General features: G+C 50.6%; 7 protein-coding genes and 2 long non-coding RNA genes across 32 annotated transcripts; 5 read left to right on the top strand and 4 right to left on the bottom strand.

The window, feature by feature from the left end:
- CCL26 (chemokine ligand 26-like protein) lies at window positions 2,734-7,105 on the bottom strand. Its single transcript, NM_001078665.1, is given in 3 exon segments — window positions 2,734-2,926; window positions 6,701-6,815; window positions 6,905-7,105. Coding segments are annotated over 3 exon segments (285 nt in total). The 5' UTR covers window positions 6,978-7,105; the 3' UTR covers window positions 2,734-2,829.
- CCL24 (C-C motif chemokine ligand 24) lies at window positions 26,911-41,014 on the bottom strand (the record flags this gene model as incomplete). Of its 2 annotated transcripts, none has more annotated exons than XM_021085920.1 (4): window positions 26,911-27,990; window positions 29,649-29,766; window positions 30,002-30,192; window positions 40,935-41,014. In XM_021085920.1, coding segments are annotated over 4 exons (558 nt in total), but the record flags the coding sequence as incomplete, so codon positions are not given.
- On the top strand, window positions 33,568-34,872 carry LOC110259895. Its single transcript, XR_002342317.1, has 2 exons — window positions 33,568-33,662; window positions 34,059-34,872. It is a non-coding gene; the product is annotated as an uncharacterized LOC110259895 (long non-coding RNA).
- RHBDD2 (rhomboid domain containing 2) lies at window positions 58,773-89,210 on the top strand. 7 transcript variants are annotated; one of them, XM_021086311.1, is made up of 6 exons: window positions 78,815-79,057; window positions 80,682-80,806; window positions 80,919-81,080; window positions 81,152-81,559; window positions 85,306-85,456; window positions 88,303-89,210. In XM_021086311.1, exons 4-6 carry the CDS (start codon window positions 81,397-81,399, stop codon window positions 88,658-88,660), a joined length of 672 nt encoding a protein of 223 aa, XP_020941970.1. In that variant the 5' UTR covers window positions 78,815-79,057; window positions 80,682-80,806; window positions 80,919-81,080; window positions 81,152-81,396; the 3' UTR covers window positions 88,661-89,210. The 7 variants fall into 7 exon arrangements, with proteins under 7 accessions (XP_020941969.1, XP_020941967.1, XP_020941966.1 ...); XM_021086313.1 differs by having other exon boundaries at window positions 78,833-79,057; window positions 80,915-81,080; XM_021086310.1 differs by lacking the exons at window positions 78,815-79,057; window positions 80,919-81,080 and adding an exon at window positions 58,773-58,871.
- On the top strand, window positions 95,581-102,644 carry LOC110259894. Its single transcript, XR_002342316.1, has 3 exons — window positions 95,581-95,913; window positions 98,606-98,674; window positions 98,786-102,644. It is a non-coding gene; the product is annotated as an uncharacterized LOC110259894 (long non-coding RNA).
- Window positions 116,227-175,677, top strand: POR (P450 (cytochrome) oxidoreductase). 7 transcript variants are annotated; one of them, XM_021085553.1, is made up of 17 exons: window positions 117,504-117,621; window positions 137,891-137,968; window positions 150,081-150,272; window positions 165,039-165,087; window positions 167,716-167,844; window positions 169,291-169,440; window positions 169,871-169,995; window positions 170,405-170,494; window positions 170,847-170,945; window positions 171,754-171,870; window positions 171,974-172,092; window positions 173,825-174,006; window positions 174,088-174,237; window positions 174,388-174,658; window positions 174,763-174,908; window positions 174,988-175,073; window positions 175,177-175,677. In XM_021085553.1, exons 3-17 carry the CDS (start codon window positions 150,094-150,096, stop codon window positions 175,319-175,321), a joined length of 2,037 nt encoding a protein of 678 aa, XP_020941212.1. In that variant the 5' UTR covers window positions 117,504-117,621; window positions 137,891-137,968; window positions 150,081-150,093; the 3' UTR covers window positions 175,322-175,677.
- On the bottom strand, window positions 175,799-181,830 carry TMEM120A (transmembrane protein 120A). Its single transcript, XM_021086295.1, has 12 exons — window positions 181,627-181,830; window positions 179,865-179,983; window positions 179,522-179,638; window positions 177,542-177,601; window positions 177,284-177,379; window positions 177,121-177,210; window positions 176,939-177,004; window positions 176,791-176,852; window positions 176,593-176,685; window positions 176,401-176,465; window positions 176,234-176,302; window positions 175,799-176,139 (listed from the first exon to the last, which is right to left on the bottom strand). Exons 1-12 carry the CDS (start codon window positions 181,705-181,707, stop codon window positions 176,026-176,028), a joined length of 1,032 nt encoding a protein of 343 aa, XP_020941954.1. The 5' UTR covers window positions 181,708-181,830; the 3' UTR covers window positions 175,799-176,025.
- Window positions 175,800-256,903, bottom strand: STYXL1 (serine/threonine/tyrosine interacting like 1). Of its 11 annotated transcripts, none has more exons than XM_021086296.1 (16): window positions 256,136-256,903; window positions 248,123-248,307; window positions 245,238-245,341; window positions 216,648-216,709; window positions 212,932-213,073; window positions 208,255-208,400; window positions 202,161-202,306; window positions 196,285-196,382; window positions 194,602-194,714; window positions 181,627-183,418; window positions 179,522-179,983; window positions 177,121-177,601; window positions 176,939-177,004; window positions 176,791-176,852; window positions 176,234-176,685; window positions 175,800-176,139 (listed from the first exon to the last, which is right to left on the bottom strand). In XM_021086296.1, the coding sequence occupies exons 3-10, from the start codon at window positions 245,338-245,340 to the stop codon at window positions 183,287-183,289; spliced, it is 942 nt and encodes a 313-aa protein (XP_020941955.1). In that variant the 5' UTR covers window position 245,341; window positions 248,123-248,307; window positions 256,136-256,903; the 3' UTR covers window positions 175,800-176,139; window positions 176,234-176,685; window positions 176,791-176,852; window positions 176,939-177,004; window positions 177,121-177,601; window positions 179,522-179,983; window positions 181,627-183,286. The 11 variants fall into 11 exon arrangements, with proteins under 11 accessions (XP_020941955.1, XP_020941956.1, XP_020941964.1 ...); XM_021086297.1 differs by lacking the exon at window positions 256,136-256,903 and adding an exon at window positions 255,421-255,585; XM_021086305.1 differs by lacking the exons at window positions 248,123-248,307; window positions 256,136-256,903 and adding exons at window positions 216,042-216,184; window positions 216,286-216,389 and having other exon boundaries at window positions 245,238-245,296.
- MDH2 (malate dehydrogenase 2, NAD (mitochondrial)) lies at window positions 255,706-268,290 on the top strand. The gene is given in 9 exon segments (NM_001244153.1): window positions 255,706-255,824; window positions 259,375-259,543; window positions 260,899-260,982; window positions 261,442-261,551; window positions 262,629-262,754; window positions 264,831-264,908; window positions 265,890-265,989; window positions 266,260-266,411; window positions 267,152-268,290. Coding segments are annotated over 9 exon segments (1,017 nt in total). The 5' UTR covers window positions 255,706-255,758; the 3' UTR covers window positions 267,284-268,290.

The raw sequence follows: 283,812 nt of genomic DNA, 5'->3' as shown, positions 1-283,812 counted from the left end.
CATAAGACCAGATACTATAAAACTTTTAGAGGAAAACATAGGCTGAACGCTCTCTGACATAAACCATAGCATTATCTTCTCAGACCCCCCTCCTAGAGTAATGACAATAAAAACAAAAATAAACAAATGGGACCTAATTAAACCTGAAAGTTTCTGCAAAGAAAAGGAAACCCTAAACAAATCGAAAAGACAACCCACAGAATGGGAGAAAATATTTGCAAATGAAAGCGACCGACAAGGGACTAATCTCCAAAATTTATAAACACCGCCTGCAGCTCAATACCCAAAAAAACAAACAACCCCATCAAAAATAGGCAGAAGATCTAAACAGACAATTCTCCAAAGAAGACATACAGATGGCCAAAAAACACATGAAAAGATGTTCAAAATCGCTAATTATCAGAGAAATGCAAATCAGAACTACTATGAGGTACCACCTTACACCAGCCAGAATGGTCATCATCAAAAAGTCTACAAACAGTAAATGCTGGCGAGGGTGTGGAGAAAAAAGAACCCTATTACACTGTTGGTGGGAATGTAAACTGGTGCAACCACTGTGGAAAATATTATGGAGATTCCTCATAAAACTAAAAATAGCATTACCATATGATCCAGCAATCCTACTCCTCGGCATCTATCCAGAGAAAACCATGACTTGAAAAGATGGACAGTGCTCATTGCTGCACTATATACAATAGCCAAGACGTGGAAACAACCTCAATGTCCATCGACAGAGGAGTGGATCAAGAAAACGGGGTACATAATCACAATGGAATATTACGCAGCCATTAACAGGAAAGAAATAATGGGATTAACAGCAACATGGATGGACCTAGAAATGATCATGCTAAGTGAAGTTAGACAGTGAGACATCAACGTCATATGCTACTTACATGCGGGATCTAAAAAAAAGGACAAAATGAACTTCTGTGTAGAAAAGATACTGACAGACTTTGAAAAACTTATGGTTTCCCAAGGAGGCAGGTTGGGGGGTGGAGAGATGAGGGGGGTTGGGATGGATGGAAATGCTATAAAATTGGGTTGTGATAATTATTGTACAACTATAAATATGATAAAATCTATTGAGTTAAAAGAGAAAAATAAAAACCTGCGTGTTGGGGTTCCTGTTTCGGCGCAGTAGAAACAAACACAATTAGTATCCATGAGGATGCAGGTTCGATCCCTGGCCTCACTCAGCGAGTCGGGGATCCGGCGTTGTGGTGAGCTGTGGTGTAGGTCACAGACATGGCTCAGATCCTGCATTGCTGTGGCTGTGATGTAGGCCAGCGGCTGCAGCTCCAATGTGACCCCTAGCCTGGGAACGTCCTTATGCTGAGGGTGCAGCCCTAAAAAGTAAAAAAACAAACAAAAAAATCCCCTCACCCCCCCCCCCCAAAATACCTGTGTGTACATAGTTGTTCTTAGCAGCTTTATTTGGAAGAGCCCCAAACTGAAAACTTAAAGAAGGTCGTGGTTAAATACACTGGGGTACCTCACTCCCTGGAACACTATTCATTAGTGAAAAAAAAAGGGTGAACTGTTGTAACCCTCAACAACTTGGATGTCGCTCAAGGACATTGTGTGATTTTTTTTTTTTAAAGCCAATCTCAGAAGGTCCATATTACATGATTCTGTTTATGTAACGAACGAAATGAAATTACAGAGGAGGAAAACAGATTAGTAATTGCTAGGGATTAAAAATGGTGGGGGAGGGGAGACATTACTCTAAAAAATGTCACTGGTGAGATCTTTGTGGTGATGAAATGATTCTGTATCTCTTCTTTTTTTGGGGGGGGTGGGGGGGTGTGCCCACAGCATGCAGAAGTTTCTGGGCCAGCAATTGGATCCACGCCACAGCAGCGACTTGGAGCCCCTGAAGTGACAGTGCAGGATCTTTAACCGGCTGTACACCACCAAGGAAATCCATAGTTCTGTATCTTGATTGTAATGGTGGCTACATGAATCTACAGATGTGATAAAATGACAGAATAGAGACACTTTGTACACGTGTCAATTTCCTGGGTTTAAGACTGTATTATAATTATGAAAGATGTTGCTCTTGGTGAAAACCGGGTAAAGGGTGCACCGATCTCTGTGCATTATTTTTGCAACTTCCAGTGAATCTATAAGTATTTCGTGAAGTTCTTTAGCTTCATAGACATAGGCATCCTAGGGTTGGTATATAGGTAATATTCCTGTTTAATAATTAACACCTGATGAGAAAACTCTGCCCAATAAGGATGCATTTCATTTACCCAGCACCAGCAGGCTATGAGGTGTGACACAGAATTCGTTTTTCCATATAACCTAAACTTATTTCTTGAGGGAGTTCCCTGGTGGCCTAGGAGTTAAGGATCTGGCCTTGTGACTGCTGTGGCACAGGTTCAGAAACTTCTGCATGCTGTGGGCATGGCCAAAAAAAAAAAAAGAACCACCAACCCCGCCCCCAATCTCTCTAAATAATGTTATAAAATTTAAAGGGCTTTTCCCCAAAATATACAAGCATTATCCTTGCATTTTTGCATGAACAAACGAAAACATAAGGCAGAATTCAATACCAGGGTTAGTTCAGGTGTTGAGGACCTGCCAGGCAGTCAGGTACAATTACTGACACTTTTTTTTTTTCAGGAAAACTCAGGTTTTATTCAATAAGAATGTTTGTGAGCAAATCAAATCTTTATTTAAGAAAAAAAGACCACTGGCAAATATCTCCTCCTCCCCACCAGACCCACTGGAGACTTCTGTTGGAGAAATTTTTCAGGCTCCACCAAGAGAGGCAGAGCCAAGAGCAGAGCAGGATCCAGGCATCTTGGGCTGAAAATCCAGCTGTCACAGTTGTTTCTGGGCTTTCAGTAAAGAAATATATTTTTGCACCCATGTTTCCTGCGGTTTTGCACAGACTTTGTGGCCTTTTTTGGTGGTGAATCTGTGGAAAAGGGTGCTGACGGTCAATATACTGAAAAATTTGCCTCCTGGAAAGGGATGGAAAGGGCGGGGCAGCCCCTCGACTCCTCTTCTCTCCGTGCTTGGCTGCACCCCTGTCGCTGTCCCTGCTTCCTCTCCCAGCCCTTGCCCTCCCTCCTCTCCGCTACCCTGCTTTCCACTGGAACCCACGCTTCCTGGACCACCTTCCCCAGGAAACATGTTCCAATAGCTCTGGGCTGAAGCCCATAAACTGTACTGCGCCTCTTAACTCTTTCATTTTAATGTAACAGCTCTATTAGGTTATAATTCACACACCATATAATTTGCCCACTTAAAGGTATAATTATAATTCAATGGTTTTAATATATCTACAGATGATGCAATCATCACCACGATCAATTTTAACTTTTTTGTCTTTTAGGGCCGCACCCGTGGCATATGGAGGTTCCCAGGCCAGGGGTCGAATTGGAGCTATAGCCACTGGCCCACGCCACAGCCATAGCCACGCCCGATCTGAGCCAGGTCTGTGACCTACACCACAACTCATGGCATCCCCAGATCCTTAACCCACTGAGAGAGGCAGTGATTGAACCCGCGTCCTCATGGATGTTAGTCGGGTTTGTTAACTGTTGAGCCACAATGGGAACTCCAGCCACTGTCAGTTTTAGAACACTGGCCTCACCCCCCAGAGAGCCCTCACATGCATGGTGCCACTTAATCACATGGGCACAGGTTGTTGGCTACAGCTGCTCACATGGATCTGATTCCCGGATTCCTTACCCTGCTGTGTGCTCATTAAGACGGAGTGGTTGATGGCCCTAAATTGCTTCCAGACTTTGCTTCCCTGAGAGCCCTCAGAAATGACAAGAGACCAGGTCGGGGGCGCTCTCACCTGGAGCACCTTGCATACCCAGTGGTACCTCCTGGGGCTCAGGCAGGCGCCAGCACATGCAGGGAGAAGAGCGGAAAGGATGGAAACACAGAGGAAGGGCTCAGTGGATGTTGGGACATCCAGAGACGGGGCTCTATGTCCTCTTCCCTTGAATTCAGTCCAGTCTTAGGGACTGGTTGACCCCCAGGGTGTGGCAGAAGTGAAGCTGTGTGACTTGGTAGCTAAGTCAGAGAAGGTTCTGCCTAGGTGTTCCCATTGCAGCTCAGCAGGTGAATGACCTGACGTTGTCTCTGTGAAGATACAGGTTCAATCCCTGGCCTCACTCAGTGGGTTAAAGATCCAACACTGCTATAAGCTGCAACGTAGGTTGCAGATGTGGCTTGGATCCAGTGTTGCTGTGGCTGTGGCGTAGGCTGGCAGCTACAGGTCCAATTCAACCCCTAGCCTGGGAACTTCCATATGCTGCAGGTGTGGCCATAAAAAGAAAAAGCAAAGAAAGAAAATACCAAGAGAAAGTTGTGCCTGGTTCACTGAGCACTTTTGCAGGAGCTCTGGACATCCTCAGAAGGGGTCCTACCACCCCAAGCCACCAGATTGTGAGGAAGCCCAAACTAGCCCAATGGAGAGACGGCACGGAGAGGCCCCAGAGGGAGAGAGATACCTCCAGCTTTTCCTGCTGTTCCAGCCCCAGGACCATCAGTCTACAATCACACAAGAGACGCCAAGCCTGGACCCCACAGCCAAGCCCTTCTGGAATTCCAGACCCAAGGAAACCATGAGAAATAAGGTGATCATTGTTGGATTAAGCTGCTAAACTGTGGGTGGCTTGTTGTGCAGCAACAGAGGGCTGATCTAGGCCCCTCACCTTCCTTTTACAGATGAGGAAACGACTTGCCCAAGGTCACACAACTGATAAGTGACAGAGCCATTGCTTTGAGCCCAGCTCGGGGCTCTTTGCCAACTGTAGGTTAAGGATTGACATCTTAAAACTCCAGAAAGCCAATCAAGACACCAAGGAGAAGGCCGAGGGCATCCTGAGCCCCGGAGTGCCCCTCCTCATATCTGGGAACTCGAGGTTGTCCTTCCCGCCCTTAACTGTCTCAAAACAACGACATTCTGGTTTGCCCCTGGAGCCAGCTCTCTCCCTTTCTGCACCATCCTCTCATGTTCAGGAATCTTCGTTCTGAAGAGTAGTGATGGCCCCTGCCTGTGTATTTGCACTTAAAGATAGCTTCCGCTTGATAAACGTTTACTCCATGTAGGCAGAGAGCCAAATGCTTTGCATACGTTAACCTCATTTCGTCCTGCCAGGGAGTTTCCAGGTGTGTGCCTGCTCTCCTGCTACCAACAAGCCTGGCATTGCCTGGCACCTACCTACCTGTCTGCCTTGCCAGGGACATGTTCATCCTCATCCCATCCCCCGGCTGCTCTCCCAGCCTGGTGCTTTCACGCACCTGCCTGCCCACTTCACCTGGGCCACGGCCACTTAGCCTTGTGGGGAGGGGCTCGGTGTCAATGTCACTTCCTCCAGGAGACTCTCCCATCCCAAAGCCAGGTCCTCCTGGGACTGTAATGAAGAGTGGTGGAATACACTGCCCCCATACACGCACACCCACTCACCCACACACTCAAAACAAACCAAAAAACCTAAGCAGGCGCAAGAAGGAGGTTCTACCTCTTTTCATCCTGGAAGCAGGAGATAAAATTCCCATGTGAAAAAATGTCCTCCCTGTACCAGAGATTGAGAGTCAAGGCCAAGAGTATTCTGTACAAACAAGATGTTGTTAAGATAATTCTTATCAGGAGTTCCCGTCATCGCGCAGTGGTTAACGAATCCGACTAGGAACCATGAGGCTGCAGGTTCGGTCCCTGCCCTTGCTCAGTGGGTTAACGATCCTGGCATTGCCGTGAGCTGTGATGTAGGTTGCAGACGCAGCTCGGATCCCGAGTTGCTGTGGCTCTGGCGTAGGCCGGTGGCTACAGCTCCGATTGGACCCCTAGCCTGGGAACCTCCATGTGCCGCGGGAGCGGCCCAAGAAATAGCAAAAAGACAAAAAAAAAAAAAAAAAAAAAAAAAAAAAAGATAATTCTTATCATTCTGGAGCTTCCCCCACCTCCAAATATTTGAACGTCTTTTCCACAATTTCCTCTTTGGGCAGAAGCATGTATAGGTTTTGCATAAAAGCATGTAGGTTTTGGCTCTGTCTTTGGGGCTCCATCTTCCTGTGGGGCTCCCATGTCCATGTAAAAAAGATCTGTCCGCTTTTGTCTTATTAATCTGTCTTACATCAATCAAATTCTCAAGCCCAGCCAGAGCCCCTCTGAGGACAAAGTTTTGCCTCCCCTGCAGTGACATCCTCCCTCCTGCTCTTTCTTGCTGCCTTTTTCAAGCACTCATCACAATTGTGTTGACCTATTTTGTGCAAATGTCTTTTAGTGCCTCCTTTCTTAGGGTAGGTGCAAGGTCTATGAAGGCTGCTGATTCTCTCTTTTTTTCTTTTTCTTTTCTTTTTTTTTTTGGTTGCACCTGTGGCACCTGGACATTTCCAGCCAGGGATGGAACTCCTTGCCACAGCAGTGACCAGAGCCGTAGTAGTGACAATGCCTGGTCCTTAGCCTGCTGAGCCACCAGGGGACTCCTATTCTCTCTTTGATACCCAGCACCTAGCACAGTGCCTGGCAGGCACCTGACACATGGTCTAAAAGGTAGAAAACCAAGCTCTGAATCACCGCTTGTTAGTGGCTGAGGCGGGGGGTCGACCCAAGTCTCCAGGTTCCCATCCTGAGGCTCTTCCTACCACGGTAGGGGGAGCAGCCCAACCCAACACCCATCCATTTGCAGGACTGGTAAGGGACCTGAAAGCCGAAAGGGGAAATACTCACATCACAGCCTGCTGGGAGCAGCTGTTCCTGGTGAATTCATAGGTATTCACCCACCTCCAGGGCAGGATCTTGTGGCTGTATTGGAAGCAGCAGAACTTGGCCATATCAATGCCACCTAAAAAAAGAGGGAGAGGAAGAAACTTGGAGAAGCCCCTTTGCTTCCATTCCTAGTCAGCCCAGGAAGGGAGAGGGACAGCCCCGTACGTGTGGCAGTTCCGAGGTGGACACTCAGGATAAAAATCAGAAAAAGCTGGGGAGTCATGGGGAAGCTTTTCATGGTGCTGCAAGCTGGGTCCTTCACAGCCTTCTTCCTAATCCCTCAGACTCAGCTGGACCCTCTTTTATGGAACTGAGTGATCCCTGAAGATAATTCCAGAGAATTTTATGGTTGAGCATAAAAGCAGCTCTTTGAACCCCGCGGTGGAGGAGCAACCTGATACCCACGAAAGGGAGGCTGGAAAGTGAGGAGGTGTCATCCGGGGGACGGGGAGGAGCCAGCCCACCCATGAGCGTCTCCCAGCCAGTGCGATGGTCTGAGTCAATGCTGGATTGTTTGCAAAGCAAAAGTAAAAGAAATGAAATAGGAATTCTAAGGAATTGACCTCAGTCACCTTATTACATCGTTGGTTGTTCCAGAGAGATTTCCAGCTGTTGGCCCAAATCTCCTGGTTTTCTAAACTTTGTTTATCTCTGGATGAGGTCTGGACAGTCTCAGGACAGGAACAAAGAGCAGCTGGATGGGTGTTCAAGAATGATGCTCCAGGGATGCGCCCTTCCTGCCACCTCAGCGCCATGTGTCAGCTGCCATGGGGTGCCAGAGCTGCCTGGGGGCACTTAGAGGTATTTCATCTGATTCCGAGGGTCTCGAACCTGGTAGACCATCATAATTCTCTGGAGTCTGAAAAAACAACAACAACTACTATGTATTGCCTGTTCCGGCTTTGCACCTCCTGGGTCAGGCTCTTTGAGGGGGGGACCCACGAAGCCATATTTGAGCCAGATTTGGCTAACATGGGGAAAGTGACTCCTAGAATGGGGCAGTGACTTCTGTAAGGAGCGTCCTCAGGTGGGCAATGGACTTTCATTTTTTTTTTTGGTCTTTTTGCTATTTCTTTGGGCCGCTTCCGCGGCATATGGAGGTTCCCAGGCTAGGGGTCCAATCGGAGCTGTAGCCACCGGCCTACGCCAGAACCACAGCAACGCAGGATCCGAGCCGCGTCTGCACCTACACCACAGCTCACGGCAACGCCGGATCGTTAACCCACTGAGCAAGGGCAGGGACCGAACCCGCAACCTCATGGTTCCTAGTCAGATTCGTTAACCACTGCGCCACGACGGGTCATTGTTTTTGGTCATTTCCACCCCCAGGAGGGCTTTAAAATTTTGAATTTAAGGTTATTAAAAAAAAAAGCCACTAGCCATCTAGAACCATAGGATTTTTCAGGGCTAGCTGGGCTCTTAAATCTCATCTAGCCCAACCCTTTAAAACACCTCTCCTAGAGTCAGCAAGCTTGTTTTGACTACTCCAAGTGACGGTGAAGTCACCACGGAACCTGTCTCAACCTAAGGCAGCTCTGACTGTGACAAAGTTCTTTTCAGTTCTGTTTATGATTTGGCTGAAGCCTATACGCCCACTGTTTCTACCTTTTGACCCAGTTCTATACAAAAAAGCCCACTTTCTCCTCTTCTTTGGGAAGATGAAGAAATTGAGGTTCCAGTGGATTTGAAGACCATTGCTTTTGTTTGAGCTGCCCTAAGGCAGTCCCCGAGGTAAGGATTCCTGTGCGAGTAATTCATGAGGGAGTTGATTTCGGATGTCGATGGGATGGCCGAGGAGGGAGGAAGGGAGCCAGGGAAGGAGGGTGCAAGTGCGAGGTGGGTGATCAGGGAAGGAGGGTGCAAGTGCGAGGTGGGTGATCGGCAGGTTACAGCCACAGGCAGCTGAAGCCCAGTTCCCCTGGGAGCTGGTGCAGAAGCTGGTGCAGAAGAACCCCGAGCTGGCCCCACTGCAGAGTGCAGAAGCAGGGATGTTAAGGCCCCAGCTCTCTGCATGTCACTGGTTGAGACACTCCTGCCTCCTCCAGTGAGCATGCTGAGCATGCTCTGTGATCAGAAAGAACCTCTCAGGTAGAGTCACCAGCATCACCAATAAGCAGCCTGTTAATCTGTCTTATGTCAATCGAATTCTCAGGCCCGGCCAGAGCCCCCAGCCAGAGGATAAAGTTTTGCCTCCTCCCTACAATGACATCCTCCCTCCCTCTCTCTTGCTGCCTTTTTCAAGCACTCATCACAGTCGTGAGGATCTATTTTGTGCAAATGTTTTTAGTGCCTCCTTTTGTAGGTTAGGCACAAGGTCTCTCAGGGCTGCTGATTCTCTCCCCCACCCACACACACTTTTTTTTGGTTGCACTCACAGCCATAAGTGCATGATGAGGGGCTGTGGGCAGGGCCCCAAGAGCACCTGCTGTGACCACATTTACTCCTGAGGGTTCACTAGGCTAAACTCCCCTGTGTCTTCAATTTGCCCCAGACTGTTGAATGTGAAGGCCACGTTCACACACGTGTTTCTCCTTTAATGAACAGCTACAGTGAGCTGGGCACCCGCATGTTTCGTAAATGTGGCACAATAAACACTATTAGGAGTTGATAAATAGTTGGTAAATCAGACAACATTAAAATTTGAAACTTTTATTCATTAGAAGATGCCAGGAAGAGAGTGAAAAGGCAATCTGTAAGGGGAGGGTCTTTATTTTATTTTACTTTTTTGTCTTTTGGCCTTTTCTAGGGCCGCTCCCGCGGCATATGGAGGTTCCCAGGCTAGGGGTCGAATCGGAGCTGTAGCCACCGGCCTACGCCAGAGCCACAGCAACTTGGGATCCGAGCCCTGTCTGTGATCTACACCACAGCTCACGGCAACGCCGGATCCTTAACCCACTGAGCAAGGCCAGGGATCGAACCTGCAACCTCATGGTTCCTAGTCAGGTTCGTTAACCACTGCGCCACGACGGGAACTCCAAGGGGAGGGTCTTTAGAGTACCTGTGTACTGGGCTGAATACACCGCAAAATTCATGTCCCCCAGTACTTCCGAATGTGACATAATTTGGAAAATAGGGTCGTTGCCGTTGTAATTAGTTCCGAGGAGATCATGGTGAATTAGAGTGGGTTGTTGTGACCTTGTGATTAGTAATAAGAAATAAATATTTGGTCTGTATCCCCTGGCACACAGCTCTGAAAACGCTGGTAATTTTCTAAGTGATGAGAGCAATGGGAGCATTTTTAATTTAATGTTGCATTTGGTCCTCAGTTCTTGAAATAGTTCCAAAAAATGAAAGGATATTGTTCATAGTGTGACTTTGGAAAGCCCCTAGATGACCACAGGATGAGGCCTGTTTGCCAAAGGAATCAACCTTGTGATTGATAACAGGGTTGGAAGTTTCAGCACCACTGCCTAGTTTCTGGGGAGGGGAGAGAGGTGGGAGGTCAAATTAATAGCCAGTGGCCAATGATTTCATTAATTATGCCTATACCATGAAGCCTCCATAAAAATCCCACAAGAACAGGGTTTGGAGAGTTTCTGGGTTGGTGAACCCGTGGAAGTGCTGGGAGGGTGGCCCGTCTGGAGAGGGCATGGAAGCTTCATGTCTCTGCCCATGTTTCACCCTATGTCTCTTTTCCACTGGGCTGTTCCTGAGTTGTATCCTTTATAGTATATTGGTAATCTAGTAAGTCAATCTTGTTTTTCTGAGTTCTGTGAGCCACTCAAGCAAATTACCCATCTCGAGCAGGGGGTCATGGGAACCTCTCTGATCTATAGTAGGCTGATCGGAATAGGTGTCATCAGACTCGGGTTTAGCTCTTCATTGATCAAGAATCCAATACCGGAGACAAGCATTGGGTAAAAGCAAAGATAGCTTGATTGAGGAAGCTGACAATTCTGGGGAGAAGGTGGACTCATGTCTCAAAGAACCAATTCCCTCCTCCCCAGATTTTGCTCAGAGATTACACAGGGAAAAGAGGAAGAGGCTATGTGCTGGGAAGGGAGGGAATCTATTTTCAAAGATGACTGTCTCCATCACATGTTTCTAAGTAGCCATCATGTCATGCTTGTGATTGGAACATTATCTGAGCCATTAATCACTGGTCAGCTAGTCCTTCTGGTTCCAACCAGTCTGGGGTCTATGTGCTCGTGGGCAGCAGACAATTAACTTCTTCCATCTGGTGGGGGTTTCTGTATCTGCAAAACAGTTCAAAGGATGTAGCTTATAATATTATCTATAGCCCTTGGGAAGGAACTAAATGTTGACTTTATTTAATGGTTAAATTATTATTATTTTGTTTGTTTATAGTAATATAGTTATTATTTTTTTCTTTCTGCATTTTCTCTTTTCTCTGAAACAATTTATTTTTAGGAACTTGGGGAAGGCCTAGAAGGCTATAGTTTTTCTGCAAACAAGAGGCAGGTGGAGGATGGAGGGGGTCTGTCCCAGGAAAGCCCCATAGGGTTCTGCTCACGAGGTGACAACCTGGGTTTGCCACTGGCATCTGAGATGGGGCCAGCCTTAAGGGACTGAGTCCTTAGCCTGTAGGATCTGACTCTATCTCCAGGTAGATAGGGTCAGAATTGAGTTAAATTGTAGGATACTCAGTTGGTCTGAGAATGGCTGGGTGTGAGGAAAACCCACCCACATCTGGGGTCAGAAATGAAGTATTTAGAGTAGTGAGTGGACAGGAAACAGGTTTTTTGGTTTTTCTCCCTTCAGCTCTAAATCCAATGACTGGTATCCCCATAAGAAGGCCAGGTGAAGAGACAAAGGGACACACAGGGCAGAAGCCCAGGTGAGGACAAAGACAAAGACTGGTGCCCAGGGAGGCCAAGAAATGTCAGGATCGTCCCATAGAGAAGGGAGTCAAGGGAGGTCCTCCCCCAGAGCCCACAGGGTGTGTGGACCTCCTGACACCCCAACTTCAGACTTCTAAACTCCAGAAACATGAGAGAATAAATTTCTATTTTTTTTTTTGGTACATTTGTTTGTTTGTTTTTGCTTTTTAAGGCCACACTCATGACATATGGAAGTTCCCAGGCTAGGGGTTGAATCCGAGCTGTAGCTGCCAGCCTGCGCCACAGCCAAAGCCAGGTCAGATCTGAGCCATGTCTGCGACCTACCCCACAGCTCACAGCAACGCCAGATCCTTAACTCACTGAATGAAGCCAGGGATTGAACCTGCAACCTCATGGTTCCTAGTTGGATTCGTTTCCGTTGCGCCACGATGGGCACTCCAAATTTCTGTTGTTTTCAGCCACCTGGTTTGTGGCCTTTTGTTACAGAAACCCTAAGAGACTAATGTAACACATATCTGTAAAAGGACTGGATTCAGAAGATATAAAGAACAAGAAATCAACAAGAAAAAGACAGACAACACAGGAGAAAAAAAAATGGCTGAAACTTGGACACTTTACAAAAGAGGAAACCCAATGATAAAGGAAAAGGGGCTTGATTAGATGAGTCACTAGAGAAATACAAACTTCAGCTAGGATGTGATATTTCTCACACACCCACCAGAATGATGAAAATGAAAAAAATGAAAAAGATGAAAAATGAAAAAAGATACTAAATGGTAGTGAGACTCGGGCGCACTGAGAAGGCACATACTGCTGGCAGCCGAGGAAAAAAACCATTGGCGGTATTTACTAAAACAGAACATACAAAGAAGACAAAAAAAAAAAAAAAAAAGGAGTTCCCGTCATGGCGCAGTGGTTAACGAATCCGACTAGGAACCATGAGGTTGCGGGTTCGGTCCCTGCCTTTGCTCAGTGGGTTAACGATCCGGTGTTGCCGTGAGCTGTGATGTAGGTTGCAGATGTGGCTCGGATCCCGAGTTGCTGTGGCTCTGGCATAGGCCGGCGGCTACAGCTCCAATTAGACCCCTAGCCTGGGAACCTCCATATGCCACGGGAGTGGCCCAAAGAAATAGCAAAAAATAAAAACAAACAAACAAACAAACAAAAAGAACATACAGGTGTTTCCGTTGTGGCTCAGAGGTAACCCTGACTAGGATCCATGAAGCCGAGGGTTTGATCCCTGGCCTCGCTCCGTGGGTTAAGGATCTGCGTTGCCATAAGCTGCTGCGTAGGTCACAGATGCATCTCGGAAACCTCGTTGCTGTGGCTATGGTGTCGGCCAGCGGCCGTACCTCCAATGCAACCCCTCACCTGGGAGCAACTTCCTTATGGCACAGGTGTAGTCCTAAAAAAACAAAACAAAACAAAACAAAACAATGACTCCAAAGACTGAACCAAACCAAAGCAAATCATTCTGCAGAAGTGTTCTATCAGAGTTATGACCTTCTCATTTCCCGTCTTCCTCCTCGCTCTTTGTACTCAGAATGTTTTTCATTTCAAGGAAAAGAGCTGGCTGGCTGTCAAGTCAGCCCACACCTTATTTACACTGTTCTTGGCTTCCTCCTTCCAAACCCTGCCTCTCCCCAACCTGTCAGAGTCCATCGCAAGAGGGCTGGCTCCAGTCCAACTTCTGGACTCAGGCTTGCCCTCCAGAGTTTGGCTCTGCTGCCCTGGTCCCTGGATCTGGGGGACCCCTGGGAGTCCAAGAGAAGACTACATCCCTGTCTCTACAAAAACCCTCTTTCCAGGTCACATTCTCAGGTCCTGAGTAGATGTGAATTTGACGGTGGAGGGCATGATTCAAATCAGTACGGGTGAATTGCACAAATCTGCTTTTGGGGGCGTGCAGATGGATTTTCATTCTCTTATTTGGTGTCTTCTGATAAATAAAAGTTCCAAATTTCACGGTAGTCCGCTTTGTCAACTTTCCCCCTTTATGGCTCGTAGTTAGTGTATGTATGAGACATTTGGGTCCCTTCGGCTGGGAGCGTAGCTGGAAGTGAGCTTGGGCTGAAACCCCTCCTCCTTGGGAGTCGTACACCAAGCCCCTCGGGCCAGGGCCTTGAGTATGTCCTTAATGCCAGCCCATGGCTGGTGGCTCTGGGTCCCACTCTGTTCCCCCCGGCCCCTTCCCTGGGGCTGAAGCCCCCGCCTCCTACCCGCCAACCTGCTGGCCGGGCTCCCGGCACAAGTGTAGGGATTTTTCAGAGCCGCCATCCCCCATGGCTCCCAAGGTCTGGACTGTCATTCACTGCTATGGACACTCCTTTAGAATCGAGTCTACGGTTCTGTTGTCACAGGCACTGGGTTTCAGCAGCCTCCCTTGCCTCTCCAGGCTCATCTTCCTTAGCTGAGTGGCTTCTCCCCTGATTCCCCTCTGTATGGACTGAGTTGCATTCCCCGAACCTCATATGGTGAAGCCCTAACCCCCAATGTGACTCTAGGTGGAGACGGGGTCTTTAAAGGGGTGGTGAAGCTCAAATGACGGGATCGGGGTGGGCCCTGGTCCCACGGGACTGGCGTCGGTGTAGGAAGAGGGGTGACACCAGGACGTTCGTGCTTGAGGACACAGGGGGAAGACAGCCGTCTGCAAGTCAAGGAGAGAGGCCTCAGGAGAAACCACGCCTTGGACTCCCAGCCTCCAGAACCATGAGAAAAATCAATATTTGTTGTTTACGCCGCCCAGCCCGTGGTATTTTGTTTCGGCAACACGAGCTGAGTAACACAGCCTCCCGCTCCAGGGAGTGGGCTTCTCCCTCTTCCTTGTATCTAGGATTGGGTTCTCCCAGGGCAGATCCTGAGACAAGAATTTGAGGGCAAACAGCATGTTTCAGGGGGAGACTGCAGGAAATAATGGCGGGGCGTGAGGCAGAGAGGGGAGGGCGGCCAAAAAAAGAAAAAGGACGGTATCAAGCATGTTCCCACTGTGGATGAATGGAGCTTGGTCCCGTGGCGATCTCTGGACAAGAACCAGAGTCCCTGCCGCTGAGGGCGAGGAAGCGGGGGCACTCGCCCTCCGCCTCCTGTCACCGGGGGCTGTGGGCACTTCGTGCTGCCTTGTGCATGGGACCGGAGGGAGGATGGGAGGAGGCACATGGATGGAGGATGGGAGAGTGGGTGCTGAGGGACGTGGGCTGGGCACCCCGAGTATCTGCTGCGTGTGGACTCGTGGGGAGGAACGGAATGTCTGGCCACTGTGGGCAGAAAGCCCCATTCTGTGTCTGCAGAGACTTCACCCTCTGCGCCGATGACCCACGTGACTGGCTCACAGGAGCTCTCCTCCGTCCTCCTGTCCGGGCTGGACCAAGTGGCCCTCCCCCGGATTCCAGAGAGCACCGTGCAGCCCTGAGTAACAGACAGCATTGTCATCCCTTTTCACACGCGTCAGCTTAGTTATCTCCCTTCCTTCCTGGATGCTGAACTCTTCCATTCATTTCTTCACTGACTCATTCGTTCAAATATTTTTCATGCTTCCTGCACTGAGCCAGACGCTGAGATCCAGTGATAAGCAAGACAGATATGGGCCTGGCTATCAGGGAGTGACTATTTCATTTTATTTTTTTTTTATTTTTTATTATTTTTTTTTTGTCTTTCAGGGCCGCACGAGCGGCATATGGAGGTTCCCAGGCTAAGGGTCCAATCGGAGCTGTAGCCGCCATCCTACTCCAGAGCCAGAGCCATGCGGGATCCAGCTGTGTCTGCGACCTACACCACAGCTCACGGCAACGCCGGATCCTTAACTCACTGAGCAGGGCCAGGGATCGAACCCACCACCTCATGGTTCCTAGTCGGATTCATTTCCGCTGTGCCACGACGGGAACTCCAGAGAGTGACTATTTTAAGGAGGGACTAGACCTTGAGGAGAAAATAATCACCCAACACATGATTAATTCCACCCGGGCCGTGCTGTTTGAAGGAGAAGCACAGGCAGTTTTGAGAGTGTAGATAAAAGGAATTCCAAACCAGGCTAAAGTCAGAAAGTCTTCTTTTATAGAAAGTAACCTTCGGAGTTCCCATTGTATCTCAGGGGGTTAAGAACCCTACTAGTATCCACGAGGATGTGGGTTCGATCCCTGGCAGCTGCAGCTCTGATTTGACCCCTACCCCAAGAATTTCCATGTGCTGCACCCCAAAAGGGAAAAAAGAAAGACAGAAAGTGACCTTTGCATTTAGCCTCGAAGGACCACGTGCTGGTTATTCTCCATTCACACACACACACACACACACACACACACACTGCCCTGCCATCACATCATTCTCTACCCTCCTCTGCCCCGCTCAGCACTTGGGTTGACCTCCATGGGCTGCATCTTCAACCTTCCTCTGGCTGCCTCCTGGGTGCTCATCCCCCTCCCAGCCTGGCCTGAGCTCTGGCAGTGACCTGGGTGCAACCGTGGGTTGAAGGGAATCACGCAGGACTCCATCCATCAGGCAAAACCCTTGGGGCTGAGCGCATGCTGGGCCTGGCGCTGCAGTGCTTCACCCGAGTAAACACCTAACACAACCCTGTATGGCAGGCCTATTGCTACGTATTCTCTCTCGCTCTCTTTTTTTTTTTTTTTTTACAGGTGAGGAAAGGGAGGCACACCTGCAAGCGGAGACACCATGATGCAGACGCAGGTGTTCTGGTGCCAGAGCTCAAGCTCTTCATCTCCAAGCCTGGGAGCGGATCTGAGTTTGGTGGAGGCTACCGCGTATACAACTTGGTGTCCCTCTTTTTTAAAAAAGACGCAAAGCTACCAAATGAGGTACAGGGCTTTGGAAGGGACCCTGCAAGCAGAGGAGAAGATTAGAGGAGGGATTTGTAAAGACGTCTCTGGTTGTTGTAAGAGGATGCAGTGGAGAGGGACAAGGAGGGACGTGGAAGACCAGTAAGAAGCGTCCTGTCTGTCTTTGCAAGCCTGCAGCACAGAGTCTGTAACCCATTTATTTTGCAAATGTTTGTGGAGTCCTTACCGGGTAGCCAGGCACTGTCCAAGGCTCGGGAGGTGCACGGTGTCCCAGACCCAGGTCTGTCCTTACCAAAGCTGAGTAAATGGATGTGAACCCTCTGTCTGCTGTTGCAGTGGGACCTCGATCGGGAAGGGGGAGAGGCCAGAAGGAGGCACAGTGTGTTAGGAGGGTTTCCCAGAACTGAGCATCTCCCCCAGGAGGTAGACAGGGTCCTGGTTTGGGTCTAATAACATCAGGATGGAATTAAGGAAAGAAAACATGTTTCCAGGAATCTGAAAAAGACAAACTTTTTTGTTTTTTCTTTTTGTTACTCATTCGTCATTTATCCTCATGGTAGTTTTATGAGGGAGGTTTTCTTAGCCTGAGAAACAGCCTCAAGGTTAAGTTGCTTCGGTTCTGTCCTGGAACCAAACAACACTGCAGTTAAGTGAGGACAACAACACAAAGGGCGAATAAGGGCAGGAGGGATAAGTCATGGCACCTGCCAAGCTGGGGGCTGGAGGACTGGCAATGAGCCAGTCCAAAAAGGGAAGTGCGATCCATCCCACGACTCGGAACATCAAAACAAACCTCGGGGTTGCCTGGGATTAGTGGAGCTTTTCCCAATGCTGAGTCCCGAGACAAGGCTGTCCAGGTGACTGGGTGATGTCATGATAGGGCCATCCCCTCGGCATCCTGACAAGAAGTGCGTGGTCCATGGGGCTTATCATTCTTCTTCTTTTTTTAAACACCTGCACCTGTGGTATATGTGGGATCCTGGGCTAGGGGTCAAATCGGAGCTGCAGCTTCCAGCCTACACCACAGCCACAGCAACAACACCAGATCCAAGCCTAGCCTGCAACTGACACCACAGCTTACAGCAACGCCGTATCCTTAACCCACAGAGAGAGGCCAGGGATTGGACCTGCATCCCAGGAAGACAACATCAGGTCCTTAACCCAGTGACCATAACAAGAACTCCCTTATCATTCTGAAATTAGATAGCTGGGAGAAGAATGGTGAGATTTCCAGAGAAAGCCAGTCACAGATATATTTTTTTCCCTGGAATCAAGATATGTAGACAAAAAAAAAAAAAAAAAAAAAAAAAAAAAAGAGTTTCCGTCACAGCGCAGTATAAACGAATCTGACTGGGAACCATGAGGTTGCGGGTGATCCCTGGCCTCACTCAGTGGATTAAGGATCTGGTGTTGCTGTGAGTTGTGGCGTAAGTTGCAGACGTAGCTCGGATCTGGCATTGCAGTGGCTCTGGTGTAGGTCGGCAGCTGTAGCTCTGATTCAACCCCTAACCTGGGAAACTCCATATGCCGTGGGTGCAGACCCAAAAAAAAGACAAAAGACAAAAAAAAAAAAAAAAAAAAAAAAAGAAAGAAAGAAAAGAAAAGAAAAATAAAGTAGAGGTAAAAAAAAAAAAAAGCCTTATCTGAAAGTGGTTATTCTGCTTGTCAAAGAAGTGGCAACACTGGAGAGGGGATGGGGTAGGATGGAGTTAGGGAGGCTGCCTGTGGTTCTCTTGCTGCCTGCTTGGACTGAGCATTTGAGAGGTGAGTTTGCCTTACCCAAGTGTGGTCAGCAGCAGAAAAATTTTCCCTGAGGCTTGCCTGTTCTTGGGCAGAATCCTCTGTTGAAGGACCCAGGCACACAGCTTTAGGAGGCTGAGCGCTTCATGTGTTCTGAAGGGATTTCCTGGAAATCGATAGGTCTCTCATTCTGGGAAATTAGATAACCACTTTTGCCCAAAGAGGTTTAACCCCGAGGAAAAAGGGCATGGAATTCTCTGGAACAAATAGCTCTGCAGGGGTTGAGACTTAGATCTGAAATAGACTTCCAGCAGTTCTGACAGCAAAACATCATCCCCTGCCAAACATATCTCAGGCCAATAATCTCTCCCAGCCTGTCTATTGTCAAGGAAGAAGCGGTAATTGGGAAGAGAGGGGCTGCCTCTCCATCAGAACATTGCTGGGGGACAGCTGTGCAGGGACTCATTGTCACATGGCGATCCTCTCAACAGGTGTTAAACAGGTGGATGGAGCCTCGTTGAACCCAGTAGGAAGGCTGGCTGGTGGGAGAGAGGAGAAAGACCCAGGAAGGAGAAGAGGAAGGAGGAGGAGACGGGAGGGGAGGAAGGTCTAAAAAGTTCAAAGGCTTTAAGTGTAAGACTTTACGATGTGGATTGGAAGAATGAATGTTGTTAAAAGGACCACATTACCCAAGGCAATCTACAGAGTCAGTGCAATCCTTATCAAAATACCAAGGGCATTTTTCATAGAACTAGAACAAATCATTTTAGAATTCTATGGAAACACAAAAGATCTTGAACGGACAAAACAATCCAGAGATTGACGAACAGAGCTGGAGGAATCATGCTCCCTGACTTCAGACCATACTACAAAGCTCAAGTAATCAAAACAGGATGATACTGGCACAAAAACAGATGCAAAGGAACAGAATAGAAATTCAAGAAATAAACTCACACACTAAGGTCAATTAATTTACAACAAAGGAGGCAGGCATATACAGTAGAGAAAGAGCTTTTTTCAATTAGTGGTGCTGGGAAAACAGGACAGCTACATGTAAAAGAATGAAATTGGAATGCTGTATAACACTACATATGAAAATGAACTCAAAATGGATTAAAGCCTAAATGTAAGACCAAAAACCCATAAAATTCCTAGAAGAAAACATAGGCAGAACTCTTTGACATAAATCTTAACAATATTTTTTTGGACCTGCCTCCTAAAACAAAGGAAATAAAAGCGACAATAAACAAGATTTAATTAAAAGCAAGACAAACAAACAAAAAACAAAACAAAAACCTTACAAGCTTTTGCACAGCAAAGGACACCATCAACAAAACAAAAAGGCAACTTACTGAATGGGAGAAAATTTGCAAATGATATGACTGATAATGGGTTAATACCCAACATATATGAACCTAATATGAACCCAACCATATTAACCTAATATGGTTAATACCCAACATCATACAACTCAACACAAAAAAACCCCAAACAATCTAATGTAAAAATGGGCAGAAGACCCGAATAGACATTTCCACAAGGAACACATACAGATAGCAAACACAGGAAAATATGCTCAACATTATGAATCATCAGATAAATGCAAATGAAAACCACAATGAGTTATCACTCCACACTTGTCAGAGAATTGCTATCATCAAGGAGACCACAAACAACAAATGCGAACAAGGCTATGGTGCAAAGGAAACACATTTGATGGGAGTGTAAATTGCTGCAGCTGCAGTGGAAACAGTGCGCTCAGAAAGCTAAAATAGAACTACCCTATGACCCAGTAGTTCCACTACTGGGTATAGATCTGAATAAAACAAAAACTCTAATTCAAAGGGATACATGCACCCCAATGTTAAATGTCCCTCGGCAGATGATGTGGTATATAGACCACATGCGCCACTTTGGAATACTGCTCCACCATCAAAAAGAATGAAAATTTTGACATTTGTAATGATATGGGTGGTCTTGGTGGGTATTATGCTAAATGAAATAAATCAGGCAGAGCAAGACAAATACCATATGATATCACATATATGGAATCTGAAAAATACAACAAACTGGTGAATAAAATAAAAAAGAAACAGGAGTCCCTGTGTGGTTCCATGGGTTAAAAGTCCACCCATATCCATGAGGATACGGGTTCCATCCCTGCCTTGCTCAGAGGGTTAAGGATCCGGCGTTGCCGCAAGCTGCAGCATAGGCACAGATGCATCTTGGATCCCACGTTGCTGTGGCTGTGGTGTAGGATGCCAGCTGCAGCTGCGATTCAACCCCTAGCCTGGGAAACTCCATATGCTGCTGGTGCAGCACTAAAAACAAAGAGAAGGAAGGAAGGAAAAAGAAAGAAAGAAATACAGGAAACAGGAAGGAAGGAAGGAAGGAAGGAAGAAACAGGCTCACAGAGGTGGAGAACAACTACCATTTCCAGTGGGGAGAGGGAAGAGAACAGGGGCATTATGGGAGTAGGAGTTTAAGAGGTACAAACTATAATGAATAAAAAAGTTCCAAGGATATCTCATACCACACAGGGAATATAGCCAACATTTTATAATAACTATAAATGGAACATAACCCTTCAAAAGTTGAAACACATAATATTGGCAATCAACTATATGTCAATAAAAAAGTCTTTATGACGGCCCCACCTTTATTTGGCTTCTCCAGTGCCATCTTGAAGGAGAAAAGACGGATCTGCTTATCAGCTACCCTTGGCCCCAGGCAGGGGGTCCCAAGTCACCTAACCCAGCTTAGCACTTCCCCCCCGGACCCCTCCAGCCAGATGAAGCCCAAGCTCCCACCAGACTGTCTGGCCCTTGTCTACCAGAGTGGAAGGTAAAGGCTGTCAGTCTGGTTGGCCGTCCCAGTCCCCTGAGTAACAGTTTTTAAAAAGTGTGATGTAACTGACATATGCTATTGTATTCATTTTAGGTGTATTAGGTAAGGATTTGAGATATACATATATTTCAAATGATACATCTAGACACACATTGCAAAAATGATATAAGTTAATATCCATCACTACATAGAGCCACACATTTTTTTTCTTTTCATAAGACCTTTTTTTCCTTTGACTACACCTGTGGCATGTGAAAGTTCCCAGGCTAGGGACTGAACCTGTGCCACAGCAGTGACCCAAACCACTGCAGAAACAACACTGTATCCTTAACCCACTGCACCACGAGAACTCCCTTGCGATGAGGACTTTTAAGATCTACTCTTAGATTTACTTTTTTTTTTTCTTTAAATGGTTTTTATTTTTTTCTATCATAGCTGGTTTACAGTGTTCTGTCAATTTTCTAAGGCACAGCAAGGCAACCCGGCCACACATACGTATATGCATTCTTTAGACTTTCAAATATACAATATAGTAGTGTTAACTATAGTCACCACGTTTTGAACTGTATCTCCAGGATTTACTCACAACCGGAAACAGGTACTTTTCACCACCTTCGCCTGTGTTGCCTACCCCTTACCCACCGCCTCTGGCAACAACCGATCTGTTCTCTGAAACTTTACTCTGTTTTTCTGTGTTTTAGATTCCACACATAAGTGAGATCAGATGGCATTTGTCTTTCTCTGACTTATTTCACTTAGCATAATGCCCTCGAGGTCCATTCATGTTGTTGTAAATGGCGAGATTTGATTCTTTTTTATGGCTGAATAATATTCCACTGTGTGTTTTCTTTCTTCTTTCTCTCTCTCTCTCTCTCTCTCTCTGTCTCTCTATCTCTCTCTTTCTGTGTTTTTAGGGCCACGCCCGCGGCATATGGAGTTTCCCAAGCTAGAGGTTGAATCGGAGCTGCAGCTGCTGGCCACGGCAACACCAGATCCGAGCCACATCTGTGACCTACACCACAGCTCATGGCAACACCGGAACCTTAACCCACTGAGCGAAGCCAGGGATCGAACCTGATTCCTCATGGATGCTAGTCAGATTCGTTTCCACTGAGCCACAACAGGAACTCCTGTGTGATCTTTATCCAGTCATCCTTCGATGGACACTTAGGTTGCTTCCACGTCTTGTCTATTGCAAATAATGGTGCAGGGAGCATGGGGATGCAGATATCTTTTCAAGTAAGTGTTTTCATTTCCCTCAGAAAAATACAGAAGTAGAATTGCTGATCCTATGGCAATTCTATCCGAATGCTTATCCTATATACTTTTAATTTTGTGAGAAATCTCCATACTGATTTCCAGAGTGGCTGCACTCATTTGGGCAACTTCAAGAATGCAAATTTCTGGGCCCCATCCCAGCAGAGTCAGCCATCACATATGGGGCAGGGCCCAGGAATCTGCATTTTAAGCCAGCTTCTGATTCAGAAGCCCAGCCAAGGTTGAGACCTGCTGTTCTCTGGGTCTTCGTTCCTTCTCCACCCCTTGGGCTCCAGGGCTCAACTGCGCTCGCTTCTGCTCCCACTCATGGGTCATGATTGCACTTCTTTCTTTCTTTATTTACTGGCCACATGTGCAGCATGTAGAAGTTCCCAGGCCAGGGATCAAACCCACAGCAGCAACCTCAGCTGCTGCAGTGACAATGCTAGATCCTCAACTCGCTGGGCCACATGGGAACTCTGTACTTTTTGATACACCAGCTGTGGGCTGTGATGGAGCTTTTAAACTCAGTCATATGACAGATTTTGTCTCAGGTGGAAGCTCTCCCAAACATAGGCCAACTTTGGCATACCATGGCCACAAATGAAGCCTGCCCACGCCCCCCCCCCCCGTGACTGCAGCAACTCCTTGCACCCCTTCTGTCTCTGGAATGTCTCAAGGTAGCTTGAGAAAGACTGTGGGTGGCTTGGTGCCTTGCGATCGTGCCAGTGGCCTTCCCAGAAGCAGGGCAGAAGGGTGTCATCTCCGCACACACAGAATGACCATCGACATTCAAGGCACGCATTCCAGAACAAGCTGAAGCAGAGGCAGGCGGGGACTTTGGGTGGACAATTCAGGTGCCCCAGGGATCAGCGCCTTTTTTCTCCAGAGACATTTGATGGGCACCAGAGAAATGAGATTAGGGAAACAGGGGGCACAGAGCCACTGGAATGACTGCAGTATCAACCAGGTGCCCTGGCCATGGCAAGACCAGCTGCAGCTTCTCTGCCTCCTGGCTAAGCTTGGGCCTGCCCGCAGCTGACATTTATTGAGCCTTTCCTATGTGCCAGGCATTAAGCTGGGTGCTCCTTATGCAGTAATTGCCTTATTTAGTCCTCACAGCAGGCCCATGAAATTGATACCTCTTTTTTCCTCATTTTACAGATGTGGAAACAGAGGCCAAAGAGCTCATCTGGCTTCCTCCAGCATCACACAGCCAGAAACCGAGGAGGCTGGATCAAATCCAGGTCCATCTGACTTCCCAAACCAAGTTGTCTTTATTTTATTTTCATCATTTAAAAGAGCTGGCTTGGGACTTCCTGTCATGGCGCAGTGGATACGAATTCGACTAGCAACCTCATAACTAGGAACCATGAGGTTGTAGGTTCCATCCCTGACCTGGCTCAGTGGGTTAAGGATCTGGCATTTGCTGTAGCTGTGGTGTGGTGTGGGTCGAAGACTTGGCTCAGATCCCTTGTGGCTGTGGCTGTGGCTGTTGCCATGGCATAGGCCAGCAGCAATAGCTCCAGTTAGACCCCTAGCCTGGGAACCTCCATATGCCACGAGTGTGGCCCTAAAAAGCAAAAAAAAAAAAAAAAAGAGTTGGCTTCATTTGCTTTCTCCCATAAACAGACTCCAAGAGTTCAAGATATGTAGTTTATTTAGGAAAGGCAGAGACACCGGCGGGGGTGGGGTGGGGAGGTGGGGGTGGAAGGCAGCCAATAAGGGTGTGTTGTCAAGCCAGTGACTGATTGGGAAATGGGGCAACTATGGGCAGAGAGCAGAGAACACACTCCCCAGAGCTATTTCAGCCAAGGAGTTAGGGACCCGGGATGGTGTTAGGCATCCACTTTAGCCACTGGCTGGGGGCTGCCTGGTGGGGCTGCTCATTCCCTGGCACTTCCAGCCTGACCCAGCAGTGCAGCCTTCAGTCTAAAGGACCCAGCCAGGTGCAGAGACACAGATCTCCCGGCTGTTCCAAGAGATCAGGAGCCCTCTGAAGGGGACCGCCCCAGGGAAATGGGCCCGGGCAATGTGTTAACAGCCTCTATACACACTTTTTTTCTTTTTAGTGTCACACCTGAAGCATTTGGAGGTTCCCGGGCTGGGGGTTCAGTCAGAGCTGCAGATGCCAGCCACAACAATGCCAGATCCAAGCCGCATCTGTGACCTACACCACAGCTCACCGCAACACCGGATCCTTAACCCACTGAACGAGGCCAGGGATCAAACCTGCATCCTCACAGAGACATTAGGTTCTTAACTCACTGTGCCACAACAGGAACTCCCTTACACTAGCTTTTATTACCAAAGGGTTAAAAGCACATAGCAAAAAGTTTAAATACCCCAGAAAAGTGTGAAGCGTATGAGTTCCCTGGTAGCTCAGTGGGTTAAGGACCTGGAACGGTTTCAATCTCTGGCCTGGGAACTTCTAGGCGCCACACCTACTCCAAAAAAAAAAAAAAAAAAAAAGGAGAGAGAGATGTGTTTCCTCTCTCTCTGACTCTGACTTGTCAAAGCAACCACCCTTGATAGTTAGTGTCCATCAAGTTGCTAACCACACCTATATCTTTTTTTGCAGGAATAAGGTGCCTTAGGCACCTTGCTTCTTTTCACTTAAAAACAGATTTTTTTTTTTTTGGTCTTTTTAGGGCCACATTCACAGCATATGAAGGTTCCCAGGCTGGGGGTTGAATCGGAGCTGCAGCCCATGGCCCATGCCACAACCACAGCAACACGGGATCCAAGCCTCGTCTGTGACCTACACCACAGCTCACAGCAACGCCGGATCCTTAACCCACTGAGCAGGGCCAGGGGTCAAACCTGAGTCCTCATGGATGCTAGTCGGGTTCATTAATACTGAGTCACGACGGAACTCCATCACTTAAAAATATATCTCGGTCGAGCCCCCATGAATGGCCAATCGGGTTGTTGTCAGTTTTCTATGCTTAATGATGGAGATGCCTGCCTCCTATTCATGCACCTCTGTGCATATGTGTAGGAGTGCAATGGCTGGTATGTGTGTTTAGCATTTGAACATATGCTACCAGACTGTCCTCCAAAGACACTGGCCCAGGAGACACCCACCAGCAGCAGGACAGAGTGCCAGCATCTTCATACGCTCCCCTCCTCGCCACCACCTGCTTCAACCCTCCCATGGCCCTGGCTGCAGCTGTACCAGGTTATACATCTTCCCTGATGAAGTAAACAAGGACCACCCAGGTGAGAACCAGCAAAGGCTGTTTATTCTACGCTTGCTCAAACAAGGGAGTCAGAGGCTTCGTTTGTGTTCGGCAGAGACTTGAAGGCCTGGAGTGGGAGAGCTTCAGGGAGGACCAGAGGAAAGGCACAGGTATGTCTTGACTGGGGCTGTTGGCCTGGGAAGCTGGTGGTGAGATAACTAGAACATGTAATGTGATTAATTCAGGAGTATTTTTGGTTTTCTCTGGTTGGTGCTGAGTTGGAAAAGGGGGGTAATTAGGAAGCTGGCAGTGACTGAGCCTTCTCGGGTGGTTGTTGCAGAGGCGGTGGGCTCGAGTTTTATTGTCCCCTATGGTCTGGCCAATGTCTGTTCATAGTTCAGTTTCTCATCCCTGAAGGCACCAGCTCTCTTCCATCCTTAGAAAAACACTCTTCTTTTCAGTGCAAAACCTCAATCACTGTTCAGACACCAGCTCTGTAAGGGTCTCTGGGCTCCCCCCGCCCCATCAGAATGTCTTCTTCTTTGCGTTTAATGCTACCCTTGATTCTGCTTTGTATCAAGTTAAAAAGAACTTAAATAGCCTCTTGCCAGTCCTGCTGCGTGCTCTGCAGACGGTCAGCCCACCCCTCCCCGGCTGAAAATGATGGAGGAGTGGGTCATTCTGAGGCTGTGGGTCTCCCGCCTCTTCCCAGTGGATGGAGCTCTAATTCCCTCTGCTGGATAACACACTCCGCCGCATGTGGAAGTTCCCAGGCTAGGGGTCGAATCAGAGCCACAGCTGCCAGCCTCTGCCCCAGCACCGCTAGATCCGAGCCGAGTCTGCCACCTATACCACAGCTTGCAGCAACGCCGGATCCTTAGCCCATTGAGCAGAGCCAGGGATATCCAGATATACCCCTCACCCTCATGGATACTAGTTGGGTTTGTCACTGCTGAGCCGCAGCGGGGACTCCAATAAAACCCTCTTCTTGGCTGCCTTCCTTCCCCAGCATTTCCTCCCCATTCTCCTGGTGTTATGCCCTGTACCTCCTAAAGAGACTATTTGAAACCAAATCTTTGTTTTGGGGACAGCTTCTGGGGAAAACCCAAAGTTGAACTATCTCCTTCTCCCCATTTTACAGGGAAACTGAGGCTTGGAGAGGTTAAGTGATGTATTTCAAGGTCATGCTTCTTAATAATCAGGATTGGGATTAAACCCACATGGCTTGGGATTTGTGGGTGTGGATGTGTTATTATTTTTCTCCCTAATTCTTTAAAGCCTGAGATCATCTTTCAGTCATTTAACAGCCTCTTGGTGCCTGAACAGATTCTTGTGCAATAATGCGTTCTGTCAAAATTTTTAGTAATTTAATGGAACACAGCTATGCATATATGTTTATCAACGTTGATCACAGGATGCAAGGTCAGCCAAGAGCCCAGGGCTCAGGCTGCCTCGGATGGGCAGCTCCAGGTGATCTCTGGGGCATACACTCCGCTGTCTACACCCCAACCCCGCCACCCAAGGGAGATGAGAACAGGCAAGACACGACCACCTTCAAAGCAGAAATCACCCTTTACTTGGGTTATTTGAGAACAGCAAGTGTGTCTGTCTGTACTTGACATACAAATCGCATGTATCTCATGCATAGGGAAAAAAACTGGGATCCTCTCCCCCCTCCACCCCCTCCCCATCTTCCCCCCACCCAAATGTGGGGAAAGACCAGCCTGAAAGCCTGAGTGGGGCTTTGCCCCCAAAGCAGCAGGCAGCGAGCCGTGCCACGAAGCAGAATGCCTCCTCAAACCCACAGCTTCACAAAGGAATTCAGCTCCCCAGCCCGGCCCCTCCTCCTGGTCCTTCAGGCCGTTTCATTTCGACAGCCAGTGCGTCCCTGGATTGCTTGTCTCCCACGAGAGGTGGGCCTGGAGGGCCGGGACCTGGCGGTGAAGGCAGCCAAGGGCCCTACCTTTTGTTGAGTTTTTAGTCACGCGGGAGGCGGCAAGTGGGACAGGCCAGGAGTATCCCCAGGGCTGTCAATCCTGGGAGGTCACGCATCACCAGACAGAGAGACAGACAGGCAGCCCGGGGGCCCCCGCAGCAAGACCAGAGGGCCCCTGGAAGCCAGCTGCAGGCGAAGGCACAGCAGAGTCTGTCTGCAGGTTAGGCCTCACGCACTTGGGCTCTGGTGGAACCCAGAAGTCAGAGAAGGGCCCGCCCAGGAGGAGGCAGAGGGCAACATGGCCCTCCCTCCAGGAGCTTCTCCCCCTGCCCAGGAAGGCAAGAGGCCCCGGGTGCTTGGAGATTTTACTCTGCCCCAGGAGCAGTGTCCCTGCCTTGTTTTTTTTTTTTAATACACTAGACACATCCCCTGAGAACGATGCTAAGAAATAGGAACATTAGCCCTTTGCCCGTCACTGCTGGCTCACCGGGCCCCCGCTGCCGGTCACGGCTGGGGGCTGGGCGGTGTTTAGATGGAGGTGCTGTTGGCAGGGCCTCTCCGGACCGGGGCTCCGGTGCCCATCGCCCTGATCCTAGTGGAGGCTTTCTTCCGCTTGGCGTCCAATTTCTTCATGTACTTCTGGACCCACAGCTGCTTGGGGTCACCACAGAACTTCTGGCCCTTCCTGGTGGTGAAGCTGTGGGAAGAACAACAGGGCACAGGTGAGGCCTGGCAGGGGGCTCGGATCACCTCACTTTATAAGGAGGTCGTGTGCAAGCTCCGAGGACAAGCCATGGTCCCAGCCTCCTGACACGGCGCCTTCTGTCTGCATCTGTTGCCCTTTTGTTTCAATAACCTCATGTTCATATTCAATAGCCTCCCTGTCAGGTGGCGGAGGCTGAGCCCTGCCTTTGGATAACCCTGAGTCTGAGGGAAGAAACACCACCTCTCCCCAAGCGGATGAGCAGAGACAGAAAATGCTTTGAAAACCCCCAAGAAGACAGATGCCCTCTGTTTACATATTCTCAAGAAAGGGTCGCCAGAGAGTTCCCATTGTGGTACAGTGGTTAACGAACCTGACTAGCATCCCTGAGGAGGCAGGTTCGATCCCTGGCCCCGCTCAGCAGGTTAAGGATCCAGCATTGCCATGCACTGTGGTGTAGCTTGCAGACACGGCTCGGATCCTGCATTGCTGTGGCTGTGGTGTAGGCTGGCGGCTACAGCTCCAATTGGACCCCTAGCCTGGATGGGAACCTCCATATGCCTCGGGTGTGGCCCTAAAAGAAAAAAAGACCAAAAAAAAAAAAAAAGGAAAAAAAGGGTGGCCAATAAGGATGCAGATCAGGGGGCGGGGGGAGGGGATGTTGGTGGGTTGCCCTAAAGGCAGCTCTGAGCGGGCAATGGCACCACAGGTTGGGTGCCAGTGGGGAAAATTATGATTACTAAGCTCACCCTCCTGCAGCATGCCACTCTTGACAAAGTGAGTCACACTTTCTGCCTTGTAACTGAATTGATTTGGAGCCCCAGGTGGCCTTGAGGCAGTCACCTTTCTGAGCCTCGGTTGCCCCTTATAAAATGAGGATGATCAATCCTAGCTCATAGAATGGCTTAGTTAGGAGTTCCCGTCATGGCGCAGTGGTTAACAAATCTGACTAGGAACCATGAGGTTGCGGTTGATCCCTGCCCTTGCTCAGTGGGTTAACAATCCGGCGTTGCTGTGAGCTGTGGTGTGGGTTGCAGACACGGCTCAGATCCTGCGTTGCTGTGGCTCTGGCGTAGGCTGGCAGCTACAGCTCCGATTCCACCCCTAGCCTGGGAACCTCCATATGCCGCGGAAGCAGCCCAAGAAATGGCAAAAAGACAAAAAAAAAAAAAAATTAAAAAAAAAAATAGAAGGGCTTAGTTAAAGGAATGTGGGGGGTTTTCCTCCCTCATTTTATTTTAAAAATTTATTTTATTTTTAAAAAATTGATGCATTTTTATTAAAGTATAATCGATTTACAGTGCTGTGTCAATGTCTGCTGTACAGCATAGCGACCCAGTCACACACAGATATACATTCTTTTTCTCATACTCTCTCCCATCGTGTCCTATCTCAAGGGATTGGCTAGAGTTCCCTGTGCTGTACAATAGCAAAAAGGAATGTCATGTGCCCCAAATGGTGCCTCGTATGTATTGGGCGCTCCATAAGTGCCGAGGGTGCTCAAATCCTCTTCTAGTTGTACAGGTGAGGCAGCTGAGGCTCAGAGAGGTGAGGTGACTCCCCAGGATCACAGAGCGGGGCCCGTGGGGACCCTGGAGGCTCGTCTCTCCTGGCCTGTGCCCGTCAGGTGGCCACGAGAAGTAGTTACTTACATCACCCCTGCCTGGGGGCAGACGCTGCTGTTGGACAGCTGGTAGCTTGCCACTCGGCTCTCGGGAATTTTCTTGGAAATGAAGTATATGCAGCAGGAGGAGGGCATGGTCACGGAGTCTAGAAGACAGGAGAGAGAAGGGCCCTGACCTTTCCCAGCCTGCCCTTGACTCTGGGCTTCAGTGCAGAGTCCATCCCCTGCATGAACACCTCCCGTCCAGCCGCTGGGCTGCCCCGCTTCTTATGATTCCCCTCCAGACCTGGGTTGGTGGGTCCTCCACCCTCCACTGTGCCATCCCAGATGTGCCCTTGGGACAGCCGTCCTGCCCAAGAGACCCAGGGTTGGAGGTCTTACCTGCAGGGGCAAAGCTGTAGGCACACAGCCCCAGGAACAGGAGGCTGGCTGCGACAGTCACAGGCCTGCCATGTCTGGAGAGCAGAAGAGGCAGCTCAGGGCTCAAAGCGGCGATGCAGGAGGAGAGGGTTGGAGCAAGGAGCCTGTTTCCTGCAGGGCACTGCAGCTGCCCACTGGCCTTGATCAGGCTGCTAGGAGAAAACATGTGCTTATATACCCTCCCCTTTCTAAGAGAAGATGTCCCCTCCCTTCTTTGAAAGCCCTAGAAGCCTCCCAGATCGGCAGAGGGGAAGTGGTTGCCCAGCTGAGTCAGGGTTTATCTCAGTCACTTTAAGAAAGGGCTGATGGAGTTCCTCTTGTGGTGCAGTGGAAACGAATCCAACTAGGATCCGTGATGAAGCGGGTTCGATCCCTGGCCTTGCTCAGTGGTCGGGGATCTGGTGTTGCCGTGAGCTCTGGTGTAAGTCGCAGATGTGGCTCCAATCTAGTGTTGCTGTGGCTGTGGTGTAGGCCGGTGGATACAGCTCTGATTTGACCCCTGGCCGGGAACCTCCATATGCTGCAGTGCAGCCCTAAAACACACACAAAAAAAGAGAAAAAAAGGCTGGGGGAGGCAGGCCTTGCCCGCCAGGGCGAAGTGCCGAAGTGTAGCTGAATGCTAATGGGGATCCCGGCTGTGCTGCTCATGCCCTGTGGGAGCCTGGGTGAGTCCCTCACATCTCCGAGCCTTGATTTCTTCAGCTGAAAATGGTTAAAGTCACCCTATGTCCTTCCTTTCATTGATTATTTGATTGACTGATTGATTCACCAACTCTTATTGAGCGTGTGCCATGTGCCAGGCTTTAGTGGGGGAGAGATACGAGATCAAGTGTGCAGAACCTGCCATTACAGGTGCTGGTGGAGGGGGCGTAGAAGACAGCCGATGCCGTCATTGTCTGTCCCTATCCGCTGGGACCCCTTTCCCACACTCGCACATACTGGCTCTTGGTGACCTTGAGGTCCTGGCCCCCCAGCTGCCAGAGCCGCCTAGCCTGCAGACACTAGGAAAGTGGGCTGTGCCTGGAAACTTACATCCTCTGGGAAGCCCTTGACAATGTCTGCTGGAGGGTACAGACTCCAGGTCCAGGGTGACCCACCCTGCTTTCTGAGTTCCTGGTGGGGGGGGGGGGGGGGTTGAGCAGTTTCCCTCCACAAGGCAGGGCTGGGCTGAACCCTCCCTTTGGGGGTCTGCTTTCCCCTCCCTTGCTGGCTTCCCCTGGAAGCCACTGGCCACCAAATCCTCGACTCAGGGTCTCCTTTGGGGACCCCAACCTCAGAAAAAAGGGGTGCTCATGAGGGAGTGGGGACCATAGGAAGGGGAGAGGGAGGATGGCTGGTTTTGCTGGGAGGAGAGTGGGGGATCCGCTGGTGGGGAGCGGGAGGATGGCTGTGCTGAGGTTTGGAGGAGGACAGGCGGTGGGGACTGTGCCAGGGCTTCGGAAATCATTGCTCTGCTCAGTTGTCAGAGTGGGTCACGCCCCCCCCTCACTCTGCCCCCCCCCAATTCTGGAATCCCAGCCTGAGACCCGTGTTTGGAGACTCTTGTCACTGCCACTTCTACTCCTAAACCTTCCCTGGTCCTCCCCGTTTTGCCTCTCATGGAAACTCTTGGTGTCTCCAGCCTCCCTGCTCTGGCCTCCTAGGAACACACCTGTGTGGCAGCCCAGTGGCCCACGTCACCTGGATGACAATGACCAGCTGTCTGTCTGTGTATCCCACCTGACCGGACACCTTGATATCAATGTCTCATTTCTATACCCACCCGATGCCAAGCAGAACACCTGTCCCATGGCCAGTGTTTGCAGAATGAATATATGATCGACCAACACTTGCTCTAGATCAGGGCCCGCTCTGCAGTCCCTGTCCAGCCTGAGTGGGCTCAGCATGTACATAGGGGAGCCAGGAGGCAGGTCCTCCAATGGGAAAAAGACTGAAATTGGGGAAGCCAGCGTGTCTGATCTCTTCCTCATCCATACATACAGGGTAGAAAACGCTGAGCACCCCACTCAGCTCCTGGCTAGCTTTGCAAAGTCTGCTCCCAGCGGCAGTAACAGCCCTCCCCTGGCAGAGGGTGGGGAGCGTTCAGTGAGAGCCCTTTACATATGCAAGGGCTTCTCATGAGTCCAGTTTAGGAGACCCCCCTTCTAATCTTTGCTGCTCAGCAATTCGGAGAGGAGAGTCCATTGTCTCTCTGGGTTGTATGAGACAGGGGCGCTGGGAGGGTGGCAGGAGGAAGTGGAGAAGGAAGAAGCAGAGGCTGCATGGAGAGATGATGAGGACCGGGCTGAGCAGGGGGAACCCCGCCCACGCCGTCCACTTGCTGCAATCAGAGTGGGATGACAGAAGGTCATCGGGTGGGAGGGCTCGAGAGGGCCTCACAGCCATTAGTAATACTGTTTAGGGGCTTTCCCAAGATGCTTTGGAAAAACACATCCAGGCTTGATGGTCATCTGTCCGGAGAAGCAGGTAAGGCGGGGGTTACCCATCCATTTGACAAAAAGGGAAAACCGTCTCCCGACATGAACTGGGGCTGCTGGGACATGGGGACAGGAGCCAAGGGCACAAGGGGGCTCCAAGACACATCCTAATCAAACACCATGGGAAGACGTGGGCTGTTGGCTTGGACAAGAGAAATGACTTCCACATCCAAGGATGTGTCCCAGCAAGGGAGACGTGGCCTTGAGGGCCCTAAATAGTGCAAAAGGAGCCCACAGGCAAGGGGTATGAGGTTAGGGTGGGGTGGGGTGGGCAGGAGGGATGGCCGATGGAGCAGAGCTTGGCTGGCCCCATGAAATTGCTCAGTACTTTGGATCTCTAGTGCTCATGGATGTCTCCTGCTTTAAACACAAGGAAACTGAGGCTCAGAGGTCAAGAAAGGGTAGAGCTGGCATCTGAACTGAGTTCATCTGTGTTCAAGGTTTGTGTGGCGCCTCTCACCAGTAGAGCTCAGCCTTGCTCCTGTGGGCGGTGGGACCACTCCCAGTTTTGAGGTGCAGAGTTGACAAGGTCAGATCTGTAATTGGATCCACTGGTGGGTGTGGTAGGAAGGGACTGGGGACAGGGATGCTGACTGGAGGTTATGGTCGCTCTCTAGGCAAGGGATGGCCAGGGACCAGGCTGGCGGGGACAGGCAGAGTTTCATCTGGCTCCACTCTACCCATTAGATCTACTTGAAGAGCCTGGAACAGAGGGAGATGCAGAATCTGGGGTGTCTCCAAGTAAGAAGTGCCTGCAAGTTTCCTAAGACCCACTTCTTGGAAGTCAGCCCAGAAGCCACCCCTCTAAGCCCCTCCCTCAGCCCTGAGAAGATGGGCCAGTAGCCTTGGCTCAGAGGGCCATCTTCTGGGGTTGAGAGTCACCTGCCTGGATGGAAATCTCAGCTCAGCTCTGCGACCAACGTTACTGAAGTCCTCCATGCCTTGGTGTCCAAGGTCCATTGGTAAAACTGGGAATAATGATGCTATCCCCTCAGGCACTATGATGAGATTGAATGAGGTGACTCAAGCCACGTGTTTGGCTCCCTGTGTGGAATGGGAACAGGTCAAGTGCCCACAAAAAGATGGTCATTTCTCACCTCTTTCTTCCCCAACAAATAATGATTGATTATGGACCTCAAAGACAGGTACGGTTCTAGGAACAAGGGATCCTGGGGTGAACACAACTAAAAAGCCCATTCTTTCACAGACAGATTAGTCTTGTGTTGGAAACTAATACATCATGTATAAAATGGTGATGATTGTGTCATATCACCTTTCGAGTGGTGACATATAAAATGTCGTGTAAGTAGCCTTCTATAAACTCTTCACTGACCTGGAGGCATTCTTTATTCAACAGTTAGTGAAGTGTATAAGTTTATATATATCAGCAAAAAAAAAGGTGGTCATTCTTGTTTTTATGACACCTTGAAACAAGCTGATGAGCTAAACAATTCATGGGCTGTTCTGTGACCTTTAAGGTATTTAATCTAATCTTTACAATAATACCCTGTGGAATTGATACTCTTTGTTTCATTGTACAGACGGGAAGGAGCTTGTTCCTGGTCCCACAGTCCCTGACTGCGCCTCCAGTTGGCAGCTGAAACCCTTCACCACCATAGAGGGTATTAGAAATACAGGGGACGTAGGGAGAGAAAGGCTAAGAAAGAGAGGGGAAAATGGACAAGCGGATCCTAAAATTCAGGTGGAAATGCAAGGAGCTCAGAAGAGCCAACCTAATCTAGAAAGAGAAACACAAATTTGGAGGAACACTTCCGGATTTCGAAACTTAACTGCACGCTAAAGTCATCAAGTCAAGTCGGTACTGGCATAAAGATAGACACAGAGGTTTATGGAACAGAGTTGAGAGTCCAGAGAGAAACCCTTCCCTATATTTACCGTCAGTTGAGTTTTGGCAAGAGGGCCGAGTCTGTTCAATGGGAAAGAACAGTCTTTTCAACAGCTGGTGCCGGGACAACTGGCTTTCCACAGGCAAGTAAAAGAAAGTGCACCCCTACTTCATACCACACACAAAATCCAATCATTATGGAGCGAAAATCAAAATGGGAGCGCTAACACCCTAAAACTCTTAGAAGAAAACATAGCTGTACGTCTTCACAGCCTTGGATTAAATCACACTTTCCTGGCTCTGACATCAAAAGCCCAAGCACGCAAAGAAAAAGTAGGCAAGGTGGGCTTCTTTAAAAGTAAAAACTTGTGTGAATTGAAGCACCCCATCCAGAAAATGGAAAGGCAACGCACGTAATGGGAGCATGTATTTGGAAGGCATCTGATAACTCGAGCATCCAGAATATATAAACAAGCCCACAATACCAAGGTAAGTAACCCAAGTTAAACTAAGCAAAGAATTGCACTAGACATTTCTCCAAAGAAGATGTACACATGGCCGTAAGCACATGAAAAGATGCTCAGTATCCTTCTCAACAGGGAAATGTCAATCAAAACCACAAGGAAGTTATCACTCCCACTCTGTAGGATGGCTCTGAAAGAAAACAACAGAAAACAGAAAGTGTTGGCAGGGAAACGGAGTCCTTCCTACACCGCTGATGGGAAGGCAGGATGGTATCACCACAATGGAAAAGTTTGGCAGTTCCTCAAAACTTTCAACACAGAGTTGTAATGTGGCCTGATCATTTCATTCTCAGGTACACACCCTAGGAAACTAAAAACACACATTCACGCAAAAAAACGTGCATGTGAATGTTCCTAGCAGCCTTATTCACAGTAGCCTCCAAAGTGGAAACAACCTGATGCGCATCAACTAGTGAACAGATAAACACAGGGGATCTGTCTGAAATACCGTGGAGTTTTATTCAGCCATAAAAAGGAAGCACCAACATATGTACTGTGTTAAATGACAGGAGTCAGGCACGAAAGGCCAGACTTGGCATGATGCCCTTTCTAAGGAATATTTGCGATAGACAAATGCATAGAGACTTAAAGGAGATGGGGGGCGGGGTGCCAGAGGCTTGGGAGATACAGGCTTCTGTTGGGGGTGATGAAGATATTCTTGAATTTGTTGGTGAGGAGTGTACAGATTGCGAGTGTACCACTCACACGGACCCTGTATAGCGGATAAATGACTTTTATGTTATGTGGGTTTCCTCTCAATTAAAAACTAAGGAGGGAATTCTGTCGTGGCTCAGTGGACTACGAACCTGACTAGTATCCAAGAGGATGCAGGTGTGATCCCTGGCCTTGCTCAGTGGGTTAAGGATCCCGCGTTGCTGTGAGCTGTGGTGTAGGTCGCAGACGGCTCAGATCCAGCGTTGCTGTGGCTGTGGCATGGACCCAGCTGTGGCCGACTCAACCCCTAGCCTGGGAACATCCATGTGCCTAAAAAGGAAAAAAAAACAAAAACAAAAAAACAAAGGAGTTCCCGTTGCGGCTCAGTGGTTAAATGAATCTGACGAGGAATGATGAGGTTGAGGGTTCGATCTCTGGCCTCGCTCAGTGGGTTAAGGATCCCGAGTTGCAGTGAGCTGGGGTGGAGGTCGAAGATGCGGCTCAGATCCCGAGTTGCTGTGGCTCTGGTGTAGGCCGGTGGATACAGCTCCGATTTGACTCCTAGCCCGGGAACCTCCATATGCCGTGGGATCGGCCCTAGAAAAGGCAAAAAGACAAAAAAAGAGAGAGAGAGGGAGATAAGAAGTTGAGGAAACCATTTAAAATGTTTGTTCAAATGGTGGGGTCTTGACAGCTTTATACCTTGTCTGCCTCCCTCGTGCAGCCTGACTTTCATCACTGGGTGGCTATTTCAGGAGAGGGCACAGACAGGCAGGCAGGGAGCAGTGGGTTTTTCCCCGGGTTCTCCCCTTCCCTGGGCACACTTCCTGGCAGGCAGAAAGGGAAGCTTCCTTCAGCAGGTCCCCCGGCGATGCGCGGAGAGACTTGAAGCGTGAGGGCCCCCTTCCCGTTTTCCTTTTCCTCCCGGGGTGACCTCTGACTTCAGGGCCTCCCTCCTCCCTCTGCCCCTTCTCATATCAAACCCTACTCCAGGTGGCCTCGCGGGTTAAGGATTCAGCGTTGTCACTGCTGTGGCTCCGCTGGGGCGCAGGTTCGATGCCTGGCCCAGGAACTTCTGCAAGCCTCTATTCAAAAGACCCCCTCCAAACCCCTACCTTGTCGAAAAGCAACAGGTGCTCTACACCTAAGTGACTGACAACAGCTTAAATAAGAGGCTTCTCGTATCCGAGGCCTCTGTGGATGATCTCGGAGAGGGTGTGAGGAATATGCGGAGGGAAGGAGCAGCTGAACACCGGATGCTGAACTGCAAGCAGAGGTGTCTGCGGATAAGTTGTTTTTAGAAACAGTGATACACCAGGTGCGACGAGCAAACCTCGCAAAGGTATCTCTCCTTGGAGAAACAAATGATTCTGGTCCTGGGGCAAAGAAAGAATCTGGAACATCTTTTTGTTGCCAGAAAGTGAGAACGTGCTCAAAGAATCTTGGGGACAAGTCAAAAGGACACAGGAACCAGCTCTCAGGAGCTGCCACTGGCCCAAATCTGGGACAGGTGGGCCAGTAAGAGTTGATAGGGATGTCTTAAATAAATTAAGAGTCAGGAGTTCCCGTCGTGGCGCAGTGGTTAACGAATCCGACTAGGAACCATGAAGTTGCGGGTTCGATCCCTGCCCTTGCTCAGTGGGTTAAGGATCTGGTGTTGCCGTGAGCTGTGGTGTAGGTCGCAGATGTAGCTCAGATCCCGCATTTCTGTGGCTCTGGTGTAGGTCGGCGGCTACCGCTCCGATCAACCCCTAGCCTGGGAACATCCATATGCTGCGGGAGCAGCCCAAGAAATGGCAAAAAGACAAAAAAAAAGAGTCAATTAATAGGAGGTCCCAGTGTGGTGCACCAGGACCTGTAGCATCTTGGGAGTGCTGGGATGCAGGTTTGATTCCTGGCCCGGCACATTGGGTTAAGGATCTGGTGTTGCTGCAGCTTCGGCTTAGACCACAACTGAGGCTCAGATCTGATCCCTGACTGAGGAACTCCATTGGCCTCGGAGCAGCCAAAAAAAAAAAAAAAAAAAAAAAAAAAAAAAAAAAAAAAAAAGAAAAAAAAAAAGAATTAACAAACAAAATAAGTTTGGGGGTGAATTTTGACTCCCCCTAAAAGTGAATGTTGGCATCCTAACCCCAAGTACCTCAGAATGTGACATTATTTGGTTTTTGGTGGTGGTGGTGTTTTGTTTTGCAGCACATGGAAGTTTCTGTGGCACCTGGAAGTTCCCAGGCTAGGGGTGGAATCAGAGCTACAGCTGCCAGCCTACACCCCAGCCACAGCAACACTGGATCCTTAACCCACGGGGTGAGGCGAGAGATGGAACCTGTGTCCTCCTAGATACGGGTCCGGTTTGTTACCACGGAGTCACAATGGCAACTCCATCGAAGGTGACCTTATTTAGAGATAGAATCTGCACAGAGATAATCAAGTTCAAACGAGGTCGTCAGGCCGGCCCTTGTCCTACACAACTGGTGTCCTTATAAACACAGGAAATTGAGACACAGAGATAGACACACACAGGAAGGGTGATGTGAAGACACAGGGAAAAGATGGCCATTTACCAACCAAAGAGAGAGACCTGGAACAGATCCTGCCCTCAGAACCCTCGGCGGAACAAACCCTGTGACTGCCTCGTTCCAGGCTTTTTGTGCCGAGAGCTGACTCTATGCAAATGTCTGTTGTTTAAGCCCCTCGGGTGGTGGTACTTCCTTCTGGCATCTGTAGCCAATTAAGAGAGAAATGAAAGCTTTACCCTACAGGCAGAGGCCAACTCATAGGTATAAAGGAAGTGAGGGAGTTAGAAAAATCACCCCTGATCCTGGGGGCAAGTGTGGTGAGATGGGAGGTATCCACACAGTCTCAAAGTATCTCCCCACAAACCCCTTGTTGATTATGAGGACATGGTGACTAGACAGGGAAGAAACCCCCAGAGCAAGTCACTCCTCCCAAGTTTCAACTTCCTCATCTATGAAGTGTGTGTGAGTGTGACATGGTCATGAGAATCCTGGAAAGTTACAGATACGAGAGCTTTCAGGAAACTCCAAAGCCCAGTGCCCCTACACTAATAGCAATCAGCGCTGTTCCTGGAGAAATGAAGGCATTAGGCAGCAGCAGAGAAAATACGTTGGGTCGCTAGGTTCTTTCCTGGCCCTTGAAATTGGACTTCAAGGCTCTGCTGGCTCTTGAATGGACTTTAAGGAAGAAGGAAGATGACTCGGAAGATAGGACCAACAATATCGGAGTCGTCTTCTTTTGCGACCTGGGGGCAGGGCGACAGCGGTTTTAAGATCCTTCCTAGGATAGATGAAGTGGCTATGTTTCCAAAGGTTGAAAAAAATCTGTCTTGGAGTTCCCGTCGAGGTGCAGCAGAAATGAATCTGAGTAGGAACCATGAGGCCGCGGGTTCGATCCCTGGCCTTGCTCAGTGGGCTAGGGATCCGGCATTGTCTGAGGTTGCAGACACGGCTCAGATCCTGCGTGGCTGCGGCTGTGGCTGTTGGCATAGGCCAACAGCTACCGCTCCGATGGGACCCCTAGCCTGGGAGCCTCCCTATGCCGTGGGTGCGGCCCTAAAAAGAAAAAATAATCTGTTTCCTTGCCCTACTAGTCTGATACAAATCACTGACAATTGCTTTCTTAAATAACTCCCCCTGTTAAAATGCAAAGGTGTTTCTTGGTAGGGCTAACAAATCCCCCACGTAAAGCCACTAATCAAACTTAACTAAACGAGTCATCCATCCATCCACCCACCCACCCATCCATCCACTCCCTGGACACTGCTGTAAGCCAGGTGCCCAGGGGGAGCTCTGCGCAGGTGACGGACGCCCTCCGGGACTCACACGGACCCCTGAGAGGCAAAGGCAATTATGCTACAAGTGGTAGGTGCCCAGATGGAGGAGGCTTCCCTGGGCCACACAGGGAGAGCAGAAGACAACCTAGGAAACTGCCCGGGGGCGGGGGGGTGCCTCCAGAGCTGCTAATGCGGAGGAAGGGCCTGGGGGCTGGGGGCCGGGGAGGAGTGGAGGCCTGGAGGAGACAGGGCTGCTCCAGGCCCTGGTGGCCACAAGTCAAGGAGGAGGAAGTGACTTGGGTCTGGAGTTTTATGGAAATTTTTCTGGTGGCAGTTAACCAGAGCGGAGAGGCAGTTTGGGAGGCTGTGCTGGGGACCCAGGAGGGAGAGAGGGAAGCAGTGAGAGTGGAAAGAAGGGGAAGGATTCCAGAACGACTCGGAAAGTTGCCTCGTCAGGCTTTGATGTCCTCTTGGTTGAGGAAGGAGAAAGAGGTGCCCAGGATGACCCTCAGGCCTCGGGCTTGGGCGCATGGGGGTGGGGCATCCATGGAGGAGAACCAGCCAGTGGAAGGAGGTCTGTGAGAGCTCTTGCGGCTGTGGGCTCATAGGACTGGGGGTTCTAGAAGAGCCCCCCTGTATATGGCAAGCGGGGTGGTGGCGAGAATAGTCCTCCCACGGACTAGTCCAACAAGAAGTCCCTTGAGGGAGTCTCAGCTGACCTTTCGCAGGTGGGACCTGGAGGCCCACAGAGACAGTGCAGATCCAAATGCCCCATCCCCCGCCCCGGCCCCCGACAGCCCAGCCCTGTGGGAAGAGCACAGCCCTAGAGACAGACCATCCTGGGTTCGAGCCCTGCCCCCACTGGCTCCCTCGGGGGCCCTAGACCAGGATTGGTTTTTTTTTTTCTGAAGCTCAGACAGTTTGCTGGAAGAAGTGGGTGTGAAAGCTCACCTCCCAGGATAGTGGGGGGCCTTGAGCCTCAGCGAGGGACTCCATTCCAGGCCTGCCTTCTCTGACCTGACAAATCACCACCAGACCAAGCCAGCAGCCCATCAGCTATTCCCTTAAAGCCCCACTTCGTTCTTCTGAACGCTCCTGATCCTCTTATTATTCCCATTTCACCAGTACGGAAACTGAGGCTCAGAGACGTTAAATGACTTGCTGAAGCCCCAAGAGCCATGATGCAACAGGGCTGGTCCTAGCGGAGAGCCTTGGCACCACAGTGGCCGCTCTTGTGAGGTGCTGATTCCAACACGCCAAGTCCCCTCCTCGGTCCCTCAGAAATCCATCTCGGCCTGTCGACACCCCCCTCCCCACGCCCCGCCACCACTTCTGCTCAGGCTCCGTCGGCTCCCTGCTGGACCCCTGCCCCAGCCTCCTAACCAAAGGTAGCTGGCGAGAGGCAGTGTCAGGGGTTGAAAGCCAAGGAGATGGCAGCAAGGAGCCGGGAGGATGGATAAGAGCTGGGGCGGGGAGCTCAGGGATTTGGGAGAGCAACCTGGGGGTCTTACCACTACCCGTGGTACCCTCCCCCATGGCTACAACACACACATACAGAGTCCCAGAGGACTGGGAACTGGGGGTCATCCTGGGAGTCACTCACCTGGAGGTGACAAAGTCACAGCTGTAGCACCAGCAAATGTAGAAACGTTTCCTCCTTCTTAGCAGGTCTGGGAGGGTGGGAGGGGAGGAGGGGCCTTGTGGGGGGGGCGGGGGAGGGGTGTAGGGGAGGGGAACCTCGGGCAGACTTCACTTTTGCTTGGCTTGGACATTCAGGGGCCAAAGTTCACAAGGACTTTTGAGAAGCTGGTTCACGGCAGCAGGAAGACCTTGTTTCTGGGCTGGGTGGGGGCCATCCCTGCTGGATGTCTCCCAAGCCCCATCCTGGAAGGGAGCTGGGCCGCTCCCCGGGCAAGCAGGGGAGGGGTGGCAGCTATGAAGCACTTTGCCTTTTGGTCTCCCCATGTGATGTCTTCCAAGCGCTCAGCTGAGCAGAAACAGGAGCAGAGACAGCAGCCCTGCTCACCTGCTGGCCAGTCCGCCTGGTAAACTGGGGCAGCTGTAAAGCAAAGGCAGCTGGGGGGTCCCCTTGTATGTCCCAGAGTCATTTTACCTCCTAGATGTTCGAGGCCCCAGGGGAACAGAAGCAGGAGCCGAGAGGTAAAACTCAGAGCAGAAAGCCACCCAGAGGCAGAGCTGCCCCCGCTGGATGACAGAACCCAGCCAGGGGGCCATGCCAGCACCTCTTGGCAGAGCTCCAAGTCCGAAATCCCAGCTTCCGGTGAGCAAGTCCCATTCGGCTCCAGGGTCCTGGGGTCCAGGGCGGGATCCGTGTCAGACCCAAGGCCATTTGTCCACATGCAAAGACAGACACATACACAAACGATTACACTGGAGCCTGATAAGGCACAGGGAGCAGAGAGCCTGAGAGCATGAGCTTTAGAGACAGTCGGGCCTGGGTTCAGATCCCGGCCCTTTCAGCCTCGGTTTCACCTTCTGTGAAGTGGGGATGAAATCTTTTGCTTCCCAGGGGAATTGGGAGGAAAAAGTGAATGATCCGCCATACACAATGTTCCCGGGCCACGGCCTGGCCGGCCATAAATGTTAACAATGGGGAGTCGGTGCTTGTGCCCAGCATCTGCCGGACACAGAGGTACGAAGAGCTCCGGGAAAGCAAAGGAAGCCATGGCTCTGGGGGGTGGGGGGGAAGCCTCGGGAAAGAAGGTAGGAAAGAAGGTGGCAGGAGCTCGGGCGAGATGAGGGGCTTTCCGGGCCAACAGGAAGCCTGGCGAGCGGCGGGACTGGCCGAGTTCCGGAGAGTGATGGGAAGCAGCCAGGGTGGGAAGCTGGGGGCAGAGGGCACACGCAGTACCGCCGTCCTCCCGCCCCAAAGGCAACTGGCGCATTGGTCCTTGATGTCCAGGGAGGCCACCACTGTCCCCCTCCCCACAACTAGTGACATCTCTAACTTTGTTGATGGTACCTGTTTAACGGCCTCCAGACCCGTCTGTTCCTTCTCACCCTGCCTCCTAGCCTGCCTCCTTCCAATCTCTTCTGCACAGATGCAAGAAAGCTCCTCTGAAAATGCAGACTGGCCCTCATCCCTCCCCCGCTTAAACTTCTTCACTGGGACCCCAAGCTTCATCCCTTCCGTCATCTCCATACTTTTCACAGTTTCTGCCCACTACCCACTCTATCATACACTTAATGGTTTTTAAGAAGGCGACGTCATCCAACAGGATCCATGAAACACGGATTTGGTGTACTGGCTGGTTTTTTTTTTGTTTTTGTTTTTTGCAGTATGCATTGAAATAAACAAACCAGAATTTCCACTGTGGCTCAGCAGGACCCAATGTTGTCTCTCCGAGGATGCAGGTTTGATCCCTGGCCTTGCTCAGTGGGTTAAGCATCTGGCGTTGCCATGAGCTGCAGTGTAGGCACAGATGCAGCTCAGATCTGGTGTTGCCGTGGCTGTGGTGTAGGCTGGCAACTGCAGCTCCGATTTGACCCCTAGCCTGGGGAACATCCATATGCATATAGCAGGTGCAGCAATAAAATGAAACCCCCGGAGTTCCCGTCGTGGCGCAGTGGTTAACGAATCCGACTAGGAACCATGAGGTTGAGGGTTCAGTCCCTGCCCTTGCTCAGTGGGTTAACGATCCGGTGTTGCCGTGAGCTGTGGTGTAGGTTGCAGACACGGCTCGGATCCCGCGTTGCTGTGGCTCTGGCGTAGGCCGGTGGCTACAGCTCCGATTAGACCCCTAGCCTGGGAACCTCCATATGCCGCAGAAGCGGCCCAAAGAAATAGCAAGAAGACCAAAAAAAAAAAAAAAAAGAAACCCCCCAAAAAAAACCCAGCAACCCAAACCTATGGGTATTAAAGTAAACCTGTGTGTGTGTAGCAGAAACTGTCCATGCTCTGCCCATATCCCCTTGTCCTTGCCAATTTGGGGCATGCTGGCCTTGCTTCTATCTGCCACCTCCTGGCTGGCTCTGTGCCCTGGGACTAGGGTGACCTGCTAGGGTAGGGACTCAGGAACCCTACACAGAAGTGGCTGATACCAACACCAATTATCAGCACATACTTTGGCAGGTCTTGGTTGACAGACAGGAAAGATGGGGCCCGTGATGTGCTGGTAAATGTTTAACAACTGGCTTTGAGGGGAAGGCTGTGACTTGCTGTGTTTCCCGGGTCTTAGGATGTAAATACTCCTAATGTGGCCGATTCCAACTTTCAACCTTGATGTCAGTGAAAGTGGCATTGGGAAGAGATGCTGTCCCAGGTCAGTGTGAGCTGGCTTTGGGGTACCACTGGGACCCAGGATGAGGACTTAGGGGGCTTGTGATTCTTAAGTTCTGGAAGATGCAAGGAGGGTCAAGAGTGATGTTGGGAGAGAGGCTGGAAGATGTTTACTAACCGGAGGCTCACTGAAAGCAGGTCGGTGCAGGAAGAGGTGGCACCACTGAGCATGTGTACAAGGACCCTTCTGATTGGCCACAGCTGAGGAGACCACGCCCTAAGAAGGCAAGGAGTCCCAGGGATTAGGGATAGGAAGCCCTCTCCCCTTGGTTTGCAAGTCTTGCCGGAGGCCCGTCTCATCCTTCCCCTTGTAGAAACAGCTCCTGCCTGGAAGCTAAAGAAGGATCAGATTCTGCTGACCCACGAAATCTGGTGGCGGAGGACCTCACTAAAAGGAGAAGTGACAGGACCTTCTTCCAGAAGGACTGGCACAGCTGAATTTCTGCCCTATGACAGAAAAACCCTGAGGCTGGAGCCACAGAGGCCCAGCTTCTTCACTGGGCAACCCAAGGATGTTGAAGTTCTGGATCTGGACTCAGACACACTCTTCCCATTTTCCTGACTTCAGATCTCATGGGGCAGTTGGAATAACTGGGAAATTTTGCTTCCTGGATAGACATGCTTGTGCCACCTCCTGGAACATTTGGGAGGCTGGAATGAGAGAGAGTCACAAGAACACCTTGCAAACTGCAAAGCACGGAGTAGAAATGAAGGAAGGAATCGTGGTGATGCCCCAGCCACCCAAGACCCCTGGGAATCAGCCCCTACTCATTAGCTCAGTGGCTCAGGCTGCACAGAAAGTCCTTGGTGAGTTAGGTAGTTAGCTAGCTACCCAGTAAGTTTTAGGGAGTCTGGGGCAGAGGGGGTTCTAAAGAAGTTCCTGGGGAGTTCCCTAGGGGCATAGTGGGTTAAGAATCCAACACTGTCACTGCCATGGTTCGAGTCACGGCTGTGGCGGGAGTTCAATCCCTGGCCTGGGATTCTGTGTGCTGTGGGTAGGGCCGAAAAATTAAAAAATAAAAAACAAAGGAGCTCCTGGGAGAGGTGGGAGACACCAAACAGAAAACGGCATTGAGGGAGGAGATGAGGAGACCATCCACGCCAACCCCTGTGCCCATGAACCCTCTCTGGCCTTGGGAGACTTGTAACCTCAGCAGGAAGGTGAGACCCACGAAAAAGCCCACTTTGCTTATTTTTTCCCTGATTTCTGCCACCAAGGACCCTAAAGAATGGCTCCTTACAAGGAATGACCCCCTGAGGGACACAGCCTCCTGGAAGATGATGACTCCAATAGAAGGAGCTGACTATACCACAGGTGGAGTTCTGACAACTTTGCAATCTTTGAGAAACATGGGGAGACACTGGACCGAGAGTTGATAGACCTTGGTTCTGATTCCAGCTCTGCGGCTCACCAGCTGAGCAAGTCACTACCTCTCCCTGAGCTTCAGTGTTCCCACCTGTAAGGTGGGCAGAGTATGCTCCCACCCTGTGTGCCAGCCCAAAGGCATTGTCAAAAACTTAGCTGAGTTAGTGGCTGTGAAGTGGAGGCACCTATTCAGATATGAAGGCTGGTGGGTTCTGTTTGTTTAGACCCCAGACCTGGGTCTTTAGGAGGGAATGAAGAACATCAGAAATGGTAAAAATGTAGGTAAATATGAAAGGCAATATTTTTTCTTTTAATTTATCTAAAATAGATATGACTGGGTGTTCCCGTCGTGGCTCAGTGGTTAACGCATCCGACTAGGAACCATGAGGTTGTGGGTTCGATCCCTGGCCTCGCTCAGTGAGTTAAGGATCTGGCGTGGCCGTGAGCTGTGTTGTAGGTCGCAGATGCTGCTCAGATCTGGCGTTGCTGTGGCTCTGGCATAGACTGGCAGCTGTAGCTCTGATTAGACCCCTAGCCTGGGAACCTCCACATGCCGTGGGTGCAGATCTAAAAAGACAAAAGACAAAAACAAACAAACAAAACCCACAGAAATTCACTAGAAGGAGTCAGGAGTCAGCATATAGTGTACTCTTGCCCAGGTTTTACTGGACTGATGTGATAAGAATAGAGAGCTGGATTATCAGGTGGATCTAGAGGAATCCATATGCAGTCTTCTTTATGCTCGCTCCCTCCCATGAGGGAATCACACATAGCCCTCTCTTCCTCCAGCCGTGGAAATGCAGCCACATCTGTGTGTTCCTGCCCAGGGAAGCCCATTAGAGACACAATGTCCAAGTTTTTATTGGGGTCTAGCCAAGTAGGCGTGCTCTACCTAAAGCATACCAAAATTCAGAAGGAAAATAAACCGTATTGTTTGTGCAGATACTCTGGACAGAGTGAATCATCCTTATCAGTTAATCGTTGACTGGGAACTCTCCAAGGACCAAGTTCCCGGGTGCCAACCACAGGTCAAACTTACAGGCAGACCTTTCTCAGGCTAGGTCTAAGGATAAGCCTGCTATGTTAACTCGTTTCTGCACACGACTAAATACTCCAACGAAAAGACAGAGATTGTTAGACTGGGTGAAAGAGCACGACTCCACTATATGCTGTCTACACAAGATGCATTTTAAATATAAAGACACAGATAGATGGACAATAAATAGATGGGAAAAGACATATTATACAAATATAAAGGGGGGCATTTCATAACAATTCATCAGGAAGACATAACGACCATAAATACGTAGGCACCTAATAATAGAGCTTAAAGATACATGAAGCAAACACTGCCAAAATTAAAGGGAGAAAAAAACCAAGTCCACAATTATAGTTGGAGGTTATATAACACAGTTCTCTCAGTAACTGACAGAACAAGCAGATGCAAAAATCAGTAAGGACATAAAAGATCTGAATAACCTTGACGTAACTGACATTTATAGAACATTGTATCCAACAAATGCAGAAAGCATTTTTCTCCAAATACACATAATCTGGCCCCTGAGATACACCGTACGGTTGGCCAATTCTCAATACAATTCGAAAAATTGAAATATGAAAGAAAATGTCCTATGACCAAAATAGAATTAAATTAAAAGCAGTAACAATAACATAGCTAGACAAATATATTTGGAAATTAGACATCACATTTCTAAATAATCCATGGGTCAAAGAAGGAATTACAAGGTAAGTTAGAAAAGATTTTGAATGGGATAATAATGAAAATATATCAAAAGTTGGGGGTGCAGCTAAAGTAGTGATTAGAAGGAAACATATCTTTTAATGCTTATGTTAGAAAGACAAAGGTCTAAATTCAATGACCGCAATTTTCCTCTTTAGGAGTTCCCATTGTGGCTCAGTGGGTTACGAACCCACCTATCCATGAGGATGTGGGTTCAATCCCTGGCCTTGCTTGGTGGGTTAAGGATCCAGCATTGCTGAGAGCTATAGTGTAGGTCGCAGATGTGGCTTGGATCCCGCATTGCTGGGGTTGTGGCATAGGTTGGAAACTTCAGCTCCAGTTTGACCCTGAGCTTTGGAACTTCCATATGCCACAGGTGTGGCCCGAAAAAAGAAGGAAGGAAAGAAAGAAAGAAAGAAAAAAAGAAATTTCCTCCATAGGAGTTCCCATAATGGCACAGTGGAAACAAATCTGACTAGGAACCGTGAGGTTTTGGGTTCGATCCCTGGCCTCGATCAGTGGCTTAAGGATCCGGTATTGCCATGAGCTATGGTGTAGGTTGATGACATGGCTCAGATCTTGTGTTGCTGTGGCTGCAGTGTAGGTTGGCAGCTTCAGCTCTGATTGGACCCCTGGGAACAGCTTGGGAGCCTCCATATGCTACAGGTGCAGCCCTAAAAAGACAAACAACCAAAAAAAAAAAAAAAAAAAAGGAAGAAATTTCCTCCATAGAAGCTACAAAAAGATTAACCTAAAGTAAGCAAAAGGAAGGAAATAATAAAGATAAGAGCAAAAATCAATCAAATAAAATAGAAAATAGTAAATTAGCAAAGCCCAGAGTTGGTTGTTTGAAAGACGAACAAAATTGATTAAATATTAACTAGATGGATAAAGAAAAAAGATATTTTCACTACAGATTCTATGCACATTAAGGAAATAAGGGAAATAACCAATGAGTCAGAGAAGAAATCACAAGGGAAATTAGGAATACTCTGAGATGAATGGAAATGAAGACACACCATACTAAAACTTATGGGTTGCAGCTAAAGCAACACTTAGAGGAAAATGTATATCTATATATGCTCATATTTTAAAAAGGATATTGATCTCAAGTCAATAACCTAAACTTCAACCTAAGAACCTAGAAAAAGAAGAGCAAATTAAACCCAAAACAGGTAGAGAATGAAAATAATAATAAATAGGGCAGAAATTAATGAAAAAAATAAATAATAGAAAAAAAATTAATGAAACCAAAAGTTGGCTCTTTAAAAAAAAATCAACAAAATTGACAACTTTTAGCTAGACTGACCAAGAAAAAAGGGTCAGCAAAATTAGGAATGAAAAGGCGTACATTACTACCCATCCTTATAGAAATAAAAAGAATCACAAAGGAATAATATGCATAACTATATGCCAATAAAAGAGATAATTTAGATGGAACTGACAAATTCCTAGAAGGACACAAACTACCAAAATTGACTCAAGAATAATTAGCAACTCTGAATAGATTTATAACAAGTAACTAGATTGCATGGGTAATCAAACACCACCCACAAAGAAAAGCCCAGCTCCATATGGCTTCATTGGAGAATTCTACCAAACATTTAAAGAAGAATTAATACCACTTCTTCACAAATTCTTCCAAAAACTAGAAGAGGAAGAAACATTTCCCAGCTCATTCTATGAAGCCAGTGTTACCCTGATGCCGAAATCAGACAAAAACACCACATGAAAACTACATACCAATATCTCTAATAAACATAGACAAATTCTCAACAAGTTGAGAGCAAACTGAATCTAGCACCATATAAAAATTATACACCATGACCAAGCAGGATTTATCCAAAGAATGCGAGGTTGGTTTAACGTACAAAAGTCTATCAGTACAATACATCATATCAATAGAATAAAGGACAAAAACCATATGATCATCTCACAAATGCAGGAACACCCCTTCATGAAGAAACACTCAAAACCTACGCAGATAGTTCCTCAACCTGACAAAGGGTATCTGCAAGTAACCCTCAAGGAGAAGTAGCTAACACGGTACCTCACAGTGGGAGACTGAATGCTTTCCCCTTAAGATCAGAAAAAAACCTGATCTCCTCTCATCCCTTCCATCCAACATTTTACTGGAGGTTCTAGCCCAGGCACTTAGGCAAGAAAAAGAAATAAAACCCTCTCTCCGTGTGGATTACATGATATTAGATATAGAAAACCCTAAGTCACACACAATCAGAGCTAGTAAATGAGTACAGATTGTAAGAACCGTATAAAAATGGTATATTTCCAATACTGGGAATGAAAAATCTGAAAATGAAATCAAGAAGACAATTCTGGAGTTCCCGTCATGGCGCAGAGGAAAGGAATCCGACAAGGAACCATGAGGTGGTGGGTTTGATCCCTGGCCTTGCTCAGTGGGAGGATCCGGCGTTGCCGTGAGCTGTGGTGTAAGTTGCAGACACGGCTCGGATCTGGCATTGCTGTGGCTGTGGTGTAGGCCAGCAGCTATAGCTCTGATTCAACCCCTAGTCTGGGAACCTCCATATGCCACAGGTGCGGCCCTATGGCACCAAAAAGACTACAACAACCAGGAATACATTTAACCAAGGAGATGAAAGAATTGGGTACCGAAAGCTACAAAACATTATTGAAAGAAATTTTAAAAGACTGAAATAAATGAGAACACATTCCATGTTCATGGATTGGGAGACTTACTTTTTTCAAGAAGACATCATTCCCCAAGTTCATTTACAGATTCAGTGCAATCCCTAGCAGAATACCAGGTGGCCTTTTTGCAGAAATTGACAAGCTGACTCTAAAGTTTTACTGGAATTCAAAGGACCCAGAATAGACAAAAGGGAAGAAAAACATTGGAGAACTAACACTTCCTGATTTCAGAATTACTACAAACTAAAGTAATAAAGCCAGTTTAGATAATCAAGACATATCGATCAGTGGAGTAGAACTGACAGCCCGGAAAGAAATCCTCCCTTTGACCGTCACTTGATTTTTGACAAGCGTATCAAGGCCATTCACGGGAAAGAATAGTCATTTCAATAGATGATCCTGGGACAACTGGATAGCCACAAACAAAAGAAAGAAACTGAACGCCTATCTCATACCACATACGAAAACTAACTCAAAATAGCTCATGGACCTAAATTTAAGAGCTAAAAATATAAAATGCAAGAAAGAAACATAGGTCAAAAATCTTCATGACCTTGGATTTGGCAATGGAATCTTAGATGTGACATGAAAAGTGCAAGCAGGCCAAGGGCAAACAGATTGAGCTTTAGTAACATTTAAATTTTTGTGCTGCACAATAGCCAAGACATGGAAACAACCAAACTGTCCATCATGGATGAGTGGATTAAGAAGATGTGGTACAAACACACAATGGAATACTACTCAGCCATAAAAAAGAATTAAATTATGTACACATGTATGTGAAACTGGGTTCCCATGCTGTACCGTGGGGGGAAAAAGAAAGTGTGTTGGGGGAAATAACAATAAAAAATAAATTAAAAAAATAATAATGGCATGCACAGCAACATGGATGCAACTAGAGATTATCCCACTAAGTGCAGTAAGTTAGAAAAAGAAAGACAAATACCATATGATATGGAATTTTGGGTGTGGAATCTAAAATATGGCACAACGTGTTCCTATTGTGGTTCAGTGGTAACGAGCCTGACTAGTATTCACGAGGATGAGGGTTTAATCCCTGGCCTCATCCAGTGGGTTAAGGATCAGGCATTACTGTGAGCTGTAGTGTAGGTTGCAGACTCAGCTCAGATCTGATGTTGCTGTGGCTGAGGTATAGGCCAGCAACTATAGCTCCGATTTGACCCCTAGCCTGGAAACTTCCATGTGCTTCAGGTGTGGCCCTAAAAAGCTAAAACTAACTAACTAACTAACTAAATAAATAAATAAATATAAAGGTTAAACAACAGGGTCCTACTGAATAGCACAGGGAAGTATATTCAATCTCCTGGGATAGACCATGGACAGAAAAGAATATGAAAAAGAATGTGTGTATGTGTATAACTGAGTCACTTTACTGTACAGCAGAAACTGGCCCCCCCATTGTAAATCAGCTAGACTTTAATAAGAACAGAATGTCATGAAGAAAGTGAAAAGACAACTCACAGAAAATGACAAAATATTTGCAAATTGCATATCTGATCAGAGACTTGTATCTCAAACATATAAAGAACATTTACAACTTGATAATAATAAGACAAATAATTCACTTAAAAAGAGACAAAGAGGGAGTTCCTGTTGTGGCGCAGTGGAGACAAATCCGACTAGTATCCATGAGGATGCAGGTTCAATCCCTGGCCTTGATCAGTGGGTTGGGGATCCGGTGTTGCCATGAGCTGCGGTGTAGATTGCAAACTTGGCTCAAGATCTGGTGTTGCTGTGGCTCTGGCATAGGCCAGCTGCTGGAGCGCTGATTCAACCCCTAGCCTGGGAACTTCCATATGCCACGGGTGTGGCCCTAAAAAGGAAAAAAAAAAATAGACAAATAAGGGAGATCTCTTGTGGTGCCGCAGGCTACAGATCTGGTGGTGTCCCTACAGTGGCTTGGGCCACTGCTGTGGTGAGAAATCCGTCCCTGGCCCAGGAACTTCTGCATGCCACAGGCATGGCCTTTATATCTACATATATAAAGATCTGAATAGACATTTCTCCAAATAAGATCATCAAATGACCAATAGGCATGTGAAGAGATGTTTACTTACCATCACCGGTCATGCAAGAAATGCAATTCAAAAGCACGACATAGCACTTTATACCCACTCTAATGGTTATAGTCGTTTGTATTGGAAATGGTAGTATGAATTGATGATATAGTTTCTCTTTTAAAAGAAAATATAGGGGGAAAAAAACCCAAATCACTACGTGGTACGCCTGAAACTAACACAATATTGTAAATTAACTATCCTTCCATTAAAAAGAAAGAATAAAGAAATAAGATGGAGATAAGACAGAAAAAAAAAAAGAGAGAAAATACAGCATGATCCAACTCTGATATTTTGAAAAAGGCAAAACCATGGAGACAGTACAAAGATCGGTGGTTGGCAGGGGTTCAGGGGGAGGGAAGGAGGTGGGGAAGGATGAGGAGGTGGAGCCCAGGGGATTCGGGGGGCAGTGAAACTATTCAGTGTGGTGTTCTATTAGTGGAGGTGCGTCATTACACACTTATCAAACCCATAGGATGTACCACACAAAGAGAGACCCCTAATATAAACTGTGGATTTAATGAATAGGAATGCATCCACAGTGGTTCATTAATTGAAACAAATGTACCACACTCATACAAGACATAAATAATAGGGAAACTGAGTGTGTGGTTGGGGAAAGAGGGTTTATTTAATCTCTCTGTACATTCCCATCCACTTTGTCCTTAAGGGCCGCACTCATGGCATATGGAGGTTCCCAGGCTAGGGGTCCAATTGGAGCTAAAGCTGCCGGTCTACACCACAGCTCATGGTAATGCTAGATCCTTAGTCCCCTGAGCGAGGTCAGGGATCGAACCTGCATCCTCATGGATACTAGTCAGATACATTTCAGCTGAGCCACAACGGGAACTCCCCACCTTTTTTTTTTTTTTAAATGGGTACACTCACGGCCTATGGAAGTTCCTGGCCGGGGATTAAATTGGAGCTGCAGCTATGAGCTATGCAGCACCCAAGCCACTGCAGAGACAGTGCTGGATCCTTCACCCGAGGCACCACCTGTTATTTTTACTCACAGACATTCTACTGACAAGAATCATTCTACTGACATTCTACTGACAACAACCGCACCTCTGAACATTAGCAATCACAGCCAGATTTTATAACCTCTGATAACTGGTGGTGAAGATCAGGCCATCCTAGCAAAAGTCCGAGTTCGGAACCCATGGATTTTTTTTTTTTTCTATTTCTTTGGGCCGCTCCCGCGGGATATGGTGGTTCCCAGGCTAGGGGTCGAATTGGAGCTGTAGCCACCAGCCTACACCAGAGCCACAGCAACACGGGATCCGAGCCGCGTCTGCAACCTACACCACAGCTCACGGCAACGCCGGATCCTTAACCCACTAAGCGAGGCCAGGGACCGAACCCCCAACCTCATCGTTCCTAGTCGGATTCGTTAACCACTGCGCCACGATGGGAACTCCGGATTTTTGTTTTGAAATAGACTTTATTTTTAAAAACAGTTTCAGGTTCATGGCAAGACTGAGGAGATGATGCAGCTCTTTCACCCATAACATCCCCTCTCGGAGGGTACATTACAATTGATGAACCTCCGTGGACACATTATCATCACCCAGAGTCCAGAGTTTACATCAGGGTTCACTTTAGGTGGATTAACTGATTTAAAGAAACGGTTTTAGGAGTTCTGGTTCTGGCACAGCAGAAACAAATCTGACTGGTATCTGTGAGGATGCAGGTTCAATCCCTGGCCTCACTCAGTGGGTCAGGGATCTGGCACTGCCATGAGCTGCAGCATAGATCTCAGATGCAGCTCGGATCTGGCATTGCTGTGGCTGTGGTGTAGGCCAGCAGCTGTAGCTCCGATTCGACCCCTAGCCTGGGAACTTCCATAGGCTGCAGGTGTGGCCCTAAAAAAAAAAAAAGAAAGAAAGAAAAAGAAACAGTTTTGTGGCTTTCAAGTGCCTACATCACTTTGACGTCAGTGGAAGGACAGTAGGGCATGGAAATCTGTATTATTTCATGCCTTCTCAACTCTTTCAGAGACTCACAGACTTGTAATCATGGGATTTTACGATACTTCATACTCCCACTTGCACCAAAATGTAAATTTAAAAAATAACTATGTGACATTTTAAAAATTGTTTTACCTTTTAAAAATCTTTAATGTTTAAAAACAAAACCTAAGGAGTTCCCTGGTGGCCTAGCAGTTAAGGATCCAGTGCTGTCAATGCGGTGGCTCTGGGCACTGCTGCAGGGCAGGTTCCATCCCTGGCCCAGGAACTTCCACGTGCCATGCGTACCCCCCGCCAAAAAAAAAAAAAGAAAGAAAAGAAAACATTTAAGAGGTTTTGGCCAGAGCCAAGGTAAGAGTGTTGTATCATGTACTGAGAAGAGGGGAAAAAAAGAACCCCAAATTTTGATACACCCAGAAGAAAATGTATAACATGTAATATTTTGGAGCTGACAGCCATAGTAATCACAGCTGTTAAAGTAGGTATTGGGCCCACAAATTGCTCTGCCAGAAAGATTTTATTCTTTGATGAGGGAAAAAGAAAAGGAGATTCCTAGTTCTTAGCTCTGTCCACTGAAAAGGCCTAGAAACAATGACCGTGGTGGTTGCAGTGAGTGAGCCCAGATGGTGGGCTCTAAACACTTTCCCACTAAAGAAACCACGGAACTCTGGAGAAAGTGGCTTCTTTCAGTTGTAGCATGGGAAATGTCCAAGAAAAGCAAAGAAGCAATCAAAAATTACTGAAGTTGTGTTGGGAGTTCCTGTTGTGGCTCAGTGGTTAACGAAGCCGACTAGGAACCATGGGGTTTCAGGCTTGATCCCTGGCCTTGCTCCGTGGGTTAAGGATCCGGTGTTGCCGTGAGCTGTGGTGTACATCGCAAGCACGGCTCAGATCTGGTGTGGCTGTGGCTCTGGCGTAGGCCGGTGGCTGTAGCTCTGATCAAACCCCTAACCTGGGAACCTCCATATGCCGCGGGTGCGGCCCTAGAAAAGACAAAAAGACCAAAAAAAAAAAAATTTACTGAAGTTATGTTAAATGGACACAGGAGCCAACGTGATGAAACCCCACAGACCAAAGACTGGACAACTTTTTTTTTTAAATATTTATTTATTTATTTTTAATTAATCAGTTTATCACATCTGTAGTTGTATAATGATCACCACAATCCAGTTTCACAGGATTTCCATCCCACAACCCAAGCACACCCCCCACCCCCCAAACTGTCTCCTCCAGAGACCATAAGTTTTTCAATGTCTGTGAGTCAGCATTTGTTCTGCAAACAAATTCCGTCTGTCCTTTTTTCAGATTCCACATGTCAGTGAAAGCATTTGATGTTGGTGTCTCATTGTACGGCTGATTTCACTTAGCATGATGATTTCTAGGTCCATCCATGCTGCTAAAAATGCCAGTATTTCATTTCTTTTAATGGCTGAGTAATATTCCATTGTGTGTATGTATCACCTCTTTTTGATCCACTCCTCTGTCGATGGACATTGAGGTTGTTTCCATGTCTTGGCTATTGTAAATAGTGCTGCGATGAACATTGGAGTCCATGTGTCTTTGCGAGTCATGGTTTTCTCTGGATAGATGCCCAGGAGTGGGATTGCTGGATCAAATGGTAGTTCTATTTTTAGTTTTCTGAGGAATCTCCATACTGTTTTCCACAGTGGTTGCACCAATTTACGATCCCACCAACAGTGTAATAGGGTTCCCTTTTCTCCACACTCTTGCCAGCACTTCTTGTTTGTAGACTTTTGGATGATGGCCATTCTGGCTGGTGTAAGGTGGTACCTCATCGTGGTTTTGATTTGCATTTCTCTAATAATTAGTGATGTTGAACATCTTTGCATGTGTTTTTTGGCCATCTGTATGTCTTCTTTGGAGAACTGTCTGTTTAGATCTTCTGCCCATTTTTTGATGGGGTGGTTTGGTTTTTTGGTATGGAAGAAGGTGTTTATAAATTTTGGAGATTAGTCCCTTGTCAGTGGATTCACTTGCAAAGATGTTCTCCCATTCTGTGGGTTGTCTTTTTGTGTTGTTTAGGGTTTCCTTTGCTGTGCAGAAACTTTGAAGTTTGATTAGATCCCATTTGTTTATTTTTGTTTTTATTGTCAATACTCTGAGAGGTGGATCTGAGAAGATGTTGCTGTCGTTTATGTCCGAGAGTGTTTGGCCTATGTTTTCCTCTGAGAGTTTTATAGTGTCTGGTCTTATGTCTAGGGCTTTAATCCATTTGGAGTTTATTTTTGTGTATGGTGTTAGGGAGTGTTCTCATTTCATTCTTTTCCATGTGGCTGTCCAGTTTTCCCAGCACCACTTATTGAACAAGCTATCCCTTCCCCATTGTATATTCTTGCCTCCTTTGTCATAGATTAGTTGGCTGTAGGTGCGTGGATTTAATTCTGGGCTTTCTATCCTGTTCCACTGATCTGTATGTCTGTCTTTGTGCCAGTGCCACGTGGTTTTGATGATTGTTGTTTTGTAGTATAGTCTGAAGTCTGGGAGCCTGATTCCTCCAGCTCCAGACTGGACAACTTGAAACACAACAAAAATTATTAACTGCAATGGAGTAAAACAAAACATGTGTTAAAATTTGTGAGTTCAGAGCAGTCTTTAAAAAATAAAAACTTCAGAGTTCCCTGGTGGCTCAGTGGATTAGGGAGCCAGCACTGTCACTGTTGTGGCTTGGGTCGCTGCTGTGGCAGGGTTTGATCTCTAGCGCAGAAACTCCCATATGCTGCAGATGCACCCAAAAAAATGAATAAAAAAGTAAAACTTCATTGGTTACTCTATCAGTTCCCTAGAGCTGCTATGACAAAGTGCCACCAGGAGTTCCCATTATGGCTCAGCAGTTAACGAATCTAACATCTGTGAGGCCACAGATTCGATCCCTGGCCTCACTCACTGGGTTAAGGATCTGGCATTGCCATGAGCTGTGGTGTATGTAGGTCGCAGATGCAACTCGGATCCTGCATTGCTGTGGCTGTGACTGTGGCATAGGCCGGCAGCTACAGCTCCAATTCAACCCCTAGCTTGGGAACCTCCATATGTGCTTTTTCAGGGTGCAGCCCTGAAAAGCAAAACAAAACAAGACAAAAAATGCCACTAATTGTGTGGCTCAAAACACGAGAAATTTATTGTCTCCCTGTTCTGGAGGCCAGAAGTCCAAAATCAAGGTGTTGGCAGGCCTGTGCTCCATCTGCAACCTGTAGGGAAGAAGTCTTTCTTGCCTCTTCTAGCTGCTGTGTTTGCTGGCAGCCCTTGGCGTTCCTTGGCTTGTAGGAGCATCCCTCTGCTTCCGTCATCACATGGCCATTCGCTCCTCTTCCCAGGAAGCCTCCAGTCCTATTGGATTAAGGGCCTGTCCTACTCCAAATGACCACATCTTAGCTAATTACATCAGCAACAACCTCATTTTCAAGGATGCTCACATTCTTTTTTTTTTTTTTTTTTTTTTTTGCATTTTGGGCCACACCCATGGCATATGGAGGTTCCTAGGCTAGGGGTCAAAATGGAGCTGCAGCTGCCAGCCTATACCACAGCCACAGCCACACCAGATCTGAGCTGCGTCTGCGACCTACACCACAGCTCATGGCAATGTGGGATCGTTAACCCACTGAGCGAGGCCAGGGATCGAACCCACAACCTCATGGTTCCCAGTCAGATTCATTTCTGCTGCACCATGACTGGAACTCCCCAAAGAAGCTTACATTCTGAGCTACTGGGGGTTAGAACTTTAACAGAGGAAAACAGTTCAACCCGTAACAGTCACTTTTAAGGGATCTTAAGGAGGCAGTTCATTCTGAAAACTAAATAAAAAGAATCAATCGGAGTTCCTGTCGTGGCACAGCAGATACGAATCTGACTGGGAACCGTGAGGTTGCGAGTTCAATCCTTGGCCTCGCTCAGTGGGTTAAGGATGCGGCATTGCCTTGAACTGTGGTGTAGGTTGCAGATGTGGCTTGGATTTGGCGTGGCTGTGGCTGTGGCTGGCAGCTACAGCTCCAATTCGACCTTTAGCCTGGGAACCTCCATCACTCAGCTGATGATTGTTGAGCTGAGTGATGAGTCCATGAAAGTTTACGATACTATTCTCTCTATTATGTGTATGTTTTTAATATCCTATAATACAAAGGGGGACAAAAGTCATATAGTATTTCATGCTAAAAATATTGTAAAAATAGGAGTTCCTGTCGTGGCACAGTGGTTAATGAATCCAACTAGGAACCATGAGGTGGCAGGTTCGACCCCTGGCCTTGCTCAGTGGGTTAGGGATCTGCTGTTGCTGTGAGCTGTGGTGTAGGTGGCAGATGCAGCTTGGATCCCACGTTGCTGTGGCTGTGGTGTAGGCTGGTGGCTACAGCTTCGATTAGACCCCTAGCCTGGGAACCTCCATAGGTGGCAGGAGTGGCTCTAGAAAAGGCAAAAAGACAAAAAAAAAAAAAAAAAAAAAAAAAGTAAAAATAAATAATATGGAAATGCATATTTTGTAGATAGCAGAGACACCTGCTTCTGGCTGGCGATAATGTCCAATGATGACATCCCACGCCGTTTCCACAAGGGCTCTCGGTAAAGCCTGAGGCATCTTAAACACGATGTGCTCCAGACGCCTCCTCAGAGATTCCAAATGTGGCTCTAGATACACAGGCATTGGAATAAAACCATTGCAGGAGATGTGGGAGCGGAGGAAGCAGTATTCCTGCTCCGCCTATGCCTTCCTGGAACAGGGACAACGCCATGGAAATTAACTCTTATAAGAAAGAGAAAGAAAGAAACCTGAGAGGCATTGCCACGGAGAGTATCTTGCGATCCTAGTTGGGGTTCTCGTTGGAACAAACCAATGACCAAAAGACATTTTTGAGATAACTGGGGTAATTGAACACAGATTGTTCATTAGGTGATACTAAAAATGTGTTGATTTTGACTTTGTTTTTTTTGTTTGTTTGTTTTTGTTTTTTGCCATTTCTAGGGCTACTCCTGTGGCATATGGAGGTTCCCAGGCTAGGGGTCTAATCAGAGCTGTAGCCACCGGCCTACGCCAGTCACAGCAACGTGGGATCCAAGCTGCGTCTGCCACCTACACCACAGCTCATGGCAACGCCGGATCCTTAACCCACTGAGCAAGGGCAGGGTTCGAACCCGCAACCTCATGGTTCCTAGTCGGATTTGTTAACCACTGCGCCACAACGGGAACTCCAAAAATGTGTTGATTTTGAGGGATGTCGGAATGGTCACGATGATTATATTCTAATGACATTGTGATGATTTACCCCCCCGCCCCCGTAGTTACTAAAGCAGAAAACTGAAGTGAAAGAGGCCAGACACTGAAGGTCACGCAGAGGATGAGATATCCAGGAAAGTAAATCCGAAGAGACAGACAAGAGATCCGTGGTTGCCGGGGGCCGTGGGAAAGGCGTGAGTGTTTATGGGCATGCGGGTTTCTTTGGGGCTGATGAAAATGCTTTGAAACGAGACAGAGCTGGTGGTTGCACAACGTTGTGAACGCACGAAATGCCCCTGAGATACATACATACTTTGAGATGGTTAATAGGTGACGTTTACCTCAATTTTTTAAAAAGAGAAAAATAATGCAGGAGAGATGAATAGATGGACATAAAGGAAACGGGACTGGCCAGACATGGATTATTATTGAAGCTAGAGATGGGTATTTGGGGTTTCATTATACTATTCTCTTGACTTGCATATGTTTTAAATGTTTCATAACAGATGTGTGTGTGTGTGTGTGTGTGTGTGTGTGTGGACGGTCTCAGGGATACTAAAGACACTGGTGTTAGAGTTGCAGGGGGAGATTTGAACAAAATAGCTTCATGAACTCAGAGAGTGGAAAATCTGGTGTTTGTAAATTAATACATTGCTATATATATATAACATACATTTTTTAAATAAGCACATACCAAAATTGATAAATACCATTTCACAAATGTTACAAATATATTACAAAGAGGCATCCCCCTCCTGAAAATGTGTACATTCAAGTGGGGAAAAAAGACCCTTTCTTTGAGGCTTTTTCAGAAGCAGCTTCGTCTTTGTGGGCTGCTTTTATTCCAGCACTTCGTGTATAGTTCTGGAACAAACAAGAGGAGCCTGCCATTAGAAAGGGGACCTGGTGGTCTAGCAGTCAAGGATTGGACATTGTCACGGTCAAGGCTCGGTTCCCGGCTCTGGTGTGGGGTCGATCCATGGCCTGGGAAATTCTGCATGTCGTGTGTGCGTCCAAAACACAACACAAAGCAAGAAAGGCGTCGTCCTTCCTGGAGCAGAGCCACATCCCACTGCTTCAGCTCGCATGTGTTTGTCTGTTTTGACTGCCCTCGAAACATGCAGAAGCCAGTCTTCACTCTGTGGGCTGCACCCAGTGGGCTGGGGTGGACTCGGCTCACAAGCCTCGGTCTGCTGACTCTGATTCAGACCCTCCCGGCTGCGTCTCGGGGAGGCTGCAGCCAGAGTCCCTGGGTACCCGTCCACCCACAGGATCCCGTCCAACGCTGCTCTTGCCCAATTCCCAGCCCCAACCCTCTGCAGGAGCTGGTTTCCAAAGAAACTGTGTTAGTCAAGATTCTCAGCGAAACAGAACCATTCGGGTGTAATGCTACGGAGAGAGAAATAGAGACTTATTTTACAAAATTGCCTCACACGATGGTGGTTGCTGACAAGTCCAAAATCTGTAGGGCAAGATGGCAGGCTGGAAATTCAGGCTGCGGTTACAGCGTTGAGTCCCAGCTCCACAGCGCAGCAGACTGGCAGCTCAGGGAGTGTTTCTATGTCACAGGCTGGAGGAGAAATCCTTCTTTTGAGGAACCCTCAGGCTTTGCTCTCTCTCTCTTTTTTTTTTCTGCCTCACCTGTAGCATGTGGAAGTTCCCAGGCCAGGGATCAAAACTGCGCCACAGCAGTGACTGGAGCCACTTGGCAGTGACAGTGCCCGATCTTTAACTACTAGGCCACCAGGGAACTCCAGGCTTTGCTCTTAAGGCCTTCAACTGATTAGATGAGGCTTAATCATATTGCAAAGAGTGATGCACTTCCCTCATCGTCTTCTGATTTTAACGTTTAGTCACATCTGAAAGATACCTTCGCATGGGCTCTCCCGTTGTGGCTCAGCAGGTTACAAACCCAACTCATATTCTTGAAGGGGAGGGTTCGATCCCTGGCCTCGCTCAGTGGGTTAAGGATCTGGCATTGCCATGAACTGTGGTGTAGGTCCCAGATGTGCCTCGGATCCCGTATTGCTGTGGCTGTGGCTCTGGCGTAGGCCAGTAGCTGCAGCTCCGATTCAACCCCTAGCCTGGAAACTTCCATATGCCATATGTGCAGCCCTAAAAAGCAAAATACACACACACACACACACACACACACACACACACACACACACACACACACATGCACACACACATCTTCACTGCCACATCAAGACTGGTGTCCAGCCAACACCTGGGCATCTTAGCCTAGCCACGTTGACACATGAAATGAACCGTCCCATTACCTCTGCCCCAGAACCCAGGTGCGTGGGCCTGAGGCCAGGAGAAAGGGAGAAGACCTTCGCCTCCCTTCAGTCCGAGTCCTGCTTCTCCACCCTTCAGGCTTCGTCCAAGGACTGGCCTCTTTCCAGAATGGCTGCCAGTGAAAATTCTACCCCGTCCAGGGGAAGCATGACGCCCAGCCACAGCGACGCTCAGCACTGCGTCAGGATGATGAGATTCGAACTCGAGTTTCAGCTCGGCTGCTCACCTGCGGTGGGGCCTGTGTGTTCACCAGCTCCAGGCCTCCAGCTGACCCCTGGACCCTGTAGAACGAAGCAGACGCTCAACAGATGCTTTTGCCTTGCCTGAGCTTTAGGAAGCCTTATCTGATCCAAAAATAGCTGTATTTCCCCAGGCCAGTCCTCCCTGCCCCTTTTTCTATCCCCGTCCCAGCTTTGCGTCAGAGTATCTTTCAGCCCAAAGAGCAGCCGTCGGGTGTTTGTAGCTGGAACCCAAAGTGGAAAGTGGGTCTCCCTTTCTAGTAATACGTGATCATTGATAAGGTCGCCACACGCCAGACATGGTAAAAATTCTACCTAACCTTCCAAACGGTTCTAGGTCTTTTCGGCTCCAAGCCTCTGTTGACGGATGTTCCCAAGTTCTGTGGGACGTGGGGGTTCCGCTCTGCGTCTTTGACATCTCTGCCACCAGTACTTTTGCCTCAAACATTATCACCGCATGGCCCGTGGGCTGGAAGGCATTTTTGCCAGGAAAGAGCAAACAGCTGGTTGACAGCCGGTTTGACAGTTTGGTTTCAACCGGTGGAAATGAATTAGCGTTTTTCCCTCTCGGCAGCATCATGGATGGCTTGGTGGAGCTGACAGATGACAATGATCAGCCCCGGGAGCTGGTTTCTTATTTTGAAACCCCCTGCGTGGGAGGAGACAGGGGGCGAAGGCTTGCGAGGCACAGAGTTGAAACCCCATTTCCCACAGCACTTCGGAACATCTATCCACAGACATGCGACACCATGCCAAGAACACCGTGGTGTGGGGGCTCCTCCCAGCGCCGCACAGAGCTCGGAGACAAGGACGCACCCTCGTACCTGGAAACCGATACCTCTCTTGAAAGGAGGAATTTTATTTTTATTTATTTATTTTATTTTATTTTTGGTCTTTTTGCCATTTCTTGGGCCGCTCTCGCGGCATATGGAGGTTCCCAGGCCAGGGGTCTAATCGGAGCTGTAGCCACCAGCCTACGCCAGAGGCACAGCAACTCAGGATCCGAGCCGCGTCTGCAACCTACACCACAGCTCACGGCAACGCCGGATCGTTAACCCACTGAGTGAGGCCAGGGATCGAACCCGCAACCTCATGGTTCCTAGTTGGATTCGTTAACCACTGTGCCACCACGGGAACTCTGAAAGGAGGAATTTTAGCGAAAAAGGAAAACAGTGTGATGAAGCCACAGGCAGAAAACTGTATGGAACCATGAATGGACAACTTCGAAGACCAGGGGTTGAGCCCAAGCCACAAAATAACATCGGTCATTTGCACGGTATTGCCGTGAACCTACACAAACGTTCAGTTTATTCCGACACTTCGTATTTTGCAATAAAGCCCTTTTAATTTTGTGACTCAGGTTTCCTGTGTCTGTGTGTCCTTCTCAATGTCCCGCTTTGATTCTTTGTTATTTAGTCTTTTATAACAAAATTGCTCTATGGCCAATTAGTTCTGCGGGAAGAAGTGTCTGCAGCAAAATGCTTGTGGCAAAGATATTTATGGCAAAGAGATTATGGGAAAATACCAGACCGGGGATTTCCCCATTCTGGACACTTCATATAAATAGAATGAATGGCCTTTCGTGACTGATTTCTCTCACTTAGCTTAATTTTCTCAAGGTTCATTAATGTCGTAACATGTGTCAGGCCTTTGTTCTTTTTTATGGCTGAATAATGTTTTGTTTATGGATCGACCACTTTGTTCATCCACTTATCGGTGACGAAACCCTTGGTGTTTCAACATCATGGCTGTTGTGCATCGTGTGCTATGAACATGCTTTCTAGTACACGCTTTCGTGTGGCTGTGTTTTCACTTGGCTTGGTGGATAACACAGTTTTATTTTTATTATTTTAAATGATTTTTACGTTTTCCACTGTCGTTGGTTTACAGCGTTCTATCAGTTTTCCGCTGTACAGCAGGGTGACCCAGTCTCACATCCATAATATATACATTCCTTCTCTCACATTATCTTCCACCACGCTCCATCATAAGTGACTAGACATAGTTCCCAGGGCTATGCAGCCGGAGCTCATTGCTTCTCCATTCCAAAGGCAAGAGTTTGCATCTACGAACCCTTTTCTGTGGAAAGGTTCATTTGCACGGTGTATTGGATTCCAGGTATAAGTGATATCATATGGTATTTGTCTTTCTCTTTCTGACTGACTTCACTTAGAGTCTCTAGTTCCTCCATAGTTGCTGCAACTGGCACGATTTTGTGTTTTTTTATGGCTGAGTAGTATTCCACTGTGTATATACACCACATCTTACTCCCTTCATCTGTCGATGGACATTTAAGTTGTTTCCGTGTCTTGGCTACTGTGACTAGTGCTTCAGTGAACATGCAAGTACATGTGTCTTTTTCAAGGAAAGTTTTGTCTGGATAGATGCCCAAGATTGGAATTGCTGGGTCATACGGTAGTTCTACGTATAGTTTTCTAAGGTACCGCCATACTGTTTTCCATCGTGGTTGTACCAATTTACATTCCCACAAGCAATGTAGGAGGGTTCCCTTTTCTCCACACCCCCTCCAGCATTGGTCATTTGTGGACTTATTAATGATGGCCATTCTGACTGGTGTGAGGTGGTACCTCATGGTAGCTTTGATTTGTGTTTCTCTAATAATCAGGGATGTTAAGGGTTTTTTCATGTGCTTGTCACTATCTGTATATCTTCTTTGGAGAAATGTCTACTCAGGTCTTTGGCCCGTTTTTCAATGGGGTCGTTGGGTTTTTTGCATTGAGTTGTATGAGTTGTTTGTATATTTTAGAGATGAAGCCCTTGTCAGTTGAATCGTTTGAAACTATTTTCTCCCATTCTGTAAGTTGTCTTTTTGTGGTTTTTTTTGTTTGTTTGTTTTTTGTTTTTATGGTTTCCTTTGCTGAGCAAAAGCTTGTCAGTTTGATTAGGTCCCATTGGTATATTTTTGTTTTTATTTCGGTTGGATCACACAGTTTTAAATGTCAGCATGATATTGTGTGCAGCTGTATCACCCTGCACGGTAAAGGCACGACCATCTGACTGACAGTGGAGTGGATTTTTGGATTCTTTTTGCCATTACGAATAATGCTGTGATGCATGACGTCGCATGTGGAGCCTCGGTGGTATTTGGGATGCGTTTCTGTGTGAAGGCTGTTAACAAAGTGGATGGTGTTGAGCCGACAGTGAACAGGGGGTGGACCTTGACGCTGGAACCCACGCATTGCAATAACTTCAGCGTTTGCAGCACTTTACATTTTATGAAATACTTATCTCTCCCTCTCTCTCGATGATGCAAGAACAGCGTGCAATATCTAGCCAGAAGAAGAGGAGACAGGGGGTTCTGATTGCCACCTATTCATCCCCAAACGGCCAGCATTGGAAATGGAAGAGACTAGTTTCCTATGATTCCGCAGGAGAAGCTCTGCGCACTAGTGGCCAAGCCTGTTGGCTTTGGATGCATTCTCCTAGACCTTCCATCCAGAGGGCAGTCTCAGTGCTTCCGCCTGTGATTCAGAGCAGGACTTGAGGACTTCCTGTGAAGTAAAGAAGGGTTCCATCTGGGAAGAGGAATCCTCCACTCTTTAGCAAGAATGAGATTAATCTAAATTTAGGGTGTCAGCAGAGTTGAGGCTTACCACAGAGCTGATCTCGAGCAAAAAGGGAACATTTTGGTCTGGCCACTTGTGAAGGGATTGTGATGGGGGTGGTGTGTTTGTGTGTGCGTGTGGTGTGTGTGTGTGTGTGTGTGTGTGCGTGCGCGCGCGCTGAGAAATTCAGGGACAGCTGGGAAGGAGGCAGAGAAAATTGGGTCAAAGTGTGCAGGAAAAAATTGTTGGAACATGACAGAATGAGAGTTGTTTCTCTGGAAGTCCTAGGACGCGTTGACCTAAGCTGGCAGCTGGCAGCTGGCAGCTGGCAGCATCTCAGAAAGTGATCCACTGGGTTCCAATGTGTGATTGTGTCAGTGAAGCTCTCACTGAGAAATATGAACATCTGCTTGGCACTGGGCCATGGGACTGGAAGAGTGTTTGCCCTAAAGTTGCTTATGTTTGCTCAAAGAAAATGATTTTTTTTTTGTCTTTTGTCTTTTTAGGGCTGCACATGCAGCATATGGAGATTCCCAGGCTAGGGGTGGAATCAGAGCTACAAGCTGCCAGTCGACACCACAGCCACAGCAACGTGGGATCCAAGCCACGTCTGCGAACTACACCACAGCTCATGGCAACACCGGATCCTTAACCCACTGAGCGAGGCTAGGGATTGAACGCACAACGCCATGGTTCCCAGTCAGATTCATTCCCACTGAGCCACAACGGGAACTCCAGAAAATGTTTTTTAATATAATTTTTTTTTGTCTTTCGAGGGCTGTACCTGCGGCCTATGGAAGTTCCCAGGCTAGGGGTCAAATCAGAGCTGCACCTGCCGGCCTACGCCACAGCCACAGCAACATGGGATCCAAGTCGCATCTGCAACCTATAGCACAGCTCACGGCAGCGCTGGATCCTTAACCCACTGAGTGGGGCCAGGGATCAAACCTGCATCCTCAAGGATACTAGTCAGACTCATTTCCGCTAGGCCACGACAGGAATTCCTCAGGTGATAATTTTGACAAAGGTTTTGCCATTGTGCCACATGGACTGCCTTTTTTCTTTTTTTTCCCAATCCCCAGTGGCCCCAAAGCCAATGCCATTTATTTTTAGATTTTCATACTTCCAGATACAAATTTTGTCATCAGTCAGTGCTCACTATCACCACCCATGAATCTCGGGAGCTTAAAAAAATAAAGGCTATTTCTTGCTCCCTTTATGTGATGCTGTGGTTAGCCCCAGCTATGCTCACATGCCCCAGGCTGCAAGAGAAGAGAGAAGAGCACATCTGAACAAACCAGGCTCAGGACAGAGAAAAGGGACCGGGACAATGATGGAAGCATGCACTGGCTCTTAGGACATGTCTCCTCGCATGGTTCCTATTCAATAAATGCTCGAATCTGACTTTAGGGATGTAGGGGACATAGGCTTCTCACAGGGAAGAACAGTGACTATTTGTAACAATCGCACAATCTACCCCAGGGCCAATGAACAGAACTGTCGGTCTCACCTGAGTTCTGATCTGAGACATAAGACCAGGCAACATATGGATGTACTATTTTGCAGCCTAAAGGGGCTGAAATACTGCCTGAAAGCCAGACCCTAGGAGGCAGGGCTGGGATGACCCTGATGTTCTGATTCCCATGGATCTCCCCCCATCCCCACCCCCCACCCCGCCGTGAGGGGGCTTGAATGTCTCAATGCATCTGCATCCCTCCTCCCCAGGCGCCCCCTCCTCCCCAGGCGCCGGGGAGACCCATGCAGGGACTTTGCCTTTCCCCAGGCTGTGATTCCTTCCAGGTCACAAAGCAGACAGTGCAATTTAGCACCAGCAGCTGTAGCCCAGGACCAGGTCAGAGAGAGGCACAAGCCCTTCTCAAAAGACTCCCCAAATCTGCCCCAAGATGGAGCTAAGAGACTAAGGCGTGAACTGTGATCCCAGGCAGATGTGTCTGTTGCCTCTTCTGCAGGCGATCTTTTCACTCCCAAAGCATCCCCATGTGTGGGGGCGGAGCACGCTGCCGGGATGACCCGAGGGCCATTCCCCTGGGTTTCCCCCACCTCCTCCCACTCCCTCCAGGTTCTTGGCTTTCCTCCTTCTTCTTTCCAAAAGAATGCAAACCGACCTGTATCGTTCCCCGCCCCCACCCCCAGCCTACTCTCTTAAATCCTTTTCTTCTTCCAGCCCATGGGTGCCTTTGCCATCTCCTGTGTAACAGCCTCCGACTGTCTGTCTCTCTGTCTGTTTTTCTCTCTCTCAGATTTCTCCTTTATGTTCCCGCTCCCCAACAGAAAGGAGTTTATATGTCGGAGGTCCCTTGTGGTGTGGCGCAGCATGTTCGGGATCCCGTGTTGTCACTGCAGCGGCTAGGATTGCTGCTGTGGCACTGGTTCGATTTATCTCTGGCCCAGGAACTTCCCCACGCCAAGGGTGTGACCCAAAAAAAGAGTGTGTATTTCACTTCTGGTGGTGGGGGTTGCAGGTGGGTTTTGAGCTGGTACCAGTAGAGGGTGGATGATTATTGCTACAATTTATTGGCCATTGCTTTGTCAGGTGTCTTACACAGAGTACTTCTGAGGTTTTCAGGGAGGCTTCATTGTACCCATTTTACAGCTGAGAATGTTAAAGCTAAGAGGGTTAAGCCAGGGCCCCAGCCCATGAGTGGCAAAACCAAGATTCAACCCTGTAGCTATTTGGCTCCAACATCTGTGTCCTTCCTGGGTCCCCTGCAGAAGGGCAGCTCCGGGGATAACAGAGGCTGGAATCAGGATGGCACAGTGGGAATTTAGTGCACGGGGGCGGGGGGGGGGCAGCATGATGTAAGCCCACGGGAATGTGGTTTAGGTGGGCTGGTGATTCCAGAGAGGGACACCCAGGGGAGAGGCGATCTCACAGTAAGTTGTGATGCTTGTATGGCGCTTTATAAAGCTTTCAGCTGGTGTTAACTTGCTTGCTGCTCTTCACAGATTTGGAAACTAAGTCTTAGGACCCCCTTAAATTCAGGTATTCTGATTCAAATGCTGAGGCACCGGTCCGGATGCTCTCACCCATCTCTTCTAGGGCACAGACTCTAGGGAATAAACCCTGTAAGGACGAGGTCATTTTGGCTTCATAGCAGCAGTGGCTGTAAGAGCAGGCAGAGGTTTTTCCATCCTCCAGACCCCGCCTGCATCCATCTCCATCCTTTTCCAGGAAACAGGCTGACCTTGGTGCACCGCATCAGGAGACTCCCTGGCCCTCTGGCATCAGGCCGTTGGCTCGTGCCTCTAAGGTACAGCTGCTCTCATCAGGTCCAGGGACCTTCCTCCTGCCCCAACCCCACCCCCGGCCCCCCAGAGGTATAATGTGATCTTACACACGGACTCTGAGTGGCTCAGCCCCACATCCTCCTGTCTCCCCCACACCCTTACAACTAGTCCCCTTATAGGGTCCCCTCGAGGACCCCATTTTGAGGGTGTCTGCTCTCCTTTTACTCCATGGCCTTGTTAAGAAAGATGGACCTGCAAAGCTCAGTGACTGGACCCAATGGAAGGGCCTTTCTTTCTTTCTTTCTTTCTGTTAAGTGGGAAAATTGTAATATGAGAACATTTTCTTTGTGATTTCTTTCACCAAGGAACGAGGTCCATCTGATCCTTCTATTCTCTGACGTTTTTTGTTATTTTTCAAAACATTTCATTATTGTTGATTTACAATGTTCTGTCAATTTCTGCTGTACAGCAAAGCGACACAGTCACACACACACACACATACACATTCTTTTTCTCACATTATCCTCCATCATGTTCCATCACAAGTGATTGGACATAATTCCCTGTGCTCTACAGCAGGATCTCATTGCCTATCCACTCCAAATGCAATTGTTGGCGTCTACTAAGCCCAACCCCCTAGCCCATCCCCTCCCCCGTGGAAACCACAAGTCTGTTCTCCAAGTCCAAGAGTCTGTAGGTAGGTTCCTTTGTGCCACACATTAGCTTCCAGATATAAGTGATATCATATGGTATTTGTCTTTCTCTTTCCGACTTACCTCACTTGGTAGGAGACTTTCTAGGTCCATCCATGTTACTGCAAATGGCATTACTTTGTTCTTTTTTATGGCTGTGTAGTATTCCATTGTGTATATACACCATATCTTCTTAAGCCATTCATCTGCTGATAGGCATTTAGGTTATTTCCATGTCTTGGCTACTGTGACTAGTGCTGCAATGAACATAGGGGTGGACGTGTCTTTCTCAATGCAAGTTTTGTCTGGAGTTCCCATCATGGCTCAGTGGAAATGAATCTGACTAGCATCCATGAGGATGTAGGTTCGATCCCTGGCCTCGCTCAGCAGGTTAAGGATCTGGCATTGCTGTGAGCTGTGGTAGCTGTGGTGTCGGTCGCATATGAGTCTTGAATCCTGCATTGCTGTGGCTGTGGTGTAGGCCAGCAGCCATAGCTCTGATTTGCCCCCTAGCCTGGGAACCTCCATACGCTGCAGGGCTAGCCCTAAAAAGACAAAAAAAAAAAAAAAAAGAGAGAGAGAAAGTTTTGTCTGGATATATGCCCAGGAGTGGGATTGCTGGATCATATGTTAGTTCCATATTTAGTTTTCTGAGGTACCTCCATACTGTTTCCCACGGTGGTTGCACCAATTTACACTCCCACCAGCAGTGCAGGAGGGTTCCCTTTTCCAATGGAAGATTATTTCTTGCTCATGTCACAAGCCACTGCAGGGCTGTGTGTGCATGCAGCACATGTAGAAACTCGAGGGAGAAGATAAAGGAAGTTGGGCCAGATAGTGTAGAAGAAAGCTGTGGGTGGAGGGTTGTTTCTCTGGAAGCGATAGGGCATGTTGACACAGGCTGGTGATTGGCAACACCTCACAAAGTGACTTTCAAGTCCATGTGTGTTCACTGTACTTGAAGGGTTGTCAATCACTGAGAAATGGGAACACTTTGTCAGCACTGGGCTGAGGCAATGAAAGGGTAATTGCCCTGAAGGTGCTGATGCTTGGCCAGAGAAAATAACTTGGATTTAATTCTCATTTGCTTTAATACACAACCACTAAGTGTAAAGCAACATCTCCACCCTCTGGGAGTTAGTGATTTGATGCAGACACAGGGTCTACGCGCGAGAAACTTGACCTTTCTTCGTATGTCAATTTTATGTTAAAACTTACAGGAAAAGTCATTCCTTTTGGAATACAGTCCTATCAGGCTCTTAGCTGATTTTTAAATTCGAGTTCCTTTTTTTCACTGGGAGATCATGCACATACCATAACGTTCACCATTTTCAAGGATACAGTTCAGTATTTTCTCGTATATTCATAGCTGTGCCACCATCATCATTAAATCGAGAACTTTTAAAAAACGTTTTATGGCCCCACCTGAGGCAGATGGAACTTCCCAGGCCAGGGATTGAATCTGAGCCACAGCCGCAACCCACACCACAGATTGAACCCTTGACCCTGCAGTGACCCCAGCCTCTGTAGGTGGATTCTTAACCCACTGGGTCACGGCAGGAACATCTTTCTCCCCTGCAAAAAGACACACCATACTTGTTAGCCCCTCACTCCCCATTCCCCACCTCTTCCCCCCAGCCCCTCCCCACGGCACCCTCTAAGGGGTTTTCTGCCCCTCGACTTGCCTGCTCTGAGCATCGCATAAAATCACACACTGCGGCCTCCTTTTGGACGTGTTTCTTTCACTGAGCATAATATTTTCTCTCTCTCTCTCTCTTTTTTTTTTTTTTTCTATTTTTTTAGGGCCACACCCGCAGCATATGGACGTTCCCAGGCTAGGGGTCGCATTGGAGCCACAGCTGCCAGACCTACACCACCGCTCACAGCCACGCTGGATCCTCAACGCCCGGAGGGAGGCCAGGAATCACCGAGTCCTCGTGGATATTCGCTGGATTCGTTTCCGCTGCGCCACCACCGAGCACAATGTTTTCAAGGTTCATCCATGTCATATCATGTTTCAGTCCTTTGTTCTTCTTCATGGCTGAAGAGTCCACTCCGTGTTCACGAAATACGACACCACGTTTTGTTTCTCGGCTCATCGGTTGATGGGCATTTGGGCTCTTTCCACTTTTTGGCTGTTATGACTAATGCTGCTACGCACATTGTGGTTCAAGTTCTTGTCTGAACACCAGCGTTCCATTATCTGGGGTCTGTACATAGGGTTAGAACTGCGGAGTCATATGGTAATTCTATGTGTGGCTTTTTTAAAGATTTTCACTGTTTTCTTTCTTTCTTTCTTTCTTTCTTTCTTTCTTTCTTTCTTTCTTTCTTTCTTTCTTTCTCTTTCTTTCTTTCTTTCTTTCTTTCTTTCTTTCTTTCTTTCTTTCTTTCTTTCTTTCTTTCTTTCTTTCCTTGTCTTTTTGCCTTTTCTAGGGCCGCTCCAGCGGCATATGGAGGTTCCCAGGCCAGGGGTCTCATTGGAGCTGTAGCCACCGGCCTACACCAGAGCCACAGCAACGCAGGATCCAAGCCGCGTCTGCAACCCACACCACAGCTCATGGCAACGCCGGATCCTTAACCCACGGAGCAAGGCCAGGGATCGAACCCTCAACCTCATGGTTCCTAGTCAGATTCGCCACGACGGGAACTCCCAAGATTTCCACTGTTTTCTGCAGTGGCTTCAGTATTCTACATTCTCCCCCATAACGTATGAGGGTGCTGGCTTCTCCCCCTCCTTCCGAACACCGTGACTTCTTTTTCTTAAAATTGTGGGAGTATAAAGTCAGATCTCATTATGGTTGTGATTTGCGTTTCCCAAACGATTAATGATGTTGAGCATTTTCTTAGTGTCCATATGTATACCATCTTTGGAGAAATGTCCGTTCAAATCCTTTGCCCAATTTTTAATTGGGTCATCTTTTTATTGTTGAGTTATCTCTATATTCTGGATACTAGACCCTTATCATATATGGGATTTCTAAGCATATCTTCCCTTTCTATGGGTTGTCATTTCCTTTTCTTGATGGTGTCCTTTGACAAGTAAAGGTTCTTAGTTTTGATGAAGTCTAAGTTACCCAAATTTTCTTTGGTGGCTTGTGCTTTGGGTATGAAAACTAAGAAATTATCGCCTAAGTGATGGTCGCAAGGATTTACACCTACATTTCCTTCAAAGAGTTTTCTCCCCTTCTGTGGGTTTTCTTCTCACTCTCTTGGGCGTGTCCTTTGATGCACAAACTTTTAATTTTGCTGAGGTTCAAAGTGTCTATAGTTTTTTCTTTTATTGCCTGTCCTTTTGGTGCCAGATCCAAAGCTAACTGCCAAATCCAGTGTCAGAAAGCTTTTCCCCACGTTTTCCTCTAAGACTTTTATAGTTTTAGGGTTTTAGTCTATTTTGAGTTAACTTTTGCATATGGTTTTGTGTATAAGGATACAGCTTCATTCGTGTGCATGTGGCATTGAGCTTTCCCAGCATCCTTTGTTGAACAGACCCTTCTTTCTCTGGTGAATGGCATTGGCACCTTGGTCAAAAATCAGTTGGCTCTTAAATAGTATTTGACCTAAGGCTCCCTGACCTACTTTCCAAGAGTAGACTTCAATGGCTCTTGAATATTTGACATTAGATCTGTTACTCTGTGTGTGTGAGTGTGTGTGTGTGCACACACGTGTGTGCATGTGTGTGTGTGTGTTTATGGGAAATTTCTGGGGGAGATTTATTGCTTGTATTAAGTTCTCAAGATTTTTGTGATAGCATCATGACTTTCAAAATGTTACAACCTACTGATAAACCATCAATGATGTACCTTCTGATCATTCAGTGCTATAGTCTATAAAATAAGATCTGTCTTTTTTCTGTCTCCACATGTTAACCCAATTCATAATCTTCTTTCTAAAGGTAAAAAACACTTAAGCCAGAAGAAAATGCCCTCCTCCAAATACCACCTGGCCCACAATATTGTTTTAGAACCCTGGTGCTCACATTTCCCACGGCTGTAGTAAATCAGAAGGATCACAGAATCAGAACAGTCTCTTCTTCATGTTGACTTGCTGCTGTGTGTGTATATATTTGTCTTTTTTAGGGCCGCACTCACAGCCTATGGAAGTTCCTAGGCTAGGGGTCAAATCAGAGCTGCAGCTACTGGCCTCCGCCACAGTCACAGCAACACCAGATGTCTATCATTGCAAATATGATTAATAAATGATTAACAATTGGACTTCCCGTGTGGCTCACAACAATAAATGATTAACAAATACACACCTGCATCAGTGGGAAATGTCTTATGTTAAAAGATCTGTCTTGAAGTTCCCACTGTGGCTCAGCGGGTTACCAACTCCAAGAGATAGCTTTTAACATAAGACATTTTCCACGGATGCAAATATGTCCGTAGGTGAAAATCCTAGAAGTGGATGGTTGGCAAAGATACATCCATTAGTCATTTTGAAAGATATTGCCAAATTCCTTCTACAGAAATTGTACCAGTTTTCAGTCCTCTGAGCAATGTTTGGGTGTGCTCGCTTTCATAAACCATGACTGTATCATGACACTCCCAGACTTAACACATCTCAACTCCCACTGTCTTGAAATAGCATCCACTGTTCCTCACCTCAGCCTGCAAGGGCTTCCAGTGTTCGCTGCCTACCCCACTTCCCAGGCCTCATCGAAGCCAAGTTTTGGGGAAGATCCAAGAGGATCACTGTGGAAACCAGGATGCCAGCCCAAGGGGGTGGGGAGGGCCAACATTCCTTTCCTGGGGGTTGGAGGGGGGATGTGTATTTAGGCAGTGGGCTCGCCGCTGTGCGCCTCACGCTGTGAGTGTGGGGAAAGAGAGCTGGGGAGTAGATGGCACGGCACACCAATGCCATGGAAGGCCGACGTTAGGATGTCTTGAGGGTTGCCTTCCAGGAGTTTGGACCCACTCAGCTTCCCCCAAATCAAAACCATCCGTCTAGAGGTGAGCCACTTCCGAGGACAGCCAGCAGAGGGCAGTATTCTGCTTTGGGAGCCGCCTCTTCTCCAACAGACTAGAGGAACCCTTCCCAGAGCTGTCCACCAGGGGGCAGTAAAGACGCGTCTTGGAGGCTCCGGAGCAGCTTGTTGAAGCTGCAGTGGGGAACAGGTTGAGCAACGTCGTTCTGCACGGCTGCCATCCTCCAGGGAGTGAGGAGGAAAGAGAGGGACACACGGGCCTGGAAGAAGCTGTGCTGCGCAGTCGGCCCCACCCAAGAGAGATGTGATATCCTGCTTTCCTGGAATGCCCTTGGCGGGAGGTCCAGTCCCCACCCTACCCCTTGCCCTCCAGAGAGCCCTGCCCTCATTCTGTGCCTTCTGCAAACGTTCCCTGGGAGGAGGGGGCCAGAAGTGGGGTGTTACATCCAGAAACACCCCAACCCGACCAAATTGGGTGGTTGACACTAGTGCCAGAGCTGTCTCAGCTGTGTTCAGACAGCTGGTGCTTTTTTAGCTCCTCCTCAAACCCTCCAAGGCCTTTTCCCCACAGCAGAGACACCAGCTGTGCAGAGAAGGGACTTACAAGTATCTCTGAGCACAACTGTGTGCCATGTTCTATGCTGTCTAGGTGCTGGGGGATATAGCAGGTCCCTGCCCTCAGGAAGCTCTAGTCTAGTAAGAGTGACAATCAGATAAGCAAAACCACAAAGAGGTGACACAATTTGAGACTGTGCGACGTCCCCTGAAAGAGCAAGTAACAGGGAGAGATCATCTGGGAAAGCCCTTCCGAGGAGCAGCATCTGAGCTGGAGACCTGATGGCTAAGAAGGCGGCCCCTGTACTAAGAGCCAGGAGAAGAGCATTGCACCAGAGGGAAGAGTAGGTACAAAGGCCCTGGGGTCAGAAAGACTTTAGCTTGTTTGAACAACAGAAAGGAGACCTGTGTCATTCGTTAGCGAGGGAATTAATGCATTTCTTATCGTCGCCGTAACAAACTACTACACACTTAGTGACTTCAGACAGTATACATCACCACTTTGCACCCACTAGGTGCAAAAAAGAAAAAGAAAAAAGCAAGCGTGGACAAGGGTGCGAAGAAATCGGAACTCTTGTGCATGGTTAGCGGGGATGTGAAATGGGGCAGTCGTGTGGAAAAGAGGGCAGAGGCTGCTAAAAAAAATTTTTTTTTTAATAGAATGACCTCATGATCCTGCAGTTTTACTTCTGCCTGTAGAGCCCAAAGAATTGAAGGCTAAGCCTCAAAGAGCGGCAGTAGTCATATTAGCTAAAAGGTGGAACCAACCCAAGCGCCCTTCAACAGACGAACGGACAAAGGGTGGTCTGTTCATACAGTGCGATACTTTGCAGCCGAAAAAAGGAAGGACATTCTGACACCTGCCACAACACAGAGGAACCTTATTGCTCATGCCACGTGAAACAAGCCAGTCATAAAAGGACAAATACTGTATGCATCCGCTTATACAGGGTACCTAAGGTTGTCAAGGTCATGGTTGCCAAGGACTAGGGGGAGTGGGGAATGGGGGGCCATCATTTAATAGTAGAATCTTGCAAGATCAGAAAGAGCTTTCTGGAGCTGGATGGTGGTGATTGCTGCACAATATTATGAATGTACCGAATAGCACTAAACTGCACACTTCAAACAGGGTTAAGATGGTAGATACTGTGTGTGTTTTCCTACAAGTAAAAAAAAAATGGAGACAAATCGCTACATATTTATTCTCTTAAAGTCCTCGAGGTTAGACATCTGAAGTGGGTCTCATGGGGCTAAAATTAAGGTGTTTGCAGAGCTCTGTTCCTTCTGGAGGTTCTAGGGCAGACTCTTTCCTCGCCTTGTCCAGCTTCTAGAAGTTGCCTCATTCCTTGGCTCTTGGCCCCGCCTCCACGTTCAGACCACGTAGCTGCACCCTCTGCTTCTGTCATCATGTCACCTTCTCTCCCGCTAACCCTCCTGTCTCTTTAAAAGGACCCTCACGATTCCATTGGGCCCACTCAGATAATCCAGAATGATCTACTCACGTTAAGATTCTCAATCACACCTGCAAAGTCCCTTTTGTTACCTAAGGTGACATATACGTAGGAAGTGGGCATGAGGTCATGGACATCTTTGGGGACTGTTATTCCATCTCCCGCAGGAAGTGTTGGTGGCAGAAGATGAGGTGAGGAAGGTTATCAGGGGACAGGGCATGTGGGATGGCCCGAGGCTCTTGTAAACTGTCATAAGGGTAGCCACACCTTCGCTTTTCCTTAAAAAGCAACAAACAAAACCCCTGGCCGCTGGGTAGAGCGTGGGTTGAGGATAGAGCCAACAGCGTCTGCTCGTGGGTTTGACCTAGAGATGTCCACACTGGTATGTCCCCTCTGAGTAATCACCAGTCCCCCAGCCTCCAAGTCTGGCAGGTGGAGGAGCAGACACTCTCGAGGTAGGAGGGTGCTTGGCGGGATCGCAAACAAAAGCATCTCCGGGTAGCACATTTGAGGCCTGAAGGTCTCTTTGTGGACTAAAGGCCAAGTGGATGGGCTAAAAGCGATTCACGGGGACTTCCTGTCGTGGCGCAGTGGTTCACGAATCTGACTAGGAACCATGAGGTTGCAGGTTCGATCCCTGGCCTCTCTCAGTGAGCTAAGGGTCCGGCGTTGCCGTGGGCTGTGGTGTGGGTCACAGACAGGGCTCGGATCCCGCATTGCTGTGGCTCTGGCGTCGGCCGGTGGCTATAGCTCCGATTGGACCCCAGCCTGGGACCCTCCATGGGCCGTGGGAGTGGCTCAAGAAAACGCAAAAAGACAAAAAATAAAAATAAGAGTGATTCATGGCCCTGAGGTGCCCTATTTTCATGCCACCTAAAGGTTCTGCTCTGCTCACTCCAGTGTTCTGACCTGGGGGCATAACTAGAAAAAAGTGAAGAGAGCGAGGCCGAATCAAAGAGACAGGAGGCCCTTGGGTATTGCCTGCATTGGTGCACAGCCCGGGGCTGTAGGATGTGTGATGCCACCACAACTGTCACGCTGCCAGGAGACCGAAGGCCATCCCCGCCCCCCATCAGTGATAAACATATCAACCCTCCTTGTGCATTTATGTTTGTTGATAGAGTCTTAGAACTGAGTCCAAAAAGATTTTAAAAGGCATCTAGTTCTACCGCCAACCTGATGCTTGAATCTCTTCAATATTGTCATGAAGTCTCCAGATAGCTTGCACACTTCTAGTCACAGGGAGCTCACTACCAATTAAGGCAGCTCATTCTGTGGATGGACAATCCATATTGTCAGAAAGTTCTTTCTTTCTTTCTTTCTTTGCTTTTTAGGGCCATACTCCAGGCACATGGAAGTTCCCAGGCTAGGGGTTGAATTGGAACTGCTGCTGCCAGCCTATGCCACAGCCACAGCAACACCAGATCTGAGCCAAGTCTGCAACCTACACCAAAGCTCACGGAAACACTGGATCCCCAACCCACTGAGCAAGGCCAGGGATTGAACCCTCATCCTCGTGGATGCTGGTCAGATTCATTTCCACTGTGCCACAACGGGAACTCCGGAAAGTTCTTTCTTAAGTCAAATGTGTCATCCTCTCGTTTCCAGCAGTCAGCCTCAGTTCTCGGTTCTGGAGTAACACAGGGTAAGTCTACTGCCCTTCTTCCAAGAAAGCCTCTCACCTGGTTATAGGCAGTGGTCAGGACCCTTGAAGCTTCTCCAGGGACATTGCTCTGGTCCTTTTAATTTTCTCTCATCAGATAAGATTTGAAGCCCCCCCATCCTGATCATTTTTTTTTCCTTTTGTGAGTTCCCAGGCCAGGGATCATATCCGAGCCCCAGTTGTGACCTACGCTGTAGCTGCCGCAATGCCAGATGCTTAACTCACTGTGCCCGGCTGGCCGGGGATCAAACCTGTGTCCCAGCACACCCAAGACGCCATCAATCCCATTGTACCATAGTGGGAACTCCCCTGGTCACTCCTTGTGGGACAAGCTCTAATTTTCTACATCCTTTTTCAGAATATATCTGAAAAATACATGGAAGTAGATGCAGGACTTCTGGAGTGGGCCGATGCACCCGCCCTCTTCCTCTTTCCAAGGCCCACATTTTGGTTCTAGCAGCCCAAGGTCACACTTGCTGGTTTTAGCTGCTCCACTGCACTGCTGATTCACATTTTGCTTCCTATTGAGTAAAATCTTAATGTTCATGCCCACTGCTGGATCCCGAGCTGCATCACATATATGTAGCATTCACTGAAATGTGTCCCATTGCTTTATATCTATATCCAGAAAATTATACAGTTATATTTTAGTACTAAACACAAAAGACAAAAAAGAATCTCGGGTTCTCTCGCCGAGGTTCACGGGAACACAGATGCTGCCAGAACGACTGTGATGGGGCAGACCAGGGCTGGGAACGGATCAGTGAAGCATTTGTTGAATTTTCAGTCATCAAATTCACATCCACGTAGCAGTAGGCAGGATATTAGAGGGAAATAGTGAAACCGGAAGAAAAAAGGGGCCCGGCAAAGAGGGAGTCAAATGTCACATCCTAATCCTATCGCTTCCACTTGCGACCCTGAGCAAGTTAGCCCATCTTCCGGAGCATCCGTAATAGGGAAACAGTATTCCAGTTGTCTAAACAACTGTTCTCTGCTGAAGGTGCTTTTCAGGCTTCAAGTGCTGAACTAGACCTTGATTATTACTGCTGTTATGTTACATCCCTAACGCGTCAGGGCCTTCAATGGAATCCCTCCTTCGTCTCTGGCCGCTGTTTCTCTAAGCCAGACGCTCAACGCTGCCCTTGCCAGTAGCCAATTCCAGGCCATAGCAGCAGAGGAAACCTGGGTTCCAGTGGTCGACTTCCCTCGGTGTCCTCATTGGTATCATGGAGATGTGGGAGGGGAGAAGGGAGAGGGAGGGAGAGAGAGAAAAACTCTGTAAACCGCAAGGCACAATAACCATTAGGCAGCAGAGACGAAGGAGCCCCTCACGCCGGACTCGGGCTCGCGGGCGTTGGGGCTGGGGGCTGCCGCCAGAGGGCGCTGGCTGAACTCCCCGCTGCCTGAGCCACCGGACTGCGCGGTTCTGCACGGGGCGGAGCCTCGGGGAGGTGTGGCTTCCGGCCACCCCCTCCGCTGTTGCCCGGGGAGACGGCCGCGGGGAGGCGGAAGGAGTCTGGGACCAGCCGCGGCCGCGCAGAGGTGCGGGAGCCTTGGCGGCCATGGCGGTCTCGGAGCCCGGGTACCGGAGCTGGTCCTTGTGGCCCGAGGTGCCATCCGCCACCTTCTTCACCGCGCTGCTCTCGCTGCTGGTGTCCGGGCCCCGCCTGTTCCTGCTGCAGCCGCCCCTGGCGCCCTCGGGCCTCTCGCTGCGGTCCGAGGCCCTGCGCAACTGGCAAGGTGAGCAGGGCGGCTCCGGGCCCCCGATGCCAGCCCTTTTCCTCCGACGTCGCCAGGCCCTAGGCACCGGCCTCCCAGCACCCGCCGCCCCGTTTCCGTCCGCATCATCATTCTCCCCACCTGGAGGTCCAGCCCCATATTCCACGTCTTTGTCTGTGTAGACCCATCTTCACCATCCCTGTAATTCTTCCCTACCCAGATGTGTTCCTTTCCCGTCGTCATCAGACCGACCGAGGCCCCCTTATCCGTTCGCAGCAAATCGGTTCCATTCACCCCTGCTCTCGCCCCAAGGAGGATTTTTCTCCTCTCCTCCCACCCCTTTTCACATTCACCGCTACGTCTGCTTTAGGCCTAGTCCCCCCGCGAAAAAAAAAAATTTTTTTTTCGCCTTCGTCAGGACACTTGAGCTTTATCTGTGGCTACCTTTATAAGAGTCCTGGCCTCCCGGGGTTTAAAATTTCTTCTGCTTCTTCGTTTTTATGTTAATCCTGACTCCGATTCCCAGTTTGTAGCGGGAGGGGGCACCTTGTACCTTTGGGAAAGGTGTTTGTTTTCTCTGGGGGGAGGGAGGGAGCAGTTTTGCAAAGCAATTAAAGATAAACATCCGCTCATAAAAGACGGCCCTAGTCTCTGTTTATTCCCCATTCTTTTGTGAGGAGGAATATGGGAAATGTGTATGACTCTTGCTGTTTCGCAAAGCACATTCACCTGCATTAGTCTCATTTAATCCTCACCGTGATCCCCTGACGTCATGTAGGCTTTATTATTGCCAATCACTGCTTGGATGGAACCGAGGCTTAATGCGAAGAAGATTCGCAGAGCTGTTGAGTCATACAATGGAGACAGGCACCCAGATTTTTCTCTCTTTTTTTGCGCGATGTTTTGGAACCGGAGTCACGGGGCTTGTAATCAATCCCCAACTTACAGAGAATTGCTTCTAGAATCTTCACATTTATACTTGGAATTTCAGTGCTGGAAGTACTCAACCGGTCATGAAGTACTCTTCAGATAATGAAGCCTCACAGAGATGGCCTGCCTGAGGTATACGGGCCATAGCTTGCCTGCTGCAAGGCGAAACCCTTCCCCAGCCGAGACACACAGAGCACACCTGTCTTTAGCGACAGATGCGAAATGCCAGTCTAAACTGAGCTCCTTTTTCTTTTCTTTACTTCACAGCTTCTCTGAGTGTGGGGGTCATGGGCAATGTGAGTATTAGACATGGAAGAGCCCCCTGAGGGCCTCAAGGGTAATTCTGTTACTTCGCGAGGAGCAAATTGAAGCCCACGGGGCCTGTGACTTGATTGAGCTCAGCCAGCCTGGATGGTATAGAGAAGCAGAATTCCACTCCAAGCCTTTAGACTCCCAAGTCCAATGTCACTGGTCCCCTCCCTTCCATTGAGTGTTTGGGTTTGCAGGGATGTAAAAATGCCTAAGGGAGGGCTGCTTGTCGAAAAATAAAAGTGAGATCCTTCGCTGTCTTACACCACCTAAAGCATCGCCCTACGTGTACGATCGGATAAGCACGTTCGAGAAAGACTTCTGAGTTCTGTATCTACATTATTAGTGATAGTTTTCTCTATAGGTGCAAAATCATTCATGGTCCCTTTTTTCTTCCTCTGAACAGCCACTATGGAAGGAGAGGTCAGGATTACAGCCGAGGAGACGGGCACAAAGAGTGTTAAGTGACACCCACTCAATCCACCTGAAGCTGTTACAATTAATTAACCCTCACACTGCCCGGTGAGATAGGTCAGTATTAAAACCTTTAAAAAAAAAAAAAAAAAGGATTATAAAGCACATTACAAATTCAAAGACCATCCCATGCTAAAAAGTGTTGTTTTTTTCCCCACGTGGAAGCCAGTCACTGATAAGACTTGCTCCAGGTCTGGGAAAGAGCAAAGATGAGACATTCACGCCTCTCCTTTGAGTCCCGGGTCCTTCACTGTTGCCTCCTACTGCTTCTCCCACTGGCTCCGGGCTGATTTTCACTGGCAGTGGGAGCCAGCTCCTCCCCGTTTCCTAGGTGGGTTGTAACCTGGCTTTCCTTTCCTGGAGCAACCCGCCGTCGGGCCTCTAACTGGGCTCCCTCTGCAGTTTACAGGCTGGTGACCTACATCTTTGTCTACGAGAACCCCGTCTCCCTGCTCTGCGGCGCTATCATCATCTGGCGCTTTGCTGGCAATTTTGAGAGAACCGTGGGCACGGTCCGCCACTGCTTCTTCACCGTGATCTTCGCCCTCTGCTCTGCCATCATCTTCCTGTCCTTTGAAGCTGTGTCGAAGCTGTCGAAGCTGGGGGAGGTGGAGGACGCCAGAGGCTTCACCCCGGTGGCTTTTGCCATGCTGGGCGTCAACTCCGTCCGCGCTCGGATGAGGCGGGCCCTGGTGTTTGGCATGGTGGTGCCCTCGATGCTGGTGCCGTGGCTCCTGCTCTGTGCCTCCTGGCTCATTCCCCAGACCTCTTTCCTCAGCAACGTCTGTGGACTTGGAATTGGGCTGGCGTGTATCCTTCCTGGAAGGGCCCTGGAGACCCGTGCTGTGCCTCGGGGTGAACCAGGTTGGAGGTTCTGGGGGCTCAGGTGGGGAGAGCTGGGGGCTCAGGTGGAGGTGGTCTGTCTTCTGGCTTCAGCTTTGGAAACCGTGTGGCCCCAGGCAGGCCAGTCCCTTCTCCAGGCCCGAACTGCCTCGTCCGGGAAGGATCACCCCGTAGCTGTCTCGCACCCTTGCTAGCTCAGCACTGCCCGTTAGTGGGATATTCTGATTTATTTTCTCCTTGCAAACCGAGGTATAAACCTACACCTGACTAATTACAATAAGAGTTTTTAGTGGAGGGATCTGAAATACCCGTGAGCTGGAGGTGTGTCCTAAAAGGACTAGGAAACAGGCTTGTTTGTGTGTGTTTGGCTCAGTCTTTTCTCAGAAAAACAAGAAAAAAATTTTTTAAAGATAGGCTTTTACCAGGTGGCGGTTAAAAACTCAGGGTAAACCTTGTATTCCTTATAGAAATATTCTGGCAGTTCAGGGGAAAATTCTGAAACACAAAGGGGATTCCCTTTTTAACCATCAGAATTGGTAGTGCTGAGAGCTGGACAAGATGTATTCTTAAACTGTCTTCCAGCTTGTGATTCCGTAAGCTCTTCGTGAGGGCAGTGTGTAAATCCACATTGATAACGTAGCTCTGATTTATCCTACTTTTAAATTTTAGTTTGATTTCATCAATTTTTTAATTTTTAGTTAGTTATTTTGTCTTCTTCTAGGGCCACACCCATGGCACATGGAAGTTCCCAGGCGAGGGGTCGAATCAGAGCTGCAGCCGCCAGCCTACACCACAGCCACAGCCACGCAGGATCTGAGCCACGTCTGCAACTTACAGCACAGCTCCCGGCAACGCCGGATCCTTCACCCATGGAGCGAGGCCAGGGATCGAACCCTCAACCTCATGGTTCCTAGTCGGAACTGCGCCACGAGGGGAGCTCCTTATCTCATCAATTTTAAACCTTTTTTTTTTTTCTCATATGAAAATTTAAAGCTATAAACTCCCCTATAAGCAGTTCTTTAGCTGCATCCCACAAGTTTTTGAGGTATGTTTTTATTAACATTCAGTTAAAAGTATTTTCTAATTTGCCTTGGGAATCTCTTCTGTGATCTCAGGGTTATTTACAAGGAGTTGCTTAATTTCTAAATATTTGGCCATGTCCCAGGTTTCTTTTTGTTACTGAGTCATTTCATGTGGTCAGAGAAAATTCTTTGTAAGATGACGTTCCTTTTGCCTTTTTCTGACCCAGCAGTTGTTACACCCTGGTGGGTATTTTACGTGTCCTTGAAAGAAACGTGTGTTCTGTGGTTGGTGGGTATAGTGTTCAGTGTATGTCTCTTAGGTCAGTGTGTTGTGTCGTTCAGGGCTTCTGTATCCTTATGTTGTTCTATCAATTACTGAGAGAGGACTGTTGAAATCTCCAACTAATACTGTAGATCTGTTTTTTTTTCAAGTTTCGGCTTCAAGTATTTCAAAGCTCTGCTACTACATATGCATTTGGGACTGTTCCATCGTCTTAACAAATTTATCCTTTATCTTTATAAAACTGACTCTTGAAATGTCTGATGCTATTCTCTGCCCTAAATTCTTCATTGTCTGATAGGAATTTAGTTACGACAGCTTTCTGCTTTCTTAAATTAGGATTTACAAGGTATATATTTTTCCATCCTTAAATTTTTAACATTTGTGTCTTTATATTTAAAGCGTTTTGCTCGGAGTTCCTGGTGTGGCTCAGTGGAAACGAGTCGGACCAGCATCTATGACGATGCAGGTTTGATCCCTGGCCTCACTCAGTGGGTTAAGAATCTGGTGTTGCTGTGAGCTGTGGTGTAGGTCGAAGACATGGCTCAGATCTGGCGTGGCTGGGGCTGTGGCGTAGGCTGGTGGCTGCAGCTCTGATTCAACCCCTAGCCTGGGAATCTCCATATGCCACAGGTGCAGCCTTCAAAAGATAAAAAACCAACAAAAAACGATCATCTGAGCTAACTGTCCCCGTGGAGTGGAGCTCCAGGAGTTGTTGATGTTACAGCTCTGTGATAGTTGTGCTTTCCTCGGTGGCTGGTCTTTGCCTGGCTCGAGGAGGCTCAGCCTGTGTGCATCCACGTTCTTAGTTAGCTAGAGACTCAGGGAACCCTTTGCATATTTCCAGAGCCGCTTCTGGGATTAGCTCCCTCCTCTCCATTACTGACCTATAAATCCCAGGCTCTTTTCCCTCTCTGAACTCTGTCTCTCCAGCTCAGCCAAAAAAAGAAGAAAAGCTATACTCTGCTGGAATTCCCTTTCCTAGGCGGTGGGTGAGAAAGCACCTGCAAGCGGAAAACCAGCTGGATCCTTAACTGGTTTCCTTTTCCTTGCGCATCCCAGTTGGATAGCATTGGTGGTCTAGGATCTGACAACAATTGTGTAAAATATCGTATCCCTTTTTATAGTTAGTTATGTGGGAGAACCGGCCTCCTATTCTTACTTTGTCCGAGTCAGAAGCAGAACAAAGTCTTGAGATCAAATGGAAGTCATCAGCCATGACAACTTTCGACTTCTTACAGCACTGGTTACCACCTGGAGTCAGTATTTGGAAATACACTGTCCTCCTTGAAAGAGCTTTGAAACACGCAAGGGCGTATTTGGTTATCACAGTGACGAGGTGCTACTACCGTTTAGTGGCCAGTGGCCAGGGACGCCAGATGGCTCATCGTGACTGGAACGGTCTAACCCAGCAAAGAATTAACTTTCAGCAGCCACTCCAGCTAAGAACACTGCCTCAAAGAACAGCCTTCTCTCCCAGCAGCCCCTTCTAGCTGTGGCTACTCAGGATTTAGGGTTCAGCATCCACATCCCTTCCTTCAAGAGAATCTTCACGGCTTGACCTAGACTAGGTGAGGGTCCCCCCTCCACCCATGGTCGTCTGTAGATAAGCTTTCACTCATCCCTGTTTATTCTATCCGTCCCTTATTCTTATTCCTTTGTACGTGGTATATACTAGACGGTCAGTCAATTTATTTATTTATCTTTTGGCTGCACCCTTGGTATGCAGAAGTTCCCAGGCCAGGGATCAAAACCTGTGCCACAGCAGTGAGCGATCTGAGCCACAGAAGTGACAGTGCCAGCTCCATAATCCACTGAGCCACCAGGGAACTCCTGGATGTTCGGCAAATGTTGTTTGGGAGGATGGGTAGATGGTGAGATAATTCTCTGAGGCTGTCTGGGCAGTGACAGGCTGACACAGATCAGATGACCAGAGTTGCATCACGTCCCTGGGAGGTGGTGCCAGTGTGGGGAAAGGGCGGCCACCCACCAAGGCCCACAGGAAGCTCACTCGGTCACGTGGAGGCACCGTGCCTTTTATTTGGGACAAAGTGCCAGCAGGTGTCGGTCCCCCAGAGGGGGTTAGGATTAGGACAGCCTCCTGCCTCACCCCCCTGCAGAGACAGGTGTGTGCTGGCTTCCGACCGTGACCGCAGCGGCTCAGGGGACAGGATGGCTTGACTAGGGGACAGTGAAGTGTTAGCCCCTGTCTGCCCTCTCTTGTCGCTGGCGCAGGCTTCCTCGGAGCTGCAGGGCAGCAAAGCTCCACTCTTGGTTTCCGCTGAGCCTGAAACTCCAGGCAGCGTTTGGGGGGAATGAGCACTCGTTCCCGTGCAGAAGGGAGGTGGGAACCCGGATCCCGCGGGGAGCGCTCAGCCCTCCTCCCCTTTGCCTTAACCCGCCGACCTCAGACGGCCTCACGTACTGCTACTCCCTTGACCTGCCGGAGCACGTGGCCCTGAAGCTCGACCAGAAGTTCCCCTTCAGCCTGATGAGGAGGATTTCGCTGTTCAAGTACATCTCAGGCTCTTCGGCCGAGAGAAGGGCGGCCCACAGCCGGAGGTGAGGTACCCAACCCTGCGCCTCGCTCCCCGCGCCGTCCTAGGGTCTGAGAGGGTGTGACGGGTCCAGTGTCAGGGGGCCCAGGGAGGACGGTGTGGGCAGCCGGGGCCCAGGGAAGCCCATGCACGGATTTCTCCTGAGCATCCGAGATGCTGCCCAGCTGCATCTCTCGGAGGGGTGGAGCCGGAGGGGGACAGGGAAGGCCTTTGACGCGCTTGGGCATGACCCCGAGTGACTCGTGGCCACATCTAGGGGTGTCACCACAGCCCTCGGCGCTGCCAGGTGATCTGTGTGCCGGTGGGATTGGGCTCCCGGCGTGTAAGGCTGGTGAGAAGCACAGCCCGCCGGCTGACCGGGGCCTTATCCGGAGGTGGCACAGCCCGGAACCTGAGAGGCAGGGTGTCCTCACCCCCAGGCAGGAGAAGGCCAGGTTTGTGGTCCTCCAGTCCGGGGCGTCACCTCTCCACGGAAAGCGCTGGGCAGGCCGCTGGTGCTCTCTGGGTCTCACCCGCTCCTTTCACAGGGGAGCCCAAAGGGGACAAGAGTCTCTCTGCAGGTAACACAGCAGCAGGGTCTCCTGCCCCGCATCCTGCTTGCTCGCTGGCCGCCGCGGCCCACTGCCAGCCCCTGGTGGCTGGCCCTGGGTTTGGTCAGTGCTGAGATGTCACAGCTGTGGTTTCCCTTCCTTCTCGTCCCTCCCAAAGGAAGGGCTCGCTGTGAAGTCGGGGTGCTCTGTCAGTGGCCCTGTTCTGCCTCCATCCGGCCACAGAGCACCCTCTGCCCCCTGTGCTGGCTGCAGGCAGGACCTGGGTTGAATTGGAAGCTGCTCCCTGTAGTTTATTTCAGGAGGTGGCTGAGGCCAGCCTTCGGGGGCCCACAGCCCTTGGACTGCTACGAAAGGCAGGGAGGGGAACTGGGGGAATCGGAAATGCACACTGACCCATTTGGCTTCCGGCGAGTAATTCCTGGAGTCTGAACAGGTGGAGGGCTGTTTAAATTGAGAATTAGGTGTGTGGTAGCTTTTTGACTTTTTTTTTTTTTTTTTTTTTTTTTTTTTTTTGTCTTTTTAGGGCCACACCTGTGGTGTATGGAGGTTCCCAGGCAAGGGGTTTAATCAGAGCTGTTGCTGCCAGCCTACATCACAGCCACAGCAACACAGGATCTGAGCTGCGTCTGCGACCTACACCACAGCTCACAGCAATGCCGGATCCTTAACCCACTGAGCAAGGCCAGGGATCGAACCTGCGTCCTCATGGATGCCAGTCAGATTTGCTTCCACTGAGGGAACTCGGCTGTTTGAGTCTTAATTGCTGTTCTCACAGAATCTAGGGAGGACTTAAGGGTCCGCCTTTGCAAACTTCCACCCTGTGAAGAATCCTCTCCAGGACAGCTGCCGATGTTCAGCCCACCCCCGTCACACCTCCTGGTGGCCGGGGGCCCACTCTCCAAGGCAGCCCCTGGTGAGAAAGTTCTTCCACGCTGCGTCTCGGTCACCGCTCTGTGCCAGGGATCCTGCTTCATGGTGATGTGCGGATCTGGCGGGGGGGACAGAGTGACTCGGTTCCTTTCGTGTCCCTGGCGTGGCCTATTGTTTGATCCCTCGTCATCCCGAGCTGCTGGAGGCGCCTGAAACAGAACCCGCTGTTTCAGGTGATCACGGGCAGCGTGGCCACCCAGTGTTTAAGTGGGCCGTGAACGTGCCTGTCTGGACAGCTTTACCTCCCTAGAGGCTCCTGTCAAGCTTCTTATAGGCCCAAACCTCTATATTCTTGAAAATCCCAGAAGTCTCTAAGTGTCCTATCCTATGTTTAAGCAGCTGATTTGTAAGCTCAGGTTGGGATTGGAATATACACAGGTTTAGTCCAGTTACCCAACACAGGGAGCAGTGGCGTTGACATTCTCCGTGTTTGGAACTTGGCAGAAAAGCTTACCGGCTAAAGCTCTTAGGCTGCGTCTCCCTCCGTGGTGCCAGCCTTGTGTGTCTGGGGGGGCGGGGGTGGTCTTGACCCTCAGCACAAACAGCTCCCCATGTTTGTACTGTCGGTTCCTGCCTGCTGGAACTTTGAATGGGAAGGCTTTGTTCCTGAAGTCACGGGCAGAAAATCTGCCAGCAGACAAGGCCTGGGCCCAAGCCCGTGTTGCCCCGTTAGAGCCCTTCCCCCGCCCCCCACATCCAGGAGGTGGATCCGTCCTCTTTGAGGCCAATTGCTGAGCCGGCCACGAACCCACCAGCTCCTGTGATCTGGCCCCCATCTCCATCAGTTTGCAAGCTGCTGGGAGTAGGTTACACCTCAGAGGGTCTCAGGCGTGGGCCCGATACCCCTCCTCCTGCTGGCTCAGTGCAGGCCTGGAAGTGGGCCCTGCCCTCTCTGGGCATGTTTTGTGTTTGTTTTTGTTTTTACTTTTTTAAATTTATTTATGTATTTTTCTCTGTAGGCCCACACCCGCAGCATATGGAGGTTCCCAGGCTAGGGGTCGAATCGGAGCTGTAGCCTCTGGCCTACACCACAGCCACAGCAAGGCCAGATCCGAGCCGCATCTGTGACCTACACCACAGCTCAGGGCAACAGCGGATCCCCAAACCCCTGAGCGAGGCCAGGGATCAAACTCGTGTCCTCATGGATACTAGTTGGGTTCATTACCGCTGAGCCACGATGGGAACTCTGCATTTTTCTGTGCAGTTGAGATTAACTTTTCTCCCCACTTGGCACCTTTACAGCTGGTTCCAGGAAAGGTCCAAAGTGTGTTGTAATAGAAAGCAGGGCAGCGATGCCATGCTGTTCTGTGGACTGACGCCTGGGGTGCTGGGCGCCCCAGCATGACTGGCATCTCTCTCTCCTTTCCAGGCTGAACCCTGTGCCCGGCTCCTACCCCACACAGAGCGGCCACCCTCACCTGCCCCCGAACCACCCTGTCGCCCAGATGCAGCATGCCAGTGGCCAGAAACTCGCATCCTGGCCAGCCTGCGCTCCTGGGCACATGCCCAGCCTGCCTCCATACCAGCCTGCCTCCGGCCTGTGCTACGTGCAAAACCATTTTGGCACAACCCCTAACTCCTCCGGTGTCTACCCGGCTTCCGCGGGTGCCTCCCTGGGGGTGCAGCCCCCTGCCCCCCTCAACTGCCCCGGCACGGTGTATTCCGGGGCCCTGGCCACTCCAGCGGCCGCCGGCTCCAAGGAGTGCTCTAGGGTCCTGATCCCCTGAGACAGAGTTTCTAGGGAAGTGGTCTCCCGTCTCAGCCTTCTGAGGAAGGTCCCCTCTGAGCTCCGATTTTCTCGACAGAAAGTTCTTTACCAAACACCTCGATGTGCAGGCTCTGCGTTGAGTCTTTTGATCCGTGTCCCTATTTCAGTCTCATTTGTCCTCATGACAGCTCTGTGAAGTACAGCTTGTCGTCCCCAGTTCACAGATGCAGACAGCGACGCGCCCTGTGACGACACGAGGTCGCATGGCTCAGTGGTGGCGCTGCCCCCGCAGCTCCCGCACAGGAGGGCCTTGGCCGTGGGCGGCAGGTGCGGCCGACTGTTTCCCTCCCGTCCTTGTAATAGTGCGCTTGGGTGTTCGTGTCCGCGTGTCCGTGTGCCCCGCGGGAGTCCCCGGGCCTGTGCCGTGTTCCTCCCCAGCAGCGACCCCCACCCCCACCCCGACCCAGACTTCTGCCCCGGGAAGTGGCGAGACGGGCCTGCGCCCAGCAGTGTGCTGGCCGGTCCACGGTGTTGATAACCTTTGTATAAAGACGCAGCCTCCAGCCTGCCCTCCGTGTGTGGTCTCTTTGCGGCCTGGCGGGGGATACAGAGGGTGGCAGTGATGCCCTGAGGCGCGGTGTGGTGGTGAAGCGGCACGGACCCGGCTGGAGGCAGCAGCCAACTCCCAGTGGGCATCATGGGGCGTGACTTACAAAGATCCCCAGAGGGCTGAGAGGGCAACCGGGAAGGTGTGGCAACAGCAGGAAGCCACCACGGTGTTTCCAGAGTTCCAGGCTGGACCGCATACCCGGGAGTGACCCAGGCCCTGGCAGTGCTGGCCTCTGAAGTGGGAGTCAGGGACCAGAGCCTGGCTTCTCTGCCTGTCGCCAGATCTACCATCAGAGTCTCCCAGGAGCCAAGTTAGCCGGGCACCCTTTGGCAGGTGGGCCCAGGAAGTGTCCTTTCAGGGGTCAGTGCCCCTGATGCAGGACAGGGACAGGGATGTGACCCAGCCAACAGGCTCCTGACCAGGCCAAGGAGCCCGTGGTTCTGACCAGCCAGGGGGCTGGAGCTCTTTGACATGGGCTCACGCCGAGAAGACACACTGGCGTGCAGTGTTGGCACAGGTAGTGTGGCACATGGCCTTGGTTTATTCCTGGAGCTGGACGACCTCGGGCCTGGCTTTTTGACAGGCCCTGAGTGTGAGAGGTGGGTGGGACACACCCACAAGCCACAGCGGTGGATAGGGCAGTGACGGGCCCGTGTGTACCGAGTGGCCGGCACTGGGGACGGTGCGTGGGAGTGAAGCTGAGAGGGTGACCCCCAAGCAGGGTTGTGACTAGGATTCACCAGCTGAGGAGACAGGGGCCCAGGCTGCGGCTGGGACCTGTCTGCAGTCACAGACACATCCAGCTGGGCCGGGCCTGGGGCCTCCGTCTCCATCCACACCTGGTACCTTTCCCTGGTGTCACTTGGGGAGCGCAGGCTGCAGTGTGCCCCTTAGACCCGTTCCCTCCACTCCAGTCACAGGCCTGTAGCCGGAAGCAGGTGAGGTGGCCACCTGCTCCCCATGTGGCATGGTCACCGCCTTCGTGTCTGGCTGGAGGGCCCTCACGTCCAGGGGTAGCAGAGCGGTGAGGGTCCTCAGAGGTCACGCTGTCCTGCCGCCGCCTCCACCCCTGGCTTCACTGACGGGGTTCCGAGAAGGCAGGACGGGCCTGGCAGAGCGGCCAGCCGCACCCCCTCCTCAGGCCACTGCCACCGCTGCTGCGCTGAACTGGTTCCTTGTCTCCCTGGACTTTCCTTGGATCTCAGTGGGCAGCAGGCAGCCTGGAGCCAGGTCCCAGGGCCCATTTCTCGTGCCTTTGTTAGGACCTGAAGGGGACCCCAGCCCCTCCCCACTGGCCTGTTGCATCACCCACTGGTGCAGCCCCTTCCGCAAATGGTGAGTGTGCCAAGCCTCAGGGTGGGCCTAGGGACAGAGACGGGCGAGCTCTGCAAGGGCAGAGAGCCCCCAACACGGGGCCGATGATAAGGATTCGTTGAGCAAATGAACTGGGGGGAGCTCAGTCTGGGGGTGGGGAGAGTGGACCATTAAAGAATTGTAATTCAGCAACGCTAGTCAGGCGCCCAGACAAGGCCCCCAGGCCAGCCTGGAGAACTGGGGGGAAGAATTCAGCACCTTGGGCACAAGGGAAGGCTATTATTCCCAGCACACCAGAAACCTCTTTCCGATCCCCAGGCTGGGCGAGACCCTCTAGCCAGAGAAGCTTCCGTCCCTTTTCCCCTCTCCGTCGGCAGGGGGCAACAGAGAAGCGGCCCCTTGGCCGCCACTCAAACCTTCCCTGGGACAGACCCTGGGGGTGCCAGGGGAAAAGGGCCCGCTCCTGTCCTCTGAGGAACCCTCTGGGGAGGGCATCAGGCTTGGGGACACCTGTGACAAAAGCTAAGGACCAAGAGAGGCATGGACGCTCCACCCCGCAAGGCCTTCCTCCTTCGTGAGCCTGCTTAACACACACTTTGTGAGCAGCTGAGCTCCTGGCCTGCACGCAGATGGGAAAAGTGAGCCGAGCCTTCAATGCGCTCATGGTTCACGAAGGGAGCCAGCGACACACCCACAACGCAGGCACGTGGAAACACAGACACACCATTCTGAACTCACACATCTGAGCCCCTTCCTACACATCAATTCACGTTCAGGCAGGTATCACGCGCAAAAATGCACGCAGATGTGGTTCCGTGACACACGCACACATATTCACACCTGTACACACACACAGTCAGGCATCAGCTGGTCTGTGCCCCAGCACCTGCTGTATGTACCTGCGTGTATACACGACACTTCACAGAGCAGAGACTTGGGTGGGAACCACCCAGCTCCCCCGCCTGCCCGCCCCATCTTGCCCAACTGACCTTAGCCTACCTCCCCAGTCTCATCTCCCACCACCCTCCTGCTCTCCCCCGGACAACCTGTGCCGCAGGCACTGTGGGAGATGACCAACAGCCGACAGGAAGCTTCTGGAAGTGAGCGAAATCTTCAGGAGCAAGTGGGGGTGACGAGCAGGACAACTGGGCTGAACCCCCCTTCCATGTGCTCATCACACCCTGCCCGGAATTCCACCATCAAAGCCATGCCTGCCACTCAGGCGCACCCAACACGGAGGGGGCGCTGGGAGGGATCCTGAGTCCAGCGCTCGCTCTGCACTGGGAACGTGAGGCCCAGAGAGGGGCAGTTCCTTGGTTAAGGACACCCCATGACGCCGGCCGTGGCGCCTCGGCTAAGGCCAGCACAGAACCCAGGTCTCCTAACCCTCGCTGTCCGGCCGGTGGGTGGAAGAGTGGTCTGGCGGGCGGGGGGAGAGTAGAGCTCGCCCCCGGGGGACACACTGGGTCCAGCTGAGCCCCTGGTGCTGTGCCAACTCCAGGAGCCCTGGATCGGTCGGGGTCCTCCCAGGGGTCCTGAGGCCCCCTCCAGTCAGACTCTCCTGCCAGGGGGTGGCCACGGCCTCCCCGGATGGTGGCTGGGAACTCTGCGGAGAGAACCGAAGCCGGTGAGAGCCGGTGAGTGCCCTCCTCCCGTCAGACTGGGTCGGGCCCTGGAGGCAGGACCCGAGGGACCCCTGCCCGGGCTGATCTGCAGCCTGGGCTCCCCCTCCGCCCCAGCAGGGCTGGAAGGGCCAGACATTCATCTCTTCCGAAAGCCGGTCCCCTCTCCTAGCTTCCCTCGCGGGGACCAGCGGGCCCCCTCCCTGCGGTACATTCACCCTTCTGAAGGAAGACTTCAGGGGAGGTTTTTAGGGCACAAGAGAAACACTGTCCCCCATGAGCAGACTGGGACACACACCCCGGGCAGAGCCCAGGTCCCACCCAGGAAGAAGCAGGTCAGGGGGAGGAGGAAAGCCGGCAACGGGATGGCCCCTCGCAGCTTCACAGAGGAGGCCACAGCAGCGCCCCCCACCCCCACTCCACTCCCATGCCCCGACTCCACACCCACACCCATACCCCTACCCCACACCCACCCCATACCCCGACCCCACACCCACCCCATACCCTGACCCCACCCCTACCCCCATACCCCCACCCCACACCCACCTGCACCGCACCCAGGAGCACAGCTCAGAGAGCTATTGCCCCTCCCCAGGGGCCTGCACTTGCAGCCTCCCAGCCCAGGTTAGGTCATCTCTGGGGCCTTCCATGCCATCCTGCACCCTTTAGTTAGTGTCGTGGGTTGAATTGTGTCCCCACCAAAATATGCTGAAGCCATAATCCTGGCCCCTGTGAATGCGCCATTGTTTGGAAATAGGGTTTTTGCTGATGCAATGGGTCAAGATGAGGCCATGATGGATTCAGTTGTGTCCTAACACAATAGCAGGTGTCCTTATAAGAAGGTCATGTGAGGACACAGGGATGCAGAGACGCACAGGGTGAGGATGGCTTTGTGAACACAGAGGCAGGGATTGGGTTGCTGCATCTACCAGCCGAGCCACCAAGGATTGCTGGAAGCCACCAGAAGCTGGGAGGAGGGTAGGAAGGGTTCTTTCCTAGAATGTGAGGGGAGGCACGGCCCCCTTGACATCTTGCCTTCAGACTTCCGGCCTCCAGGACTGTGAGACAATAGACATCTGCTATTTGAAGTCACCCAGTTTGGGCCACTTAGTTACAGCGCCCCAGGAACTTAATGCAGGTAAGGTCGTATCTCCCAGTGGCTACATTCAGCATGTCACCGCCACCAGGCACTCCCCACAGCCGCCTCCTCCACCCCCACCCCTCGCCATCTCCCCATCAGCAACTTGGTGGGTTCTGCAGCATCCTGCTCTCTTCCGGGGGGGAGGGAAGAAGAAGAGAAATGACATTTGAGCTCAGGTGCCAGTCCTGCTGGAAGTAGGAAGAGGGAGGCGGTCTGCAGGCAGGGGTGGGGCTGGATGTCCCATTTAGGGCCGTGTGCTTCAAAGCTGTCACAAGGTCCCGAGGCTGAGATGGCCTGAGGCCTTGGAAAGAGATGGTGCTGGAACCCAGATTCTGGAGAGTACAGACTTCAGCCCCCACCCCGCCCCCAGATCCAGGGCAGAGAGGAAGGGCTGGAAGTAGCAAGTTGAGCCCCAGGAAGGAGCCCTGCTCAGAAGGCAGCGAGGGGGGAACCTCGAGGCTCCTGCAGCCTCTCCCCAGCTCCAAGGCCTTGGGCAAATCACCTGACTTCCCTGTGCTCGGGGAGATGAGGTATGTGATAAAGACAGGGGATAACACGCTGCCTCCTTCCAGCATTTGACCTGGGGGCCCGGCGCAAGGCCTCTGAGCTTCCTCCCCTCACCTGCAGTGTGGGAACATTCACCCCTGACTTCAGGGAGGTTGTTAACATTAAAGGAACAGAGGCATCTGATGTGATGTGAACGCAGCTTCGAGGGGTGGGGAAAAGGACTTTATCAGCAGTGGCAAATTGCAGCAATTTGGGTGGCCTTCTCCTAGCAGGTGTCTGTCTATTGCACCTCCAACTCCATGAGGGCAGGGGCAGTCTGGCCTGGACTCTCATCCCCAAAGTCTGCATTCGCTCATTCGCTGACCATCTACTGAGCACCTACTGTGTGCCAGGCACCATTCCTGGTGTGGAGAGGCAGCAGAGAGCAAGGTAACTAAATGCCTGCCTTCAAGGAGCTTAATAATCTGTGCGTCAGGGGCAGAGAGGGACAGAGAAACATTTAGCAGACAGACAAATACAAGAAAAATAGAAGCTTGTGAGAATTGTGTTGCAAAGCATTAAGCCAGGACAATGAAGCATAGAGAGAGGGGAGGCAACTTTTCTGCTGAGACGTGATGGAATCTAGGGAGCAGCTGTGAGATCAGGGGCACGAACGTTCCAGGGGGACAGAGGTTCAGAGCAGAGGCCCAGGTGGGAAGCATCGAGCATGGGGGAGAACGGCCTGGGGTGATGCATACAGTAGGTGCTCGGTCAATGCACGTTGCCCTGGGAATCTGCCTGTGGACAGCCTGGGCGTAGGAGGCCACACTCACACTCATAGCTTAGTGCTCTAAGCCTAGGTGACCACTGGGCCCACAGGGAGCTCCCAGTCAAGAGCTTAGGTCCTGGGAGCCTAAGCCTTTGCATTGGCCACACTCACTCATTCATTTATTTATCCATTCATTCATTCATTCCCTTATCAAAGGGTTACTGAGCACCTGCTCTATTCTGGGCCCCATCCCAGGGGCGGGATCACAAAGAGGACCACAACCTGCCCCTTCCAGGTCTGGCGAAGGAGGCGGAAACCTCAGTAATCCCAGGACGCCCCAGCTCTGGGCGGCACATCACCCCGCAGAGCACAGAGGAGGGGGCAGTCAGCCTGCAGGGCCCAGGGAGGCTGTCCCGCAGGAAGTTATCCTCTCCAGAAAGGAACATGGAGAAGGGCCTTCCAGGAGGAGAGGCCAGCCTGTCCCGTGGTGCCTGGCTAGCCCAGCAGTGTGGTGTGGAGGGGCCCACGAGGCCAGCGCCGAGAAATGGACGTGGAGAGGCCATGGGGGCCGGAGTGGGAAGGAGCTGGGACTGGATGCTGGGCGCGGCGGGGACCACTGCGCGGTTCCCCTGTGCCGGGGTCTGAAGGGAGCTGCACGAATTCACCCGGCTGGAGCTGGGCCTCCTCCCTAGGGCTACCTCCTCACCTTCCTCGTGTACCCAGGGCTGGAGGAGGACCCCTGGGGACCAGAGGAGAGGACCTTCCACAGGCATGAGCTCTCTGCCCGAGGGGAAGGGGCTCCCGGCTGCCCTACGATGTCACGGGCTGGCCCTTCCCCCACGCCATCGGGGGCATTCCTGCGGTTGGCAGAGAAGAAATCTACAACACCTTGGGCCTCCTTGTTTGTTCCCTTGTTGGCCTCCATGCCCAGGTGTGGCCCCTCTTCTGTTAACTCTCAGGGCTCCAGGGGCACAGAAAGGTTACCTGCCATCACAGGTGAAGCAGGGCAGAGCCAAACTCCCCGCATGGTAGGCTGCCGCCCAGGTGTCCCAGCCCGCAGATCCCACCTGCCTGCCCCGAGTTCTTCCGCTCTCCGCGGTCAAGGAGGCTTTCTCAGCCCTCCCTTCCTGAGCCATGAGCGCTGGGCCAGCCCTGAGCCCAAGAGCCTCCGGGGCCCCAGCAGTGAGAGAAATCAGCTGGCCTGAACTTCGGGTGTCACATCCGGCTACTCTGGTCTCCCTTCTCCCCATCTGAGACGTGAGGAGGGAACAGAGAGACCAGAACCTCCCCAGAGGCACCGGGAAAGGCGGAGGAGGAACTGAGCGAGCAGGTGAGAAGGCGGCTTGGGCAGGTGGGGGGAAGAGGCGTTGCTGTGCGCATGCTCAACGTGGGAGCAGATGGGTAAGTTTGAAGGTGTGGGCGACGCTGTCTATGGGCAATTTCTCCAGCAGAAAAGGTCCTTCCCCTGGCAGATTGGACCTAGGGGCCCCAATGGCTGTGCTGGAAAGGCACTTGGAGCCCCTCTGGTCCTGAAAGAAGCCTCTCCCGAGGCTGCACGGGAAGTGGAGGCAAACCCCACACACCCGCATCCTGCCCCTCCCCCCAGAGACTTTCTCCCCCAGTGAGAGCTGGCCAGGCCCCATCCTGCCCTGTGTCAGCCTCCACCCAGACCTCTCCCACCAGGGGGGCTCAGTCCCTCTTGGTGTCCAGCCAGCCCTCGGGGATGTTTGGGGTTGGAACTCTCTGCCAGGAGTCTAGCTTTAAGCCTTCATGCTGCAGTCCCAGGGCCTGATGACAGAGGCCCGAGCTTCCCTGCAGACCTGGACCCCTCCCTTCCCAAGGATGCCAGGCCCTCCTGGTGGCTTCTGCACCTGGGAGAGGGTTGTTTTTCCTGAAAACTGAGGCCTGGCTGGGTCAGGTTCCAGCTCGCCCTGGTAGGCTCCAGGTGGCATTAGGTAAGAGTTCCAGCCCAGTCCAGCCTTTGGAGGCCTGGCCCATCCCCCTCCACCTGTCCCGAAAGGCTGAACTAGGTCAGAGTGAGGGCAGAGGAGGGTGAGACCGGGCTTCATTCTCCCCTGCCACCCTGCAGGGTCCCTGAGCCTGGCACCCCACCCGGGGAGGCGGGGATGCTCACTCCCATTTTATGGATGAGCATATTGAAGCTCTAGGGAGGAAGCAACTTGGCCAGTAACGGCAGGTCTTCAGCCCATGGATCTTGCTCTGCTCTTCCCTCTGCCCAGGCGGCTCGTAGCCACGGAGGTGGCTTGCAAATGCCTGCTTGCCGAGGATCACTTGTGTGTTTGTGCATGTGAGCCTGTGTGCATATGCATGTGAGTTTCTGTGTGTGTGTGTGTGTGTATGGGGTGGGGGGAAGGGTTCCTCCATGAACCCCTCCCCCGCTTGGAGCCAGCTCTCCCCCTCCCCTCACAGCACCTTCCTGCCCTCCCTCTGCCCCCTCAGCAGCCTCCTACCTCTCCCTGAGCCCCCTTCCCAAGATGTATAAAGCTATCATTTAACTCCTGGGAGTCACGTTGAAATTCCTGCCCCTGGCCCCCAATCCTCGCCCTACCCACCCATGGCTGTCCTGGATGCTGGGCGTGGGTGGGACGGGGGAGCAGCAGTTACCCCTCTAGAGAACAGCTCCCCAGGGCGGCTGGCCACCAGCCTGGGCAGTGAACGACACCGCAGGTGTCTGTCCCCTGCGGGGTCGAGGGGCGCCTGCAACACTTGTGGCCACCGCTGAGACCTTGTCCCTCCCCAGCACCCCTCCAGCTGCTTTGATTTCCCGCTTGACCAAAGCTCTGGGTTCTAACCGCTGTGGCAGCCTGCCGGGTACGGCCAAGGTCCATGTCGCTGCAACATGGGGGGTGTCATAATCAGCTGGGGACACGATTCCTGGACCCACAGGCAGGGCTGGCCCGACTGGTGCCCAGCTGCCAAGCCCCTCTTGGGGGTTCGCTGGCCCCACCCCTCCTTTGCAGTGAGGGCCAGGCTCTGCTCTCCCTTTGAGTGGACAGGGCCGGACAGGGCCCCAGACAGACAAAAGGGAAAGTCAGAGTCTAGAAAGTTCCTCATGAGGCTGTGGAAAGCAAGGAGCCAGCTTCTAGTACAGGAGAGAGAACCAGAAAGGCGAGCCAGGGTATTGGGTGGCCGAAGCCCCTCCTGCAGACAGACCTTGGTGCTGTGTGTGTGTGTGTGTGTGTGTGTTCTGCTGGGAGAGGTGGAGCAGAGCACTGAGGAGGGAGGGACACGGGGGCACTGCCCGCTCCCCTGTTGGGAGCGGGGGCGCTGGCATAGGTCAGGACGCCTGCTTTACTATGTGACCTTGACCTCCCAGTTGAGGTCACTCAGCTGCAAAAGGAAGGGCATCCTGCCATCGCAGAGGCTGCTCTGGGAGCCATATGGCTGGTACAGTGGCACAGGGGGCATCTAAGGATGAACAGGCTGCCCAGGGAGACCGTGTGCTCCCGTCACTGAGGCGAGCAGACGAGAGGTGCTGGGGAGGGCTGAATTTGATGCACTGTAAGGTCCCGAAGACCATTAAATCTGAGAATGGGGACAGGGTGGGGCAGGTCACAATCTGCCTGGGCCTCGTCCATATAACGGGCATTTCTCCCAAACGCTCAGCTCCGGTCTATTCGCTGCTGTGCGAGGCACACCTGGGGACACCTCTCTCCTTTCCTTCCTTCTCATCCTGCACCCCAGTCTTGTCCTTTGTGGGCTCTACCTCCCTCGGGGCTCTGGGGGCGGGGGTAGGCAACGGGAGCAGTGGTGTCAGCAGACCTTACCCTCCAAGAGGCAGGATCACAGCTCAAGAGCAAACGCAGCTGCAAGATGCCACCCTTCTCCAGCCCCTAGCACCTTGTCCAGGGCTTTCCTGGGTCTTGCTGGGTCTCGGGGGAAGTTCCCGCCGATGGCCAGAGAGTGGCCCACCCTGGACCAGCTGGTGCAGCAAGACAGCTGTGTACACAGGAAGAGAGCCCACTCGAAAACAATGCCATCCCTGTCACCTTTGCCCCCAGCTGACCAGGACAATGGTGTGTCATCATCCTCTTCCTGCAAGGAGGGACCCCGGAGATGAGATGCCCCAGGTGAGAACCAGATCTCTTTTTGCTTCCCTGGGGGCCCAGCTGTGCTAGTCTGGGGTCCTCAGAGGAAAAAACAAAGACCTGAACACAGGCCCTCTGCTCTTCCCTCTCCAGCCTTCCTGTACCTCACCCCCGATGCCTGTCCCCTCTGATCGGTGGCCAACAGAGTGACTGGAACAGAAGGAAACAAACCATGCTCTTCCCAGCTCACACCACTTCGGTGCCGCCCACCCCCCACCCCCATCACACACATTGTCCTTTGTTCACGGGCTCATTCAGCAGATGATTATGAAAGGTCTGCTGAGTACCAGGCAGGGGTGCACAGGATCAGCTTACAGGCTGGCGGGGAGAAAGCCAGGAATGAAACAGACACACAAATGAATATCTAATTACCAACTGCGTCAAGTGGGGAAGGGAACGGAACAGAACGTGGTTCCATGAGGGTTTCAACAGAGGACCCTGGCTGGCCTGGTGGGGAGCAGGGGTTCACGAAGGACCCTGAGCAGGAGCTGCGAAGGAGAGTGCCAGAGGGTCATCTGTTGCAGAGACATCGAATAAGATGAGGAGAGAAAAATGTCCCCAGAGTAAAGCACACAGCTCTGGGCACAGCCATCAAGGCCCTTCAGGATGGCCTCCCAGGTATGTCCATGCACCTCCTGGCCGAAAGCACCGAGCCTACCGTGCAGTTGTTTGCACTGTCCTCCCAGCCCAGGCTTCCCCTGCCCCTTCTCCCGGCAAATGCCCAATGATCACACAAGCCTTGGCTCAAAAGCCACCTCCTCCATGAAGCCTTCCCTGACCACCACTCCTCAGGTAGAACATGTCACTATATCCTTGGGTGTTCCTCTAACACTCTGTACAAACCTCTGTTGGAGCACGTGGCAGATCATTTTGCCTGCCCAATGCCTACTCCCCACTTCTTCCTTCCTGAAAGAATTCTGATTTTCTTTGGAGAAATAGTGTTTCCAGCCCCAGCAATACATTGGGATTGTTCTAATCCAATCACAATAATCCTATGGTCCACTTTTCCAGACTTCCTTGCAGATAGAGGTGGCCAAACAACCCACTTCTGTCCAAAAGACATGAACACAAATCTATTGCAGAAGGAAGGACTGGAAAACCTTTGTCTTCCTCTCTTTATTCCATCTTGAACACAGATAGGATGGCTGGAGCTGTGGCAGCTACCTTGAGACTATGTGGGACAAGCCAAGGAAATTACAGAAATCTTGGCTCTGATACTATTGAACGGCTGAGCCAAAGCCAGCAGCAGTCCTACTTTGGACTTCTTGTTTTGTGTGCAAAAACAGTCTTCTTCATTTAAGCCGTTATTGATTGGGCTTTCTGTTGCTGGCAGCTGAGTGCTTCCCTGATACCTAGTACTTTATAATTGAATCCGTTGCATGTCTCTCTACCCTACCTGAGGGCAGGAATCATTCCCTATTTGTCTTCAGGACCTTCAGACTTAGCAGGGCGTTAGCAGTGAGCCAGAACCAAGAAAGGGTCCATTAACTGAAGAGAAGATTTCTGAAGACTAAGGCCACCCCCAGGTGGAGGTGGAAATAGCAGTGACTTCAGAGGCTTTGCACTAGTATTGCCAGGTAAAATCTAGGATACCCAGTTAAACTGAATTTCAGATAAATAAGTTGATGTAAGCCCCATATAATATCGGTGATATACTAACATTTATTGTTAATCTGAATTTCACATTTAACAGCATCCTGGATTTTTATTTGCTAAATCTTAAGGCTGTTTTCTACAAAAGTGCCCTCACCTGTGTTCAGGGCTTTTTCAGTGGGCATAGGTGGTGGGGCCTTCACCACCACTTAATCATACAGAGGGTGCCTTCTGACCCAGGCTGGCCTTCCATGGTCATTGTGAATGCCAGGGCCACCATTCATAGAGCTACCCTCCTGGAAAGGTTCTGGGAGCCTGAAGCAGCCCCCTCGGCATAGGCTCCTGTGGCTGGGCCTTCCAGCTTTGCGCCTGGCCAGTCAGGCCCCAGCCTGTGCTGAGGGCCCACTGTGAAATCAATGTTGACCCGAAGAAAAAGGCACAACCTACAAATTGTAAGTTTCAGTGTTTATTCAAAGACCTGGCTGGGGACTATAGCCTGGGAAACAGCCTCTCAGTAGCTCTGAAGGGAATGCTCCAAAGTGGTAGGAGGAGAGGCCAGCGTATGTGTATGTGTGATTTTGGTTGCAGAATACAGGCAATCAAGTATATCTCTGGGGAAGATGTCACTTTTTAGTCACAAGGAACAAATCTCTCAGTTAATGATTTTAGTGCTTTTTCTATGTAGGGGGAGATGCAGGAATCTGGGTCCATTAAAATTCTTACTGAGCCATATCTACCTAAGGGGCCTGTCTTTGCAAAGCCCAGAGTGCCTTATCTGTTTTTCTCTCTCGAAGTCCTTTCAGGGTGTCCTGCTGGTCAGCGACGGCCGTGGCTAATAACTCGATCCTTGCGGAACTAGATGGGAGGCCGCATTCTTTGTTTTACTCAGGTCGGCTGCGGATCCGCTCAGAGCCTGGGGACAAACCTGGCTCAGGTCCAAGCCCTGCCATGGACACCCTGTATAATCTTTAGCGAGTCATGCCGATTCTCTGAGCCTCGGTTTCCCCCTCTGTAAAACAGGGATTATAACCACCTCCCCGGGTTGGTAGCAACAGTGAAAGATTTGCTCATATAAAATTACTCTGGGTGCTTCGTGAGGCGGATGAAAGGGGGGGGCCCAGCAGCTGGGGCGTGTTCAACCTACTGATGAGAAGAGTAATTCGTCCCTCACCTGCTGGTCCAGGTCCCAATGTTGTCTGTTGCTACCTGACACATCAGTCCCAGATTGAGCAACTTAAAATAGCAAACATTTATTGTCTCACCATTTTTGTGGTCCAGAAATTTGAGAGTAGTTATGCAGGGTGGTTCTGCTCAGGGCCTCTCCTGAGGTTACAGTCAAGGTGTCACCCGAAGGCGTGACCGGGGCCGGAAGATCTGTTTCCATCGTTGTCCACTCACGTGGCTGCTGGTGGGAGAGCCCTGTGCTCTGCTGGCTGTTGGCAGAAGGGCCCCTTCTGTGGCACGTGGGTCTCTCCAGGAAGCTGCTCCAGGGTCCCCACAGTGTACCGGCTGGCATTCCCCTGGGGCTGGTGATGGAGGAGAGAGTAAGGCAGAAGTTACGATGTCTTTGATGACCACGTGTCATCTTTTCTGCCTATCCTAGTGGTCATGTAGGCCAGTCCTGACAGAGGGGATATATGATGGCGTGACTACCAGGACCCAGGGTCACCGAGGACCATCCCGGAGACTAGCTGTCACTGTCCCCTGCTCCCTCACATACCAGCAACCTGGCCATTATGTTCCCCTCTTTCTTCATGCTCTCTCTCCCTCGGTCACCCAAGCCAGGATTGGGACTCTGCAATGCCTCTCTGACCAGTTCCTCCGTTCTTCCTCTCTGTCCCCACCCAGATGAGATCCTCGTCACTTCTCTCCTACAAACCCAGGCTTTTCTAATCCAAAACGTACATGTCGCACAAAACTTTCATTGGCTCCCCAGCATACACGGATTCCTGAGCGAGACACTCAGCCCCATGCCTGGCCTCCTTCTATCTCTCCAGCCCCTGCTCACCACTCCCCAACGGGCCTGACTTGAGCCTCGCCGGCTATCCACTGTGAAAGTTATACCCCTGCCTTGACCTTGTTAACTCTGCCTGGAACACATACTCTTCATCTGGCCATAGAACTCTTAGGCATCCTTCAAAACCCACTTCCCAGAATCCTCCTCTGCCTGCCCAGGACAGTTAGTCTGTCCCTTCCCAGTCACCCTCCAGCCTCTGCTCACAAGCTTGTAACCATCTAAGTACCTGCCAAACCCTCGCTTCATAGCTCTGGGCTTCCCCAGGGCAGTCACAGAGCCTAGCTCATCTCAGTGTCTTTAGAACAAAGCCCAGGGCTGGGCACATGGGTGGGGGTTCTGCTGACTAATGTTGGGGAGGGGTGCAGGTAGGGCTGGGGGGAAGATCAGGTAGGATACATTTAGCTGCCCCTAACAAAACCCCAATTCGAATTGGCTTAATGAATGAGGACTTTTGTTATCTTACATGGAAGAAAGTCCAGAGGCAGGTGGGCAGTTGGTGTGGTGTAGTGGTTTGGGAACAATCTGCTCTGTGGTCTCCATCATTAGCTCTGTCCCCTGGCCTGTTCGCCTCATGGCCACAAGAAGGCTGCGTGAGTTCCAACAACGTCAGGGGACATGACGATATCCAGCAACAGAAAGGGGCCATTTCCTCTAATATCTTCCTCTTAGGAGCCAGGAACCCCTACCCTGCAGCCTCCCAGAAGGTCCCTCCTCCTATTTCGTTAGCTAAAACCTGGTCATGTGATACTTCTAAGCCAGTCACCACTGGGGAGACTGTCTGGGCACAGGGGCTATTAGGAGGCAACCGTTTGGACTGGGAGGGAGTCACAACTGACCCTGAGAACAAATGGGGGACATTTATGGATGGAGCTGGAAATGGGGAGAGACTTTGGGGTGCCTGGATCAAGCAAGGGAAGATGTTGAGGAAAGAAGGTTGCTAAGGACAAGTTTCCAGACCCCTTATCAATCTAGTCACCTTCTTATTCATTCATCCATTCACTCAAATAGTGATTGCGCAGCTATGTGCTAGGTCCTGGGTCAATCCTATGAAGTGAGAATTATTATTTCTAGCTTGGAGTGAAGAAACTGGGCCCAGAGGAGGCGGGAATGGTCATATCTGATGCAAGGGTCTGAGCCCCTGCAAGAGAGGACCCCAGGGGGCTAGGGGAGGTCATGCATCCCGAAGGGGCCTCCCTCTGCTGGGCCCTGACCAGCCTGGAGGAAGCACAGGCTGGGCTGGATGGGGCTCCTGTGCTGTTTTGTAAGGGCTGAGCGGGCATCTCAGCCTGGGCAGAAGCTGTTCTGGAACCAGCTCCAGCCTCGGCGGCTACCTTCCATGACAAGCAGGTACACTCAGGGTGGGGATACTTCTCAGGTACAGATACCCTGGGCTCCACTCCTAGTCCCTCACACTACACCCCTCTGCCTCATAAAGGTCACCATGGGGCTCAAGCACTGGGATGGCAGGACCCTGGTTGGTTGGAGGGGGTGGGGGCATTCTTGCTGCCCCACGCCTCCTTGGACCTCGGAGGGAAGACTCATTCAGGGCAAGGAGGGCAGAAAGCAGGCTGCTGTCCCTGGTCAGTCAACCAGAACGGAGACCAAGGGCTGCTGAAGGCCTGGTACCTGTAGCCAAGCCTCGGCTCTGCCCTGCCCTCTGCCCTCTGCCCTCTGCCCTGTCCCAGCCCAGTGGTGGGGGAAGGGAAGGGAAGGAGAAAGGAAGGAGCTGACAGGGGGCTTGTATCCCACCTGTGCCCAGGCCTGGCGATGCAGCGGGAACAGGCCTGGATAGGGATGCCAAACGAGGACTCTGGCCCCAGCCCTGCCATTCCTTCACCGTGTGACTGGGCCGGTGCGTCACCTCTCTGGGCTGAGTTTTCTCATCTGTAAAATGGAGAAGTTGCTTCTGATGCTCTTGAAGATGCCCCCATGCTGGCCAGCTCTGCTTTAAGTTCATGGTGGGTTCGGATGTGAGCGCGCCACCCTCCTCGCCCATCTTCTGCCACACCTGCTCGCACCCTCATCCCATCCTGCAGCCCTTCCTTCCTTCCCTCCCTTCTTCTTTCCTTTCTCTCCTCCTTTCTTTTTTATTTTTTTTTCTCTTTTGTCTTTTTAGGGCTGCACCCATGGCATATGGAGGTTCCCAGGCTAGGGGTCAAATCGGAGCTACAGCCGCCGGCCTACACCACAGCCACAGCCACAGCCACGCAGGATCCTTAACCCACTGAGCGAGGTCAGGGATCGAACCTGCAACCTCATGGCTCCTAGTCGGATTCATTTCCACTGCGCCACGATGGGAACGCCTCTCTTTCTTTCTCTTTCTTTCTTTCCTGGCTGTACCTACAACATGTGGAAGTTCACAGGCCAGAGATCGAACCCCGCACCACAGCAGTGAGCCCAGCCGCTGCAGTGCCAATGCCGGATCCTCCACCCTCCGCACCCCAGGAAAACTCCCCTGCGGCCATTTCTGATTTCCAGCCTTGGTCCCCAAGCCAAGGCCTGCCGACTGAGGTCATTTTTTGGGGCCTTGTGAGGTGGAGATCTTCACGGCCATCTCTCTTCCCTGGAGGCAGGCAGGGCACCGAAGTCATGGGAGAGGAGGGAGCGGAATGCCCAAGGCCCCGCGGCTGGAGCTGCAGGCCTGGCCTGTGCAGTGTAGTACCTGCTGTGCAATTGCAGGGGCCCAGGTGGGCCATGGGGGCCCCAGGGCCATGGAGCTGGGTCCCTGGAGATCTACCCCTAAGTTCTCTGGCTCTGCGCCTCCTGGACCACCTGCAGGGGGAGAATGTGTGCAGATACCTGGCCTCTGGCCTCCTGCATGGGGCCCCATGACTCAGTGCCTGGGGATTCCTCTCCTGAGAGAGTTTGGGAGCCTCTGCTCTGGATGACCCAGGCAAGGGTTCTGGGGGGGGGGTGAGACTGAGTCTCCTTTGCAAGCAGCCCTACAGAGGTGAATGGGGGTGCCTCTGGCAGCCTGGGGGGCTCTCGGACTCCCCCCTCCTGGGGGGAGGGAGTGGAGGTACCAGCAGCCCAGCCAGAACTGAAGACCCCAGGGCACCCAGCTGAGGCTAGGAGTTAGGGTGTTCTCTGGAGACGTTTTAAAACAGGGAAGAGAGGAGTTCCCGTCGTGGCGCAGTGGTTAACGAATCCGACTAGGAACCATGAGGTTGCGGGTTCGGTCCCTGCCCTTGCTCAGTGGGTTAACGATCCGGCGTTGCCGTGAGCTGCGGTGTAGGTTGCAGACGCGGCTCGGATCCCGCGTTGCTGTGGCTCTGGCGTAGGCCGGTGGCTCCAGCTCCGATTCGACCCCTAGCCTGGGAACCTCCATATGCCGCGGGAGCGGCCCAAGAAATAGCAACAACAACAACAAAAGACAAAAAGACAAAAAAAAAAAAAAAAAAAAAAAAAAACAGGGAAGAGAATGACCGCCACAAATGTGACGCCCTCTTCAAAGCAGGGCTGGTGGCCACGTGCAGGCTGTGCAGCCCCAGGCCAGGAGGGCTCCAGAGCGCCTTCCTTCTCCTGCTAAACCACTCACCCCACTTGAAAAACACGTTCTGGAGAATGAGGCCAGAGCTGTTTTAAGTTCCTGGGCTTACCGCATCTTTCTCTCTTGGTGGACTTGGCAGAGCCAGTGTTGCCAAGACAAATAAAATAATCCTGTTATCATCCCCCTGGATCTTTTGCACGACCCCTCTGGGGAAGCAAAGACTCTCTCACAGGCCCCACAGAGCTGCTCAGGGCTTGAAAGGTCTTTCTGAGCCCAAATATGGGCACAGCCCCTCCGCCAAGAAATGCATTGAGGGTTGCTTTGCAAAGAATCCTGTGAAAAATAAGCCTGAAGAACAAAACCCCCAAATAAAACCACAAAATAATGCCTGGTGACAAGGGGATGTTTCACTGTTATTTTTCTAGGGAGCAAGTCCCCCAGACTCAATGGTTCTACTGCTTCTAGCCGGGAGCTCCAGCTGAGGTCTCCCCCAGGTAGGGTGCTAAACTGGGGTGCCCTTCCTCCCCCTCGTCTTAGGAACATTCTACCCGTTTCCCTCATACCCAGACTCCCAGCACTCCTCTTTAGAAATCAGAGAACCTAACGGTATCCTGGCAGATAGTGGCCCCTTTCTCTAGCTCCTTTCGTTCTCAAACCAATTTTGGAAGGTGGGGAGGCATAACCCCATTTTACAGATGAGAAACTGAGGCCCCGAGACAGGGACGACGTGCCAGAGGTCCATGGCAGATATCCGAGAAGCCGAAGTGGCTTCAGGATCCCCATTTGCTGAAAACAATGCCATATGTGGATGTAATCACTGAAAACTCGCCCAGTCTCCCCTTTTCTGTCCATACAAACCATCCATCGGTGATGTTATTCAACACGAGGACACACGTTCTGGATCATGGTATATGTGATATTCTTTTTCTTGAAGGGGACTCCTGCGAGACCAGCTCCAGTCCTGCAGGGTCTCTTGGGGAGGCGGTGGCAAGACACGGACTCCAAGTCAGCCGCCCCCCACTTCTGCCTCCTCCCGTCCCGCCTCCTGCCGCCTTCTACTCCCACCCCGTCTGGGTGTCCCTCCTGTTTCCAAGGTAATGGGCTGGTGTGTTCTACCTGCTTTGTTTATTTGCAAAGGTGGGGGGTAGATTCCCGGGCAATAATTGCCATAGAGATTCCTACTTTATTTTCTTTTTCCTTTTCTTTAGAGCCGCACCTGCAGCATATGGAGATTCCCAGGCTAGGGGTGGAATCAGAGCTGTAGCTGCCGGCCTACACCACAGCCACAGCAACATGGGATTCGAGCTGCGTCTGCGACCTACACCACAGCTCATGGTAATGCCGGATCCTTAACCCACTGAGCGAGGCCAGGGATCGAACCCGCATCCTCATGGTCCCTAGTCGGATTTGTTTCCACTGAGCCACGACGGGAACTCCGAGATCCTTACTTTAAAAATAAGCCCGCAGGAGTTCCTGTTGTGGCTCACAGAAACGAATCTGACTAGCACCCATGAGGACATAGGTTCGATCCCTGTCCTCGCTCAGTGGGTTAAGGATCCAGCGTTGCCATGAGCTGTGGTATAGGTCACAGAGGCAGCTTGGATCTCACGTTGCTGTGGCTGTGGTGTAGGCCAGCAGCTATAGCTCCGATTCAACCCCTAGCCTGGGAACCTCCATATGCAATGGGTGTGGCCCTAAAAAGACAAAAAAAAAAAAAAAAAAAAAAAAAAAAAAGGCCTGTAATCTCTGTTGCGGGGATTAGACTAATTCATATTGTAAAGGTGGAAATTACACGGGGATGGATGTCAGCCCTTTCAAAGGGAAACTTAAGCCTGTCGGAGATTTCATAGATGGATGGGTTGTGTGAAAACACAGTGAGAATCTAGTCACAGGGTGCGAGCCAAGCCATTGGTTGTGGAAGAGGTGATTCCGAATTTGGGGAGGAGGGTGTTCAGGCAGATGCTGTGTAAGAGGGGACCTTGAGAGGGTGTGAGGGCAGAAGCTTGGAAAGAGACACACCTAACGTGCAGGTGAGTGAACACAAGAGAGAGGGTCTCAGGACTGGGGTTTGGGCTGAGAAGGCTGGATGGCTTCTTCACGGGGTATGATGTCAGCTTGGTGTCCGCACATTTGGGGCAGATCCCCAAATGGGGCAGGTCACCAGGGCCCCTGCTCTTTCTGATGCTGCTCCCAGCTCTTCTCTGCTCCATGGTGAGGCTCTTATTTCTGCATTGTTACTCTGCTCCATCCCAGCCTGGCCCCTGACCCTGCTGGACGCAGTGGAAGACCCCTCTGTGGACCTAGTTTCTCCAGCCGGGACCCAGGAGAAAGTATACCTGTGCGTTCCCTTCTCCCAGGTGCTGCACAGGTAGAATTTGATCCCAGGAGGGACCTGAGAATCCCCCCGCCCCCACCCCAGTCCCACGTGGAGCAGGGCAGAGCCTTGCTCCCTCATCTGCAATGTGGGAACGGGAGCATCCATCTCTTGGGTCTGGGTGAGCTTCTCATTAGATCTGCGCTTCTCACACTTCAGCTGGCATCAGGATCACCTTGCGGGCTTTTGTAAAATCCAGAGTTCAGGACCTCCTATCCTGCCGCTTCTGATTCAGATGCAGGAAGGGGCCAGAAATGTGGAATTTCCAACAGTCTCAGGTGATGCTGATGCTTCTGGTATGGGGACCACACTTTGAGAAGCTTTGAACCGGACCCATGGGTTCTCGTTCTTGAGCGGGCCGGGAGAGGGCCAGCCTCTCAAAGCCAGGAACCAGCTCTCCCCCGCTTCTGTTTCTGAGTGACAGGTCAGCTTGGCCCCTTGGCAAATATTCTCTGTAGGTGTCATCTGAACTGCGTGTTAATGGAAGCCAAGCAGGCTCCTCTTAGAGGCCCTTTCTCAATGGCTGTCATTGGGTTCTGGTTGCCGTGGCAACAGCTGGAGCAGCAGCCCGGTGATTGGGAAACGTCATCTCTGGCTCTTTGCAATATTGCAGACAGGGCGAAGGTCCCAGCCTAGCAGCTGGTGGCTAGAATGTGGAGGGAGGGAGGGGAAAATGTGGCTTCTAAAACCTCCCTTATTGGCACCCCCCCCCCCCCCCGCCATGTGCTGTGCAGCTGCCACCCTAGCTCCTGCCTGCAAACCCAGGAGGGATTTAAACTTTGGTTGCATAACAGAGGCAGGAACAAATAGAAGGGGGCTGAGGGCTGCATGCAGGGAGTGGGAAGGAGGAAGGTATCCTGGTCCCGGAAAACCAATATGCACTTGACTACCTCATGCCCATTAATCCGCTTAATCCTTATGCCAGTCCCAGGGAGCCAAGTTACAAGGACACACAGAACCCTTCCAAGGTTACACAGCTGTCAGGGCCTTGGCAGCATCCAGATTAGAAACCCGATCTCTTGTTGCCAAAGGCCATGTTTGTTCTTTCATTTCAGGGCTGCCTCTTTGAAGTTGTTGAACTTTGCCAAAGGCTAGAGGACCTATAGGTATGGGGGTGGCAGGCAGGCTGTGGGGGAAGGTCTGGGGAAGTGGTGGCACCTCAGGGAGCCAGGGGGTTCTCACCGGGCCTCTCACCCTTCACAGCGGCCGCCCCTCCTCTTCATCTGCTTTCGTGGCTGGACCCATGTGAGCAGAGTGCCATGGACACCCCACTCTCACCCCAGTTTGGGTCAGGTCAACCCAATCAGGCAGTGGTTCTCATATTCCAGTGTGGACAAGAGTGGAGCGTATTTAAAATGTCAACTTCTGGAGTTCCCGTTGTGGCCCACCAGGTTAAGAACCTGACCAGTATCCATGAGAATGCCGGTTTGATCCCTGGCTTTGCTCAGGCGGTTAAGGATCTGGTGTTGCCACAGGCTTCAGCGTAGGTCCCAGATGCAGCTCAGATCTGGGACCAGGTGTTGCTGTGGCTGTGGCGTAGGCTGGCAGCTGCAGCTCTGATTCAACCCCGAGCCTGGGAACTTCCATAGGCTGAAGGTGTGGCCCTAAAAAAAGAGAGAAAATTTAAATTTCTGCCTTGTCTCCAGAAATGCTTTCCAACATCTGGGAGTAGGGATGCCCTAGGAATTGGCAGGGTTTTGTGGGGTTTTTTTTTTTTCTTAATTATTATTAGGGCCCCTCCTGGGGCTTATGGAAGTTTCCAGGCTAGGGGTTGAATCGTATCTATAGCTGCTGGCCTACACCACAGCCACAGCAACACTGGATCCTTAACCCACTGAGCGAGGCCAGGGATCGAACCTGCATCCTCATGGATACTAGTTGGGTTCATTCCTGCTGAGCCACAACAGGAGCTCTGGGAAATGTCAGTTTTGATAAAAGGCTTCAGGCTGATTCTAATGTAGGGGCCCATAACTGCCCTTTGGGACATCTAGCCAGGGCCTCTGCTACCTCCTGGACTTTCATGCTCCCTTTTGGAAGGTTTCAGCAACTTCTCATTCTAGCTCCCCAGCTGCCTCTGCCCCCTGGTCCTCTCAGCTGTTCCCTGGGAAAAATTCACATACTCCCCCCAGCCCTGTCTTCAGGCAGCATATTCACTGCTGCACCAGCTGGCCAGCTCCCCCTGCAGCCAGCAGGCCCACACGGTTCTAACTGGCTGGGGCCTCTGCTCTGTTTTATAAGGACATGGCTCCTGACCGGCCGGGGATCCTTGGGCCAGGCTGAGCCAGCTGCGCCTGACCTCAGAAGGGCCCCTTGCAAAAGGTTTGTTTGGGCAAAGACGCCTACCATCTATGGAGAAAGAAGCCGGCTTTGGGGTGCACCAGCCAGAGGAGGCGGCTTCATTTCCCTGCCTTAGTTTTCTCGTTTGTAAAATGCAGGCAAGACCAAGTGCTCATGGGAGAACTTGAGAAGTTCAGAGTCTCCCTAAGCACGAGGTCAGACATGCAGTTGGGCCAGGGGCTTAGAGGTCGGTCGGGGAGGGGTCTTCAGGCTCCTCCCCCCCCCCCCCCCGCTCCTCTTTCACAATGAGGCTCACCCGGGTCCCTCCTTCCCCCCAGTTGTCACAATTCCCTCCTTTGCTCATCATCATGAGCCTCAGAACATCTGGGAGAAGGGGGCGGGACACGATTTTCCTCCCCATTTTGCTAATAAGGAAACTAATTTCTTGACCAGGGAGGCCATGCATTTGGTTGGCAGGTGAGGCAGTATTTGGCTCCTGACTTCCAGGGGGAGGCTCTGTGCTTCTGAGCTTTGGTGACTGCTTCTGCCCTGGCTCTGCCAGTCGACACAGCAGCCTGCTTTGAACATGTTTGGGGTGAGTTCCCGCTCAAGGCAGGGGGTTGGGAAGTGCGACCTTGGAGATGGTGTAAGACTCTGTGCCCCGGAGGAAGCCAGGGTCCGAGGGAGCAGGAGGCTGAGCCCTCCAGGGCAGGAACCGCCCTGGCTGCAGGTGGGGGGAGCCTGCACCGCCCTGAGAAGTGGTACCCCTCCAAAGTGAGAGTGGCTCAGAGCCCCCCAGGCTGGGTGGGTGTTCCCAGGGAGCTCCCAGGATGGGGGGAGGGGGGGAGAGTTTGGACGTGCTTGGCATGTTCACTGGTGGATACCAAGCCCTGTGACAGTTTAAACACTTCATTGTGGAATCTTGGGGAGCTTGGAACAGACCCCTTCACCTCTCTGAGAGTCTGTTTACTTAACTGATAAATGGGGATCGTGGTGGATATTTTTGAGAGAAGATGGGCAGTAACGGGTGTAGACAGCCTAGGGCAGCACTCAGATCTGGTTGGTGCCCCTCCCCACCCCCAGCAAGTGGGAGCTCACTGCCAGTGCTCAGTAAACGTTTGGTTCCGCAAAGGAAGGAGAGGCTGGAAGGGATGGTGGGGATCAAAAGGTGAGGACGGAGTAAGCCGAGCCTTCGCTTCATGGATGCTGCAGATGTTCAACCTCCCGGGGAGAGAAGCTTTGCTTTAGGGCTCCGTTTCTGGCCCCCAGTCCCTGAACGTTGCATTAGAGGTGCCCTGAGTTGTTTACATTCAGAAGAATGTTGGGGAGGAGGGTGCGGGCCAGGCCTGCCTGCAGCAGAGAAAGGCCCCCGGCCCTGCTGGCCCCCATTTCTCCCGCAGGAGATCACACCTTGCTGATGAGTCCTTAACACAGTGGTACCCGCGCCAGCACCTGGAAACCTCCTTCCATTGTGTCCAGTGGACAGAGCCTGTTCCCAAATGGACAAGGCATCCGCCTGGCCCGGTCACAAAGTCCTTGTCTTGCCATGACCACAGACCAGTCCTCTAGCGCCCTCTCACTCCAGCCTGGGCTCTGGGGTCCCTGCCCCTTGGACCGTCACTCTCTTTTACCCGAGCTCCCCCTTTTCTTTGTCTTTTTAGGGCCACACCTGCAGCCTATGGAGGTTCCCAGGTTAGGGGTTGAATCGGAGCTACAGCTGCCAGCCTGCACCACAGCCACAGCAACGCCAGATCCGAGCCACATCTGTGACCTACTCCACAGCTCATGGCAACGCCGGATCCTTAACCCACTGAGCGAGGCCAGGGATCAAACCTACATCCTCATGGGTACTAATCGGATTCCTTTCTGCTGAGCCACGACAGGAACTCCAAGCCCAAGTTTCTTGATTCTAGCCCACCTTTCCTGAATGTGCTGTGACTCATCTGGCACAGGGCTCCATATTACCTGCATTTGGCAGCCCCTGGGGGTAAGGAGGCAGAAAGAGGAGGCTCCTGAAACACACCTGCCCTGGAGAGACTCCTGTTGATGAGAGACACATACTCTGGCGACATGATTGAAAGTAGGAATTACTGAAGTTCCCTGGTGGCTCAGTGGGCTAAGGACCCAGCATTGTCACTACAATGGCTGGGGTTGCTGCTGTGGCGTGGGTTCGATCCCTGGCCTGGGAACTTCCCCTTCCCTGGCCAAAAAATTAATAACTAAAATTTAAATTAAAAAAATAAAGTAGGAATTATTCTGAGCTTTGGAGAGCGGGACAGTCGTTAGGGAGCCATGACTTCTGGAGCCGTCAGGGAATCCTTCCACGGGTAGGAGCATTGAAGGGATTTAGACAACTAAACATGGGATAGAGGAACAAAAATGCACAGCACATCCCAAACTGGATTCATCCAGTTTTGCTACAGTATAGAATTTCTGGAGGAAAGTTATAAAGATCAAGCTGGAAAGATAGGTTGGGGTCAGATTTTGAAGGCTCTTACATTCCAGTCTAAGGCAAGCCATGCATTCCACATGCTCTTGTGCACCTGCTCTAAGAACTGAAACACAGAAAGGAATTCAGGCTCGGCCTTTTCAGTAACCAATCTCGATGGAGGCAGAGGGATGCCCGAGCACCTGTGACATACAGAAGTTTGAGGGCTAGGGGTCAAATCGGAGCTGCAGCTGCCAGCCTATGGCCACAGCCACGCGACGTGGGACCAGAGCCTCATCTGCAACCTATGTCACAGTTTGTGGCAACTCCGGATCCTTAACCCACCGAGTGAAGCCAGGGATGGAACCGGCATCCTCATGGACACTGTAGCAGGTTCTTAACCCCCTGAGCCACAGGGGAACTCCTGATGACCTGACTTTTAGGCTCAAGGGATAGACAAAGCAAAGAACATAGATGTAGAATGAAAATGTTGTACATTTGCACAGTGAGGTTCAGACAGTTGAAATGGGGAGGTGGAGGCAGCAGTTCAGAGCAAAGGGAAGGGCAAAGGTTGCTGCAAGCTTAGCCAGAAAAAATACTGGCTCACGCAGAAAGGTCCAAGGCTGTGACTTCAATGATAAAGATGGCTAACAGAGGAAGTAGAGTAGGTATATAAAGAATTATGTTAACATGTGGGCAGGGGAGGTGAACTGTGTTTCTTTGTTTGTTTGTCTTCGCTTTTCAGGGCCGCACCCGTGGCACACAGAAGTTCCCAGGCTAGGGGTCAAATCGGAGCTACAGCTGCCGATGTCACATCTGTGACCTTCACCACAGCTCACGGCAACGCCAGATCCTTCCTTAACCCATTGAGCGAGGCCAGGGATCGAACCTGCAACCTCATGAGTCCTAGTTGGGTTCGTTAACCGCTGAGCCATGAAGGGAACTCCCGAATTGTGGTTTTAATAACTCGTTAGCAGGACTCCGGAGGTAACACCTAAAATATAGGACACCAGCTAGCCACAGAAACATTGATTTACCAGCATGGAAATGAGGAGCAGGTGTTTCTGCTGTGGCACAATGGGATTGGTGGCCTCTCTGCAGTGCCAGCATACAGGTCAGTCCCTGGCCTGGCACAGTGGGTTAAAGGATCCAATGTGGCTGCAGCTGGAGCTTAGGTTGCAGCTGTGGCTCAGATCTGATCCCTTTGTCCGGGAACTCCACATGCCACGGGGTGGCCAAAAAAAAAAAAAAAAAGGAAAGAAAGCAAGGACCAGAAGCAAGGTAGGAGGTGATTCTTTGGGCAGCGAAGATGAGACACAGAAGAGAGTTGGCAGGAAACTGTTGTCTGGTACCCCACACATGCATAAATTTAATTGAAGGAAAATGAAGTGTGTCATCACTGTTCTTTAGATATCAGGAGCCAGCAGAAGAGTTGGTTCTTTGGCCAGTGACAGGTTTGTTTGGGTATTTTTTTAAAAAAATATTTATATATTCCATTTACAATAAGCAAAACATTTGTAAGGCCAAAACAAGAAAGATACAAAGGGTGGACAGTGACGTTCCATTTGTCCTTGGTCCCATATCTCCCAGTTCTCTAGAGACAACCAATGCTATCATTATTTTCTTTCAAGAGAGGTCAGACACATACAACCATATATATATATATACACACACACAGTAGGACAGTTTCCCTTCACTTTCTTCCACTGCCATGCTTTTAAAAACACAAACAGGAGTTTCCATCATGGCACAGTGGTTAATGAACCCAACTAGGAACCATGAGGTTGCAGGTTCAATCCCTGGCCTTGCTCAGTGAGTTAAGGATCTGGCATTGCCGTGAGCTGTGGTGTAGGTCGCAGATGTGGCTCGGATCCCGCGTTGCTGTGGCTCTGGTGTAGGCCAGCGGCTGTAGCTCCAATTAGACCCCTAGCCTGGGAACCTCCGTCTGCCGTGTGGCCCTAGAAAAGGCAAAAAGACAAAAAAAAAAAAAAGTCCCACAAACAGTAGCATACCCTAACTACTGGCCTTCACCTTGCATTTTCCCTTTATCAATTTATTTGAGATCTTGTTCTGTACCCGAAATGAGCTTCCTCCTTGATCTTTTTTTTTTTTTTTTTTTTTAATAGCTGGATGATATCCATGTTTGGATGTGGCAACAATAAGTTGCAATGTGTTTCCACACAGCTTCACCAACTGTGTGTCATTCAACTTTAGGATCCGGTCATCAGCATAGGTGAAAACTAATTTCTCGGTCAAGTTTTTTTTTTGTCTTTTGTCTTTTTTTTTTTTTTTTTTTTTGTTGTTGTTGTTGCTGCTGCTGCTATTTCTTGGGCCGCTCCCGCGGCATATGGAGGTTCCCAGGCTAGGGGTCTAATCGGAGCTGTAGCCACCGGCCTACACCAGAGCCACAGCAATGAGGGATCCGAGCCGTGTCTGCAACCTACACCACAGCTCACGGCAATGCCGGATCGTTAACCCACTGAGCAAGGGCAGGGATCGAACCCGCAACCTCATGGTTCCTAGTCGGATTCGTTAACCACTGCGCCACGACGGGAACTCCTCGGTCAAGTTTTAATTTGCATTTCCTTTCTGTGTGGGGTTGAACAACTCTTCATATGCTTCAGAGCCCTTTGCATTTCTTTTCCTGCGAACTGACAAGTCCCATCATTTGCCCAGATGTATGTCTTATTAATGCGGAGAGGCCGTTGTTTTAGGGAAACTCGTCCTTTGACTATTAATAATTGCGACTATTTCCTCCTGGTCTGTCCTTTGTCTTTTAACTTTGCCTATAGGACTTTGTCACACATCAAATTTTTATTTTTTAGCCTTTTTTTTTTTTTGAACCACAACCTCTACATATGGAAGTTCCCAGGCTAGGGGCTGAATTGGAGCAGCAGCTGCTGGCCTACACCAACACCTGATCCGAGCTACGGCTGCAACATATACCCCAGCTCCCGGCAACGCCGGATCCTTAACCCAATGAGCAAAGCCAGGGAGCGAACCTGAGTCCTCGTGGATACTATTCGGGTTTGTTGCCGCTGAGCCACAACAGGAGCTCCCCACATTTTGATTTTTAGGTAAGTAGATTTCTTAGTCATTTACGGATTCTAGGTTAACGCAGAGAGGTCTCTTGGAGATTAACACAAATTCTCCCAAGGGTTCTTTTAGGACTTTTTTTTCCTTTTCTTTTAAAAGGGTGTTTACCTCTTTTGTCTCTCAGGAATTTATATTAGTGTGAGGTCTGAGGTGCGTAGCTAACTATTTTCCCCCCAGCTGGCTGGTGAGTGTGATTTGAGGAGGAAGGGTTAAGAGACAGGAAGGCCCGTGAGCAGAGTGATTTAAGAGGAAGTTTCCCTGGTCGTAGGTGGAAATTGGAGGTGGCATGTGAATCAAGAACTGCTGAGATCATCCAAGTGACAAGTGACTCCAGGTAGGTCTGAACTAGGACAGAGACAGCTGGAAAGATAAGAAGGGAAGGAGGGCAGTCCTGGAGATGGAATCCATAGGACTCAGTTACTGCTTAAGGGGCGGGGGGGAATCAAAAGAAGCCTCCTGTTTCCTGCCTCAGTCACGCTATTAGCAGAAAGGAAACTCGGTGTTTTGTACTCTGGCTTCACAGAAGCAGGGCCCAAAAATTCAGAGGCAAAGTTTAAATCTTCTCCGGGGAGATGTGCAGCAAGTCGGTGCAAAGGCTGGAGTGCCAGAGATCTGGGTGATGAAATGCCCCCCTGCTCTCTTGAGGGCCTTAGAGTAGGATGAAGGTATTCAGTCCCTTAGTGAGACACTGATGCCCCACCCTGACTGCTGGAGGACTGGTTCCATCGGGTGAATCAGACCAGCTCCTGACAGACTGGAATGGAGGAAGCCTACAACTGGGGTCACTGTAATAATTCTCTCTTTATATAGGACCTGACAGTTTTCAAAGCATCTGGTTGTCGCTGGTGGGTCCCAGCTTAAAGATGGGGAATGGGTTCTGAATGAAGCGAGTTGCCCACTGTTTCAAAAGGAACTCTCAGCAGAGCCTGTAGTAGCAGTAGCAGTCGTAATGATGATAATAGTAATACTTTACATTTCTAGAGCACTTATCGCACCGAGCTAAATTATTTACGAACATGAGTTATACCACCTAATCCTCCTAACCCTATGACATAGGAACCACAGTAGGAGGCAGAGGTGGACTCCTTACCCTCAACTGCGGCAGCCAGACTTTTCAAGGCGCCCTCTGCCCCCTCCCACGTCTTCAGTCCAGTCCTCGCCCCCTGCCTGCTCACTTCCTGCCTCCCCGACTCAAGCGGTTGGAGGGGCCCTGGACACTCTGTCCAAGCAGCCTCGCCATTTTCAGATGAGGGAACTGAGGGCCGTGGAGGAGAAAAAGGCGCGAACACACTCGAGCGGCGCGGCTCACGACCACTGCCCTCCCCTGCACCTCAAGGGCAGCAGAAGCCGCCGTCAGCCCGGGGCGGCGGGGGCGGGGGGAAGAACCGCTCCCTGCTGGGGTACAACCCACCAAGTTCCCAGGCCTGGCGGTGGAGCTGGGACGCTGAGGGGGCGTGGCCGCCCGGGCTGTACCAAGAGCACAGATTCGCAGGGGGGAGGCCTGGCCCCGGAAGCAAGCGTGCGGCCGGGTTGGGCAGAGCGGCGCAGCCACTGGCCACGCCCCCACACCCTGGCCGGCGCCGGCGGTGGTAGCGCCTCAGTGGTGCGGGCCTGCGTCCTGCTCAGGTATCCGGAGTCCTGCCGGCAGCCCTCGGTGAGTGTGTGTGTTCGCAGGTGCTGGGATGGCGGGGTCGGGACGCTAAGGTTCTGGGTGGCGGGGCTGCTAGACACCCGAGGCTTCCTGGGCGCCTCGGCCTCCTGGGCCCTGCGCGCTGGGGCGGGCTTTCGGGCCGGATCGCTGCCGGTATCGCCTGATTCTCGCACGGAAAGCGCGACTCCCATCTCGGCCCTTCCTGGGGTGGCCCATCCCCTCGAGCTGACCTCTCGAGGTGACTGGAGAGTCGTCTTTTCCAGTGCCTAGGACGCCCCGATGGCCCTTCGGCGGAAGACCAGTTCTTGGCGTGAGAGGGCTCGGGCTCCAGCCCCCACGCCGCCACCCTCCTGGGAAGTCACTTTTCCTTCCTGAGCCTGAGTTTCCCCGTCTGTACTGTGGGTCTCAGGAATTGGGTTAATTAGCGGGAGGACGCGCTCGATGTCTGCAGGTGGGGCTCAAATCTGACCCCGCAGCATCAGGTGGGCTCAGTCGAGGGCTCAGAGGAGCCTGCCAGCCCGGTCTCTGTTGGGAAATGTTCTGCGTGCCATCGAGGCCCCCGAATCCCTGGGGGATAGTTCTTCTGGCGGGCAGGTGCTTTGCCGGGCTCTGCTGAACAGCCGCTACACCTTTAGCTCGTCAGAGCAATTGGGTAAGAAGTCGAGGTCTCCTGGGCAGCGAAGACAGTCACCATTGTGTAAGCTGGTGACAGCGATTTGGGGTCGTTTCAGAGAACGTGGCTGCCTCATCTCTTAGATCAACACAATACAGCCTTCCCTCTGAATTTGGCTGAAGTAGAGAATAGACCAGAGGAGACTGGGCTGGAATGGGTAGTCCTGGGTTTGAACTTTGGCATCTTGTCAGGGCACTTAACTTCTTGGAGCCTGTTTCCCCAATGGTGGCGCAAGCTACCTACAGGCCCCCACAGGGTTGAGCTTCTGAGGATCAAAAGAGAGAGTCTGGGAGTTCCTGTGGTGGCTCAGGGGCTGACAAATCTGACAAGGAACCATGAGGTTGCGGGTTTGATCCCTGGCCTTGCTCAGTGGGTTAAGGTTCTGGCGTTGCCATGAGCTGTGGTGTAGGTTGCAGACGCGGCTCGGATCCCGTGTGGCTGTGGCATAGGCTTGGCAGCTGCAGCCTAGCAACCCCGTTATCCCACAGGTGCGGCCCTGGAAGAGGCAAAAAGACAAAAAGAGAGAGGGTCTTGGAGGGTGACACTGAGAACTGTAACAAGAGAGCTGAGCAGTTAACTAACTCCCTCCACCCCACCCCACCCCACCCCACCCCACCCCACCTCACCTCCGAGATCCAGTGTTCCCTCTGTGCAATGCTGTAGTTCCTCTCCCCTTTGGGTAGAAGGCATTAATTCATTAACCATTCACAGTTCATCTACGCACATCCCCTGTGTGTGGTTGGGGGGTCAGCTGGATGGGGAAAGCAGTCCAAAAGTCCCAGTTAGTAAAGCAGCCGACCCTGAAGAAAGCACTTTCCTTTCTTTGTGTCCCTTTAAGTTTTCATTTCCCTTTTGAGAAAGTGGTCAGTTCTTGAGCGTCTCATGATTTTCATGCCATGTCAGGTAGAAAACGGTTGCATTGGGCAGATAGCTTAGTCATGTCTAAGGAACTGGCCTGCATTTCCGAGAATGGAAATCTTCCAGTTGGCTTGTAGTGTGAAAAACTTCAGGGTCATCGTAACTCTCTCAAATCCCTCGTGTCTACCACTTAAAAAAAATTAGAGGCAGGTGTGAGGTGAAAGGAACCTCAGGGATGAACTTCAGCACCTGGAAATGGCCTTGACTGCCGTCCGCGCCCGAAGCACTGGGGCGGTGTGCGTTTGTAAACAGCCGTGGGAGTTGTTTGTTGCCACACCAGCCTTAATTTTAGGACCTGTTGGTGACCCTGAATTGATCCCTTGTTAACCTGGTGAAAATCAGGGTCTAAGTTAGATCATAAGTTCATGTGTACCTAGGAGATAGGCTGTTTGAAATCAGAACAGCTTGGCAGCTCCAGAGCTTTTACTTGTTAAATTCATGGAATCTTTCAAGTTCATAGGAATGTAACTCTGAAGCAACCTGCCCTGCCCCCCTCCCCGGCCCTCGCCCCGTGGCGGCTTCTGTAGTGGTAGGATTTTTCATAGATCCAGAGGGCCCCGCTGCCCTTGCAACATCTCTCCTTCCTCCTGCTTCTGGAAGGAGCAGGGCCCTGGCTTGAGGGGGCCAGGGAACCTGAGTCCCAGCTCAGGTACTAACACTGTGTGCCTTTCAACAAACCACCTGAGGGCCTCAGTTTGGTGCTTTGGGATTTAACTTTTATCTCAGATTCGTTTAAGTCTAAAACATCAGAAAAAAGTGAAATGGAGAAATGACTGTTTTTATTAAAATATTTTAAATTCTGTTCACACAAATACCAAGTGCTCATTATTTTTAAAAATACTATCATAGAAATACCCAGTTTAGGGGGTTCCCGTTGTGGCACAGCGGAAACAAATCTGACCAGGCACCAAGAGGTTGCAGGTTCGATCCCTGGCCTTGCTCAGGGGGTTAAGGATCCAGTGTTGCCGTGAGCTGTGGTGTAAGTCGCAGATGTGGCTCGGATTCAACCCCTAGCCTGGGAACCTCCATAGGCTGCGGCCCTAAAAAAAGCAAAAAAAAAAAAAAAAAAGAAAGAAAAAAACTACCCCAGTTTAATAGTGACAATAGTGAACATCCCTCAGTCTTACACTGAGATAGAAAATCACTGCCAGTGGTGTAGTATATATTCTCCAGATATTTTCCTTCACATAATGTTTACTACCTAGAATTTTTTTTTTTAAACTTAAAACAGCAGGAATTTTTTACTATTTTATTTATTTATTTATTTTTTTGTCTTTTTAGGGCCACACCCACGGCATATGGAGGTTCGCAGGCTATGGGTCGAATCAGAGCTATAGCTGCTGGTCTACACCACAGCGACTTGGGATCTGAGCCGCGTCTGCGACCTACACTACAGCTCACGGCAACACCAGATCCTTAACCCACTGAGCAAGGCTAGGAATCGAACCTGCGTCTTCACGTATATGAGTCCGGTTCGTTAACCACTGAGCCGCAATGGGAATTCCTACCATTTAAATTTAAAACACAGGAGTTCGCATCATGGCTCAGCGGTAATGAATGACACGTGTTCTATCTTGGCCTCACTCAATGGGTTAAGGATCTGGTGTTGCCATGATCTGTGGTGTCGGTGGCAGACATAGCTCAGATCTGGTGTGGCTGTGGTGTAGGCTGGCAGCTGCAGCTCTGATTCAACCTGGGCAACTTCCACATGCCGAGGGTGCGGCCCTAAAAAGACATAAAATAAATTTGAAACACAGAATTAGACGAAACTAGCCATGCTGTTCTGAGGTTTGCTTTTTATTGCTTAACATGATGTCTTTCTGTATCACTACCTAAAGATCTACCTTATTATTAGTATTTTTTAAATTTTATTTTCTGGCCACACTTGTGACATGTGGAATTCCTGGGTCAGAAATTGAATCTGAGCTGCAGCTGCAGCAATGCCAGATCCTTTAACCCACTGCACCGGGCAGGGGATGGAATCCGAGCCTCTGCTGCAACCAGAGCTGCTGCAGCTGGATGCTTAACCCACTTCACCACCATGGGAACTCCTCTTTTTGTCAGCGTTATCTCGTTTTCTGATGGTAGAGGGGTTTTTTTTGCAGGGGAGGGAAACCTAATACATGTAATTGCTTAATAATATCATATTGTTCCTTCTCGCTTCCAGTACCACAGTGTGCAAATAAGTGTGTCTCCTGTACCTTTCATTACCGTGTAAGAAACATACACGAAACGAATATCTTATACAGAGATAAGATACCAGTTCTATTATTATTATTATATAAGCTCCAGAACAAACTCGTTTTCTTGTGCCATTGTCTGGCATTTGCTAGAAATTTAGACTGATCGGGCGGGTGGGGAGAAGCTCCCGGGTCCCAGGTCACTTACCAGCTTATACGGGCACCTGCTGGTCTTGGCCCACACCTGGCCTTCCTGTCTTCATCCATAAAGTGTGGGAAAGAATCCCTGCTCCACCTGCCCCCTGGAACCACTCAAGAGGTGTTTATTTTCGGCAGTGAGTTCTCTTTGTTCTTGGAAATGTTTCCATCCCTGAGAAATAACACTTAAAGTGCACATATCTGGCCTTCCGAGTCTTGGCTTGGGTGTCGAGGGTCTGGCTCAGCATTCCGGGACCCTGACAGGGAGGGGAACAAACGTGAAAGTCGACAACCCTGGCCGAGCGTGTCGAGTTCCTTCTTGAGGTCATGGGTGCGAGCCGTCACCCCCAGGTGCTGGGGAACGCTCAGGACCAGCTGCCTTTATGTGGGGGTCCTGCACGGCTCCCCAGAGGAAGGCACCTTTGGTTGGGTCTGGGAGGGCAGGTAGGGGTCACTGCGCCCTCCAAGGCACACCCTCTCCAAGGCCCGTAAGGGTGCAGGTTGCCTGCGGCTTGGAAGTGATTGGGGCTTATCTGAAGGGGTCTCGTGAACCACGCTAAGTGAGGGGAAGGCTTTTAAAGAGGTCAGAATAGTATATTCTTTTTTTTTTTTTTGGTCTCTTTAGGGTCACACACGCAGCATATGGAAGTCCCCAGGCTAGGGGTCGAATCGGAGCTGTAGCTGCTGGCCTACACCACAGCCACGGCAATGCAGGATCCAAGCCGTGTCTGCGACCTAAACCACGGCTCACAGTGACACCGGATCCTTAACCCACTGAGCGAGGCCAGAGGTCAGTCTGCATGCTCGTGGATGCCAGTCAGATTCGTTTCCGCTGAGCCACGATGGGACTTCGAGAACAGTGTATTCTTGTTCTGGACATTTGAACTCTCTTACTGCCCAACACCCTTCTCTAGGTTTATTCATCATTTAGGAATCTCACTTGGCCTAAATCTGTGTGCTGCGGTCTGTTAGAGAGCTCTGCATCCTAAGAGTGTGTTCCGTCTCCCAGCCCCCTCCCCAGCTGAGATGTTTTTGTTAGCTGTGTGCCTGTGGGGATGTGTGTATGTATAAGGGTGGCGGAAAAGTCCCATGGTGCCAACCATGGCTCTTGGCAGGCTGGTGGCTCCTGTTGGTTGGGTCCGTTGGAGCCAAATTCATCAGCCTCTGTGCTGCCTGGCGCAGGTTGGCATGGCAATTCTGCTAACACTCAGGGATGCTGTGAACAAAGCAGCCGGAGGACCTGGTCCTTCCTCTGGGTGGCTTGAGGAGAACCCTGCTGACATGAGGGGCTTATTTCACATACGGAGAGGCGACTGTGGTGGGGGGAAATCTAAGAATTCTCAGTATCCTTCAGTGGGACTGCTGGGCAGTGGGGCGTTCTGATCGGGCTGCACAGCATCTGTACGCAGCTGGGAGAACTGTACAGGTGCTTGCCAGGCATTAGTCTGTGTCAAGGCTAAAACGATGGGCTGAACCGTGATGCCTTCAGCTGTGGGCTGTTTCTCAGAGAATTGGAATCTTGGGGAGATGTCCTGAGGTAGGCAAGTAGAGTGGAAAAAGCTGGCTTTCGCCCCCCCCCCCCCCCCCCCCCCGTTTGTAATCACGGAGGCAGATGGCCTCTGTAGGGCTCCTCTGATGTCAGGTGCCATAATCTGCTCTAGGTGAAAGTCATGAATGATGTTAAGTCATTAGAAAAAAGTCTCAGAGATCCTGCTGGGGCACATTAGAATTGGTGGTGTCTCTGGAGCGCTGGGGTGCGGGTTCACTCCTGGGCCCAGCACAGTGGGGTAAGGATCCAGTGTTGCTGTGGCATGGGTTGCAGCTGCAGCTTGGATCTGATCCCTGGCCCAGGAACTGCATATGCCACAGGGTGGCCAAAAAAGAAAAAAAAAAAAAAAAATCTTGGGAGGGATTCCCGTCGTGGCTCAGTGGTTAACAAATCTGACTAGGAACCATGGGGTTGTGGGTTCGATCCCTGGCCTTGCTCAGTGGGTTGGGGATCCGGCATTGCCGTGAGCTGTGGTGTAGGTCGCAGACATGGCTTGGATCCCACGTTGCTGTGGCTCTGGCGTAGGCCGGCAGCTGCAGCTCTGATTCGACCCCTAGCCTGGGAACCCCTCCATATGCCGCAGGTGCGGCCCTGGAAAAAAACAAACAAAAAAGACCAAAAAAAAAAAAAAAATCTTGGGGGTTCCATTGTGGCACAGGGGAAGTGAACCTGACCAGTATCCATGAGGACTTGGATTCGATCCCTGGCCTCACTCAGTGAGTTAAGGATCTGGCATTGCCATGAGCTGTGGTGTAGGTTTCAGACTTGGTTCAGATCCCATGTGGCTGTGGCTGTGGTGTAGGCCAGCAGCTGTAGCTCCAATTCAACTCCTAGCCTGGGAACGTCCATATGCCAAGGGTTTGGCCTGAAAAAAGCAAAAAAAAAAAAAAAAAACTCCCCTAGTTGTCTTCTCAGTGACCTCTCCTGGGGCCCTACCCACCCATTCCTTTTGCCTGAGCTCAGCCTTTTATGTCACCTCTTATTTGACGCTTAGGTAAGATCACTGCTGTCTGGAGTTACTTTGATCCACGAGACATGCCCCGTCACCGTGCTGGGTGAACTGGGTCTGTACAAAGGTTTGAGGACCAGCTAAGAACACATGAACTTATGTGCACCTTCTCTGAACCCAGTTGTGCTGACTCTGTAGGTCACTTGGGGTTGGTTTTCAACGCAAACAAGGGTGGCGGTTCCTGACAACGCAGGAAAATGGACCAACCAATTGTGGTGGCTTCTCTCGGAGGTGGGGTTTAGGGTGGGACACGACGTTCCAGGCCTTAGAATGTGTGGTTTTGTGAAGAAGGCATCTGTTGGTTTCAGTTAAGGGTGTCAGAACCTGTGCGATTAAGAAACCACCTGGCATTACCTGGACATCGTGGACCCAGTCCCCTATGCAATAGGATTTGCCAACTCTAAAAGGTCACTCACCACGACCGTGACCGCAGAGATGAGCAAGCCCGGCCCCCTGAACCCTGTGCCCTCCTCACGAGGTCTCTGCCACCGTTAGTGACCTTACCATTCCCTGGTCCCTCCTGACAGGCTTCAGTCTTCGCATCTCTTTCCCCTGTGGTCTTATGGTGGCCCCTGCCACTTCCTGCTACGCCAGCCTTCGAATTGGCCTCCCTGAGTCCATGATTGCTCCTCCCCAGCTTGGCATCTCATGATCTGTCCATGGTACCATTGCTAGACTGACCTCACAGCCCTGCTCGTATCACCCCTCCTTTGCTCAAGACTTCGAGGTCACTCTCGCTGTCTTATTAGTGTTTTCTGTTCCTTTTTTCTTCTTCTCCATCCAGTCCCGCCAGGGATACGGAGGTGGCTTGTCATAAAGGGGGGCTCGTTCTCCCTCTCCCTGGGGGCAGTGTGGTTGGCATAGGAAGTGAATCCAGCGAGGACAGAGACTCTCCCCATCATTTCCACGTGTGTAAAGCCAGCACAGAGACCGTGCCTGGCTCTCAGAGTCCCTGACAAGGTGCGGTGGCAGAGTAAGCGGATGGATGAATGGTTATGGCTTCTGATCTGGGTTTTTTTTTTTTTTTTTAATGATTATTCTAAGGTGCAGTATGAACTGTTTGTAGGATTTTAGTTTTCCATCTAGGTGTGAACAAAATCTTAATGAATGTTTCTAGAGCAGTTACCTGGATGTCAAAAACACGGATACAATTGTTTATTTAAAAAATTCAAATGAGTTCCTGTTGTGGCTCAGGGGTAGTGAACCCGACTAGTATCCATGAGGTTACAGGTTCGATCCCTGGCCTCGCTCAGTGAATTAAGGGCCTGGCTTTGCTGTGAGCTGGTCGCAGACACAGCTTGGGTCCACCGTTGCCGTGCCTATGGCATGGGCTGGCAGCTGCAGCTCCCAAGTCAACCCCTAGCCTGGAAACTTCCATATGTCATAGTTGTGGCCCTAAAAAGCAAAAGCAAAAAAAAAATCTAATGAAATGAATAAAAGGGAAGTTGCCCTCATGGCTCAGCGGTGATGAACCTGACTAGTACCCATGAGGCTGCGGGTTTGATCCCTGGCCTCACTTGGTGGGTTAAGTGAGGTTCTGGCACTGCCAAGAGCTGCATTGTAGGTTGCAGATACGGCTTGGATCCTGCGTTGTGGCTGTGGCCATGGCCTAGGCTGGCAGCTGCAGCTCCAGTTCGACCCCTAGCATGGGAACATCCATGTGCCGTGGGTGTGGCCCTAAAAAGCAAAAAAATAAAAATAAAGTAAGTGAGTAAAAGGGATCTAGTGTAACTGCTGAGTGTCTGTTGATTGTCAGGTATTTGATGTCTCACGTGATGGTTATACTGCTGTGAGGATGGCTGGTGAGGGGACCAAGGCTGGGTGAGAAGCACTGTGCCCGGGGCCCCGTGGTGTGCAGAGGGCATATCTGGGGTCGGAACCAAGGGCTGTCTACCTCCAGGGCCCATGCTGTTTTCCTGACTCCACTGGGTTTTATTTAGGTTTGTGGAATTGCAAGGCTCACACCCTCCTGAGCATAGCCAGAAACTGTGGAAAGAACCGATAATTGAGAGAAGGCCCTGGGGAGGCAGGTGATTGTACCAAAAACAGTCAAGGGAAACCATTGTGATGGGGCATAACATTCACCTCAGAGCTTCCCGGAAGGCAAGGAGAGAAGGATGGAATTGCAGAGCAAATGTGACTGAAAAAGGGAAGCCCACCGGCTTATCCCAAGAAGCACTTTTCCCCGGGGCCTCCTGTAAGGGCCGTTGAGTAAGGCTGGGGCGGCAGCCTCCATGCTCAACTGGCCTTTGTAAGGCGCCTTGTGTGTACCTGGCCCTGAGAGGTGCCGGGCCCACTCCTGTGTGTGGACAAGACCGACAGGGTGAAGATGGCTTGGGCCAGGGCCGAAGGTCACCCTTCCTGGGACCCACTGGGGTAAAGGCAGTGAACTTTAGGCTCCCTGTAAGGGCGGATCTCTCTGGGGGTTGGGAGCAGGAGGGTAGGCCCAGAGTGATGCATTTTATCGGGGCGGGTGGCAGTGAGTGGGAGAATCCAGGAGCGTGAGTGGGGAGAGCTCCTTTGCCAGAGGTGAGACGCCGACCGTCCACAATGGAGGCCCTGAGGCTCTTTGGTGCCTGCCCCACGCCGTGGCCAGCCCTTTGGCCGTGAGAGTTGGAAAGCCTGGCTGGGCTCCTCGCCCCTTAGTGGGTGACCTTGGGCAGAGTCAGGAGTCCTCAGAGGGCACCACGGGTTGTGTTTCAGTGCTCTCAGCTCAAGTGGGGAGTGAGAAGGATCCAGAGCACTTTGGTGGATTCGGTCATCCAGCCATTAGATAGGGAGCCCCGTGTGGCGTCGTGCAGTTAGTGGTGCTGCTTGAACGGTGGGTGAACGTACTGAAAAACCAGCAATTGTCCACTTTGAGGTGGTGACCTCAGGGGCTGGGAATGTTACCTCAGTTTGTAAAAATCCGATTTCTCCATCTTGAGTCTTTGAGCAGCTAGGCTCCCACTAGGAATGCTACCGAGTCCCTGTCACCTGGCGGGAGTTGTGCAGGCCTGCGGCACGTTTCCTGCTCGGGGCGGAGTTCCGAGCCCTCCCCCACCCCCTTCCTGAGCCCTCTTGCCGTTCCCCTCAGCTAAGGGTCTGTGAGGAGGGGCGGCATGTGTCACCTCGGGCCTCAAGCTGGGGCTCATCCCACCCCGTCTTCTCCCCATCGCAGCAGCCCTGCAAGTTATATTATGAGACGGGGGCATCACAAGGAAAAAGCCGCTTAAACATAAGCTGAGTCCCCTCATGGAGGCCAGGAGCCCAGCAAGAGGCACAGGGCCTGCACTGGGGGGCACAGAAACTTGGGCATTGCGTCAGCAGGGGCGTCGGACGGGGCTCCGGAGGAGGCCACCTTTGCTCAGTACCGTGGCCTGGAGCACTGCCCCGCCTGCAGGTGTGCTCTGCGATGCGGGCGTCTTTTCCGCCAGGAAGCCACGGCCTGGGCCCAGGAACCCCAGTGCCACCCCCCTGCTGTAGCCATGCAGCCCTGTCTTCAGCGGGAGTGTCCACCTCGGCCTCCGGGAGCCTGTTGAGTGACCGCGTATACCTGTCCCGAGTGACAGCATCATGTCAGGTCCGCGTTTTGTCTCTCTCCCTCCTAAGAGAAGGCGGTCGGGCGGTGAAAACCTCAGCAGGCAGTGGCCTGGCGTGGTGCGATAGTCACGGTGCTTTTGCAGTGCGAGGGCCCTCTGTCCCCTGGGGTCTGGTTCTTCCCCACGCGTTCATGTTGTGAACTCTGATTGACCCCCCCCCCCCAAAGCCCTACAATGGAAAAACACCGTGTGACCCCACAGAGATCGTGGAGGTGACTTTCCCTCGGTGCTCACACTCCCTTGATCCACCCTGGCCTTTAATGCGTGGCAGGTGCCTAACGTCAAGGTGCAGTGCAGGCAGAGCCGGGAGCCAAAACAATGCCATCCGGAGCCCGAGCCTGAGAGCAGCCTGGCCTGACCTCGTGATGAAGCCTGGCCTCTCGGGAAGCGGATGCCCATGACTCTGTCGGGCAGTCTTCCGTCACCGTGTCCATCACTGCGGGGCTGCTGCCCACAGCAGTGCTGTGCCGTTTGCTGGTCCTCCCCGTCCCGCCAGACCCTCAGTCTTTGCTGAATGGCACAGCCTGCTACTGGGCGACCGACCAGCCTGAGACCCAGCCGGGTCGTTACCGTTGTGGCTCAGCAGTAACGAACCTGACTGATATCCATAAGGATGTGGGTTCCATCCCTGGCCTTGCTCAGTGGGTTAAGGAGCTGGCGTTGCCGTGAGCTGAGGTGCGGGTCCCAGACATGGTTCGGAGCCCGCGCTGCGTAGGCCGGCAGCTATAGCTCCAATTTGACCCCTATCCTGGGAACCTCCATATGCCGCAGGTGTGGCCCTTTGAAAAAAAAAAAAAAGAGAGAGCGAACCAGCTGGGACCATTGTGAGCCAGGAGTTGGGCCACCCCTTGCTCGTCTGTGGGCAGCCAGTGATGGCTAGGGTTGCTACAGGAGGTGACAGAGGGTCTCACGTGGCCCTTAAATCGCCCTCTTTGAGTTGCTGGCTGAAGGACCTTCAGTAATTTGCTGGTCCCTTAGGTCTTTGAGTCTGTGTCTGTAAAACGAGTGAAATAATATTTATCGAAACAAGCTTATCCTAAGAATCAAAGAGCTTGGATAGAGTACCTGGCGTGGTACTGGGCAGGTGATGGGTGTGGGGTCGGTGCTGGTCCCCGTGCCCGCCTCCTGCTTGGTGCTGATGAGGCCCTGGCAGGCCTTTCTCTCTCCAGCAGGGCCCAGCACTGGTGTCTTGGAGATGATGGGGGCTCCTGGTCCCTAGATGCTCCGCACTTGCTGGAGAAGTACAAAGATGAACAGTCCGTAACCTGAGCTTCAGGAGTTCGGAGTCAGGTGAGAGACACAGGCGTGGAAGTGACTCTAACCCGAGGCAGGTGCAGCCACGGGCCGTAGCTTAGCACAAGCATGAAGCCAGGAGCGACGGGTTTATGGAGGAAAGAGCACTTGGGTTAATCCGTGAAGATACAGCTTCAGTGGCTACAGAAAGAAAGGGTGGAACATTCTCAAGGGAAAACACTGCTGCAGGAACAGGCAGCAGAGGATAGTATATACGGTGTGGCTGGGGAGCCGATAGGAAGGCCTCGTAATAAGGATGCCACTGGACCTTTGAAAGAAGTTTTTATTTTTAACTGATTTTTGACTGGCAGAAAAATTGCAGAGTTTGCTTGTGTTTCTCACCCAGCTCCCCCTGATATTAGCATCTTATGAAATGATCAAGATCAGGCCTGCATGATGGGTACAGTACTGTGAACTATAGACCAGGGGTCACCAGACTTTTTCTGTAAAGGGCCAGATGGTAGCTATGAGGCTTTGCGGGCTGGAAACTACACAACTCTGTTGCTTCAGCGACATTCATCTGTAAACGAAGGAGCATGGCTGTGTCCCAGTCAAGTTTTATTTTCACAAAGTGGGCAGGCTGGGCCCTGCTGGCCGCTGCCGGTCTACCAGCCCCTTCAGAGAATTTCACCACCTTCCCACTCGTCTTCTCTCGGCTCCAGGACCCCGCCTTGCCCTGGCTGGTCGTGTCTCCGGAGTCCCCTCCCCCCCCATGCCAGCTCCTTCTCCTTTCGTGCCCTGGCTGCTTTTGGAGGCGGCTGGTCCGTTATGTTGTCGAATGTCCATCGCGTGCGGGTTGGACCAGTGCTTTCTCAGGGTCGGAGCGGGGTTGCACCTTGGTGGCAAGAGCACCTCGAACCCTGCTGCTGTGCCTTGTCTCGGGGCTCATGCCTGGCGAGGTCTGCCTTGACCTCCTGGTTAGGTTGGCATCGGCAGCGTTTCTCCACTGTGACGCTTCTGTTTTTCTCTTTGTGGTTGGTGAGTATCTTGGGGGAGATACTCTGAGACTATAAATCCCGGCCTCCCTGTCCCCCTCCCTGCCGGCGGGACTCTTTGGCCTCTGACTTGAGCCACATCCCTTGGAGATCTTCACCTGCCACCGTTCTTACTGCGGTCGTTGTCTAATAATGGCAATTCTCTCTTTTCCTCTTAACGTCTGCATTTATTAGTTGGGAGTCTACGGTGAGGAAGCGTCGTTCTTTCTCTCCCATGTATTTCACTGTTTACATCTGGACGTAGGGACATCGTCTTGTCCTGTGGTTAAAAACCCATTACTCCCCTAGCAGTGAACAATCCAAAGAAGAAATTAAGAAAACAGTTTTATTTAGCGTAGCATCAAGAGGACTAACATATTTAGGAATGTAAGCAAGGGGTGCCAGAGTTTTTACACCAAAAACTGCCAACACGTTGCTGAAAGGAAATAGAGATTTCCAGTCAGATGGCACGACCTTCACGCTCATGGATTGGAAGACGTAATATTGTTAAGAGGGCATCGGGAGTTCCCACAGTGGCTGGGTGGGTTAAGAATCTGACTGCAGTGGCTGGGATTGCCGCAGAGGTGCGGGTTTGATCTCTGGCCCCGCACACTGGGTTAGGGGATCTGGCATTGCCGCAGCTGTGGCGTAGACCACAGCTCCGGCTCAGATTTGATCCCTGGCCTGGGAGCTTCCATATGCTGTGAGTGTGGCCAGAAAGGGGCGGGTCCGGGGGGGAGTGGTAGGCAGGGGAAAAATAGTGCTGGGACAACTGGATATCCAAATGCAAAAAAATGAGGCTGAACCCTTACCTCCCACCATATACAGAAATCAGCTCAAAGTGGATCAAAGACTAACCCTAAGAGGTAAAACCATAAAACTGAGAAGAAAAAAAACCATAGGGATTAATCTTCATTACCTTGGCTTTGGCAGTGGTTTCTTAGACAGGACACCCAAATCACAGGCAACAAAAGAAAAAGCAGATCAATTGGACTGTTGTGGACTGAATGTTTAAGTCCCTTCAAATTCATATGTTGAAATCCTAACCCCCCAGTGTGACGGTATTAAGGGGGGGCCTTTGGTTGGTAATTAGATCATGAAAGCCTTGTGAATGGGATTAACACCCTGATAAGAAGAGACACGAGAGCTTAGTTCCTCTGTGCCCTCTGCCGGGTGAGGATATGAGAAGGCAGCTACTCTAAGCCAGACAGCAGGCTGTCCCCAGCCTGCTGGGGATCTCAGACTTCCCAGCTGGCAGAACTGTGAAAAATAAATGTTTGTTGTTTAAGCTACCTAGTCTGCGGTGCTTGTTATCGCAGCCCAAGCTAAGCCATGGACTCGGTCACAATTAAAAACTTTTGTGCATCAAAGGACACTTTCAAGAGAGTGAAAAAGACAACCCCCAGAATGGGAAAAAGTATTTGCCAATTATCTATCTGATAAAGGTCAACTATCTAGAATATATAAAGAACACTCGTAACTCAACAATAGGAAAACAACCCAGTTAAAAAAACGAATGAAAAGGGCGTGAAGAACACGAGTAGGTATTTTCCCAAAGATATGCAGATGGCCACCGAGCACAGGAAAAAGATCCCCAGCGTCACTGGTCCGTGGGAAACGCACCCTAAAGCACGACGAGATCTCTCTTCACACCCACTGGGGTGGGTGTTTAAAACAAAAACAAACCCAGCAAATAATGAATGTTGGTTAGACTATGGAGAGATTGGGACCCTCGTACATTGCCGGTGGGGATGTGAAGTGCTGCGTTCACTGTGCTGAGCAGTTTGGCATAGAACTACCGTCATGGCCCAGCAGTTCCACTTCTAGGCAGCTCCCCAGGAGAATCGAAAACAGGTACTCAAACAAGCACTGTATGTGGATGCAGCAGCATCATTCGTAATAGCCCGAGAGTGGAAACAACCTAAATATCCATCACCTAGTGAACTGATAAGTAAAATGTGGTCTGTCCATAGTGGAATTTTTTTTTTTTTTTTTTTGCTTTTTCTAGGGCCGCTCCCGTGGCATGTGGAGGCTCCCCGGCTAGGGGTCTAATCGGAGCTGTAGCCACCGGCCTACACCAGAGCCACAGCAACGCCACATCTGAGCCGTGTCTGTGACCTACACCACAGCTCCCAGCAACGCCAGATCCTTAACCCGCTGAGCAAGGTCAGGGATCGAACCCTCAACCTCATGGTTCCTAGTCGGATTCGTTAACCACTGCACCACGACGGGAACTCCCTGACCTGGGTGTTCATAAAGCCCAGAGGCCGTTGCTCTGCCTTTTCGAGTCATTTCAGACCTTCCGAGCTCTCTCTGGCCTGCCCTCTGCCAGGCACTCTCCTGTCTCATCACAGTAGTTTCTGGGGCCTTGTCCACTGCCGCCTGTCAGCCTGTGACTCTGAGAACTTGTATCATTGCATCAGCTTCAGGTCCCAGAGCTAAATTAAGGCTTCGCTGTTAGAAGTCGAGGTGGGCCCCTCGAGAGTGGCCGAGGGCCTGGCTGAGGGACGATGAGTGGAAACTCCACGTGCTCCTGCTGTGGGGGGCGGGGTGGTCCCTCCACTGCATCTCAGCCGCGAGGCGGGCTGCGGGGATGGGGCAGCGCTGGGGGTTCTCTTTCCTCTCAGCAAAGGTCCCATTTCTCCAGAGCTTTTGGGGAGGCTCTCCAGATCCAGGAGTTTGGGGAGTCACCTGGACTGGCTTCGAGGGCCAGAGCTGTAGTGTCTGCCCCTTACCTGTGTCCTCCTGGTTGTAGCACACCCAGAAGACAGGGCGCAAGACAGAGTTGTGGTTGTCACCTTTCCTTCCGCAGGTGTCACACTGGGCACCTCTGTTGTCTCACATAATGTCAGCAACCGCCCCTGTGAGATGGTACCATCAACCCTGTTTACAGATGAAGACACCGAGGCTCAGAGAGATTTCAAGATTCGCGTGTGTGTACATGTCAGGGTGTAAGTTTAAACGTGTGATGCGTTTTCAGGCACAAATGGTGTGCATGAGTATCGAGATGTGCTTTCCCAGGACCCTGCTGCCTGCTTTCCGAGTCGCCCGCTGCCCTGCCTTGACGGTCTGGCTCAAGGTCTCGAGGAGCAGGTGGTTGGAAGGGCCCGTCCGTCTGTACATCCATCTCTGCAGTTTCTTCTCTTCGTCCGCCCTTCTGGGCACAGGTGTCCTCACCTTCCTGGGCGCTGATGGATTCTTGTATTTAGGTGGGGTCTCGCACCCCCCCAGCCCCGGCCCCGTTTCCTTCCCGGGCTTTATGGACTCGCTGGCTTACTCTCCAGGTTAGCAATGTGCCTTACAGAGGGAAAGAAGGCTGCAGAGAAACATTGAAAATAAATTGCTTTTTGGAAAATAATTTGACAGTCATTCCGGAGTCTTTAAAATACTCCCTTTGATTGGGAAATATTTCTGAGATATATTAAGAAACTCTATTTTTGAGAAAATAAGCAGAGGTGCACAAAGATTTCTCTTGAAACGGGATCAGTCTTCATGTTTACCATGGTGGTGTTTATAATAGAAATACCCAGCAAACTGCTCCTATATTCATAGGCTAGAAGAACATTTGAGATTTTATAATGTTCACAACTCAATCAATGAAGACAGCAGGACAAAATTATATGTAGTCTCAAAGCAATAATGTTAAAAATAAATGTTTTATATAATGTACATGTAAAACACAGGTGGGACAAAAACAACTAGGTGTTCCGTTATGTTCTTAAACTTAGCATATTTTCTCCAGCAAGCATGTATTTATTTTTAACTTTTTAGTTATTGATTTATTTATTTATTTTTTATTCTTTTTATGCCTGCACCTGTGGCATATGGAGGTTCCCAGGCTAGGGGGCGAATCAGAGCTGCATCCGCCGGCCGACGCCACAGCCACAGCAACGCCAGATCCAAGCCTCGTCTGCACCCCACACTGCAGCTTCTGGCAGCCTCAGATCCTTCACCCATGGAGCGAGGCCAGGGAACAAACTCGCATCCTCACAGAGACAGCGTCAGATCCTTAACCGGAAGAGCCACAACGGGAACTACAACTTTTTAATTTTCAAACTGTTTCAGATTGACAGGAAAGTTACAAAAATAGCGCAAAGAATTTTTGAAGACTCCTTACACAGATCCCCAGATATTAAAATTTTACTATGTTTATCCTTTCCTCTCTCCCGCTCCCTTTTTTGAAATTGAAGCATAATTGACATGCAGCTCTATGTTAGTTCCAGGTGCCCATCTTGGCACCTGCATCACAGAATGATCACCAGGCCAAGTCTGCTCACCCTCGGTCACCGTACAGAGTTATTACACTGTTGGCTCTAGTCCCCGTGCTTTACATTTCGCCTCCATGACTCAGATGTTTCGTAACTGGAAGTTTGTTCCCCTTAATTTCCCTCATTAATTTCATTCATTTCCCTATTCCACTCCCCTCCGGCAACCACCACAACCACCTGTTTGTTCTCTGTATCTGTGAGTCTGTTTCTATTGTTTTTTTTTTTTTCTTCTTTAGATTCCACATATGAGTGCAATCTTATAGCACTTGTCTTTCTCTGTCTGACTTATTTCACTTAGTGTAATACCTTCTAGGTCCATCCATGTTGTGGCCAATGGCAAGATTTCATTTTACGGCTGAGTAATTTTCCCTTTTATACATACACCGTATCTTTCTTCATTTGTCTATGGATGGGCACTTAGGTTGCTTCTGTAGCTTGGCTGTTGCCAATAATGCTCCGATGAACATAGGGGTGCATGTATTTAAAAATTCGTGTTTTTTTTTCCTCTGGAGAAATACCCAGACATGGAATTGCTGGACCATATGGTAGTTTTATTTTTGATTTTTTGAGTACCCTCCATGCTGTTTTCCACAGTGGCTGCACCAATCTCCGAGTGCATAAGGCTTCTCTTTTATTCACATCCTCGCAGCACTTGTCTCTCTCTCTCTTCTTTGTGTGTGTGCTTTTTAGGGCCACACCTGCAGCATATGGAAGTTCCCAGGCTAGAGGTCAAATCAGAGCTGCATCTGCCAGCCTGTACCACAGCCACAGCAATGCCAGATCCTTGACCCACTGAGCGAGCCCAGAGATGGAAACCGCATCCTCGTGGATACTGATCGGGCTGTAACCCACTGAGCCATATGGGAACCCTTCTCTCTTTTAATTGTGTTTTCTCCTGACCTCATTGCGACTAAGTTGCACGTATGGTGCTCATTTACCCCTAGGTACTTCAGTGTTTCTAAAGTTCAAGGGCATTTTCTTCCTTAGCCATGCTATAATAATCCATACTAGAAAATTAACATTGACATACTGTATTGTCACATCATAGCACTTATTCAGATTTTTTTTATAATCTTATATGTTTAATGAGAAATCATATTTTGGTGACTTTTTTCAAAAGTAGTTGAGGGTATTTGGCTTGCCAAATAAAATGATTAAAATACGGAAAGAGGAGTTCCTGTCATGGCGCAGTGGTTAACGAATCCGACTAGGAACCATGAGGTTGTGGGTTTGGTCCCTGACCTCGCTCAGTGGGTTAAGGATCCGTTGTTGCCGTGAGCTGTGGTGTAGGTTGCAGACGTGGCTCGGATCCCGCGTCACTGTGGCTCTGGTGTAGGCTGGTAGCTACAGCTCCGATTGAACCCCTAACCTGGGAACCTCCATATGCCGTGGGAGTGGCCCTAGAAAAGGAAAAAAGACAAAAAAAAAAAAAAATACGGAAGGAAAGTATATTTGTTTATTTACACATCAGGTTGCAAGAGATCATGTATATGTTCCAATTTGCCACTAAGGTCTTTTAGAGCCAAAGAAAAAATCTCCCCCCAGTCCCCCACCCCAACCCCGCTTCTAGTCCAAGATTGCATTGAGCTGTAAACACTCTTTAACTTCCTTGGATCTGGGGCGCCTCCGTCTTTCTTCATCCTTCGGGACCTTGACATTTTTCAAAAAGTCAGGCTCTCCCTTTATAGAATGTCCCTCCGCGTAATTTGTCTGATGTTTCCTCATGATGAGGTTCAGTGTATATGTTTTTGGCCGAAATATCATGGAAGCGGAGTTTTTGTCCTGAGAGCACCGTGGCAGGTGGCCGGTGATGTCACTGTGCCCTCTCCCTTGGACTTTGATTGTTGCCCTTGGTTATGGTGTCAGCCAGGTTCTCTGCCACCAAGTTCTTCTCTTTTGGATGTGATCAGCGTGTTTCTCATCACACCTGCACCCCCAAGTTTTAGCGTGTTGCTGATTCTCGTCAGCATCGGTTATTACCGTGCTTGTTGCCCGTTGGTCATTTTCAGAGTCCTTCACTCCCTCTCCATTTGTTAGCTGCACTCTGTGCCAGGGAAGACGTTTCCCTCCTCACCTCCGTGTGTATTCATTTATGTATTTATATCAGTATCGACTCAGGTTATTCTTTTATCCTATGGGTTATAATCTGTCGCCGATGGTATTTAGTTTGATGCTCGAGTTGTCCCAGATTTCCCAGTGGGGACCCTTCAGGTGGACAGACGCCTGTGTCCTTGAGACCTGTCCCTGTCATCCGTCAAGCCCCTCCCTCCCCGGGCACAGCAAGGTGATCCGGGTTCATCCACTACTCTTTGTGCCCTTGGAGAAATGAGTCAGCCGTTTCTCCAAGGAGCCCTGGTTAGGGTCCCTTTGATGGAAAACGGGTGTTTAGAAGCCAAGATTTGGGTGCTAGATGGCTCCTTGCTTCTGGGGTATCATTGCTTCTAGGCCCTTGCAGCAGATAAAACTAGAAAATAGACACACACACGCACACACACACTTCTAAGTCTGTCTTTATACAGTTAGAAAGCGTGGTGTATACTGACAGCTCCTGTTTCAGTCCATCCCACAGCATTTGCTCCGATCTCCCTTCCCATATTCGCACCTCCCTTCTTCATCAAGAAGTCCAGCCCCCATGTCTCGTGTCAGAACTAACACATGAATACCAGCCGTCTCATTTCAAAGACCAGACCAAGCAAAGGTCCCAGTCGTAGACATTTCCTTCAGGAAATCACTGTTGTGTGTGTATATCCTCTTGGATCATTTTTCTAGGGAAATACATACTTTTGCTTTTATTTCATTAAGGGTTGCGTAATGAGAATATAGCTTTCTTTTTGGTTTAATGCATTTTGGCAGTCTTGCAGTTGCGAGCACCGTGGGTTCCATGTAACTGTTTTGTAACTGTTGCATAGCGTTCCATGACTTGGGATGGGAAACCCAAGCATCCAATGTGAGACTGATACCTGCAATGCTGAGCTCAGGGGGAGGCACAGTCCGAGAAGAGAGTCACTAGACCCAAGAGTCTGGGCTTTTTTTTTTTTTTTTTTTCCCATAAGAAAACAGCTTTAACAATGTTTTTCTGGAGTTCCTATTGTGGCTCAGTGCGTTAAGAACCCGACTAGTCTCCATGAGGATGTGAGTTTGATCCCTGGCCTTGCTCAGTGGGTTAGGGATCCTGCATTACCTCGAGCTGTGGCATAGGTCCCAGATGTGGGTCAGATCTCAGTGTGGTTGTGGCTGTGGTGTACGTTAGCGCCTGCAGCTCTGATTCAAGCCCTAGTCTGGGGGCTTCCATATGCCGGAGAAGCGGCCCGAAAAAGAAAAATACATGTATTTTTCTGATTAGGTAAATAGTGCACACCCATTATTTTAAAAGAAGCAAGTAGTGCACTAGAAATAAAGTGGGGAAAAAAAATGAAACTCTCACCCCAGAGATCATATTTTGGGGATCCTTTCACTTATCCTCTTACGCATACACTCGCATAAATATTTCTACATCACTGAGACCATGGTACCTACGCTGTTAGGTTGCGGATATTTTGCAGTGGAACTTACATTCAGTAAAGTGCACTATTTTTAATGTGGACCTTGATGAGTTTTTATGTAAACTCCCCCTGTACCTTCCACTGCAGATAAGATACTGCGCATTGACCAGCACGGCAGAAGCTTCCCTTGTGCCTCCTCCCCCACTCGCGACCCTTGACCCAAAGGTAACCACTGATCCGAGCTCTTTTTTTTTTCTTTTTATTTGTTTATTTATTTATTTATTTCTCAAATGAATTTAATCACATCTGTGGTTGTATAATGATCGTAACAATCTGATTTCACAGGATTTCCATCCCTCATCTGCGCTCTTGTCCCCATAGATTGCTTTTGCCTTTTCCTGAAGTTCAACTATAAATGGAATCATGGAATCATACAAGCTTCTCTGCTGTGTCCGGCTCTGCTCATTCAGTATTTGGTCTGCGATTCCCCTGTGTTCCTTTTTCTTGGCTGCGGGTACTTTATCCTTTTTATTTTTTACTTCGTATCTTTCAGTTTTCTATAGTGCTAACAGCTGCGTTTATCATAGCACATACCCTGTGCTAGGCACTGCTCTAAACCCTTTACAGGTTCAGCTTGTTTAATCCTCACAGTAACCCAGTGAGGTAGATACTGTTATTGAAATAACATCTGTGACTCTTTATCAGGTCAGTAAAGCTCCCTGTCATTCCTAGTGTGCTGGGTTTTTTCATCATGAATGAATGAATGATCGGATGCTATTTCTCCATCTGTTGATCACATGGGGTTTTTTTTAAGGCCTGTTGAGGTAACGAATTACAACGATGTTTGGATATTGAACTAACCTAGTATTGCTAGAGACAACTCTGTTTGATCATGACATAGTATCCTTTTTACATATTGCTTGATTTAATTGGCTAATGTTTTATTTTATTTTTATTTTTAATTATTTTTTGGTCTTTCTAGGGCGGCACCTGAGGCATATGGAGGTTCCCAGGCTAGGGGTCCAATTGGAGCTGTAGCCGCTGGCCTACGCCACAGCCACAGCAATGTGGGATCTTAGCTGTGTCTGCAACCTACATCACAGACTCATGGCAACACCAGATCCTTAACCCACTGAGCGAGGCCAGGGATCGAACCCACCTCCTCACGGATGCTAGTCGGGTTAACCACTGAGCCATGACGGGAACTCCAGATTGGCAGATGTTTTAAAAAGATTTTTTGCGTCTGTGCTCATGAAGGCAGTTGGTCTGTAATGTTCTTTTTTGTACTCTCTCTGTCTGGTTTTGGTATCGGGATAATACAGTCCTCATAAAAGAGTTGGGAAGTCTTCTGTCTTCTAAAGAATTTCCCAAGCCAGGGATTGACTCTGAGCCACAGCTGTGACCTCTGCCACAGCTACAGCAATGCCAGATCTTTAACTCACTGCATTGGCAGGGACTGAACCCATATCTTCCTAGCTACCTAGGCTGCTGTAGTTGGATTCTTAACCCTTGGCACCTACAGCAAGAACTCTTAAATGTTTGATAGAATTTTCACCAGCAAAGGAGTGCTCATTGTAGCTCAGCAGAAACTAATTCGACTAGGAACCATGAGGTTGCGCGTTTGATCCCTGGCCTTGCTCAGTGGGTTAAGGATCTGGCCTTGCTGTGAGCTGTGGTGTAGGTCACAGGCTCGGCTTGAATCTGGCATTGCTGTGGCTCTGGCGTGGACTGGCAGCTGTAGTTCTAATTAGACCCCTAGCCTGGGAAGCTCCATATGCAGCGAGTGTGGCACCAAAAAGCAAAAAAAAAAAAAAAAAAAAAAAAAAAAATTTTCACCAGCAAAGCTGTCTGTTCGTGGGGTTCACTTTTGGTGAAGGTTTTAACCACTAATTTGAATTCTTTGAGAGAACTCTTTAGCTCCTCTGAGTGAGTTCTGATGGTTCAGGTCTAAGGAATGTGTCCAGTTCCTCTAAGTTACCAAACGTTGACATGAGGTTGTTGGTCGTGTCCCACTTACCTTCCAGCATGTGTAGAATCTGGGGCTGTCCGCCTTCTCATTCCTTGTATCGGTAGTTTATTCTTCTGTTTTCTTCCTGGTTGGTCTGCCCGAAGTTATCTTCTTTGGAAGCAGTGCATACGTCAAGAGTTATAAACATTCAAATTGAGTCAAGAACTTAAGGATTTTTTTTTTTTTTTAAAGCAAAAGCTTTCCGTGGATGCTTCTCTTAATATTATTTAGGGGGGGATCAGAATGGGGCTTAGTAGCAGACACACATTTTAACTCAAGCTCCACTGCTGTGTGACCTCAGGCAAACCTCTCAAACCTACTCGAGCGCTGGTGTTACCATTCGGCGATAATAGTAACTCCCACATAGAGCAGCGGAGACATTGACGTGTGCCCCAAAAGTGCCAGGCCAGGTGCCAGCTTATGTGGGCACCCGTGTACCTGTTACTCAGAGTGAGGGATTGGAAACAGCTCTGCCAGAATCGCCGTGTGTGGCGTGTGCCCGCATCTCCCTGGGCAGCTGCTCACCTCTCCCTTCTCTCTGTCCCCGCGGTGCTTCCCAGACACTGGTTTCATAGCATTTCTCACATTTGACCGTGGGATCTTCTGTATTCCTTGACCAGATCGTGTATTTCTGCTCACCAGGCCGGGTCTTTCTCATCGCTTCTCCCTGGTGCCTATACAGATTTTAGTGATGAAAAAATCTTTTTTTTTTTTTTTTTTTTTTTTTTGTCTTTTTGCTATTTCTTGGGCCGCTCCCGCGGCATATGGAGGTTCCCAGGCTAGGGGTCGAATCGGAGCTGCAGCCACCAGCCTACACCAGAGCCACAGCAACGCAGGATCCGAGCCGCGTCTGCAACCTACACCACAGCTCACGGCAACACCGGATCCTTAACCCACTGAGCAAGCGCAGGGACCGAACCCGAAACCTCATGGTTCCTAGTCGGATTCATTAACCACTGCGCCACGACGGGAACTCCGAAAAAATCTTAATAGGTGTTCCCGCTATGGCACTGTGGGTTCGGTGGTCTGGCTTGTCTCTGTGGAGGCGCTGGTTCGATCCCCGGCCTGGCCCAGTGGGTTAAGAATCCAGCGTTGTCACAGCTGTGGCACAGGTTGCAGCTGCAGCTCTGATTCAGCCCCTGGCCGGGAAACTTCCATATACCGCAGGGGCGGCTGAAAGAGAAAAAAAAAAATTGTTTTTTTTTTTTTTTTTTTTTTTTTCACTAAACACAGAGTAGGAAAGTAATGAAATAATGGTACATCGAATCAGTGGTCTGTGAGGCCCATCAAAGTCCCACATGAGCAGGAAATATCATTATAAAGGATCCTCTGGCAACCTAAAAACTGGTTTACGAAATAGAATACATTTGATCTGCTTTTCATGTGTGTATGTAGGCAAGTGGATATCACATATGGGGGAGGGGAACGCAGGATGCCGCTAGAGAGAAAACAGCTCTGAGGGTAGCCGGCCTCAGACCTGACCTCTGGGCATTTAAGATACCCAGGGTGAGAAGGGAGTGGGAGGCGGTGAGTCCCCGGTCCAGGTGCCTTCTCTGCCAGGGTTTAGACCCCAGTCCTCCCTCTTGTGGCCAGAAGGAGCAGTGACCTGCCATCAGGGACCAGCGCTGGTGTCTCTGCAGACTGAGCTGAGTTGGAAACGACGTGATGCAGATGGGATGACGGTGGGCTTGGGGGGCTGAGAGCCTTAATGACCCCTGAAGATGCTCCCCATCAAAGCCAAAAGCCCAGCTCCTTTGGAAGCACGGACCGTTCTTGGAACCCGTTTCTTATTTCGAAAGAGTTCGTACTTCCCTTTCCTTGCCCTTTCAGCGTCTGCCCCGAGCCTCCCCGGTTCTCTTCCTCTTTCCTGAGTCCTTAGGCGGTGCCGTGGAGCACGTATCCCTGTGTCATTGTCTGCCTTTACTTTCCATAGTTCCTGTTTAATGTAAACTGGAAATTGTGTGTGTGTGTGCGCGCGTGCATATAAGCGTGCACTTCCAAGGGCTCAGGGACAGAAGGTCTGAGGATCAGTGCTGACGTATTAACTCAGGTCAGAAACTAGGGGTTTTCTTTCTGTCATTGTCACCAATCAACCTCTTCGGTGTAACCATCATTAGCTTGGCAGGTCTGTGTCCCAGGCGCCTGGGGTGGCAGGCACTCTGCCCTTAAGCCCCGGTTCCCCCGCCTTGTGTGGACACAGCTCCAGCGATGGGGGCCGAGGCTCGCCTCTCATCAGCTCCTTCTCTTTCTAAGCGCCTTTGTCAGAAGGCTCTTCTTGGAGAGTGTGGCTCTCTGTCCTCGTTTCCACGTCTGCGCTCCTCTGTCTTCTATGACAACCCAGAGAAGGGTTCCGCTGCCTCGGAACCTCCTCTTCAGGGTAAACCTCTCTGTCCCTTTGCAGCTTCTCCCGGGACGTGTTTGGGGGCCAGCCCATTCCAGGGCCCTCTCTGCTGGTGTCCCGGGTGGTCTCTGATGCTCGGCATGGAGCCCATTTGTAACTCTGCTAACAGGCCTGAGCGCAGGGTTGCTGCAGGGGGGTCCTGTTCTTTTCCGTAAAGGGGAGGCGGCCGCACCTGTGCCTCAGGCATTCCGTGTGGATGTGCCAGCTGGATATGCCGGGTGAATGGTAATGTGCTCTGCCAGAGGCAGGCAGTGGGGGGCTCCGATGGCCCCCAGGGGTTCTCATCAGACTGTCGCCCCGTACTCCTGATGGTGCGCTGGAGGCAGAACTGGCTTCAGAGCAGGCGTGCCCAGAGCTCGAGTAAGCCAAGGTAAGTAACCCATTTCGTCAAGGCTAACGAAGACAAAGGAGGGATCAGAAGGATGAGCCGTATGAACTTGGCTTAGAAAAGCCCAGTCCTTCCTCCTGGGTCCCTTCTTTACTCTCTCACTGTGACCACCCGCACAACACTTCTGACCCAAGAAGTCTGTGCCACCAACTGGGTGTCCTACAGTCTCCCTCACCTGAGACACTGTCACCTGTGAGTCAGATCCCACAGGTGAGGCTGAGCCCTGGAGACTGAGCCTACCCCCACTGCAGATGCCAATCGCAAGTCTAGGTTGTCACCTGTGCTCCTGTCCAATCGGCCGTAAGTGGGGGTTCCCACAGCCCCCTCCTCGGGTTTGATTCATTTGCTAGAGCAGCTCACAGAACTCGGGAAAACGCGTTTGGCGGTTTATCATAACTGAGATCAAACTGATAAACACGTTTATCGTATTAAGCCTGTGATGGAGGCTACAGGTAAACAGCCAGATGGAGAGGTTCATAGGCCAGGAGGGTCCTGAGCCCAGGAGCTTCTGTCCGCGTGGAGTTAGGGTCACCCTCCCAGCACGTGGATGTCTCCAACCTGGAAGCTCTCCCAGTCCATGTTTCTGGGATTTTAGGAGGCGTCCTCATGTAGGTGTGGTCAGTTTTTTCCTCCATTTCCAGCCAGGCTGCCCTCTCTGGAGGAGGGGGTGGGGGCAGGGGCTGCAGACTCCAAGCTTTCTCATGGGGCCTGGTCCTTCTGGTAACCAGACCCCATGAAGCCCACCCAGAGCTGCATTCAAACAAAGGATGCGCCTATGCTCGTAACGCTTAGGAGAGTTCAACGGTTTGGGGAGCTCTGTGCCAGGAATAGGGGGCCGGAGATCAGTTTTTTCTATTATCTATTATATAGTTTCTTGTATTATCTCACTGACCTCCTGCGAAGTCCCTTGTGCCCATAAATTGCCCGGGGCCAACTCGGAGTCATGTTACTAAGCTGTACCCTCAGAATGCCCCAGAGTATGTTCCCAAGGGCTTAGGGGATCTGTGGGTTTGCCCCACTTGGACGTAAGGCCATGTGGCCAAGGCCCCAGAGAGGCTGATAGAAACAAGGCCGCCTGGCCGTCCCGACCGGCTGCAGCTCTGAGGGTCAGCAACTCTGGGGCTTTGTCAGCTCCACTTGTGCTGAGTGATGCTAGCTCGCTCTTCTGCCTGCTTCTTGTCGAGTCATGCTTTCACGGATCCAGCTCCCCTGGCTGCCTTCCTCTTTCGCATCATTGCATCAGACGCAGCGCCAGTCATGTGTGTCCAGACCCCACCCGCAAGCCCTGTTAAGTGGGGGAAAGGTTGTCAGCTGGGCATGGCATTGTCTGGACCGCAGCCTGTTAGTGGGGAGGTGTCGCTGGGCATTGGCATCTGCTCCAGAACCCTGGCCCAAGCGTGTTCTCGTCTAGGGTGCCTTAGTCATGGCTCCAGGACTGTATTGATCCCGTGGGTGCGGCCCCTGTTGAGGCATGTGGCATGACTCTAATCAGGCCACACCCTCACCTTGCCATCGCCGCTGCCCAGGGCCCAAAGATCGCAGACACGTAAGCGCTCCCAGGCCTTCCTCACGCTGGTCCGGGTCTCTTTTTAAAGGCGTATCGCTTACTCACCACCCTTGCCCCCCACCCCACAAATGCCTCCCGTCATACCACTCTTGAGTCACCCCAGATTCTGTGACTACTATTCTTTGATCATTTATGTCTTGGCACGTGCTTCCTGTGCCTGGAACTTCTCTTACCTTCCTTACCTGACTCTTGGACCCTGGTCCTGTTTCATGCCCCAGCTCAGAGGTTGGCTCCTGGTGTCCCTTCTTTGACTCTTTGGACCGTCTTACCTCCTCCTTCCTCAGAGCTTCCTTTCCCCCTATGCCTGGCCTCCCCATGGGGTTGAAAGGGTTGGAATATACCTACGAAGGACTGCAGTGAGTTGGCACCCTCTATCCCCCCAGGGTGGCAAAGGAGCCCTGACAAAAGAGAGGATTTAAATAAGGTTTCGAGTATTATACTACCCCACATGTTCAGGAGACGACAAAAAAATCACTCACCATACCAGGAACTAGGGAATTCTCAACCCGATTGAGAAAAGGCAGGCATACAAGATTTAAAGACGAGCCAAACACCTTAGAATTGAAAAATACTATAGCAAAAAATAGATAAATCAGAACTTGGTGGATGGCACCACAGGACAATGGAGACAACAGAGGAAATTGCCAGCAAACCTCAAGATAGAACACTAGAAATTACCCAGTCCCGGCCACGGAGAGAAACCAGACTGATGCAACTGAGCCGAACCTCAGGGACTCGCAGAACTAGTAATACAGCACGTTTCTCTCATCGTGGCCCCTGGAGAAGAGTGAGCATGTGGGGCTGAGGACATGTTTGGAGAAATAATGGCTGAAACGTTCTCAAACCTAGATGGAGATTCAAAACCCTAAGCAAATCCCAACTAGGATAAACCCAAGGAAAGCCACCCCTGTCTTGTCTTGGTTTAGATGATCCGTGCTGTGGACACCTGAGCTAGAGGGGAATCTGTTCTAGCTGCTCTTTTTTTGGGGGGCGGGGCGTGGCCACACTCATGGCATATGGTTCCCAGGCTAGGGGTCAGATCAGAGCTGTAGCTTCTGGCCTCCGCCACAGCCAGAGCAACGCCAGATCCAAGCCACGTCTGTGACCTACACCACAGCTCACAGCAACGCTGGATCCATAACCCAATGGGTGAGGCCAGGGGTCGAACCTGTGTCCTCATGGATCCCAGTCAGATTCATTCCTGCTGCGCCACGACGGGAACTCCCCAGCTGCTCTTTTGAGCAGTGCGTCAGCAGGCTGCTGTGGGGAGGCGCTTTCCGTGGGCATCCCTCAGGCTCTGGGGGATAAGCTGTTAAGGAAGAGCAGCATAGCTTTCCCTGAGGGTTTTCCCTTGTCTTGAAGCCACTGAACCTTGACTGAGGTTTGTGGCACTGAGCAGGCCCTGCTCCCTCTGCAGCTTGGGCGTCTGGGCTGCCTGGAGGTGACAGTGACTGTTTGCCTGGGCAGGGTGCACGCGGAAGGGGACGACTAGATTGCTTGCTGGCTTCCTTCCTGTTTTGCATCCATGACCGGCTCAGTGTGACATCAGTGCCAGCTTGGCTGATCAGTCAATTACTGGCCAGAAGCAAAGGCAACTGAAAGTACTTCCTGGAGGATGATTTTATGCTCCGGTGTTGTAAACAGTCAGATGGAGGAAAAACCCTTCTTCTGATCTTGCCTCATTTGCCCTTTCAGACGCTGGCAGAGTTCTCTCCTTGCCCTTGGCCTGGGCAGCCAGCATTTTGTCCACCTTGCTCTGTAGGTTATCAGGGTGCCTGGAGACTGGAGTCGCTGCCTTTGGCCTTCGGCCTCAGTAGGAACCGGCTAATTGGTGAAATTTAGGAGACATAGCACCTGTCTATCTATCCATGCCTCTTTCTGTATGTACATTGTCTTTTATGATACAAGTGAAAACCTAAGATACAGACCTAATTTGTAATAAAAGATCAGATCAGATCTGCTCTGTTCGGGGTGAGGTAGACCTACTTGGCTGATCTTTTGTGTCCTGGAGGATTTGTTTGGGGACCTGAGTCTTGGGGACCTGAGTGTGCTACATGGGCACACTCCCAGCCCCAAATTTGTTTCTTTCTTTCATTCTTTTTTTTTTTTTTTTTTCCATTGCTGTACCTACGACATATGAAAGTTCCCAGGTTAAGGGTTGAATTGGAGCTGCAGCTGACAGCCTACGCCATAGCCTCAGCAACACCGGATCCGAGCTACATCTGCGATCCACTCACCAAAGTCAGGAACTGAATCCACATCCTCCTCGTTACTAGTCGGGTTCTTAACCCACTGAGCCACAGCGGGAACTCCTTCTGCCCCACATTTCTTTTTTGGTCTGCCTGCGTCCTGTTAGTGGTTCATGTAGATGTTACATTCTGAGTGTTGTAGTGAATTCATGGACTCTGTTCATTGTACGGGAGTCGTCACGTACTAACTGATGTGCCAGGCCCTGTGTCAGGGAAGTGTGAGCCTGGGAAGTGACGGTCGAGCCTGAGGTCTGAGCCAGGAAGCAAGTGGAGGGTCACCTTGTGGGCAGTGGTAGAGATGCAGGCTGGAGAGGTGGGTGGGCGAGTTCGTGGGTGTTTAAGCACCAGTGGTTTAAGCAAGGTCGTAATAATGGATTTAAAGCTTTTTCTCAGCTTCAGCGCCCATGCATGCTGCTCGGATCTAGTGGGAGACGTCGGGGTGTTTTTCCTCCCAGGTTGGCTTCTTTTGTGCCAGCCTGCCAGCCCCTCCTCCCACCATGTGTCTGATACGGGGGTGCCTCCAGGACTGTTCTTCCCTCGGATCTCACGGCAGAGCAGGGGCGAGACCCAGGTCTACTGCCCCCCCCCCACTTAGATGGGTAGGGAGCCCAGCCCTCCCCTGGGAAGCTGGTGCCCCTTGTTGTGCCGCTCAGGTGAGCCGCTTAACCTCTTGGGGCCCCCGACTCCCCGTTGTGGATCCGCTGGTCTCCAGCATCCTCTCTTCCCCCTTCTGCAGCCCGTGTCTGTCCGACGTCAAAGCTGCTGGGGACACTTTCAGACACGTGGTGTCATCAGGTCTGTGCACCTGCTGCGGGGGCTCAGCCACATTCTGAGCACCTGCTCATCTCTGCAGCAGGGTGGGGACTGGTGGTGTCCTGACTGGGCTCAAAGGGAGAGGCCCGAGATGCCGAAGGAGGCAGCAAAAGCACAGGTGTCGGAGGTGGAGGGAGAGTGGAGAAGAGGGAACACAGCCGCACGCCCCGTCGTCGTCCTGGCTCCGTGTCCTGCTTTTCGGGTTATGATTTGCGTGCTGCGCTTTGCCCGCCCAGTTACCCTAGAATCCTATGCTTGTTCACTCAACAAGCTGCTCCGTTTGATGCCCATTATTGGCCCCTGGGGACTGACCCTGTAGTGAGGGTGACGGCCAGCAGGGGAAATGTATAAATAACATACTGCCAGCGAGTGATCAGGGCTGTGACAGGGGAAGCGCGGGGAGAGTGACCAGACACTATAGCGAGGCCACGTCTCTCTGAGATGGTGACCACTGAGTGGAGACCTGAATGAAGAGAGGGAGGGAGCCCTGCACATAACTGGAAGAGAGTCCAGGCAGCTGTCTTAACAGGTGCAAAGGCCCTGAGGCACGAGCAGGCCTGGAGGCTTGAGGAGTAGCTGGGAGGCTGGCCAGAGCAGTGCGAAACGGGGTGGGAGTGGTCCAGGGGCCAGGCCAAATGGGGCTCATTGACCGGCGTTGGACATTAGATTTTGTGCACAGTATGATATGAAGCCATTTGAGGGTTTTGATTAAGGGAGGTAGCATGCTCTGACCTGCATTTGCAAAGGCTCCCTCTGGCTCCTGGGTGGAGAACAGCTCGTAAGGCGTCTCTGGCAGCAGTTTGGGTGGCTTGAGCCACAGGTTGTTAGGACAGGGTTGTGGAGTTCCCTGGTGGCTCACCCGGTGAAGAATCTGGCATTGTCACCGCAGTGACTTGGCTTGCTGCTGTGGTGGCAGGTTCGATCCTTGGCCCAGGAGCTTCCACATGTCGTGGGCACAGCCCAAAAATAGCAAGCAAAAGCAAACTAAAACAAACCAACAGAAAAGAAAGAAAAGGGTTGAGTAAAGTTCGTGCAGTTCCCCTCACTCTGCAGCACCGTCACTCGGACTCCTCCTCCAGGGCCGAGCTTCCTCTTCTGCGTGATGCGGTCAACTAGCAGGCGTGTCAAGAAACAGTCATTCAGTTTCATGGGCATTAGTCCTCCCGCCCCACCCCCATCAGTAAAGGAAGGGCCTGGTCAGCCAGATTCCGAAAGGCGGGGGCACAGGGGCAGGCGTCCACTGACTGCTGCAATGTGAGGGGCGGCAGCTGGGAGCTCTCCCTCTTCAGCACATCAGTCCTGGCCAGAACCAGAGCTGCTTCCAGCCGAGCTCTGAGGGCCTGTCGCATCCCAGGCCTGTGGAACAGGTCCCCTCCACGTCCCCATGACAGAAAACATGTGGGCATGACCAGTGGTGACAGGAGAGAAAGACGTGACTAACCTTGAATATGTATTGTGTTTACTTATAAAATTAATACTTAATTACAAACAGTTTTCTCGGGGCTCCAGGGTTAAGTGTGTCCTTTAATATCAGAGATCTAGAAGGGTAAGTTGAGATGATCTCAGGAACTCAGCTTCTAGGAAAGTACCTCAGATGAGTGATGAAGCAAGAAGCCAGCTCGGGGGCCGTCCTGAATGGTCCATTCCGGGCAGGTTGCACAGGACGGCAGGGCTGGTGCCCGGCCCCTGGATGCTCAGGTGCTCTAGCTGCGGGGGCCCACTGTATGGTTTCCCAGAGGCAGTGACAGCTAACGGAAGCCAGATATGAAGTAATTTCCCATTGCCTGAGTTGCTGAGCTCTGACTAAGACATTCCTGACCACGTCTGGGCTCACGGTTGCAGCAAGAGCAGCCCACTCCGTGAGAGCAGTGATTGCAAAAGGCAAGATGCAGATGTCAGCTGCGCCCAGCCATGGGGATGAGAGGCAGAAGCCTTGATGGACTCATAGCTCTGTACCTGCAAGGTGTCCATGGTGGAAGGGCCAGTTGAGCACCTTTCAAGGGAGCTGAGTAGGTAGGTGTGGTGGGGGTCCCTGAGACCCTCTGGTTCAGTGGGTCAGCAGGACTCAGATAACTCAGAAAAGCTGTTTTACTCCCAGTTATGGTTTATTACGGCAGAAGGAAACAGACCAAAATCCACAAAGGAAAGACGCTGTAGGTCTAGGAGGAACGAGGCAGGAGCTTCCAGTTCTTGGCCAGTGGAGTCACATGACACCACGTAATTCTCCCAGCAACCACAAGTGGCATCACATAGAAAGTGTTGCCATCCAGGGAAGCCACCCCCAGGGATTTTACTGGGAGTCAGCCTCAGAGGCACGGGAGTGCCAGCATGTCTAAGCCACCTGCTCCATCTCCGGCACCCTGGAGGCCACAGCAGTGTGCAATTCAGAGCCCCGGATGTTCCTCTGAACCACATCATTAGTCTAAACCCTCTGCACAACCCAAGGTCTCAGGCGTGTGGAGATACTCTTATCAGATGGCACATTCCAGGGGCTCAGAGGTTATATCCCAGGAGCCCTCCAGGGGCCACTCTTGAAGACCTTTGGAATGTGCGGGGTTCGGGCCATCCTGGCCCGGCCGCATGGCTAAGAAGGGGCTTGCTGTGAAGTGGCTCCTCTCTCTGCTGTGTCCTCGTGGGGCTGGAGTCTGTGTTCTATGTTCACAGAGGGCCCGGTCCCCCTGGAGCCTGCGCCCAGGGCTGCACGGATGCCGGCCAGGCCACATACTCTTGTCATTCCCATCCGAGGCTGCAGCTGCACCCTGCCTGGGCCGGCAGCCCTGCGCCCGTGCTCCGTCTGTTGCTGCAGCCTCTGGGGCACGAGGCCCAGGCCGGGGCCTCCGGGGCTCCCCAGCAGGCCTCAGGCAGGCCCTGTCCCTCCCTGCTGATGTCTGTCATCTCTCTCTCCTGACAGTTTCGTGATCAGCATGGGGGACTCCAACGTGGATACTGGCACCACCACGTCCGAGATGGTGGCTGAAGAAGTGTCCCTTTTCAGCGCCACAGACATGGTCCTGTTTTCTCTCATCGTGGGTCTCCTGACCTACTGGTTCATCTTCAGAAAGAAAAAAGACGAAGTCCCCGAATTCACCAAAATTGAGACCACGTAAGTGACACCGCGCAGGATCCCTCCAGAGCAGGTCTCTGCCATCCCAGCAGTGCCCTGGGCCTGGGCCTGGGGCAGGAGTGAGCAGCTAGAGATGCAGGATCCCTTGTGGCCTCTTGGCCCGAGTCTCGAGTTTGGCTGGCTGGTGGCCTCTTCTTCGGGTCTGCTTAACCAGCCGTCATGCTCAGGCTGCACCTCGGCCTTCAAGGTCCTTTGATACCAGTGCTTGTTCAGACGTCACAGGAACCATGCAGAGAAGAAGGGCCCCTGCCGAGAGGTAGCCTGAGGCTCAGGCCCTCAAGGTCAGCAGCCTTCAAGGTCAAGCGCCGAGGCAGCGGGGGCGCTGGCGCCGATTTCATTCATATCCCACTCCAGACCCTCAATCTTTCCTTTCGTGAACCCGGGCTTGTAGAGGTGCTGTCCGCAGGCCCGGGAGCAAGGCGACCGCTCCTTTTGCAATTTCCTTTCAATCTTTTTCATTCTCGACAAGAAGAGAGGAAACCGTTTCTCCTCCTCTCGTCTCAGTACCCACACTGAGCTTCTGTGACCAGACCGGCAGGCAGTCTGGTGTTGACGTCACCTAGCGCGGGTCCTGCCACACGGTAGCCACTTAGTGTCTGTGCCAGAAAGTGTTTAGTGCCTGTGCTGCCCTGGGCGCGCTGCAGGGATGCAAAGGTGGCCTTTACAGTAATGAGGCTCAAAGTCAGGACATTGAAAGGTCGTTTTTAAAGACGGTTTATGAAGTGCTTTCACATGCGTTATCTAATCAGGGCTTCCTTGTGACAGCAGTGCCCACATAGCAGGGAGGGCAGCCTCATTGCACGTTATGGAGAGAGCCTGGGTGGCCAGGAGACAGGGCTCTGAGAGCTCCAAGAAGGAAGTCCCCCCTGGAGGGAGGGACCGGCAAGGTGGGCTGTGCTGCTGCTGCGGGGGCCACACCCCGAGGCTGCGAGGGCTTTGCTGGCCGAGGGCCAGAGGGACAGGAGGCCGGGCAGGTGAGCTGGCGCCAGCCTGTTCCAGCCGGGGCTGAACAGGGACATTCCTGGCGTGGCCAAGTGTTTTTGGTGAAAAGGTATGGCACTCACGATAAGGGGACCAGCACCCAGGTCCCAGTTGACGGGGGCCCCTGCGTCTCCCTGTCTATAAGATGGAGGTGTCCCCGGCCTGTGCGACAGGAGGGCTCGGCACTCCCGTCCTCCCCGCCACCAAGGTCTCCGGCCTCACAAGATGGACTTGAAACAAAACCCCGGAGTTGTGTTTTGCAGATTCTAATTGTCCCTCTTTGCCGGGCTGCGGCAGTGATGATTCCCTTCCGCATAATCCTAACGACGTCAGCCTGTGTATTTCAGTCCCTTCCCGGCCCTCGCTCTGTCACGTGGACCGCCCGAGCCCCGCCAGGCAGGGGAGCTTTCCTCGCGAGGCGTTAGGTCCTGGGCCCTGAAGCTGGGGACTGAAGGTTTGAATCCCGACTCTGCCCCTGTCTTAGCCGTGTGACTTTTGCCTCCCCTTAATCTTTTTGATTAAACTCAACTGTAAATCGGCGATGATAACAGAACTTACTTCCTAGGGTTGTAAAAATTAAATGGCATAATCCACCATAGAGCTCTGTGCCCAGCCCGGTGCCTCCGAGCCCACAGACGCCGTGTGTTTATCCTTGTTATTAATGTCATCTGCAGGCTTATAAGAGCCCTTCGAAGACACCGTTATTACCCCATTTCACAGAGAAGGAAACCGAGGTGCTGGGGATTGAGGCATTTGCCCGAGGCCACCTCACTTAGAAGTAGCAGCGCTGCCTTTTTTTTTTTTTTTTTTTGTCTTTTTAGGGCCGCACCTGCACCATATGGAGGTTCCCAGGCAAGGGGTCCAATTGGAGCTACAGCTGCCAGCCTACACCACAGCCACAGCAATGGAGGATCTGAGCTGCATTTGTGACCTACACCCCAGCTCACGGCAACACCAGATCCTTAATCCACTGAGCGAGGCCGGGGATCGAACCCGCAGCCTCATGGTTCCTAGTCGGATTCGTTTCCACTGAGCTACGACGGGAACTCCAGCGTTGCCTTTGAAACCAGATCTGCAGACCCCACAGCCCCCTCTCCCCGACTTGCCATACGTGGCCTTCTGTCTCTGAAAGAAGTCGTTAATCTTCCTCTTTCAAAGGGGAGGAAACGGAGACTCAGAGAGGTCCTCCCGCGGGACCTCCTGCTCTGTAGCCTCATTGTTGTCCTGCCCACTTGCAGTTTCAGTGAACACACGTGGTTTTGGCCACAGCACAGAGCCTCCCTCACCCACCAGGCAGTGGACAGTGATCCGTGGGGGCTCGACTCAGCCCGTAGCCGCTGCCTGCAGATGCACCCGGGCCAGGATGGCACTCTGGGCTGGGCAAGCATCTGTGCTGGCAGGCACTCCAGGCAGTCCTTGCCCTCAGCGGCGGGCAAGGGTTGGGCAAGGGTTTAACACACCAGTTGGAGGAGACTTTGCCCGAATTCTCCCCCGGGGGCAGGTTCCTGCTCAGGCATGGCCCTGTGGGACTGGAGTGCTGCGGGCGAAGCACCTCTGCCTGCTAAAGGGGCGGTGCGGGACCCCGCCAGAGATCCCGGGGACCGGCCTGGGGCTCGTCACATCAGACGGATGAGCGCTTGCGACCGGCCAGTGAAGCGGAGGCTTGCCTTCCAGTCCCCTGGGAGGGGCAGTCCCGGGAAGAGACTCTGGGGAGCGCAGGGCAGGCTGCTCAGAGGCGCCTTTGGGGTGGTCTGTGGGTGGAGTCGGGTGTGGCCCGGGGGCGAGGAGGGCCGGGCCGTGTGGGTGGCAGCGCTCCGATTGTGGGACGGGGTTTGTGTTTGGGACGAGTGCGGGGGCGGTGGACGAGGCAGGCGGGAGCCCCGCTTGCAGAGGGTCCTCGAGACCAGTGAAGCGATGCAGCCCTGGCGTCAGAAGGGCCCCGGCTGGGGGATGGATGCAGGGCCTTCAGGAGGCAGGACGCAGGGGGCAGGGTTGTTCCAGTAAGGGGTCCAGAGGGAGGTGATGAGCCTGACAAGAGGGTCCCCAGCAGCAAGGACAGTGAAGGCACATTAGGAGGAACCCAGGGCTGGTTGGGCGCAGAGAAGCGGGAGGGACAGTTAGTTGAAGGGGAGGTGGAGCCGAGGTGCAGGCTCAGGTTGGGAAGGAAAGAAGGAGGGACCGGGTGGACGTCTGTCGTGGAGTCCCTGGGGAGTGGCTAGATGGGGCAGGGGAGCCAGGCAAACCCCACATCTAAGAGGTTTGGGCCCCTCGCAAGCCGTGAGGCTGGGGTTGGGGTTGGGGGCCGCCAGAGAAAAGGGAGAGTGAGGCGCCAGCAGGAAGACAGCGACATGTCTTTCCCCGGGGCCGAGGGAGCTGTGGCCACGGGGTCAGGCCGCTTACCCTTCACCTGCCCGCTGGTCTCAGGGCCGACAGGGAGCCGGAGACCAGGGAGGGCTCGGGGGCAGGTCGGTTCTGGAAGGCCTTGGTGGCCTCCTCGGTGGCCTCCTTGGGTCTTTGTTCCTAAGTTTTTCACTGAAGCACAGAACGTGGGGACGTAGAAGTGGACAGATCCTAAGCGCCAGGATTGAGTGCTTGTCACCAAATGGACACATTCACCTAAGAAACGGCCCCTCGGGCCCCTCCAGTCTCACTGCCTCCCAGGTCGCCTGCCCTCCCGACTTCCCGTGACGGAGACAAATGTCTGTGCCCCAGGTGGTGTCTTCATCGGCCTCTTAACACTTTTTTCAGGTTTAGCCACAGTTCTCTCATTCTTATTGCTGCATAATGTGTGCTGTCATTCATATTATTCTGTCGTGGCAGTAAGCCGCTATTTATTCATTCCGATGGTCACGGCCCGTTAGATGGCTTCCAGCCTGAGGCGCTATTGCCAGCGGTCCTGCAGGGAACAGGCAGGTGCATGTGGCCTTAGCTCCGCCAGGTGCGTGGTGGATGTGGCATCGGGGGTCTGCGGGAAGGCCCACACGCACCTCTGTTAGAAGTGGCTGGATTTCCCGCGTGCTGGTACCAGCATCCAGTCCCACCCCCGGCATGCAGGGGGTCAGCTGCTTCCCACCCTCACCAACTTGTCACTTTTTCTTTTTTTTTTTTTTTTTGTTTTTTTTTTTTGCCTTTTTAGGGCCGCACCTGCGGCATATGGAGGTTCCCAGGCTAGGGGTCCAATCGGAGCTGTAGCCACAGCAACTCGGGATCCGAGCCGAGTCTGCGACCTACACCACAGCTCATGGCAATGCCAGATCCTTAGCCCACTGAGCAAGGCCAGGCATCGAACCCGCAACCTCATGGTTCCCAGTCGGATTCGTTTCCACTGTGCCGCGACAGGAACTCCAGCTTCTGCCACCTTTTGTATTTTAGCCAATCTAATGGGCCTGTGGTGGGACCTGTCTTAAAGTCTGATGACCCTTTCGTGTGATTTTTTTGACCGCCGAGATACCTATTGTGAAGGTCCATTCAAGACCTTGCCCATTTTTTTTTCTGTGGGGTTGGTGGCCTTGTTGATTTGTCACAGCTGTTCATATATTCCAGATTCAAATCCTTTGTTAGGTGTCCATGTGTGGCCAGTGTTTTTCTGTAACTTGCCTTTTTCCTCTTTTAAGAGTGTCTTTTGATGATCAGAAGTTCTTGCCTCAAACTACTCCGATTCGTTGACATTTTGGTTGGCCTTCACTTTTATTGTTAAGGCTTTTGCATCCCATTTAAGAAACCTTATCTTGAGGTCGTGAAGCTGCTCTTTTGAGTTTTCCTTCTAAAAGCGTCACTCCTGTAGCTTTTATACTTCCGCCTGCCATCCAGCCGAAATTGATTTTGGCGGGCACATTGTCAAGGCGCTTCGAGACTCGTTTGTTTCCTCATGGCTCTCCATCCTCTCGATCCAGGGCCAGTTCCTTAGTTAGTTTTCGGCCGTCCCCCGGCATGTGGAGCTGCCGGGCCAGGGATCAGATCCAAAGCCACGGTTGCAACCTGTGCCACAGCTGTGGCAACACTGGATCCCTGTGCCGGGCCCAGGATCAAACCTGCATCCTGGCACTGCAGAGATGCCACCGGTCCCTTTGTGCCACGGTGGGAACTCCTAGCACCGTTATTAAAAAAGGTTGTTCTTTTCTCGTGCACTGAAGCCTCACTGTGGATGTAAATCAGGTGACCGTATAGATGGGGGTCGGTTCCTGGATTCCTTGTTCTGTTGATCTGTTTCCTGTCCTTTCACCAGTAACCGCACTGCTATGTTTTGTCTGGTTTTACAGTGACTCTTGACTTGGCATCTGGTGGTCCAAGTCCTCCAGGTTTGTTCCTCTTTCGTAAGCTTCTCTCGGCTTTTTTGGGTCCTTGGCATTTCTACTTATCTTGGAATCACCTTGACAGTGTCCGCCAAGACAAACCAACAGGAACACCTGCCGGGATTTCAGTCGGGATTGGAATCTGTCCATGCATCAGCATCTTTTCATTATCGAGCCTCCTACTCTGTGAACCTGGTTTTTATCCCCCTGGGGAGATCTTTGGAAGGGTTAGTAAGAGCATTTAAAGGCTTGTTAAAGAGGAGCAGTTACCGGCCTCACGATCTCTCTGTGATAATCCTGATGACTTTTGAAATCATTCTTTGAGCTCCACTCCCACTCGCTCCCCAGCTCGCCACCCCTGGGCAGAGCCTCCAGACCAGGGAGCTGCGGATGGAAGGGAGCCCGCAGGATGGTGGCTCCCACAGGAGTCCCAAGTTCGGGATCCCTTTGTGCCCCGACGAAGTTTTTTCTCACACAGGGAATACGGCACCCCTCTTGTTGGGTGGCATTTGTGGATGTTTCTGCTCCCACAGGGCAGAGATAATGTCCCCGTTCCTCTCTGGGTCCCTCTGTGAGCACAGGGCCCGCGTGAAGATGCTCAGAGACAGGCGGTTGAATTCGTAAACGCCAAATCTGCGCGGGTGTCTGTCTGCCTCCAAGGCACGGGGGGCTCACAGGCTGGCTGCGGCTTACCTGCATATTTTTTTCGATTTTTAAATTAGAACATTGAAAGCCTGGCAGGTTCACAGCAGCAGAATTCATGATTCGAAGGGATCCTCCGCGTTTTCCACTGTAAAACCAGCGTCAAATGAACGTGCCACACCGAAGAGTTCTAGTTTTAAAATGTGAATTATTAAATAGGTAATATGCTTTCATTGAAAAACCTATCAGTTCTGGGTTTCGTTTGTTTTTTGTTTTTGTTTTTTAAAGAATCCAGTAATTTCACCTCAAGTTTTAACCTCAGACATAGCTTCTTTTGGGGGAGAAAAAAAAAATTTTTTTTTAAAAAGACAACCTGGCCAAACTGGGCTCAGAGTGACCCCTGTCAGCCATGGCGGGGTCCGAGCAGGGCCTTTTTTCGAGACGGGGCCTGCACCGCAGCCTCTGCTGTGCTTACAGCCCCGGGAAGCAACCCCCACCCCAGCTCTGCTTCACCTGTGGCACCTGCGTGCTTATGCAGCATTTCCAGCATCAGAAAGCAGGGGACTCATCACCCAGTTTTAACAACTGTCCGTTCCCAGCCAGGCCCGTTTCCTCCCCCCTCCCCACGGTTCCCGGATTGTCTTCAAACATATAATTTTACAATCATGTAATTCATCTGAATTATGAAATATTTCCTGTGAAATTTTATGGAAGTAGGAACTCAGTCCTCTCAAATTCAAGGACTCCCCATTTTAAACCTTACACGGCGCCACCCCCCAGCCCTGAAAGTCCGCAGAACGCCTCAGTGTCATCCCATACCCAGCTGGCATTGTTCATAGCTCCCTGAGTGACTGATCAGGTCTTTAAACCCCTTTTTTTTTTTTTTTTTTTTTTTTTCTAAGTTCAGGCTCTTAATCCGTGCTTTGCAGCTGATTACTAAATCTTCTAAGTGTCTTGAGGGGTCAGTGGTAGTCGAGGTGTCATTTGCATAGAGTAAAATTCTTTTTTAAAGTGTACAGATGGGAGTTCCCGTTGTGGCTCAGCAAAAACGAATCTGACTAGCATCCACGAGGGTGCAGGTTTGATCCCTGACCTTTCTCAGTGGGTTAAGGACCCGGTGTTGCCATGAGCTGTGGTGTAGGTCGCAGATGCGGCTCAGATCCCGAGTTGCCGTGGCTGTGTTCCTGTTCGATCCCTAGCCTGGGGCGAGCAGCTATAGTTCCTGTTCGACCCCTAGCCTGGGAACCTCCATATGCCTCAGGTGCGGCCCTAAAAAGAGCCAAAAGAAGCATGTAGTTTGATGAAGCCTGACAGGTGTGTGCAATTGTGTAACCAGTGTTACAGTCAAGATACAAAACACCTCACACCCCAAAAAGCTCGCCCACCAGGTCCCTTCGCCGTTGGCATCCCCAGCCCCCAACCCCAGATCAGTGGCAACCACTGATCTTATTTCCGTCCATGTGGTTTTGCCTTTTCCAGGATGTCATGCCGATGGTGTTAGGCTGCGCTGGCCTCCAGGGCTGGGCTGCCTCCCTTTCTCGCGGTGCCAGGGCCGCGGGCTTCCTTCTCCTCCTGTGATTGCTTTGAGGCATTTTTGTTGAAGAACCCAGACCATTTGTTGCCTGGGGTTTCCCACAATCTGGATTTCGCTGAGGATATTCCTCTGGGGGTGGCTTCCAAAAAGCCACTCAAGAGCTCATTCTCCCCGCGCGCTCTTGCCAGAAAGGCCGGGAGAGCTGGAGGCAGGACTCGGGGCCGCCTCTCTCCAGCCTATCTCCTTCCAGCAGAGGGAGAGGGAGCTGGTTTTTTCCACACCAGCTCAGGGCCGCTCTTCCCAGAGAGAGGTCCCCATGACAGTTTTCTTACAAGGAGAGAAGCGGGAGGAAAGGCTGCTGTGGCCGCGGGGGTGAGCAGCGCCCGAAGCCTCCTGCATCCGAGGAGGAGGAGGCGGCGTGGTCTCAGGGTGTTCACGCTGCCCCTGCGAGCACAGGTGTGGCTTTTCTGCTGCCACCTGACTGCCAAGGGCCCAGTCCTGTCCCTTGATGAGACTGGAGTAGCTTTGCTGTTGAAGCCAGTGCCTGAGACCTCAGACTGGCCCGTCTGGGAAAGGGATTCGGAGCCGAGCATCAGCGCCCCTGACCTCACTGGTCATCATCAGAGGCACTTGGTGCTGGGGACCCCACCTCTGTGGGCCAGGCAGGGACACGCGACGTCCTCAGGGGCTCACGTGCGTTGGGGGTCATGCGGGTGGTACAGTGGACGGTGCCGGGAAAGCCCAGGTGGTGGGGCGCAGAGGAGGGACATCCCTCCCTCGGGGGCACATCAGGCTGCAGGTGCCCCTACCCCGAGCTGAGTCTGGGAGGCTGAGGACAAGGCTGGGAAGAGGCTGCATGTGCAGGAGCCCGGGCCGAGGACGAGCAGGGCCACTCTGGGCAGGGCGCATGTTGGTAGAGCCAGGGCGTAGGTCACCAAGGGAGTCGGGGGTCGTGAAGGGAGCTGAGACAGGAGAGCAGAGGTCAGGGAAGCCCTCAGAAAGCCCAGGGAGGGCTCGTGCTGGGACAGGGCCCCGAGAGCAGCCGTCCCCGAGTGCAGTTTGGAGGAAGGTCATCGGGGGCGTTGGCATCGACCTGGGTCCGTGGCATAGATGGTGAGCAGGGCACCAGCGCAGAGGTGTCAATGGCTCGGAGAAACAGTGGGTGACGGTGACAGAGCGTTCTGACACTTCCTCCTCCGATCCCCGTCGCACAAAAGGCAAAGCTCATTGGAGGGGAGGTAATTTAGCCACGGCTGAGAATGAATAAGCCCCAGAGCAGGACCTCAGGCTGGGGCCTCGCTGCCCCCACCCTGCCCTCGTCCCCCTCCCGCCCCACTCTCCTTCTCCCTTTGATTATACTCCATGGCAGGGCCACTTTCTCTGTGACAAGAGCCAGGTCATCCACTGTCAGAGGACGTGGCTTTCTCTCTGTCCCGGACGGGCTGGATCCTCTGAGCAGTACCCCGGGCCTCCATCTCGGCAGTAGCGCCAGCCCTGACTGGCACCTGCCTGGCCCGAGAGGGGACAGGCCTCCTGGGCCACGCAGGCTGTGGAGTCCTGACGAGCACAGTGCTGAATACATGTTGAAGGCTGTTGGGGGAGCCATGTGGGGGGAACAGCCGCCCCCCGAGCCTCAGAGCACCCTGAGTCCCAGGGGGAGGCTCCCACACCCACCTCAAGCTCCCACCTGCCAGAGGCCAGTGTCACAGGAAGCAGTGTCCTCACCACCTTCCGTGGGGGTGCTGGTTCCCGTTCTCGGCCGTCAGTGGAGAGAGCTGCTGTTTTTTGCTTAAGCTCCTGCGAACCACTTTGCCCCAAAGGCAGCTCTTCCAAACCATTAGCCTCCCGCCCCGAGGCTCCGGACCGGCTCTGCCCATGGGAGAGACACCGGCTCCTTCCAGCCCGCCTCCCCCGCTCTGCCGCCATCGTCATTGTGTGTCTGTCCCCTCTCCCATCATGGGTGCCTGCTGCCCCGGGGATGGAGAACTCGGCCCACTCTAGGCTTCGGGAGGGCACTGGTCAAAAGCAGCTCGCTGCCCTGTGTGTCACCGAGGGCAGGGAAAAGTACCGGAAGGCATCAGGTCCATTCTGCAGAAAATTAAATTGCAGCAACCCTTCTGCGCATTGCCTGGGACTGGAACCAAAGTGAATCAGGCCGGGCCATCGTGGCTCACCTCTGTCCAAGTGACTCAGTGCTTTTGTCCACCCTCGTCTTGCCTTCCCGACCCAGCAGGGCCACAGGTGACTCTGAAGCCCAAACCAGAGACACTTGGCTCCCAGTTGGGCGTGGGGAGCCCTCATTGGAACCTTTTGGGCTCCGTGCTGGGCCGGCTGCGGCCTCTTGAGCTTGGGTTCCTCCGAAGGGGTCTCCTCCCTGGGAATGTTTCAGCCGCACGTGCAGTGCCCGCCTTGCCCAGTCCCGCACGCTGCGCCGCGGGAGGTGGCGGGGTGCCGCTTTGGCACCCGCTCTGCTCGCAGGTGACGGGGCATCTCGGGCTCTGTTACCCGTGGTTGTGTAGGGAGAAGGCCGGGAAGCAGATGTAATTTAATGTGACCCGAGGCGGGATCGATGCCTCGCCTCACGGGAGCCGTCCTCCCATGGCAACGCGCGTCCAGAAGAGCTTTGTCCAGCCTGTGCGACTTCCTCTTTCTCTCTTTTTTTTAATGGAAAGGGGGGTTGTGGGGAGAAAGGGCTGTGATACTGTCAGTTACCAAGGAGACCCGAGCCGGGGTTGGAGAGGTTTTCTCCTTCCCTCGCCCCGTGCAGGGCTCCCGGGAGGCCTCAGCCTGGAGTCCCGGGCCCTCCCTGCCGGCGCCGCCGGATGCAGCAGCGTTCCCAGGCTGGGGACCGAGGCAGGCAGGCAGGCGGGGGCTCGGCAGGGCTTCCGAGAGGACCGGGTGTCCAGGAGGATGCTCAGCGACCGGGGGCCGGGCCGCCTGCCGCCAGCGCTGGTGGAACGCGGACAGAGCCCAGCTCGCTAGCCGCCGGCTCCCCGCCTGTTCCCCAGAAAGCAGCCTGCCTTTCCTCTCAGTCCCGGAGCTGGGGTGCGAAGCCATGGGGTGCGTGTACTCGGCTCCGCAGGACGAGCCCCCCCTGACAAGGTCAGTTATGGAGAGCGTCCCCACAGGCAGCCCTCCCGGGAGGGCATGGAACTTCCTCTCAGGCGGGGACACCTGGAGGCACAGGTGTACAGGTGACCGGCAGATTTGGGGGCGGTTCTAGGGGGCTCACTGGGGCATGGCCACCCTGGCCCCTTCAGTCCTGGTTTGCCGGCCGTGTTTCTCTGCTTGTAAAGGAGGGGGTTTCGACTGGAAACCAGGAAGGCGCCAGCGCCCCCCTTCTCCGCCTGTGACAGCTAAGGTCCCAATGCAAGTCCCAGCGCGAAGTTGTGGGGGGACGGGCTTGGTAAAGCCCCCCGAGGGCACCCAGGTGTAGACCTGCTTGGGGGCCCCCAGCCAGGAGTCACAGTGGGCAGGCCGCTCCCAGTCCCGCTGCTGCCCAGCAGGCCAGTTATAACCATTGGGGATGTGGGGAACCTGCCCGGGTCGGCCAGTGACTAGCGGCTGGGACGGGCCTTCCCTTTTCCCCTCGGGGGTCTGAGGGAGGGGTCCTCCCTTCCCCGGGGCTGAGGCTAATGACGGGACCAGCGGCGGCCTTCAGAAGTGCAGGCCTTTCTCGGGAGCATCTGCTCCCTGGGGCCGGGGGGCACCCAGCACATCTTGCCCGCCCTCTGACACCCCCAAACAGACCTGCGGGGGAGGGCTCCCCTCTGCTCCTCTCCCCACTGGCCTGGAACGCCTGCCCCAGCCTCATCCAGGGCCCCTCGGCTGCCGGCCTCTGTGCCTCCCCTCTCGGGAGCCGTCTTCCTCCATGAGAAGTGTGCCCAGCGCTTCCCAGATGCCTTTCCCGGTCTCTTCGGCCACGGTGGCCCCTCCCCCGGAAGCCCCGTGGCACGGTGTCTGCTCCATCCACCGGTCTTCGTACATCCCACCTTGTGCCCTTGGGTGTCTTTGAAATCACAGGGTGACCCAGATGGCTTTCTTCTTCCAGAGAGCACCCTCTCTATCCCTGAGCGTTAATCTCCTTTCCAGGCGCCGCGCAGGGCACCAGGGCGGCTGCAGAAGCCGAGATGCAGTGTTTTCAGTCGAGGGATCCAAGGCCTCGAGGGGCCTGACCTGTCCAGTCACAGGCCCACTTGGTGGCAGAACCAGGACCCGAGTCTCTGCTCCTGATGTGTGGTCGCTTCCCTTCTTCCTGATTTTCCTGGGTGCTTCCTTCCCAGCCTGGTGATTGCCCTTGGAAGGTAGAGGCTGCCTCATTTAGTCTGGCACAGTGCCCAGCCACCCTGGCGCATGTTTCCTGAAGGTGGAGGGAGGGCAGCCGGGCGCTCTCTGGGCACTGGGGGTGCCACTGGTCCCTTTCTTCAGTGAGGCCTCACATCCACCTGAGATGAAGCTTTTATGGAAACCTCTGTTCTTTGAGAAAAGTGGGCTTTTCCATGGAGGTCAGATCCTCTCGGGGGGCAGGGGAGCCTCCAAAGGCCTCTCAGGCCACCTTGGCCAACTTTCCACTGGGCAGACTCAGGACTGACCACCAGAAGCCAGTGAAATGCCCTGTGCCGGGCGCCGGGCATGGTGCCAACCGCAAAGAGCTATGCAGATGGCTCCGGAGTGTGAAGCCCAGGCTGCGAGCTGAGCAGCGAGCACACACTGAGTTGGGTGCCCCGACAGGGCACGAAGACGGCTGGAGCTAGTGACAAAAACCTTACGTCTGACAGGTGCTGTGGGGCGGAGCTTGCGCCTGTGCGGTGGGAGATGAGCAGGAGCTGGCAGGCAAGGGTTAGAGAAGGACGCTCTAGGCCAAGGCCATGGCGGGTCCGGGGACACAGAGGAACCAGAACGGCAGGTTGGCTCTTGTGGGCAGAGCAGTGCAAGCTGGGGGTGTGGATTCTGAATCGGTGCTCTCACCTTTCTCTTATGTGGACTAGCTTCTCTTTTGTGGTTTTATGCTTAGTGGGTGATGTGTGCTCAGGACTCAGTTCACAGCTACTCGGTGGAGGAATCCGTGTCATCGCGTGTCCTGCTTCGTTTCTCTAAGGGCAGGTCTTGGCGAGCACGCCGTGTTAGTGCCCAGACAGTGTCATAGGTCAGGTTCTAGTTCAGGCTCCACATGACTAGAGGGCTTGAGAGGACGCAGCGTGGTCACATGTCCAGACCCCAGGCCCCTTTGGAGTGTGGGTTGCAGTGGGCGTGGGAAGGTAGGGTCCAGGCCTGAGGGCCTCCATCCGTGCTCTGGCCCTGGCCCTGCTGAGGGGAGGGATGGGCCTGCCCAGGGGATGCCGGGGTGATGGGGGGTCGGGGATGGGCCGTCAGAATTGGAGGAGAGAGGCTGGCGTGGCCGAGCCAGGCGCCGGGCTTCTGCTCCCCCAGGGCCCCAGTGTGATGTTTCTTAACGGCGAGGCCCTGAAAGCAGCATTGGTCCTGTACCTACGAACCTAGTGAGAGACCCAGCCAGGACTTGGACATGAAACTTCCGTGTCTCCATGTTTACAAACACCTGTTGAACAGCTTTGCAGGCACGTTTGCAAAAAAACCCTCGCGTAACACGTGTCTCTGGGGAATCCAGGCATCTAGCCGGGGTGCATCGCTGTCACACTTGACTGTGCGCCGGAGGCCACACAGGGTGGTGAGAAGGGCAAAGAACGCGTGTCTTTTGGGCGCCAGGAAAGCACCCCCTGCAGGGCGCATATTGCAGACTGAACCACTTGGGTCTCCGGTCCTAGGAGATGCCACCCCTTCGTGTCCCGAGCTGCCCAGCCCCCGTCGCCCTCCCCCAGCCGCGTGCAGGAATTCCAATTGCTCCATAACGTCACCTGTTGGGGACCTTGTCATCATCTTTAAGCCGCCCTCCGTGGGCGCATCGTAGACCCCACTGTGGTTTTCATTTCCAGTCGAGCAGCTTTCCCTGCATTGCTGGGCCATTCAGATGCTCTGAGGAAATACCTTCCAAGCCTTTTGACAGCGTTTCTGTTGGATTATGTGTCTTTCTGACTGGTTTGTAGGGAGTCTTAGGTTCTCAACCCTGGCCCTGGTCGGTCAGGTGTGCGTGCGCCGCGGCCTCGTCTCCCGTCTCCCGTCTCCCGGGCCGGGGCTCGCCTTGCACGCCCTTCACAGCGTCGTCGGAAACAGAAGCAGCTGTATTTGAGTGTGCAGGTTTGTGCCTTGATTCCGACGAGAAAGGGAACGTGTTGCCTGCCTTGCTGCCCTGGGCCTGGAGTCCCCAGGAGGCTCCCCAGGCTGCTTTCCGAAGCCCCGCAGGCCTGGGGACGGGACCGAGAGGAGAAGGACAGGGCGTGGAGGCGGGGGCCGGAGGCCGGAGCTGGGAGTGGGAGAGCCGTCAGGCGTGCCGGGCAGTGACGCTGCTCTTGCAGGGGACGGAGTCACAGACGGGAACACAGAAGTGTGGCCCCAGGGGAAGGGGGCGAGGAGCTTAGGAATCCCAAGGGAGTTGCTATTTAAGTGGGGCCTGGAGGGGAGCAGGGGGCTGGGGGGTGAGGACGCTCTGGGCAGAGGCGGTGGTGTTGACAATTCTGAGGCCCATCCTGCAGGGATGGTGTGTGGAGGGGGACGGCAGGCGAGGCGGGGGACAGGTGCTGAAGGGACTTGTGTATCCCTGTCCTGAGGTCATGGGCGCCATTGAAGGTTTTAGAGTGGGGCAGTTGCATAGCCAAAATCTTATTTGGGGGTTCCTGTGTGGCTCGGCGAGTTAAGAACCTGGCTGGTAGCCATGAGGATGCAGGTCTGACCCCTGGCCTCGCTCAGTGGGTTAAGGATCTGGTGTTGCTGTGAGCTGCAGTGGAGGTCACAGTTGCAGCTCAGATCTGGCATTGCTGTGGCTGTGGGGCTACAGCTCGGGTTGGACCCCCTAGCCCGAGAACTCACATATGCCGCAGGTATGGCCCTAAAACAAACAAACAGCTTATTTGGGAGACTCCTGGTTGCCTTGTGAGGTGGAGACCAGACGGGAGACCAGGCTGCAGGAGCGCGGGCTGTGGGTACTGAATGAGCCAGGAGTGAGCATGAGCCTTCGTTGTTCTCATGTACCTGGTCGGGCAGGCCCTGGCCCTGCAAGGTGTTGGACTTGGATTTCCCAGGCCTCGGAGCCCGCTCCTGCCTCTTCCAGCCCCGGCTCTGGACAGGGGTGGCCGCTGGTGTGGCCACTGGCACATGCTGGGCTGCAACGCCCATCTCCGCGGCACGTGCCTCCCTTGCCCATCGGACGCTTTTGTCTTCCAGGACCTCCTCCGTCAAAGACAGCAGCTTCGTGGAAAAGATGAAGAAGACGGTGAGTTTTCTGCCGGGGCTCCTCCCAGGGAGGCGTGGTGGCCCTGGGGGGACACCTGGGGGCCCACTGGGCAGGGGGAGAGGGCGGGCGGGCCCCAGCTCACCAGCTCAGCTCAGCGCCCACGGCCACCACGTGCTGGTCTAAGCTCGGCCTCGAGGCTGCTCTGCTGTCTGGATGTTTGTCTCTTGCACAAACCAAACTCTAAGAAGAGACCGACTCTCTAACGCACACACGCAGCCCCGTCCCTTCCCTCCCAGACCTGGCTCCATCCAGGAGCAGAGGGAAACCTCTCGTGGGTGCGGTCGCAGCACAGCTCCAGCCTTATCTCTGTTTTTGTTTCTTGAAGGTATTGGCTTTTATGACAGGGCACTTCACTCACGAGGTTAAAAATCCACACCATAAACTATTCAGAGGAAAGCTGCTCTCCCATCCCTGTCCTTGTGTGTTATAGATCATTCCAGAGTTTCTTTCTGCGCATATCTTAAAAAGAGACTTTTATTTTGCACTTTAAAAAAATACACACACCGTTACAGACCTGAATTTTCTTTCCATGTAATGACACGTCTTGGAAGTCCTTTCCCAGGAATTCAGAGGCACCTCCCTCTTTCTTTCCACTCATCCAGTGAGTCCTTACGTGGCCACAAGTACTGTAATTTGTTTTAACACTGCCCTGTCGATGGCACTTGGAATATTTCTGATAGTTTTTACAGACCGCGCAACCGCTGCTGTGACTGTGTAGATCAATTTACCAACACGATAAAATCCCAGAAGTGGAATTGTTGGCGCAAAAGGTATATCTGCATTTGTGATAGAAGCTGCCAGATCACACGCCACCCCCGACAGGGGTCACACCAGGGCCGTCCCTGGCAGTGTGTGAGAAAACCTGTTCCCCACAGCCTCGCCAACAGAGACTTTTGCTTTTTAGGGCCACACCTGTGGCATATGGAGGTTCCCAGGCTAGGGAGTCGAATAGGAGCTACAGCTGCCAGCCTACACCACAGCCACAGCCATGTGGGATCCGAGCCACGCCTGCAACCTACAGCACAGCTCACAGCAACACCAGATCCCTGACCCACTGAGGGAGGCCAGGGATGGAACCCACATCCTCATGGATACTAGTCGGATTCACATTCAACTTTGGAGTGTTTTTTCATCATCCTCCAAAGCAAGCCCGCGCCCCTTGGTAGTCAGTCCCCCACCGTGAGCCCTAAGCCCCTGTCCACCTACTTTTTGTCTCTGTGGAACTGCCTGTGTGGACATTGCCTCTGGAGGGAATTGTCCAGTATATGGCCTTTCGTGGCATCTTTTTCTCAGCGTGTCCTCGGGGCTCAGCCACGCCGTGGCAGGTGTCGGCGCGTCATTCCTTTGTGTCGTCAGGTGCTGTTACAGTGGATGGACGCCTGCTGATTTTTCCACAGGACTTTTAGGATCACATTGTGGATGAAAAAGCAGTTCAGGGTTTTCTTAGGGTCGTGTGGCAGTCCTGTCCTGATGGGGGAGAACTGACATCGTGTGTGTTGCGTCTTCCTGGGCAGAATCAGGGTGTTTTCCCAGTTGGTTGCGTCCCTGTCACTCGGAAGCTTCTCGTATGCTTCTTGTCTGGCTTATTTCTAGGTACTTCCTATGTTTCGATGCTACCGCACATGTTTAGCTACTGTTTCATATCTTGATTTGTTTCCATAATGTGATATCATAAGCATTTTTTCCTTTATTATGTAGTTTTTATAGTGGTTATTTTAAAAGATCTCCTTTTTAAAATGATTTCTAGAAAATTCAGGGAACGTAAAAGGTATGAGAATATAGCAATTGTAATCCCTGCGCTTTATTTTGCCACTTAGACCTGTCGGTTGGGGCTCGGTGCAAAACCAGAGACCCCTACAGGCATTTGGGGCCCTGAGAGGCTGTTGCAGAGAAACCTCACGGCCACACAAAGGGGCCAGATGACAGCCTGGGCCTCGCGTCCACCTTCCGGCTCTTGCAGAGTGCCTCCGGTCGGCTGGATCGAATTTGCTGCATCCCTGGTTTCAGGGAGTTTGGGGAGTAGCGTTTGGGCTCTTCCAGAGCTGCTGCAAAGGGCACGTGAGGAGGGCGGAGGGCGGAGGGCGGGGAGGTGTGTGCGAGCTGGTCCATAGGTTTAGGTTTTTATTATAAAGCATATGTATGACTTTTGTAAACATCCAGAAAAATGTACATAAATTCCCCATTTGGGGAACTCCTATTTCATGCCATTCTTTTCCTTTGCGTGTGTATATGTCTAAACGACATGCATACACACAGATGTGGGGTGGGTACATAAAAAAATGGGTTATGCTATACATAGTTTTTGCACACCGCTTTTTTAACTGAATGTTACTTCTGCTTTTTTCACACGTCATTTGAGACTCTGTCCAGAGTGTGCTTTTGAGCAGCTGTGTGTAGGGGGCCTTGCTGGCTCCAGCCAGTCGGCTGGGGGGCCTGCGACCCCACCCGCTGCAGCGAGGGGCTGGCGCGAGTGCCTCAGGAAGGGCCTGACGCAGGAAGGAGAGGGGGTGCCGTGGAGGGGCTCACCGGCCCTGCGGTCACTGTGAGCCTCCGGGGGAGCCCGCGGCTCTTGGCCGCTCGCTGACCCCGCGTGTCTGGCGTCTCCAGGGCAGGAACATCATCGTGTTCTACGGCTCCCAGACGGGGACGGCGGAGGAGTTCGCCAACCGCTTGTCCAAGGACGCCCACCGCTACGGGATGCGGGGCATGGCCGCGGACCCCGAGGAGTATGACCTGGTGAGCGCCCGCCTCGCCCGGCACCTTCCTGTCCCGCAGGGCTGCCTCACAGCCCTAGGGACGTTGTGTCTGGGTCATGGAGACACCCGAAGGGCCGAGGTCGCCAAAGCCATAGCCGGGAATAGGCATCTCTTGTCATTGGTTCCAGTAGCCGGGTGGCCCCCGTTTTAGGGACATTAGGAACAGGTGGCCGGGTTGTGCACGTGGGTGCTCCCCGCACCACCCACGCGCCTTCCTGCCTGTGGGCTTCCCAGTGCCGGGCAGGTGCAGGCAGAAGGGAGGCGGGCACCTCGTGGGTTGGCCGTAGCTTAGAAGTTGAAAGGGTCCCAGCAGGTCAGGAGAAGAACTGTTTCGCATCTCCCCTCAGCCCCCCACCTCCTGAACTGCAGGGGGTGGGAGCTGGAAGGAGTCGGGGATCTGGGCACTCAGCCCGCTCTGCCCCTGGGCCGGCCCCACCCTGTTCCTTGCCGTCTGCCAAGGGGAGGGGTGTTAGACCATCTCCAGGAACCCCCGAGCCGGGCATTGGTGTGAGGCTGTAGATTTGCATGTCTGGCATGGGGAGAGGCCGGGGGAGCCTGAGAACAGGGGGAAAGGCCCCCACTGGGAGCTGCAGGATCCCTCCCGTCAGCCGTCCTCAGCACACGGCTCCTTCGGGTCAGCACAGGACGTGTGCAGGACTCGGTCCCTGTGCCCTGGCCCCAGCCGCACGCAGCCTGACTCAGAGGGCCGTCGGGGGCCAGCTCACTGGGCTCACTCTCCTGTTCAGAAACTCCCAGCAGCCTGCTTGCCTGTTTCTGGGGTAGCCGGGCCAGCGCCCAAGGTGGACGCAGTTGGCAGAGGCGGGGGAGGAGGCGATCCTCAGGCACCCAGGGCGGGCGAGGCTGGCGGGAGCAGGTTGTCAGGCTGCCCTGGGAAGATGCCCCCAGGGAGACACCTTCTTGCTTCTCTCCTGGTGGAGCCTTTGCCAGCCATCATGTGGGCTGTTGCTGCTCCAACACAATGAATGAACTTTCCCTTAGAACCCCTCTCCCCCGAGTGCCAGCTGCTTCCCACGCGAGCCACTTCTCTCCCACACCAGACCCCCGTTCCAGTCCTCTGCTTTTGGTCCTGGTGGGGGCCCCACAACCCCTCTCTTGCAGCCTGGGGTTGGAGTTGGCAGCCAGCTGGTTAGGAATGCGTGCAAGCCCAGGCCCTGCTGTGCCCCAGGGACCTTATGGCACTATGAGGTTCTCCCGTGGCCAAGGCTGATGCCCAGGGAACCATGTTCCAAGTGTCAGCTTGTACCTGGGAAACTGACAACACCCCAGGCCCTCAGCTGTGCTCTTCTGGGGCTGTTCCCTTTGCCTTGAAACGCACCCCATGCACTCGAACCCTGGACACGCCCATCTGCACCTGTGTTGGCAGCAGGCCCAGTCATGGTCACTGGGCCTGTCCCTGCCTCCCCAGTCTGACCTGAGCAGCCTGCCAGAGATCGAGAACGCCCTGGCAGTGTTCTGCATGGCCACCTACGGCGAGGGGGACCCCACTGACAATGCCCAGGACTTCTACGACTGGCTGCAGGAGGCAGACGTGGACCTCTCTGGAGTCAAGTATGCGGTGAGTCACCCATGTTGCGGCAGCCTCTGGAACCCCATGTCCAAGGAGCCCTCCTCCAGTGTGCACCTTGTTCTGATCAGCCAGGGCAGGCTGAGGTGCCAGGATGGGCTTCAAGCCCATGGCCTTGTGGGGAACTCACAGGGCGACCCTCCCTCCACCCTAGGGCTGGGCCCTAAGAGCTCCTCCCCATGTCCCAGCCCCGCTCTGCTCCAGGGGGCATTTGCTGCTGGAGGTTAAAGAGGAGTGGTGGGCTCACCTGGATTTGGCTGGGCAAGAAAACCGAGCGGTGAACACCCTGCTGCCACCAAGGTCAAGGCCGACGTGGCTCTGGACGGCCTGGGCTCCAGGTCACCGAAATAAAGCTGCCTCTGGGGCCTCACAGTGCAAGGTGTGGCAGGGACCGCTGACTGCCGACCCCTCCTCCATGCAGGTATTCGGCCTTGGGAACAAGACCTACGAGCACTTCAATGCCATGGGCAAGTATGTGGACAAGCGGCTGGAGCAGCTCGGGGCCCAGCGGATCTTTGATCTGGGGCTGGGCGACGACGACGGCAAGTGAGTGTCCCTCCCCTTGTGTGGACACGTGCAGACACACACGCATCGCTGTTGTCTGTCAGGGGCCTCAGCTCAGGGAGGGCAGAGCCGTGGTGTTGGCGCAGCTCCATCAGCCGCCTCACCAGGAAGGGAAGGCGATTCCCCACACCCTCCCGCCTCATCCAGCTCCGACAGGGGCCGCCCGCGGCCGCTGCAGACCCTCTGGATGCTTCCTGGTGCCCTGGGCTACGTCACTGGGCAGGCTGGTGTGAGATGAACGCTCGAGCTTAGGGGTTACCAGGGGAGAGAGTCCGGGCTGGCTCGGCAGCCCCACCTGGCACCAGGCTGTTGGGGGTAGTCAGCGCGCCCTCAGGGTCTCGCTGCCATGCTTGGGCTCCCTGGGGCCCGGCTCATCCCCTCTCGTCCCCAGCCTCGAGGAGGACTTCATCACGTGGCGAGAGCAGTTCTGGCCAGCCGTGTGCGAGCACTTCGGCGTGGAAGCCACTGGAGAGGAGTCCAGGTGAGTGCCACGGTGGGCGGGGCCTCCCGAGGGCGGGAGGCTGGCCTGGGGGTGCTGGGGCCGGAGGAGGCTCGGTCCGGATGCCAGAGAGGCTCAGGCCCGTGGGCTTGCACAGTAGCAACCGTCAGGCAGGCTTCCTCACCTCCCCACCTCGGGCCTGCCGGAGCCAGGCTGCCCAGCCCGCCCGCGTCCCGGCTCTCCTGCCTCCCACGCTCACACACCTCCTTCCTCGTGGGTCCCGTCTGGTCCCGCAGCCCCCAGGGCACGTCCCGTCTCCTCCCAGTCCCCCCCCTCCCCTCTCCCGGCCCTGCCAGCCGCCGCCCTCACCTGGGTCTCCTCCTCCTCCTGCTAGCATCCGCCAGTATGAGCTCGTGGTCCACACAGACATGGACACGGCCGTGGTGTACACGGGCGAGATGGGGCGCCTGAAGAGCTATGAGAACCAGAAGCCGTGAGTAGACAGTGTGGCCCGTCCATGGGCCTCCTTCGCCCGCCCTCATCCTGGAGCGGCTTAGGTGGGCCCTGGGTCCCCTCCCATCCCCGTGGTCCCGCGGGCCACTGAGGAGACAGGCACTCGCTCTGTGTGGACCTCATTTGGCCCGTACACATCCCGGGGTGGGGCGTCCACCAGCGCCTGGACCAGCACCTGGCGAGCGCAGCTCTGGGTCTAGGCTGCGTTTCGGCAGAAGGGTTCGTGTCCTTAAAATCGGCCTCGACAGTTGGCCTTTTTGTCCAAAAACTTAGTGTTCCTCTCTGGGGCCCCTGACGTGCCCCTGGGTGCCTCCCAGACTCCTGCTGGAGCCGCCCAGGAAAGTCCTTGAACCCCCGGGCTCTGAGATGGCACCCTGCTCTAGGCAGCCCGCGGCCGCGGTGGCCGGGAAGCCCGACGTGTCGGTGCCTTCCCAAAGTGCACGTTCCCCTCCTGCTCCCGGTTCCGGGCGTGTAGCCGAGGAGCTTTGCTCCAGTCACTCGGGACCCAGGCCTCTTTGGGCCCGGGAGCCGCCTTCTAGGGCCTGGCCGTCCCTGTGCTCAGCCCACCGACGGTGGGGTGTGCGGGGGGCCCCCAGGTTTTCAGGGACCAGCCTCAGTTTCCATGTCTGTAAGTGGGACCCTGAGGACAAGCTCTGCCACCTCGCGGGTGCCACGAGCACTGCTTCGACTGCCCTTCACCCCCACCCCTGGGGGAGGCTGCCCATGCTGGGGGCGGGGAGGTACAGTCTGAAGCCCTGGCCGGTCACCGCACTGCTCTCCCCACCCAGCCCCTTTGACGCCAAGAACCCGTTCTTGGCTGTCGTCACCACCAACCGGAAGCTGAACCAGGGGACCGAGCGACACCTCATGCACCTGGAACTGGACATCTCAGATTCCAAAATCAGGTACCAGCTGCCGCCAGCCCCTCTCCCCAGGCCCTTCGCGTGGGCCTCCTATTGGGGTGCAGAGCTGCCTTCCACCCTCCTCCTGAGCCTCGAGTCTCCCCAGGTATGAATCTGGGGACCACGTGGCTGTGTACCCGGCCAACGACTCTGCCCTGGTCAACCAACTTGGCGAGATCCTGGGCACCGATCTGGATATCGTCATGTCCCTGAACAATCTTGACGGTGAGTCCTGAGGTCCAGCCTCCGCCCCTGCCTGGGCCTGGGCCGCTGGTGGGAACAGGCGCCCTGGCAGGGCCCAGAGTTGAGCTTCTGTTTAGCCTCAATGGCGCCTTAGTGCTCTTATTCCCAAGACCCTAGAGTTTCAGGTTGTGGAACAAACTCAGGGACAGGGGGCAAAAATAGCTGTGGGGTCTGGACTCTCTCCCTTGGGGATCCCCCATCCCCCACTGCCATTTTCCCTGGAGGGGGGGGGCCCTGGAGCCAGAGCCAGCCCCACTGCCCACCCAGCCCCCATCCTGAGGGGAAGAGGGCACAGCTGGCCACCGAAGGTCCTCTCTCGGCTCCCGGGTCTCCTCACCCATGAACGCAGGGGTCTGAGCCCACGATTCGCAGCCTTCCAGGTCCATGCAGGGTGCTTGGTGTGCCATGGGGCTGCCAGGCCTGAGCCTCTCTCCATGAAGCCCTGGGCAGCCCTGCTGTCCACCCACCCGGGGCCCAGCCACCCTTGTCCGCAGTGCCCTAGCCTGGGCTCCTTCTCACCAGCTGGAGTCAGCCCTGAGCAGCAGTGCGAAGGGCCGGGTTTCTATCCGAATTCATCCAGCAGCAGACGCACAGTGGGGCCCTGGCGGGGGGTTGGGGGGGCCATCCCTTGTGCCATCTGAGGCAGGACTTTGCTGGGGAGCCGTTTGGTGCTCACTCTCCCCATAAAGAGAATGTGAGCCCCTGTGAGGAGCCCCTCGCTGTGAAGAGCTGCTCAGAGAGAGGGCTGTGGAGGCGCAGAAACTGAGACAGAAGTGGGGCTTTAAAAGAAGCGCCCACACCTGAAGTGCGACGCCTGAGCCTGGTTTCTGGCCCACACAGGCGTGCTGGGTGCAGGAAACACCTGCTCCTTGATGTGGGGGGCTGGGGAGGGAGGGCGTTCAGGTTAGGAAAATCCGGCAGGCACTGGATGGAGGTCATACTTCAGTAAGAAGCACGACTCCCGCCCCCAGAATAGACCCAGACCCCTAAAGGCTGAGCAGCCCTCTGCTAGGCCCTTCCCTCCCCTCTCCATGTGGCCCGGCGGCCTTCGCAGGTCTTCGGTGCCCAGGAATAAACACCCTTGCAGTCATGCCTGTAAGAGGTGGGCTTGCTCCTGTGTCCAGTCCCGCTCTGGCCTGGTTGCAGGGAGGGTCAGTAGGGTCGACCTGCTCACTGGCAGTGGAAGGCCCCCGGCAGAGGGTTCACAGGAAGCCTGTGCCAGCTGCTGCCTCTGCATGTGCTGGCTACTGCCCAGGAGCTTGGCCTTTGTGTGCCCCACGCACAGACCTCCACATGCGTCCAGCACAGAAACTGACCTGGAGGTGGCCCTGCTGTCACAGCTGAAGGCCCCATTTAGGCCTCGCACAGTCCTGAGGCCCCAGAGGACCAGGTCCGGCCCACAGGCAGGCAGCACACACCTGGGGGGGGGCGGGTTCTGCCCCTGCACCCTCTGTCCCAGCAGCTCTCGGCAAGGGGGGGTCCCCCGCGGGCTCAGTCTCCTGGACGGGGCCGTGACTGCCAGGCCTCCCCCAGCAGCGTCCTGCCTCGGATGAGGACTGCCTGTCCAGCCTAAAGCTTGAGGGCAGCCAAAAGCTGAGACTTTGTCCCAAGGCCGAGGAAGGACCAGAAAGAGCTGGCCCCGCTCCCAGCGCTGGCTGGGCCACCGGCTCCCTGGGAGGCTTCACGCTAAGCCCCGCCTGCCCTGTCCCTGCAGAGGAGTCCAACAAGAGGCACCCGTTCCCCTGCCCCACCACCTACCGCACGGCCCTCACCTACTACCTGGACATCACCAACCCGCCGCGCACCAATGTGCTCTACGAGCTGGCCCAGTACGCCTCCGAGCCCTCGGAGCAGGAGCAGCTGCGCAAGATGGCCTCGTCCTCCGGCGAGGGCAAGGTGGGCGCCCGCGGCCCCGGTCCCCGCGGCCCAGCCGCTGCCCGGGCCCCCGCAGCTCACCCACATCTGCCCCTTCCCCAGGAGCTGTACCTGAGCTGGGTGGTGGAGGCCCGGAGGCACATCCTGGCCATCCTGCAGGACTACCCGTCCCTGCGGCCCCCCATCGACCACCTGTGCGAGCTGCTGCCGCGCCTCCAGGCCCGCTACTACTCCATCGCCTCGTCCTCCAAGGTAGGAGGCCCGGGAGCTTGGCTCCGCGGAGGTGCCGGGGCAGTGGGTCGGGGGACTGTGGGCTGCCAGGGGAGCCGCCTCTGCCGAGGGCTGGGCGCGTGAAGGGGACCCTGGGGCCCGGGGCACTGGCACGCTCCCTCCTGCCCCCAGGTGCACCCCAACTCCGTGCACATCTGCGCCGTGGTGGTGGAGTATGAGACCAAGTCAGGCCGCGTCAACAAAGGCGTGGCCACCAGCTGGCTACGGGCCAAGGAGCCGGCCGGCGAGAACGGCCGCCGGGCCCTGGTGCCCATGTTCGTGCGCAAGTCCCAGTTCCGCCTGCCCTTCAAGGCCACCACGCCCGTCATCATGGTGGGCCCGGGCACCGGGGTGGCCCCCTTCATCGGCTTCATCCAGGAGCGCGCCTGGCTGCAGGAGCAGGGTGCGTGGCGGGGGTGGGGGGACCCCGGGCGGCAGGAGGCGGAGAGCGGCGGGGGGTGGGGGGAGGACCCGGGCGCCCACTCATCCCGGCCTCCGCAACCCCAGGCAAGGAGGTGGGGGAGACGCTGCTCTACTACGGCTGCCGCCGCTCTGACGAGGACTACCTGTACCGCGAGGAACTGGCCCAGTTCCACGCGAAGGGCGCCCTCACCCGGCTCAGCGTGGCCTTCTCCCGAGAGCAGCCCCAGAAGGTGAGGCGGCGGCCGGGCCCGGGGCGGGTGGTGGGCGGCGGGCGGCAAGTGGCCCTCCTCACGGTGCCCCCGCCCGCAGGTCTACGTGCAGCACTTACTCAAGAGGGACAAGGAGCACCTGTGGAAGCTGATCCACGACGGGGGCGCCCACATCTACATCTGCGGGTGCGTGCGGGCGGAGGGTGGCGTCGGGGAGGCGGCGGCGGGCTCGCTGTGGCGGTGGGAGCGCTTGGCGCGGCCCCCAGTGCCACCTCCTCTCTGCCCCCAGGGACGCTCGGAACATGGCACGGGACGTGCAGAACACCTTCTGCGACATCGTGGCTGAGCAGGGCCCCATGGAGCACGCCCAGGCTGTGGACTATGTCAAGAAGCTGATGACCAAGGGCCGCTACTCCCTGGACGTGTGGAGCTAGGAGCCGCCGGCCGCCGCCTCTGCCCTCACGCCCCAGACTCGCTCCCCATCCTAATCACTTCCTCACTCTCTTCTGCCAGCCGCCCCGGGGAGGGGCGTCTGCTGGGCTCTGCCCAGGGAGGCAGTCCCGGAGATGAGAAGGAGATGGCTCCAGGCCCAAGTTGTGCCTCCCGCCCCCGCCCCCGGGGGCGTGGCCGGGGTGACAGGCCTGAGGTTTGATGAACACCCGGGGTCCTCCGGGGCTGAACAGAAGGGGCTCCTCTCAGCTGAGTGGGGCCTGGCCTCCCTGTGATTTTCAATGAGTGTAAATAATTTTAAATAAGCTCCGGCCCTTGGAATAAAGTTCTGTTTTCTGTATTGGCCTGGTATTGCTTGTGCAGACCCCAGAGAGACCTCAGCAGTCCCTAGGCCTTGTGCAGTGGTGGCCCAGAGCCTCCAAGCTCCTCTCTCACCCTCGGGAGAATACACACCGAGCCACCTGAGCCTCCGGTCCTTTATTGAGGCTGCTGTCCCACCTCCCTGCAGGGCGGGGACACAGGCCCAGGTCTTCCTCTCCAGCGCCGCCTTCAGGGCCGACAGAGCCCGCAAAACCCAAGGGAGAGCAGACGAGACCTCCCCGGATGAGGGGAGCCCCCACCCCTCAACACGAGATACAGAAGCCCCCTCCGGGTCGGGGGTGTTGTGGGGAGCTGGGCCCGCCCAGCCTCAATCTTTCTTGCCCCCGTGCTGCTGGTTGTGGAATTTCTGGTGTACAACCCGCAGGGTGGTGAAAAAATTGCCGAGGAAGAGGAGGAGGAAGGGGAGGCCGCACATGAGCACCTGGGGGAGGAATTGGGGTTAGGGCAAAGCCAGCCTGGTCCCCACCCACCAGCCCACCCCCGGCCCGGCAGCCTCTCCAGGGGCCCCGGCTCACCTGCCACTCCTTGCACTCAGGGTCCCGGGCCAGGCTGAACAACGTCAGTGCGTTAAAAAGCTGCCAGAACTAGGAAGGAGGGGGGTTTACACAGTAGAACACAGTCCCTGCTCCAGCCAGAGCTGGGGACGGACAGCCAGGGGCACAGGGACACAGGTACAACTTACCTGTCCAAAGAAGAGGAAGGGCAGCAGGAAGGTGAGGCCCCGCCACATCCAGGACTGGAAGCCCTCTGCGGGGGTGGGCACAGCCAGGGACAGACACGGACCCCGTCACTCAGACCCCAGTCAGGAGGAGAAGGCCTGCCCTGCCAGCTCCCCGGTCAGCATTCCAGGGCGGCACGGCCATGCCCGACTCACCCACGGTCAGGTCCATGGTGTGCCTCTCGCCCAGGGCCCGCAGGCGGTACAGACAGCCGCTCTGGTAGTAATATTGGAGGAACTGCACAAAGCCTGGGGAGCGGCCCGGGGCGGAGGTGGGGGGTCAGCACGGGCTGGAGCCCCAGTCCCCTCCCCTCCCGGCAAATCCTAATTCAGAGGGGCCTCGGAGACACTCACTCTGGTACATGGAGAAGGACAGGAACTGGTTCCGGAACTTCTGGTACATGAGGCCGTCGGGCCTAGGGCAGAGGCCAGGGGAGGTGTGGGCCCTCGGGGACGCCATCGCGCCCTGTTCCGCTCCCCTGGGACCCCGCCAGCCACTCACCATGTCAGCATGACTCCCGACAGGAACGTGGACACGTAATGGTGGAAAACCCACCAGCCTTTGATCCTGTATCAGGAAGCGGCCGTCACTCCTGTCCCCTCGGTCCCCAGGATCAGTGCTGGGGGACAGGACGTGGGGCTGAAGGGGGACGAAACCCGTGCCCCGGCCGCGGCCTCACCCACCGGGAGCCGTTGTTGATGAGGATGCTCTCGCGGATGGTCAGGGTGCAGTAATACCAGACCAGCAGGAAGTTGAAGGCGGCGTCGGTCACCCTGGCGGGGAGGACAGAGGGTGGGTGCTGGAGCCCGGGGGGCTCGGGCCAGCCCCGCACGGCAGGACGCCCACCTGGAGTTGAGGAGGAAGCGGCAGGTGAAGGAGACGAGGATGAGGATGATGGTGAGGTAGAGCTTGAACTTCTCGTACTCGGCCTTGTAGGCGAACCTGGGGGGACACACGGGCATTCCCGCCTCCAGACACCCTGCCGTGGGTGGCGCGGGGCCAGCAGGGGGGAGCAACCCTTGAAGGCCGAGCTTGGCAGGGGAAGGGGAGGCAGGGGCAGGGGCAGGGGCCAGGGAGGACGGGGCGTCCAGCGGCTGACGTTACTTAGCCTGCTTGCTCAGGAGTGTCACGTTGACGTTGCCCAGAACCAGGCTCAGGTACAACCTGGGGAAGGAAGCACCGCATGAGGAGGCCCCAGACGAAAGGAAAGCCACAGGGCACCGAATCCTCCCCTCCCCGGCCTTCCCACAGCCTCTGCTGAGGGATGCTGCAGGCTGAGTCTAGGAGACGCTGGCACCTGGCCTTTCTCCCTGCTGCCCCCGAACCCGGCGCCCGAGAAAACCAACAGGTCCACCTCCCTCGTCCTCACCAAGCTCCCACCCCAGGGCCTCAAGGGCAGCCTGGTGGTCCCACTCTGGGTAGGCAGGCCCACACCTCAGATCAGCGCTGCGGGCCTGGACGGAGGACTCGACGCGTGTGCTCACCACCCATCGCCCGCCCGACGGTTCCGTGACCTCAGAGCCCCAAGCCCACTGCAGCGACCCACACCCATCGCCAGCCACCACGACCTCCTTCCAACCCAGAGGGCTTTCTGGCTGTCCTCTGACCCCCAGTTCCCCAGCCTCCCACCCACAAGGCCCTTCTCCCCTCCTGACACGCCCAGGCCCTCCAGATCCAGGTCTCCCTTCCTGAGCCAGCTGAGCCCCCAAGCCCCACTCCACGACATGTCAACCACTTTCGTGCCAGTCCTTGTATGGCCATCACCCCCATCATCTAAACTCGTCTCATCCTTCGCTGCCAGAGAAACTCCAAGAGGTGACTGAGAGTCAGGCATATACCAGGCAGCTGGACTCATGCGGGCTCTTGCTCCCTCTCAAGCCATGTGCGAGGCTCAGTGTGGTTCAGGGACTTGTCTGAGGCTGCAAAGGGGTGATGGGGCACAGCGGGGCTCAGGCCAGGCTGCCTCTCAGCATCAGCACCAGCTCCCTCTTCCATTCCCAGCAGTAGCCTGGTCCAACCCTCTCTCAAATCCTCCATCCTGTCTCCCTCTGGAAGGTGGGAAGGTGACATCTCCCCTGCCTGCATCCTCACTGTCGTGTCTGCACCCCTTCTCATTCCAGACGACCAGGGCCCTGGCGCACCCCTTCCCATCTCCCCAGGGACTTCCCTCCTTGCCTAGTACCTCGTCTGAGTCTCTCCCTCTGCCGGCCCCCCTCTCAGCAGGTAGAAACGCTCAAATCTCCCCACGCACCAAGTTCTACACACGCCCCAGCAAAAGCCGCTCCTCAACCATCATGCCGAGTTCTAGTTACTGGCTTCCCTTCCACTCCCAGCCAAGCTTCTGAAGCGTGGCCTAAACTGGGCAGTCTCTTCTGTCGCCCCCAATATCACCTTCCACCCCCACCCTCCCGGGACGTGGCTCTCTCCAATGTCACCCTGACTTCCAGGCAACATTCCCCTTCCACGTCGCATCTGACCGGCTGCCCACCCACCCTGGGCCACCTGATCTGCAGCTACTGGCCACTCCTTCCTCCCCACCTTCCGTGACGTTCTCTCCCAGTCATCTTGCTGCCTGCAGTCTCTGCATTGTTTTCCCTCAGCCTGGGACTCTGCCCTGCCCTCTGCGGGGGTGGCAGCTGCTCTGAGTGCATAACTGGCCTGTCACTCTCCCCTGCCCACTGGGCCAGAGGGGAGCTCTGCAGGCTGGCTCCCACTCTGGTCTCACTGCAACCTCTCACCTCCTACCCTCAGCTCCAGCCACACCACCTGCTGTTTCTGTCTTCCTGTGTCTGCCTGGTTCACTCCCCTTTATCATTTATGACTCAGCTCAGGCATCGGCTACTCCAGAGGGCTTGCTCCGACCTCTCAGGGGGTTAGGTACTCACTGTGCTGCCCCCCGCCCCATACTTCCTCCACGAAGCACCATGGCAGTGAGCTGTCACTGTCATTCAGGCTGTCCCTGAGGTAGGACTGTGTCTGACTGCTCAGCCCAGAGTGGGTCCAGGTAACCAAGCAGAGACGGGCGGTGCTTCAGGTCTCTCCCCCAGAAATGGCTGTGAATCAAGCCTGGGAGAGGAGTCTCACCCATTCTTCTTGGGTAAGTAGGCCTCCATATCAAAGAAAAGGCCTTGTCGCTCCTTGATTTGGCTTTCCAGCTCCTGCGCAGCCTCCTCAGCCTCGGATGGAAGGGAGTGTTTGCATCTGCAGGTAGGACCAGAGAAGCCAGAGTCAGAGCAGCAGCTCCCCAGGTATCCCACCCAAAACCTGTGGGGCAGGAGGGCAAATGCAACCGAGAAGGGAGAAGCCATGCCCAAGGACACCTAGAAGTCAGCGCCATCTCCATCCCACAAGGTCAGACAGCCGCCCCCAGTCCAAGGTCAGGCGTATCGGGGAGGGGGCATGGACAGTATGGGGGGCAAGTCCTAACTTCTTCAGGACAAGGGCCAGCTCCTGGAGCCGCTTCTTCTGCCGGGTGATGGAGCTGGTACAGTTGTTCTGCAGCTTGATCAGCTCTTCCAGCTTCAGGCGGTACAGTCGGTGGGTCTCCTGGGGACCAGTTTGGGGGAAGGCTCAGGGTGGCTAGGGGCCTGAGCCAGAGCCTGCTGGGCAGGGAGCGGGGCATGGACTCTCCTAGGGCTCCTTAGGAGGGTCTCAATAGGAGAAGTAGCAGCCAGCTGTGCCAGCCCTGGGGACTCCCTGAGGCTATTCTCTCCCCAAGGCTGGCAAGGAGACAAGGTTCTTCCTGCAAACCCAGAAACCCCCATAACACCCCCCTCCCAGAAACCATGAGTTCTCTGAAGGTTTTCTTAGCCTCAGCCCAGCTACTAATTGTTCCCGCCCCTCTCTGTCCTATCCTGAGTCTGGATTCTAGACCCATAGGTCCACCTTCTGGACCAAGCAGGCTACTAAAAGCCATCCCTGGCCCTCTCAGAGCATCCTGTCCAGGACAGTCTGCAAGTGCAGGGAATGCTGAGGTGGTCCAGGACGTCTGCTGGTCCGGTACTCCCAGCATCTTCCTCCCACGTAAAAGGTCCTCAGGCTTCAGCCCTGGGACCTCCTGCTCTAAGGCCATTCCCCTCGCCTTCACCCAGCACCTTTGGCCCAAGGCTTCCCCAAGCACTTTGCCCTGATGAGTCTTAAGCAGCAGCAGCCCAGAGACTGGGCAAGGGGCAATGTGAGGAAGGTCAGGAAGGGGCTAGGGCTAGGATGGTGGTGCCCAGGCTGGCAGACCAGGTCTGCTCTGCTCAAGGCGCTGGGGAGAAGCACTAATGGTAGCATCTTGGCCAGGCCAGGGGGCAGCCAGGCCTCAGTGTGGACAGGAATGGGCTGGAACCAGTCCAGGAGAGGTAAAGGCCTAATCAATTACCCAGCTGGCCTGGGCTCTACTCTGTCTGGGTCTTGTTTCTCATGCCCAGGAGAGGCCACCTCAGCCTACCCCCAGCCACCACCCTCTCCTGTCTGCCTCCCCACAGAACAGCACAGTGGCCCATACCAGCCAGATCCAGACAATTTCTCCTTTAGCTTCCTACTGGTCTCAGAGAGACTCCAATCCTGGCCAGGTGCATGAGATCTATTGGTAAGGTCTGGTCCACCCACTTCTCCCCTCACTCTCTGCAGCAGCCACATGGTCCTGTCTCAGTGGGCGCTGTCCTTCACCTTGGATTGGCCCCACCCCCATCCAGGCCATGGGCTTCACCTAAACACCACTTCCCCTGGCCTAGGCTAGATTGCCTCCCGGGCTGCTCCCTAGCAGCACTCAGCGCAAACCGCAGGGCCCGAGGGCAGGGAAGGTGCTGCTCAGCAACCTGCCAGGCCAGGCCGGGGATAAAGGCGTGTTTGCTGAGAGACTGACCGGACTGGCCCCAGTCAGCTTGGACACTCCTGGGAGGGGTATTTATTTTTCTGAGGCCACTGTGGGAGGCCCGAGGTCCGTCCGGGGCCAGTGGAGGCATCCGGGGTTGTGTCTGCCCCGCGGGCCAAAGGTGCCGCCGCAGAACATTCATTTGAAGTCAGAGGAGGTTCCAGCCTGGGACACCAGGATCCGAGGCCCCGCAGCCCTTAGAAGCGACGCCAGGGTCCCCAACCCCTGACCCCAAGGTCCCTGCTGCCTGACCTGGGGCTACCTGACCCTTGACCTCGAGCCAGATAGACATGGCTCGGGACCAATGGGCGCCTGCATCAGCACTCACCTGGATGCCTTGGAAGTCCTGCTGCAGCTCCTCCCAGTCCCGCAGACAGTCGCCCAGGGGGTCTGGAGGCGGGGGATTCATTGCTACCAGGCTGTGGGCCTGGTGAGCCCAGACTCGAGGACAGCACCGCAACCCCGGCCCGCCCAAAGCACCTCCGCCTCCACCACCTCCTCCACCGCCTCCACCCCCTCCGCCCCGGTCCGCTTCCGGGCTCGCGCCGCTGCGACCACCAATGGGAAAAGGCCTGGGACAGCGAGCGTGCTGGCCCCGCCCCCTGCATGAACCAATCCGGACCAGGGGCGGGGCCTGGGCGGGGCCATGTGCCGAGTCGCGCTGGCCCAGCAGTCCCCAGACTTGGAAGGCGGTGGCAGCAGACCCTAGCCTGGGGCTCTACGGGTGGTGCCAACCCCGTGGTGCAGCCAGCAGTGTCGTTGCCTGTCATGCTGGAAGTAAACCAAAGCCCAAGGAGGTGACACCTGCCTCAAACACTTTTGTCCTTGGGAAGCTGCTCTTTGGTGGGGAGGATTCTGAGTCTCTTCTCTGGCTTGGAGTTTTACAGGGGCCTCTTTACTATCTCCCAGTCTCCCAAGTTCACCTCTACTGTCCCTTCACAGCGTCCAGACTGCCCTAATTTTATAAAACACAGGGCTAATCCCCATCATGTCCCTGCTGTAAACTTCCCAATGGCCCGGCCGTGCCCTGTCTACCAGGAGGTCCCTAAGCTATGTCTCACATCCTTCCTAGGTTCTGTCCCAGTTCAGGTCCTGATTAAAGCCTATACTTCCTGTAAAGCCCTTACCCCTCTGGCAAAACCCCACTCCCTGAGGGCTTGGGTTTCCGTTGGGGCATGTGAGAATGCTCCTCCAACCCACTACAAAGAGACCTAGGAGGTGACATGGACTTCAATTCGGTCCCATTCCTACCTAGGTGGCAGGGAATGTTTGCTGAATGAACATGGACAGACAGCCTTACTCATCAGTCCCCTCGTCTCCTGACTCCAGGCTTGTTCCGTGGGCCATGCCAGCACTCAACATCACATTCTGAGGAAAACTCCCTTTAAGGCCTGAGGATTTCTACAAACCTGGGTGTGGGGGCTGGGAGGGTGGGCATCTCTTCTTGGTGAAGACAGCCAGGCAAAAATGAGTGAAGTGCAAGGAAAGAAAATCTATATAGGTGATGGACCATCGGAAACAGTGAGGAGTGCTGGGACTGGGGATGAGGCAGGGGTATGCCCTTGTGTCAGGAGCTTCTCAAAGCTGTGAAGCCTGGGGTCTGAGCCACGGCTGGGCCTGGCATCTCTGGGGCTGGAGGATCTCTGCCCATGGATGGGCACTGTGACACCCCGTGGACCAACACAAGGCTGGAGCTCCCACCAGGCAGCCTCCAAAGTGTCCACATTATGGGGGGCATGAGGGACAGCTGCTCTGGTAGCCAGCTGCTCCTGCAGAGGCAGCCTCAGGAGTGCGGTGGGGGTGGCCCCAGGGATGGGGGTTCTTGCTGAGCCTGAGCAGAGTGCATGTGCTATATGAAGAACCACTCTGGGGGCTGATACGAGTCTCCTGGTGGCAATAGCCTTCTCATTCCTGGTTATACACCCTGACCCACTAACCACAAAAAGCCCCCAAGCCAGGTTCACAGAGAGGTTGGGCCACAGAGAAGATCAGTAGAGTGGATCCAGGATGTCTGTGACAGCGTCTCCAAGGACGACCTTCTCCCACTCTGACAGCTGAGCCACCAAGGCCCGGTTTGGACGCATGTTGTTTTTACACTTCTTGACATAGGTCCAGGACCTCTGTGAACACAAGGAGAAAACACAGACTTTAGGGCTGGACCCAGGACCTTTCCACCTTGACCAGAGCCAGCTCAGGAGGCACTTGCCCAGGGGTTAGCAATAAGGCTTAGAGTCAGGACACAGAAACAGCAGCAGCCTATAGTTAATAGATTAGGGCAAGGAGCTATAGGAGCTTGCTCTGCCTTGGGCAAGCCCTTCTTCACCTTTGCCTTTGAATATGGGGAGAGGAATCATTATGTGAGACGGCTCCTGTAAAGGTTGAGAAAATATATGTGTCACCTCTTGTGAACAGAAAGGCACCATGCCCATGTCTGGTACTCAGTGCTGACTCAACAAAGGTTTGCATTATGAGTGGATAAATGAATGGAAAGAGGATGACAACTTGGGCAAGTTCTCTAAGGAAGGAAAACCGAAGCTGCCTCCTTTCAGGCATCCACTCCAAAATGCAGGAAAGATTATTACATGAAGGAAGGTGACCAGCTGGTCTCCATCTGTACTGAGGACAGAGGAAAAAGGAAAAGGCAAAATTGTGCCTCAACAAACTGTGGAATAGAAGAAAACTATCTCAACATAGTAAAGCTCATATATGAAGAGTCCACAGGTAGCATCATGCTCCATGGTGAAAGACTGAGTGCCTTTCCTCTGAGATCAGGAACGAGGCAAGGATACCCACTTCTGTCAATATTGTACTAACCAGAGCAATTAGGAGAGAGAGAGGGAGAGAGAGAGAGAGAAACCAAACTGGAAAGGAAGAAGTAAAATTATCTGTTTGCGGATGACACAAATTTGATCTTACATGTAGAAAATCTTAAACAAAAAAACTTTAGAATAAATGAATGTAGCAAAGCTACAGGACACAAAAATCAGTTGTGTATCTAACTGATGAACAATCCAAAAGAGAAATTAAGAAAATTTCATTTACAATAGCATCAAAAGAATAAAATACTTAGGAATAATCTTCACAAAGGAAGTGAAAGACATATACCCTGAAAAAAGCAAAATGTTGCTGAAAGAAATTAAGGAATACCAAAATAAATGGGAAAACACCCAATGTACATGGAATAGAAGATTCAATATTGTTAGGATGTCAGTAGTACTCAGTGGTTTAAAGAGTTAATACGCTTTCTATCAAAATCCCAACAGTGTTGTTGGTTTTTTTTTTTGCAGAAATAGAAATCCATTCTAAAATTCATACTGAATCTGAAGGAACTCCCGAATAACCAATATAATCATGAAAAAGAAACAAAGTTGGAGGTCTCACACTTCCTAATTTCAAGCCTTTGACATTGTTACAAAACTATACCAATCAAAAGAATGTGATACTGGCATTTAGACCAATGGAATAGAATAGACAGCCCAGAAATAACTGCTCACATATGTAGTCGAACGATCTCAATGAGGGCGCAAAAACTATTAAATGAAGAAAGGACAAATTTTTCAACAAATGGTGTTGGGAATATTGGATATCTACACGTAAAAGAAGGAAGCTGGTGTAAGACACCTTATATATCATGTACAAAAATTAACTCAAAATGATTGAAGACCTAAAAAGCTAAAACTATTAAACCCTAGAAGAAAAACATAGGGGAAAAGCTTCATGGTATTGGATTAAGCAATTATTTCTTGGATGTGAGACCAAAAGCACAGGCAATGAAGAAAAAATAGGAGTTCTCTTGTGGCTCACCAGGTTAAGGATCTGGCACTGTCACTAACAGCAGCTTGGGTTACTGCTATGGCACAGGTTTGATCCCTGGCCTGGGTACTTCTGCATGCCACAAGTGCAGCCAAAAAAGAAAAAAGGTGTATGGGGGGGGGCATAGATAAATTGGATTATATAAAAATTAGAAATTTTGTGCATTAGAAGATGCAATTAGCAGAGGAAAAAGGCAAGTCAGAATGGAGGAAACATTTACAAATTATGTATCTGATTTTTTTTTTTTTTTGTCTTTTTGCTATTTCTTGGGCTGCTGCCACAGCATATAGAGGTTCCCAGGCTAGGGATCTAATCGGAGCCGTAGCCACTGGCCTATGCCAGAGCCACAGCGACACGGGATCTGAGCCGCGTTTGCGACCTATACCACAGCTCACGGCAACGCCGGATCCTTAGCCCACTGAGCAAGGCCAGGGATCCAACCCACAACCTCATGGTTCCTAGTTGGATTCGTTAACCACTGAGCCAGGACGGGAACTCCACAAATTATGTATCTGATTTATCCAGATACCTACTCAAGTGTTAATATGAAGATTATATAAGGAACTTCTAGAACTCAATGACAACCAAAAAACAATGCAATTAACAAATGCGTAGGAATAGATAGGGCCACTATCCTATTTTATAGATGAGAAATGAATTTGAGTGATAATTTTAAGATCAGAGAGCTGGCAAGTGCTAGGCTGGTACTTAGATCCAAACCTTTCAGTGCTTTTCTCTGCAGACACAATATGTCTCTTAGATACCATCTGATAAAATCCAATGAATACAATAGCATAAGTAATGGAATCTGTCTAAAGAATAAATTTCTAATTCCACAAAAGAAAACAAAAAACAAAAAACAAAAACAAATGGGTAAAGGATTGGAACAGAATTTCTCCAACAAAGAAATATGAATGGTCAATAAGCCCAAGAAAATATGCTTAACATCACTAATAATTAGGGAAGTGCAAATTAAAACTATGATGAAATATCTCCACAAAGCTATTAGGATGGCTACTATAAAAAGGAAGAAAGACCCAGAATAGCCAAAGTCATCCTGAGGAAGAAAAATGGAGCTGGAGGAATCAGGCTCCCTGACTTCAGACTATATTACAAAGCTACAGTCATCAAAACAGAATGGTACAGGCACAAAAACAGAACTAGAGATCAATGAAATAGAATAGAGAGCCCAGAATTAAAGCCATGCACCTACAGTCAACTAACCTATGACAAAGGAAGTAAGAATATACAATGGAGAAAAGACAGTCCCTTTAATAAGTAGTGCTGGGAAAACTGGACAACTACATGTGAAAGAATGAAATTAGAACACTACCTGACACCATACACAAAAATAAACTCAAAATGGATTTAAGACCTAAATGTAAGACCAGATACTATAAAACTCTTAGAGGAAAACATAGGCCAAACCACTCTCCAACATAAACCACAGCAATATCTTCTCAGCTCTACCACCTAGAGCAATGACAATAAAAACAAAAATAGGGAGTTCCCGTCGTGGCACAGTGGTTAACGAATCCGACTAGGAACCATGAGGTTGCGGGTTCGATCCCTGCCCTTGCTCAGTGGGTTAACGATCCGGCATTGCCGTGAGCTGTGGTGTAGGTTGCAGACGTGGCTCGGATCTGGTGTTGCTGTGGCTCTGGTGTAGCCCGGTGGCTACAGCTCCGATTAGACCCCTAGCCTGGGAACCTCCATATGCCGTGGAAGCGGCCCAAAGAAATAGCAAAAAGACAAAAAAAAAAAAAATGGGACCTAATTAAACTTAAAAGTTTCTGCACAGCAAAGGAAACCCTAAACAAAATGAAAAGCCCACAGAATAGGAGAAAATATTTGCAAATGAAGCAACTTAAAAGGGATTAATCTCCAAAATTTATAAACACCTTCTGTAGTTCAATACCCAAAAAACACACAAACAACCCCATCCAAAAAGGGGCAGAAGAGCTAAACAGACAATTCTCCAAAGAAGAAATACAAATGGCCAAAAAACACATGAAAAGATGTTCACATCAGTAATTACTAGAGAAATGCGAATCAAAACTACTATGAAGTACCATCTTACACCGGCCAGAATGGCTATCATCAAAAAGTATATAAACAATAACTGATGAAGAGGGTGTGAAGAAGAGGGAACCCTATTACACCATTGGTGAGAATGCAATTTGGTGCAACCACTGTGGAAAACAGTATAGAGATTCCTCAGAAAACTAAAAATAGAATTACCATTTGATCCAGCAATCCTATTCCTGGGCATCTATCCAGAGAAAACCATGACTTGAAAAGATACATATACTCCAGTGTTCATTGCAGCACTATATGCAATAGCCAAGACATGGAAACAGCTTAAATGTCCATTGACAGAGGAGTGGATAAAGATGTGGTACATATACACAATGGAATATTACTCAGCCATTAAAAGGAAAGAAATATGGCATTAACAGCAAAATGGATGGACCTAGAAATAATCATGTTAAGTGAAGTTAGTCAGACAGTGAGATACCAATGTCATATGTTATCACTTACGTGTGGAATCTAAAAAAAAGGACACAGTGAACTTCTTAGCACAACAGATACTGATTCACAGACTTTGAAACACTTATGGTTTCCAAAGGAGATAGGTTGGGGGTGAGGAGATGGGCTGGGGGTTTGGGATGGAAATGCTGTAAAACTGCGTTGCGATGATTGTTGTACAACTATAAATGTAATAAAATTCATTGACTTTAAATAAATAAATAATTTTTTCAAAAAAAAGGAAAGGAAGGAAGGAAGAAAACAACTGTTGCCAAAGACATGGACAAATTGGAACCCTTGTGCACTGTTGATGAAATGTAAAATGGTACAGCCACTGTGGAAAACAGTATGGAGGTCCCCCATAGAAAAATTAAAAATAGAGCTACCATTTGACCCAGCAATTCTACTTCTAGATAACTACCTAAAAGAATTGAAGGCAGGGGGGGTCTCAGATATTTGCATACCCATGTTGCACACAGCATTATTCATAAAACTAAAATACTGAAGCAATCCAGTGTCCATCAGTGAATAAATAGATAAGCAAAATGTGGTACACATATACAATGGAATATTATTAGCCTTAGAAGGAAGGAAATTCTGACATATGCTACAACATGGATAAATTTCAAGGACATTATACTAAGTGAAATAAGCCATTCGTGAAAAAGACAAATACTGCATGATTCCACTTATGTGAGGTACTAGGTACTATATGAGGTGTAGTCAAAATTATAAAGACAGAAAGTAGAATGGTGATTGTCATGGGCTCGAGGGAAAGGAGAATGAAGAGTTATTATTTAATAAGTACAGAGTTTCAGTTTTACAAGATGAAAAGAGTTATGGGGCTAGGTGGTGGTGATGGCTGTTATGAATGCATTTAATACTACTGAATTGTGCACTTAAAATGGTTGAGAAGGTAAATTTTATTTTGTTTTAATGCAATAAAAAAAAAGAAAAAACTACAATGAGATCCCACCTCACACCCATTAGGCTGGCTACTATTTTTTCAAAAAGCAGAAAATAGTTAAGTGTTAGTGAGGCTATTGAGAATTTGGAAGCTTATGCACTAAGTATGGGAATGTAAAATGGTGTATCTGCTATGGAAAACAGTATAGTGCTTCCTCAGAAAAGTAAAAAATAGAATTACCATATGATCTAGCAATTCTGTTCTGGGTCTATATCCAAAAGAATTGAAAGCAGGTGGCCAGGGGTGCTCGCATTCATGGGTTTAACAGAACAGTAGTAAACAAACAGTTCTTAACTGGATTATCAGCCCAGGGCTCATTGTAGAGAAAGCAGACAGAAACACCCTTCTTCCATTCTTCCCTTGAATGAGTTATATTTGTATATTTTAAAAGCTGCTGCCTAAGGGTCCAGCTTGCAATTAGCCTGAGATAACCAACCCAGGCAAGGGTTGAAAAATAAGGTTCATCTCTTACATGAGGGCATTCCTTCAACACTAGGAGAGTTGGATGATTTATCTAATGCATAGAAACCAACACAGAGTCAAGGAAAACAAAGAAACATAGGAATATGTTCCAAATGAAAGAAAAAGATAAAATGTCACAAAAACACTATAATGAAATGGAAACAAGTGATTAACCTGATAAAAAGTTCAAAATAATTTTTGAACTAAAGATGCTCACCAAGGTTAGAAGAATGCCTGCACGAAGTGAGAATCAACTATGAGATACAAGATATATGAAAGTATAAAACAGAAATGACAGAGCTGAAGAATACAATAGCTAAACCAAAAATACAACAGAACAATTCAAAAGTAGACTAGATGAAGCATAAAAAAAGGATCAGCAAACTCAAAGACAGGACAGTAGAATGCATCCATTCAGAAAAGCAAAATAATAATAATTGAAAATAGTGAAGATATATTAATGGACTTATGGAACATCAAGAGATCCAACATTTACATTATAGAGGTCCTAGAAGAGAGGAGAAAGAGGAAAGGACAGAAAACTTATTTGAATAAATAATGGCTAAAAATTTCCCTCTCCTGGAATGGAAACAGACTCCCAAATTCAGGAAGTCCAGTGAATAAAAATAAGATAAATCCGGAGTTCCCGTCGTGTCGCAGTGGTTAACGAATCTGACTAGGAACCATGAGGTTGCGGGTTCGGTCCCTGGCCTTGCTCAGTGGGTTAACGATCCGGCGTTGCCGTGAGCTGTGGTGTAGGTTGCAGACGCGGCTCGGATCCCGCGTGGCTGTGGCTCTGGCGTAGGCCGGTGGCTACAGCTCCGATTCGACCCCTAGCCTGGGAACCTCCATATGCCGCGGGAGCGGCCCAAGAAATAGCAACAACAACAACAAAAGACAAAAGACAAAAAAAAAATAAAAAAATAAAAAAATAAGATAAATCCAAAGAAACCCATGCCAAGACATTATAACTAAATTGTTAACAGTTAAAAAGAAAGGAAAAAATCTTAAAGGCAGTAAGAGAAAAACTCATTATTTATAGGGGAATCCCTATAAGACTGTCAGCAGATTTGTCAGCAGAAAATTTTCAGACCAGGAGGGAGTAGCATGATATATTCAAAGGACTGAAAGAAAAAAATTGCCAACCAAAAATTGCTCTACACTTGGCAAAGTAGTCCTTCAAAATTGAAGGAGAGATAGAGTTTTCCAGACAAGCAAAAGCTGAAGGAGTTCATCACCACTAGGCCTTGTAAGAAATGTTAAAGGGACTTCTTTAAGCTAAAACAAAGTGGTGCTAATTAGTAACAGGAAAACATATGAAAGTATAAACTCACTGGTAAAGGTAAATATATAGTAAAATTCAAACTAGTCTAATATAAATGTGGTAGTTGAGTAATTTCAGATGTAAGAACACATAGACACTGAAAGTGAAAGGATGGAAAAAGATATGCAAATGGGAACCAAAAGAAAGCTCAGACAGCTATACTTATTCAGACAAATATGGACTTTAAGACAAAGACTGTAATAGACACAAAAGTAGGTCACTACAAAGGAGTCAATCTAATAAGAGAATATAACATTTGTAAATATTTACCCAATATAGGAGCACCTAAATATATGAAGCAGATATTGGTAGACCTAAAGGGAGAAATGGACAGCAATACAATAATAGTATGGGGCTGTGATACCCCACTTTCATCAATGGATAGATCATTTAGACAGAAAATCAATAAAGAGACACTAAACATAAACCATATGTGGACTCAATAGACATTTACAGAATATTCCATCCCAAAGCAGCAGCAGACACATTCTTCTTAAGTGATTAGTGAACATTCTCCAGGATAGACCATATGTTAGACCACAAAACAAGTACAAATAAATTTAAGAAGATTAAAATTATATCAAGCAACTCTTCTGACCACAATGGTATGAAATTAGAAATCAACTGCAAGAAGAAAACAAAAAAATTCACAAGTATGTGAAAAGTAAAGAACATACTACTGAACAATCAATGGGTCAAAGAAGTCAAAAAATATCTTGAAACACATGAAATGAAATAAAACATACCAAAACTTACGAGATGTAGCAAAAGCAGTTCTAACAGGGAAGTTCATAGCAATGAATGCCTACATTAAGAAACAAGAAAAATCTCGGAGTTCCCGTTGTGGTGCAGTAGTTAGTGAATCTAACTAGGAACCATGAGGTTGCGGGTTTGATCCCTGGCCTCGCTCAGTGGGTTAAGGATCTGGCGTTGTCATGAGCTGTGGTGTAGGTCGCAGACATGGCTTGGATCTGGCATTGCTGTGGCTCTGGCATAGGCTGGCAGCTATGGCTCTGATTAGACCCCCTAGCCTGGGAACCTCCATATGCTGTGGGTACAGCCCTAGAAAAGACCAAAAAAAAAAAAAAAACTCAAATAAATTACCTAACTTTACACCTCAAGAAATAGAAAAAGAACAAACTAAGCCTAAAGAAAATAGAAGGGAGGAAATAAAGATCAGAGTGGAAATAAATCAAATAGAGACTTAAATAAATGAAATAAAGACAATAGAAAAGATCAATGAAACTAACGGTTTTTGCAAAGATAAGCAAAATAGACAAATCTTCGGCTAGATTCACCAAAAAAAAAAAAAAAAAAAAGAACTCAAGTAAATAATATCAGAAATGAAAGAGGAGACAGTAAACTGATACCCAAAAAAATACAAAGATATAGGAAACTACTATGAACAGTTATACACCAACAAATGAAACAACCTAGAAGAAATGGGTAAACCCTAGAAATATATCTATCAGGACTGAATCATGAAGAAACAAGAAAATCTCAACAGACAAGTTACTAGTAAAATTATTGAATCAAAAATCTCCCCTCCCCCCAAAAAAAGCTCCCAACAAACAAAAATTCAGGACCATCTGGCTTGGCTGGTAAATTCTAACAATCGTTTGAATAAGAATTACTACCAATCCTTTTCAAACTATTCAAAAAAACAAAAAACAAAAAAACAAAAACCAAAACAGGAAATGGAACACTCAAATTTATTTTATGAGGCCAGCATTAACCAAAAATAGACAAGGATACCACCAGGAGAGAAAATTATAGGCCAGTATCACTGGTGAACACATATGCAAAATTCTCAATGAAATATTAGCAAAATGAATTCAACAATACATTAAAAGGATCATACACCATGATCAAGTGGGATTTGTTCCAAAGACGCACAGATGGTTCAACATCTGCAAACCAATCAGTGTGATACATTGACAAAATGAAAGATAAAGATCATATGATCTCGAGAGATACAGAAAAAGCATTTGACAAAATTCAACATCCATTTATGACAAAAAAAAAACTCTTAACAAAGCATGTATAACGGGAATGTACATCAACATAATAAAGGCCACCTACATATGACAAGCCAACAGCTAACATCATACTCAATAGCAAAAAGCTAAAAGCTTTTCTTCTGAGATCACAAACAAGATAAGGATGCCTACTCTCACCATATTTATTCAACATAGTATTGCAGGTCCTAGACAGAGTAAGAAAAAGAAATAGAGGCATCCAAATGAGAAAGGTAGAAGTAAAACTGTCTCTCTTTGCATACCACGCAATACCATACATAGAAAATGCTAAAGGAGTTCTCATGGTGGTTCAGGGGTAACGAACCCAACTAATATCCATGAGGCTGTGGGTTTGATGCCTGGCCTTACTAGGTGGATTAAGGATCTAGCGTTGCCATGAGCTGCAGTGTAGGTCACAGACATAGCTCGGATCTGGCATTTCTGTGGCTGTGGCAAGGCCAGCAGCTAGAGCTCTGACTGGACCCCTAGTCTGGGAACTTCCAGATGCCACCAGCACAGTGCTCAGTGGGTTAATGATCTGGCATTGCCTTGAGCTGTGGTGTAGGTCGCAGCTGCAGCTCAGATCCTGCATTGCTGTGGCTGTGGTATAGGCCAGCAGCTGTAGCTCCAACTGGACCCCTAGCCTAAGAACCTCCATATGCTGCAGATGCAGCCCTAACAATAAAAATAAAGCAAAAAGAAAAGAAAGAAAGAAAAGAAAACCCTAAAGACTTCACCAAAAAGAAAACTGTTAGAACTAATAAAATTACAGGATAAAAAAAAAAATCAATACACAAAAATCAACTGTGTTTCTATACACTAATAACAAACTATCAGGAAGACAAATTAGGAAAAACAATTCTAATTGCCATCAAAAAGAATAAAATACCCAGGAATATATTTAACCAAGAAGGTGAAAGATCTATACACTGAAAACTATGATACTGATGAAAGAAATTAAAGACACAAATAAATAAAAAGATATTCCATGCTCACGGATTGGAGAAATATTGTCAGAATATTCCATACTACCCATAGCAACCTACAGACTGAACACAATCCCCCTAAATCCCAATGGTATCTTTCAGAGAAACAGCAAAACAATCCTAAAATTTGTATGGAATGACAAAAGACCTCAATTAGCCAAAGCAATCTTGAAGAAGAACAAAGCTGGAGGCATCACACTTCCTGATTTCAAACCATATTATAAAGCTATAGTAATCAAAGCAGTATGGTATTGGCATAAAATATATACACTTAGATCAATGGAATTGAATAAAGAGACCAGAAATAAACCCATATATATATACATACATATATATGATCAATTAATTTAGGACAAAGGAGTTAATAATATACAATCGTGAAAAATGGTTTCTTCCGTAAGTAGTGCTGGAAAACTAGACAGTCACATGCAAAAGAATGAAACTGGACCACTATTTTACATCATACACAAAAACCAACTCGAAATGGATTAAAGGCTCAAATGTAAGACCTGAAACCGTATAACTCCTAGAAGAAAACATAGGTGGTAAACTCCTTGTCATCAATCTGGTGGTAACTTTTTGGATTTGACACTAAAACCAAAGGCAACAAAAGCAAAAATAAACAGGTTGGACTACATTAAAAAAAAAAAAAAGCTTCTGCAAGGCAAAGGAAACCATCAACAAAATGAAAAGACAGCCTAAGAAATGGGAAAAAGTATTTGCAAATCATACAACTGATAATGGGTTAATACCGAAAAAGAACTTATACAACTCAATAGCAAATAAGAATAATAATCTGATTTTTTAAAGGGCTAAGAATCTGAATAGACATTCTTCCAAGGAAGACATACAGATGGCCAAGAGATACATGGCAGTAGCCAAAATGCACTACTTGGAGAACCCTGAACAAACACTGGCAGACAGATGGACGGCAATGGAGGACATGCAGTTGGTGTCGCTGGCCCATCTGAGGGCAGCCTTGCTCAGCCTGAATCTCTGGGCCTGCCCTGTGTGCTCAGCCTCAGGCCTCTAGCCCAGATCCTGGGACCTTGCCCTTGGGTTTGGTGTGCTGGGTAAAGCCTGGGACTTGGGGCTAACCTCCCTGACCCTTCTCTCCCAACCCACAATTAGGCCTCCAAGGCTGGGGCCCCCACTTCTCCCAGGTACAGCTCCAACCCCACCTCCTGGACCAGGGATGACATACCTTCAGGGTCTGCCCGTTCCGGTGCATAAGGTAAGCCAAGATGGCTGCGCAGCTCCGACTGATGCCCATGGTGGAAAAGACCAAGACGACAGAGCCAAGCTCAAGGTGCATTTCTGCAACAGGAAGGAAAGGTGGGGGGTCATGCGTGGCCCCCCTTCCCTGTGATCTGTAAGATGACTGGCTTCAGTGGGTCCAAGAGTGGGTCCAGAACCCCCACACCATGGTCTAGGCAAGTCACATGACATCTCTAGAATACTGTTTCATCACCTGACAAATAGGGACTCTCAGACCCAGCTGGCAGTTCAGAAGAATCAGGCCTGGGCATCCAGCATTTTTATGCAAAAGCCTTTTCTGGGCTCTCCAGGCCTCAGGCCCAAGGAGATCAGCTACCAGCTGACCTCCTGAGTCTCAGGCGGGGATATGAGGACTGTACCCCAGGAATGCCGACAGAGGCAGCGTAGCCTTGGTGTGAATCATACCCAGTGAGCACAGGTTGTGGGACTTGGGCAGGTAACTCTAAGCCACAGTTTCCTCATCTGGAAAATGTGGTAACAGTATGCCACCTAGATCATAACCCAGGCTAAGGTTCTACACTGTGCTTAGCCCACTGCCTGGCACACACCAGTGTCAGCTGCTCACACTCAGTAATGCCCCCGGTGCTGTCAATCTCACCCGGTGAGGGGCAGGAAGGCAATCTAGCCTGGCATCCTAGGCTGCTTAGTGACCCCCAAGAACTGAAAATAAACACAGCAAGGGCAAAATCTGACTGTCAGCGCTGGAGGAGGGCTCAGAGGATTAAGGTCGACTGCCTCATTGCATAGATAAGGAAAGTGGGGCACAGAGCAGATGAAGGTTGGCCCAGAGCCACCCAGGCAGGTGGGGCCGGAGAGGGGGCCTCTCTGGGCCACAGGGCTCTGCCAATCCATGGGGCCCAGGGCAAGTGTCAGTCTCAGCTCCTAGGGATTCTGGGCCAAAATGCCAATGTTCAAGCCAGGGGGCTGTACTGGTGCCAAGCAGGCCATCCTGGGGTGGGCCTCTAACCTGACAGTCTTGCTCTCTCCAGGGATCTTGCTCTCTGTGGGCAATCGTGAGCCCTGGCGCAGACTGAAAACTCCACCCTCAGTGAGGGAAGCAACTGGTGGGCACTGCTGTGGGTGGAAGGAGGGCAGAGGGGACCCCAGGGATCACATACTGGGGATCATGGAAGTCAGGGATGGAAGGGCTCTGGAGTCTTCCTTCTACCCCACCTCACTGACCAGACAGGAGGGCCGGGACGGAGTGAGAGTCACCTTCAGGTCCCCAGAACAGGCCTCCTTGAACATATGCATCCAGGATAGGCCAGCACCCTCATTTCACAACAGGCACAGTGATGCCAAGACCAGGGCTTGGCCAGGCCTGAAAGGGCAGAGCAATCCAGCCAGGGCCAGAACATAGGCCACTCAGTCCAAATAAGAGGCTCTTATTTGGCCCTACTGCCCCCAGGGTAAAGGTGTGGCTGCCCATATTGCTGAGGATCCCCGGGAAGCAGGCTTGGTCACAGCTGGCTGGGCATCTGCTGGGCCCCAGGGGTCACAATCAGCCATAGGCATGTGGATGGGGTGCCACCACCCCTCTGCAACCTGGGCACAGGCCAGTTGCTGCCTGCTTTAAAAATGCTCCTTATAAAAAAAGAAGGCACCTTACCAATGAAGTGACAGAGGTGACGTAAAAATGGGGAAATGTTGGCTTCCGGGGAATCTTCTATCGGGATGTGCAGAAGCTTGTCGGCATCACCCACAAAACTAAACAGAAAAAAAGCACAGGAAATCAGGCAAACTTGCACAGAGCCCTAATGTAGCATCCTTCATCCACAGCAACAGGACCACAGGGGAAGGATGCTGAGTGAGCATCACGGAGATGTGGGCAAATAACTCCTCTCAGAAAAACAGCACCTGCCTCATAGGGGCGTGGTATAGATTAAGTCAATTAATCTATGCAAAGTATTTAACAGTCTCCTTGGCACAAAGTCATGCTGAATAAATGTGACATTATTATCAACCAAACCTGATGCTTTCCTAGAATATAGTGCAGATAATAAGGACGGGAAGGAATATGGAATGAGTGGTCAGGGAAGGCTTCACTGAGGAGGTGACATGTGGCCAGAGGTTTAAAGGAGAGGACACAACAAACCAGGGAGTCATGTGAGGGGAACACAAGTGCCAAGGCCCTGAGAGCAGTATGTTTAGTGTGTCTGAAAAACAAAAAGGAGACCAGAGTGCTAGAACTTTATAAACAAGAGGGAGATGAGGCATGTGCATGTTTAATGAGAAGATGCCTACACAGAGCTTGGCACAATGCCTGGCATGCAGTAAGCACCTGGTCAACGTTTTTTATGAAAACTATGGCCTGCTGGTGATATTCATGCACTGTGGCATGCAGAAAGTTGCAGTAGATTCAGAAACAAAAAAATACACCAGTTGAGTTTTTACAGGAGCCCTTGCTGTGACAAATACAAGCACAATTCACCATCCATCCATTCATCCATCCATCCTTCCTTCCCTCCCCCATCCCTCTCTCCCTCCCCACCCAACCACCCACTCACCCATCCATTCATCCATCTCTCCCCAACCATTCATTCTTTCCTCACTCACTCAATGCCCACTGTGTGCCAGACCTTGGGCTGGACCCTAGTGGACACAAGATGAACCAAATAGGGCCCCTCTCAGCCTCAAGGAGGTCCCACCGGGGCTCAGGGTTAAGAACATGAGTCGTTTCCACAAGGATGTGGGTTCAATCCCTGGCCTCGCTCATTGGGTTAAGGATCCAGCATTGCCACAAGTTGCAGTGTAGGTCACAGACGTGGCTCAGATCTGGCATTGCTATGCCTGTGACATCGGCCAGCATCTACAGGTCTGATTCAGCCCCTAGCCTGGGAATCTCCATATGCCACAGGTGCAACTATAAAATATATATACATAATTACAAAATTGATTCTTTTAATTCATAACTATGGCAATCCTCTATGTATTCAGGTAATCTTTAATAACATCCTTGAGTTGTTCAGGTAATCTTTAATCATTCACAACAATGCTGTGTAATTTTCTGTGTAGAGATCTCGCACATCCCTCTGTAAGTACAATCCCAGGTATTTACTATTTTAGTCCCATTGTAAATTACACATTTTTTAAATTTCAGCAACCTTACTTAAGTCCAATAATTTATCTGCAGGTTGCTTTGGCTTTTCTGCTACACAGTTACGGTGACTAATAAAAGGTTTTTCCTTTTTGATTCCTATTTTATGTCTTTTTCTTGCCGTATTTCACTAACTAGACCTCCAATACAGGGTTAAATAGGAGTGGGGATTGTTGCATCTTTGTCTTGTTCCCAGGCTCAGAGGGAAAACTTTCAGTATTTTCTCATTGAGATGTTTGCCCTAGAGATTTTTATAGTGTTTTTTTTTTCCATTACATCCAAGAAGTTCCCGTCTCTTCCCAGTTTTGCTAACTTTTTTTAAAAATCATGAATGCATGGTGAGTATCATCAAATGCTTTCACTGCAACTACTGTGAAATAATCGTGATTTTTCTTTTTCTTTTTTTTTTTTTGTCTTTTTGCCTCTTTGTTGTTGTTGTTGTTGCTATTTCTTGGGCCGCTCCCACGGCATATGGAGGTTCCCAGGTTAGGGGTTCAATCGGAGCTGTAGTCACCGGCCTACGCCAGAGCCACAGCAACGCGGGATCCGAGCCGCGTCTGCAACCTACACCACAGCTCACGGCAACGCCGGATCATCAACCCACTGAGCAAGGGCAGGGACCGAACCCGCAACCTCATGGTTCCTAGTCGGATTCGTTAACCACTGCGCCACGACGGGAACTCCGTGATTTTTCTTTTACATTATTGACAGGGTAAATTACGTGGATTTTTCAGACACCAAAACAATCTTGCTACCTTAGTCATCATGCATTATCCTCCCTACATATCTCTGTATTCAATGGGCTCCTATTTTAGGAGTTTTACATCTATGTTCATGAAGAAAATGACTAATTTTCCTGTATTATAAAGTCTTTCTCTGGATATGAAATCAGAGTTTGTGGCGGTCTCATAAAACAAACTGAAAACTATTCCTCCCTTTTATTCTTTAAATAAATTAATATTGGCTCCTTAAATATTAGGTAAAATTCACTGAGGCTATCTAGACCTGGAATATTCTCTATGAAAAATTTGTTTATTAGTTATGGATACTAATAAAAATTTCTATTTTGTCTGATGTCAGTTTTAATGGGTTGTATCTTTGTTCAGTACATATAAATTTTTAATATTTATCACAATAAAATTTTCATAATACCTTAAGATCTTTTTAGTATCTGTAGGATATGGTAGAATCCCCTTTTACATACAGTTATTTGTGCCTTCTCTCTTTTTTCCCAAGGGTTTATCAAATTTACTAGTTTTTTAAAAACTATTCTGACTTTCTAGATCCTATTTTATTGTTTCTAGTTCAATTTTCTGCTTTTATAATTCCTCTCCTCTTTATTTGGATTCAGTTTGCTGTTTCTTTGGTAATTTTTTGAGAGGAAAGCTTAATTAGTTGATTTTTACCCCTTCTTTTTTGGCCACACCCACAACATATGGAAATTACAGGGCCAGGTATTGAATCTGAGCCTATGCCACAGCTACGGCAATACTGGAAACTTAACCCACTGCCATGGGCTGGCGATCGAACCCACACCGTCACAGAGACACCACCAGATCCTTAAGCCACTGTACCACAATTAGAACTCCTAGTCTTTCTCTTTTTTTGCTTTTTAGGGCCCCCCCAACCCCGACTCTGATATATGAAAATTCCCAGGCTAGGGGGTCGAATCAGAGCTACAGCTGCTGGCCTATACAACAGCTCTCAGCAATGCCAGATCCCCAACCCACTGAGAGAGGGCAGGGATCGAACCCGCATCTTCATGGATACCAGTCAGATTCATTTCCACTGTGCCACAACGGGAACTCCTGGCCTTTCTTCTTCTTTTTTTTTTTTTTTTTTTTTTTTGCTATTTCTTGGGCCGCTCCTGCGGCATATGGAGGTTCCCAGGCTAGGGGTCCAATCGGAGCTGTAGCCACCGGCCTACGCCAGAGCCACAGCAACGCGGGATCCGAGCCACGTCTGCAACCTACACCACAGCTCACGGCAACGCCGGATCGTTAACCCACTGAGCAAGGGCAGGGATCGAACCCGCAACCTCATGGTTCCTAGTCGGATTCGTTAACCACTGCGCCACGACGGGAACTCCCTTTCTTCTTTTTTAATAGATGCATTTAAAGCTATAGATTTTCCTCTTAAGTACAGCTTGGCTACATTCCACAAGTTTTGATATTTTATGTTTTCATTATCATGCAGCTGAAAATGTTTCCTCATTTCAATTGTGAGTTGTTCTTTGATCCACGGGATATTTTGAAATTCATTTCTAAATTTCTAGGAACTTCCCAGTTGTATTTTAACATTATTGCTTTCTACATGAATTTCACAGTGCTTGAAAGCCAACTGTATATGATTTTAATCTCCTGAAACTGGTTAAGTCTTCCTTTATGGTCCATCGTATTGTCAATTTTTATAAATGTCGCCTATAAATTTTTTTTAAAAAAATACAGATTTGGCAGCTTCAGGGTGCCATTTTTCTGTATCTATTCTCAAGATAATTTTTCTTTCCTGGTCTGTTACTACAGTACCCACCTCCCTTATCCACCAGGAGTGGGTGGTACATTCCAAGACTCTTACTGGGTGCCTGAAACCACGGATAGCACCAAACTCTATATACACTACCTTTTGTCCAGCATTCGACTCCTGTGCCTTGGAGCCAGTATTAAGTAAAGCACAGGTTGCTTGAACACAAGCACTGAGCTACCACGACCATCCATCTGAGAACCAAGATGGCAGGATTCAGTTTCTCACAGGCTTTTTGGCTGAGGGGCTTAATTCGTCACTAGCTGTTGGCTGAAGACCTTCAGGTCCTTGGGACCTCTCCAAAGGACAGCTCACAGCACGGCAGCTGACTTCCCTCAGAGGAAGTGAGCAAGACCGAGCAAGATAGATGCCGCCGTCTTTCTAGGAGCCGATATCAGAAGCGACAGCCCTTTCTACCCACTAGTGCACAGCAGCACATCTAGGCCTCATTCAGTGCTGTGAATGGTAGGAGGTAGGAAACCCACAGAAACAAACATGCATCCCATTTCCTTCTGCTCTCAGCGATTTCTATCGATAAGGTGGCGGTCGGCCTCCTCATGGCCCCTCTGAACGTCATGTCTAGCTTCTCTGCTTCTTTTAACATGTTCTCTCTTTCTTGGGTTTTCAGCAGTCCCACTAAGTGCCTCGATGTGGTTTCCTTTAGACTTACTGATTTTTATACAGCATTCTTTTCATTACCAGCTGCCTTAGGGAATTCTTGTGTTACCTCTATACCTTCTCTCCGAGCTGAGGTTGTTAGCTTTGATCTGGAGCTAGAGGAGGTAGGCTGTACAGTGCCGGGCCTTGGGGATCCCGTCTGGATGGGCTCAGCTGGGGAGACAGGCTGACAAGCGAGGCTGTGCAGAACTTTCCTCCCTTTAAACAATGGTGAGAGAGAGAGAGAGGGAGAGACCCTGGCACCAGGGGAAAACTGAGGCATAACTGTTGCTATACTGAATGTCTGGGTCCTCCCCAAATTCACATATTGAAACCTAATCCCCAAAGTGATAGTCTCTGGAAGTGGGGCTCTGGGGAGGTAATGAGGTCATGAAGGTAGAAGCCCTTCTGAAAGGGATTAACACCCTGATAAAAGGGACTCTAGAGACCTTGGCCTCTTCTCCATGTGAGGACACCTCAAGAAGATGCTCCCTATGAGCCAGAAGGCAGTCCTGCATCACACACTGAACCCACCAGGGCCTTAATCGTGGACTTCCCAGCCTCCAGACTCTAAGAAATTCTGTTGTTTAGAAGCTGCCTGTCTATGGTATTCTGTTGGAGCAGCCCAAAATGGACTAAGAGAAGGGTCACCTCTCAGAGGGCCTGAGACAGGAAAAGGGAAGTAACAAAACAGGATATTTTGTACCAGGATGTTAAATCTCACCAAAAGTAATGCTTTCCTGGAACTTAAGTACGGGATCTCGGAGTTCCCATTGTGGCACAGCAGAAATGAATCTGACCAGGAACCGTAAGGTTGAGGGTTCGATCCCCAGCCTTGCTCAGTGGGTTAAGGATCTGGCGTTCCTGTGAGCTGTGGTATAGGTTGCAGATGCAGCTCGGATCCCGTGTGGCTGTGGTGTAGGCCGGCAGCTGTAGCTCCGATTCAACTACTAGCCTGGGAACCTCCATACGCCATGGGTGCGGCCCTAAAAAGACAAAAAATAAGTACAGGATCTCGGTTAGGGGCAAAGAATTCCACAGCCATGCCAGGAACTGAACTGCAGGCCCGGACAGGAGAAAATAAGCACATACCCCACACTCCGGCGCACGCTGACTTTTAAGAACCCTTTCAGCTCTGTCAATGCATGGCATGAGAAATCATGTATAAATAAACCCTATTAACCCAAAAAATCAATGGTATTTCTACTTACAATGGCCCTGTCTCCATGGAGACATTGACATGTGCTTTGATTTTCAAATCCTTCTGAATTTTAGGGTCGCAGGCTTGCCTGAAATTGCCCAAGTAGATCTTGCCTGGCACAATCTCAACAGGGTATGGCTGGAAGGCATCCAGTTCCTGAGGAGGGGAAGGAGAAAGGCCACTCTGATAATCATCCCCGGAGAAGAAGTGGCTTTTGTTTTTGTCTCGTGAAATGTGGCTCAGCAACAAGCTTAGAAAGACAAACCGGGACAAATGAGACTGAGATGTGGGCATTCAGAGACAGTGGCTTAACACCTTGCACAGGAGCTAGAGGGCGGACAGTGACACAAGGACCGAGCCACAGCATCACAGTTCAGGGTGCCAGGTCAGAACACGGACAACCCACTTCTCCCCTCGCGCCTGTTTGCATTCGCCCAGGTGCGCAGAGGCTGGAATCCAATACCTGCTGGCCTGCAACTGCGTAAACCCTGGGTGTGTCTGGTCAGGGGGCGGTAGGGGACAGCCCTGTGATTATGCTTGGAGGCCACTCGAGAACCTAACACCTTAAAAAACAACGCAAAACTACTCAGCAGAAGCCTGCTTGCCGTTAGGAAATAAATTCTGATGAAATTCTGAGGTAGAACAGGACAGCACTTAAATGAAAGCTTTTGTGAAGTTATGATAAGAAAATGTTTGGTTTCTTTGAAAAACAAAAAAAAAAACAAAGAGAAGGAATTTTTTCTACACTTCCCAAAGTGTGTTGTAAGAAACACGGGTTGCTCACAATGCACTGTGAAAAGAGGGCTCAGAGAACCAAGAATATATGAGAAGTAGCACTTGCGGTATCCTCTGTCAGAAGCTCCTATATGTACGTTAGCAATAAAAGCTTGAAGGTGGCCAGCAGTAAAGAAATCCGCTAACTACAGCCGCTATGGATAACAGTGTGGAGGGGCCTAAAAAATTAAAAACAGGGGTTCCTGTCGTGACTCAGCGGAAAGGAATCTGACTAGCACCCATGAGGACGCAGGTTCAATCCCTGGCCTCCCTCAGTGGGTTAAGGATGCAGCATTGCCGTGAGCTATGGTATAGGTCGCAGGCATGGCTCGGATCCTGTGTTGCTGTGGCTGTGACGTAGGCCAGCAGCTGCAGCTCTGATTCAAGCCCTAGCCTGGGAAGCTCCTAGCCTAGGTGTGACCCTAAAAAGACCAAAAAGAAAAAGAAAAAATGAAAAACAAAGCTACCATTTGATCTAGCAATCCCACTTTGCGGTATGTGCCCAAAGGAAATGACATCACCATCTTGAAGACATACCAGCAGCCCCCATGAGCATTTGAGCTTTATTTACCCAAGACAAAGAAACGACTGTGTCCACCCATGGGTGAATAAGGAAAACATATATACGTCACATGTATATACAACGGAAAACTGTTCAGCCCTAAAAAGAAGGAAATCCTGTCATTTGTGACCACATGAATGGACCTGGAGGCCGCTGTGCTGAAAAGAACGAGTCAGAGAGAGAAAAACAACTATTCCATGCTTTCTCTCTTCTGCGGAATCGAAGCAAGCCAAACTTTCAGAAACAGAAACTAGAGTGGAGGTGGCCAGGGGCTCTAGGGGTAGGGGAAGCGTGGACATGTCGGTCAAGGTTATAAACTTCCACGGAGTTCCCGTCGTGGCGCCATGGTTAATGAACCCGACTAGTATCCATGAGGACACGGGTTCAATTCCTGGCCTCGCTCAGTGGGTTATGGATCCCGTGTTGCCGTGAGCTGTGGTGAAGGTCACAGAGGCGGCTCGGATCCCGCGTGGCTGTGGCCCTGGTGTAGGCCGGGGGCTACAGCTCGGATTCGACCCCTAGCCTGGGAACCTCCATATGCTGCAGGTGTGGCCCTTAAAAAAAAATATGACAAAAATCAAAGTCATTTTTGAAAATCTTCCAGATATAAGGCAAATACTTTTCAGAGATCTAATGTACTGCCTGGTGACTGCAGTTAACAACAGCACAGTGTGACATACTTGAAAATTGCCAAGAGAACGTCGATCTCAAAAGTCCTCATCCTACAGAAACACATGCAGTGGTGACTGTGTGAGACAACCGATGTGTTCATCTTACGGTAAAGCTTTTGCAATATATGTGTGTATCAAATCATTGTGTTGGACCCCTGAAACTTACACAATGGTATGGGTCAATTATCTACCAGTAAAGCTTGGGGGGGGGATTACTATATCTGATTGTTCCAAGGGGAAATTATTAGAGCCCCCATCTAGGGGCTAGAAACAATTATCATCGAATAGTAAGACTAATTTTATAAACAAGTTGGCAAAGAGCCAGAAAAGCATGACCGTCTAAGACGGCCCTCAAACTTGGCCTCGAGGCAACTGACAGCTGTGCACACTTCCCTCGTGGTCCTTTGGGCGATCCCTCGTAGCTCACATGTTTCTCATCACACCGTGGCTACGCATTTGCCATTGGCACGGATTGAAAACTTACTTGCGAGACACAGCAAAAATAAAACCTAGGCATAAACTCCAAAGAAGAAAAGAAATCCATGAACATTGTGTAAACTGCTGTTTCTAAAATGATTTGTTTAGAGACCCCTCTTTTCCGTCAGCTTTCCATGGGAAATGCTGACCTATGTGGTTTCAAAGGTCCAGTCAGTTCTAAAATGCCTCTGGCTCCAAGTCTCACTCAGAAATAACACTTAAGTACCTCAAGCTATTTTGCTGTCCTCTTCAGCCTTTCAGAGCCTTCTGATCTCAGCACAACTCCCCTCCGGGTGAACCGACCACAAGCCCACCAAACTGTCAGCTTCCAAAGCCCCTATCAGTGAGCCAATCCTCAAGTTTGTGAAAGAGACACAGGGCCCTTCTACATGCAGGCCAGCCCACCCTTGCAGGGGTGACCCAAAGTGCTGCCCAGAATTCAGGCTGACCCTACCCAGGACACCCCGCTTGCTGCAGCCAAATGAAAACCTACTGGTGTCATTTGGAAAATCTCACTCAATATCCAACACAAATCTGTCAACTCTCTTCCTGATGCTTTCAAGCCAGCTTCCTTTCCTGTGGTTGTAGGGGCTTCCGGGGCAGGGCGAGGGGACGATGAGGGTGTGGCATGGATGCAAACATGCCGTGCCATTACAGCCAGCGCCTGTTCATTCTACACGACACGATTTTGACAACTGCACCAACAAATGTAAAAGAAGTAGGTATCTCACATTAACACGTCCAGACTGAGCCCACTGCCTCCCCCCACAATGCCTCCTCTTCCTGTGTCCCCATCTCAATAAGCCACACCACTGGCCACCTCTCATCTGCACCGAAACCATGGCTATTCCTCCCTTGCCCAAGCCCTCCCTTGTCTCATCAATGCCACTTGCTACGTACTTCTCAAATCTGTCCTCTCCTTTCCTCTCCATCCCTGCCTCCTAGCAGGTCTCCCCAGACCCCCGCCCCACCCCGGCCCCATTGATCCATGCTCCACTCCGCCATCAGAATCCATCTTTCTAGAGGGTGATCTAAGCAGGTGCCCCTCTCCGAACTTAAAGCGACTCAGTGGCTCACCATCGTCTCTTTCTCGTGCGGTCTTCACACATGCTTTAGCCACGGAACCCCTTTGCTCAAAGTGATATCTTATTTAAGAGACGCCACATCTAAAACAGGAAATTAGAAGTCACTCTGTCTAAAGGAGAGGGGCAGTCTCAGAGCCCAGATTCTGTGCCGCCATCCGCCTTGTGGAAGGATGCCCTGGGGTAGCAGTAGAGACACTGCTGCTTTACATTGTGTCAGAACAGTAAGGCAGTGGGGTCTGCATTTTTGCCCCTGAACTAGTCGCCAAGGTCCCAAAGCAGGAAGAGGCAAATACTAGGAACATACATTCTAAAGAGGGCCACAGGTAATCAAAATAGAACTCACCCTCCAGGCTCTGCCAGATACCACAAGCCGCCACCCTATCCCTCTTCCCCAGTCTGCTTAAGAAGCAGGGAGCAAGGACAAGTGTCAGGTGCGTACACATGTCAAAACTGACCAAACTGTACACTTTAAGTATGTACATTTCGTCTTGGGCCAATTCCACCTTATTAAAGCTATAAAAGAAGAAAGAAAGGGGTAGGAGTGGGTTAAGAATCCAACAGCAAGGACTGGGGTTGTTGGGGTGGCGTGGGTTTGATCCTTGGCCCAGGCACAGTGGGTTAAAGGCTCTGGCATTGCTACAGCTCCAACCTATGCTTGGATTCAATCCCAGGCCTGGGAACTTCCATATGCCGTGAGTGTGTGGCCAAAACAAAGTCGGGGTCGGGGGAAGAGGAGTTATCAGTATGTGCTATTTGCTGATCTTCCTCTCATCACTGCAAAGCCAGCAAGGGGCTCCCCTAGGAGCAAGGAGCAGTGCCTGGCAGGACAGGGAGACTGGGTACACCTGCTGAGTTGAACATCACAGCTCAGTGGGAAAAGGGGAGGTGGTCCTTTGGGGAGCTTGACATGAATACCCAGCATGTGGGCACAGGTAAGACCCCAGACACGGGTCCCTGCCTTTGCACACAGGCTGGCTGGAGCAGTGGCGCCAGCAAGGCTGGGGAGAGGCCTCCCTCCCCACCGTCATACTCCCCTGTGACTCCTTCTGGGATTCAGGTGAGGAAATGTGGATGAGGTAGGAAATCAGGAGCTGCCAAGGGAAGGGAATCGGGGGACCTCCCGGCAAGAATTCTTGGCTGGTTCGCTCTGAAGACTCCTCAGTAACAGACTCGGCCCCCTGAAGAGGCCCCAAAAAAGCCAGCAGCAAAGGCCATCAGCAGCACACAGAACCAGGCTGGGCCAGCGTGAGAGGAAGGCACTTCCCTACCACTGACAAGCAGCCAGGCACACTGGGCCCCCAGCACCAAAGGGCCAGACCCAGAAGAGGGGGAGCGAGATGTCCATGAAGCCATCGCACGTCCTGCCCCCAGCCCCCGTCCCGCCCCAGCCCCCAGCAAACGGAAAGCTACCCAGCTGCAGCGGAAGCAGAGGCGATCTGACTCAGGTTGGAATGTTATGCTCGCCTAGCTTGTACTGGACTGATGGGTTCCCCCCCCCCCGCCTTTTAAAAAAGTTGTTTCAAAAATACACAAAAACAGAGAGAAGAATTTAACAAACCCCTGGATCTATCATCTCTCTGCAAACATTATCAACCAGTGGCCCGTTTTGTCTCATCTATACCCCTAACTTTCCAATCCACCCTAGATTATTTTGAAGGAAATTCCAGACGTCATATCATTTTAATTATAATTACTTCATTATGTATCTCAAAGATAGGGACTTGTTTTATTTTTCTAAACATAGCCATAATAATGTCATCACAACCTAAAAAGATATAATCATTCCTTACTCTCATCAAATTCCAGTTCATCAGCATGTTTCCCCAATTGTTTTAGAATACGACCAGACTGAGATTCTTCGTAACTCAAAGTGGCCGGATTTAAGTATGGGATTTGCCCATGACGTCGCCAAGGGCAGGAAGGAGAGCACCACTGAAGGCAGTTGTTGGAAGCACTGAAACCTGGGCAGGTTCACATTGCTGTATATTCAGACTCTTCAAGAAACCAGATCCCAGGGACCAGCCCCCGCCCAGCCCTGCCTTACTCGCCCTCAGGCAGTTCCCTTAAGGTTTGGCTCCAGGAAGTAAGCGCCCCTCTGGGCTCCAGACACGTGGTCATCCCTTGGCCACACCTTGTCACAACCCTTGTCTCTCCTGCAAGACAAAGGACTCCTCACCCCCAGCTGAGGAATTGCTGCCTCACCCCTAGGTGGAGTTTGTGGGACCAGGCAGCTAAGAATGGAATCACGATGCCCGGCCCAGATAACTTTGACCCAGATCCTTGCCCTCTGAACCGGCCTGCTCTCTGAAACGCCACTCTGGCTTCTGCCTGACGCTGGTGATTACAAAGTCGTCATACTGGTCTGGACCTCCTGGCTGCCCCAAGTTCACTCCCAGGCCACCTCTGACATCTCTTGCATCTTTTTCACAGTGTCTGTCTCTTCTGCTCCTTCTCCAACACTGCTCCCCACCCGTGGGTCCCCAGGGGAAGGCCGTGCTCCCGTTGAGCCTGCCTGTGCTCAGCCCCCTGCCTTACCTGTGGCATCCAGATGCTCTTCTGCGTCCGGAAGAAGTGATACATGGCTGAGAAGCACTCATAGCCTCCTCTCAGGATATGGACGGGGTGGCGGGTGAGGTGGGTCAGGGCTCTGCCGCACTCAAGGGCCGCTCCGAGCACCACTCCTAAGAGCAGAGACCAAAGAGATGACGGTCCCCTGGGTGCTCTCTGTTTGCCTAAAGGCCCAGGGCACAGGCGCTCCATCCTGAAAAGCAATTCTCTAGGAAGCTGAGGTGAATATAAATAGAGATGAATGTTACCATTAAAATGTAAAAAGCAAAGACACATGCACCCGCACGTTCACTGCAGCACTATTCACAATAGCCAAGACATGGAAACAACCTACCTGTCCATCGACAGATGACTGGATTAAGATGTGGTACATATACACAATGGAATACTACTCGGCCATAAAAAAGAACAAAATAATGCCATTTGCAGCAACATGGGCAGAATTAGAGACTCTCATATTAAGTAAGTCAGAAAGAGAAAGACAAATACCATATGACATCACTTATATCTCGAATCTAATATATGACACTAATGAACCTTTCCACAGAAAAGAAAATCGTGGACTTGGAGGACTGACTTGTGATTGCCAAGGGGGAGGGGGAGGGACTGGGAATTTGGGGTTAATAGATGCAAACTACTGCCTTTGGAATGGATAAGCAATGAGATCCAACTGTGTAGCACTGGGAACTATGTCTAGCCACTTATGATGGAGCATGATAATGTGAGAAAAAAGAATGTATACATGTATGTATAACTGGGTCACCCTGCTGTACAGTAGGAAATTGACAGAACACTGTAAACCAGCTATAATTGAAAAAATTAAAATCATTATAAATAAAATTTTAAAAGTGGGAGTTCCTGTCATGGGGCAGCAGAAACGGATCCAACAAGGAACCATGAGGTTGCAAGTTAGATCCCTGGCCTCACTCAGCGGGTTAAGGATCTGGTGTTGCCGTGAGTTGTGGTGTAGGTCACAGACATGGCTCGGGTCCCACATTGCTGTGGCTGTGGTGTAGGCTGGCAGCTGCAACTCCGATCCGACCCCTAGCCCGGGAACTACGATATGCCATAGGTGCAGCCCTAAAAAGCAAATAAAGTAAAATAAAATTTAAAAAGCAATTCACCACATAAGCTGATCTTTTTCTGTCAACGCTGAGATTTCATATTTTATTTCATATTTTTTCAAGGAAAAACATAAGGGAAATATGTATGCATATGTAAAATATGTACTACATGCCAGATAATTTTTCTATTTAAAGTATATAAATTAATATTGTTAATATATTCAGCTATGTAACCATCACTGCAACCAATTTCAGAACATTTTAATCACCCCTAAAAGAAGTCATGTACCAGTTAAAAGGTTTCATTCCTCATATCTTCCCCCAAACACCCAGCTCTAGGCAACCACTAATCTAATTTCTATGGACACCTCATAGAAATGGAATTATACCATATGTAGCATTTTGTGTCTGGCTTCTTTCATTGAGCATAATGTTTTCAAAGTTCATCTATCTTACAGCAAATATCAGCACTCCATTCTTTTTCATAGCTGAGTAATATTCCATTGTGTGGCTCTCCACCTTTTGTTTATCCATGTGTTGATGAACATTTTGTAGCTATTATGAATAATGCTGCTGTGAAGATCCATGTGCAAGGTTTTGTGTGCATGTGTTTAACTTTTCTTGTATGTACACTGGGGACAAAGAATGTATCAGTGAACAGAGGATGCTGCAGCCATCAATCCATCAGCCACCGCAACTGCCCCTGACTGTGCCCAGAGGGGATTCAGGATGGAGAATAGCAGGATACTGGCTCTGGATGGCTGAGGTGCATATCAAAGAAAGATTGCAATGAGCCCAGACCCTTGCATCTCCCCATACATAGAAAAGCACTAGTTCATTAACTTGAGATGTCTGGTTTTCTTAATTAACAGTAACCTTTTGATGTTCTGACTACCTGTTTTCTGTTGCAAAACTCTTATATACCCGGGCTCCTCCGTTACCTCTTCGGAGACGTCCCTCCGAGCTGAGAGGCTGCCTCCTGGGCTTCAGTCCTCATATCGTCACCAAATAAAACATCATTCTCAACTTTTAAATTGTGCTTTCGCCCTCCCCCGCAAGGAGGAAACACCTAGGAGAACTGCTAGACCATATGTAACAATGCTCAACTTTTTCAGGAAGCACCAAACCATTTCCCCCCTTTTTACATTCCGACCAGCAGTGTATGAGGTTCCAATTTCTCCACATCCTCATCAACACTTGTTATTACCTGCCTTTTCGGTGATGGCCATTCTAATGGGTGGGAAGGGATACCTCATTCTGACTTTGACATCCGTTTAATCTTAACTGCCTCCCTCAATCTGCAGAACCACTATTAGACTGTACGCAAATTAGATCTGTGTGACAGGATAGAAGAAAAGGTGCCTCGAGGGGGCAAACTGTACGTGTGTGATTCGGGGGTTTTGCTGTTCTGTGGCTGTGATTTCTTCCTGAGTGAGGATGAGGGCTCCATAACACTAAAGGGAGGGAGGGAGTATAAAGGGTAGAGGGGGTGTCTTTATCAACTACTCTTTCCAAGGATATCCAGGTCCAGGCTACAATCCGAGGATTGCAGGTGGGAGTCCAACAGGATGAGCTTAGGGAAGAGGGGACAAGATCCTGGCTAAGGACCTCCTACGAAGACTGGTTTAATCAAAGGTGGAAGCCTAGCGCCACCTAGTGGCCACTGGTGTGAATGCCCAGCCCATGGAACACCATTCCCACATGTTAGTCTTAGAGTCACAAAGAGCAGGGTGCAGTGGGGTGGGGGACTGGGCGGGGAATGCAGCAGAGCAGATTAGAACTGACCATGTTCCAGCTCAAGGCTGGAGTGATTGCACTGTTCTCTAGCATCACCATCCAGGACTTAGGAGACCAGACAGAGCTGAAGTGCCTGGGTTTGAATTTTAGCCCCACCACTTACTAGTGTGGTGGTTTAAAAAAATTCTCCCCCTGGAGTTCCCGTCAAGGCATTGCTGTGGCTGTGGCTGACAGCTACAGCTCCGATTAGACCCCTAGCCTGGGAACCTCCATATGCCACGGGTATGGCCCTAAAAAGATAAAAGACAAAAATAAATAAATTCTCCGCACAAATTCTTTCAAATGCCTCCCTTTAAAAGGTTGAGTTTAGGGGTTCCTGTTGTGGCTCAGTGAGTCAAGAACCAGACTAGTATCCCTGAGGATGTGGGTTCGATCCCTGGCTTCGTTCAGTGGGATCTGGCATTGCTGTGGCTGTGGTGTAGGTCGGCAGCTGCAGCTCCGATTAGACCCCTAGCCTGGGAACCTCCATGTGCCATGGGTGCAGCCCAAAAAAGCAATCAATCAATCAATCAATCAATCAAAGGTTGAGTTTAGTTCCCCTCTCCTTGAGGACAGCTACATTTGGTGACTTGCTTCTAGTGAACAGAATGTGGTGAGAGTGACAGTTAAAGTCCCAAGACCAGTTTGTAAAAGGTTCTTGGGGAGTTCCCAGCATCGCTCAGCATATTAGGAACCCAACATAGTGTCGGTGAGGATGAGGGTTCCATCCCTGGCCTCGATCAGTGGGTTAAGGATCCGGCATTGCTGTGAGCTATGGTTTAGGTCACAGATGCAGCTTGGATCCTGCGTTGCTGTTGCTGTGGCTGTGGTGTCAGGCAGCAGCTATAGCTCTGATTCAACCCCTCGCCTGGGAATGTGCATATGCTGCAGGTGCAGCCCTAAAAAGAAAAAAAAAAAAATGGCCCATGGCTTTCCTGCTCTCTTTCTCAGATCACTCGCTCTGGAGGAAACCAGCTCCCCTGTCGTGAGATCATCTGAGCAGCTGGTCCAGGCGACGAGGATCTGAGGACTTCTGGCTGTTGCCATGTGAGTGACTCATCTCGGAGGGACCATCCTGGCCCAGTCACATCTTCACAGGACAACGTGGACAGACACTGTACTAGGACTGTCCAACAAAGCTGCTCTTGAATCCCACAGAAACCAAGAGATAATTCAGGTTTCTGGTATTCAACAATTGAGTTTTGGGATAATTGGTTACACAGCAATAGATACCCAAGGTCCCGCACCTGGGGGATGAGTTGAGTCACTTCACCTTCCTGGACCCCAGTCTCATCTTGAAATGGGGACGCAACCTCTCAGGAAACAGGCCTCCCAGCCTTTCATGCTTCTACACGTCCTCTGAACAAAGGCACCGGCTTTTCCAGGAGCTCGCATAACCAACAGCGTTGGATGAGAGACACAGTTTCTCCCCACAGAGCCAAGGGCAGTAAGGCCTTGTGCGCTTTTGCGAACCAAGATTCAGGCCCCCTAAGCGCCGAGTTCTCCGATAATACCTCCCACTGCATACAGGCTACTTTTACTGCTCTGAGAAATAAACAAAAAGCCTCTGTTTGTCTCTGACTCAGGAGCCCCACGTCTTTTGCCAGCATCCATGGAACCACGGCGGGCTCCCTCATCAGCTGGCAAGGAAGGAAAAAGGCCAGACCCTTCCCAGTTCTTAACACTGCCAGGCTCATAGGGTTATTCTGTGGTTGGCAGGAGGAGGACCAGGGGGAGTTCCTGGCATGTGGTGAAAGTGCTCACTAACTTAACTAGTGTTCTTGCTGCTACTGGCAAAACCTACCTCCGTTGTCATCGTCAGTGTTGTCATCATCACTGTTGTTTTTCAAGATAATCTCCAGCGAGCTGGTGTTGTTATCATAGACCACACAGTATTTCACACACTCCAGATCCACAGATTCCGGGATAAGATATTCACCTGCTCGCTAAAGAAACCACAAGAGAAGCCTGTTGGCAGGTGGGCCCATGCCCCCTGTACCCCAGCACCGGGAGGAGCTGGGGGTACGATGGTGCCTGTTTCCTTGACTACACACAGCCATGGAAGCACTGCCAGGGGACCAGAGAGTCTGCTAAATTCCAAGGATCTTCCACACCCGTATCCCCTCCTGGGGAGAGCCGCACAGCTGACTGGACCAGAGATAAGTGTCTGAACAAAGAGCAGTGGTCTGCTGGCAGCAGGGTTGTGAGGTGCCCTGGCACCAGGGCTCTGAGAGCCATCATGGCCACCTGAACTAAAAATTACATCCTCTTTCTGGGGAAGAGTGTTGGTGATGGGGACTGCATCCAAAATCTGCCATAAAAAGGGCAGTAAGCAGAAGGCTTGAACACAAAGAAGTCATAAGTGAGCAGGTGTGATGAGGCAGAGTGTCCACTCAAATGGAAGCTCAGTGACAGCAGGAACTTTTGTCCATTTATAGCCACTGATGTATCCTGAGCTTCTAAAACAGTGCCTGGCACCCAGTAGGACATAAATATGGTTAAAAGAAGGACTGGGGAGTTCCCGTTGTGGCTCAGCGGGCTAAAAATCCAACTAGTATCCATGAGGATGTGGATTCAATTCCTGGCCTCACTCAGTGGGTTAAGGATCCAGGGTGGCCGTGAGCTGTGGTGTAGGTCACAGGAGTGGCTCAGATCCCACATTGCTGTGGCCACAGCGTGGGCTGGCAGCTGGCTCTAGCTCTGATTTGACCCCTACCTTGGGAGCATCGATATGCTGTGAGTACAGCCCTAAAAAAAGATAATAATAATAATAAGATGATGGCCTGAGCAAACAAGAGCCATAGGTCAAGAGGAGGAGCTGGGGAGTGGCCGAGTCATCATCCTGGTGGGCCACCAGGGCAGGAACAGCAGGTGCCATCTGCCAAGAATGTGAAGGCCTCTCCCAGCCCCACGATGGCTCTGAACCCCAAAGGGACACTCAGAGGTGAGTCTTCTCTAGTTTTCCACGCTTCCCGAAAACCCCTGCTACTCGGTAGAACCTGAACCTCACCCTGTCCCTTGTGGTCTGAGCTGGCTGTCACAGAGGCCCTGACAGGGGGCCTTCGGGTGGGACAGGACAAGTGCACACCTACTGCGCTTCAAGGCAGAGCGGTAAGGTCTATGGGGGTACAGGCCAGGAATGTTCCCCAGGCCCATGGGGAGAGAAATCCTATCCGTCTGAAGGAACTGGCAGGCAGCGGGTGCTCAGAGGGTGAGCAGGATGTCACTGGGTGATAGTGAGCCGAGAGGCCTGGATGTGCAGAAGAACGTGAGCAAAAAGGCAAAGTGGGATCAGCCCCAGAGGCCTGAGCAGGTGGGAGAGCCGGGGCTGGACAGTTCTCCAGTCGTTCCTCGAGGGCTCCCCTTGCACGTACACTGGCCTAGGCTCTGGCACACAGAGATTCAAAACAAAGGGAAAAAAGAGACGTGAAAGGCCTGGGATGGCCCGGAGGTCTCGGAAGGGCCGCGTGGGGGAGGGGGCATTTGGGACGAGACCGTGAGAGCAGGCAGAAATTCGCCAGATGGACAGAGGCTGGGGGAGTGAGGCAGGCAGAAGGAATAGGTATCAGTCATTCATTGTTTAGTCAACAAATAGTTACGGAGCACCCACCAGACGCCAGGGACCAGACTGAGCACCCAGGATACAATGGAGAACAAAGCATTCTTTGTTCCTGGGTCCCAGACAGCAGTGTGTCCTGGGGACCACACATGCTGTCATTTCCTAGACTGTAAGAGAACACTGGTCGTGTAAGATGCACCACCAATTTCACAGCGGCCGTGACCAGGAGCATCCACAGAAGGAATGTGCTGCCACATAACAAGAGTTCAAGCAGGGAGGGAGCAACCAGCCCTGGGAAGACCCGAACTCTAGCACCCAGGCCTCCCTCCCGGGTGCTGTTCCTTCTGTGTTCCCTGCACGCTGGCTTCGCCTTCTCAGACCACTTTGTCCTGAAGCCTGAGTCACAGCCACCAGCGATGCTCAGAGTCCCATCCTCCCAACTCCACCAGCAGAACAGAAGGGGCCACTTTCTCGAAATCTAATTCTGACTTGTTATTTGCTTCCCAGGCATATCCCATGGGTCTGGATCCTCTTCTGGGGAAGAACCAGTAGACCCCATGGTGTGAGCAGAGAGAGGAGGCATTCCCCTCTGAAAAACGGGGGTTCCCAGCAGAAAAGATGCTGACCACATTCACTTTGGGTGGTGGGGGAGGGACTGTCACTTTAAGGGGCAGATCAATCGTCAGATATATTCCAACTTTAGAAGAGTTAAAACATGAGGCTATATGCGCGTCTTAGAACCCAGGACACGGGGCAGGGCAAGGTCGTGGCGTCCAGGGAGACTGGAAGCAGGCCGGACCCAGATCCTTGAGGGCTGTGAACCCTGACTTGAGGGCTGTGTGTCCTGCTGGGGCTGGGCTTCCCCGAGGCCTGTAGTCCGCTGGCCAGAAAGGAGGGGAGGGGAGGCCTGAGGTGTCAGCCTGGCTGAGGGGTTCTGAGGGGCTGAAGCCAAGAGAACATCTCCTTTCCAGAGCTGGGGGTGTTGCCAGAATCAAAGGAACATGCGGATGAGAGGAGCGAGTCAGAAACTGAAGGTCTAACATCACTCGGGGCTCTGAATACGCACGAAAGGCCACGAAAGGCCTGAAATGGAGACAAAGAGCAAGAGTGTGAGCTGGAAAACTGAAAATCCAGGGAGGAGAAAAGCAGACAACAAAGAGGCACTAGGGCAGGGCAAGGGCAGGGTCCCGGCAAGCTTACCCCAGACACACCCCAGGGCAGGGGGCCACTCCGGCCAGTGCTGTGTGGGGAGGCACCCCAGGAGGAGCACACAGCCCTGGGAACTGGGGAGTTTGGGGGACAAAATTTTGGAAGTAAAACTGATGAGACAGGCAACGGCATATGGAAAACCAAACCTGTAAGCGTGGGGCAATCTCTGAGCAAGAAAGCGCACTGACGGTCAGGTACACCAGAGCAGAGGAGCGGTTCTCAGCAGGCGCCAGCAGGAGAACAGGAAGCCGAACCCAAACACGGAAGAAACCAGGGGAGCCAAGGAGAACTTGGAAGCCAAGAGCAGAGAGTGTGGTCAGGGCTGCAGGGGTCAGAGGGGCCCAAAGAGGAAGACTCCCCATGGGGCCCTCACAGCAGGCTTCTACTCACTCTGCAGCTGTCTGTCCCCTGAGCACCACAGAAGCTCCGAGATGCAGGAACAAGGAATTAAGAGCAGCTTGTATTCTACTGTATCCCCGGGTCTGGAACACTGCCTGGCAGTCAGGGAATTAAATCAGTGTGATTTGCTCAAGGAAGCTGTTCACCATGACTGGGGTAGGTGGGGGGCACCTCAGGAAGTGTGTGGCAGTGGAGGAGACCCTCTTTGTGGGTGCGTAGGGGCGATCCTGCCTCTGCTGCCCACAGTATCCAGTCGTCGGTGCCGCCTCCTGGACCTCGGATAAAACCGCCCGTTCTTCCCACGTTCCGGTGAGGTAGCGAGTCTGCCCCAGACCCTGACTTTGCCCATATACCTTCTTCACGAGAAGGGCTGTCATCACGTGGCTTTCATCATACTCCCGTTTGGTCCGCACGTCTGGAAAAGAAAAGTATTTTGCAAAGGAACACACGACCAAACCACCCAGAGTCCTTACAGCAACAACTTAGCGTATCTTTGTTTGGCAGTTCAGCCATAGTTGCGGTCAGTTTAAAATTCAAGCTATCCTGTCCTAGGCGTGTAGCTGTCCTGTCCTAGGCGTGTAGCTGTCCTGTCCTAGGCTGCCACGCAACTCCCCTGCCCCAGCAAACCCACACCCACACATCCTCTTAAGCAATAGCGAGACTCTGCATCTATGATTTGGGGGAGTTCTCTCTGAGGTCCAAAGAAGCAGGGAAAGGAGAAATCAAAGCCAGAATGGCCACATAAAAATACCCTCCTGAATTTTAGACCCAAATCTAGACTCTAGAACCTAGGAATTGAGGTTTTAACGCTCCTGCTGGGTCAGAAGGTATAGTGTTGATGTCCTCAAAGTCGGGAAGAACATGGAATATCAATCCTAAAAAGGACTGTTACGCATAAGTCTTAAGGACCGTTATCCAAATTACACAAAGAATTCTTAAAATTCAACAAGAAAAAAAAAATCCAAATTTTTTTTGGCTGTACCCCCTGCATGTGGAAGTTCCCAGGCCAGGGAGTGAACCTGCATAGCAACCCAAGCCACTGCAGTGACAACACTGGATCCTGAACCTGCTGTGCCACAAGGGAACTCCAACCCAATTTTAAAATGGGCAAAAGATATACACATACCATATCGAAGAGATACAGATGGCAATGCTATAAAATTGGGATGTGACGATCATTGTACAACTACAAATAAAACTTACGGAGTTGAGGAAAAGATCTACAGATGGCAAATCAGCATAAGAGAAGATGCTCCACGTCACATGTCATCAAGGAAATACAAATTGAAACAAGTTACCACTGCACAGCCGTTTGCGTGGCAAAACTCCAAGACAGAGACCACGTCAAATGCTGGTGGCGAGGATGTAGAGCCATGTGACCTGTCGTTTGTTCACGATGGAAATGCAAAATGGTACAGCCACTTGGGAAGACAGTTTGGCCATTTCTAATAAAACTACATATGCTCTTAACAGCAACTGCAATTGTGCTCCTGGTATTTACCCAAATGAGTTGAAAATGAATAGCCGTTCCCACTATGGCACAGGGGGTTAAAGGATCTGTTGTTGCCACAGCTGCAGGACAGGTTGTAGCTGTGGCTCCGATTCATTCCCTGGCCCAGGAACTTCCATATGCTGTGGATGCACCCATAAAAATACTAATTGATTTAGTTCTTAAAAAAGAAAATGAATGACCACAGATGCTTATAACAGCTTTTTCATAAGTGCCAAGACTTGAAAGCAGCCAAGATGTCCCTAAGGAGGTGAATGGATAAATAAACCATGGTATATCCAAACAATGGAATTTAGTGAGACCAAAAAAAAAAAAAAAAAGAGAGAGAGAGAGAGCTATCAAGTCCTACCAAGTCATGAAAAGATATGGAGGAGGAGAGTTAAGCGCATATATAAGTGACGGAAGCCAATCTGAAAAGCCTTCATGTTGTATGGTTCCCACTATATGACATTCTAGAAAAGACAAAACAATGCAGAGAGTAAAAAGATCCGTGGCTGCCAGGGGTTAGTGGCTAGGAAGTGTGAATAAGCAGAGTGTACAGGATTTTTAGGTCAGGGAAAGTATTCTGTATGATATTATAATGATAGACACATGTCCTTATGTATTTGTCAAAACTCAGAGAATGTACATGGACCCTAATGCAAACCGCAGGCTTTGGGGGATAATGATGTTTACCAGTGTAGGTTCACCAAAAGTAACAAACAGGCTCTCTAGGATGGGATGCTGATAGATGGGGGGTGGGGGCTGTACCAATTCGGGGTCAGGGGCTGTACAGGAACTCTCCGTATTTTATGGTCAATTTTACTGTGAACCTAAAACTTCTCTAAAAAATAAAGTCTGTTTTGTTTTTGTTTTTTTCTTTTCATGGCCACACCTGAGGTCTATAGAGGGTCCCAGGCTAGGAGCAGAATCAGAGTCATAGCCACTGGCCTACAGCCACAGCAACACTGGATGATCTGAGCTGCAGCTGAAACCTACACTGCAGCTTGCAGCCGGCGGCAACATGGGAGCCTTAACCCACTGAGCAAGGCCAGGGATTGAACCTGCATCCTCATGGATACTAGTCGGGTCCTTAACCCACTGAACCACAATGGGAACTCCTAAAACCTATTTTTTAAAAAAAGACATAGGAAAGCACTAACCACCAAAGAAAACATTGATAAGTCTAATCCTATTAAAATTAAGAACTTCTCTTTCCATTAAAATTCAACGTTCAGAAAGTAAAAGGGCAAAGCCAGAGACTGAGAAATGATCTCTAGTACAACCAACTAACAAAATCTTGTATCCAGAATTTATAAAGACCTTATCAATCAATGGGGGAAGGAAACGTCCCATCTGAAGATCTTTCTATCTGAAGACGTGGGGATTACAAGACATCTTTAGAAACAGCTCAAGACCACGTCCCTAGGCCTGACTCCACCCCTTTAAAGTGCCCGCCTGAGATAACTCAAGGCTGCCCAAGAACCCACTGCGTGTTCCAGCTGACACCTGAAGGTAGGCCCCTGTCTCCCAGCCTCCGTGGAGGCTAAGAGCCTCACTTGGATAAGCAGCAGTTCGCAACCCCCCTTGGGTTTTACACGGTCCAACTCCCATCCCCTCTTGGTAGGTTTTTACTTCCCTGACTCTGAGCCTCACTCACCCCCCCTCCCCCACTCTCCCTTTAAAAGGCCCCCATCGCCGGTGCGCAAACTGAAGTGGAGCTCTCTGCCGTGTTGCAACAGTCTACTACCGCTTCAACTCTGTCCTCACCACTGCAACTAGTGTCTGGCTTTGTTTATCTTTAACACTATGTAACAATAAAAATGAACAAACTACAGGATGGCTACAGACTCCAACATAAGCGAATCTGAATCATAAATCTTGAGCAAAGGAAGTCAGACACACGGTCTACGTGGCGTAAAAACAGGTGAAACTACTTGTATAGTACATTATAAACATAGATGTAAAAACCTGAAATGACTAAGAAGCCAAGTCCAACAATGTGCACAAAAAAAGTATATCACGGAGTTCCCGTCGTGGCTCAGTGGAAACAAATCTGACTAGCATCCGTGAGGACGCAGATTCGATCCCTGGCCTCACTCCATGGGTTAAGAATCCAGTGTTGCTGTGAGCTATGGTGCAGGTCGCAGATGTGGCTCGGATCTGGTGTTGCTGTGGCTGTGGTGTAGGCCAGCAGCTATAGCTCTGATTCAACTCCTAGCCTGGGAACCTCCATATACTGTGGGTGTGGCCCTAAAATAATAATATATCATGATATAGTAGGAACTATGTCATACTAGATTAAGAAAATTTTTAATTCATATCATGAAAAAAAGTTCTCAGTAAGTTAGGTATATATGGTAACTTCTTTAACCTGATGGGTAAATTACTAAATATTTATAGAAAGTATCATACCAATTGATAAAGTGAGAAACTAGACAAGATGCTCACTATTGTTGTAACAGAGAACAACAAACCTGATTCCATATTGGATCTATCCTTTTATCTCTAACCTTTGTGTTCTGTTGCCGGTTGCCAGTGCTTAGTCATGCTGGCTATACACCTTTGTAAAGGAATGTTCCCTGAAATGTATATGGTAGCCCTTTCTTAAGGTTCTCTCAGGCTTGACCCCCTCGCCTTTAAGTATAAAAGGGGCCTGAATTTTAACTCGGATAGGATAATTCTTTGGGACGCTAGTCCACCATGTTCTTGGTCTGCTGGCTTTCTGAATAAAGTTACTACTCCTTGACCCAGCACTTTATCTCTTGATTTATTGGCCTGTCATGCAGCAAGCAGTACGTGCTTGGACTTAGTAACACCACTGTCCCTTTTGAACACTGTGATGAAGGGCAAAGGACATAGGAAGGTAGCGAGATAAGAAAAAAATGTGTGCAAGAATTGAAACAGAAGAAACAAAACTTGTTATAAGCAGGGAAACGATTGTCTACACAGAAAATCCAAGAGGATCACAAATAATTAGAATTAGTAAAAGAGCCTATCAAGGTTGCTAGATACAAATATATTTTAAAAATCAGTAATAGACTGAAAGTAGAGAAAAAAGATAATGTTTCCAAAGATAAAAAGGCTTGTAGTATTGCAAATCAACAGCAGAGACTAAAGAGATGGGTGTTCATACAGGCACTTATTCAGAAAAATCTTATGAAACCAAGAAAAGCTACAGGAATATATAAGCTGAAGCCCATTCCTCAAAAAATCCTGTGAATGATGAAGAACTGGGACAAAAAATAAAAAGAAGGTATAAAGCCAATTCAAAAATAGTCACCAAGTGTCAAAGGATGATAGCAAAGTAAAGGAGAATAAAAAACATAACTGTATGAAGTACAATAATAAAAACTCTGAACTGTAAATCAATTTTTAAAAAGAAAACTAGTGGAGTACTCTTGTGGCAGAGAGGGTTAAGGATGTGACTGTCGCTGCAGTGGCCAGGCCACTGCTGTGGCATGGGTTCGATCCCTGGCCTGGGAATTTTAAATAAATACTAAAAATAAAACTATTAGAGCTCATCAATGAATTTGGTAAGGCTGCAGGATACAAAATTAATACACAGAAATCTATTGCACTTATAGACACTAACAATGAAAGATCAGAAAAAGAAATTAAGGAAGTAACTCCATTTACCACTTCATCCAAAAAAATAAAAACCTAGGAATAAACCTACCTAAGGAGGCAAAAGACCTATACTCTGAAAACTGTAAGATGCTGATGAATGAAATCTAAGACGATACAAACAGATGGAAAGATACACCATGTTCTTGGGCTGGAAGAATCAATATTGTCAAAATGACTATATTGCCCAAGGCAATCTACAGATTCAATGCAATCCCTGTCAAATTAACAACATAATTTTTCACAGAACTAGAACAAAAAATTTTTACATTTGTATGGAAACACGAAAGACCCCAAATAGCCAAAGCAATCCTAAGAAAGAAAAATGGAGCTAGAAGAATCAAGCTCCCTGGTTTAAGACTATACTACAAAGCTACAGTAATCAAAACACTATGGTACTGGCACAAAAACAGAAATATTTCAATGGAAGAGGATAGAAAGCCCCCTCCCAAAAAATCCCCACACACCTAAGGTCAATTAATCTACAACAAAGGAGGTAAGAATATACAATGGAGAAAAGACAGTCTCTTCTGTAACAGGTACTGGGAAAACTGGACAGCTTCACATAAAAGAACGAAATTAGAACATTCTCTAACACCATACACAAAAATAATCTCAAAATGGATTTTAAAGACCTAAATTTAAGAGCAGATACTATAAAACACTTGGAGGAAAACTTTAGGCAGAACATTCTTTGACATAAATCACAGCAATATTTTTTTGGCCCCATCTCCTAGAGTAATGAAAATAAAAACAAAAATAAACAAACGGAGCCTAATTAAACTTACAAGCTTTTGCACAGCAAAGGAACCTAAACAAAATGAAAAGATAACCCACAGAAAGGGAGAAAATATTTGCGAACAAAGCAACTGACAAGGAATTAATTTCCAAAATAACCAAACAGTTCATATAGCTCAATATCAAAAAACAAGCAATCCAATAAAAAACTGAGATGTAAATAGACACATTTCCAAAGAAGACATGCAGAAGATCAAAAAACACATTGCTGATTATTAGAGAAATGCACATCAAAACTACAATGATGCATCACCTCACATGGGTCAGAATGGCCATCGTTAGTCTATAAACAGAAATTCTCCTGTGGCACAGCAGCTTAAGGATCCAGTGTTGTTACGCAGTGGCTTGGATCACTGCTGGCCCAGGAACTTCCACATGTCATGGGTGCAGCCAAAAAAAAAAAAAAAAAAAAGTCTACAAACTAAATGCTACAGTGAGTGTGTAGAAAAGGGACCCCTCCTACCCTGTTGGTCAGGATGTAAATTGGCACAATCACTATGGAAAACAATATGGAAGTTCCTTAAAAAACTAAAAATGGGAGTTCCTGTCTCGGCGCAGCAGAAACGAATCCAACTAGGAACGATGAGGTTGTGAGTTGGATCCCTGGCCTCACTCAGTGGATTAAGGATCCAGCATTGCCGTGAGATGTGGTATAGGTCAAAGACGTGTCTCAGATCCAGTGTTGCTGTGGCTGTGGTGTAGGCTGGTGGCTACAGCTCCGATTGGACCCCTAGCCTTGGAACCTCCACATGGCGCAGGTGCAGCCCTAAAAAGACAAAAAAAAAAAAAAAAAAAACTAAAAATAGAGGGAGTTCCCTTTGTGGCTCAGCAGTAAAGAACCTGCCTAGTATCTATGAGGATGTGGGTTCAATCCCTGGGCTTGCTCAGTGGGTTAAGGATACAGCATTGCTGTGAGCTGTGGTATAGGTCACAGATACTGCTTGGATCCCGAGTCGCTGTGGCTATGGCGTAGGTCAGCAGCTGTAGCTCTGATTCCACCCCTAGCCTGGGAATTTCCATATGCCCCAGGTATGGCCCTAAAAAGACAAAAAAATAAATAAAATAAAAATAGAACTATCAGCAATGATATCACAATCCAGATCCTGGGCATAGATTCAGAGAAAGCCATAATTTGAAAAGATACATGCACCCCAATGTTCATCACAGTACTAGTTACAACAGTCAAGACATGGAAGCAAGAGAGCAACAGAAGATGTGGTACATATATACGATAGAATATTACTCAGCTATAAAAAAAAGAATGAAATAATACCATCTGCAGTAACATGGATGGACCTAAAGATTTTCATACTAAATGAAGTCAATCAGAGAAAGATAAACATCATATAATATCACTTATATGTGGAATCTAAAAAAAAAAAGATACACATGAATGTCTTTACAAAATAGAGTCACAGGAGTTCCCATCGTGGCTCAGTGGTTAACGAATCTGACTAGGAATCATGAGGTTGTGATTCAATCCCTGGCCTTGCTCAGTGGGTTGGGGATCCGGCGTTGCCATGAGCTGAGGTGTAGGTTGCAGACACGGCTCAGATCCCGTGTTGCTGTGGTTCTGGCGTAGGCCGACAGCTACAGCTCCGATTAGACCCCTAGCCTGGGAACCTCCATATGCTGCAGGAGCAGACCTAGAAAAGGCAAAAAAAAAAAAAAAAAAAAAAAAAAAGAAAAAAAAAAAGACCAAAAAAAAAAAAAAAAACTTATGGTAACCAAAGCGAAAGGTGCAGGGAGATAAATTATGAGTTTGAGATTAACATATTCACACTACTCTACATAAAATAGGTAACCAACAAGGACCTACTGTATAGCACAGGGAATTCTACTCAATATCCTGCAATAACCTATATGGGAAAAAAAATCCAAAAAAGAATGGAGATTATATGTATATAACCGAATCACTTTTCTATACATCTGAAACTAACACAACATTGTAAATCAGCTATAACACAATATAAAATAAAAATTAAATAAAAAAAACAGAGTTTCAAAACACATAAAACAAAAATTGGGAGTTGGCTCAGACCCAACATTGTCTTTATGAGGATGCAGGTTTGATCCCTGGCCTTGCTCAGTGGGTTAGGGATCGAGCATTGCCACAAGCTACAGTGTAGGTCACAGACACGGCTTGGATCTGGTGTTGCTGTGGCTCTGGCGTAGGCCAGCGGCTGCAGCTCCGATTAGACCCCTAGCCTGGGAACCTCCATATGCCACGGGTACGGCCTTAGAAAAGACAAAAAGATAATAAAAGAATTAAGAGAAATAAAAATAAACAAATAAAATAAATAAAATAAATTTTAAAAATAAAAAATAATAATTAATAAATAAATAAATGAAATAATAAATAAAATTAGTAGGACTAAAGGAAGATACAGGCAAAACCACAATGGTAGTTGGGGACTTTGACAACTATCTCTCAGTAATTGATAGAATAAGGAAACACAAAATCAGTGTGTATGTAAAAGGCTGGAACAGCATCTCCACCAACTTCCCCTAATTGTCACATATAATATACTAAATTCAATGACTGCAGAGTATGCATTCTTCTTGAGTAAAAGATTCAAGTCAGACCACATACAGGCCCTAAAACAAGTCTCAATAAAATTTTAATGTACCAAAAAATTTTAAAGTCATATAAAGCTAAATCAGCCTTATTTTTACTGTTGAAAAACTGTGTTCTGTGTTTATTTTAAAAAATAAAGGGGAGTTCCCATTGTGGCACAGTGGTTAACGAACCCGACTAGGAACCATGAGGTTGCGGGTTCAATCCCTGCTGTTGCTCAGTGGGTTGACAATCTGGCATTGCCGTGAGCTGTGGTGTAGGTTGCAGACGCGGCTCGGATCCCGCGTTGCTGTGGCTCTGGTGTAGGCTGGTGGCTACGGCTCCAATTAGACCCCTAGCCTGGGTACCTCCATATGCCACAGGAGCGGCCCAAGAAATGGCAAAAAAAATAAAGATTTGAGCATAAATATCTATAAGAGCAGTACAGACCTCATATATTGACTTAGAGGGAGAAAATACCTCTAGACATTTGAGATAAATGCACACAACTGCATCGTGTACTAGCTAATGTTCCTAAGTGAACATGCAAAGAACTCTATAGCTAATTTTTGTTATATATAATTTTTCTACAATAAGGAATATACAACTTGGACAAAAAAAAAATAAAATAAAAGCAACAAGACTGCCGGTGGGAGGGGCCTGCTAGGGTGAAACCAACTTCTCCCATTGATCTTCTTCTCCACATGGGGCCTATTCCCAAAAGTCTCCTTCCCAAAAAGATAATCAAGAGGAAAAATCTGACATGCAGAGTTAATCGAAGGGGACGTGCAGGGGCACAGGATCTCTTACCACCAACACCACTGCTGCCAAAGGAAAACTTAAAAGGAGTCAAAAAACCAAAAATTACTCTACAAAGGGAAGGAAATGGGCTCCCCTTCAGAAAGTAGAAGCAGCAGGGGCAGATAAGAGTCTAGCTGGTTTTGCTGCCCGTGCATATGGTATTTTTATCCTCTGAACAAAACCAGTGAATATGCCAGAGGTTGAACTTCCAGATGGTTAACATCAGGCTGACACTATGCTCTGTCAAACAGGAAATGATCAAAACACAACAGACGAACTCCTGGGTAAAAACTCAGAAGTTGGAGAACCAATTACACCACTGCTTCTCTCCCACCAACAGAAAAACATGGAGCAGTGTCCAAACCTGCAGTGGCATCACCTCCTGTTACCATGACAACAGAGGAGTCTCAAGAAATGATGAAGATGCATGCATCCACACTCATGATGGGGTGACCGAAGTGAGAACACGTCAGAGGGTAGCGATGATGCTGGACTGAACGGGACTCAGCCGGTGGCACAAGAAACTAGCAGGGAAAATGCAAAGAGGTCTTGGCAGTCTAAGGCGCTGAGGGAGATTTTGATGGTATCTTCTGTATTCCTTCTTTTAGAAAAGAAAAAGATCTCAGCAAACATTTCCATCACCCTTTGTTATCGTACACTTCCTTGGAAAAGCAGCTACAGGGAAGAGTAATTAAACTGTGGACAAGGCTTCAGTTCTTTGTAAAATCTATCCCATTTTATGTTTCTTCACAGCAAAAGACAACCTTTTATTTTGAAAACTGCTTTGTTTCCGATAGTGATTTTTATTTTTAAAATTAAAAAATTGATTTTTTTGGCAGGGCCCACAGCATTCGGAAGCTCCTGGGCCAGGGATTGAACCCAAGCCACAGCTGTAATGGCAGTGACAACACCAGATTCTTTTTTTCTTTCTTTTTTTTTTTTTGGTCTTTTTGGCATTTCTGGGGCCGCTCCCGTGGCATATGGAGGTTCCCAGGCGAGGGGTCTAATCGGAGCTGTAGCCACCAGCCTATGCCAGAGCCACAGCAACGCGGGATCCGAGCCACGTCTGCAACCTACACCACAGCTCACGGCAATGCCGGATCGTTAACCCACTGAGCAAGGGCAGGGATCGAACCCGCAACCTCATGGTTCCTAGTCGGATTCGTTAACCACTGCGCCACGACTGCGGAACTCCAACACCAGATTCTTAACCCCACTGAGACATGAGGGAACTCCCTAATGTTGATTTTTAAGCGATTCTCTTTTCCTTAGGATTTTTTGTATACCTGTTGATTGTTGTATAAATGTTAGCAAATCCAAGAGAGTTAGCATACTAAACCAGCAGATGCCTAATCTGTTAGCGTGGTAGGGCCCTCCCAGAACAAAGGGAAGGCAGCGTGGCATAACCAGCATCTGTGTGTGTGTCCATAACTCTGTGGCAGCAAGACATAATCAGTATCCATGTGCAACTTTGTAACACAGACCATCCAACCAGACCTTACAGAACATGTGTTACCTTATAAAGGGGACAAAGGGACCAAAGTGTAAAAGAAAAAAATAACAGAATAGATAAGACAGCACCCCGCTGCGTTTTGGGGTTCAGACGTTGGATATGAATCCACTGAGCCAGTGCCAGCATGAATAAACACTGATTCCTGGCAAATAGCCTCAGAGTCCCGTCTCTCTGTAGGAGAATCCTCCAACATTAGTTCATGTGTTTAATTGAGATAAGAAGGCCAAGCAGATGTAGTATCATTCTATGCCTTGTGCAGCTACAACTTGTCAGGTTTTCATTTTATCTTATTCTCAGCTCCTTGTTTAGCTCTATTAAAAATCGGCATACTTAATAGCAAATTATGTGAAGAATTTACCTACTTTATATAAATTTACCACTCCACAAAACGTGAGATGATAACAGACATTTAAGTTGAAGTCAATGTTCCCCAAACTCTGAGAAATAGAGATCCGATCGAAATCAAAAAGACGTCGTTAGGACTGCAGCCCAAGAGACGTGATTCAAAGAGCACTAGAATTGTGTTCCACCAGATTACAAAATGGGGGAGGCTTATAAGGGGCAAAGACAGACACAAAAAACCTCACAAGGTTACACACACCGATTGTCAAGAACTAGGATTGGAACTAGGGTATGAGTTCTTGTTAAGCAAGGACTGATTGGGGATTAAGATAATTACACAGCTTTTGTTGGGGGACGAAGAGCCTGGGCTTTGACACTAAAGTTGCAGGTAGTAGCTGCTAGCAAATGCTGTTCTGAAAATGGCTGATAGTGTCCTTAAGTTTTACACAGTTCAGAAAACTCAAGTTCTCAGTGATGCAGGAACATGTCTGAAGCCATATCCACAATGGCTGCCCAGCTCCATTTGGATGCCTGAACCACAGTTACTCTGTTTCAGTTTTTGGATGATCTTAAATATGCCATCAAAAAGTTTTCCCAACAATTGACACCGTTTATCAGTCCGGGCATTGAATTCCTGCAATTTGATCAGTATTTCTTATTTGGGGATGCATACAAACAGTGATTCTGGTGTGTTTTTGTTGCTGCTGCTGCTGCTGCTGCTTTAATGACTTAAGATGTTGCACCCTGCTGTGGTTTGAACCTATGCAGCTTTTTCTAGAAATAACATTTGTGTCGAACTGTAACACTTTATACCAATGTTTATTTTGGGCTCTTTGGAGGAATGAAAAGAGGATTATGTTGTCTCTGCTGCAATTGTGTTTTGCGGAATATTAGCCTGTGCAAGTTTGAGCGACAAAACTTATAAATCCAATCCATATGAAGTAGGAAGTAGATGGGCCCCTGGACTAAACACCTGGAGTTTGTCTGGCTGAGCAAATTGGAGCTTGCCTCCCCTGACATTTCAGAGAGAAAGTTAACGGCAGGAGCAGAGAGGAGCTAAGCTCTGCTGGAGTAAAGAGGTAAAATGACCCCATCTTTTATTTTCAAGGTCAAGGAGACCTCCCTGACTGTACACACACAGAAAAGTTCCTGGGGGGGGGGTCAAAAAGGGGAGGTACTAACCCACAATATGTCCTATCAACACCCCAGAGACCCCCACACTGGAATCCACTTTGCTAAACCATGCACACACATATCAGGGAGGGCCTTAAAGTCAGATCAGATCTGGGAATGAAGCAAGATGACTGGCCGGCAGAAGCAAAGACCTGGAAAAACTGGCCCCGGATAAAAGATTTATCAACAGCAAAAAAGCCTACCACCCAATGGAAAAATGGGCCAAAGACCTGAAGAGACTGTTCTCCAAGGAAGATATACAGATGGCCAACAAACACATGAAAAAATGCTCAACATCCCTGATTATTAGAGAAAGGCAAATCAAAACTACCATGAGATACCACCTCACACCAGTCAGAATGGCCATCATTAATAATTCAAAAATAACAAGTGCTGGAGGGGCTGTGGAGAAAAGGGAACCAGCCTGCACTGTTGGTGGGAATGTAAGCTGGTACAGCCACTAAGGAGAACAGTTTGGAAGTACCTTAGAAATTTATACATAGAACCACCATATGACCCAGCAATCCCACTCTTGGGCATCTATCTAGACAAAACTGTCCTTAAGAAAGACACATGCACCCATTTGTTCATTGCAGCTCTATTCACAACAGCCAAGACATGTAAACAACCCAGATGTCCATCAACAGATGATTGGATTAGGAAGATGTGGTGTATATACACAATGGAATGCTACTCAGCCATAAAAAAGAACAAAATAATGCTATTTGCAGCAACATGGATGGAACTAGAGACTCTCATCCTGAGTGAAGTTAAGTCAGAAAGAGAAAGACAAATACCATATGATATCACTTATAACTGCAATCTAATATACAGCACAAATGAACCTTTCCACAGAAAAGAAAATCATGGACTTGCAGAATAAACTTGTGGCTACCTGGGGGAGAGGGAGGGAGTGGGAGGGATCGGGAGCTTGTTGTTAACGGATGCAAACTATGGCTCTTGGAATGGATTCACAATGAGACCTGCTGTGTAGCATTGAGAACTACGTCTAGATACTTACATCGCAACACAACAATGGGAGGAAAAATTATGTATACATGTATGTGTAACTTGGTCCCCATGCTGCACAGCAGAAAATTATAAACTTGAATCCAAAAAAATAATAAAATAAAATAAAAGATTTAAATCACACTTTTAGTGTGTTCCTCGTTGGCGAGGACACCCACACATGCTGTCCTTCCAATAAGCTCTATGCCGGTTTTACAACCTTGGTCTCTTCGAAAAATTCTTTTTTTCAAAGACAAGAGCCAGGACTCTACTTCTAGCCACTAGCACCTGGTGGTCTAGCAGTTAGGATTCCTCATTTTCACTCAGGCAGCCCAGGTTCAATTCCCAAACAGAGAACTAAAATCTCACTTCAAGCCATCACACACGGCTGACACTCCAAGATCACACTGAATTTGATTTTCACATTTGCTCTCTATGCCAGAATTCATAGTTCATATGTTACTTATTTTAAATGGATGTAGTAAATTCACAGCTCTGTTTTTATTTTGTAATCAATCAACCACTAGGCACTTTTTTTTTTTCCCCTGCCGGTTCTGGTAGAGCCACTTCCTAAATGACAGCATGAAATCCAGTATTTGAAAAAAAACCTTGAGTAGTCCATACGACTACTCAACCAAAAAAAGAACTCTTGAGTAATGTGTGGAAACGACAAACCTGGAACAAGGAGATGTGATTATTCCTTCAAATTATACGGAATCTCACTTGAATGACAGCTACCTATGGCTTCAGAATCTCACAATTAATTCAGGATAAGCAACGTAGGCTGAGTGGTGGAGACCAGCTACGACTTCCTATGACCACAATGAAAAAAGTTGGTAAAACCCATGTATATTCCAGGAGTTCCTGTCCAACTAGCATCCATGAGGACGCAGGTTCGGTCCCTGGCCCCTCACAGTGTTGCCGTGAGCTGTGGTGTGGGTCACAGACTCTGCTTGGATCCCGCGTTGCTGTGACTGTGGCGATTTGACCCCTAGCCTGGGAACCTCCATATGCCACAAGTGTGGCCCTAAAATGACAACACCAACAACAAAAATGTATATTCCAGATTAAAAATCCACACTTCCTCAGCAATCTTCTCAAACTGGTGCGTGTCCTGGCCATCCCTATGACAGCCTCTTTCTACAGGCGAAACCGCAAATGCACCTGCTCCTCCATTTAGACTATGGGGGACTCTGAAAAAGGGTCTGTCCTCCTCAACTTTTTGCAGCTTCTCTGGCCAGTCACCCAAGGGTATAAAAAACAAGATTCCTGGCACTTTTGTTAGCAGTCGTTACTCACTGCAGTGGAGTGAAACCTGATCCTAACAAGGAATCTTAATTCCGACCGTCCCGGGTTCTCTTCCAAAACGGCCACTTTTTATTTTCTTTTATCTGATGATCCCTTTGAGGCAGGTTTCAGATTTTGCCGAGTACACATGAAAGATGAGGAAAGCACTGGTGAAGTGTAAGTGGAAAACCTGTCAAAAATCTGAGAGTGAATGGATAAGCAGTGAGATCCTGCTGTTTAGGATCAGTATCTGAACGGGAAGCTGTATCTAGTCACTTATGATGCAACATGATCATGTGAGAAAAAAGAATACGTTTTTGTGTGACTGGGTCACCTTGCTGTACAGGAGAAAATTGACAGAACACTGTAAACCAGCTATAATGGAAAAAATCATCATCATCATTACAAAATTTTTAAAAGTCTGAGTGAATTCTGAGTTAAGAGATGTTAAGAAAGGGTTAGGATGTTAATCAAGCTAAATTTCAGTTGAAAGAGAAAAGACTCAGAGCTGACTGGGAGACCAAAGATTTCAAGCAGAAGGTTTTATCAAGAGACAAGAAGTAGGTTACATGATAATGGTAAATGTTTGGGATGCACAAATGGGAATTAGTAAATGATACTGATTTCTAAGCTCTAACAATCATTGCTAACAAGATCAAGCTGTTAATACATATGTTTTAAAACTTAAGCTAGTTAAATGTCTCTAACAACTGGTTTTAATGTTCATAGGTATATTTTATGAAAGTTACCTTTTATATTTTATATCAAAAGACCTATATCTTTTTTTTTCTTTTTAAGGCTGTACCCACAACATGTAGAAGTCCCCAGGGTAGAGGGTGAATCGAAGCTATAACTGCCAAGCCTACACCACAGCCACTGCTGTGCAGGATCCTAGCCATGTCTGCGACCTACACCACAGCTCACGGCAATGCTGGATCCTTAACCCACTGAGCAAGGCCAGGGATTGAACCTGCATCCTCATGGATATTGGGTTGGTAATCCCTGAGCCATAGTAGGAACTCCCAAAAAGACTCATCTTAAGCACTATTTGGAGATTGGGAATCAGGTTGGGGGAAGAGGTTTAGGTGGATTTTTTCATATTGCAAAAGAAAAAAAAGGAGTTCCCGTCGTGGCGCAGTGGTTAACAAATCCGACTAGGCTAGGAACCATGAGGTTGCAGGTTCGATCCCTGCCCTTGCTCAGCAGGTTAACGATCCGGCATTGCCGTGAGCTATGATGTAGGTTGCAGACGTGGCTCAGATTCCGAGTTGCTGTGGCTCTGGTGTAGGCTGGCAGCTACAGCTCCAATTCGACTCCTAGCCTGGGAACCTCCATATGCCGAGGGAGCGGCCCAAGAAATGGCAAAAAGACAAAAAAAAAAAAAAAAAGAAAGAAAGAAAGAAAAAAAAAAATATTGCCTCATGGGGGATTCAACTAATTTCTAATCTAGTTTTAAGACTAGAATGTTAAATGGAAAAAATATTAAGAAAACTGAAATAGGAGTTCCTGTTGTGCCTCAGCAGTAACGAACCTGACTAGTATCAATTAGGACGCAGGTTCGATCCCTGGCCTTATTCAGTGGGTTAAGGATCCGGTGTTGCTGTGAGATGTGATGTAGGTGCAAACTTGGCTTGGAACCCGAGTTGCTCCGACTGTGACTTAGACTGGCAGTTGAAGCTCTGATTTGACCCCTAGCCTGGGAACTTTCATATGCTGCAGGTGCAGGCTTAAAAAGCAAAAAAAAAAAAAAAAAAATTGAAAAGTTCATATCATAATATGCATTTCTGATCCAGTTGGTAGTTCTTCCTTTTGAAAACTGTGATATCTGCATGAAACTGTTTGAATCTTATTTTCTAAGTTTCCCCCTGACTGGATAGAGTTAAAGCTAGAATTTTATCTTGTGATAAAGGAACAAAAAAAAATGAACGTATTATTTGTAAATTGATGTTTAGTCACTAGCAATAAATTTGAAATACTAGTGTATTATAAACCTAATCCTAGGTAGTCTTATGAAAATAGATCTCTATCTTTTGAATTTATATTCACCCTGGGTTTTTTTTTTTCTTTTCTTTTTTTTTTTTTTTTGTCTTTTGTCTTTTTAGGGCTGCACCCTCAGCAGGTGGAGGGTCCCAGACTAGGGGTCCAATCACAGCTGTTGCTGCCAGCCTATGCCAGAGCCACAGCAATGCCAGATCGGAGCCACCTTTGTGACCTACACCATAGCTCATGGCAACACTGGATCCTTAACCACAGAGCAAGGTCAGAGATCGAACCCGCAACCTCATGGTTCCTTGTCAGATTTGTTTCCACTTCAAGATGGGAACTCCTCACCCTGGTTTTCAAGACATTTTAAAGATACATTTTTTTTCCCTCTTTTTTTTTAAAAACTGCTTCTTCCTTTTAGGGCTATTTAAGACTTTTTTTTCTTTTCTTTTCTTTTTTTTTTTTTTTTGAGTTGCAATTCATAGGCAGTCACTTTTTTGTTGTTGTTGTTGTTGTTTGTTTTGTTTGTTTGTTTGGTCTTTCTGTCTTTTCTAGGAATGCACAACAACATGTGGAGGTTCCCAGGCTAGGGGTCTAATCAGAGCTACAGCTGCTGGCCTATACCACAGCCACGCCAGATCCAACCCGCATCTGTGACACAGCTCACGGCAACACCAGATCCTTAACCCCCTGAGCCAGGCCAAAGGTGGAACCCTCATCCTCATGGATACTCGTCGGTTTCATTACCGCTGAGCAACGACGGGAACTCACAGGGAATATTTTGCATACGAGCGCAGATACACATCTTAACCCAAGTCCACCTTGTCACACGCCCCTCGTGAACGCTGACTATGGAGCCAATGCCTTGCCTATAGTATAATATCAGTCTAGATGATAGAAAATTATGTTCCTCCTTTTTTGCATAAAGCAGAAAAACTTAGAGCGAGTGTGCCAAGTTTCCTTACTGACCGAAGGAGATAAATTGAGCTGATAGTGTTAATTGAGACTCAAGAAATTATCTGAATCTTGGTTGTACAGATTTATCAGCTTGCATGAAATATTAACTCATCAGATGGCTTTTATGGTTTCGCATGTGTACATAGGCTTTCCCCCTCCGTACGCATCCCATCAGTTAGTGAACTTTGTAAACTGGCACTGAAACCACACAACAGTGTTTTGTTATAACAATTTTATAAATGTTTCCAGTACAATGCCTATGATTTTTCTGAGGCAAACCAAAGGTAAATTTCTCAAGGTTCTTACTGTCTGCATCTGATGGAGTATCTTTTACACTTTTGTAATAGATGAAGAATAAACCATCTAACAAATCCTTTTTCCAATGTTAAACTATGCACCAAGTTTTCAGTCCAAACTATATACAAATTAAACTTAAATTGCTTTTTTTAACCAATAAGCATGTACTTAGTTATGTTGAAATAGTGTTAAAAAGCAAAAAATAAAATAATGCTCTTATATACCAGCAATTAAAATTTTTAAAAGCATTATTTTTTTGTCTTTTGTCTTTTTAGGGCCACACACATGGCATATGGAGGTTCCCAGGCTAGGGGTTTTATCAGAGCTACAGCTGCTGGCCTACACCACAGCTGTATCAATACCAGATCTGAGCTGCATCTTCGACCTACACCACAGCTCATGGCAATGCTGGCTCCTTAACCCACTGAGCGAGGCCAGGGATCAAACCCACAACCTCATAGTTCCTAGTCAGATTCGTTTCCGCTGTGCCACGACGGAACGCCAGAAAACATAATTTAAATGAATAGCATTAAGTCAATTGGCTGTGTCTACAGAAAGAAAATAAAATTCCCTACCCAAAACAGTATCCAAAAGGAAACTCTACATGGCTAATGTCTTAAATGTAAAAAGGAAAACTTTCAAAGAAAATAGAGGAGTATCTTTATGACATTAAGTTTTCTCATGATTTCTAAATTAGGCACAAATGGGAAAATAAATCTTAAAGGAAAATGTTGATCACTGTTGACATACTGCAATTAAAAACAGATATTGATAAAGTTACTTAAATAATTTTTTTAAAGCCAAAGATGTTATTTGCTAAAATTAAAAACACATGCCCTTTGACCTAGCAATCCTACTCTTGAGGAATAAATTCCATAAAATGTGCGCATCGGTACAAGAGACATGGTCAAACATGTGCATAGAATCATTACTCATAACACCTGAAAAATGAAAATAACCCGAATGTCCACCGACAGTAGAATCAATTCATTAATCATAATATGTTCGTAGAAGAGAATGTCGCAAAGCAGTGAAAAGGAAGCGACAGCTACATGCAATAACCTCAGTGGATCCCAAAAACGTAACAATGAGCCAAAAAGACAGACACAAAAGAGAAGGCGCTATATGGTATCATTTATATAAAACTCAAAAACCAGGCAAAATTACACTATAGGCATATATGCATAGGTGGGAGGACCGTAAAGAAAACTGAGAGATTCAGGACCGTGGTTGCCTCTGGAGGAGGAGGTGGAATACCATCGTGAGAGCAACAGGGCACAGCAGGCCTTCTGGGGGCCAATGTCCTATTTCTTGATCTGGGTGGTAATTCCATGGTGTTTTGCTTTGTCATAAATCATTAAGATCAAATCTTCTATTTAGTACTTTTAAGTGTATGATGTTTCACAAGAAAAAAGTTTGAAAAAAACAATAAAGTGTGAGAGAAGATGGAGTTCCCTGGTGGCTCAGTGGGTTAAGGATCTGGCATTGTCACTGTTGTTGCCGGGCTCACTGCTGTGGTGCAGGTTCAATCCCTGGTCTTTGAACGTCCACATGCCGTGGGTGCAGCCAAAAAAAAAGGAGTGGGAGAAGTTATTTGCAACATGTGTAAATGACAAAGACTAGTATCCAAAGTATATAAAGAATTCCTACTAATCAACAAGGAAAGGACAAAGGACCCAATAGAGAAGTGAAGAAATTTGAATAGGTACTTCACAGAAGAGAAAACCAGAATGGCCAACAAATACATGAAAAGATGCCCAATCTTATTAGTGATTAAGGAAATGAAAATTAAAACATCCTAATACAGGATTTCCTGTCATGCCTCAAAGGAAATGAACCTGACTTAACATCCATGAGGATGCAGGTGTGATCCCTGGCCCTGCTCACCGGGTTAAGGATCCGGCATTGCCATGAGCCGTGGTGTAGGTCACAGACACGACTCAGATCCCATGCTGCTGTGGCTGTGGTGTAGACCAGCAGCTACAGCTCCAATTCGACCCCCAGCCTGGCAGCTACCATGTGCCTCTGATGCAGCCCTAAAAAAGACAAAACAACAACAAAAACCATCATAATACAAGATAGGATTCTGAGCAGATGGTGGAGTAGGGAGAATCAGGAATCCTTCTCCCCACTCAGGCAGCAAATGCACTGGAAGAATCTGTCCGATGTAACTATTTTGGAACTCTGGAGTCCATTGAAGGCTTGTAACTTCCAGAACAAGGCTTGGTTTGGATGGTAAATTGTGATTAATTTTAGTCCAATTCAGCTCTCAGCACAGTAGCAGCTACCCATACCCTAACTCCATCCTCACGGCAGGCAGCCGTGCACATGTTCCTAAAAAAGACTGCAAACAGCTTGTGGGAGCCAGTTTTGAACGCTGTCGTCCAAACACTGATTGATGTCAGTATCCTCTGAACACTGATTGATGCTTATGATCTCAGAGGGACAAAGATACGGGTGGACCTTGTTGCTGCACCTCTCCATACTGTCATACGCCCCTCCCCCTCTGGCTGAAGTGACTTAAAGCAAGGGGATTTTAAGGGCTGGCACCCTTCTTCCCCCACTTCATTGTTCTCTTTTTCCTCTTTTGGGAACCAGACATTTAAAAACAAATGCATCTATGGGGAAAAATCAGAAAGTGATCATGCATACACAGAGAAAGGTACAAATTTGTAACATACCCAAGAAGACCTGAAGTTTACACCTCAGGCTGATCCTTGGCACAGAGAAAGCTTACAACAATCAAAAAAACAAAAATACTAAAGAAAAACAATAGTAAAAGACAGTAAATCCAAGAGAAGGAGAATAATCCAATTTCCAGACTTATATTATTAGATTCAAATGTCCAGTGTTCAACCAAAAAAAGAAAACTACAAGGCATACAAAATAAAACAGGAAAGGGAGTTCCCATTGTGGCTCAGTGCTTAAGGAACCCAACTAGTATCCACGAGGACACGGGTTCGATCCCTGGCCTTGCTCAGTGGGTTAAGGATCTGGCATTGCCATGAGCTGTGCTGAAGGTCACAGACGTGGTTTGGATCCTGTGTGGCTGTGGCTGTGGCGTAGGCCAGCAGCTACAGCTCTGATTCAACCCTAGCCAGGGAACCTCCATATGTCTCAGGTGCAGTCCTAAAAACAAACAAACAAACCAGGAAAGTATGCCCAATTCAAAGGAAAAAAATAAATGTACAGCAACTGTCCCTGAAAAAGATCTGATGGTAAATCTACCAGTTAAGACTTTAAAACACTGCCTTTAAGATCCCAAAGAACAGAAAGAACACATAGACAAAGTCCAGAAAACATTGTAGGAACAAAATGGAAATATCAATACATATAAAACCTAAAAAGAAACCAAAAAAGTTCTGGAGCCAAAAAGTATACAACTGACTAGCGATGAATAAGTCACCAGTGGAATTCAAAAGCAGATCTGAAGCAGTAGAAGAATCAGCAAACTTGAAGACAGGACAATGGAAATTACTGAGTCTGAGGAACAAAAAGAAAAGACTGAAGAAACGTGAACAGAACAGAAGGGACCTGTAGGACACCACCGAGGGGACCAACAAACACACCATGGGAAATCCCGGGAGAAAATGCCAAGGGGCAGAAAGAACATCTGAAGAAATAATGACTGAAAACTTTCCAGTTTGATGAAAGTCATGAACATAAACGAGAAGCTCAACTAACTCCAAGGAAGATGAATTAAATGAGACCCAACACTAAGACACATTATAGCTAAACTTTCAAAAGATAGGGACTAACATGGAGCTCCATTGTAGCTCAGCAGGTCAAGAACCTGGCTAGTCTTCATGAGGATGTGGGTTCGATCCCTGGCCTCGCTCAGTGGGTTAAGGATCCGGCATTGCCACGAGCTGTGGTGTAGGTCACAGACACAGCTCAAATCCTGCATTGCTGTGGCTGTGAGGGTAGGTCAACAGCTGCAGCTTCGACTCAACCCCTAGCCTGGAAACTTTCATATTCTGCAGGGGAGGCCATAAAAAGAAAACAAAAAGAGAGACAAGGTGTAATTGTTTTCCAACGTTGTGTTAATTTATGCTATGCTGAAAGTAACTCAGTTATACAGATATACATTCTCGTTTTTAATACCCTTTTCCGCTATGGTTTTTCCCAGAAGATTAGATATAGTTCCCCGTACTATACAGTAGGACCTTATTGTTTATTCATTCTAAATATAATAGTTCAAGAAAACAAAAAGACAACTTACAGAATGGGAGAAAATAGTTTCAAATGACGCAACTGACAAGGGCTTAATCTCTAGAATATACAAGCAAAGTACATAACTCAACAGCAAAAAAGCCAACAACCTAATGGAAAAATGGGCCAAAGACCTGAAAAGACATTTTCCCAAGAAAGAAGTACAGATGGCCAACAAACACATGAAAAAATGCTCAACATCACTAATTATTAAAGAAATGCAAATCAAAACTACCATGAGATACCACCTCACACCAGTCAGAATGGCCATCATTAATAAGTCCAAAAATAACAAGTGCTAGAGGGGGTGTGGAGAAAAGGGAACCCTCCTGCACTGCTGGTGGGAATGTAAGCTGGTACAGCCACTACGGAGAACAGTATGGAGATATCTTAGAAATCTATACATAGAACTACCACATGACCCAGCAGTTCCACTCTTGGGCATCTATCTGGACAAAACTGTCCTTAAAAAAAGACACATGCACCCACTTGTTCATTGCAGCTCTATTCACAACAGCCAAGACATGGAAACAACCCAGATGTCCATCAACAGATGATTGGATTAGGAAGATGTGGTATATATACACAATGGAATGCTACTCAGCCATAAAAAAGAATGAAATAATGCCATTTGCAGCAACATGGATGGAACTAGAGACTCTCATCCTGAGTGAAGTTAAGTCAGAAAGAGGAAGACAAATACCATATGATATCACTTATATCCGGAATCTAGTATAAGACACAAATGAACCTTTCCACAGAAAAGAAAATCATGGACTTACAGAATAGACTTGTGGTCACCAAGTGGGAGGGAGAGGGAGGCAGGTGGTTGGGGAGCTTGGGGTTAATAGATACAAACTATTGTCTTTGGAAGGGATTAGCAATGAGAGTCCACTGTGTAGCACTAGGAACTATGTCTAGTCACTTATGATGGAGCATGATAATGTGCGAAAATAGAATGTGTACATGTATGTGTAAATGCGTCACCATGCTGTACAGCAGAAAAAAATTGTATTGGGGAAATTAAAAAAAAAAAAGCAGTTTAAGAGAATCTTGAAAGCAAGAAGGGACATCACACATAAGGGCTCCTCAATATTGATTATCAGCAGATTTCCCATCATCATCTTTGGAGGCCAAAAGGCAGCAGACTAATATTAAAGTAATAAAAGAAAAAAAAATTGTCAAGAAAGAATCCTATATCCGCAAAAACTGCCCTTGAAAAATGAGGGGGAAATTAAAACATCACCAGAGAAACAAAAGCTGAGGGAGTTTGTTAGAACTAGACCTGCCCCGCAGGAAATGCTCAAGGTACTTCTGCAGTGTGGGCTGAAAGTACACTAGACAGTAAACTGAAAACGTATGAAGAGGAGTTCCCACCGTGGCTCAGTAGTTAACAAACCTGACTAGTGTCCATGGGGACGCGGGTTTGATCCCTGGCCCTGTTCAGTGGGTTAAGGATCCAGTGTTGCCATGAGCTGGGGTGAAGGTTGCCAATGCAGCTTGGATCTGGCGTGGCTGTGGTGCAGGCCGGGGGCTATAGCTCTGATTAGACCCCTAGCCTGGGAACCTCAATATGCTGCAAGTGCAGCCCTAAAAGGCAAAAAAGAAAGGAAGGAAGGAAGGGAGGGAAAGAAAATGTATGAAGATACAAAGATCTCAATAAAGCTTAAGTACATGGGCAATAATTAAAAGGTAGCATTATTTTAACAACAGATTGTAATTTCACTTTTTTTATATGATTTAAGAGACTAATACATTCTAAAAGTATTAATCTATAAGTCAGTATTTTGTAACTTCAGTTTACAACCATACATTCTGCTTTCTACCTAATTTAAGAGATCAATTGCACTTAAAAGAATTATTAGTTTACGCTTTTGAGCATAGAATGTATAAAGATGTAATGCTGTGCCATCAGCAACTGAAAGGACTGGGTAAGAAACTATAAAGGAGAAGAGTTTTGCAGGCCATCGAAGCTAAGATGGTATAAACTAATCAAAATTATAGCCTTAGGATGTTAAATGTAATCCCTACGGTAACTACAAGGTAACTACAAACAACGGAGCTACAGAATAAATACCAAAGGAAATAACTTAAACATTTCACCACCGGAGTGCCTGTCATGGCACATTAGTTAACGAATCTGACTAGGAACCATGAGGTTGAGGGTTCGATCCCTGCCCTTGCTCAGTGGGTTAAGGATCTAGCGTTACCATGAGCTGTGGTGCAGGTCGCAGATGCGGCTCGGATCCCACGTTGCTGTGGCTCTGGTGTTGGCCGGCGGCTACAGCTCCTATTGGACCCCTAGCCTGGGAACCTCCTTATGCCAAGGGAGCAGCCCAAGAAATGGCAAAAAGACAAAAACAAAAACAGGAGTTCCCTTCGTGGCTCAGTGGTTAACGAATCCGACTAGGAACCATGAAGTTGTGGTTCGGTCCCTGGCCTTGCTCAGTGGGTTGGAGATCCGGCGTTGCCATGAGCTGTGGTGTAGGTCACAGACACGGCTTAGATCTGGCGTTGCTGTGGCTCTGGCGTAGGCCGGCGGCTGTAGCTCTGATCCCACCCCAGCCTGGGAACTTCCATATGCCGTGGGAGCGGCCCTAGAAAAGGCAAAAAGACAAAGAAAAGAAAAAAAAAAAAAAACATTTCACCATCAAGGAGTTCCTGGAGTGGCTCAGCAGTTAATGAACCTGACTAGCATCCATGAGGATGTGGGTTCAATCCCTAGCCTTGCTCAATGGGTTAAGGATCTGGCATTTCCGTGAGCTGTGGTGTAGGTTGCAGACCTGGCTCAGATCCCAAGTTGCTGTGGCTGTGGCGTAGGCCAGCGGCTACAGCTCCAAATAGACCCCTAGCCTTGGAACCTCCATATGCCACAGGTGAGGCCCTAAAAAGATAACTAATAAATAAACATTTCACCACAAAAAAAAAAGACAGTAATGTAGAAAATAAAGAACAAAAAAACTATAAGGCACATAGAAAACAAAATAGCAAAATACCCCACTTCAATATTGCTATCACAATAATGACTAGAACAACCAGACAGAATTAAAAAACTAGAGAACTTAAACAACACAAGAGACTAAGTCAATCTAACAGACATATATACAACATTTTTCCCAACAACAGCAAAATACGTATTTTCTAAAGTACGTAACATTTTCCAGGATAGGCCATATGCTAGGAGAGAAATTAAGTGTCACTAAATCTTAAAAGATAGATATCACATAAAGTATTTTCTCTAACCACAAAGGGATGAAGTTAGAAATCAGTAACAAAAATAAAACTGGAAATTTTATGTATTTGGAAATGAAGAAACAACATACCATCTCATGAGACCCAGTGATAGCAGTGCAGGAAAGTTACAGCTATAGATGCTTACACTAAAAAAGATCTCAACAACCTAAATGTCCATCAACAGATGAATTAAGAGATGATGTGGTATATATACACAATGGAATACTACTCAGCCGTAAAAAAGAATGAAATAATGCCATTTGCAGCAACATGGATGCAACTAGAGATTCTTATACTAAGTGAAGTAAGTCAGAAAGAGAAAGACAAATATCATATGATATCACTTATATGTGAAATCTAAAATATGGCACAAATGTACCTTTCTACAAAACAGAAACAGACTCACAGGCAAAGAATAGATTTGTCATTGCCAACGGGGACAGGGGAGGGGGTGGGATGGACTTGAAGTTTGGGGCTAATAAATACGAACTATTACATTTTGAACGGATAAGCAATAAGGTCCTACTGTATGGCACAGGGAATTTTATCTAGTCTCTTGGGATAGACCATGATGGAAGATACTCTAAGAAAGGCAATGTATCTTTATGCATTACTGGGTCACCCTGCTGTACGGCAGAAATTACAACATTGTAAATCAACTATACTCTAGTTAAAAAACAAAAAATAAGATCTCAAATCAACAACCTAACTTTACAACTTAGGGAACTACAAAACAGGAGGGGATGGGTAATAAGCGATATCAAAAGCTAGCAGAAGTTAAGAAATTATAAAGATTAGAGCAGAAATCAATCAAATAACTGAAAAACAACAGGGCAAAAAAAAAAAAAAATCAATGAAGCCGAACCAAAAGTTGCTTATTTTAAAAGATAAAAATGACAAACCTTCTAACTGAACGACTTTGCTGTACAGCAGAAATTAACACAACGTTGTAAATTAACTACAGTTTGATTAAGAAAGAAAAATAAATCTGAAAAAAAAAGAACAGAAAAATGACAAACCTTTAGCTAGATGGACTAAGAAAGAGACTCAAATTACTAAAATCAGAAATGAAAATAAGCACATTACTACCAATTCTACAGAAACAAAAGGATTATAAGACAGTACTGTGGGTAATTATATGCCAACAAACTGGATAACCTAGATAAAATGAATAAATTCCTAGAAATACAAAACATACTGACATTAAATCATGAAGAAACAGACCATCTGAGTTGATTTATAACGAGTAAGGAGATTGAATCAGCAATCAAAAATCTTCTGACAAAAGACTTGTGGCTGCCTGATGGGAGGGGGAGGGAGTGGGAGGGAGTGGGAGGGATCGGGAGCTTGGGCTTATCAGACACAACTTAGAATAGATTTACAAGGAGATCCTGCTGAATAGCATTGAGAACTTTGTCTAGATACTCATGTTGCAACAGAACAAAGGGTGGGGGAAAAAATGTAATTGTAATGTATACATGTAAGGATAACCTGACCCCCTTGCTGTACAGTGGGAAAATAAAAAAATTAAAAAAAAAAAATCTTCTGACAAAGGAAATCTCTGCACAGAACATTCTAACACTCTAAAATTACAAAACTGGATCTTTACGGAGTGTACAATGAGAGACAAGGGCTTAAACTATATTCCATTTATTATTATAATTCACACATATACTTTCCAACCGGTAGAGCTGAAACAAAGCAGAATTATAAGCCAAATATGATATGGCCACTGAGGCTTTTCCCTTGTTTGTGGCCTTCTGAATCCATTACCCTAAAAAGGGCCTTTCCCATATCTAATTAACCAACCAATAGCGGCTCTCAGGAAAGCACCTCATCCATCATTCCTTGGAAATGTAACACTTTAGAATTCAATGTATCATTCATTGTCTTGAAGGATGATGACAAACCTCTTTAAATTCACACAGTCTCAGAGAAAATGTTCATGTGTTTACTAAACTGTAAATGTTTTAAGTGGAAAATTACAAAGCCCCAAAACCGGATGGATGCACTGGTGAATTCTACCCAACATTTAAAGAATTCATAGCACTCTTTCTCAAATTTTCCCCCCCAAAAAAAACTGCAGAGAAAGGAACACTTTCTAACTCATTCTCTGAGGCCAGCAGGACTCTGATACCAAAGTCAGACAAAGACACAAGAAAACTATAAATCAATATTCCTTATAAACACCGATGCAAACACCCTTAACAAAATGCTAACAAACTGCTTTCGGCAACATGTTAAAAGGATTATACACCATCATCAAGCAGAAATTATTTCTGGAAGGCAAGAACGGTTTGGCCTTCAAAAAAAAAAAATCAATTAAGTTACCACTTCAAACAAGAAAGGGGAAAAAAAACTACATGATCATTTCAATAGATGCAGAAAATATGAAAAAATACAACACCCTTCCAAGATAAGAACACTGGACAAACTAGGAATAGAAGGAAATTACCTGAATATAATTTTTGAGAAAACATGTATAAAAGACCTACAGTGAATATTTTACTCAATGATGAATGACTGGAAGCTTTTTTTTTTTTTTTTTTTTTTAAGGAAAAAGACAAGGATGCCCATTTTCATCACTTCTACTCAACAAAGTGGTGCAAGTCCTAGATAGAGCCACTGAGCAAGAAAAAGATACAAAAGGCATCTAAATTGGACAGGAATAATAATGTCAACTAGGTTTGCAGAAGTTATGATCTTACATTTAAAAAATCCTTTAAAAAGTTCCTGTTAGAACTAATCACTGATTTCAGCAAAAGATACAAAGTCAACACACAAAAATCAGTTGTACGGTTGAACAACCCCGTTTGAACTGCTCAGGCCCACGTACGTGCAGATATTTTTCAAAAGTAAGTACTGCAGTACTACACGGTCCAGGGTTGGTTAAATCCGTGACTGCAGAGGAACCACAGACAGAGAGCTGAGCTGACTATAACCTACACACAGGTCAACTCCCATGTTGTTCAAGGGTCATTGGTATTGCTACACACTAGTGATAAACAATGTGCAAAGGAAAGTAACAATTCCATTTTCAATAGCATTAAAAAGAGTAAGATACCCAGGAAGAAATTTCAGTCAGGGAAGTAAAAGACTTGGACCCTGAAAACTACAAAATGTTGCTCAAAGAAATTAGAGGCAAATGGATGAAAAAACATTCTGTGTTTACAAATTGGAAGACTTAGGAGTTCCCGTCATGGCTCAGTGGTTAACGAATCCGACTAGGAACCATGAGGTTGCAGGTTCGATCCCTGGCCCTTCTCAGTGGGTTAAGAATCCAGGGTTGCCGTGAGCTGGGATGTAGGTCCCAGATGTCGCTGAGATCCTGCGTGGCTGTGGCGTAGGCCGGCAGCTATAGATCCGATCAGACTCCTAGCCTAGGAACGTGCATATACCACAGGTACAGCCCTTAAAAAAAGAAAAGAAAACATTTCACTAAAAACAGTAACAAGCAGATTCAAATGTGAGTCTTCCAGGAACTTCTCGTCTATGTGTGTTTAACTTGAGCGTGCTCCAAGTCGTATGACAACAGCAGCATCTTGAGCTATGCCTCATGAGTTTAACAGTTTTCTAAAGTAATTTATTACCCCCCAGCAAAGTGTGTTGATTCATCAAAAATAATCTTCGAAGGAGACTATTCACAATATTTTTATAGTACTTACCCAATAAACAGAGATAGTTGGGTTCGGTTAATCTGGAGAGTTTTGTGACCTGATTCAAGATGTTGTAAAGCTCTGTTGGTTCGCACAGAACCAAACCAGTCATTCTACAGGGAAGAATCAATAATAGAAAGCTCAGCACATCTTTCTATTTTAGATCAATGACTACCAAGTAAGATAATTAAACTCTTTCTTAACATACCTTCAAACAAAGATGAAGATAATCATGAAAGTGATCGGGGAAACTTCAAAAATGTATAGTGAACTGTGTGTGGTGGGAGGCAAGCATGGCCCACAATGTATCTGAATCATATAAATACAAAGCACGAGTTCCGTTGTGGTGCAGCAGAAACCAATCCAATTAGTATCTGTGAGGATGCGGGTTCGATCCCTGGTCTGGCTCAGTGGGTCAGGGATCCGGCGTTGCCGTGAGCCATGGTGTAGGTCACAGGCACAGCTTAGATCCCGCATGGCTGTGGCCAGCAGCTGCAGCTCCGATTCGACCCCTAGCCTGGGAACTTCCATATGCTGTGGGTGCCACCCTAAAAAGACAAAAAAAAAAAAAGTTAGGGCCACTTCAGAATTAACAATATGATGCTCCCCAGAGAAGCGAACTCCTCAACTTGGGCCCTGGATCCTTCTCACCTCCTCAAGGACTTCAGTCTTAACCTCCCCTCCAACATCGTTCATTGCAGCCTCCGCGTAGATCATTCCTAACTCGTGTAAAAACCCTCTGTACCCATGTCTCGTCTCCTAACAGCCACGACGACGTCTCCCAAGGGTGGTGTTGACTCTCTGCCTCCACTTTCTTCCCTCCAACTCTCAAGGCCCCGATCCCTGATGTGCCACTTAGTACTGGCTGCCCGACCTCAGGGAATAAATAATTCACCTCCTGTGCCTGTTTCCAATTCTGTAGAATGGGGGTAAAGGAGAGAGTATTGCGGCTTCTGCCAAACAAGGATAACAGGACCCGCTGTGTGTGGACTCATGACATTAGGCAGGTAAGACATTCTGAGCAGGGAGCAAGTGCTCAGTAAGGGTTGGCTATTGGTGCGAACTTCTCCCCTGGAACGTCCAACCCCAAACCACAGAAGCTGCTTTTACGAAGGTCACCAAAAAGGCCCACCCTGCCTAATCCACGAGTCATCCCTTTGCTCTCAAACACGGAGCCACAGCAGCACCTTACACAGGGCAGCGCTCTTCCTTCCCGCAAACACCATCCGATCCCGGGGCACCCCACGCTCCAGGCCTCCCTCCTACCTCTCCGACGGGTCCTGCTCTCTCTCCCCATGACCACACCCTGGGGCACAGGCCCTGCACTGCTCCTCCATCTACACGCTCATGCTGGGCCAGAGCTTCTCAGTTTCGGCACCACTGACAGCTGGGGCCAGATAGTTCCTTGTTGTGGGGGCTGACCTGCGCACTGCAGGGGCTTTAGCAGGACCCCTGGCCTCCACCCAGTAGATGCCAGTAGTAACCCTCGCCCTCCAATCCGCACAACCACAAATTCCTCCAGACTTTGCCACGTGTCCAGAAGAGGGGCAGCGTCCCTGTTAGTTGAGAACCACCACCCCAGGACCCAGAGTCTAGGTGACGGATCTAGTCCCTGAATACCCCTTATACAGTGACTCCCACACTGTAACCCTTACGTGACTCCCCACGGATGCCTGACGGGCATCTCAAATCTAACATGGCTAAAAAAGGAGGCTTAAGCTCCACGTGCCCAGACCTCTGATCTCTGCTTGTCTTTTCGCCTCCCTGTCTCAATAAACAGCACCAATATCCACTGGTGTTACCCGAGGTCACATCCCTCAGTCCCTCACACCCTATTAGCGCTACTGCCCAAATACATTCCAAACCCATTCACGTCTCTCCATCTCCAAGGCTAATGTCCTAGACCAAGGTCCTAGCATCCTTCTCTTAAGGATGCAAATACTTCCCAACTGCACGTCTTGCTTTCTCCCTAATCTCCACATGGAAGTCAAGGTGAGCTTTGCAAAATATGAGTTTGTCTTCACTTCACCACATTATTGTACTCATTGGTTTGCTAGTTTTATCATCAGTCTCCTCATAGTGGTACCAACGGCTCACAGGGGTGGGCACCTTGTACTTTGTGTTCACTGCTGTGTCCTCACCCGGTGCCCAGGATTTCTGACGCCGAGTAGAGGTCAACGAGCGCATGTTGGAGTTCCCGTCGTGGCGCAGTGGTTAACGAATCCGACTGGGAACCATGAGGTTGCGGGGTCGATCCCTGGCCTTGCTCAGTGGGTTAAGGATCCAGCATTGCTGTGAGCTGCGGTGTAGGTTGCAGACATGGCTCGGATCCCGTGTTGCTGTGGCTGAGGCATAGGCCAGCAGCCACAGCTCTCATTCGAACCCTAGCCTGGGAACCTCCATATGCTGCGGGAGCAGCTCTAGAAAAGGCAAAAAGACCAAAAAAAAAACAAAAAAAAAAAAAAAACAAGTGCATGTTGAATAAATAATTGTCACCATTCCTGCCTTCACCAACGCCATAGCAGATCCCTCCGTACGACCTCCTAACGCACACCCCCAGGTTGTCTGCCTCGCAAAGTCCTCATCTCAGGCCATTTTGGAGGTGGTGAGCATTGGGGAGAGAGGATGGGCTTGTGTCTAGTCCCACGACTTCATTAAGCCAACCTGAAGCTGGTGCCTACCCTATCTGGTCTATTGCTCAGAGCCCACCCTCCCGCTCCCACCCCCCTTTCCCCATCACAGATTCCATCTCGTCACACATGAGCCAAGGGATTGTCTCTGGGCCTTTAGGTCAACAGCCAGTCCAGCCCCAGGAACCAACTCCTTCTGATGACCCTCCTTCCCAAACAGGGCCCTCTCCCTTGTCAAGCAACAACTACCCTCCTGAAGTTTACCTGCAGGTGAGGCAAGCGCAGTCCTGAACCTGACAGCACACCTCGGAGAGAAGACGTGGCCCTGGGCGCTGCGATGAGGAGCTCCACTAGCCTGGGTGGGCGGAGGACCAGATGCAGCTAATAGCCCTTTCAGCACCACTCTAGACTCTGAAGAGACTCCGATGGTCTTGCCCACTCTTCGGGCCCTAGGAATATTTTGATTTTGAGCTTTGGCAGAGAACCGTTAAGCAAACATTGATGAGGTTTTGCCAAAAGTATTCATCGTACCCAAATTCCATTAAGCCAGTTTAATCACTTAACTGATTGTCCATATTTCAGTTTACCAATTCCAACTTTTTTCACTTTCAATTATGTGTAGCCAAAATTATTTTTCCTAAGAGCAAGGCTTGTTTCCCTGTGAATTTTACAAGAAAGATTTGATCCCTTCGTCAGATTCTTATTGTATCCGATTTTACCAAGTATAGTTTCTGCTACTGTGAGTTTCATTTGTGTTGACTGTTTCTCTCAAGTCTCTTTTTCCTGGTGAACTAGTCAAAACAGTCGAGTCAGGATGGCAAGTACAATCCATCCCCCTTTGGGCCCCTTCAGCAGAGCACAGCTCTCAGGAGACTGTCAGGGCTTTTAGCGCAATGGTCCTCGCAAGGGTGATGCACAGGCAGGTGGGAGGCATCACCTTTGGGGGACCTGGCTTCTGGGGTGAGAGACCAGTCTTCCTAGGAGCTAACCCATCTTGGACATCCACACAGCTTTGGGGGTGGCAAGGAGCCACCTGCCATCAAGAGAGCAGGGTACCAGCACAGGGCTTGTCTCTGCACACTGGACACCCACCAGCAGGAAGGATCTTCACCCTCCCTGTGATGACCTGGCCTGAACTTCTAACCAGGGGGCCCATGTGGGGCTCTCTGGGTCCAGATGCAGCTGGGCTGGCAAGCTTAGCTCCTGTGGAAGCACAAGTCCATCTTTGGGAAAAACAGCCAAGTGGGGAGTTCCTGCAGTGGCTCAGCAGAAACGAATCTGACTAGCATCCCTGAGGACATGGGTTCGATCCCTGGCCTTGCTCAGTGGGTTAAGGATCTGGAGTTGCCATGAGCTGTGGTGTAGGTCACAGACATGGCTCAGATCCTGCGTTGCTGTGGTGTAGGCCAGCAGCTACTGTTCCGATTCAACCCCTAGCCTGAGAACCTCCATATGCTGCACATTCAGCCCTAAAAAGATTTAAAAAAACAAAACAAAACCAGCCAAGTTGCCATAGCCTGAGACTAAGGGAAAACTGACGGGACTCAGGCTCTCTTGCCTCCTTGTGCCTGACCAATTCTATTCTGACTGATGACATCAGTGTCAGAGGCTGGGCCTCACCCCATCCTTCTCACAGGTATTTTACGATACCGAGAGCTTGGTCTACTGCTGAGGCCCAGACAGCCCAGGTGGGCACAATGGGCCTTTGCTTCCGGTGGAAAAGAGGCATCACTCAAAGCTCCTGGAGAAGCCAGACCCAAAGCTTCACTTTGGGCTCCCAGCTCAGGCTGAGCAGGGACTGGAGAACAGCACAGACATGAGTCGAGGTCCACAGCCAACCCCACTACACCCTGGTTCTCTGTGGGAAACCGAGGCTGTGCCAGGACAACACAGGCTTAAGTACAGTGACAGGCGTCAATGCTCTCACCTGTAAACTGAGGCTACAGTACAGACGGCAAAATCTGAAGGAACGTTGAGACAACCAAGATAAATTGCCCATAATGGGCCTGGCATAGAGCAGGAGCTTAGCAAACAGAAATTCCTTGGCTCCTACCTTCTTTCTCTCTTTTCAACTTCATCTAGGAGCCTCTGGGAGCTACAAGTCCAGTAGACAGCAAGCACTATTCAGAGAATCTCAGGCCGAAGACCAGAGCAGGAGCTGGCTGAGTTTATAAGCGGGGGAACCTGGTGATGTGATGTGGCCTGAGGGTCAGGCTCCGAAGGGATCCGGTACAGATTGTCCTTGATCCCGGCCAGACACCTGCCTCGTGGCCTGAACCTTGACAAAGCTAGGACTCAGTCCCAGGCTGCAGCACCCCATAGATGCTGAGGCTGCAGCAGTGTCCCGAAACCTGTCTGAGCTCAGAAGAGCACCAGGTCCTGTTGCTAGTGACCACAAGTACCTCTGTATTTTGGAAGCAACAAGTATGGGCCAGAGGCCCAGAACAAGCCGCCACATCTCTGTCCCTTGTCTTCTTTTGCCTTCATTCCCAAGCCTCCAAACCTAGGCCCACTACACTCCTGAAGTACCCTAGTGGTCCTGGGAGGGTGACAGGCCTACCCATGCAGCAATTCACCTGTCATAGGGGCTGGCGAACTGCTACACAAAAGCTGTAAGCCCCCTGTGTCTGGGGTCACCTCCTCCAACTCTGTCTCCAGCACTTGCTTCTCTGCTTGACTGGGCTTGTGCCCCACCTTCTGCTCCTGACACGGGGTCTGGATTCAGCTCTGTTCTCACTTGCCTGACCTCCGGCTGGTCTGAAGTCTCTGCTTCCCACTCAGATCTGCCACCATCAGCAACTCCCAGCTCTTGGGAGCGCTTCGCCAGCTGCCTCTGCTGTCACACATCTTGGAAAGCCAAATCCTTTGACTTCCCGCAGGTATGGGCCCCAACTGAAGGTTAAGCTATCTACCTAGACACAATTCCGCTTTAAAATGTATGTCCCTGCACCCGCATGTTCATTGCAGCTCTATTCACAATAGCCAGGACATGGAAACAACCCAAATGTCCATCAACAGATGATTGGAATAGGAAGATGTGGTATACATACACACAATGGAATACTACTCAGCCATAAAAAAGAATGACATAATGCCATTTGCAGCAACATGGAACTAGAGACTCTCATACTGAGTGAAATGAGTCAGAAAGACAAATACCATATGATATCACTAATAACTGGAATCTAATATCCAGCACAAATGAACATCTCCACAGAAAAGATAATCATGGACTTGGAGAATAGACTTGTGGCTGCCCCACGGGAGAGGGAGGGAGTGGGAGGGATCGGGAGCTTGGGGTTATCGGATACAACTTGGAATAGATTTACAAGGAGATCCTGCTGAGTAGCATTGAGAACTATGTCTAGATACTCATACTGCAACAGAACAAAGGGTAGGGGAAAAATGTATACATGTAAGAGTAACTTGATCCCCATGCTGTACAGCGGAAATAAAATAAAATAAAATGTATGTCCCCATTTTCCAATACTTTAGGGCACCTAGAGAAAAATAAGGGACACTCCTCTGCAGGTGGGACAATTACAACCTTTCTAATTCATTTAAGCTCGAAGGATCTGAAAGCAAAGATTTAAAATACTTCACTTGAGGTACAATTTTAGGGTTCAAGAGAAGGCAGGTTAGCAGAGAACATGTGCACCTAAGGAAAAAAAAAACCTGATAGCTCATGACTACGGTCTAAGCCTATATAAGGAAGAAAGTGGTGAGTGTATATATGTGTGTGTGTGTGTGTGTGTGTGTGTGTGTGTGTGTGTGTGTGTGTGTGTGTGGCTTTTGTAAGGGTGTGTCAAGGAGGCTATCAATGTTATTTGTATATTGCGTATAAAGATATACTATCAAGAACGAGCAAAATTAATCTGTGGTGTTAAGTATCAGGAAGCAGCTCTCTGGGGCATGACGGAACTGTCTGGAATAACAATGTTTCTATGGCTTATTTTGGGTGGTGGCTACAAGGGTGTAAATTGTCAAAACCATTCAGTTGCCCACTTAAGATCTGTGTACTGCTCTGTATGTAAACCATATGGCAATCATTTTTCAAATCCCCTGCATAGAACCAGGTTTATGTGTTGAGGGATGTGAATAAGAAGGTGTATATGGATGCAAGTCTGTGTGTGGCCCCACCTGTACATCCATGAACTTGGTTGGGGCCTGGTCTGTGACAAACCACATGAACTTGGCCAAACAGAAGGTATACACAGAACTTTAGTGTGGCTCTCACAGCCACCCATGATCCTTTGCTCATCATTCCTTATTTGCCCAGTATTTCCCCCATGGCAACAACTGTCATCCAAACCTACGCCCAGGCAACAGCTTCTCTCATTATCTCATTCTGCTCTCACTTTCATGCCTGGGAAGGTTAAGGCCACTGACTACTAAGAGTCCCACCCCACCAACTGCCCCCTGAGTACCCTTCAAGCTTCTTCCCAGATCGGAGGGATAAGCATCCTCTGACCTCATTGCCTCCCACTTAAATCCTTCTCTCTTTCTCCTTTTAGCATCTCAAAGCTCTTCATCTCCTTAGCATTTTTCTGATTTCAAACACAAGTCTCAGCTTTTTTTTTTTTTTTTTTTTTTTTTTGTCTTTCTAGGGCCACACTTGCGGCACATGGAGTTTCCCAGGCTAGGGGATCAATCAGAGCTGTAGCCACCGGCCTACACCACAGCCACAGCCACACCAGATCCAAGCTGTGTCTGCAACCTACACAGCTCATGGCAACACCAGATCCTTAACCCACTGAGCAAGGCCAGGGATCGAACCTGCAACCTCATGGTTCCTAGTCAGATTTGTTTCCACTACACCACGATGGGAACTCCTCAATTTTCTTTAAACAGCTCATGAAGCCAGAAAGAAAATCCCTACAATAGCTTGGCTTGTGCCCTCTGAAGCTTGTGCAGGCAGAGGCTGGTGGTGGATCCACATCTGGACAAGTCTGACGCTGGCAGCTGCATTTGCAACAGCCTACACCCCTAGAATTTGTTGTGGCAAATCCTATGTGTTTCCTATAGACGGGCAAGAGAGAAGGCCAACTACAAGCCTTGTTAAAGCCCACAAGGGCCACCTGGGCAGACAAAGGACCAATTGCAGGTAGTGGGGGATTCCAGAAAACAGGGTTTAAGGTAGCAACTGGAAGCAGCAAAACTGAGATGTCACCACCTAGGTCAAGGAAACTACAGGTAAAAGAGACTCTCAAAAGCACTGCATGGAGTGTCAGCTCCAAACTCCCGTCAAGCTCAAAAGGACCTTTCCTGCCCCGTCTTTATTTTCACCGCCCCCCCTCCACCAACACTGATGACTCTGAAGCCTCAGCCTTGAGAGGTATCGAGGAAGTAAGATGGCGAAATGGAGAAGTGAACCACTCTCCTCTCCAAAAGCAGGAGCCAGAAGCAAGCTCAAGAGGGGAAGCGGGGGAGCCTTTTGAGTTAAGTTCGGAGTTTTGAATATTAATATGAACTGGACATCTAGGCTATTTATTGCAACAAGTTTGTCCTGGTGACTAGATGTAACTTGAGGGCAAGCAAAGATTTAAAAGATGAGTGGGAATGAAGACATACAACCATTTTCCGACTGCACCAGGCTTCTTGAAGGAAGCTCTGCCTATCTAGTATAATAGTTACACTACAAAGCAGGGCAGTGCCTTAACACAGCAGCTGTTAAGATGATTATGAACCACCTTGGGATTTTCAAAAAGCAACTACGAGTTCCCATCATGGTTCAGCAGTAATGAACCCGACTAGCATCCACGAGGACACGGATTTGACCCCTGGCTTCGCTCAGCGGGTTAAGGATCTAGTGTTGCCATGAGCTGTTATAGGTCGCAGACACAGCTCAGATCCCAAGTTGCTATGGCTGTGGTGTAGACTGGCAGCTGTAGCTCCAATTTGACCCCTAGCCTGGGAACCTACATATGCCACAGGTGCGGCCTTAAAAAGACAAACACCGTCACTGATAAAGAGCACAGCCCTCTTGTCCCCACTCCCACAAAAATTATGTTTACCGTCTCCTCCAGCTTTTTCTTTGGGCTCTTTTCTCATTCTTTCTCACTGGCACACTTCCCATTGTTAAAAGCCCAGCTCCTAGAGCTCCAAAGCCTTCCCAAAAGCCCAGGCATGGATCTCTCCCTCCTGCGCAGCTGAGCCTAACTCCTGCTTTTTATTTCCTTTACAGCTCAGCTTCGGTGCTTCATCCTCCAAAGTCCTCTCACGAGGCGGCCCCCTCCACCCCAAGTCGGGGTGAGACAGACTTCCTCTGTGTCCCCACAGCCCTCATAATTCTCCAAGGGTTGGCCATACCATGCTGCTTGCAATTTACCTGTCTCCCCCACTAGACGACGAGTCCCCTGAAAGCAGAAAATGTGTGGATCTTGCTCACAGTGGAGCAGCCAGCTCCAAGCTTGGGCTGGCATGTTTTCATAGCTCAATGAACAAGTGAAAAGGAGGGACAAAAGCCAGTCATCATGTACTCCCTGCTCATGATTCCATCTTCGGGTCTTGTGCTAACTGTTCTTTGCACCCGCTGCTTCCCCAACCAATGTTCTCAGGCAGGCTCAGCCATGGGTCCTATCCGTCAGTTTGTACACTCCTCTATAGAAGCAGTAACCTGCAGCTCACTTATCTACCCCACTTGATTTTGAATTTTTTTTTTCTTTTTAGGGCCACACCCAAGGCATATGGAGGTTCCCAGGCTAGGAATCCAATCAGAGCTGCAGCTGTCAGCCTACAACACAGCAACACAGGATTTGAGCCACACCTGTGACCTACACCACAGCTGACGGCAACACAGGATCCTTAGCCCACTGAGTGAGACCAGGGATTGAACCTTTGTCCTCATAGATGCTAGTCAGATTCGTTTTCACTGAGCCGCAATTCACTGAACTCTGACCCTGAACTTCCTGAGAGCAAGGAATTCTCTGTACGCCCATAAAATACAACGGGAGGTGTGTGTGAATGAAGCTTATAAATTAACTGATGAATTTAAATAAGCTTCTTCTGAACAGCAACCCTATCTTTATTTCTGGCCAGGTAGATTCTGAGTAAATCCACTTAACCGAGCTCAGCCAGTTTCTTTACCCCTTCAGCAGAAACATTATTCTGGGTTCACGTTATTACTGGGCAGACCTGAGGAGTAAGGACTGGCAACTCATCACCTGTTTCTGCATCTATAACGTGGGGCTGCTTCCCTCTAAACTCAGGAAGAGTAGATCAGTGTTGCACACAAGATCAGTGCTCAGGGTGTCTCTAAAGCTTTCTAAACTGCAGTGGAAGGTTCTGGTTACCAGGAAGGATGACAACACTGGAGGGTGGACCGGGTCTGTGTGAGCAGGGGCGGGGCAGGGGTGCACCGAAGTGATGATTAGGAGAGCCCCCATTTTTCCACCCGTAATCCCAAGATTTTCGGCCTCCCCGTCCCTCTTTCCTTTCCAAAGCTTTCCAGGGCTCGGAGCCCCTCCCGCCTCCAGGGGCAGGAGGGGTAGGTTTGGCCGAGTCCGGGCCCGGGGCGCCAACTCGGCCGGTCTCCCTGTCAGAGCCTCTGTCTGGGGCCCCACCTGCAAAATGGCTCCTCTAAGGCTCTTCCAGCCTCAAGCCCGTCTTCTTCCACCTCTCGGGTGCAGACTCTCCCTCCCACTCCGACCGCGTCTCCCGACCCGCGCTATGACCTAGCCCTGGACCCGGCTCCGGGCGCGTCCCACCGCCCGCCACCGCTACAACCCGGATGCGGCCGAGACACCGCGAGATCCGGGAGGTGGGGCGCCGGAAGTCGGGCCAGTCTCGCGAGACCTGGCGGAGCGGAGCCGGGAGGGCCTGTGGAGTGTGGAGGTCGTTGGAGTCACTTTCTTGCTGCCAGCTCGTTTGCCGGCCGGTCCTCTCCCCGCACGCCCCAGCCATGCTCTCCGCCCTCGCCCGGCCTGCCGGCGCCGCTCTCCGCCGCAGCTTCAGCACCTCGGCCCAGGTAGGCCCTGCGAAGCAGAGGCTCCCCTGCGTAGGCCACGTGTGTTGCTGGCTCGCTAGCAGCCTGACTCCCAGGTCAGCCTGGACCGCGGGGCCGCCCGGTGCCGACCCGCGGCTGTGGCCCCCTCGGCCGGCCCTGATACCCCGCAGGAAGTGCGGGAGTAGGGGAGAGGCAACTCTAGGACCGATGCGCTTCTCCGAGCCCCACAGCTCGCCTCCAGGTCCTCCAGAGGGCCTGCTCCTTCCAGGTTGAAAAGCCAGGGCTCTCGAGCCGAAAGCCACTTATTTTCCATAGTACTTTGAGAGACTAACCTCGTTCTTCCTGCAGCGTCTGTACAAATAGTGTGTAATTTTTAACTCCGTAGTGCAGATAAACGCTGAAGGTAGAGCACTGGTTCAAGGTTACACAGTCTTTCGGCCAAAGTTTTAAAATTCAGCTCTCCTGACCACCGTCAGTGACTTTTGGAACAACAAGCTTTTCCTCTAAGAATCTGAAGACGCTGCTTCCTCTTAAGGACCTTTTGAAGGCTCCTTCCTGCTGCCGGCGGACTGGGCCGGCCCCCACGCGGTGTAACAGTACATGATGTGGGCCTGGGACTACTTAAGCCTAACCTATTTTTAGCCGTCTTCTAGGGCAGCGATTCTCAAACTCTGGTGTGAGTTAGGATCACCTGGAAGCTGATGACGATCGGAGGCGAAGGCTCATTAAAGGAGGTTGGGATCCGGGCCTAAGTATTTTTACCAAGTGATTCTCATATAGCCAAAGTCTGAGAAGCCTGGAGATACCCACATTGCCTCTTAGGTACCACACCCAAAGGGGAGGTGGTTATTGAATGAGATTCCTCATTTCTTGTTTAGCTTCTGTCTTTCAGATCAGTTTGCTGTGAGTGGAATTCATTTTTAAAATATAGAAATAAGCGCATTGAGTATTCATGTTTGCCAAAAATTGTCCTTGGGGCTGCAAGTGATACCATGATGGCTGCACTTTGGCCAACAAGGAGTAAATGTAGGATAGGTGGAGGGGATGAAGATAGATGCTGAGGAGTGGGGAAGGGAACGCAGTGAAGCTAAGGCAATGGGATTCGCTGACAGGTGATTTAACGAAGGGTATTGAGAGAAAGGGGACCATGGAGGACAGCAAGGCTTTGGGCTTTCGAGTTGAGGTGTGCCAAGATGATACAGATTGTTAGAAGAAAAGGAGATGGAAGGGGCAGATATCCGGAGCTCAGAATTGATTTGTGTTGTTTAAAATGCCTATTCAGGAGTTCCCATCATGGCTCAGCTGTAACCCGACTAGTATCCATGAGGATGTGGGTTCGATTGCTGGCCTCTTTCAGTGGGTTAAGGATCCGGAGTTGCTGTGGCTGTGGGGTAGGCTGTCAGCTGCAGCTCCCATTCTGCTCCTAGCCTTGGGACTTCATATGCTTCAGGTGCGGCCCTAAAATGAAGAAGAAAAAGAAAAAGCCTATTGGATGTACAGGAGGAAATGTTGAGAAGGCAGTTTTTTTTTTAAGTCAGAAAGATGAGCTTAAGCCAAATAGTACATTGCCCTGCAGAGACCTTTGGATCGCGTATCCTTATCAGGAAAAAAATGTGATGAACATTCAACCTAAATGTATTTATTTTTCTCTATATGTACTAATAAATATAACACACACAACAAATTTTAAAAGTAACTATAACAGATTTTAAAAAGCAAGCTTGTAAGTGAAGTGTTAGAATATATCCATTTTCAAAGCCAGCTGCCAAATAGCACTGTTGACAACTACTCCTCCACCTGGAAAAGGTCATCAGATTAGGAGACAGTGCATTTACAAAGAGATCGAGAGCTAACCCGCAATACCAAAGGTCCTTATCTACCGTAAAGATTCCACCTCCTACAAACTGTGGGGGGGGGGTGTTCGTTTCATTTTTTGCTGCACCCGTGGCATGTGGAAGTTTCCTCCTATATGTCCAATGGGCCGAAGCCACTGCAATGACACCTGACCCTTAACCCACTACACCACAGGAGAACTCCCCAGTGTTTTTGTAAATATTGACTAAGTTGACGAAATCTCATAATATGCAAACACAAAACATCACTTCACCACACTGAAAGCAATCCCATCCTCCCCCACTGCTCCCCTGTGTTGTGTTCATCTTGTGTGTCCCTGATTCACTAAGGGACCCTAGTTGAGGGCACAGGTAGGTAGGTCTGTTTCTTGGTAGAGTTTAATTCTTTACCTGTTAGATAAAAACAAAAGCACAAACTTTGACACTTAGGTCCTCACGGCCGTGGAACTGGCTTGTGCGTCCCAGGTCGGAGCGCGTCAGTCTTGGGAGCCAGGCTGAGTCATCTGGGCGGGGGGAGGACCTTGAGAAGATTTTGTTGAGCAAGGAGACGATTAAAGTTTGAATTTTGAGAAGGACGGTATCGGCGTGGGGCTGAGGACCTAAGTTAGATGGTGGGATCTGTAGAAATCAAGGGCAGGTCGGGAAGACGTCTGAGATGCCAAGTCCTTCGTGCCCTAACCGACTGTCTCTGATCAGGGAAGAGGCAGGAGGTAGTTCGGCAGGTTTGGGTTTGGGTGAGCGCAGGTGCCATTTGGGAACAGGGGTGGGAGAGTTATTAGGATAAACTTGTTTACAGAGTTGGGTTTGTGGGACGTTGGTGCCTAACAAAACCGGGAATGTAGGGTTGGAATTGGGGAGTCCCTAGGATTGGAGACAAGATGGGGGAGTGATCATTGAAGATCTGGAGGTGGGTGAGGTGGCCAGCCCTCAGGTTCTCAGTTGGTCTGACTCGTTTTCCATGAAGTCAAGTGTCCGCCTTTAAAGCACCAGCTTAAAAAAAAAAACATGAATTCCATTCTTAGTTGTCGTCTATGCTTTTTAGAAATTTTAACGTCCCCAAGCAGATTACACCATGTGGGATTTTGGGGGGTTGGCTTGAGTTTTGATGGGCTTGATTTTTGGGGTTGATGGAAGCCCATTATTTGTAGCATCCGTTTCTCCCTTTGTCTCCTCCTCCCCTGGCAGTTGCCTGCCTGCTCCCCAGGAATCGGCCCCCTTCACATGTGTGAGTCGATTAGAAACAGCTTCACTGAGGTTGGCTGCGATTTTGGTGAGGCCTACAGGGAGGAGTGCCTTTTATCTAATGGAAGTGAGCTTGGGGGCAGGGCTTAGCTTTAAGGCAGCCCTTTGCCCTCAAATCCTGTGCATCTCACTGCTTGGCCTGTCAAGAGTTGGCAGGGGTCTGCTTCACGCTGGTAGGACCGGCTCACAGGTGGGAGCTCGTAAACATTTGTTGAGTTTTTTAAACTGCAGATGGAAGATAGGGCTGCTGTCGCCAGTCCCAGAGGCCAGTTGAGTCAAGTCTGCTCCCCTTTGGGAGGGTGGAGGCGGAATAAGCCCAGACTGTCGCACGTGGGTCTCCCCGGCTTCCAGGGCAGGGGTGGTAGAAATAGCACTGCATCTTCATGCAGCCCCACCGCAATGTTCTGCAGTTCCCCATGTGAGTCCTTTTAATGCTGATTCCATCTTCAGAGTCTTCTCTCTGTGCCTCTTTCTAGAACAATGCCAAGGTAGCCGTGCTGGGGGCTTCCGGAGGAATCGGGCAGCCCCTTTCGCTTCTCCTGAAAAACAGCCCCTTGGTGAGCCGCCTGACCCTCTACGATATCGCGCACACACCCGGAGTGGCCGCGGATCTGAGCCACATCGAGACCAGAGCGACTGTGAAAGGTACAGGGCACACCGACTCTGGGGACCTAGCAGCTCTTCTCCCGAAGACCGGGGTCCAGGTTCCAAGTGAGATTCGTAGGTGAAACTAGATGTTCAGAGACTTGACCATTTTATTTATTTATTTTTTGGCCTCACCCACAGCACGTGGAAGTTCCCAGGCAAGGGATCGAACTGGCACCACAGTAATGACAACGCCAGATCCTTATCAGCATGCTAAGCCACCAGGGAACTCCTCTGTGTCCATTTTAAAATTAAAATTTGTAAGTTACTGCACCTCTTTTGGATTTGAGTCTGTAAAAATTTAAATACCAGTATCAGAAAGACAACAGTGGTCTAATTTTCCATTTTTTAGTTTTTCTAATTTAAAAAGTAATATGAGGTTGAGGCAATGAGAAAGGCTGTCCCTGGTGAGGTGCCAGTTGCCTTCCCACCGTGGGCCATCCCTCCGTCCCAGGATTGCCTCTGCGAGCTTCTCGAAAGCCCAGCCGCCTTGGGGAAATCTAAAGTAAATTTAGGGAGTTCCTGTCCTGGCGCAGCAGAAACGAATCCGACTAGGCACCATGAGGTTGAGGGTTCGATCCCTGGCCTTGCTCAGTGGTTTAAGGATCTGGCATTGCCGTGAGCTGTGGTGTAGGTCACAGACGTGGCTCGGATCTATCTGGCATGGCTGTGGTGTAGGCTGGCAGCTACAGCTCCATTTCGACCCTTAGCCTGGAACCTCCATATGCTACAGGTGTGGCCCTAAAAAGACCAAAAAAAAAAAAAAAACCCAAAAAATAAAAATTAAAATAAATTTAGGTACGTCATCCTAGAAGTCATTCATCGTAAAATGAATATCATTCTGTGTCCTGTTTGTTTTACCTTCGCATTATAGCAGCATTTCCCCGTGTCACCAAATTCTTGTGAAATTCATTTTTGAACATATACTGTAATTTATCCTTTATCTTCTACCCATGCTGCTGGCCATTGGGCTGCTTCCTGTTTTGCTCTCGGTGGAGCTTTGGTTAGGGCGACCATGACTTGGAATAAGCAGCTCTTAGTCGGAGCCGGGAAGGCCTTGGAGGTGCTGGCCAGGCAGATAAAAGACAAGCAGCCGGCTTGGTTCTGTGAGAGCGCAGAGCACTGCTCTGTTCTGAATCGGAGCTGGGCCAGTGGAGGCTGGAGGTGAGGGCACTGACGGGCCAGCCGTCTCAAGCCCACAGTGGTGGATCTCGAGGAGACACGGGAGGACCTTCCAGTCTGTCTTGAGGCCCGTGGTCGGCCTGGCACCCGAGTGGGCCTGCCTCCCCGGGCTCTGTCCCCACAGACCTGCTGGCCTCTCCGGGTGAAATGGCTCACGTGGGTGTTTTTTCCAGGCTACCTCGGACCTGAGCAGCTGCCAGACTGCCTGAAGGGCTGCGATGTGGTGGTTATTCCAGCCGGAGTCCCAAGAAAGCCAGGTGTGTGTTGAAAGCCCCAAGCACCTCCCCAAGGTCGGCTGGGGATGTCGTTTTCCATGAAAAATAAATCTCAGATCTCTGCTGCAGGAACACTTCCAAAAGCGCCCCACTGCCCGAGGGGTACAGACAGAGCCCCCCACGTGCTGCTGGGCCCCCTCGCCCAATCTCACTGTGTTCTCTGTGCACCTTTTCTGCGTGGCAGGCCCTTTCCTCCACCCGCCTCCGCCTGGATCCTCCTCAGATACAGTCCCCCACCCCCGCCACGCTCCCCCAGCCCCGCCCCACAGACCTCTGTCTTGGCTCTTGTCACACTGCCCTTTTCCCTGTAAGATGGACTTGCTGCAAACAGAGCCCCTGTCTCCCTCACCCTTGAATTTCCCGTAACACACAGACAGCACTTGGCGCATGTTTGGATACGCCTCCTGTGCTCTGTGAACATCTTGACTGGCTCGTTCTCAGGCATGACACGGGATGACCTGTTCAACACCAACGCCACCATCGTGGCCACCCTGACGGCTGCCTGCGCCCAGCACTGCCCCGACGCCATGATCTGCATCATTTCCAACCCGGTGAGTGCCGGCCGCTGGCGCGTAGGCGGCTGTGGAGACCGCCTGAAAGTTCTCAGTTGGCCCAAGTGTGCTTCTGGGGCGAAGAACCAGGCTAGTGCGCTGAAGTGGACGGACTGGACGGGCTCATAGGAGACCCTCAAGTTCATTTCCTAAGGATGCCTTCTGGCGTAAACCAAGCGTGTTTTCGCCTGGTGTCTGCAGCAGCCGTGAGGCTTTTGGGCGGATCACACCCCCTCAGGACCTTAGTCTCTCCGCCTGGAAAACAGGTCTATTCCTGAGGCGGCCTGCAGCCTGTCAACCCCCGTGCTGCGTTCCAGTGCCGCCCCGGCCCCCTCTCTCCTCGCACTCACACGTGGGCCCACGCGCAGCCGCCCCAGCCCTGCTCCCTGGGCTTCCGTTCAGAAACTCCAGCTGCCGTGTCCCCCTGGGAAGGAGGTCTTCGCCTGCCCCCGCAGGGCCTCAGGTTGCATTTCACCGCAGCCCCCTCCATGCCTCCCTCCTGGCTGACTCTGGAGCCTGGTGGCCGCGTGCGAGAAGGCTCTGGGTGAAAGTGCAGTGACTCTCATGTTGCCTGGGAGGCGTGGCTGCTCGTAAACACCCTGCTTGTGCTGTGGCCTCTGAGTACAGGGTCTTGCCTTTCCTTGGAGCAACTGGTCAGGAGTTGCTGGGGAGCTGATTAACCCGTGCCTGATGTAAATCTTGCTGGTTTGGTTTTGGTTTTTCCTGTGTACCAGGTAATGCGTTAAGCACTTGTAAGTCACTTAATCTTCACAACAGCTTCATGGAGTCGTTGTCTCCCCATTTTACAGATAAAGAAACAGTCCTGGGGAGTTGAGGTAACTTGCCCAGGGTAGAGGTGCAGAGTGACAGGGCTGGGACTGGACCCCCAGGCCATCTGAGCCCCTGTGGAGCCTTCAGTCTGAGAGTCGGGGGCCGTCCTGCCCTGACTGTTCCACCACGAGGGTCACTTACCAGAGAGGGCAATTTAACCTGACACCTTACAGCTTGTTGGCCTTCTGTTGCATGGCTCTGCTCTCAGAATTCAGGCAAGGGGCGTTTCTCTCTTGGGTTTACTAGGTTAACTCCACCATCCCAATCACGGCGGAGGTCTTCAAGAAACACGGCGTGTACAACCCCAATAAAATCTTCGGGGTGACGACCCTGGACATTGTCCGAGCCAACGCTTTTGTTGCAGAGCTGAAGGTAAGAGCCGCATCGGGCATCTTTCAGGTTCCTTTTCTGAACCTTTCTGTCCAGCCTTGGCTCGTTTACAGGCAGGGAAGACACCAGGGCCCTTGCAGGTCCCGTGTACTGGGGGTTAAATGTCTTCACGGCCTCTGCCCCCGTGGCGGGAAGCAGCTCTCACATTTTCTGCAGGTTGAAACTGACCAGCCTCTGTTAGACCAGCCCACTCTCCTCCCTGCGTTTCTCACGGCCTAGACTGGGTTGTACTCTTCAAGTACATTGCCTCGGAAAATAGGATTTACCTGCTAATCATTAGACAGATGATGAAATCAGCAAACACGAAGAACTTGAGAAAGTTCTGGAAATCCCGAGATACTGGATTGTCCCTGGGCTGTGGTCTGACTCCCCTCCTTGGGTACCTGTGCTTGGGTACTGGCCTCAGTTCTGCTGCTTACTTTTTTTTTTTCCCCTGTCCTTTCTAGGGCTGCACCCGAGGCATATGGAGGGTCCCAGGCCAGGGGTCGAATCGGAGCTGTAACCGCTGGTCTACACCACAGCTCACGGCAACGCCGGACCCTTAACCCACTGAGTGAGGCTAGGGATCGATCCCACAGCCTCATGAATGCTGTTCGGGTTTGTTAACCACTGAGCCATGATGGGAACGAACGCCTCAGTTCTGCTGCTTCCGGAGCTGCCGGACTCGTCCTGAGGTGGGTTTGCAGCGGCGCCAGGTCTGGAGCCCTCAGTGCTTTTCACAACTCCGCTGCCCTTTTTGGTTGTGGAGCGCCCGGAACCACTTCTTCTGGTCCCAGCAAAGTGGCCCTCCTGAGGGTCAGGCCGTCTTTGGTGACTCTGCAGAGGAGAGGTCCTCCGAGCAGAGAACCGCAGCCACGCGCACAGCTTGGTGAGAAGGGCGCACCCAGCACTTCCCTTCTGCAGTGTAGACATACGATGCCCCGCCTCATTTGCACTGCGGCTTATTCCTGAGGCTCCGTTCCAGGTGTGGGGTTGGGTCCCTGCGACGGGGCCCTGGAAAGGAGACACGTGCATTCCAGAGACAGTCTGATCGAATAACACATTCAGCCCGCGTGTGTTCAGAGCGTGACGGGCTTTAGCCCAGAAAGGCTTTGCGGAGGAGGGCATGTTGAAGCGGAGTCCAATCCCACAGGCGGGAAGGCGGGAGTTCTGGCTCCCCGGAGCGCGTACCCCCAGACCCTCAAAGCAGTTATGCTCCTTCTCCTGGGGCTCCGTGGTGCTGCCAGCCCTCGGGGGACAAAGCAAACGTTTCCCCTGGGCCCTTGGTCCGCCTGTGGCAGGAGGTGCGTGTGGCCGGGTTAAGTAACTACATTAGAAACTCAGTCCTCCATTGCACCGCCTCAGAAGCAGGGGCTCTGTCTCCAGCCTGTGTCCCTGGTGACCAGCCCAGCGCCTCGGCCTGTAGGCGCTGCTCCAAGCACTGCGCTCCTGGCTCTGCCCACGCCTGAGGCCGGGCTCCCTTCCTGGGCGAGGCGGCTCCCTGGCTTGGGGCGTCTCTCTAGCAGCCCCGGGGGGGCGGCGCAGGTCGGAACCACTCACCGCTTCCTGTGACTCCTGCCGGCTGCCTTTTCCGACCGCCTGGAGAAATAACTGGTCTGCAGGCTCCTGGTTTAACTGCTCGGCCGTCCCGGCAGTAACGAACCGGGGCCCTGTGACCCCCTTCGTCCTTTGTGTCCCCATCGCTGCGCCGACAGACGTGGCACCACTGCGTGTGCTGGGCTCGGGCTTGGCGTGAAGGAAGGCGGGCTTGGCGGTTCTCTGCGGCCGAGGGCGGGCACGGGGAGTGGCGCCTGGGCTGGAAGGAGGGCTCCCATCCCCATACCAGGACCGATGGGGACCCTTCAGGGAGGCCGTCTTCAGTCCGTCGTGAAGGGAAAACGTGGCGACCTCGCCTGGTGGGCGCGTGAGCGCGGCGGGAGGCAGGCAGCCCCTCTTCTCGTTTCTTTGTTTTCCGACGTCTGTGGGTTCTTCTGGGATTGGGGCTTTAGGTGGATGTGACGTGTTTTACCCTCAGAGTTCTTGTGAAACATGCCTCATTCTTCATCCTTTGGTGACCAGGGTTTGGACCCGGCTCGAGTCAGCGTTCCCGTCATTGGCGGCCACGCCGGGAAGACCATCATCCCGCTCATCTCTCAGGTGGGTGCGTCCCGCGCCCGGAGCCTCGGCTCCGCCAGCACCTCCAGAGGGTCACACCGGGGCCCTCGGGACAGGCGGGCAGAAGTCTCGCCATCTCGTTAGTTTGAACGGATTCCTGTTACGGGTGTGGCCCGACCCCAGTTGTCAAGGGGCCCCTGGACGGGCATGTGGGGCTGTGGTCAGGCCCAGCCTTTCAGGGCTCCACAGCCATGGGAGTGAGTGTGGTCACAGGGTCCTGGAGTTCCCACTGGAGCACCGCTGGTTAAGCATCGGAGTGCAGGGGCTTGGGTTGCTGCAGAGGCACAGGTTTGACCCTTGCCCGGCACAGTGGGTTAAGGATCCAGCATTGCCACAGCTGTGGCGCAGGTCACAACTGCAGCTTGGATTTGATCCCTGGCCTGTGAACTTCCATATACCGAGGGTGCAGCAAAAAAAAAACCCAAAAACCAGCCAGTCCCTGCGCACAGTGAAAACTGCCTGACTAGGTCAGAGCAGGCCAAACTGCTTTGTTTTAAAATGAGGAGAAATAAGGTAAATCATGTCGTAAGAAAGTACCAGGGAGACACCTCAACCATGTAAATCCGTGGGCACTGAGCGGCCGGTCCCCTGGACAGATGTCATGAAAGACGGGGAAAGACTGAGGAGTCGTGTGTGCTGTTAGTTTCCTGTCCTTCCTGATTCCACTGAGCTTATGTAAGATGGCAGCATCAGGCAGGGTAAGCTGGGTGAGAAAAAGTCTTTGCGCTATTTTTACAACTTTTCTCCAAGTCTAAAATTAGTCCAAAATAGAAAAGGTTCTTTAAAAATGAGTAGGAAACTCACTACACCTCCCACAACGTCAGATTTTTCTGTAATGTAAAGCTCTTGAGCTCCCACGGCAGCGATGCCAGGGCTGCCAGGTAAGGGGCAAGGAGGGCGTGGGACCTGGGAGGTGCCCGGAGCCGGGCCCTGCTCACCTGTCCCCACGGCCTCCCCCTGCAGTGCACCCCGAAGGTGGACTTTCCGCAGGACCAGCTCTCCACCCTCACCGGGCGCATCCAGGAGGCCGGCACCGAGGTGGTCAAGGCTAAGGCCGGAGCAGGTAGGCTCGCAGGCAGCCCCGGGCGGGTGGAGCTGAAGACTCGCGAGGGCCTGGCAGGGAGCGGGGCCTCTGTCCGCGAGATAAGCAAGGCCCGGTCAGAGGGCAGCACAGGCACCTCCAGGCCATTCGTGAGTCTCTCAGATCAGGGATGGTGCCTTAAAGGCTCCACCGCGGAGCTGGGGTCCTGCACGGGCATTTAGCCGGCAGGTAGGCTGGCCTGGCTCTCGCGGTCACAGCCCTGGCTCGGCTGACCTGCCTGTGTCCTCCTAGGCTCTGCCACCCTGTCCATGGCATATGCCGGAGCCCGGTTTGTCTTCTCCCTCGTGGATGCAATGAACGGGAAGGAAGGCGTTGTCGAGTGTTCCTTTGTCAAGTCCCAGGAAACGGACTGTCCGTATTTCTCCACGCCATTGCTGCTGGGGGTAGGTGTCCGGGGCCGGCCTCGTCGGGAGGGCGCCTCCTCTGAGACTCGGGGCCCTGCCCGGACTTTGCTCCGTGACTCGCGGCCCCTAGTGCGGGGACTGCCCCACCGCCCGCCCTCCCAGCCCGGGCTTTCGAGGGAGGGAAGCACAGGGCCAGGCACAGGGAGACACCTCGGCCTGAGGGGCGTCCGGGATTCTGGGCGTCGGCAGCGGCCGCCTGGGTGTGTTTGCTGCTGAGCCCCTGGTTGGGCCTGAGGTGGCCCAGCCCACCGGCGCTCTCGCGTTCTCAGCCACACCTCGGGGTGTGCGCACCCGCTGGACCTGCCAGTTCTGGTCCTGGTCGCACCGGTTTTCACCCTGGATTCAGTGGGTATTGACGTGAGTCTGCCGACCTTTACCAACTCAGGGAAGAAACTAGAGCCTAAGTCAACTCTGTGTCCGGGAGGACGGCGCGAGGGCTGCTGCTGCTGCTGTCCTCGCCGCCTCCCGTGAGGCCACAAGGAAACAAAGGGCAGGGAGCAGCTGTCCCGCGTGTGCACACCGTGGGCGACGCAGCCGGCTGCCAGCCCGGGCCTGAAGGACTGAGGCCTGAGCCCCGGCGGCTCCGTCTGCGGGCTGCCCAGGAGTCTCCGGCAGAGACAGTCTACGCAGAGCTGACCGGGGGACAAGCTGGGTTGTCTGTAACGGACTCATTTGTGGAAACTTTCTGGTAAAATTTTACCACCTCGCCTCTCTTTCAGAAAAAGGGCATCGAGAAGAATCTAGGCATCGGCAAAATCTCCCCTTTTGAAGAGAAGATGATCGCCGAGGCCATTCCTGAGCTGAAAGCCTCCATCAAGAAAGGAGAGGAGTTTGTCAAGAACATGAAATGAGCAGGCGGTTGGCGAGCAGTCCGCTTCCTTAACTTATTCGGGCATCATGTCACTGTAAAGCCATTTCAGACCCCTCTGTCTCCTCCCTTTGCTTTGGTGATGAGTGTCCTGTTTACAAAGCACCCCTTCCAAATCTCGGGGCATCTCTCGGTGCATCCGTAAAGCAGGCTCTGGTCTTGTTTTTGAGAGTCTCCTCCGGTTGAATACTCGGCTTTCTTCCCCAACAGAGCTGACTGCAGAGTGTCCATCGTGATTCGGAACTAGATGTGTTTCCAAAATAGACGGAAGCATGATGGTCTGTCAGTAGCTTCAGATCTCACACCTTTATCAGTAACTGCTTCTCCCACCCTGCCCTCTGCTCCGTCGAGTCCCTCGGGTGTGTGGGCTGAAGGAAGGGCTGGCTGCATCCGAGAGGGTGGCAGCCCGGTGGCCAACGCCAGGCTGCCGTCTTATGTTCCAAGCTTGTTTCTGTGTGTGTTTTCTGGCCAAACAAACAGCACCATTGGCTGGATTTCGTTGTCTAATTCTGATCAAGCCCTGAAATTCAGTGGCAGTGACAATCCACAGCCAGAAGTGGGAGGAAAGCTGGGCAGGGCAGGACAGCTGCACCAAAACACCAGCTGCCACCGCCGGGCTGAAGACATGGGGAAGGGGTTTCACGGCCTCATCAGTGGCCTGAGGGGACTTCGTTGCATTAGCTGGGCTTACGGTAAATGTGAGGAATTACAGGAGACCTGACTCCCTTAGTGTCAGGTGAAAACAGCTCCATACCTGGGGAAGAACTTTCTGGCCACGGGTGATGATTGACCTTCCAGTGAAAGCACAGGTGAGGGTGGAGCCCCCCCCAGTGGACAGATACTCATTTATCAACAGCTTTTTTTTTTTTTTTTTCCTTAAAACTGAAATGGATTTTATCGTGTGACATTGTTTTCTTATGCAAATAAATAATGTTCACTGTTTAAAACCTAAAATGTAGCCAAATAATAAAATCAGGAAATATATGACCAGCATATGGTCCTCTTAATTATGCATATTTCAAAAGTTGAGACTGCCTCTTGTCCTATTTTGTAACCTGTTGTCCTGGTTATTACTGTGTAACACACAAAATTTAGTTGCTGTTAAGCCACTGGGGTCCCATGATTCTGGGGTTGCAGAGGTTCTGCTCCAGGTGTGGGACCTGGCCAGCCTGGCACGGTCACCATGACGGCTCTGGCACACAGCTGCCGCTGGGGAGGGTGGGGGACGGCTGGGCTTCTCCACCAGGGGCCCCCGTCCTTGGGGAGCCAGTTTTGGAGATTGCTCCCACCCAGGATTCTCTCACTGCAGGCTGACAGCAACTTCCATGTGGTCCCAGCGCCTACTTAACAGCTGCGTAATCCTTAAGGTGAACGGGAGGTGTCCCGCTGCTGGCCCGGGCGGCAGCATGAAGAGCATGGCTCTGAACGTCGCCGGGCTGGTGAACTGATTGCTCCCAGTGGTTCTGTGTGTGAGGCATCTCTGTCTGGGGCACCTTTGCTGTTCCCTGGGGCCCCCGCCATGGCCCTGCCAAGCAGGACCTGCTGCAGGTGACTCAGAGCAAGTCGTCTTGGTGGAAGATGGTCAGTGCCCATCTCCCTATACCGGGTGTCACCACCTAAGCCCAAATGGTTCACTTACAGTGCGGGTTCCGGTGCCCACCCCTCAGAGGTTCTGCTTCGGGCAGTCCGAGAACCTATGATCTTCCAGACGCTTCCCAATTATGCTGAGGGGGTGGGGCGGTCCGCCACACTTGGGACACTGGCTACCCCGGAGCTTGTCACTATGTGAGCCCCCTGCCTTCCAGGGCTTACAAGTAAGTCAGGGGCCTGAGGATCGATGAGACAAATGCAGATCAGGTATCAAAGGATTCCGAAGAGGAAAAGGTTATTCGTGGATGTCTTGGCAGAGAGGAGGGAAGATTGCCCCAGACAATCCCAGGGAGTGGTGGGGGTGGCATTTGAACTGGCCCTGCAGACCAGGTAGGAGCCCAGCCAGCAGGGCTTAGGGTGGACTCAATGTGTTTGAGCATCGGCGAGTATCCAAGGCGAGGTGGTCTCTTTGGGGGAGGGGTCTTGAATGCCAGGCTGCAGAGCTGGGACCGTCCTGTGTGGTGGGAACACGGAGGATGCCACAGTGCTGAGCGGGCTTGTTAACAGATCGTGGCCCATGTGATGTCCTTGCCGAAAGGACAGGGTGCGCGGAGGGAAGGACGAGGACAGGTGTGGCAGAGGCCTCTCCAGACCCTTGGCCGCTAAGGGGCCAAGGACGCAAAATGAGGTGGCAGTGCATGGGAGAAAGATGACAGGGACATGGAGGACAAAGCAGCATCTCTCAGCCCCTTGTCTCCCACCCGGAAGTCCACCAGCCCCTCAGCAGAGTGGGTTAAACTAGCCACACACTCCACCCTCAAGCTCCAATTAAACCCCTCCCAGTCCTTGAACTGGCTGCCATCCCAGACACACGACTCCTGTCCCCCTCAGCAAGGAACAGAGCCCCGAGGATTGAGTGGATGGGCGGATGACCATAATGAGCTGGCTGAGCCTTTGTCAGGGGAAGCCAAGAGCCAGTCCTTAGGAGGCCGGCATTGGCAGCACTGGGGCGCCCACACAAGGGTGATTAGGCGGCGAAAGGGCCCGTCCTGCAAAAAAGCTGCCATTTAAGTCCTGGGCAGACACAGTAATTAAAAGGAAAGTAGAGTATTGCATCCCTCGAGGGTGACGGCAGCACCCAGAATGACCCTGACCTCTCAGGAAGGACTGGGCAGCCGGCCAGGCCTCCTGTGCAGTTCTCTCAAGTTGCCTGCAGAGGGAGCTGGAGGCTGGCGCTGTAGAGCCCGTCCTGGGGCCTGTGGTCAGGGGGCCGCCAGAGGATCAGCTTTCCAGAACCAGATCTGCTCCCTGCCCGGGGTCTGCTCTCTGCTCACCCAGATGAGAGGGGGCAGCCGCCTTTGGGCGGGATAGTAAAGGTGGGAGTCCGTCGGAAGGTGGCCGGGAGACACAAAAGGAGGTGGGGGGAGGTGTTTAGAAGAAAACACCCCCCCCCATTAGCCTTGCCCGAGAGACTCAAGGCCACGGCCCCACAAGGAGTCAGAGGATGACTTCCCACTTCCCTTAACCAGGAACCGTGGGTTCCTCCTGCTCCAGTGTCCTGAGCGAGGACAGGCCACTCCGGCCAATACCCCGAGGGGGTAGGGAGTCGGCAATCCAAACTCAGGGTGGACAGAAGCTGCCGGGCGGCCAGGAGCGAAAGCCCCAGACCTTCCGACACCAGCAGCGGCTCCTCCCTCAGGCCCTGCAAGGGGCCTGGCCCAGGGGCCTACTGGCACTCGCCTCCAAGTTCTGGACAGTACTTTCTGGACACCTCCAGTTTCTAATCCCCTAGGGCTGGAGATGACTCTTTTCAATTAACCCACTTTAAGAAGCCACCCCCATCCTTCTCCTGCCTGTTGTCCTGAGCCTGTGGGCTCACTGCTTGGGGCGAACTCCACAAAGCAGCCAGAGCTGACCCCACAAAAATGTGTTCTTTTTCCCTTGTCTTCTAGATGCTTAATTAAATCCCCTTATAAAGCCGAACAGGGTCACCCAGAAGCAGGTGCTGAAAGGCAGGGCCAGGAGGGTGGATCTCTGGCTGGTTGTACCAGTACCGCTGACCTGGTTAGGAAATACCTGGACCAACTAATCAACAGCTGCTGCGCCAGCCCACAAGCCCTGCCCATAGGACCCCCTGGGCCTTCCCATAGTAAGGGGCACTGCCTGGCAGCAGGCATCTCCCAAACCCACTAGTCGATGGTTAAATATATCAGTACCACCTTGGAGCGGCGCCCCTTCTGCAGAGCTGGAAAGCAGCCCTGGAGGACAAGCTCTCTGTGCCCGGCACAGCCTGAACCCCAGCCACGCTTCAGTCCCAGGGAAAGGTCCAGACTGGGCTTTGGCCGGGGGCGGGGGGGGGGTTGGCTCCCCAGCAGTTTCACCTACCCCACCTCCCTGCCCGAAGCCATAGCTCACAAATAAAGCACCAATCTGACCCAAAAAAGGCTCTCCACAACTTATTAAATGAAAACAAATGGGTATGAATCTACATACCACTTAAAAAAAAAAACAAAAAAAAACACAGCAACAAAACTCCCCCAGATGTATTTGCATTTGACCGTAAGTGTGAGTTAGTGTGGTTCAAGGTCTAGAACGGGGAAGGGAGGTGCCCTGCGCATGTGCTGTATGTAGGGCAGCTCAACTTTTTAGCTTCAGGTACTTAGTATTGTGGGTTGAATTGTGTCCCTAAATGTTCATATGTTAGAGTCCTAACCCCCGGTGCCTCAGAATGTGATCTTATTTGGAAATAGGATTGTTGCACATGTAACTATTTTAAAATGAGGTCACACTGGAACTGGGTGAGCCCCTAATCAAAATGATGAAGAGGAAAAAAGAAAGAAAGAAAGAAAGGGAGTTCCCATCCTGGCTCAGCGGAAACAGATCCGACTAGTATCCATGAGGTTGCAAGTTCGATCCCTGGCCTCGCTCAGTGGGTTAAGGATCCAGCATTGCCGTGAGCTGTGGTGTAGGTCACAGATGTGGCTCGGATCCTGCATTGCTATGGCTGTGGTATAGACTGGCGGCTACAGCTCCAATTTGACCCCTAGCCTGGGAACCTCCATACGCTGCAGGTGCGACCCTAAAAAGACAAAAAATAAAAATTAAAAAAAAAAAAAAGAGCTGTGCACCAGAAAGTTGTAAGCTCTCTAGTACTTTACCCCAATGTCACTTTTTGCCTAAAACAGGGCCAACTTTTCCTGGCAGCCCCCAGGAAGCACCATGGACTAAGTCCTCCCCCAGGCACACGACCTGGGTCCCCTTGTCCAGGCCGTGAGCATTCCCTCTCTCTCTGCTGTGCACACGCTGCGTCCCCGGCCCCAGAGGCGTCCATGTCCTCAGCCCCGAAACCTGTGACTGCGGTACCGTCCAAGGCAAAGGGGGATTTGTGGATGTGATGGAAACTTGAAGATGGGCCGATGTGCGCACCGTGGTCCCTCAGGAGAGGGGAGCTGGAAGGTCAGCATCAGAGGAGCGGCTATGATGACGGAGGTGGGCAGAGGGAGAAGCTGAGGAGGCTACACGGCGAGCCTTAAAGGTGGAGGGAGGGCCCTCGAGCCAAGGAATGCGGGCAAGGGAACAGCTTCTCCCCTAGGGCCTCCAGAAGGAAAGCAGCCCTGCTGGCACCTGGAGGTTTTCTTGTTTTTTGTTTTGTTCTGTTTTGTTTTGCTTTTTAGGGCCGCACCTGTGGCATACAGAAGTCGCCAGGCCTATGCCAGTTCCCAGGCCTACGCCACAGCCACAGCAACGTCAGATCCCAGCCGCATCTGCGACCTACACCACGGTTCATGGCAACACTGGACCCTTAACCCACTGAGCGAGGCCAGGGATCGAACCCGCAACCTCACGGGTCCTAGTCGGATTCGTTTCCACTGCACCACGACGGGAACTGCATCACACCTCAATTTTAGAACCTCTGATCTCCAGAACTGTTAGATAATAAATATGTGGGTTTTGTTTTTTGTTTTTTTTTCTTTTTGGCCGCAATCACAGCATGTGGAAGTCACCAGACCAGGGATCCAACCCATGCCACAGCACCAACCCAAACAGCTGTGGTGACGCCGGATCCTTAACCCACTGAGCTACAAAAGAACAATAGTGTATGTTGTTTTCAATCGGGAAGTTTGTAGTCCTCTGTTACAGCGGCCACAGGAAAACAGAACAGCCTCCTAGACGTTTGCACCCACATTCCCTATTATCCTCATCACAGCTCTGAGATGGGTACATTAGCAAGAGAGTGGACGCCCAGAGAGGTTGAGAAACATTCCAAGGTCACACAGCAGGTAAAGGGAGCGAGGATTTGAACCCAGGCATTCTGGCCACAGAGTTTTCCCCATCAGCAAGGGGCCTGCCGCTCTGGGGAGGGCAGGGCTGTGCCTCCAGCATCTCTCTCCCGCCAGCGCCCCCAACCCCACCCCGGCAGACCCTCCCTGCCTGTGGGGTGGCTCTGCGTCCTGAAATCAGCCCCTGGATTTCTTGGGTTCCTGCTCCCCATGCTGTGATGTCTTAGGTGCTTTGGGAGTTGGAGGGTTTCCCCACTGTGCCCCCTGCTGGGAGACAGGGTCTTGGGGGCACACATAGAGGACACGGGAATGTGAACCCCACATCAGGAGCCTGAAGGGAGGGGACTGGCTTCTCACAGAGGGGCTGGCGTGCCCTGGGGAAGTCACTGAACCTGCCACTGCTCAGCTGCTCGCAAGGCCTGATGGAGAAGCACCGCCCTGCCCTGCTCCCACCCCATGTGTCCGTCTGTCTGTCTGTGGATTGGGGGAGGGGCTGTCAGCTCACACCGAGCCTTCTCCCCATTTCAGACCCATTCCCCGTCCTCCCAGCTGGCGACCCAGCCCGGTGGGCCAGCTCGGGCAGGAAGTCCTGGCAGGTCCCCCTTCCCTTCAGTCGGTCCCCTCCCCTCCTTCCAGGGAGCTGGAGCCCCGGGCCGATCTGGTCCCTCTGAGGAGAGGCCACAGCCAGGCTGCCTCGTCGCCCTGACCTGAACCTCCGTCCCCGCGGGAAGCCCCCTCCTCCCTAAGCCGCCAGTCCAGCTCAACTACAAACCCCACCTCCGGGGCCTAAAAATAACTCCTCTCCGCCCTGCTCTCTCCCTCCCGGGCTCCTGCTGGTGCTAATATGCTCCCAGCCGGGCTGAGAGCCTTGTGCCAGGCAGACGCAGGCCAGTAATTAGGTTAACTCCCCTCCTGCCAGGGACGGAGGAGGCCGGCGGGGCGGAGGTAGGGGTGACTAGAGATGCTTCTTCCATGGGTGCTGGTGATTCTGGGGGCAAGCGTGGGTCTCGGGGGCGGACACTGTAAGCTCGGAGCGCAGCAAGAGATGCTGGACTCCCTGGCCTGGCCTCAGGGGAAAGGCCTGGCTCAGGAAAGGGGGCAGTGGGGCCCTCAAGCCCCTCCCACTGCCCACGTGGAGCAGACCAGGCAGGGCTTGTTTGCCTCACAGAGCAGCTCGTCCTCACCCAGAACCTTCCACATCTGCCATCTCACAGCTGTGAGGTTATACATGGGAGAGCAGGGAGGGGCTGCCCGCCCCGGTGTGAGCCCCGTGCAGCTTTAGGCCCCTTTGTGGGAGAGCAACTCTGTGCCTGGCACCTCCTGGGCACAGGGATGATGTGGGACAATCAGCACACTGAGGCTCGAGTCAAGTGGCCTTACAGGTGGCGATGGATGGGTGGGCAGACCCCAGTCCAGGGCACTTTCTATGGGGGAGGAGCAGGGCCATGAGCCAGCTGTCAGGGCGTGGGCACTGTCCTGGCAGCTATGGGAGAGGCCGCAGGAGGGGGGAGGACCCTGAGCACAGCGGGAGGGTCCTGCTGTGTAGGCAGAGGCCACCGCCCAGGCCAGGTCTCTCCAAGGGGCCCTGACCTGACGGAGGACATTTCTTGTGACGCGTCTCAATGTCAGAAACGGCACATCAAGCCTGTCACGCCCTGGGCGGCATTGCTCAGAAGAGGCTGAGGACAAACAGGAACGGATTTCGAGAAAGAGTTAATAGCAGCACAGAAGGTACCCAGAGGAGCACAAATGTGCAGATAAAGTCGGAATTGCTGGAGTTTCAGTGGCATCTTGCTACACTACAAATTTAACTCAAGGCTTCCCAGTGCAACAGAACCTTCCAGAAGGAAGAGTCCAGCAGGGCTGGAGTTGTGTGGAAGGACAGGCTGGGAGATGAGGCTGCTGAGGGCCAACAAGGGGTCACCTCAGTTCAGACCCCAGACCTCCTCCCGCCCCCATCTTCAAGGCTGCGGAGACTTGAGTGAATTTCTTAAGCCCTCCGGGCCTCCGCTTCCTTGCTGGTAACGTGGAGGGGACTGGACCCATTCCCAGGCTCGCTGAGAGGATTAAGGAGACGAAGTCCGCAGCATACAGTAGGCGCTCAATACATGGTGCCTGAATCGCCAGGTCCCTCTCCTGGAGGCCAGGGCCTGCCGGGGCTCACGGGGAGGGTCCAGTCTGAGGGTGGGGCTGCTGGGAGAAGCACTCTGGCCCAGCCGGGTGGGAGCCAGAGGTGAGGAAGCAGGGGTGCCCGGGTCAGCCCCAGGCAGAGCAGATGGGGGGGCCGGCAGGGCTGGGCCAGCCTGGGCTTTGTCTGAGCTGCCTCTGCTCAGAAGGCAAATTCAGCCTGTTGGGGTCCCTGGAGGGCTCATTAAAGCAGGGCCGGAGCGAGGAGGAAGAGAGGCTTTTTGGAAGTGTGCAGTTAAACCCATCGTATCGAGACCCAAATCCGCGTGTGCGCACACACACACGGGCAGGCCTTTCCCAAGCAGCTCGCTCTCCCTGTGCCACGTGGACAGCCTATCCCAGGCCTGCAGCACTCTCCCCAGTACGGTCGGAGCAGGCAGACTCAGGTTGGCCCGGTCCAGGACCCGGGAGCAGCCCTGGCAGCTCCCACCTGCCTGCCTCTGCCTCCCAGCCCTGCCCCCAGCTCACGGACGGCTGCTCTGGGCAGGGCCGAGTCTGGGGGCTTCTCTTGGGCCCGTGAACAGCCAGGAAAGGCCCCATAAAGAGATGGGGCCTGGGTTACCCCCCAAAGGGACCCACCCCTACTGAGACGTCAATTCTCCTCCTGCCTCTGGGTGCCTGGGGAACGGGTTGAGTGTGGGGGTCCCTCCTACAGGCCGGCCATCTCTGTCCCGGGGTCTGCTGAGTTGGTGTGTATACTTATGTACAGACACGCACGTGTGGGGCCAAGCTGATGCAGCAGTACATGTGTGCTGTGCATCCCAGGGCTTGTGTGATGTGTGTCTGAGGTTTGGGTCGTCCAGGTGTAGACAGGTAACAATGTTCAAATACGTGTGTGTGTGTGTGTGTGTGTGTGTGCGTGCAAGTGGATATGGCACATGTACGGGGTGTGTGCACGGGGTGTGTGTATGGGATACGTGTGAGATGGAGATGTGTGCGGGCCTGATGTGTGTGTGTTCTGTGAACGTGACGGTGGGTTCAGGTGGCCGGGATCACTTCTGCTGACAGATGGATGCTGGAGATGAAACTGGGTCACAGCCTCCACGTCAGCCTCAGCTGCCATCTCTGCAGCTATACCTACTCCCTGCCTGCGCCATCCTGGTCAAAACAGGGGGGACCCGGGGGTGGTGCTCCAGGCCTTTAGAAAAAGCTCACCGCACACTCCTTGGGGATGAGGGTCCCCAGGCCAGAGGAGTACCTACCCCCTGGGACAACCCGGCCTCTTCCTGGACCTGGAGGCAGCAGGTGCCCAGCGTGGGACAGAGGGACGATGGGGGGTGGGGGGGCCTATGGGACCTGGCAAGGAAAGAAGGGAGGTGCACAGCCCAGGCTGCGGTGGCTGCCCTCTGCCCTCTGGCCCCCCGCTCCGCCCCTTTGTCCTGCTCCTGACAATCTTCTTATCATCTTTGACTCTTGTTGTCTCTTCTCCCTAAACCTCCCTTCTCCTGGGCACCTAAAATTTTATTAAAGTACAACACAAAGTTGGGAGTGCCCATTGTGCAACAGTGGAAACAAATCCGACTAGGAACCATGAGGTTGCCGGTTCAATCCCTGGCCTCGCTCAGTGGGTTAAGGATCCGGCGTTGGCGTGAGCTGTGGTGTGGGTTGCAGACGCGGCTGGGATCCCGCATTGCTGTGGCTGTGGTGTAGGCCAGCAGCAGCACTGATTCGACCCCTAGCCTGGGAACCTCTATATGCCGTGGGTGTGGCCTAAGAAGCAAAAAAAAAAAAAGAAAAAGAAAAACAGAACGAAAAACAACATAAAGTATAGAAATCATACACATACAGCTCAATGAATTTTCACAAATTGAACACAGCCATGAAGCAGCATCCATGGCAAGAAAGAACCTTACCAGCCTTCCCTGTACCCCTTTCAGCCACCGGCCCCCAAGGATAACACCTCTCCTGACTTGTAATACTGTAGATAAGTTTTGTCTAATTAGTTGCTTTTAACCCCAATTCCTGACCCCTCCCCCAACCCCAGAGCAACATTAACTCCCCCAGAACGGGAGAGGCGAGGGGAAAGCTGGGAGGTCCTGCTGACTGTCCCCACCACCGGCATCCTAGAGAAAGGATGCAAGGATGCAGGACCTGACTGGCCGTCATCACAGATGCCCACCTCGAGTATCTCCACAGCCTCCGTCTGCGTGTTTCAGGGCTAATTCCATAGCTCGGCAGTAACTAATTCACTTCTGTGAGTATGTCAGTCAGGGCAACACTTGCTGCTATAATAAACCAACTCTAAAGTCCCAGTAGCCTATCACTCATTATTATTTCTCATTCCAACAGTCCTAGGCTGATGTCCCAGTCTGCAGGCAGCTCGCCTCCATGTGATGAGACAGGGCCCCAGGCTCCTTCCATCCTCCGCTCCCTCTCCCTTCCCCAGGGCCTTGAAGTCCGGTGCATCCTGCTAGCAAACGGGCAGGAAGAGCGGAGAAAGGGCCCACCTGCTTCTTAGGTGCCTCTTCCAGGAAACTGTCCCTTCTGCCTACACGCCATTGGGGAGAACTGGTCACCTGGTCTGTCCGTGTGCAGGGGGTGCTGGGAGCTGTAGCCCCCGGAGGGGTATTCACATCTGAGATCGACGACTCTCCACTCTGGAAGGGGGCAGGGACATTTGGGGGGCCTCTCGGTCCCAGGGGGCCTCACAGAGTGGCGGGGGCTGGGGAGAGAGCCCGAGAGGACGCAGGCTCTCTGCTCCCGCCTCTCTACCTCGCCCGGTAGGCAGAGTTCACTGACTCAGGGTCTGTTTGAATGACTTCTCATTCACTCATTCATGTGCAAATTCATTCACTAAGCTATTCACTCACTCATTTATTCCCCAGGCCCTTGACACACGCTGTATACACCCGTCTGTGCACACACACCCGTCCACATGGCTACACCTCCTGTACACCTGTAAGACCCCAAGGGGCAGAGTACCTAGGCCAGCCAGTCACACCCACCATGTGGGCAACTCAGAGAGGGTTTAGGCTCTGGGGTCCCGAAAGGTCCAGGGCAAAAGAGAATCCACTGGGGGAGGCAGAGATGGGGCGGCCAGGTTCTAGGAGGTCTGTCCCTTCCACAGGGCCCATGCTGGAGGGTCTGGGTGAGTCCCAGCCTCGGGGAAGCAGAGGAGCTGGGTGCCCAGGCAGGAGCAGGAGGGAGGGTAAGACCGCTCAGCTCTGAGGCCAGTGCTGCAGGGGTGGGCTCGGCTTTGGGTCAGACAGATGGTGGCTCGAGCCATCACCCAGGTCCCCTATGGGCTGTGTGGCTGAACCTCTCTGGTCCTCAGTGTCACCATCTGTGGGATGAGAGGTGGTGAGGATGAACTCAGTGGCTGGGATACGGGGTGTTCAAAGCATGGGGCCTTCTCACTCCCGCACCCAGGCTTAGTGGGACCTGGGTGTGGGAGACGTGGTTCCCAGTCCCCCAGGCAGGTGAGGCTTGGGCTGCTGACGACAACCCCCTACTCCAGCCCAAGATGGCCTTAGGCCCGGGGTAGGGCTGAACCACTGAGACAGTCCACTGAGACAGGTGGGAGGCCTCGGTGGAGAGGGGATTCTCAAGGAAGGCTCTAAGGGAGATGCGGGCAGGACCCAAAGCCTCAGAACACAGCTCTCCTCTCCTGTACTGCTCCCCCATTCCCCCACCATCCCAACGAGAGCTCCTTTCCTTCACACTCCCATAGCCCAGGAACGTGCACCCTCCGAAGGACCCTATGAATATAAACGGATGCAGCCACAATGGAAAACAGAATGGCGGGTCCTCAAACTAAAAAATAGAGATGCCATATGATCCAGCAATCCCACTCTTGGGCATCTATCCAGACAAAACCACAATTCAAAAAGATACATGCACCCCTATGTTCATAGCAGCACTAGTCGCAATAGTCAAGCCATGGAAACAACTTAAATGTCCATCAACAGAGGACAGGATAAAGAAGATGTGGAATGGAATACTACTCAGCCATAAAAAAAGAACAAAATAATGCCCTTTGCAGCAACATGGATGCAACTAGAGACTATTACACTAAGTGAAGTAAATCAGAAAGAGAAAGACAAATACCATATATCACTCATATGTGGGATCTAAAATATGACACAAATCAACATATCAATGAAACAAAAACAGACTCACAGATGTAGAGAACAGAACTGTGGTTGCCAAGGGGGTGGGGAGTGGAGGAGGGAAGGATTAGGAGTTTGGGATCAGCAGAGGCAAACTATCATCTACCAGGTGGATAAACAACAAGGTCCTACCGTACAGCACAGGGAACTGTAGTCAATAGCCTGCGATAAACCAGATTTGGGGGGGAAAAAATATGTATATATATATGTATATATATATACACACACACACACAAAAACTGAATCAGCAGAAATTAACACAGCATTGTAAATGAACTATCCTTAATACAATTTTTTGTCTGTATTTTTAGGGCTGCACCCACGGCATATGGAAGTCCCCAGGCTAGGGTTCGAATTGGAGCTGCAGCTGCCAGCCTACACCACAGCCACAGCCATGCAGGATCCCGCCACATCTGCAACCTACACCACAGGTGTGGGAATGAACCCAAGTCTTCATGGATACTACGCGGGTTCGTGATCACTGAGCCCCAACAGGAACTCCACTTAATACAATTTTAAAAAGAATGATAATAAAAGGACCGTAAGGAGAGCAATGCTTAGCCCAGAGCAGTGGCCCTTAAGGTGGATTTACCGGTGAAGGAGAGGCGAGCCCAGGCTGGAGGGAGGAGGGGGGTGCGGGGGGCGGGGGTGAGGGGAGAGGCTCTGCCTCTGCTCATTTTTTATTAAAGATCTGCTTCAAGGTCAGCCTTGCCACAAGGGACTCCTCAATTTTCCAGGCTCTGCAGCCTGAGTGAGAGAGCGATGTGTCGGGAGGAGGGAGGGAACTGGAGAGGGAGAGGCCTGGGCGAGGCCCTGAGGGAAAGAGGCCTCGGGGGCCCCAGGCAGAAGGGAAGGGAGCTGGGAGAGAGAAAGGACCACAGGAGGAGACGGCTGACAGCTTGGCCTGGGGGCACAGAGCGAGCAGCTAAGGCAGCAGGACCCCAACACCAGGGTTTTGTCATTTTCCAGAGAGAGACACCAGGACATCACTGGCCTGTCACCTACATCACCAGTTCACTGCAGGCTGTGACCATGAGATGACCTATAATAACTAGAAAGGGAGCAGAGCTCTCGGGGACAGGTATCACTAGCCTCATTTTAGAGAGGAGAAAACTGAGGCTCAGTGAGGCTTAAAACACTATCCACCCAGCAAATCTGGGCTTCGGGCCTGGGTCTGACTCCAGACCCCGCTCCTCCTGCTGGGTCGGTCGCACCTTCCCCCCTCTTTGGACTCAGCTTAAGATACTCCCTCCCAGATTGTTCCAGTAGCCCTGAGGCAAAGGAGCAGCCCAGGGAATGCGCAGTATAAATTCTAGGGCAGATGAGGCAACGTTCTTCAAGTTCAGGGGCATGATTGTGGGTCAACCCGAAGCGTGTGACTCAGTAGCTGTGGGAGATGGGAGACGGCCACCAACTCCCTGCCCCTCCCCCCTCAAGAGGTGAGACTATCTCCCCCCCTTTGGGTGTGAGTGAGGAAGCTTTACTTATTTATTTATTTGGGGCCATACCTGCAGCATGTGGAAGTTCCCAGGCCAGGGATCGAACCCACACCACAGCAGTGACATCCTTGGATCCCTAACCCACTGTGCTGCAAGGGAACTCCCAGAAGCACTACTTTAAATGGAGTGGGCTCTGTAACTGCTTCTTCTTCTGTTTTTTTTAGCCATGCCTACCACACCTGGAAGTTCTGGGGCCAGGGATCAAATCCAGGCGACAGCAGTGACAATGCCAGATCCTTAACCCACTCAGCCACAAGGGAACTCCTGTAACTTGCTTTGACCAATACAAAGTGGGGAGAGTGATCTTGCGCCTTCCGAGCCCTTAAGAGATTCACAGCTTCTACTCTCTGTCTGTTACAGCACTCGCCCTCCGAGCCCCGGGCTGCCATGGAAGAAGTCTGACACCTGAGCTGGAGACCACCTGGGGAGGCCTGAGACAACCCCGAGAAGGAGAGACGTCCCACTGACCCAGCCGTCCAGCCATCCCCACCAGGGCCCTGGACCTGAGATTGAAGGCAGCCTGGACCTTCCCGTCCACAATTCAGCCAGCAGCTGAAAACCACCGAGAGATCCCATTTAGTGCCCCAGGTAGCAGAAGAATCAAATAGCCAAGCCCTTCCCCAGATTTCTGACCACAAACTTGTGAAACAGAAGAAAATGCTGGTTGCTTTGAGTCATTACGTCTTGGATGGAGTATTTGTTACGCAGCAGTAGATGACCATTAGAGTAGGTCTGGAGAGAGGCTCAGATACCAACACACTTAGCAAGCACTTGGGGTGGTTGTGATGCAGAAGGTGGAAGAAACACTTTGAGACGTGTCACAAGAAACAGCACCACCTACAGAAAGATAAATGGAAAGAGACGAGGCAGAACAAAAGGGAGCAGTCGATTGCTTGAGGAGTGGAGAGGCAAAAAATATATATATATTTATGTATATGGGAGATGGGGGTAGGGGAGAGAAGAGCTTGGAGACAGTTGGACAAGCAGACTACTCAATTCAACAAGCATGAGCACGGTTCTTGCCTCCTCTGTGCTAGTGTGGGAGGGAGGAGATGGGCATGACGAGCCCCACCTTCTCGGAATTCGCATTCTAGACACATGCTGGCGCAGAGAGAAGGTGGCAGAGACAGAGCAGAATAAGAGAAAGGGAGGGGCAGATTCTGAGGTCAAGCCACTGTAAGCCACTCTCTGGGCTTGGGAGCTCTGGTGAGTGAAGCACCCAGCCTGGCCAGGCAGGGCCTCTCATCATAGGGTCTTTCCTGCCCTTGCCAGTGGGCATGAGGGAGGTCAGATATCCTGCTGGCAGGGGTAGGGGGCACGCGGCGGTCGGGGGCAGGGGTGCGCCAGGAGAGGGAGCGCCCCCTGGAGCTGAGTGTTGAAAGAAGTAGAGGAATGTTACAGGTGGAGGAATAGCAACTACAAAGGCCAGTGGGGGATGCAGGAATGCTGGGCAGGAGACAGGGGAGGTGGGCAATGCCAAATTCAGGGCCAGATGGAAGGCAAACGAGTCTGGCTAAGCAGGGGAATGGGAAATCGTGAATCCGCTCCAGGTGCAGGACTCTGCATCAGACGCCAGATCCCATGTCTACTTGGGAAAAGCGTCTTCAAGCATTATTGTGCTTATAACACAAACAGGAGAATGTAAGACGAACGTCATCTTGCCCGGCGAGGCTAGGCAGAGGTGGATGGAGAAAGCATCAAGGGGAGAATGGAGACATTCAGTCAACTAATGTTTATTGAGCACCTACTATGTGTTGGAGCTGGGAAGACAGCAGCGAGCAAAGGCCTTGCCCTCGTGGAGCTCAAGGTCCAGAGAGTGAGAGCCGGACAGAACACGAGTGGATGAGTAATAGGACAGGTGGTGATAAGAGAAACCAAAGGGAGGGTCCCCTACAAAAGGCAGATAAATAGGCAAGAAGCACAGGCAGAGATGCTGAGCTTCGCGATCATCAGGGGAATGAAAATCCAAACCACAAGGAGACAGTAGTTCACACCTCGTAGGGTGGCGCCAATAAACAACGACAACAGAAAACAGCAAGTCCTGACAAGGATGCGGAGAAGCTGGAACGCTTGTGCGTTGCTGATGGGAATTAGAACGGTGTCGCTGCTGCGGAAAACAGAATGGCAGCTCCGCAAAAAATTAAACAGAATTATTCTACAATCGAGTGATTCCACTTCTGAGCATTACCCAAAAGAACTGACAGGGACTCAGACAGACATTTGGACACGCATGTTCATGGCAGCATTACCCACAATAGCCCAGAAGCGGAAGCAACCCAACTGTCCACTGATGAATGGGTCACCAAAACGTGGTCCGGCCATACCATGGAATATTCAGTCTTAAAAAAGAAGGATCTTCTGACACCTGTTATGACACGGAAGACCCTGAAGGACAGTATGCCGAGTGAACTAAGCCCGTCACAAAACCACAAATACCATGTGCCTCCCCTTACTTGAGGTCCCCAGAGTTGACAGATCAGATTCATGGAGACAGAGTCGAACGGTGGGCCCCAGGGGCGGAGGGGGGACAGAGTGGGCAGTTATCATTTCATGTGTAAGGAGTTCCAGCTTGGGGTTGGGTGATGGCTGCACAAGAACGTGAACGGTCCTTCATGGCACTGAAATGTAAACACTTAGAATAGTTAAAAGGGCCAATTTTATGTCATGAATATGTTACCACGATAAATTTTTTTCAAGGAGAAAAAGAGAGAATAGTGCTGGGCTGGGAGATGCTCTTTTACGAGGTTCACTGAGGGAGTGCTCTTCGAGGAGAGATGAAAGTCCAGGGACCGTGGAAAGGGGAAGGGAGCAGGCACCAGGCAGGGCCCATCCAGGGGACAGAGGACA

The sequence above is a fragment of the Sus scrofa genome, chromosome 3 (assembly GCF_000003025.6).
Source record: "Sus scrofa isolate TJ Tabasco breed Duroc chromosome 3, Sscrofa11.1, whole genome shotgun sequence".
NCBI classification, from domain to species: domain Eukaryota; kingdom Metazoa; phylum Chordata; class Mammalia; order Artiodactyla; family Suidae; genus Sus; species Sus scrofa.
Note: the sequence above shows the minus strand (reverse complement) of the source record. Positions and strands in the feature narration are given on the sequence as shown.

Coding starts and splice junctions, on each gene's coding strand:
- STYXL1 (XM_021086296.1), bottom strand. CDS start 245,340: ATGACTGGTTTGGTTCTGTGCGAACCAACAGAGCTTTACAACATCTTG. Junction 213,074..216,647: donor CAGCCCTTCTCGTGAAGAAG/GTATATGGGCAA, acceptor TGGTTTCTTTAG/CGAGCAGGTGAATATCTTAT. Junction 183,419..194,601: donor GGAACGGGCAGACCCTGAAG/GTATGTCATCCC, acceptor TTGTGTTCACAG/AGGTCCTGGACCTATGTCAA.
- TMEM120A (XM_021086295.1), bottom strand. CDS start 181,707: ATGAATCCCCCGCCTCCAGACCCCCTGGGCGACTGTCTGCGGGACTGG. Junction 177,380..177,541: donor CTCCTGAGCAAGCAGGCTAA/GTAACGTCAGCC, acceptor GTGTCCCCCCAG/GTTCGCCTACAAGGCCGAGT. Junction 176,140..176,233: donor CTGAGTGCAAGGAGTGGCAG/GTGAGCCGGGGC, acceptor TTCCTCCCCCAG/GTGCTCATGTGCGGCCTCCC.
- RHBDD2 (XM_021086307.1), top strand. CDS start 78,880: ATGGCGGTCTCGGAGCCCGGGTACCGGAGCTGGTCCTTGTGGCCCGAG. Junction 81,614..85,305: donor TGTGCCTCGGGGTGAACCAG/GTTGGAGGTTCT, acceptor CGCCGACCTCAG/ACGGCCTCACGTACTGCTAC. Junction 85,457..88,302: donor AGGGCGGCCCACAGCCGGAG/GTGAGGTACCCA, acceptor TCTCCTTTCCAG/GCTGAACCCTGTGCCCGGCT.
- POR (XM_021085552.1), top strand. CDS start 132,862: ATGGTACCATCAACCCTGTTTACAGATGAAGACACCGAGGCTCAGAGA. Junction 174,659..174,762: donor CGCCTGGCTGCAGGAGCAGG/GTGCGTGGCGGG, acceptor CCGCAACCCCAG/GCAAGGAGGTGGGGGAGACG. Junction 174,909..174,987: donor CCCGAGAGCAGCCCCAGAAG/GTGAGGCGGCGG, acceptor CCCCGCCCGCAG/GTCTACGTGCAGCACTTACT.